Raw genomic sequence first — 246,802 nt, 5'->3', positions numbered from 1 at the left:
GCCGCCGAAAGCGGGGGACCGGAACATCCTAGAGTACCAGCACAAGCCAACTGCAGGGGGCAGTAGAAGCCCCAGGTAAGTAAAACTGCATTTTTTAGACTGCCTTAATATGGAACTGAAGATTGAGCTAAAATAAAGTGTTTCCCAATTTAGTCCGTGGGCACTTTGACAAAATCATAAGGTGGAGGAACACAACAACATCAAGTACCACCTCGGCCCCCTCTGCACCAGGGTCCCATAGCAGCTGCTATTGCTATGCCCTTGGCCCAAAAGGCTTCAACATCACTAAGCAAGAGACATCACACCATGAAGCCCAAGGATCTCTCCAAACCAGTCCGGGACAAAGTTGTTGAGATCTACAAGTTAGGGTTGGGTTATAAAAAAAAAATATCCAAAGCTTTGAATATCCCCCAGAGCACCATCAAAACCAGCATCTTCAAATGGAAAGATCTGTAAAGTTGTATGGTGCAAACTCTCAAACAACTTATTTTAATTCCAGGTTGTGAGGCAACAAAACATGAAAAATGAATATGTTTCCAAGGCACATTGCGCCTACCCTTCAGTAGATTTGCCTTGGGTCAGGTGTCCGTCGAAAGCAAGATATGTGGAGAATAGTGTTGACATGTTTAGGTTTTTCGAATTCAGTGCCTTGTTCTGAATTCTTCCAAGCAGGACATGCATGCGGACAGCTACAGGGAGTTTTAACTCACCCTTGTCGCTACCTCTTGCCACTGCGCTCCATGTTGCATTCCAGTTCTCATATACTTCCTCCTTCAGAGCTGGATGGAGGAAGTAGATCAGTGATGTAGAGTGCAGTGGCCAAAGGTGGCAACAAGGATGAGGTAACGCCCCCTGCTGCTGTCCGCAAGCATGTCCTGAACAAAAAGAATTCAGAACAAAGTTCTGAATTTAAAGAACCTAAGCATGTCAACACCAGCAGAGAAGTTCTTTCTGATAATACTGGCCCTATACTCCTCTCAGAGTCAGTGGTGTAGGGATCAACTTGGGGCCCATTGCCAGGGGGGGCCAGTGTGTGGTCGGCAATATGACAGGGTCTGCTGGGGGCCTCATCGAGACCTACGGCAGGCTTCCCAAGGTGCAGAGCCCAGAGTATAAGAAAAGTGACTCATCACACTAGGCTCCACCAGTGATCAATCACCTTCAGGCATCCCTGTTTCCATGACTACTATGTCATCTCTTATCACATGACCCAACATGTGGCCCAACTAAATTTTGCTATGGGGCCCCATGATTTCTGGCTACGCACCTGGTCAGAACCATGCTGGTTATTTTATACAGCAAATTGTAAGATCTTATCATCTGACCGCCGTTTAATATGCAAATGATCTGTCTGTCATGGTAGTGTTTTGGCTTCAGAAGCTTGCAATCAGCGTGCGGCCACTAGGTAGGCCACTAAGCTCAAGGATACTGCTAAGAGGATATCAACTAAGGAAGTATACTCTGCACATATATGGCCAATCTTGTGGACAATCGTTAATTTTGATTGCACAATTCTGTATCGTTCTGCACTGCTTGGACGAACTTCCAGGAGGCTGGAGAGATAAGAGGGCAGGAGAAACCCCAAGAAAAAGAGCAGCATCCGGGAATTCGTGAGGAGGTAATCTGGCCCACCATGGGCATCATCCAGTAATTTTTTACGCCATTCAAAGGTACTTTAATCACTTGCCGACCGTCCACTACCTATGGGCGTCGGCAAAGTGGCACCCCCAGGACCGCATAATGCGCCGGCTCCTGGGGGACTGAATTGCCGGGGATCGCGCGCGCATCTGCCGGCATTAGGCTCCGCCCACCTGCAATGTCAACCCACCGTCCAATTAGCCACGCCGGCGGGTTGTTAACCCCGATCTGCCGCATAGTAAGCGGATAATATGCTTTGTAATGTATACAAAGCGTATTATACAGGCTGCCTCCTGCCCTGGTGGTCCCAGTGATCAAGGGACCACCAGGGCAGGAGGCAGCCCCCCTAGTAAGCACACATAAACAGTTATCCTGCCCTCTGATCGCCCACAGCACCCCTCAGACCCCCCCACCTGATCACCTCAGTTTGCACCCAATCACCCCCCTAATCACCCATCAATCACTCTCTGTCACTAGCTGTCAATGCTATACTTTAGATTAGGTCATAAACTGCCCCTCTGGGGGCTCCTGATCACCCCCACCCCCCACCCTCAGATCCTCCCCAGAACCCCTCCCCCCGTGTACTGTATACATCTATCCTCCCCTGTAATCGGAAGCAGGAGATTTGAGCGCATGAGACAAGTGGACAAAAAGGGCGCCCCATTCACTCCCATTATAAATATCGTTTAATGGGCGCCGAACAGGGAAAAAAAGGCGCCGGACATTATTAACGTTTTACAAACGGCGCCCGGAGATTTTTAAGGTTTTATAACTGTGCTTGTGATGATTTAGCTTTACAAAATGAGCCCGTTTATAAAGATACTAAATCACTATTTCTAAAACATTTCTAAAACCTTATTATCCACCCAAAAAAATTATTTACATTTTTTTATTTACATTTTTTATTTATTAATATTTGTAAAACATTATTATCCATAGGGGGTCTTAGGTTTAGGCACCAACAGGGGGGTCTTAGGTTTAGGCACCAACAGGGGGGGGGTCTTAGGTTTAGGCACCACCAGGGGGGTCTTAGGTTTAGGCACCACCAGGTGGGTCTTAGGTTAAGGCACCAACAGGGGGGTCTTAGGTTTAGGCACCAACAGGTGGGTCTTAGGTTTAGGCACCACCAGGGGGGTCTTAGGTTTAGGCACCAACAAGGGGGTCTTAGGTTTAGGCACCAACAGGGGGGTCTTAGGTTTAGGCACCACCAGGGGGGTCTTAGGTTTAGGCACCACCAGGGGGTCTAGGGGTTAGGGATAGGTACAGGGAGGGTTTTTAACAAACGTAAATATAAGTTTCAGTTTAGAAACAGGGAAGATTAACGTTTTAATAATTGCTGATCTTATACACATTATTTAATGATTTATAAATTCTTAAAACACTATTTGTAAACGAAATTCTACACAATATTTTTATAAACGATAATACTGCTTATCGTTTACACCACGCGCCCTTTTTTCCCGACGCCCTTTTTTGATGTACGCCCTGTAATCACCCACTGATCACCTGTCAATCACCCATCAATCACCCCCTATCACCACCTGTCACTGCTACCCATCAGCTCAGACCCTAATCTGACCCTTGCTGTCGCGAACGGTTCGCCTGCGAACGGTTCCAGGCGAACTTTGGGGGTTCGCGTTCGCCTGCACCAGGCGAACTTTTGCGGAAGTTCGATTCGCCCCATAATGCACTATGAGGGTCAACTTTGACCCTCTGCATCACAGTCAGCAGGCACATTGTAGCCATTCAGGCTACACTAAGCCCTGGAGCCCCACCCCCCCTTATATAAGGCAGGCTGCGGCGGCCATTAGCCTCACTCGTGTGCCTGCTAGAGACAGACTAGGGACAGCTGCTGCAGACTTGTTCTTCTAGGGACAGATTAGTTAGGTTCTTGGCTGCTTAGCTTGCTCCTGGCTGATTATTATTGCTTTTATAGCACCCCTCAACAGCTCTTTTCAGAGCTCATCCTGTACTTTTTTTTTTTCTGTGTGTCAAACTGACACTTTTGTTGCATGCACAGCCTTGCTAATTGATAGTGTGTGTGCCACTGCCAGCAGCCCAGCACATTCAGTGACTACCTATGTGGGTGACAGGGAGCTGCACATTGTACTACCCAGTACTGCATATACCCAGTACCTGTTGTGTTTACTTAACCCACCTCATCACTGCATATACCTAGCTTTGTGTTGAGTGAACCCAGCTCACTGCATCTAACTACCTGTTGTGTTGAGTGAACCCACCTCACTGCATCTAAGTACCTTTACTGTTCAGTGAACCCAGCTCACTGCATCTAACTACCTGTTGTGTTGAGTGAACCCACCTCACTGCATCTAAGTACCTTTACTGTTCAGTGAACCCAGCTCACTGCATCTTACTACCTGTTGTGTTCAGTGAACCCAGCTCACTGCATCTTAGTATCTTTACTGTTCAGCGAACCCAGCTCACTGCATCTAACTACCTGTTGTGTTGAGTGAACCCACCTCACTGCATCTAAGTACCTTAGACGCAGTGAGCTGGGTTCACTGAACAGTAAACTACCTGTTGTGTTGAGTGAACCCACCTCACTGCATCTAAGTACCTTTACTGTTCAGTGAACCCAGCTCACTGCATCTAACTACCTGTTGTGTTGAGTGAACCCAGCTCACTGCATCTAAGTACCTTTACTGTTCAGTGAACCCAGCTCACTGCATCCAACTACCTGTTGTGTTGAGTGAACCCACCTCACTGCATCTAAGTACCTTTACTGTTCAGTGAACCCAGCTCACTGCATCTAACTACCTGTTGTGTTGAGTGAACCCACCTCACTGCATCTAAGTACCTTTACTGTTCAGTGAACCCAGCTCACTGCATCTTACTACCTGTTGTGTTCAGTGAACCCAGCTCACTGCATCTAAGTACCTTTACTGTTCAGTGAACCCAGCTCACTGCATCCAACTACCTGTTGTGTTGAGTGAAGCCACCTCACTGCATCTAAGTACCTTTACTGTTCAGTGAACACACCTCACTGCATCTAACTACCTGTTGTGTTGAGTGAACCCAGCTCACTGCATATACCTGGCATCCCACCGAGATGGACAAAATGGACAAACCAGTTAGAGGAAGAGGTAGAGGCAGACCCAGAGGTAGGCCACCAGGCACCGGCAGGTCTGTGCGAGGTGGTGTTGCTGTGATTTCGTGCGGACCTGGCCCAAAATACAGTGCTCAGAAGAAGGCACGTGCCATCACTTCCCAAGATCAGGACGTGCTTGACTATTTAACACAGAACACCTCATCTCCCGCAGCCACCAGCGCTACAACAAGCACCACATCCGCTGCATTTGACACTTCGCAGGGGTTATTTGGTGGTGGTGGTGAAATCACTGATTCCCAGCCACTACTGCAACAACAAGAAGAAGGCGCAGGTACACCACCTCATACGTCTGAGTTAGGTGGCGATAGTATGGACGTAATGTGTGAGGAGGGGGATGATGAACCACCTGAAGTTGGTGCAGTTGAGGAGGTGTCTGAGGAAAGCGAAGCTGGGCAGGAGGATTATGATGACGATTATACGGATGCCACGTATGTTCCCGGTAGAGTAGATGACCAGGGGGACAGTTCAGAGGGGGAGTCAGAGAGGACTAGGAGGAGACAACTCCATGATAGAAGCAGAGGGAGCTCATCCTCAGAAACAGCTCGGGGCAGTGTCCGGCGCCATGTATCACCAGCTATGGACAGCCAGCCAACATGCCCTTCAACGTCAGCTGCTGATGCCACCGTAGCGCCATCACCCCAGGGGGGTTCAGCGGTTTGGAAATTTTTTCACGCGTGTCTCAGATCGGAGCAAAGCCATCTGTTGTCTCTGCCAGCAAAAATTGAGCCGTGGAAAGGCCAACTCTCACGTAGGGACAAGTGCCTTACGAAGGCACCTGGAGAGAAGGCACAAACAGCTATGGCAAAAACACCTGAGGAAAAGCAGCACACAAAAGACAAGCCCCCCTTCTTCTCCTCTTCCTACTTCAGGTGCATCGTCTTCATCCGCTTTCTCCCTTGCACCTTCACAGGCACCCTCTTCCACACCGCCTCTTCCCTTCAGCTGTTCCTTCTCCTCTGCCCACAGCAGTACCCAGCTGTCCGTGAAGGAAGTATTTGAACGTAAGAAGCAAATGTCTGCCAGTCACCCTCTTGCCCGGCGTCTGACAGCTGGCGTGGCGGAACTATTAGCTCGCCAGCTATTACCATACAAGCTGATGGAGTCGGAGGCTTTCCGTAAGTTTGTGGCCATTGGTACACTGCAGTGGAAGATACCAGGCCGCAATTATTTTTCACAAAAGGCCATACCCAAACTGTACCGTGCAGTTGAGAGGCAAGTGGTGTCATCTATTGCGAAGAGCGTTGGGTCAAGGGTCCACCTGACCACGGATGCCTGGTCTGCCAAGCACGGGCAGGGTCATTACATTACATACACAGCCCATTGGGTCAACCTGGTGACCGATGGCAGCAAGCAGGGAGTACATGGCTGCTCAGCAGACCGACTTGTCACACCTCCACGGCTTGCAGACAGGCCTCCAGCCACCTCCTCTCCACCTGCTACCACCTCTTCGTTGTCGTCATCCTCCTCCTCCTCCTTGGCTGGTGCCGCGATCTCCTCTCCAGCTACACAGCCTTAGCACCCCAGGGCCTATGCTGCATGCCAGGTATGACGGTGTCACGCAGTGTTAGACATGTCTTGCCTGAAAGCGGAGAGTCACACTGGAGCAGCTCTCCTGGCTGCTCTTAACAAATAGGTGGCGCAATGGCTGACCCCGCACAAGCTTGAGATCGGCAACGTGGTGTGTGACAACGGCAGCAATCTCATTGCTGCGTTGAATTTGGGAAAGCTGACACACATACCCTGCATGGCACATGTGCTTAATCTGGTCGTGCAAAGATTTGTGTCCAACTTAGTACCCAGACTTATAGGATGTCCTAAAGCAGGCCAGGAAGTTGTGTGGGCATTTCAGGCGCTCTTACAAGGCCATGGCACGCTTTGCGGACATTCAGCGTAGAAACAACTTGCCGGTGAGACGCCTGATTTGCGATAGCCCGACTCGCTGAAATTCCACCCTGCTGATGTTCTCTCGCCTGCTAGACCAGGAGAAAGCCGTCACCCAGTACCTGTATCATTACAGTACAAGGACACAATCTGGGAGGATGGGGATGTTGTGGCCCAACAACTGGACACTGATGCGAAATGCATGCAGGGTCATGGAGCTCTTTGAGGAGGTGACCAAACTGGTGAGTCGCGCTGAGGGCACCATCAGCGACTTGATCCCCTACGCCTACTTCCTGGAGCGTGCCGTGCGTAGAGTGGTGGATACAGCTGTGGAGGAGCGTGAACGAGAACAGTTACAGCAGCAGGAGTCGTGGGAGCGATTTACATCTGAACCCGATGTTTCCACAACAGCTGCGGCAGCACAGAGGGGGGAGGAGGAGGAGGAGGAGGAAGAAGAGGAGTCGTGTGGGGAAGGAGAGGAGTCAGACTCTGATGATGGTGATGAGGAAGGTGTTTCTGTGGAGGAGGAGGAGGTGGCGGAAGAAGAACAACCGCAGCAGCCATCATAGGGGCTGCTCCACGTTCCCGTGGTATTGTTCGTGGCTGGGGGGAGGAAGAGGAGTTGCGTCCCGTCACTGAGGAAGAGCAAGAGGAGATGGAGAGTACGTCTGCATCCAGCTTTGTGCAGATGTCCTCTTTTATGTTGTCCAGCCTGTTGAGGGACCCCCGTATCAAAAAACTCAAGGCGAATAACCTGTACTAGGTGGCCACGCTACTAGACCCTCGGTACAGGCACAAAGTGGCGGACCTGTTACCAACTCAACAGAAGGCGGAAAGGATGCAGCACTTGCAGAACAAGCTGTCGATGATGCTTTACAATGCGTTTAAGGGTGATGTGGCTGCACAACGCAATCAAGGTACCACTGGCAGTAACCCTCCTCCTCCCAAGTCCACGCAGGCAAGGACAGGACGCTCCAGCGATCTCAGGGTGATGTCGGACATGCGGACATTCTTTAGTCCAACTCCTCGCCATAGTCCTTCCGGATCCACCCTCCACCAACGCCTGGACCGGTAGGTAGCCGACTACCTGGCCTTGAGTGTGGATGTAGACACTGCGAAAAGCGACGATGAACCCTTGGACTACTGGTTGTGCAGGCTTGACCTGTGGCCAGAGCTGTCCCAATTTTCCATACAACTTCTCTCTTGCCCTGCCGCAAGCGTCCTGTCAGAAAGGACCTTCAGTGCAGCTGGAGGCATAGTTACTGAGAAGAGAAGTCGCCTAAGTCACGACAGTGTTCAGTACCTGACCTTTATCAAAATGAATGAGGAATGGATCACGGAGGGCTACTGCACGACTGAAGACTAAGTCAGTCCCCACACACAGCATCTCTGCCTGCAGGCCGCTTGCCTTCTCCGCCACCACCAACAGGGTCCAGGACTCTAGGCGGATTCCTGAATTTTTAAGGGGGGTCAAACACCGTATTAGTATGGTGTTCCTAATAATCTTTTAGGTGAGTGTATACTGGGGTGCCTGGACCAGAGGGGACCATTAAAGGATACCCGAAGTGACATGTGACATTATGAGATAGACATGGGTATGTACAGTGCCTAGCACACAAATAACTATGCTGTGTTCCTTTTTTTCTTTCTCTGCCTGAAAGAGTTAAATATCAGGTATGACCCACTCCTGACTCAGACAGCGGCTGACTCAGTCCTGACTCAGACAGGAAGTGACTACAGTGTGACCCTCACTGATAAGAAATTCCAACTATAAAACACTTTCCTAGAAGAAAATGGCTTCTGAGATCAGGAAAGAGATTAAAAAAAGGTCAATAGTTAATAGATTTTAGCTCTGGCATACTTCAATGAATGTGTCATTGAGCAAAAACAAAGAAGCAGTTAAAACTTAAAAAGTAGATTTAAACATAAAATAAAACTGTGGAATATCTTAAAAATTCATTTTTAGGTGAAGGAAGATAGATACAATAGTTTATTTAATTCGTTTATTTTCGCTTCGGGTGTCCTTTAAGGCTAGGTGCACACATAGCGCTTTGCATGCCTTTGTACATGTTTGCGGTTCGCTAATAGAAATGCATTTTTGTATATTATGCAACACTGCAAGCGTCTGCAGAATGCTTACTGCAAACCGCAGGTGGTACGCTGGTCCTTCTGCGTCCAATAGACTAACATTGCTGCATAATATGCAGTGTTTCCCACTCCGCAAGCGTTTCCTTCTATGCAAGCTTTCCGCCTTGTGTGCACCCTAAAGGACAACTGAAGTGGGAAGAATATAGAGAGTGCCATATGTATTTCCTTTTAAACAATACCAGTTGCCTGGCAGCCCTGCTGGTCTATTTGGCTGCAGCAGTGTCTGAATCATACACCAGGACTTGGGGGCTTGAAGAAGCCCCAGGTAGGTAAGTAAAAGTCAACTTTTTTCTGCCTTTTCGGCTGACCTTTAACAAACTGTTCCCCTCCCCCTGAGTACACCTCTCTGCAGCTGTTCCGGGCAGGTCTTGTTACTCCGCATCAGTTGTTGTATATAAAGGCCCATATGGAATTCCCTTTTTCACCTGAGTTTTCTCCTAGGTGAAAGTTTTACACCTTGTCAATAAAATGCCCTTTGAGTCACCAGCAAACAACTTGTTCAATTGCAAAGTGCTAAAAGTTATTTTACATATAAGATTCAAAATTATCTCCCAGGAGAAAACTTAGCAGAAAAAGTTAATTGCATATGGGCCAAAGAGTGCTTGAGAGGGTGCAATGTAAAGCACACACTAGGGTCCATAGCTCATGTATTTGAAATCATGCTGGCCATTTGTGTTCAGGCTGTTTAGTCTAGTGGTTAAGCATGGTGTGTCTGAAGCTTGCTTTCTTTTAGCTTGATGAGAGATCGAATCCCTCGGCAGTCGGTGAAATCATATTCTCCACCTAGTCACATTAGTGTAACCACGGCAACAACAGGAGATGGCCGATGAGAAGATAGTAATTCCACTTTCCATCCTATGCAGTTTGGAATTAGGCTACCAGGCATGGGCAAACTTGGCCCTCCAGCTGTTAAGGAACTACAAGTCCCACAATGCATTGCAGGGATCTGACAGCCACAGTCATGACTTATGAAGGCAAATGCATTGTGGGGCTTGTAGTTCCGTAACAGCTGGAGGGCCGAGTTTGCCCATGCCTGGGCTAGACAAATCTTCCTTCGGAGTTTGATGGCCAACTTGCATACAGTTTGCATGAATGACTGTCTGTCAAAGGACTATCTAAGTGGTTTATTAAGCTTTTGCATTTGGGAGTGGTCAGATTTAAAGGAAGTTCACAAAGGCCCTTAGAAAGAGCTTCTACACTTGGCCTAGTGGTTAAGCTCTGTGGATGCCTATGGTGATGGATCCAAATGTTCTGGTGTTCAATTCCTGGGCTTTACTGATAAAGCTGTACACCTCTCATAGCCCTTGTATGTAGATGTGATGTATCTTGACCCTGGCTGTTCAAGAAAGAAAACAGCTGTCTCAAGGACACAGTTTCATTTATAGAAGAAGTTAATCTAATGCCAGCAAGGGACCTTGCAGTTCATCCACATAACTTTTTTTAAAGACTGTGTAATCTACAATTTGGGAAGCTGGGCCTGTTAGTGAGGAAGTGACTTGTCCAAAGTCACAAGGAGCCGACATAGAAACACGAGTCTTCCAGAAATTCTCTTATTGGTTATGCTGAGCTTCAGAGTAATTAACCTGCAAGCTATGGATCCTTCACAGTTAGCCAGAAAACTTTTGGCCTCTTCTGCCACAAATTGTTCCACTTTGTTCTTAAAAATAAGCAAGCTAGAAAGCAAACTATGTCTTGGTTGTTTGGCCTAATGGTGTAGGTATCAGGCTAGTGTATGTGGAGCTCTCAGTATTTAGCTGTGCTGTGAGCTCATATCCCATTGTAGACATTCTTTTCAGTAATGCTCCTTCTCTGTAGACATCAGAGAGGCGAAAGCATGTGCAAAGCTGCTCAATAAGCATGGTTTTGAAATGTTTTATTTTGCATTGGATAGATGCAAACTCCCAGGTAAGCCAACCTGAGCTCCTGCAAGCTGTAGCCAGGCATGGCTTAGTGGAGAAGGTCCTTGGCTTCTGTATGAGAGGCTTGCGTTTGTCCCTGAGTTCCCCTCTGGCTTTTGCCAGTATTTTCAGTAACAAGCAATCATTGGCTCTCATAGTAACTACTCTTTTCAGTAATGCACCTTCTCTGTATACATCACTGAGGTGGCAGCATGCGCAAAGCTGCTCAATAAGCATGGTCTTGAAATGTTTTATTTTGCATTGGATAGTTGCAAACTTTATGTAAGCCAACCTGAGCCTCTGGAAGCTGTAGCCAGGCATGGCCTAGTGGTGAAGCTCCTTGGCTGATGAAGCGCATGGTGGATCGTGAGTTCTCCTCTGGCTTTGGCCATTATTTTCAGCAGCAAGTCTTCATTGGATCTGATAGTAACTACTGAGCATGTCTATGACATTTTCTTTACCATTGGTAATTTGCAAACCTTTATGTAAACCAAAGTGAGACCTAATTAAGCGTGGTCATGGATGGCTTAGTGGTCAAGCGCCTTGACTGGCCTGTGTGAGGCTTCCAGGCTTTCGTTGGATCGAGACTCACCACTGGTGTTTCCCCACCAGAGCCCCCAGCAAGAGGTGTGAAGGGTGGCGGGCGTGGGAACGTCGCTAAAGAAGAATGTTTTAGTAACCAGCAGCTGTCTTCAGGAGACAGCTTCAATTTTAAATAGAACCATCAAATGCCAGCAAGAGCACTTTGCAACGTTGACAAGTGGTTGGTTAAAGACCCTACAAACTAAGCTTTGGAAGCTGGGACAGTTAGTGATGAAGTGACTTGTCCAAGGTCACAAGGAGCCGACGCCAGGATTTGAACCCAGGTCTTTCAGGAATTCTCGTAATGGTTACGCTGACCTTCGGAGTAATTAACCTGCAAGCTATGGCTCCTTCACCAAATCCCACCTAGAACTTTGTGCCCCATAACTGTTCACTCTGGCTGCCGCAACATTCAGTCCAGTTAATGAAACAAACATGCATAGGGTAGAATGCTTATTTAGCCTAATGGTTAAGAAGTCAGTCCTCCAGAAATTGAGTTTATTAAATGTACTTAGAATTCAACTCCTATTTAAGTCAATCTTTTCAGTAACTTTTCTTACATTTATTATGCTTCACAAATAATACCAGACTATTAACCTTCACCGTAAGGTCTTCTCTGCTTTCTTTTCAGAAGGGTAGTTTGTGTAAATCAGTGGTGTCAAACTCAATCATGTAAGACGCAAAAAGTCTAAAACAGTGTTCCCCAACGATGTCCTCAAGACCCACCAACGGTACGTTTTGTGGAAATCCTCAGAGGTAGTTAATCTGCTCTGCTGAGATACTAATTACCTCACCTGTGCATGTTTGTGGTTTTCTGCAAAACGTACTGTTGGTGGGCCTTGGGGACAGGGTTGGGGAACTCTGGTCTAAAACATAGTCTAAAGCCTTGTACACACTATCAATTATAATTGGCCAATGATTGGCCAATTCTACCACCTCCATGTAGTATGAGGGGCAAAAGATATTGAATACTATGAGCAGATTGTGTAGGTAAACCCTCATACTACATGCGGGTGGTAAGATTGGCCAATCATTGGCCAATTATAATTGATAGTGTGTACAAGGCTTAAGTCGCAGGCTAAATAGTTTATTAAGATGTACTGAACAGTCTCAAACTAAGTGGCGTAACTATAGCCAACATGGGGGGACCTGCTCCTCCCACTTCTGCAGAGTAGTGAAGTGGATGGTGCGCCCAAATTTGCCGGCGACTATTTGTTCTGCTTCACTTTCAAAGCCGTTCCTTTGAATAGCACAGGTGCAGGCAGCGGGAAAGCAGTCTATTGCGGGGCTCACAGACTTATCACAATCACTAGGTATGATCAATGAGATGCTAATAAGGTGTCATTGCATTCAAATGTTATGTAAGTTCTATTCAGTTTGAAATTTCACCATCAGAGTAACTTCCTGACAATTTTTATTGGTCCAAACTCAAGCTGCATAGCATTTAACAAAAACGTCTGTAATGTGAACGAGGCCTCACTCAAGTATCATGTAAATTTTAAGCACGGGCGATTTTCAAAATCACCCTGAAAGCGCTTGTGCAATGATTCTCTGTGGCCCAGTGCACACCGAGCGGTTTTTGGAGCGATCCGCCGGCCGCATCCGCCTATAAAAACGCTTGTCTAATGTATTGCAATGGGATGGTGCACACCGGCGGTTTGCGGTTTTTGCCAAGCCGCAAATGCGCCTCCTGCTGCGCGTTTGCGGTTTTCGGAAGCGTTTTGTCCTCAATGTAAAGTATAGGAAAAAACGCAAACCGCTCTGAAAAACGCTACTTCAGAGCGGTTTGCCAGGCATTTTTGTTACAGTAGCTGTTCAGTAACAGCTTTTACTGTAACAATATGTGTAATCTGCTACACAAAAACGCTCCAAAAACCACTAGGTATGTTTAGAAAACCTCTCTAAACATACCTAGAATCGCTCTGAAATCAGCTCCCAAAACCGCTAGCGTGTTGCGGATCTGCTAGCGGTTTTGGTGTGCACTGGGACTATGAGAGAGTTCATATCAGAGCGGTTCGTTTGCGATCCGCTTTGAAAAGTGGTGCTTGGGCCATTTTTGAGGCGATTTGCCTCAATGGAAGGTATAGGAAAAACGCAAAACGCTCACAAAATCGCTTTGGCAAGAGATTGTGTGGGCGTTTTTTTTTTTTTAAATACATTGTATTTATTGTTTCCGGAATTTTTTCCAGATCAAAAGACGGAAGAGCTCTGCAAAAGCGCTTACAAAAGCGCCCACAAAAATGAGCGAACGTGCAGAAAATCACCGGAAAACTCTCTAAAAAAACGTAGGGAAAAAAAACACAGCAGACACGCGAGCCGAATGCAATGTGAACAAGGCCTTAGTGAATAAATGATTGGCGTTTCATTGATCATAGATTAATGATCACCCCCATGAGCCCTGTCATTCATTCAATGGAGGAGCGGCCAATCTCCTCTTCACCACTTAGCGCCTTACAAAAACTTCTCCGCAACCATCTAAGCCAACCAAACCTCAGAGACCCCCCACGCAGTGGCCTAACTACAATTAATAAGGCCCCTAGTGAAACTTTGTTGGAGGCCACACCACCAATGTTCACCCCCTTCCCTTGCCTCCTCCTGGTGCACTTCACAGCCTGGGGGCCCATCTGACAAAGGTCATAAAAACAAGTGTGGCCATTGTGATCTTCACACCCTTAAAGTCTATGGGAACCTCCTGTAAAAAGAAAAAAAAAAGCCAGATACTTACCTTAAGAAGAGGGAAGGCTCTGGGTCCTAATGAGACTTCCCTCTCCTCTTCTGGAGCCCTCGCTGCAGTGCTGGATCCCGTGTTTGAATCCCCTGCCCGGGGGACTTCGGCAGTTTTCGGGAGCAGAGTCCTCCCGAGGATGGGCTGCTCCATACTGCGTACTCACGAGTTCGCGAGAGGGCAGTCGGGCGTGCGCAGTGCGGAGCAACCAGTCTTTGGGAGCACTCAGGCTCCCGAAGACTTTCTGAAGCCTTCTTTCGGCAGTGAAGTGAGCAGTATTTGACCAAATGCAGCGAGGACAGTGCTGCATCGAGGGCACCGGGAGAGGAGAGGAAGGCTCTATAGGACCCAGAGCCTTCCCTCTCCTTAAGTATCAGGCTTTTTTTTTTTACAGATGGTTCTCATTTACTTTATCATCTCTCTGTGGGTAAGTAAGACTCAGCACATTCTGGTACAGGTCACGTTTATTGGGCTTCCCAGGTGAAATGGGGACATGGAGCAATAAAACATATAAAAATACATCTTTGTCATGTGACTGGAAAGCCCTGGATGTAACAGAAACCTGCACTGGGAGTTATATGGAGCCTGCTATTGCTGGCTAAAAGCTAGCAGCTGCCTGACTGTCATGCGGATTCCCCTGCTTTACTACATTCAGCAGGAGACATGAGATGTGCAGGGAAGACTGGGAAAGGTAGAACAAAACTGTGTTCACTTCAGTTAGCCACACAGGGCAGTTTTTGTTATGTAAAGTCATTTGCACAAGATTACATTATTCTAAAAAACACAGCTCCGCCTACTTGTCCTCACTGCTTAGATGCTTTATTAACCCTTTAGCAGACGATTTATTTAGAGGCTTGCAAGTGCTCCAGGCCAATTTATTTCATCACATTTTTTAATTTCTTCTTGGTAAGATTTCCTAGCTTCTAATTAGTACTGCTGCTATGTGTATTTATGGCCTCTTGTCACTAGGAGGCAGTGTGAGGCAATAACAGAGGACTTCTGCTTTCAGCTTCTGTATTTTTTGTTAGCTGGGAGAGATCAAAGCATTCCAAGATAATTACAGCACAAGAGTTCTGCGGACTGAGATCAAAAGCAGTGCACTTATCTCAAACAGTATAACTCTATTGAAGCTGTTAATGGGTTAAATCTGCTCCTCTGAGTTACTGATCCAGAATAAAATCTGGAGTTCTGACTTAACCTGAAGGATGCTTGTTCAGTAGAGGGATTCAGTGAGCACTGGAGCCAACGGATCAGCATGACAGACAAACTAGTATAGGTAGGATAGTTTGATAAGTAACTCTACGAAATCGGCATCCATACATATGCTCTCAGTACAAGTTTCCACAGAGAAGTAGGTGCTATAAGTTAGGGGTGTGGGGGATACACCCAGGTCTTGAGAAAGTTGCTGCTGTTGTTGAGACATCATGGCATCTGTGTTGTCAGTTGTGATCGTTTATCGCTCATCTGTTCCATAATGATCAACTGGGAAGGAAAGAAATACAACAGTGATGTGATTATGTGCCATTAAAGCAAACCTGAACTCAGAACTTCCTCGCTGCTCTAAAAGATAAGCATCAGCATAATAACCTTTAAAGAGAACCAGAGACGAAGCACCCTTGTGTATTTTACCATATATATCAGTAAGAACATTAGAGAAAACACCTACCCTGCTCTCTGTTTCATCCTCACTGCTAAAAGTGTCTGTTATCAGCTGTGATAAGAATCCCGGACTGAGCATTCAGTCTGGCTTTGCCGGGAATAATTATAGCTGAGTCATTATAGCAGAGCCACAAGGGGGCAGGCTTGGGCTTGAAAAGACACCAGAGAAGACAGACTCAGCTATAATCTTTCCGTAGCAAAGCTAGACTGAGTGCTCAGTCGGGGATTCTTATCAGAGGTGATAACAGTCAGATTAAACAGAGAACAATGAAACAAAGAGCAGATTAGGTGTTTACTGTCATGTTCCCACTGATTTATAAGGTAAAATACAAGAGGGTGCTTCATCTCTGGTTCTCTTTAAAGACACTCTGTAGTCTCCCAAATTACTTCTTTTTATATCAGATTTCTCTTGGGCAGTAATAGCAAAGGTGAATCGCGGATCCTAACAGCCGTAGGAGGCCGTAACATGACAAGTAAAGTTCATTTCAAACCTGGTGTCCTGTGCATGTGCTGCGATGGATGGGATCGGCACAACAGCTGCTTCGCGCGTCCTGCGCTTGCTCACGTGCTTGCCAGGACAAGCACGTGAGCAAGCGCAGGACGCGTGAAACGGCTGTTTGCCGTCCAACTACCCCCATCCATTTCATCCATCACAGCACATGCACAGGACACCAGTGTAATGATCTGCTCAGCTGTCTGCACGGGCAGACAGCTGTTTGTCCATTCTTTAGGTCTGAGGGCTGCAGATCTCTGGAAAAGAGACCTGTCTTCGCTTTGCAAGTTTCAGAGTTGCTCTGCTGGTGAGGAATTTGCATATACTTGGCATGCAAATTGCTTAGCTGCTTCCTTTGATGGCTTGCAGTATAAATACCATTTCCTCCCAGAATCCCTTGCTGGTCACGATGGTTTGTTCCTGCTAACTCTCCTGGAAGTATCAGCCTTGCTATTCTTTGCTAAGATTATCTTAGAGTAATTCCTTGGGACTGCACTAGGCATCCCTTAAAGTGCAGTCAGGTTGTATTATCTGTTTTGCCTTGTACTGTCTCTCTGTTGCAATTGTCTTGTCACCAGCGGCGGTCGACAGGAAATCGTTCTGTCTGTCTGGGAGTGTGGGCCAGAGCTGCGGTTGATACTGGCTGCTCCATCTGTCTGTCTGTCTGGATCGCATCCGCTCTAGCGTTAGCAGCGGTGGTTCCTTCTGAGCTCTGTCTGGGAGTGAAGGCCAGAGCTGCGGATGCTGCTGGCTACTCCTTCTCTTTGTCTTGTCTGTTACGAACGCTTGCTGTAGGCTCGCTGAGGTAACCGTTAGCAAGCGTTCGCGTTCTCTTTTCATGTTTGTGTTACTTGGGTAGTTAGGGTGGCACACTTATCACTGGGCGCCTATCGCGCGGTGATCGTGTCTTAAACGCGTTCGCTGTTGCGAATGAGTGCGGTGTTTGCATTTAGTTAGCGTTTGTTATTTTCCTTGATGTTCTGATCAATGTTATTTGCTGTGTCTTTCTTGCTACACTTGTGCTCTGTCTGATTCGGTCTTGTGTCACTATTGGCAATCGCCACACTTGCGATTGCGTTCCCACTTCGTTTCCGCTGTTGTGTGTTCACCGTCGCTGGGTGGCGACTAGATTGGTGGACACACATACATTCTGTCTCTGTGCTCTCTCTCTTTAAGGGCTATCTTGCCCTGCATTACTTCAACTCGTACAATTCCCATCTGGCATCTGTGGCAGTGCAGAGGCGGTGTTCCTCTGCACTCCACAGCTCCATCTGCCGGTGGGAATCTCCCTCTACAGGTGCATTGCACCCAAGCTGGGTTCTATCAAATTACACGCTTGTGGAGGATTTCCGCTGTGTCAGCGCGCATCTTGGGCGCTGACCACGGAAATAATCCCGCAATCGTTACAACCAGGTTTGAAATGAACTTTACTTTTCATGTTATGCTGGAATTGTCCATAGCAATATGATGGCAACTTTTTGGGAATAATAGAAGGTTTTGTGGAGAGACGGTGCCCGGATCTTTCTCTACAGTGTATGGTGTTACAGATTTGTTTCTTCTTTAACTACCTGTCGACCGCCCCATGCCAATGGGCGTGGTCGCGGCAGCAGCCCCAGGACCGCGTAACGCCAATTGGCTTCAAGTCCTGGGGCTCTGTTTTGCAGAAGATCGCACGCGGGCGGGGCATCTCCTGCTTAGTGGGCGGAGCTATGCCCCACCTTCAGTCTCAGAGCGGCTATTGCCGCACGGGAGACTGTTAGGTGGCGAAACATATAGTACAGTGCTGCGATCAGCAGCAGCGCTGTACTGGGGACAGCTGTGTGACACGGCTGCCCCCCTGGGGGACAAGACAGCGATCGGCTCTCATAGGCAGAAGCCTATGACAGCCGATCGCCATGACGATATTTGTTAAAAAAATAAAATAAACACAAGGGGGGCGATCAGACCCCACCAACAGAGAGCTCTGTTAGTGGGGGGAAACACTCGTGTGCTGTGTTGTGTGGCCCTGCAGCTTGGCCTTAAAGCTGCAGTGGCCATTTCAGCAAAAAAAGGCCTGGTCTTTAGGGGGATTTAACACTGCAGTCCTCAAGAGGTTAATACTGGTTGCACGTTTCTCTCTGACATCCAGAAGCCTACCATGTGCATGTAGATGGCTTTATACATCGCTGCTTTACCATCTGGACTGTAACTCCATCCCACCAGCTGGGTGCCGAGCAATTTTTCTTTTTTCTTGTGTGACCTGAAATAACAATAAGCCTCGCGACCTAGGGGGCCCACTTCTCCTCCCTCCCACCTTGCAAAGTAGCACAGGAAGCCGTGTAGGTGCGTCAGGTCTCTCCCTCCTCCCAGCTGCCATGCCCCGGCTCCCGATCACATGACATATATCAGGAGTCGGGTATACAGCACAGAGCAAGAGGCTGCAAGTAGGAACTGGAGACCTGATTCAGCCAGAGCAGCCACTGTGCACACAGGGGGGAGCAGGGGATGCTAAATTTTGTTTACGGGGAGAACTTGGGGGGGGGGGGGGGTGCTGTTGCTACGCCCCTGATCACATGATTGAGAAATTTTTCATGCAACTCTGGAACCTTGGAATTGCATATACTAAGGATAAATTGGATTACGGTATATAATAAGCAAAAACAAGAATGTAATATATTAATAAAATAGTAATTTACACTTTACTTTACACAGGTAATACAAGTATTAATAGAGAAATAATACAGCAAACTGTACCTTTTTAACTGCAGGGGGCGCTGTACTTGGTCACAGCATAAGCACCTGGAAGAGAAGAGGGTGTACATGTCACTAGTCTGCTGGTGGTCCCCCTAGTTGTAACTGCACCCCACAAGTTTTGGAGCCTGTGGCCCTGCAGGCGACCTCAGGTAAGTTTGCAATCCATACGTTTTGAAGTCGCACAGTCCCATATCAACCTGCAAAATGCAGTCACCAATGAAAGGTTGGACAAACTGGACAGAGGGCAATACAAAAGCTTGGCAGATAAGCTTTTTGTCCATAGAGTTGTACAATGGAAAAGGGAACATGATCTACGTATGGAGGAAAAAAGATTTTGACATCTTTTTTGTAAGGGATCCTTCACAGTGAGAGTGGTTCAAATCTGGACTATCTTACCTCAGAAAGTAGTTATGGCAAACTCTATATCTACATTTAAAGAGACTCTGTAACAACATTTTCAGCCTTATTTCTTCTATCTGATAAGTTCCTATACCTGTTCTAATGTGGTCTGTCTTACTGCAGCCTTTCCTTGTTGCACAGTAGCTGTATTATCTCTGTTATCTAATCTAATCTTCTTTCCTTTGTCAGCTGAGGCAGGAATGTGCTGCTCTGCTTGTGATAGGTAGAAGTTATACACACCCTCTCCAAGCCCCCTGCAGGCTCTGTATGAGTCACAGACTGAGTTTCTTTCAGCCTATCACATGCTGGTTAGCAGTCATGTCTTGTTTGTAAACACTGCTTAAACTGGCAATTACACGCCAGGATTGCAGCAGGGAGTGGCAGAAACAGCAAAGAGGGGCCCAGGAGAACATAATGAATAGAATGGTATGATTTTTATTGTAAGAATTTTAGAGTACAGATTCTCTTTATAGAGGGCTTGGATGCTTTCCATGCATTGAATGGCATCCACAGCTATAATTATTAGGTAAGTCCCAGAAGAGTTGATTGGGAAGAATTTTCTCCCTTTCAAGGCTAATTGGCCAAGGCCTTGTAAGGTTTTTTTGCCTTCCTCTGGATCAACTGTGATATGAGTGGGGATATGAGCGGGTTCAGGATGGTATTTTTTTTTCTGGCTGAACTTGATGGACAGATGTCTTTTTTTCAACCAAACTATGTAACTATGAAGCCAGCACAGTCTGCATAAATTGTTAAACCTCTGTGGGTCACAGTTATTACTGGTGAAATGTCCTTGTATTCAGTATAATTGCTGAATGTATTCAGTATAATTGCTGTCTTACAGGTGATCGTTTTGAGGTAACACAGGCTCGCTTGTGTAACTAACAGCAAAAATGACCGTCTGTAAGACTCGATGATGCTCTGGTGGGTTTTCTCTCAGGCATTGTATCCTCATTGCATCAGAAGATTGGTCATGAGTCATGACGCTCATTCAGGGCCTAGCTCACGTTTCTGTAGAATGATATGTGGAACCAACAATCTTATTTATTTTTTTAGGTCTCATTTCATAACTGTAGGATAAGAATCAGACTAGGTCACCTCAAGGGTGTAGTAATAGTCATACTGGCTGCTAAGGTGCCCTGGAGCAGGCAGGGCCATGAATTCACTACATTTCCAAGATTTCATTGCCTTGACCAATTATATCTTTGGGCAGAGTCTCCATCAGGGAAGTACACGCAGTACTGCTCTATGGGGTCCACACAGAGTCTGTGGCCCAAGCAGTTGTAGCACCACATGGGCCCGAGCTGTGATAACATGAACCCTCCATTTTTTAAACCTCCACCCCGCTCACCCAGAACTTCTCGTACTGCCTCTCTTCCTCCTTTCTACAGCAGGTCAGCAGAGTGTGTGTGATATCTTACCTGTTTCCAGTGTGGGGGTCCTCTCTTCTCTCCAGCAGCTCTCCGATCCCTTAGCTCTTTCTGCATTACCCTTTTTTTTTTACTAATTTGTGCGGTGCCTGGCTGGAACTCTGGGTGCCTGAATCAGGCATGCTGCACTGGTGCCGAAATGATTGGTGCAGCACTGGCGCCAAAATCAACTGCCCGTGCATTGCAAGCCAACGTAATAGTGTAGATGTTTTCTTAAGGCCTGTCCACACTTGTGTGGTGGCAACGCAGGGGTCACGCGATGCACGGCATCTCCATTCCTGGCTGTCATTGTGCTGACCTCATTCATTCACAATGAATGGGATCATTCTGCTGCAGTGGATCTCCGGGATACAGTGCTGCTCACGATTGGAGACATCAAGCAGCACCATCTATGAACTGTCTGATGTCCTTGCAGAATGTGCTATGAGTTGCATTTATTTTGTGGGTATAAATGCTGGCAAATAATGCTGGAGAAGAACTGGCTAGTGGCTACATTTGTGGAGACAGAGCAGGGTTGGGGGGGGGGGGGGGGGGGGGGGAGTCCAGCAGGTTTGCCCAGTATGATGGTGACTCTGTCCACGGGTGAAGGAAGTTGTCACTGAGGAGGTGGACCTAGTCCGGTAGCATCATCACTATTTTGCTATGAGACTCCGTCATGTCCGGTTATACTTCTAGTTATTACCTGTCTCGTAATAGTCGTAGACTGATGCTGTAGCCGGCCTCAGGTTACTCATAGGAATGTCTTGTTCAACTGAGAATATAAACGTCTGGACGTCTTTGGTCAGCTGAGGAGGAGAACAGAAGGTGAATATAGAACAGTCAGATGGAAAGAGCCCATTTATTTATGGCGATCTCTTCATTTCCACAGCACACATACCTCCCAACTTTTTGATTTAAGAAAGAAGAAATTTAAGCCACGCCCCTGCCATTCCTCTAATCACGCCCCACCACACCTAATAATGCTCTGGGCACACTCCTAATCACGCCTCCAGCGCACCTCTTGTCATGCATACCATAAAGATTTCATAGGAAAAATATGTTGTTTTTTAATTCAAACCACACTGGTTCTTTCTATCCTGGTTCATTTTCCTTCATATTAACATGTGAAATTTCAAATATATTTAAAGGATGGGATTAAAGTTTAGAGTCAAATAAACACATTTTTCCAGTAGAAAAATACATACATTTACATAGCTCTTTACATGAGTCCTGAAAGAGGGACAAATGAGGAAGTAAGAGGGACAGAGCGATCGGTTTCCCAAAGCAAAGCAGGCAAATTGGGCATCCGCTAGTGCCAGAATTTGGGGCGCCGCCATAGGTGCCTATTGAATTGTTGGCATTGAGGGGTAGTTTGGGCAGCACCCAGGGGTGGATTGGTGGCAGGCGGTTAAGGTTAGGTTAGGGTTAGACAGGTAGGAAATTTGTGCAGAGAGGGGGGGGTTTAGGGCTAAGCGTCAGGTAGGAAGCTTGAGAGGGAGGGATTGGGGTTAGGCGCCGGGTGTCATAAAGGAAGTTTGTGGGGGGGGGGGGATTAGGGTTAGGCATCAGGTAGGAATAATTTGAAGGAACACTATCAAACTGTTCTAAAATGGCAAGTTACAAATAATGTCTAAGTAGCTGTGTAAGCATTCTCCTACTTTTTATGTTAAATATCAGAGGCAAAAGCTATGATTCATTGTGTGTAGATTTTAGCTACGTTTGGAATGTTTCATGAGTTATATGAAAAGCCTCTGGTATCAGGTTTCACACACTATTATAAATGGTTATGTTGCACATAAGATACATTTCCTCTGCTCTCTGCAGACAGCTCTCAGAGACAGGCAGAACTTTCTCTCACACACAGGATTAACAGATTTATTGCAAGGGAATCCACCCTCCCATCATGGTTCACTCAGCGTCAGTTTTGGCGACACTGAAGTGTGAAAGGAATTAGACAACAGTAAACAAAGAGATAAACATTCAAATGTATACACCTGTACTTTGAGCACTTTCCAAACTATTCCTATCTCAACTGTAAAAATATGTTAATCGATGGTGTTCCTTTAATACCAATATTTTACACTTTAATAGTAAAATATCAGTATTAAATACCAATATTTTACTAGCAGGATTACTGGGTGCCAAAATTTCTATGCGCCTTTTTTTAATGTACAGTACACTTCCCAAAGAGGGTCTGTCCCTCGGAAAAATAGACAGTTGGGTGAGGGTATAATACTTCATTGTAATTTGATTCCTTATTATTTCACTCCCTGTGAAAGCCTCAAGCATTACTATTATTACTATTATTACAGAAAGTACCTTCTCAAAGTAGACAATGACTTTGTTGGATTCACTTGATGACATCTTTATCATACTGTTGCTGGTCAGCTGGAAAAGAGGAGATAACGTGTGAATAATATGCGTTCGTCACTCTTCTGTTTTCTGTGTGGCCTAAAACAGGAAGTGATGATCTGTGTGGCTTAAAACAGGAAGTGATGATCTGTGTGGCCTAACGCAGGAAGTGATTATCTGTGTGGCCTAAAACAGGAAGTGATGATCTGTGTGGCCTAAAGCAGGAAGTGATGATCTGTGCGGCCTAAAGCAGGAAGCGATGATCTGTGCGGCCTAAAGCAGGAAGTGATTATCTGTGCAGCCTAAAAGAGGATGTTATGATCACAGCGAATCAGAGCCCTACAAATCTTGTTCAAACCAGTCACACACTTCTCTATGAAAGCTTCAAGCGGTGCCCAAAAAAAGCATATATCTTGTCCTGTGATGTAAATCTGGGCCTGATGTACACTGTTTTCCTGCACTCTTTTTTATTATGATATATGCTTTTTTTGGGCACCGCTTGAAGCTTTCATACAGAAGTGTGTGACTGGTTTGAACAAGATTTGTTCAAATGGCACAGATGTCCTGGCACCCTCCATGAACCTACAAACCCCACGAACTGCACTCCAAGTATGCTGGCTGTCCCAGCTGTTACTTCTGCCTTACTTCTCTTGCCCAGCATAGGTAGCTACAGGTGTCCCTTAGTATTAGGTAGGCTGACCAGGCGTCCTCTTTTGCCCGGACAGGTCCACTTTTTATGACCTGTCCGGGCCGTCCTCCCGGATTTTTTACATGTCCGGGTGATTGAACACAGAGGGAGCCGAGCTGCTTTGTTCAGTGTGTGAGTCAGGCACAGACTGGCCAGGGGAGAAGGGGGGCAATCTCCCCCCAGGCAGCCTTTCATTCAGTGATTTAGGGCAGGTCTGGTGTATTCAGGTTTGTTGTGGTAAGGTAATGTGAAACACAAGGATAGCTGATAAAAGTGCAATTAGAGGGCAGGCAAGCTTGTAAATATACACAGCATGATGCAGAGCTTGCCTGGAGGGTCCCTGGGCAAATATCTGTCTAGTCTCTCCCCATTGTTATAATGACTGCCTTGTGTGGATAAGGGGTTAAAAAAGTTGAAAAGTTTTTGACAGTCCCTAGACTCCAGGAGGGCTGCTTTCTGACTTGTGTGAGAGACTGGCAGAGCCTCCTGTATTCCTGCACTTCATCATAAACGTCTTTGTTAGCTTGAATTAACCCCAAAGTGTTCAGTTAAATCACTGAGATTCCAGCTTTCAGTATGTGCAAATGAATGGCAAAACGTTCAGTACAGCATGTTTAACTTGTCTTTTCTCAGCAGTTACAGTTTTTAGGTTGAACAGAAGACCTACAGCCATCCAGTTCAGCCAGAATACTAAATCATTGTGCTTAACTAGCATGGTTTTTAAAGTCTTCTCTGGAGTTCTCACCATGATTGTCATCATTTGTCACCTGCCTGTGTGATTTTATTGCATTTTGTGGGGAAATCTTCTGCGAATCTGATTGCATTTTGTGGTCGGTCGGGCGGCTGGCCCTTCACCACCATGTGGTCTGGAAAAAAAAACGGCCCTCCATGCCCGCGAAGTTGGACAGCACACTGCTAAGGTCTTGTATATTTGGCCCCACCCATGACCACGCCCACATGCTGTTGTGATCGTCCTCTTTTTTGGAAATCAAAATATGGTCACCCTAGTATTAGGTAGCCAGAAATACCCTCAGTACTAAGTAGCTAGAGATGCCTCTGACTGAAGGAAGATCTTGTCAGTGGAATGCCAAGAGCCGGGTGAGTAACCTCTCATTTATGCTCTGCTCGGGACTCTGCATAGGGAAGTAGGCAGTAGGGAAGGGGAGTGAGCCGCCTTTCCATCATCAGGCGCTTGTAGGCATGTGCCTACACTGCCTTTTGGTCAATTCAGCCCTGACTTCCTGGCATGAAAACAGCCTCGGGTTGAAGATATTTTATTTACTATTAAGAGCCATATTTAGTTCTAAGTGATTAGAACAAAAATTAGCACATACCGTAGGTGAGGTGATAAATAGCGGTGGGAGCTGGGCACTAAAAGTCTGGCAGCCGTTTCGCCCTTCACATACTTCTACAGAGGCTGCAATCCTCCACGGAAGCATGTTTAGTGCAAAACGGCCGTCGAGCCGTATGGACACAGACACCAATGTTTGTAGGAAGCTTGTTTGCATGCATGTATGAATAAAACAGCATTCTGCGGTGCCGACCGTCTTCTGTACTTTATATTCCATAGTTTAATGTGCACTTACCTGCCTGACAGAGGACTTTACAGGAGAGAAACCAGACGGCAGTTTTACGTCCACTATGGCCATGTTGGAATTCTCCCGACTGCCAGTGTAGCTGTGAGAAACAGAAGGAGAATCATGAATTAATTTCAGCTTGGTGGATTTCTTACTTACTGATACTGGATGCTGAACCTCTCATGCTGCTGATGGAAGATGGAGTAACAAAGCTACTACACAGAAGTGAGAAGCAAAAAAGTACAGTACTCCTAACAAGGATATGTCTAATCGAACGGTGTGGGAAGGAAGAGAAGCTGAGCCTATGAAAGCCACCAGCTGGTGATCAGACCAGGAATAAAGATACGTGGGATTTATCGTGCATGATTTGTGGGAGGGGCAGGTAGAGTAGTTTAAAGTGGAACTGAACTCTTGCACAGGACAGAAGGAAAACCTAGAGAAATGCACCCTGTGTGTGTTTAGAGAGTTAAGCCTGTCTGATTCCCCCTCCTTTGTGTATGATCACAGTGTAATTTGATCTCTTCAGCTATGTCAGCTCAGGAATCTCCTCTGACACAGCAGAGCTGTTCATTTGTAAACACAGGATGTTAACCCTATGTCTGCTTCCATGAGAGTAGGACGTAGACACTCAGCAGATTTATGGAAGGATTTGTATTAGCTGCAACAAATTAATGTTTTTCTGTAAAGGTCATTAAGTTGTGGTGTATTTTATAGAGCAGCGAGGAAGTTCAAATTCAGGTCTGCTTTAATACGGCTTAAAGTAAACCAGAGCTGTGGGAAAAAGAAGATTTGATACTCACCTCAGCTTGCTCCAGCAGCATAAACACTAGTGAGTCCCACACCGTCCTCCCGTGGTCTGCCGTTCAGCCGTGATCAGCCCTGGTAATAGGCTCAATCGCGTCAGTCTGGGTCTACTTAACAATAGGTTTAACTCGCCCAATCATACTTTCCAGCGCGTCTCCACGGTGACGGCGGTGTCATGTGACCTGCCATCAGCACGCACCAGTGTGTCACATAACGCCACCGTAGCCATGGAGATTGCAGCTGAAGAGTGTGATTGGGTGAGTTGAGGAAAAAAAAAATACACAAAAAAAAAAAAAAAACAGTTTGCGCGTTTCATTTGCAACTCTGCAGGGAGAGAGGAAGGAGAGAAGTGCCAGAGGTATGGGGGAGTTATGCGGGCCACTAGAGGAATGCGGCCAGCAGCAAGAAAAGTTAGCCCACCCCTGGCTTTTGAGTATCTGTATTACACCTCTACTACAGGAGTTCCTAGCCAAGAGTGTTTCTCTGAAAATACACTGCTCTATTGATCCGAAGAAGAGGATAAGGCCTGCAAAATGGTTGTCATTTAAGTCCAATAAATATCTTTTTAAAATTCCATTCCTCACCTGGGGTAAGACCCCTTATTGTTTCACATAGCTTATAATAGTGTAATGGTTAAGTGCTCTGTCTCTGCTTTAGGAGAACTGGGTTCAAACCTTGGCTATTCCTATTCAGTAAGCAAGCAGCACCTATTCAGTAAGGAGATCTTGGGCAAGACTCCCTAACACACTGCTCCTGCCTACTAAGGGCGCTATAGTGGCTGCCTCACAAGCGCTTTCAGTCCGACAGGAGAAAATTGGTATACAAATATATTAAGAGCTCTATACACCCTGGGTCGCCTTCTCCCACCTATAATATTTGTTGAGTATGACAGTGCTATGTAGCCTCACCTCACATTGACAGCAATGCTGAAGCCTTTGATGGATTTGGCGGTGCATTCCTCGGGTATTGTGGTCACCGTGAGCGCGAATGGAGCGTCACCTTCAGGAGGGGGGACGTTGTATTTCAGAACATTCTGCATAAAAAATAGGTTTATTATAATCCTGACGATACATCACTTTGTGTCTGCATGTGTTTGCATGTGTTTGCGCGTTTGCATGTGTTTTGCATGTGTTTGTGCATTTGCATGTGTCTGCATATGTTTGCATGTTTTGCATGTGTTTGCGCGTTTGCATGTGTCTGCTTGTGTTTGCATGTGTTTTGCATGTGTCTGCTTGTGTTTGCATGTGTTTTGCATGTGTTTGCGCGTTTGCATGTGTTTGCATGCGCAGCATGGTAGTGGTTAGCATGCTCGCCTTGAGGTGCTAGGTCCCTGGTTCGAATACCAACTAGGGCACTATCTGCATGGAGTTTGGATGTTTCCCCCAGGTACTCCGGTTTCCTCCCACATCCCAAAATCAGATAAATTAATTGGCTTCCCCCGAAGTTGGCCCTAGACTACAATTTATAAAATTAGACTATGGTAGGGATTAGATTGTGAGCCCCTCTGAGTGACAGTTAAGTGACAAGACAATATACAATATACAGCGCTGTGGAAGACGTCAGCGCAATATAAATACTAAATACCGGTAATAATAATAGCAATCATACCTTTATTATCCATCTCTTTAATATTCCTAATGATGATAACAAATACATATATATGTTTCCAGCATTAAGCAGAAAAAGTCTACTAATATGCAAATCTCTACTGACCCAGGAAGGGAAAGAAATTTAGCCTATCAGAGTCAGTAGTTGCTGACAGGAGTAGTTAAAGAGGACGCAAGACACGCCCAGTTTAAAATGCTGCCTGGTAGGACATCGGGCGGGTAAACTTCAGGCACAGATAGTGAGTGCTTCGTGCTCGCTATTTGCAGTCGCAATTTGCATAGCGGATGGCCTTTTAAATGGGATGCTGGGAGTTCAGGTTAGACGGGGATGTTAAGGTTAAGGTTAGGCGCGGGGAGGTTTAGGCTTAGGCACGGGAGGGGGATGTTACGGTTAGGTGCAGGGGGTTAAGGTTAGGGTTAGGCGTGGGGAGGGGGAGGTTTAGGCTTAGGCACGGGAGGGGGGGTGTTACGGTTAGGTGCAGGGGGTTAAGGTCCGGCACCCACTAGGTGGGGTTAAAGTGTCCCTGGAGTGAAAAAGTGCCCCTGGGGGTTCACTTCTTACCTCAGGAGGGGGATCGTTCCGCCCTGCAGCCATGTTCCAGCGGTGGGACCCCCGATAGTCCACAGACAGGGTTTGTCGGTGCTGTGTGCAGATGCAGCAGCAGCTTTCTCCTCAAGCTTCGGCAGAAATAGCCAAGCCCAAACGGGTCCGCTGTAATGCGCCCTGATCGGGCGTGGCTCTTCCCACCAGAGCCCAAGGGGAAAGCTGCTACCGCGTCTACGCAGGCAGCATACTGATCGGGAAGGTACCTGCGCTGGAATGGGACGGCACAGGAGGATGGGGGAAGCCTCATTAAGATTCAGAGTCTTCCCCCTCCCAAGGTAACTATCTGATTTTTTTGGAAAATGTAAGTTAGGGATTCCCTTTCAGGTTGGGCTCTACCAGGGAAGAGTAGGGAGAGGTTAGGTCATAGTAAAATATCGCTAAATATTACTGATATTTTACTAAATGAATGATGTAGTAAATTGATATTCTGCTATCGCTATTTCTGCGCCCTTTTAAAGGGGGGGCCTTTATCAGATGCAGGGGCGTAACAATAGCAAGGGATGCAACCGCTGGGGGGCCCTTAGGGGGAGATGCCTAAGGGGGGGTGTCACGGACGATTGCGGGGACGCAGGCGCGTCCTGGAACCGCCCGTGAAGAAAAGAACGATCGCACTCGATTGCGCCTCAGATCAATAAAACCAAGATCTGATGTGCAGTATCCCTCTGCTTAGGAACAGCTGGGAAATCTGTCTTAGCTGAAATGACAGCCTGGGGGGAAGGTGTTAATTAGCTTGGACATATTCCCTGTGGAAGGCACAATTTCCCTTTTGGTTCTGCGAACCAGGTGACACTTAGCTGATCTCATGGAGATGTTAATTAACCAAAGGAGGCCTAGGTCCAGCCAAGCAGGCTACGAATCCACGGGAGGTCTTGACACTCTGTTCTCTGCTAAAGATCAAAGGAAAGTCAGCTGTTAGCAGCTAAAACACCTCCTGAATTAACCTGAGGCTCATGGCATAATCCATAACTTCCCAGATCTGTAATATTTCTGGGGTTCCTGAGATGGCAGCTTCATCAAACGTGGGGGAAGTGTAGCATGAGCCCCGGTGCTGGTTCTGAGGAAGTTTCAGAACCTTCGGAGGTAAGGACTGCCAGCTAGGCAGTTTCAAGTGCCCTGATGATACCACAGGGGTCCCACCCCTCATGTCTGGTATCAGGGCGCTGGGTAAATCGAGACAGACCTGAAAATGTTAATAAATCTGCCCTGACCTGTACGGTTCTGTGAGATGGAGCCCATATATGGGTAGATATGATTTCTGTTCCTCAGGATAAGGGGAGGGCTCATCTCATCCTCCAAGGGGGTGTGTGGCTCCCCGCCCTCACTCCCTCCTACTGACTCAGGGGCATAAGAATGGCAGAGGACCCAAACTCAGTGTCCTCCACACTGAACCATCTTGCACTCATCAGATGCCAGCTTGAGGATATGCTGGCATCCACCTGGTCTGAACTCTGGACTTTGAAACCAAGAACTTTATGATTCTTCCCACAATAAGGACATCTTTCCAGGAACTAAGTATTTTTCTCCCTTCTTTTATTTTTCATACTGGCTATTACTGTCTTAATAATTGTGATTTTTAATAAATTGTCTGTATATATTAATTATTTATATTGCGTGAATAAACGACTTTCCCCAAGTCATTCACTGTTTCGCTACCCTGCTTATCAGCACACACAGAAATGATCCCGGGTCTCTGAAGATACGCTACTGTTTGTTTGTTGTTGGCTAGACAGAATATCGTGTGTTTAACCGTTTTATTCGCAGGATTAGTCAGTCAGTTAGTGGGCCCCACGGTCCCATAGTAACCGCGGTGGTGGCAGTTTACTCTGAACCAGTAGGTGACGTTGTAATTACCCGTGTCTCACAGGCTCCCTTCTGAGTTGTCTGCGGCTAATTCTTAACGGTTCCTGCGCATTGACTGCGACCAGAGTTCGCACGATCTGTGCGCTGGCACCGTTTAGAAGGCTAAGTGCGGTCAGCCACTGAGGGCTCCTGTGACAGTGGTAGGCAGCGGTTGGGACCTGTGTTGTGCTGAAAGTATCTGCGATAGCGCTAGCGCTATCGAGAAACGAACTAATTCGTTGGTGTAGCTGGAAGGCAATATATTTTTTATATATACAGAGAGACTGTGTAGCCAGTACCCCTCCCCAAAAGTTTTATTTTATTTGGCATGGAAATGTCCGGGAACTACAAGCTCATGGCCGTATCCGACCTGGAAAATCTTTGTCAGCTGCGGGGCATTGACACCCTCCGCAGGAACAAACAGGACATGGTAAATGACTTGTTTCAATGGGATACCCAGCAACCGCGGGAGCTGGATGTGTCTGCTGAGGTAGATGCTGCCCCATCTGACTCAAGGCAAGGGGAACCAGAGGCTGAAGATCCTAGGCGTACAGAGGTTGAGCATCCTGCGGGCCCTGTTGCAACAGTTACGCCAGAGACTGTCAGTATGGACCCCAATCCCAGAGTTTCTGAAAGTACTCGCCTGGAACCGGCCAGTACTGGACTGTCCGTTTGTACTGATCCGCTAATGCAGCAGGCATTACAAAAGCTGATGGACACTGACCTGGACAAGTACCTGCAGTACATGCGTGAGGAGCGCCAATCTGCAGAAGCGCGGACAGAGCGCCAAATGCGGGAGGAACGGGAGCGGCAAGCTGCTGCTGCTGCTGCTGCTGAACGCCACGCGGAGAGGGATGCCGCAGAGGCGCGGGAGAGACGACAGCATGAGCTCAACATGGCAAAGGTTCAACAGGCCAGCCGGAGTTCACCGCCCAGCCTCCCTGCCGAAGGAGCTGCAGCACCCGTAAGTGCAAAATTTAAGTTTGCTAATATTGAAAAAGACACAGACATTGACTTGTTTTTGCGGTCTTTTGAAAAAGCATGCCGTCAGTATCGTCTGTCCCAAGACCAGTGGGCCAGACATCTGACACCATTGCTGCGCTACAAAGCGCTTGATGCCTTCGCAGAATTGCCTGCGGAGAAGGATAATGATTATGCTGCTATAAAAGACGCTATCATTACTAAGTACCAGCTGACGCCAGAAGCCTATCGGAAAAAGTTTAGGGCCTGGCAGAAAAAGTCTTCTGATTCGTACCGAGATGTGGCCAGCAGCTTGCTCACCACACTCCGCCAGTGGACGCTAGGCCTCACCAAAGGGTCTTATGGCGTCCTGGAGGACTTGATAGCCCTCGAACAATTTCTGAACATTTGCCCTGCTGATGTACGACAGTTTGTGTTAGAACGCAGGCCGGCTTCAGCCACTGTCGCTGCAGACCTTGCTGAGACTTTTGCAACTACCCGGGTGGCTGATACCCGCAGAACTGTCCCATCCAGCTGGAGAGGAGGTCAGCCCAATGCCTCGGCAGACCCTCCTGCCCCTGTGAGCCGTCCGCCACAGAGGCCACCCAGCGCAGCTGCTGCACCCAGGCCTGCAGCGCCTGGAGAGGTCACCTGTCACTACTGCCGCCAGCCCGGACACATGAAATTCGACTGTCCGGAGCGGAGACAGACACCACCAGCACCTGGATCATCTGCATCACCTGCACCTCACCCACAGCAGAGGCAACCCGCCAGCGAACCACAGCCTGGATCATCAGATTTTGTCCTGTTTGCACGCGGACAGGAAATCCGCGACCGAACCGACCAGCAGCAACTTGTTAGCGTGAACGGCAAAGTTGTCACCGGATTTCGAGACACCGGAGCTGACATCACGTTAGTTCACTCACATCTTGTGCCAAAGGAGAGCATCAGCTCCAGCCGATCCCTTGCCCTTACTGGAGTAGAGGGCACCCTTTTCCACATAGCCCACGCAAGAGTGAAGCTGGATTGGGGAGTGGGAGGGGTCCACGAAAGGGTTGTTGGGGTTATGAAGGATCTCCCAGTCCCTGTGTTGCTGGGGACTGATTTGGGCAAGCTTGTGTCCTACTATGAACCTGCCACGACCGCCTTGTCGCTCACGGAAGGAGATGGACTCTCCACCCACCACCAGGTACTTTATACCCTTGGGGGAGCACCAGGGGGAGGTGGGTTGAATGTGCCCAGTTCAAGGGTACCAGGTTCAATAGTGCCTGCTTCAAAGGCACCTGAGTTTGATGTACAGGCTGTCTGTTGTGATGATGCTGTAACTGTACCTGAGTTTCTTGTACAACCTGTCTGTAATGAAAAAATGTCTATACCTGTCAATGTCATTACTGCATGCAATGATGATTTGAGTAATGCCCGTCTGTGCCATTCTGACAGTGTACCTGTGCTAGCAGTACCGTGCAGCTGCACTGCTCAGAACCCGAGCTCAGAACAGGTGGAGGGGGTTCCGGCCTCCTCCCCCTCCTCTGACCGCAGGGATGAGACCTTTCAGCCGCTGGCCTCGTGTGACATGAGCCAGTTGGCTGAAACTGACAGCGCCATATTCTCAGCCGCACTACAAAGTGACCCAAGCCTGGAGGTGCTCAGGCAGCAAGCCGCTGAGCCCCTCGCAGACGGGGCCGCTTTCAAGGTGTACTGGGAAGGTGGGAGACTGTACAGTGAGTCTGTACAGCCCCCTACAGGTAGATCCCACGCGGATACCAAGTGGCTTGTGGTCCCGAGTGCGTTCAGGGGACATGTGCTGAAATCCGCACATGGTAATCCTCTGACAGGGCACTCGGGTGTCCGCAAGACACTCGCCGGTATTCGGAAACAGTTTTATTGGCCCCGGATGAACAGGGATGTAGCCAACTACTGCAGGGCATGTGCCGTCTGTCAGGAGCTGGGAAGGTCCAGGGATTCCCGCGGGGTTCCCTTAGGTCCACAGCCACTCAGCAGGGGAACCCTGCGTGGGCTGGCTGTTGACCTAACCAACCCACTGCCCGTTGTCAGCAGTCTCGGCAGACACCACGTCCGACTGCAGTGGCGCAAACGCCCTGTCCAGAACGGTCCATGTTGGGTCAACCCTGCGGGTAGCAGACCGCGACCGGTCCAGGGGAACCGAGCCACAGGCTCCAATAGGTTTTCCCGCCGTACCGGCAACTCGAGGCCCGTCAGCCAGGTTAGCGGCGCCGCCACACATCTTGCGGATGAATGGCTAAGCCACGGACAAGGGGGAGGGCTGTCACGGACGATTGCGGGGACGCAGGCGCGTCCTGGAACCGCCCGTGAAGAAAAGAACGATCGCACTCGATTGCGCCTCAGATCAATAAAACCAAGATCTGATGTGCAGTATCCCTCTGCTTAGGAACAGCTGGGAAATCTGTCTTAGCTGAAATGACAGCCTGGGGGGAAGGTGTTAATTAGCTTGGACATATTCCCTGTGGAAGGCACAATTTCCCTTTTGGTTCTGCGAACCAGGTGACACTTAGCTGATCTCATGGAGATGTTAATTAACCAAAGGAGGCCTAGGTCCAGCCAAGCAGGCTACGAATCCACGGGAGGTCTTGACACTCTGTTCTCTGCTAAAGATCAAAGGAAAGTCAGCTGTTAGCAGCTAAAACAACTCCTGAATTAACCTGAGGCTTATGGCATAATCCATAACTTCCCAGATCTGTAATATTTCTGGGGTTCCTGAGATGGCAGCTTCATCAAACGTGGGGGAAGTGTAGCATGAGCCCCGGTGCTGGTTCTGAGGAAGTTTCAGAACCTTCGGAGGTAAGGACTGCCAGCTAGGCAGTTTCAAGTGCCCTGATGATACCACAGGGGTCCCACCCCTCATGTCTGGTATCAGGGCGCTGGGTAAATCGAGACAGACCTGAAAATGTTAATAAATCTGCCCTGACCTGTACGGTTCTGTGAGATGGAGCCCATATATGGGTAGATATGATTTCTGTTCCTCAGGATAAGGGGAGGGCTCATCTCATCCTCCAAGGGGGTGTGTGGCTCCCCGCCCTCACTCCCTCCTACTGACTCAGGGGCATAAGAATGGCAGAGGACCCAAACTCAGTGTCCTCCACACTGAACCATCTTGCACTCATCAGATGCCAGCTTGAGGATATGCTGGCATCCACCTGGTCTGAACTCTGGACTTTGAAACCAAGAACTTTATGATTCTTCCCACAATAAGGACATCTTTCCAGGAACTAAGTATTTTTCTCCCTTCTTTTATTTTTCATACTGGCTATTACTGTCTTAATAATTGTGATTTTTAATAAATTGTCTGTATATATTAATTATTTATATTGCGTGAATAAACGACTTTCCCCAAGTCATTCACTGTTTCGCTACCCTGCTTATCAGCACACACAGAAATGATCCCGGGTCTCTGAAGATACGCTACTGTTTGTTTGTTGTTGGCTAGACAGAATATCGTGTGTTTAACCGTTTTATTCGCAGGATTAGTCAGTCAGTTAGTGGGCGGTGGCAGTTTACTCTGAACCAGTAGGTGACGTTGTAATTACCCGTGTCTCACAGGCTCCCTTCTGAGTTGTCTGCGGCTAATTCTTAACGGTTCCTGCGCATTGACTGCGACCAGAGTTCGCACGATCTGTGCGCTGGCACCGTTTAGAAGGCTAAGTGCGGTCAGCCACAAGGGCTCTTGTGACAGGGGGGCCTGGCTTTGGGGCCTTCCAATGCCATTTAGAGGCAGGTGAGGGGGCAGCACAGGAAGGGGGAGCAGAAAGCACAAACAGCAGTGGGAAGGGGGGCCCGACTTCCCCCCTCCTTAACTTCGGCTACCATCAGCACTCCCCCTCCAGCAATGACAGCTGGGGGGCCCCATCTGAAGTTTCGCAGGGGGCCCAATGATTTCTAGTTACGCCCCTGATCAAATGTATGTGTAGCTGACCAATGAGCTAGCACATGGTTGGTTAACCAGCAGCTACAAGCTATGATTGGATATATCTATCTCCTTCCCTGGGTCAGTGGAGATTTGCATAGTAGGAGAATTATTTCCTGGATGAAGGGGACAGAGTATTGGGGTTCCCTTCATGAGATTAGATGGTAATGCCATTTTTATTTTATTTACTGCGGTCAGTAAATGTTCCTGAGAGGTATGGAAGATTCCAGTGTGTGAAGCCTCCTCAGTAGTAGCAGAAGCTTATACTGAAGTGGAGAATTTACTTTGGTGGGTCCAGAGTTTGTTCTCACCAAGAATTCATTCCTCTTTGTCCATCAGTGGTGCCATCAGGAGGTTAGCACTACGATGGGTACCCCTGTGATGCCCAGGTATGGCCTCAGAGGGCCAATGGAGCGGCAAGAGGGTGAGTGGGGAGAACAATGCTCTCAACCTGCGATTGGCCGAATCGATCTGCCTGGCTAATTGCTGGCCAAAGCATTGGCTGTTCACACGTTGGATTCTTCTAACATGTATGAAGCTTTATTCACATCTTCCCTACTGATATGCAATATTTGCAATTACACGTAAATAATACAGTATCTTTAGGCCCCCTGCTATGTCCAAAATGCTACACTACCCTGGTGTTCCCCTTTAAATCATGCATTGTACTGGCCAAGGGAGACTCTGTTGCTGTCTATTACAATCTGATGGGGGCGCGAAGCCAAATGGGATGTCCTCTTAGCTGTGTTTACCTCCTTGCCAATTCGGCACCAGGAGGGGGTGTGGTTAGGAAGTGGCCAGCACCAGCTTGCACACTGTAACTCCACCCCCGGTGCATGTGCGGCAGCATAATTACGCTACTTCCCGGTGCAGCATGGTGCCAGGGGGGATCAGAGTGTTGGACAAAGGAGAACACTGAAGCCAGACATGGGGCATCACGTAGAACGTTCTCATAGGTTTGCTTTAGTTCTCAGGGTTTGGACACAGGTTCTCTTTGCAGCCCTATTCTGTACGTCCAGCAGTTCTCTGGGATATTCCTATATGTGTGTGTATATACAGCCACTGACCTGTATGAAGACGCAGCCTGGTCCGCTGATGGACACGCTATAATCTCCGGGCACGCTGGGCAGTGTAGCGCGCTGCAGAAGTAGACGGTTGGTGTCATCCACGTGGAGGTTGGCGACTGGAGCCCCATCTGCAGTGACAGCGACTTCCCGAGGTCCATCGTGTTTGTGGGCGTGGTGACCATAGGTGGCCAGGGCTTGGAGAGCAACCACCGTGTCCTGAAGAGAGACACAATATCACAGAGAGACAAAGGGAGGGCGTGGTTATTGCTTATCACTGTCCAGTCCTATCTCCAGAGAGCTAATCCAGACTAATACCAAGTCACACTCAATCACCGCCTGCTAATGTGGTAGTGTACAGCTTGAAAAATGACCAGCTGTTCAGGGGCAGCTCCAGGAAACTTTTAGTTGACCACTATCACGAAAAATTACAACATTTAAAATATATGAAAAACGTTAATAAAAAGTAAATTTCTCACAAAGTAAAATATGCTATAAATTACTTTCTCCTATGATGCTGTCCCTTAAAGTAGGTAGTTCTGTCAGATTTCTACTAACTAAAGTAAGTGACAGCAACGTAGGAGAAAAAGTAATTTTTAGCTCATTTTACTCTGAAATGTATTTCTTATTTGTATGTGTTTACATGTATGTTACATTTTACAATTTTTCACGATAGTGGTCCATTAAGATGGCACCCAACTCTCCCTCAGCTCTCCCCTCATAGCCTGGGTACCTGGATCCTTTTCCCACTCCCGCTTCACAGGATGCTCAGACAACCTCTCACCCATTAGGATGGTGCCAAGGTCTTTTTCCTTTCCTCCTAGAGTTGGTGCCCAGGCCGTTACTTCCCCTGTAACATGAGGCTTGTAACACCTCCTCCCACCACAACAACCTGATATGGTGCAGTCTAGAACCATCTGCATCACATAACAAGTTCATCAGACTAAAGGCTCATACACACATCAGACTATAGTCTTTGGAAAATGAAAGATCACAGACCAATTTTACCCCCTTCCATGTAGTAGGGGAGCCATACCTACACAGTCTATTCTATGGAGCTGAACTCCCCATCAGATAGAAATCTTTGCAAGATGCTGCACACAAAGATGCTGTACACATTCAAAAGATCAGTATCTGCAAAAGATCTGTTCCTGCAAAAGATCCGTTCCTGCAAAATGCATTCATAGTCTATGAGATCTGCAGATCATCATACACACCTTGTTTAACTGACATTCATCTGCAGATCAGACAATCATCTGCAGATCTGAAAATCCATCCTGGTGGATCTGATCTGCAGATGAATGTCTGTTAAACAAGGTGTGTATGATGATCTGCAGATATCATAGACTATCATTGCAATTTGCAGGAACGGATCTTTGGCAGGAACGGATCTTTTGCAGATACTGATCTTTTGTGTCTGTACAGCATCTGTGTGTGCAGCATCTTGCAAAGATTTCTGTCTGATGGGGAGTTCAGCTCCATAGAATAGACTGTGTAGGTATGGCTCTCATACTACATGGAAGGGGGTAAAATTGGTCTGTGATCTTTCATTTTCAAAAGACTATGGTCTGATGTGTGTATGTGGCCTAAAACTAATGGCAGGAAAAACAGAAATATATTAATTACAGCAACCAAAACAAATAACAAGAAGTAGTTTAACTCTAGTTGAACTCTCAAAGGGGGAATGGGAAGAGTGAGAGGGCCTCATGGAAGCTTGCTGATTGGTGTGACCCGGGGTTGGCTCTGGACTTTTTGCTGCCTGAAGCAATACATTGTGAGGACCCCCCCTTATGTGTGTGTGTGCACAGCCGGACTGGAGAGGAGAGAAACATTGGGCTGTGCATTGCAGGCACTGGCACTACGCTTATCTAACTACTCTCAGCAGATTAGCGATGGGATCACCAGCCACATGTGAAGTCCTGCTTCCTCTCTGACTACAGCGACACCTCATGTGACCCAGCAGCATGTAACAGGTCACATGAGGCACTGCTGTAGCCATGGATACAGAATGCTGTACAGGCAGATGGAGATCCCATCGCTGGAACGCTGACAGCAGGTGAGTGAAGCCATGCCACGCATATAGGGAGGGGGAGACGGGGAGAGCGAGGAGTGGGACATTTAGGGAGGGGAGCCGCCTCTTGCTGCCCTCTAATTGTTGCTGCCCTGAAGAACATGATTCACGTTGCTTCATGGAAAAGCCACCCCTGGTGTGACATGTGATGAGGAAAGAAGGAGCAGCACGAACATTGGAGAAAGGGATGACTGAAGATAACAGGTCACGGGTGGTACTTACTTGGGTGGAAGTGAAGCCGCCATTGGGGTTCTGCTGCTTTATGATCCATGAGACCACCTTAGTGGCATGCGTCAGGTCCTCATTAGTGAGCTCAGGCTTGTGTAACATGGCCAGAAGAACGTAGGAAGTCATCTCAATTTCAAGTGATGGAGCCCTGCTGGACGGAGTCCATACTTTGCCAGAGCCTTCCGAGACTTCTGGGCGATGCCAGTGGATTGTGCCATCTGGAAGAAAGTGACCATAATTATCATGAACAAGGGCTGACAGCGAAGATCTGCTTGTTTTCTGTAGTATGTATTTGTGGCATCTAATGTCCAACGCTGCATAATATGTTGGCGCTTTAGAAATACAATAAATAAATACATCTAATAATTCACTTTATGTGTAGCTCTGGCCTATAGATCATCAAGAGAGAGGTTGTACTGTATAGGCAAATTGTATGTATTCGGTTGTGTTTTACCTTTGTCACTGCAGCACTGATCGGGGCCATAACTACAATTTATGGCACTACCCCAGCAAAACGTTGTTGCCCACCTGCTTTCACACTTCTTTTGCCATTTACCCTTGTTGACTCCCACAGCCTGGGGCCCATAAGCTTGTATTTTGGGGTACTAGTGCAGAGTGGTAAGCGCCAGGCACTCAGGGCAGAATCAGGAAATTTGGGCGCCTGGGGCTTATGGACTTTTTTTTGCGTCCCATAAGCGCTAATGCAAAATATCGGCTACTGGGCACCAAAGAAGAAATTTGGCGTTTGGCGCCCGATAAACAGAGGGGGCGGGCCCGTCCAAACAAAATTTTTCGTTTTAAGAATTAGTGCTTTGAAAAATATAATTTTGAACTTCGTTTTGACAATTATAATTTTGGAAATTATCATTTAAAATTTTTTGTAATCATTTTTTATATTCATCCTGAGAATTATCATTACATAAATTATCGTTTTGAAATGTATTATCGTTAGAAATGTATCACTTTTTGTATTTACGTTATTTGAGGTGGAGAAAGGGGGGTTTATAGGGTTAGGCATCGGAGGGGGGAGGGATCTGTGTAAGAGCAGGGTTAGGTTAAGTAAAATATTGGTAATATTTACCAATGTATTACCATCTTCATTACAACTGTAAATACGGTATATTTTTGTTTTAAATACCGTTATTTTAACATATTTATTATTCTATCTCAGATAAAGATGAAGAAACAATAAAAAAAATTGTTATAGACAACATTTTAACATTTCGGCTATACCCCATGCCCTTTTTACCTGGTGCCGTTATTTGATGTATGCCTGCAGAGTGGTAGGTGACAGGTACTGGGCTTGATTCACAAAAGGATGCTAACTTAGTTAGCACACCTAAAAGCCCCTTAGCACGCCTAAAGCCCTTTAGGGCATGCAAAGTTTTGCATGCTAAGTTAGCGCGTGCAAAGTTTAGCAGTGCGCGCGAAACGTCGCACCAGGTGCGATCAAACGGTCGCACCAGGTGCGCCTAAAATGTTGCACGGTGCGCCGTTTCGATCACACTCAGTGCGATGTTTTGCGCACGCTGCGCAGCGCTAAACTTTGCGCGGGACCAATAAAAGCTTTGGGCATGCTAACTGTTTAGCAGCGTAGATAGCACGCCCAAAGCTTTTAGGTGTGCTAACTGAGTTAGCACCCTTTTGTGAATCAAGCCCACTCAGGGCAACAACAGTAACTGCAGTATTGGTGGGATATGGAACTGAAGATTCCTTTTGCCAAACTGCAGCTGACATGCTCAAGACTAAGGGTAGCCATACACTGGTCGATTTGCCATTAGATCGACCAACTGACAGATCCCTATCTGATCGAATCTGATCAGAGAGGGATCGTATGGCTGCCTTTACTGCAAACAGATTGTGAATCGATTTAAGCCTGAAACCGATCACAATCTGTGGAGCTGCTCCTGCCGCCTGCCCCCCCCCCCCCCCCCCCCCCCCGTATACATTACCTGAAGCTGGCTCTGGGTCCTCTTCTCCGCGCTGCACCGCATCCCAGCATCCCGCACCGCATCCCAGCATACACTGTATCACTCCGTGACCAGGAAGTTAAATTAGAGCGCCCTCTGTTTGAACTTCCTGGTCACTGGAGTGACACAGGAAGTTAATGTATGCTGGGATGGAGCAAGAACAGAGCGGTGCAGCGCGGAGAAGATGCCCGGGAGCCAGCGTCAGGTAATGTATACCTGTATCGGATCGGCCGCCGCTAGCGACGTGCTCCCTACCCGCAGGCGATCGACGGTAATTTCCCGCACGGCGCGATCGACGGACTGATCTAATTTCGGGAGGAAATCGGATCGGTGGGTGCGTTTAGGGCGAACGATTGGCAGCAGATTCGATCCCAGTGATCGAATCTGCTGTCGAACGGCGGCAAATCGGGCCCGTGTATGGCCAGCTTAAAGTAGTTCAAGTGTCAACAAAAATGCAAGAAGGTTGCATACCTTCCAACTTCTTTGCAGGGTCTGTGGTGTCTAGTGCTCCCTCCCCCCCTACAGTTCTCTGGTGCCTAGTGAGCCCCCCATCCCCAATGGCTTCCCTGGTAGTCTAATGCTCAACATATAGCTTGCCTGGTGGTCTAGTGTTGAGCTCCCCCCTTAAATCATTTTCCTAGTGGTCTGAGGTCTCCCAAACACTATGCCTTCCCTGGTGAAAAAATGTGCCCTCCAACGACTTCCCTAGTAGTCTAGTAGCGAAGCAGCAAGCGGCTAAACAAGGCACTGCTATAGCAGCAATGCTATGGTGCGTGGGGCTCGTATGGGTAATTTGGGGTTCCGGTGATCACTGGATTACATCTTCCTCCGAGTTTCGACGACTCAGAGGGGGAATAGTATTTAACATCATTTGGATTCACCCTGGGCCCATCTCACCTGCACCGTACTAGTACGTACGCTCTAGTAGCCCCCATCCCATCCCCAATACCTTCCCTGTTAGTCTAGTGCCCCCTTCTTTCAATGGCTGTCTGGCACTGAAAGTGTTGTTTATTGTCCAATTCAACACCTGTGCGTTACGAAATCCAACTTTCAACAATGTGCACAGTAGCAATACTGTGCCAGTGTGAAAAGCTGGAGGGGGTTGTCGGTGGCTGCCGGGGCGCACGCACCGCCCATGACACGACTGATGCATGTGCGTCAGGTGGCATCCTCCAAGGGGCGCCATCTCGCCTGCCCCCTCTCCCCCACCTACCGTCCACCGCTTCAAGATCGTCTCCTGGCCTCCGCTGCCTCAGGGAGTCTGGATCCCTTCCTCTCTAGCGCTGCACTGTGAGGAGCTGCTTCAGTATTTCCGTGAAGAGAGACCTCCGATCAGCAGGGACCGGCTGTGAAGACACAGTGATGTCCCCTGCTAGCACGTGTATACAGGAAGTACCTTACTTCCTACTTCTTGTATACGCGTGCTAGCAGGGACATCACTGTGTCTTCACAGCCGGTCCCTGCTGATCGGAGGTCTGAAGCAGCTCCTCACAGTGCAGCCGGGAGAGAGGAAGGGATGCCCAACTCCCTGAAAAGGTAAAGGGAGCGGGGGAAAGGGGGCAACTATACTACCTACCTATACTGGGGCAACTATACTATACTAGGGTCAGCTATACTGAGGGCAACTATACAAGCTACCTATACTGGGGGCAACTATGTTAGCTACCTATACTGGAGGCAACTATACTACCTACCTATACTGGGGCAACTATACTATACTAGGGGCAGCTATACTGGGGCAACTGTGTTAGCTACCTATACTGGGGACAACTATACTACCTATACTGGGGCAACTATACTAGCTACGTATACTGGGGGCACCTATACTAGCTACCTATACTGGCTGCGTATACTGGGGGCAGCTATACCCGGTTACCTACCTATAAAATCAGGAGGAGAGGGGGAAGGGGTGGACTGGTTGCATCCTCACAAGAAAAAAAGTCTAGAACTAGCCCTGGACGCATGGCCGTTTTGCTTAGGCCTCTGAGGAAGCTTTAAGCAAAACTGTTATCAGGCCATACACCCACCACCACACACAAACACACACACATGCACGCACGCTCTTCACACTGATACAGTATTGCTACTTTGAAAATGACTGGATTACATTGGAGTTTTTGATGCACAGCTCTGTATTCCAGCGTCTCCGTGACAACCCGCTTGCATTTATTGGACACTGGTATTTTGTCTTATAACTGCTTATGCGTGAGATTCAACCAATTCTTAAAGTGGACCAGAACTCTGTATGTATTTAGAGAGTTTAGCCTGTCTAATTCCCCCTCATCTGTCACTGTAATATGATCTCTCAGCTGTGTCAGCTCAGGAATCTTCTCTGCCATGTCTGCTTCAATGAAAGCAGGAAGTATACACAATGCAGATTTATTGCAGGATTTGTATCAGCTGTAACAAAGAAAAAAATTTTAAAGGTTGTTATGCTGTTGCTTATCCTTTAGAGCAGATAGGAAGTTCTGAGTTCAGGTCCGCTTTAACACGGGTTAGGCTGAGAGCATTCTCCAGAACACTGGTACAACCACTAGTGGGCGCTGTTTGATCTTTTCACATTATGATGCCCAGGTCTGGGACAATACAGAAGAAGTACTGAGGACTGAAGTTCATGATTGATTTGAGGACAGGTGGATACCTCAGCAAGTCCTATTTTCTCACCTTGTTTAATGGCCTTCTCATCCATTGAGTGCAGTAGCTGGGACCGAATGTCCATTTTTCCAGCGAGAGTGAAAGCGTAAGCCATTAAAGCCTTGGTGTAGATATTGAGGTCCCCCTGTAGCGCACTCTCCAGGCAGAAGAAGGCATTGCGGACCACAATGTCCTGTGAAGACAGTGAGATCACTTATAAAGCTGCTGTAGGCGTGGCCAAGCTGGTGGGTTGTTACCTATATGGCTACTTGTCCTGTACATAGCTCCTCATGTATAGTGCAATGGCTACATAGCTCCCAACCAGTGCTGGGCCGAAATTACGCATGAGCGTAATTACGCATCGTAACTACGCGTAAGCGCTACATGTAACTTACGGTCTTACGCGTAATTATTTACGCGTAAGCCATAAAGCGGTATCGTAATTACGCTGTCTACCGTAATTGCTAGGTATGGCGTAATTTTATGATGACTTACGCGTAATTTTACGCGTAATTACTAACGTACAACTCCCCTTTTCTAATAGTATCTTCTCCCGCCCTTCAGTATATAAGCGTACGTTTTGACGCATACGAATGATGTGTACGCAATAGCTGTCACATTGACGGCTATTGCGTACACATCGTCTGTATGCGTCAAACAGTACGCATTAATGGGTATTACAGCACTAACGCGTAACATCGTAGTGTAAGCGCCTACATTACGGTATCCTTACGCATAACTGTGTATGTTAACGCGTAATTACAGTGATGAACCGTAGATAATTTCCTACACCGTAACCGTAATTGCGTAATGCGTAATATTGTAAAATTACGCGTAATGATTCGTAAGCGTAGATTTCTCCATTACGACCAGCACTGCTCCTAACTGTTCCTCTTTGGGAGCCCTGTCCCTCTGTCCCTCTACTAAAAAAATGTGTTTAATTGACAATAAACTTTATTCCTATCCTTTAAATTGATATAGTACTAATTTTAAAATGTTAATATGAAGGAAAATGAACCAGGACAGAAAGGACCAGTGTGGGTTGAATTATAAAACAACATATTTTCCTTATGAAATCTTTATGGTATGCGTAACTAGGGGGTGGTGGGGGTGTGATCAGGGGTGTGGCAGGGGCGTGGCTTAAGTGTCCCTCTTTCTCAGCTTAAAAAGTTGGGAGGTATGTGGCTATATCTCCCCTAAAGCTATGTACACATGCTAGAGGAAGCTAGGCTTGAGTGGAACGTGTGTACAGGTATCTCCTGAGCGCATTGTTCTCCTTCTTACTCCGCCCACCAGAAGCGGCTTCATGGTGTACCAGCATGGAATCTGCACAGATGACAACCAGGAACCCCATCCTGCCTCACTGAGCTCAGCTAAGCAGGGGGTTTCCTGTGCTCACATTCACCTACAGAGAGCAGACAGCTTGCCAGGTGAGAAGATGTTGCTTCCCCAACACAGAGCCTGAGTACATAGCTCCACCCATCTCCTCCCTTGAGAGACTAACTCTTTGTGACCAGTAATGCTGCTACAATCTTTTAACCCTTTCAAAACAGCCCCCAGTAGGTTTATAAATGCCCTGTGCACCTCCCATGCCATGCAACTGCAACCTTTCAGACATTCTCACTATGGTCTGCTATAATCCAACCTTATCCATGGAGTAAAGTGTGTGTGTGTGGGGGGGGGGGGGGGGAGTTTGATTTCGATAGTTTCCTTTACCGTCTGCTGTTGATAGAATAAGCTATGATGTCATACCGTAACGGGACGATGCATTTCCAGCAGTGTGATGGTGATATAGGCGGCCAAGGTAACTTCATCATTCACTCCTCCCTGGAAGAAAACAAATGCATTATCTACAGATGTGCTATGTAACAACATGAATTAATACCACATGCACTTGACTTCCCTGACAGTATTGGGTGTTCACGCCAAAAACTCCAAATGCTAATTTAAAATGTACGCCCCGCAAGCCTCCACCCCTCCCCCTGCACTTTATAAAGTAAAAATGTATAAAAGACTTTTAGTATAACTAAAGGGGGCCCATACACTTAACGATTTTCCCGCCCATATACAGCAGATTCGATCACTGTGATCGAATCTGCTGTGAAATCGTTGCACAAACGCTGACAGAACGATCGATTTCCGTCCGAAATCAATTGTTCCCGTCGATCCGTCCGTGCGGAAGATTTCGCTCAATCGCCGGCGGGTCGGGAGTCCGTCGATAGCGGCGTTCGAATGCCCGATGACTGACACTAGCTGCAATACATTACCTGATCCGGCCGACGTGTGTCCCCGCTCTCTCTGCTGTCCCTTTTTCGTGCTCGGCTCCACCAGCTTCACTGAACTTCCTGTCCCGGCAGGAAGTTCAAACAGTAGAGCGTCCTCTACTGTTTAAACTTCCCCGGCAGGAAGTTCAGTGAAGCTGGAGGAGCCGAGCACGGAGAAGGGACAGCGGAGACCGGGGGACACGCGTCGGCCGGATCAGGTAATGTATGTGGGGGAAGGGGGCGGCGGCAGCTTCACAGATTGTGAACGGTTTCAGGCTGAAATCGATTCACAATCTGTTTGCAGTAAAGGCAGCCACAGGATCCCTCTCTGATCAGATTCGATCAGAGAGGGATCTATCTGTTGGTCGGATCTGATGGCAAATCGACCAGTGTATTGCTACCTTTACAGAATCATTGCTATTGCTTGGCATGACTTTCAAGGACCACTATTGCAAAAAATTGTAAAGTTAATATACATCTGTATGATGAATATGTACAAAATATGTACAAAATGTACATTTGTCCCAAAGGGAAATCAGCTATAAAATTACTTTTCTCGTATGTTGCTGTCGCTTACAGTTATCACTGAAAGTCTGCCAGATTTTGATTCAGTCCATCTCCTCATGGGTTATTCTCAGTTGTTGTTTTTCTTTATTTCAAAAACACTTACTGAATGGCAGTTGCTCAGTCCAACTGCCAAAATAATGTTCAGGTGATTTGGGAAAAGGTCAACCTTTTCACTAGATCCTTTCCAGGGGGTGTTTTTTTTAATTAATAAAGGAAATACTGAGAATCCCCCATGAGGAGATGGACTAGTCCAAAATCTGTCAGATCTCCGTCAGACTTTTATTGCTTCCTGCCCATGACGCCAGGTGACGTCGCTTCTTCAGGCGGCGTCACGCGTCAGGGCGGAATCCCACCTACCCCCTCCCTCCCTGGCACTCACTCCCCTCCCTTCCAGGCCGCTGCTTGATTGTCTACCTTATTTAAGCCAGCGGCGGCTGAGTCCTGCAGCAGGACAGGCTCGCCGGGGCCCCCCTCGGCTCGTCTGCCTTCTAGAAGACCTCAGATCGCATGACCCGCAAAGCCTCTGAAGATAGGACTGCGGCAGCTCTTATTGCGCGTATATTTTCGGTATACGCGCAGTGGGAGCTACCGTTGTCCTCTCTTCACAGCGGCTTTGTGGGTCACGTGATCTGAGCCAAGGGGGGGCGGCGAGCCTGTCCTGCTGCAGGACTCGGCCGCCGCTGGCTTAAATAAGATAAACAATCTAGCAGTCGCTGGGGAGGGGGGGGGGGGGGCAGGCTGGCTACCTACTTGGGGGGCAACTATACTACCTATCTATACTAGGGCAACTAAGCTACCTATAACAGGGGTAACTCTACTACCTATACTGGGGGGCAACTCTACTACCTATACTGGGGGCAACTATACTAGTTACCTGCCTATACTGGGGTTACTATACTACCTATACTGGGGCAACTATACTAGCTACCTACCTATACTGGGTGGCAACTATACTAGCTATCTATACTAGGGCAACTATACTACCTATACTGGGGCAACTATACTAACTACCTATACTGGGGAAACTATGCTACCTATATTGGGGACAACTATACTACCTCTACTGGGGCAAACTATTCTAGCTACCTATACTGTGGCAATTTACTATACTACCTATACTGGGGGCAGCTATACTACCTATACTGGGACAACTATACTAGCTACCTGCCTATACTGGGGTAACTATACTACCTATACTGGGGCAAGTATAACTAGCTACCCACCTATGCTGGGGTAAATATACTACCTATACTGGGGGCAACTACACTGGCTACCTATACTGGGGGCAACTATACTACCTATACTGGGGGCAACTATAGCTGGCTACCATATAAAGGGGGCACCTATAACTGGCTACATACTTATATTGAGGGTGAACATCTTCGGTGCTGTGCGATCATTCCAAATCGGGGGGGAGGGGGGGGATTCAGGGGGGAGGCGTATCCTCATAAGTTTGCTTCAGGCAGCAAAACTTCTAGAACTGGCCCTGGAAGTAACATATTGCTCGAAGATGATCCGAACGCAGTCCTTCTCTCGCGGATAAGCCAACCCCCTAACTTTAGAGGCAACATTTTTCAGTATAAGTATATTCTTTTTATCAGGAATAACATACGATTCTACCTTTTCCGGTCCAGTCACCATTCTTACCTTCAAAGCATTATTAAAGAGATAGCCAATGTTCTGGAAGCAGCCATTTTCTTTCTGTCGCTGTGAGAGCCAAGCTAACGAGTCTGATATGTGCTTTGGATCAATGAATATGTGTGACTGAGCCCTGGCGAAGGACCTCAACACGAAAGCTGTCAGCCTATAGAGAGAAACGGCTGTGAGTCAAATTCAAACTGATCACAGAGGATGCAAAATGGCAGCTCCTCTATTAGACATTTCATTCATTAAGGGTCGGTTCACACTTGCTTTAAAAACGTATCCATGGCTCAGTTTTTTGGCCTGGACCAAAACCGGAGCCACGGATACCAATGTTAAAAATAGTGGCCTTCTTCAGACATTTCAAATACAGCTCCGTGGGCGATCCGGGTGATCCAGTTTGGAAAACTGAACGGAGAGTCCGGATTTACAGGTTTTTCACAGACCCTGGATACACGGAGGGGTAGTGAAAAGCAATGCAAAAACAGTTCTCCCTCTACACAGGCAGCTTTGGACACAGAAACAGATATGTTTCCAGTGTCCCAGCCCTGTCTGTGGGTGGGGAGGGGCCCGCCATGTTGGAGGGGTAGCAGCCAGGAAGGGGGGGCAGCAGGCACAGCAGCGGGGAGGGGGGGTCGGACACCCCCTCACCTGGGTCCCCCCTTCAGCTAGTTTCTTTTCAAATCAATCCAGCAGGGAACTCACTCACTTCCTTGCGTTCCACCGCTCACCGCGTCACTTCCTGCAATGCCGCCCTCTGTACTTCAGTGGGAGGAATTGCAGGAAGTGATGCGGCAAGCAGTGGAACAAGGAAGTGACTGAATTCCCCGCTTGCCGCTGGATTGATTTTAAAAGAAACTAGCTGAAGGGGGAGCGCGCAAGGGGGCACCCAGTTGAGGGAGGGGGGATCCGACCCAGGGCCGGGCCGAGGCATAGGCTGAAGAGGCTCCAGCCTCAGGGCGCAGTGTAGGAGGGGGCGCACAATTCATTCAGCTGTCATTCCTAATTGTGTATGAAGCAGTAAGAAATAAGAAAAGGGGATACATAGCAGTGACTGCAAGCCAGATAACTAGAGATTAAGGTGTTGGGGGACCTGTGGCCCTCTTAGTCTAATAGCAATCAGTGTGTGACGGCCGGGGTGGGAGGGATGGAGGGGCGCACTTTGGTGTCTCAGCCTTGGGTGCTGGAGGACCTTGTCCCTGCTCCGATTTCCGACCGGTTTTAGAAAACCGGAGTCCGGACTGCGGATTGCGTTCTGCAACCGCATTTAGTGTGGCCCAACCCTTACTTCACCCTGATACTTGTCTTTCCTAAGCACAGAATAGATGTGCTGCACAGTAATCATGGGACCAATGTTCAGTAATCAGAAGAGGTCATCATTCCCTGATCTGCTTAGTCCTCCTGTATCTTTATTTGCCAAGTGAGAGTCATCTCATGTGTGAATGTCTGTGATTACAGGTAAGCACAACTCTTTGCCTAACATGATATGCTGTAGCTACTGCAGAAGGATGCAGGTTTTCTCCATAGTGCTGATCATCTGCTGACATTGTCAGCAGATTTTTGACACTCAGAACATCTTTGTTTTGTTTAAATGGTAGATTAATGATGATTATAATAATAATAACACTGTGTGTAAGAGAGTGAGTTTAAATGAACTTTCAAAAAAAAGTAGATTTTTTTCCCCCACATCTAATTCATAATAAAAATTCAAGGCAGTAAAACAATCTTTTCTCCCTTGAACCCTCCACTGTAGATGTCTACCCCTAACCCCTCCTGTAGGTGCCTAACCCCTCCCACTGAAGATGCTGGCACTGTATATCTCAATAATAGTAAAACCTAACCTTCCCCCTCCCCCAGTAAGTGCCTAAAAAGAACTCCTCCCAACTAATGACTAACCCTAACCCACTCTGTAAGTGCCTAACCTTAACTATGCCCCCCCCCCCCCAACCACACACACACCTACACCTAATGCATAACCCTAACTCCGCCTGGTAAGTGCCTAAATTACCAGGAAGCCCCAGGGCCCAAACGACTGATAGTTGCAGCCAAACATCTACGTTCCGCTACAACCATTAGTTACTACGCTGGCTACGTCGGGCACCCAATTACCTGTAATTGATACAGGCGTCTATTAGACGCCTGCCAATTGTGCCGCCCAATCGACCTGCCCGGTTTTATATATCACTTTAGTTTATCTCTTTGTAATACAGCGTATTGGTAGAGTATTGGAGAACGCAGCTATCCGTCAGCTTACCAGGTATTCGCCTGTGCAAATCGGGATCCAAACACGCTGTAAGAACCATCTGACTGTTTGTACATCAGCTGCCTCTGATATCCTGTAAGACAGCATAAAAATAGTCAAATGGAAAATAGAAAACATCAAACATCATTGCTTCTAGAATATTTGTTTTATGCATGGATTGTGCATATGTAGTGCTAAAAGATTTAAAGAGAAACCGTAACCAAGAATTCAACTTCATCCCAATCAGTAGCTGATACCCCCTTTTACATGAGAAATCTTTACCTTTTCTCAAACGGATCATCAGGGGGCTCTGTATGGCTGATATTGTGGTTAAACCCCTCCCACAGTGCGATGTCATGACCATTGTCCTGACACCTGGGTGCATTGTGGGAAGTAACAGCTGTTTCCAACTGCTAAAAAAAAGCAAGCAGCAGCTCCTTCCACTGATATCACCTGCCAGCAGTAAAAATGCACAGAGAAGCACTTTTTTTATTATGTTATTTTCAGCGGAGTTCCTCTTTAAATGTTAAAGTTTGGGAACCTCTGGCATGCTTTGTAAACTGATATGGTAAACTGATATGGTATATTTTTAACACCGCAGGGCAATGAAAGTCTATGGAAACTTTCATACTGCGACGTTACGTTGACGTTTTCACCACATCCCCGTCACAGGTCCAAGTTACTGCGTTGCTTCTGCGTTGAGTTGTGGCGATCTGTGTTGGCCCAGAAGTCATGTTAGTGTATAGCGACGCTTGGATTCTTAAAAAAATTACCAATGCGATATAGTGGCGCGCATGCGCGGAAGCGTATTTTTACAATACACTTCCGCGCACTCCCGCATACCATGAAAGCAGGAAGTGACTGCAAGCGCACGTCACTTCCTGCTTGGCCAAATGCCAGATGTGGAATACCGGTGCAATAAAATTGACTTGGACCACAGTACTTCTCCTCCAATGTAAGGGAAGAGCTAATAGCAAAAAAATATAGCAGGGGTCTAGAAACTGAATTAAAAAAAAGATAAAATTAAGAGTGTAACTATTTAGCTTTTTGGGTATAGGGGAGACATATGATCAGGGCCGGGCTGAGGCAGAGGTGAGAGAAGCACCAGCCTCATAGGCTGCCTGTCACTTGACAGGAAACTTGACAGGCAGCTTACTGGGCCAATCAAAGTGCGGAGATAATGTCCTTTAACCCACCTGGCGGTATGACTCCCGCGGCTGCGCGGACACGGGAGGGTTTTTTCACTTTTTTTTAATTTTTTAGCATGTAGCTAGCCTAGCGCCAGCTACATGCTTCCCCCCTCCCTGCGGCGTCCCCTCGTAGTGTCTGATCGCCCCTGGCACCGCTTGCCCATAAGGAAATCCCGTTCTGAACAGGATTTCCTTGAGGGCTTCCCCGTCGCCATGGCAATGATCGGAGTGACGTCATCGACGTCGCCGACGTCGTGACGTCACAGGGAATCCCGATCCTCCCCATAGCGCAGCCTGGCGCCGATTAGCCAGGCTGCGCAAGGGGTATGCGGGTGGGGGCCTGTATCGCGGCGGGTAGCGGCGCATCGGCGGCGGGCGGCGGCGATCAGACCAAACACACAGCTAGCAAAGTGCTAGCTGCGTGTTTGAAAAAAAAATTATTTAAATCGGCCCAGCAGGGCCTGAGCGGCACCCTCCGGCGGCTTACCCCGTGTCACACACGGGGTTACCGACAAGGAGGTTAAAGTGATTGGACCCGCATGGGCTCAGTGCAGGACGAGTGGAGCTCTTGTCATTGCCAATTAGCAGGCATAAGTTTTTAGCGCTTGCTATGCTACTCTGATAAGGCACTCTAACTCTGATAAGCATGTTAACTCTGATAAAGTAAGTTAACTCTAATAAGGCACGCTATTTGTTATAGTGAATTAACCCCATATGATGCAGCACTGGCATGTGATCTACAGACTGACATCTCTCACCGGTGCTCAGGTGGGTCAGCGCTTTTGATTTGAGGTCTGGAGTCAGCTGACCGGTACTATTCAGATACTCCAAGGCGTAGATATTTGGTGTAAGAAGGGCGATGTTCTGCTCTCCACATCCAGATGGCATCTGCAGCAGGTTACCCAGATTCTGCATGGCGGTGCCCATGATGTCACCTGAAAGGGAACAACACATAATTATCCCATGCCAACTCAACACAACACGTCCTCCCGATGGCGGACTCGGATGGTGGTCATTAATGATACAATTCTCCGGACGACCGATAGTCCAATTCAATCATAATATCGATCAAAAACAATTGTTCGGACCACTTAAGAAGTAAATCTGCTATACAATTAGATCAGATGAATGGAATCGGTTCATTTTCAGATTGAATCCATCAATCTGATCGCATTGGACAGCAGCTTTTGTTTCGTTAGTAGGTCTGAACAATTGTTTCTGAACAATACTGTGACCGAATAGGACGATTGATCATGCAGAGAATTAGAGGGTGTGGTACCAATGGGTTCCAAGGACCTTCCAAAGGAGACAAAAAATAAAACGGGGACACCAGGAGCCCCTGATTGTGAAGCATGTTGAGGGTATGGGACACTCAACAACAGTATGTGCAGAATACTCACAAGTTTAGGTTGCAAGACCGGCAACCACAGTGAAACAGCTGGTGAGGAAAGCCCAGGGATGATCCTAGACTTTTCGCTGTCTGAGGCAAACTTGTGAGGATGCGCCCCCCTCCGATTTGGAATGATTGCACAGAATCCAAGAGGCATGACATGCTGCAGATCAACACAATAACACACTGGATGGCTGGCTGGTTGGCTGCAAGCCTGTGACAAACAAACTGCTCACTCTTGGCCAATCGGTCGTCGTTCATTCCTCCTCAGTCAGGACAGCAGTGTCACCTCCTCCTTTCTGCTGTGCAAGTCAAATGAAACACTGCTGTTCTCCTGCCTCCCCCCTCCTCACTCACTGTCAGACTCTCCCACACAGCACAACAAGCTGCTTTTCCCCAATGATGACCTCTGTGTAAACACACAGTACAAACCTGATGCAAATGTTTCACCTTGGTTCATGAGAGAACAGGTTCTTTGGTTTTCAACAATGTGGATCACACTCCAGGAAAAGGAAAAAGGGCGTAAAGGTTCCAAGGAACCAAAATACACGGCCAGCACCCCAAGCTGAGGGGGCTGGTATCGAGTATCACTGGGAGGGAAGAGGCACCCCAAGATGTAATGTGGGGAAGTGGGCTTAAAAAATTGGCTTACCCCTAATAAGAAGGGCATAGCCTACGTAAAATGATACGTGTTCATAGAAACCAGACACTTGAATGATAACGCGTTTCAGGGATTTCAGTCCGCTTCCTCAGATCAAATAAGAAGAAGTGTCTTAATGCTATTGTTTTGCAAGCCTCTCTCCATACAGAGAATTGTATCGTTAATGGACACTTGAAGGAGTTCTTATAGAGTTGCACTCTGTCATTCTATAGACAGTGATAGAGTCGGTCATATACATATAGCACAACTCGGAAATGTATCTAATAAAATATTGGCAGATTGGTCTGAAATATATCAAAGCTGCACAAGCCATTTTGTAATTTAATGTCATTAGAAATAACCCTCACACATCCCAGCCTGCAGGCAGCTTTGGTTTTCCAGATATAACAGTCACTTCAAATCCGCTTACTTGTTACCATGACTATGGAACACTGTTTTGTGAATGGCACACCCTAAACCAGGCATGGGCAAACTTGGCCCTCCAGCTGTTAAGGAACTACAAGTCCCACAATGCATTTGCTTTTATGAGTCATGACTGTGACTGTAAGACTCCTGCAATGCATTGTGGGACTTGTAGTTCCTTAACAGCTGGAGGGCCAAGTTTGCCCATCCCTGCCCTAAACTTTATTTTCTCTTCAGTTACAAACAAGTTCAGGTGCTCTATCAAGACAACAGATTTTTTTTTTTATTGCAGAAAATAAGATTTAAACGTTTCTTATTTAGTTCTTTATAGTTTAGGCCCTCCGCAGAGGGAACATATAAGTTATTTTGAGTTATTTGTAAACTTTGGTTTTCAAAATAGATTATTTTTATAACTGATATATGAAATAATGCAAAACAGTAACAGACAAAAAAAAGTTTGGTTGCTGTTTTGAAGTTCTTATTTAGCTTGCAAAAAAAAGCTGAACTATTAACGTGACACTGAAGCAAAACAAAAAAAAAAAAAAAAAAACTTATGATATAATGAAATGTATGTGTAGTACAGATAATTGATAGAACATTAGTAGCAAAGAAAAGAGTTTCATATTTTTATTTTCCATTATAACGTTTTTTTATAACATTACATCATTCTGTCACATTTACAATTACAAACCACACTCTGTATTTTAAACTATGAAACAGAGCAGAGCTAATGACCCTTTGAACTCCCCTGCAGTAAATCCTTATCTGAAGCGGTTTTTCACTGTTTCTTTGATGTGTAAGTGCCTCAGAAAATAGGACTGTCTCAGAGAACCTCTTCTGCATAAATAACAACTACGGTAAGTTCTTTAACTCTTCCTGTACTAGAAACAACATGAGACTCTTTCCTTTGCTACTAACGTTCTATTTCTTAGCTGAACTAAACATACAATTCATTATATCATACATTTATTTTCACTTCAGATTCCCTTTAAATTATCCAAGTGTAGTGGTGTTTGTAATGGGTCAATTACACGTATGCAAAAATGTGTGCAGTAACGCATTGCACAGAATACTACGTTTGTAAATCGTAATTACGCGCTAAAAATATTTGCATCAATTCACCAGTGTACTGCGGCTATTAAATATTCAATGCGAAAAATGCGTTTGCATGTGAAAAAGAATTGCATTCATCAGCCAGTATACTGCACTTGCATGGCTATTATTTAGAAATGCAATGCGAAAAATCCATTTGTTTGCATAAAAACAGTCATGTCTGAAATTATGCGTAAATGCTTCTAACATGCGTAATTATGGTTAGCGATTATGTTTACATGTGAATTTTTTACGTGTAATCTGCAAATCTTGCTGCGTAATTCGATGCGTACTTATGCAAAGGTGTAATTTCTGCCCACCGGGGGGCGTAATAATAGACCCCGCAAGGGATGCAGCCGCAGAGGGGCCCAGAAGCTACAGGGGGCCCTGTCCTGAGAGGCTGACAACTCAGGGCAAGGAGAGAAAAAAACTTTCTGCTCTCTGCACAATTGTTCTAATGACTGCATCTGCTCAGCCACTGATAAGAAATCATACAAAGTGTTGTAGACAAAGACTTGTATACAGTCCCTATTAAGTGTGCAGGGGAAAGGAGCCCCATGTGAAGTTTTGCAGGGGGGCCCAGTGATTTCTATTTACGCCCCTGTGCCCACCGCTATCCAAGTGTGGTCTCCCAAAGCCAACCTGACTGCAGTGCAGAAACATAAGTGCTATTTTGGATAATCCACCAATTACAGAGAGTATAAGGCTGACTGTGTGAACAATTCACCAATCATGAAGAGGATGACTGTTTGGATAACTCACCAATCACAGAGAAGTAGGCGCGGCCAGACCCTTCCACCACCTGTTCCGGGAGTGTCAAGGTAATCTTCTCTGTTGTGTCAGAACCTGAATATAAGATGCAGTTATTAAAATAAATCTCACTTACGTGGGCAGCATGCAAAATCACTGTCTGTCTGTATGGGATCTTTCACCTTTCTGGGAACCTTTTTACTTATTTTTTTTCTGTAGATTTTTTTTCTTTAATTTGTACTGTAAATTTTCTTATATATTTTCATTTTCACCTTGTGGTGAAACTGACATTCAGAACAATATACCTTTGTTGCAGATCATGGCTGAATATGTCTCCTCTTTCTCCACACCCTCGGCCTGTAATAAAAGACAAATAAACGGTTATTGTCCATTCTGGCTTGCCGTAGTCTGTACTGAGGTCATAAAGCCTCCAACACTTTCCAGAGCTCATTTAGGCAGATGCTACTGTTAGATTTTATGGGGGATGTTTTAAAACAGGTTGTTATATTTGTTCCCACTTTATGTTTTTCCTTACAGCTAGCTGCAGGTAGTGATGAGCGTAATGACCTAATTAAAAATTTGCGAAATTTTGCGTAATTTGTAAATTCGTAATTTAGCAAAATTACGCGAAATTTGGCATTTACCCGGAATTTCGTAATTCCAATTGTTTTCGTAATGGAAACGAATCTGAATTTCGTGTTTAAAGCAGAAATTCTTCAGTTCTACAAATTGTGTTCCAGTCCAGAGCCTCCTGATACATTTAAAGTGACAGCATGTGCAAGGACTTTTGCATTATCAGATATTGCAAAGCCCAAAACCAAGTGTCTCAGCATGCATGACCACTAAGTGCACCTTGACAAAAAGCACCTGCCTTAGAAATAGCTCTAGGTAGAGCCTCCTGATACATTTAAAGCGACAGCATGTGCAGGGACCTTTGCATCATCAGATATTGCAAGGCCCATAATGCAAAGGTCTCTGCATGTGCTGTCACTTTAAATGTCAACTCAGATACCTATCTGAAATAATTACTGCAATGGCCCATACTGCATGTAACACATAGGCCATATGCAATGAACCACTTCGGTCTATCTGGACGGATATATCCATCTAGATAGCCTGACCTGCTGCTGCTGCGTCGGGCGCGCAATCGCGCATGCTCCCGCCGTCTTCCGCTACCCCCAAGATCAATGAATGGGAACATTGTTCCCATTCATTGATCTAAGTCCCCGGCAGAGAAAATGACGGCTTCTTATCAGAGGCCGCTGTCTTTCTGCTAAAAATTAAAATGTTTCCCGTCCTCTATATGCTTCCTGGAAGCGAGCAGGGCAAAGAAAAAAATCTCACTGTGGCCATCTTGTGGCCAAATAGTAAAACTACATCTACATACATTTTTTTAATAAAATAAACACACATTATTACATTTAAAATTAACTGTTTACCTCCCACACCAAAAATTATCCAAATAAAAAATGTTATGAAAAAAAAATCACAATTAAAAAAAAACAAACACACAAAAAAAACATTAGTTACCTAAGGGTCTGAAATTTTTTTAATATGCATGTGAAGAGGGTATATTGCGAACATTTTTTACATTATAAGCTTGTAAATAGTGATGGATCAAAACTGAAAAAATGCACCTTTATTTCCAAATAAAATATTGGCGCCATACATTGTGATAGGGACATAATTTAAATTGTGTAATAATCCTGCTAAAATCGATTTAGAATAAAATAATTCTTAGCAAAATGTACCACCCAAAGAAAGCCTAAATGGTGGCGGAAATAACAAGATATAGATCATTTTAGTGTGATAAGTAGTGATAAAGTTATTGGTGAATGAATGCGAGGTGAAAGTTGCTCAGATGCATAAGGTGAAACAACACTGTAGGCTGAAGTGGTTAATAAAATGCCCTTTCAGCCACCAAAAAGCAAGAGAATACGTGAAATAATTTTGACAGTACTTTTTCATTTACTTTTTAGTACTTTTTTTGGTTGAAAAGTGCTGGAAAGTTATTTTAAATAGAAAATGAAAAATTATCTCCTAGGAGAAAACTCAGGTGAAAAAGTATATTGCATATGGCCCATGATATTTATTGAGGAAATGAACAATTTAAAACAAGGCATGGCCCCTGAAACTCCCTCCCCACACATATAACTATAAACTAGGATCACCACAATGACCTATGCCACACTGTCCAAGTAAATGTCACATCACGGTCATCTGCTCAGTGCCAATAATAAGGTATTGTTTGGTATATTCTGCCTCTGAAGAAGCTGGTTTAAACAGCGAAACAGCTGTCGGGCACTAGAATACCCGCACTGCTTTGTACTTGCTCTCCCAACCGCAATAAAGGGATTTTATTGAAGTGGTGCCCCGCTTTGCCTCTTCCTTGCAACCAATAATAAAGTAACCATTGATGGACAGTGTATGTGGCACATAGAGTCGAAAATTCCTATCAATAGGCAATATGCGTGGTCCAATTGAAAGCAAAGTCACAACAAAAAGGTGCTTGTGTCACATTGTCCAAAAAGGGGGTCAAAAGTTGGGGGGTCGGCTTGTATGCAAGTCTTGGGTGGTGGTGGTCCGCGGCGCCGTTACCAGGGGAACCGCTCTCTCCTGCCTCGTTACAGCAGCAGCGCCGAGCGCGCTGCTGTGATACATGGAGAGCAGAGCGAGAGGGCACCCGGAGTAGAGGAAGCAGCTGCCGGCTGAACAGGTAATAGCAGCGGCGGCCGCGGAGGGAGCTGGGTGCGGGCGGGCGGGGGGATCACTATACTGGGCACTATACTGGCTATACTGGGCACTTTACTGGCTAAACTAGGCACTATACTTGCTATACTGGGCACTATACTAGCTATACTGGGCACTGTACTGGCTATACTGGGCACTTTACTGGCTAAACTGGGCACTATACTTGCTATACTGGGCACTATACTTGCTATACTGGGCACTATACTAGCTATACTGGGCACTTTACTGGCTATACTGGGCACTATACTGGCTATACTGGGCACTTTACTGGCTATACTGGGCACTTTACTAGCTATACTGGGCACTATACTAGCTATACTGGGCACTATACTAGCTATACTGTGCACTATACTAGCTCTACTGGGCACTACCTACCAATACTGGGGCACTATACTAGCTATAGCTATACTGGGGCACTACACTAGTTATACTGGGCACTATACTGGCTATACTGGGCACTTTACTAGCTATACTGGGCACTATACTAGCTATACTGTGCACTTTACTAGCTCTACTGGGGCACTACCTACCAATACTGGGGCACTATACTAGCTATACTGGGCACTATACTAGCTATACTGGGGCACTACACTAGCTATACTGGGCACTATACTAGCTAAACTGGGCACTTTACTAGCTATACTGGGGCACTACCTACCCATACTGGGCACTATACTAGCTATACTGAGGCACTACCTACCCATACTGGGCACTATACTAGCTATACTGGGACACACTAGGGGGATCACGCGGCCTGCACCAATCCAGCATTTCCTACCCCGGCTTATATGGGGGTCAATCATTTTTCCCTGTTTTTTTAGGTAAAAGTTGGGGGGTCGGCTTATATGCGGGTCAGCTTATATGCGAGTATATACGGTATGTGAACCGAATGGATATTAGGCAAGTTGGCAGGCCAATTGAGCACAGTAATACCATGGTCAGTAAACCATTTACCAGTGGTTTTGGCACTGTGAGCAGGTGCCAGATCGTGCTGAAAAATGAAATCTTCATCTCCATAAAGCTTTTCAGCAGATGGAAGCATGAAGTGCTCCAAAATCTGATAGCTAGCTGCATTGACCCTGCCCTTGATAAAACACAGTGGACCAACACCAGCAGCTGACATGGCACCCCTATACCATCACTGACTGTGGGTACTTGACATTGGACTTCAGGCATTTTGGTATTTACCTCTCCCCAGTCTTCCTCCAGACTCTGGCACCTTGATTTCCAAATGACATGCAAAAGTTGCTTTCACCCGAAAAAAGTACTTTGGACCACTGAGCAACAGTCCAGTGCTGCTTCTCTGTAGCCCAGGTCAGGCGCTTCTGCCGCTGTTTCTGGTTCAAAAGTGGCTTGACCTGGGGAATGCAGCACCTGTAGCCCATTTCCTGCACACGCCTGTACACGGTGGCTCTGGATGTTTCTACTCCAGACTCAGTCCACTGCTTCCGCAGGTCCCCCAAGGTCTGGAATCGGTCCTTCTCCACAATCTTCCTCAGGGTGCGGTCACCTCTTCTGGTTGTGCAGCGTTTTCTGCCACAATTTTTCCTTCCCATAGACTTCCCACTGAGATGCCTTGATACAGCACTCTGGGAACAGCCTATTCGTTCAGAAATTTCATTGTGTCTTACTCTCTTGCTTGAGGGTGTCAATTATGGCCTTCTGGACAGCAGTCAGGTCAGCAGTCTTACCCATGATTGCGGTTTTGAGTAATGAACCAGGCTGGGAGTTTTTAAAAGCCTCAGGAATCTTTTGCAGGTGTTTAGAGTTAATTAGTTGATTCAGATGATTAGGTTAATAGCTCGTTTAGAGAACCTTTTCATGATATGCTAATTTTTTGAGATAGGAGTTTTGGGTTTTCATGAGCTGTATGCCAAAATCATCAATATTAAAACAATAAAAGGCTTGAACTACTTCAAGTTGTGTGCAATGAATCTAAAATATATGAAAGTCTAATGTTTATCAGTACATTACAGAAAATAATGAACTTTATCACAATATGCTAATTTTTTTAGAAGGACCTGTAGTAAACTATTTGGCCTACTCCCTTGGTGTTCACTATAAAGGTATTCTATTTTACTGTATTAATAATTCAACTTTGAATGAGGGTGAGATAAAAAATCATTTTTAGATTAAAGCTTAAAAAAGTTTTGAATGTAACCAAATATTTGCTTTCATAAAACTACATAAACAAAAGTTGATTGCCTTTTTCATAGGTTCATCTCTTTGGTAGTATGTGTGTTACACTTTTACAGAAGTTCTGTACAGTAACACTTGCGATCACATGACATAAAAAGCTCACCTCCACCAGAATGTGCTTGGTAATTGTGTCCTTTCTTCCTTGCGCTGGATCGACAATCTCATTGCCGCACAGTCCTCCTCCTGGAATGGTCTGAGCACTCACTGTCATGTCCACCTCACCTAAGACAGACAGAAACACTGGTGTAAGTGGATTTGGGTATGGGTGTTACAGAGCTCTGTTCATCAGGGCTTAGAGGCGCACTGATGTCATTGCGGAGACTGCTCCTGCCTGATAAGGAAGCATTGCTAACTAACCAGCACTCTGTATGAATATCATGATTATGTTGTTTGGGGAAATAGTGTGCTTAAAGGAACTGTAACGATTGGTGTAACACAGAGAGGGTCTGATTATTGGTGATCTGCAGTATCACCAAGAATACAGATATATACCCGATTATTGATGATCTGCAGCATCACCGATAATCAGATATATTACTAACCTCTGGATACCTGAGAGATATGAGTGTTTGGTGCAACAGTAATACTTTGTGAACAATACCAGGAGGACAGGTACAAGGCAGTAAGGAATACTGCTGGAGTAGTATCCTTCCACAGCCTGAGACTCCCGTGGGGAGGAGTCAGACGGGAAGAGGGAAGGACCAGAGCGTGAGTGACACCAATAGAAGGATGCCACTGATTGATCTGTGAACTATCTCTTAGCTGGGTAGATAGCTCTCAAGGTCGGACAAGCCAGGTCGGCAACATACTGACATACAAGGTACAAAGACAGGAGGCTGATTTGGTAAACCTATGGCAAGCAGGGTTTGGCAACAGAGTATCAGATATAGCGAAGTAGCAAATCAGTGAACAGAAGAGTGGTCAGAAAAGCAGAAGGTCATAACAGATAATAAACAATGCCTAGTCTTGGGTGTGAGCTCCGTGATCATCAACACCCTGGAACTAGTCTGAAGTATAACAGAATGGTAACACAAATCCCTAATCTCTGGGTGTGAGGTCCTTGATCATCAACACCCTGGAACTAGTCTGAAGTATAACAGAATGATAACACAGATTCCTAATCTTTGGGTGTGAGGTCCTTGATCATCAACACCCTGGAACTAGTCTGAAGTATAACAGAATGTTAACACAGATTCTGACAATAAGGTCTGAGTGCTTCCACGTAGTGATCGCAACGGCAGACAACCAGAGAATGACCAGCACCCAGTATATATAGCAAAGCGCTCTCCAGCGCCTCCCCTAAGTGCTGGACCAATGGGAAGTGGTTGAATCGTCAGCTGACCAGCTTGGTCATCTGACTCCCTTCTGGCTGTCATAAAAGTTCTGCCTCTCAGCCTTCTGAACCTGTGTGGACTATCAGTCCCAGCCACACCAGACGTGTTGTAAAGCACCCGCCACGCTGGACGCGGAATCCGCCGCATCGCTATCAAGGCATGCCATATTACTGGATGTAGGCCTATGCGTGCAAACCGCCGCGTTGGACGCGGAATCAGCCGCCTTGTTCTGAGTACACGTGGCGGCTTTTCCGCGTTTTCTCACAGGAACACTATCAAATAATATGTTTTTTAACCTGGGATTGAGAGAGTTCCTGAAGTGCTGGTAAATAATGATGTATACATTTCACTTGCTTATTTCTTTTGTTTACAAATTCCTTTCACTCTTAACTGACGGCAAGTCTGCTCAAATCTGATGGCTGAGTGAACCATGAGGGGAGGGGGGATTTCCTCACAGTACATCTGCAGAGAGCAGAGGAAATGTAACTTGTTATAAACATTTGTAATTGTCTGTGAAACCTTCAGCGAAAAATACTCTGTAGTCTGATATGCAAATAAAAACAAAACAAAACACTGGCTGTGCATTGAAGCAGACACCCCTCTTGCGAATAATTTTCTTTTGAAGAGGGCTAAATCCTACACACAATGAATTAGAGCTATTGCCTCTGATATTTAACATGAAACGTTGAATATGTTTACACAGCTTAGACATTATTTGTACATTGTCATTTTAGAACACTTGGGTATTGATAGTGTTCCTTTAATTTATGTGGAGGAGGCACTGCCTAATTGTTTCCCTATCTCTATACATACATTTCTATCCGTCTACATTTTGGGGGGAGCAAGGCTGTGCATAATTATGTTATTTAAAGAGAACCCAAGGTGGCTTCCTAAGAATGAAATCCGCACACAGAGGCTGGGTCTGCCTATACTGCCCAGCCTCTGTTGCTATCTCAATACCCCTAAGTTCCCCCTGCGCTCTGCTATGCCCTATAAATCACAGCCACGCTGTCGACACGCAGCGGGCTGTGTTTACCTATGTACTGTCACTCTCGGCGCTCCCCCCCTCCTCCTGCATAGCTCCGGTCCCCGCCCGCGTCCCTTCCCTCCAATCAGCGGGGAGAGAAGGGACGCGGGCGGGGACCGGAGCTATGCAGGAGGCGGGGTAGCACGCAGAGTGTCACTACATAGGTAAACACAGCCCGCTGCGACACACTGTGTGTCGACACCGCCGCTGTGATTTATGGGGCATAGCAGAGCGCAGGGGGAACTTAGGGGGGATTGAGAGAGCAACAGAGGCTCGGCAGTATAGGCAGACCCAGCCTTTGTGTGCAGACATCATTCTTAGGAAGCCACCTCGGGTTCTCTTTAACCATTTACAGACATCCTATCGTATTAAAACGTCATGCTTACCGCTATTAACGGCAACATGACATTTTAATACGTCACGCATTCCCGCCCCTGCTACCACCGTGTGCGCGCCGCTACCGCTGCTGTTTCCAACGGGATCCCGTGCTGGGTGATTGGGGAAGAAGACCGAATGGTCCTCTACCCAATTGCAGTGCCTGGAGTGAATGGACGTAACCGCGAACAGCGGCTACGTCCATTCACAAAAACAGGAAATTTAACAATTAAATAAAGTGTAAAAATAAAAAAAAAGTGAACACTTCCTATAACGAGTGTTCACTAGCGCCATCTGGTGGCCAAAAAGTATATTACACCTACAAATACATACATTTTCAAGTATATACACATCATTAATAAAATTACACTTCCAACCCTCCCCCCCCCCCCCCCCCAAAAAAAAACACTTGTAAAAAAAAAAAAATCAGCTTAAAAAAAATAAATAAATAGTTGCCTTAGGGACTCAGCTTTTTATTCTATATTTTATGGGGGAAAATTCATTTTAATTTATTACATAGGAGCTTGTAATTATGGCCAGAACAAAAAAAACAGAACAGAAAAATAACACTTATATTTCAAAATAATATACTGTCGCCATACATTGTGATAGGGACATAAATTTAAACGGTTTAATAATCGGGACCACTAGGCAAATAAAACGTGTTTGTTTTATCCATGGGAGAATGTTTAATTTTAAAACTATAATGGCTGAAAACTGAGAAATAATGATTTTTTTTCTTTTTTTTCTGTTTTTCTCATTAAAATGCATTTAGAATAAAAAAATTCTTAGCAAAATGTACTATCCACAGAAAGCCTAATTGGTGGCGAAAAAACGAGGTATAGATCATTTTCTTGTGATAAGTAGTAATAAAGTTATTAGGGAATAAAAGGGAGGAGCACTGACAACTGAAAATTGCTCTGGTCCGTTAGGATAAAAACCCTTGGGGGTGAACTGGTTAAGGAGGACATTCTGACCAGCTATATTGTTTGAGGGTTCACTGAACCTAACTAGGTTGTTTGCTGACATACTTTGCTGAATTAGGTTGCTTGGAGGGAAGAGGGGTATTTACTCCCTATTTATTTTGTTTGAAGAAACCTATGCCTTATGATGTTGTTTGGGGGGGGGGGAGGGGAGGTTTGGAAGCTCATAAGGGCAGGGCTCACTCCCTTTTGTGTCTTGTAAAATGCTTAATGTTTTGAAACAATTATTTCTTTATCTTTTATTGTGTACCACTTCTATATTATACACCAATGTCTGTATCGTCATGTGTACCAGGTCTTTATATTATGTACCATTGTTTCTTCCATTGTACAGCGCCAAGGAAGATGAGGGCGCTATATAAATCATTAATGATAATGATTATAATTATGAAATTAGAGATATATTTCCTAATTATAATGCCTGCAGGAAAGGAGCTACATAATTATGTTGTTTGGGGGGAGCAGCCTGCTTAATTGTTGCCTAGGGGATATGCTTGCTTAAGAAGAATGGACCCATTGATTTCTAGAGACGGGCCGAACTGTTCTGCCGGCGAATAGTTCATGATGAACAACATGGCGTGTTCGAACCCGCCCCCTAGACAATATAATGGAGCCAAACTTTGACCCCTGACCCCAGAGTCAGCAGACACATAGCAGCCAATCAGCTATCCCTCCCACATGGACAGCCCCCCACCTATCAGAACACCAGCACAGCAGCCATTTTGCAGTCTGTGTTTGGCTTCTGTGCTAGGCAGATCAGGGAGAGTGTGCTGCTGACAGGGAGAGCGTTAGGTAGGCCTGTGTTCTGTGTGCAAATTCTTGCTGCCACCACATTGTCCTGAACAGCTAAGCCCTTCTAGTACATTGTTTTTCTTGCTATTGTATTGCTGCTCTGTGTCCAGTGCACAAATTAGCTGCTGGAGACAGGACTGCTGGTCCTAGTAGTGCACCGACCATAGCCCAATAATCCTTCACCACCACTACTGGCATCTAGTACCCACTACTGCCCCCTGTATAAGGCCTCAGAGCAGGATCAGTGTTTTTTTGGTCTCTTAACTGTCAATGAACTACCTCAGCCTGACCATAGAGGCTGGAAAACTGCAATCTTGTGAATGACGGCGCCCTCTCATTGATGCCAGCGATCATTCACACAGGGGCTTAGATCAATGAATGGGAACCGCTTTCCCACTCATTGATCTCCTGTCTAGCGATCAGTGGAGGTAATGAGTGCAGGGGGCGCAGGGGTGAGCTGGAGGCGCAGCAGCAAGGGATGTAGCAGCTACGCCCCTGCAAGGAGATATGGGGAATGCCGGGACGTAGTTACTCGTCCCCAGGGAGGGGAAATGTTTAAAGTACTAAATGTGAACCTGTTCAATCACATCCTTACCGAGAGACTGTAGGATCACCTCCCAATCAACGGTGATTCTTCCATTCGCATCTATACAATATCCCTCATCGTCTCCATTTATGTTCTCGGCAGTGAACTTTGCAGAATCCTCCAAGGTAATTTTCACCTGTTAAATAAAAATAAAATGCAACTTAAAATACCCAAGCACACACAATCGTAAATATGAAAACAGATCTAACGGCATGTGGGAGCGAAAGTCTATGGCTGACTCATTAACTTTTGCTTATTTGGAGAACATTGTTGGAGAACTTTATCAAAGTCACAGGGGCTTCAAAAGAGCTTGTATTGTATTTGGTGGTGCATGCAAGCCCCACCTGCTCTGGGGCTGGCCCACCACTGCTTTATTGCACGTTGAACTCAGCCCAAACTGTCACACAAGGGGTTAAGTCCTGATCCGTATGGATGACTGTACTCGTGTGTGTGTGTAGACAATCTTCAGGAAATTGCCTGATATGTTGCTAGGATCCTAAGAGAAAAATGGGTGTGGTCATGCACCAGAATGTGGGTGTGATAATGGGTGGAGCCAAATTTACATGAACTTAACAGTGGTCTTAGTAGGCCTGCCCAGCAAAATGTTGGCTGAAGTCCCCCTCTCTATTAATACAAAAACAATGGATGCTGGCTGCTATGTGGTTCCATGCTGAGTGCTGTGGTGCCTCTATGGGGCATGCTGTTTTCTGTGATGCCTCTATGGGGCATGCTGGGTGCTGTGGCACCTCTATGGGGCATGCTGGGGGCTGTGGTGTCTCTATGGGGCATGCTGTTTGCTGTGATCCCTCTATGGGGCATGCTGAGTGCTGTGGTGCCTGTATGGGGCATGCTGGGTGTTGTGGTGACATGCTGGAAGCTGTGTAGCCTCCATAGGGAGCATATACACTGTGTCCTCCCTGTTCCTCCCCTGACCCCCCCTCCCTTTTCAGTGTAGTGGCAGAGTAAGAGGAAAGGCTAGTCTCCTCCATTCGCTCTCCAAGTCTAGAGACATCCTCTGTAGCTCGTGATTCTCTCCTTAGAATCAGACACTAGGAGCTCTAGCATCTGATTTCTTCTCAGATACTAAGGGGAAAAGCCCAGAAGAGAAGACGTCGGCAGAATCTGGAGACCAAGTAGCTGGAGGTGGGGCACCTCAGTTTTGATCTGGGGCACGAGCAACTGATCTTCGAAGCTAGCGACGCCCCTGCTGATAATTCAGATCAGTCAAGACTCTGAGTCATTTACAGTCACTCACCCTGATGGCTTGCTTCAGGTAGTTGAACACGCTAGTTTTTAGGATGAACTTCTCCCCTCGGACAGCCGAGTACGGCATTGTGAGGTCCAGGAAGAAAGGCTGGAATGTTACCAGGGGTATCGTGTCTGCCAGTCCAAAGCCAACTTCCTCTGACATACAGAATGCCCCCACCTTCCATGTGGTTATGGAATCGGGTGCAGTAAGCTTCAGCGTAGTCTGCCCAATATCCCTGCAAGAGAAAAGCATCATGGGACAGCTCAGTAATCATGGTGGCCACAAGACTTGTGACCAATTCAGATAAAGATGATTTACATATATTTCACTCTTCCCCAAAGGAAATTAAGTGAACCCGTATCTGTTGATGGTGTGAGACTGAGACCTGAGTCATAAATTGTCCCTGCCCTTTCCTGTCTTACTAAGCTGCTCCTGGTCAACTTTTACCATCTACGGCCAAGTGATACTGGTGAAAGGAATACTGGGCACTTGTTTAGTCACTGTAAGCCAATGGGAGCAATTTAGTGAGAGAAGAAGTGTCAGGCATAATTTATGACTCAGGCGTGAGTCTCACACCAAACATAGAAACATAGAAAGACGCAGGTTTAGGACAAAAATAAAGAACATACGGTAACATCATCATGTGGGTGTGTACAACCATCTGAGTGTGAAGTAAACACAATTAATGGTCTCAGCTGCCTATTGCTAGTTACAGTTAAGAATATAACGTGGTTTAATGTGATCAATGGAAAACAATTGTTTAAACTAGCCTTCCTTGTTTCTATGCATATAAAGATACAGACACTCTACAGTGATCCTAGTAGAAATTGTGATATTGGAGGTGCCAAAGTTGCTGCCAGAGACTCATTTAATGCAGTTGTAGAAAACAAGTAACAATTGATTCTGCTTTGTGTAGCTAATTACTAATGCAGGAATAGGAAAACCCTAGGGTGGAATTCACTGGAAACAGAGTATCAATTCTAGTTTACAGACTGTGTATTTGTAGTAAGGGGTTATGACGGGGACTTGTGCCAGGAAATGGCTAAATCTGAGGTCCAATTTAATCAGACGGAGCTTGGACAGTATAAGTTGTTGAATCAGGATGATGATATGGAGAACTAGAGAGAACTTGAAAGTGCCGGGTTATTTGACGTTTTGAAACTCACTCTTCATTGGCAAGAAAGGTGGTGCTGAAACATTGGAAGCACACTGAAAGTGATCCATTGTTGTCAAAGATTTTTCAGTCTCATCCATCTTTGGTTTATGAAAACTGTAAAATCCATTCATAACTATTTGTCACGAGCTGATGTTAAAAAAAGGCCTGTGTCACTGGCACATGGAGGTCTGCTGCTGGCGCCTTGGCTCGCCAACATCAGGGACCAGCGATGGACGCACCCATTGAGGCAAATGGGGAAATTGCCCCAGGGCTCAGACCACCCCACACCGCTGGACCCCCAAGGTGGTCTCCCGCTAACTGCTCCCGTGGCCGCGCATGTTCCCGGAGCTGAGCCTGAGCTGCCTTGTAACAACTCACCTGTCCCAGTGGCTGCTCCTTTCCGATCTCCGTCATCAGCCCTGCTGCGTCTTCTGTATACTCGGCACATGTTATTTACATGCAACATGCGCCAGATGAAGAAGACACAGGCAACTGGACTAAAGATGGACATCAGAAAAGAGCAGCCGCCGGGACAGGTGAGTTGTTACAAGTCAGCTAAGCTACGGGAGCAGTCTGCAGGAGGCCACGTGGGGGGTCCGGTGGAGCGGGTTCCCCGAGAGCTGACTGTGCTTGCTTGGGGGGCAGGGGGAGAGGTATGGGGCCCCCAACTTACTTTTGCCCTGGGGTAGTATCATGGCTTACACCGCCCATGTCTGGGACCACCAGCACTGCAGGAAGTGGCAGACTTGGTTGTTAAAGAGACTCAGAGATACAAAACTATGAAGAATCGATACTTACCCGGGGCTTCCTCCAGCCCTGTAAATACGTGTGTATACCTCGCTGTCCTCCAGTGTTCCGCAGGAGGATGGCGAGGGACTCCGTGTTTACAGGGCTGGAGGAAGCCCCGGGTAAGTATCGATTCTTCTTAGTTTTTCATCTCTGAGTCTCTTTAAAGAGACACTGAAACGAAAAAAAATTATGATATTATGATTTGTATGTGTAGTACAGCTAAGAAATAAAACATTAAGATCAGATACATCAGTCTAATTGTTTTCAGTACAGGAAGAGTTAAGAAACTCCAGTTGTTATCTCTATGCAAAAAAGCTATTATCTCTACCACTTTCAAAGTAGTGGAGAGGGCTGTTATCTGACTTTTATTATCTCAAGTGTTATTGAACTAATTACTTTTCTTCTGCCAGAGGAGAGGTCATTAGTTCACAGACTGCTCTGAAATAATCATTTTGAATGCTGAGTGTTGTGTAATCTACACATATTATAGAATTGTTCAATGTTAGAAAAAACACTATATACCTGAAAATAAAAATATGAGAATATTTTCTTTGCTGCTAAACTTCTAGTAATCATTCATAGTACACAACCAATTCATTATATCATATATTTTTTTCCGCTTCAGTGTCTCTTTAAGCGCAGGTCCGCTTACTTCTAGTAAATGAAACGCTTAAATTGTAACAGATCACTAATAAAGCTTTACCACCCCACTGGAGCGCTCCTCCAATTTCCATATTTCCTCCCAATCACCTCACAGGAGGAGCAGCACGGACTGTGTCTCAACCCACACTACCCACAATTCAGTGCATGGCATTTCCTGTTTAAAGTGAACCAAGCACATCTCAATAGCACATTTAATATGCATGCCAGCAATGTGGCTCATTAATAAAAAAAAACCTTCAATTTTCCCTCTTCTTTTTGCATTTAAAAGTTTAGCAGAGGGTTTTATTAGCCTACTTCGGAGGCCTGCTTGACCGCAGAAGTTTCAGGTAAATAAGAACTGATGCAATTATTTTATTGCACACATTGGCAGAGAGCAAACAAAAGCTTTCATCAGCAGGGGGGTGGGTAGATTGGACATGGTGCTTCAAAGAATTTAGAGAAGTCACAGATCTTCACACCTTTCTCTGGATAAATGAATGAGCAGATAGAAGGGGAGCGGGGGAACATAGCAGCTCCAATAGCTATTGGAAACCAGGAAAAAAAAAGTGGTGCTTGGTTCCCTTTAATATTGAGTTTAGCGCCCCCTGTCTGGAATATCAGTGTTCTCCTGCTGAAACCAAATACTTACTCTATTTCTACTAAATCCCATAGGAAAGTTTCAGGGAAGAATTTCCTCACGGTCTCTATAAGGATCGCTTCAATCGTGTAAGATGTCGAATCTAAAACCTCTGAGCTCATCAGGTACGCCACTTCCGGTTGATAATCTGCAGGGCGAGACCGTATTTCAGTGTGGTACATAATATGTATTCTATGCACAACACATTCCATGTAATTGTTATTAGCATGCTTCATCCCAGTCCTAAATAGAATTGGGAAGGGTTAGAACATGTTGTTTTAACCACTTCACCGCTAAGGGTTTTTTCCCCTTCTGGACCAGAGCAATTTTTAAATTTCAGTGCTCCTCCCTTTCATTTGACAATAATTTTATCACTACGTATCACAACAAAACGATCTATATCTTGTTTTTTTTTTTTCACCACCAATTAGGCTTCATTTAAATGGTATATTTTGCTAACAAATATTTTATTCTAAATGCATTTTAACTGGCATAATGAGAAAAAAATCAGAAGAAAAAATCATTGTTTCTCGATTTTTCGGCCATTATACTTTTAAAATAAAAACGTGCTACTGTGGATAAAACCCACACATTTTATTGGCCCATTTGTCCTGGTTATTACAACATTTAAAGTATGTCCCTAGTACAATGTATGGCAACAATATTTTATTTGGGAATAAAGGTGTAAGTTTTCCATTTTGTTCTACGCAGGGCATAGCAATAATATAACAAAACGCTAGCTTCCTCAGTAAGTTTTAATGTATGATCTGCAGGTCCGTCCGTCTCTGGCATCCATTAGACAAACTTTCTGAGTGCTGGCAGAGATGGAGGTAGCTGCAGATCATAAATTAAAACCACAGAGGAAGCCTCAGGAGACTTCAGCATCTCTCAGACTGCAGCCATAAGAAAAAACTAAACTGCCCCAGAATGCACAGCGGCTCATTCTCGGCATAGGTTTATAATGGGTTAGAGCAGTGTTTCTCAACATTTTATTGGTATGTACCCCTTTTAAAACCCTGTACTCACCAAGTACCCCCTAGCATAGTAAACATTATCACAAGTACCCCTTGACAAATATATATTTAATTGTAGCACATGATAATTGGCTCTAAACAATTTCCAAGCATTTATTGTTGCTTTTAATTAGCTAGAATGCTAATTCGGTGTTTAACCAATTGAGCCTTCAGTTGTTTTTCACCTTATGCATCCGAGCAATTTTCACCTCCCATTCATTCGCCAATCACTTTATCACTAATTATCACAATGAATTGATCTATATCTTATTTTTTACACCACCAATTAGGCTTTCTTTGGGTGGTACATTTTTCTAACAATTTTTTTTTCTAAATGCATTTTAACAGGAATATTAAGACAATTTTTTTTTAAATCATTATTTCTCAGTTTTTGGCCATTATAGCTTTAAAATAGTACATGCTACCATAATTAAAACCCACACCCTTTATTTGCCCATTTGTCCTGGTTATTACACCATTTAAATTATGTCCCTATCACAATGTATGGTGCCAATATGTTATTTGGAAATCAAGGTGCATTTTGTCAGTTTGCGTCCATCACTATTTTCAAGCTTATAATTAAAAAAATATTAGTAATATACCCTCTTGACATGCATATTTCAAAGTTAAGACCCTAAGGTAACTATTTGTTTTGTTTTGAAATTGTCATTTTTTTTATTTTTTTAGTTACAAATTTCATTTGGGTATTTTTTGGGTGTGGGAGGTAAACAGTTAATTTTAAATGTAATTTATTGTGTTTTGTGTGAAAAAAAAAAATATTGTATGTACATGTAGTTTTACTATTTGGCCACAAGATGACCACAGTCATTTTTTATTTTTAATTCCATCCTGTAAGCGCGCACTCTCGCTTACAGGAAGTATAAGGAGGACGTGATTTTATCCAGTCTGACTTCAGTCAGTGCACCTGATCTGCATGCTTGTTCAGGGGCTGTGGCTGAAAGTATTAGAGACACAGGATCAGCAGGACAGCCAGGCAACTGGTATTAATTTAAAAGGAAAAATTCATATCCTTCTCAGTTTAGGTTCCCTTTAAAGCTTGATTTGTAAAATCAGAGTGACTATTCTGGAGCCTACTCAGACAAAGAGTTCACATTACATGAGCAGTAATAAGCATATAATGGATTGAATAGTAATACCCATTCTCGCATATGGCATTGGATGTATCTGCTGGCACGGTTTCGGAATCCGGATAATAGTGTTTGTGGCAACTTTCAAGCCGAAATCCTGCAAGCAAACAAAATACGTCACTACATTGGAAGCAAGCAAGGCTAAGAGCAGAGAGGAAGTATTATGGAGACGTCCCAGTAACTGGATGGTTGGGGAATTAAAGTGCTGCTGCACCAAAAGTGAACCCGGGGTGAGCGTGATATGGAGGCTGCCATATTTATTTATTTTTAAACAATACCAGTTGCCTGGCAGCCCTGCTGATCTATTTGGCTGCAGTAGTGTCTGAATCACACCAGAAACAAGCATGCAGCTAATCTTGTCAGATCTGACAATAACGTCAGAAACGCCTGATCTGCTGCATGCTTGTTCAGGCTGAAAATATTAAGGGCAGAGGATCAGCAGGGCTGCCAGGCAACTGGTATTGCTTAAAAATAAATAAATATGACAGCCTCACCTCGGGTTCACTTTAACCCTTTAATGGCAAGAACGCGTCGGCTCCCCAGGACCGTGTAATGCCAATTGGCGTAAAATCCTGGGGGCAAGTTTTGCAGGAGATAAGCTCGCCGATGCACGCACATCCCCGCTCCGTCATCAGTCTCCCGGAGGCGATCGCCGCTAGAAGATTGTTAGACAGTGAAATCACCGTCTATTTACATTGTACAGCACTGCGATCAATGGCAGTGCTTTACTGGGGACAGCCGTGATACTCGGCTGTCTCCCTGGGAGACTCAGAGAGGGATCGCGGCGCTCATAGGCCGATGTCTATGAGAGCCAATCGCTGTGATTGGCTGTCAGCGGGAGGGATACATTTTAAAAAAAATGTCCTTTTTATTGTAAAATAAATAAGAAAAAAAATTAATAATTAAAAAAAAAAAAAACACTGCCTGCAGCAGCAATCAGAGCCCACCAACAGAAAGTTCAGTTGGTGGGCAGAAAAGGGGGGGGGGGAGTCATTTGCATGCTACGATGTAGTGCTGGCATAGATTATCAGTTGATTGGGTGTCTGATGTTACTCAATGAAGGCGTATTTGTATGTTTCAGAAGATGAAGTAACTGACCTTTAGGATGGTGTAAGTATCCACTTCTGATGGAGGGAGAGTTGGTTGGTAGTAAACGCCGTTCAAAAAGATTGGCTCCAGTTTCAAGCAGGCATCTTCAGCAGGTTCCTCTAGGTCATGTCCATTGTGGTGGTAGCCAGACAGGTCTGTTACTTCCAGCAGGTTATACACCTGAGCGGAAAAAAAGGAGGACATCTTATGCATCCGCTCCTTCTCCTTCAACCAAAATGTTAATTTGCACCCCCCTCAATATCCTTGGTAGACTACTGTAGTACCCTGTCTGTGGTCTACAGTACCAATGTACCAGCTGACACATCTCCATTCTATGCTGAGCTCAGCTGCTCGATTCATCCATGATGCATCTCTCTCCTCACTCATCAGATGCTGCTCCTCCCCATCAGTTCCTCCACTGATGACCACTGGTGACCCATCAAAAAAGACAGATATAACTTCTAAGTGTGCCTATACATGACTTGATTTTTGGCATCAATATCCAGTAGATCACAATGATTTAATCTGACAGAGAATGACACTCAAAACATGGCCACCCATGGCCAGATTCAAGCAGAGAGGGATCTATCTGTTGGTCAGGTGGCCATTGTCTAACGTAGGGCCAGCTCAACTCTTACCTACAAAGTTCTCTCTAATCTGATGCCTCCATACGTAAATCTCCAGATACCATCTGGTCGAGAGAAAGGGCTCATGGAGTAGCACACCTTACCAAAGGTTCTTTGGGTGCATAACCTGCTGGGTGCAAATCAACATCCAAATGTCAAAGCAAAAAGTCCAGAGGTTGGTTAGCACAACATTTTTCAAGTTTAATTATCCTAACATTTGTATAGTGTTTTTCTCCTGTTGGACTCAAAGTGGCACTAAGGGCGTACTCAATGGGCCACCCTGCAGTGTTAGGAAGTTTTGTCCAAGGACTCCTTACTGAATAGGTACTGACCCTAGCCAGGATTCGAACTTTGGTCTCCCATGTCAAAAACAAAGCCCTTAATCAGTACATTATCCAGCCACCTTTAAAGGATACCCGAACTGACGTGTGACATGATGAGATAGATATGTGTATGTACAGTGCCTAGCACACTAATAACTATGCTGTGTTCCTTTTTTTTCTGCCTGAAAGAGTTAAATATCAGGTATGCAAGTGACTGACTCAGTCCTGACTGAGACAGGAAGTGACTACAGTGTGACCCTCACTGAAAAGAAATTCTAACTATAAAACACTTTCCTAGCAGAAAATGGCCTCTGAGAGCAAGAGAGAGGTAAAAAAGGGGAATTTCTTATCAGTGAGGGTCACACTGTAGTCACTTCCTGTCTGAGTCAGGACTGGGTCAGCCACTTGCATACCTGATGTTTAACTCTTTCAGGCAGCAAAAGAAAAAAAGAAACACAGCATAGTTATTTGTGTGCTAGGCTAGGCTATGCTTTACATACACAGGTCTATCTTATCATGTCACATGCCAGTTCGGGTGTCCTTTAAGTTATTTATTCTTCAGTGCATGTGTCAAACACCAAGCTGACAATTGTTTCAGGGCCACGCAGGATCCCCTTCATCAAAGAAGTGTGTCAAACACTGCAAACCTGGTGTTTGACGCATTCACTGAAGAATAAATAACTTGGACTTGAAAACAGTGAGCTAACCAAACCTCTGGACATTTCGCAGATACCAATCTATGCACAAAACCTGGGCCCTTAATGTTTAAGCTCTAGTCCAGGCTTGCTCAACCAGGGTTCCTTGCCATTTTTTCCCATCATGAGGTAAGTATAATAGAGCACATTATAATAGGGGGGTATTGTAAAAAGAAGAACTAAATTGGGGGTCAGAATAATAATGAGCACATTAATAAAAAGCACTAGAATAAGGAGACAGTATAACGAGGGAACAGCCACACCTATTTTTAAAGACTATGCCTCTTGCAAAATAAATGCAGGGGATCCTCAACTAAAGATCCCAAAATTATTTGCAGGGTTCCTCCGGGGTAAAAAGGTTGAGAAAGGCTGACCTAGGCTCACTACACACCAGCAGTTCTGGAGATTCACAGATTTCTAAAAACCTACCAATACTTTGTCTCAGACTCTCAGGGGGACATTTATCAAGAGTGTCTGAGAGAAAATATTGGTAGATTTTTAGAAATCTGTGCAGAACTGTCTCAGACATCCTAAGAAATCACTAAATAGTGCAGATTTTTTCTTAAACTGTTTGGAATGGGAGGAGTTAGGAAGGTCTCTCAAGCAGTGCAGTGTGTGAGGGAAATTGCTGTTGCTGAGGTAACCAACACATCTGCTGTCAGCAGGCTCTGAGGAGGAATTCAGCAGGGGGGAGGAGCCCTTCCCAAATCATGCCTAGCCTGCACTATCTGTAGAACTGCTATTGAGCACTTCTTAATCTGCAGCAGTTTAGGCATGGATTTGCACTTTTCTTAACTGTAGTGCAACTCTAGAAATCCACGCTATACTGCCGGTATTATGTGGGATTTGGGAAGTTTCTTACTATCATGGAGAACAGTTCCTCTGCTGGTTAGAACAGTTTTAGAAGAAAAAAATGTCGGCAATGCTTTGATAAATCTGGCCCTCAGACTCTCTTGATAAATGTCCCCCTGTGACTCTTTCAGTAATCCTATCCCAGCCAGCACTTAACACAAAAACACTATGGCTTCCTGCAGTTAAAAAGGAACTCGAGGTGAGAGACATGTGGAGGCTGCCATGTTTATTTCTTTTTAAACAATACCAGTTGCCTGGCAGTCCTGCTGATCCTTCTGGTCATTAGTGTCTGAATCACACACATGAAACAAGCATGCAGCTAATCTTGTAAGATTTTTGTCAGAAACATCTGATCTGCTTGCTGGTTCACAGTCTACGACTAAAAGTATTAGAGGCAGAGGACCAGCAGGACAGCCAGGTAACGTGCTTTGTTTAAAGGACACCCGAGGTGAAAATAAACAGAAGGGTAAAACAATTGTATCTATCCTCCTTCTCCTAAAAATGACTTTTTTTTAGATGTCCCACAGTTTTATTTTATATTTAAATCTAGTTTTTACGTGTTTACTGTTTCATTGTCTCTGCTCAATGACACATTCATTGAAGTATGCTGGAGCTCAAATCTATAAATTATTGATCCTTTTTATCTCTTTTCCTGCTCCAGGAATCCATTTACTGACAGGAAAGTGTTTTATGGCTGTAATTACTTATCAATGAGGGTTATGCTATCAGTCTGACCCAGTCCGACCAGGTCCTGACCTGGACAGAAACTGTCACTTTTGTACCTGATTTTTAACTCTTTTAGGCAGAGAAAGTGAAGAAGGAACACAGCCTAATTATCTGTGTGCTTGGCACTGTACATACCCATGTCTATCTAATCATGTTACATGTCACCTCAGTTGTCCTTTAAAAGGAAATAAATATGGCAGCTTCCATATCCCTCTCACCTCGGGTTCCCTTTAATTTCCTCTCAGTCTACAGTCACCCCCTTTTCTGCCATTTCAATCACCCAGAATGTAACTTCTTGTATACACGTCTCAGAAGTGGTCTAGCCATGTTTGCCATACCGAATTTGCCGACAGTTCAGCTTCCGGTTTCAGCAGCAGTACGCTGGAGTCCACGCCCCGTAACGCGCACAGAGAGTTCGGCAGTGAAGAGATGACCAGGTTGGTGGATGACCCTGGCAAGACCTCCTTATTGGAAAGAGACAGCTGCACCTGCACCAAAGACAAATGACACAGAGCTTGCACATGGGTCGTAAATCTGAAATCAACAGTTAAGTACAAATTGGTCTAGGAAAAAAAAAGTTTTCAATCAAGTTAGTAGACTGAATTCAGAAAAGTTTAGAGTGACATTGTGGTACTTGGACAGAAGCAAACAACTTGTTAGGCGATATGGCCACTCAGTATGTTGAAGTGAAATCCTGATGAAGCAAGAGCGAGACCGGTCGGGTGGAGAAAAGGTGGTGAATATCTGTTATGAAGCACTGGTTACTGTTAGTATATATGGCTACTTACAGTGTCTGCACTCCTCAAATGTCAACAAAGGCGTAGAGATGTAGCGAACGGTTCGCCGGCGAACGGTTCCAGGCGAACTTTGGTGGTTCGCGTTGGCCTGCACCAGGCGAACTTTTGCGGAAGTTCGATTCGCCCCGTAATGCTCTATGGAGCAGAACTTTGACCCTCTACAACTACATCACAGTCAGCAGACACATTATTGCCAATCACACTGCACTCACAACTGGAGCCCCACCCCCTCTTATAAAAGGCAAAGTTCTTGAGCCTTTTTACTCACTCGTCTGACTACACTAATTAGTTAAGGGACAGCTGCTACACACTCTGCTAGGGACAGTTTAATTAGGCTCTTGTATATTACTCACTACCTCTACCCTCCTACCTATTCCCTCCTACCTATTCCCTCCTACCGGAGGGAGGAGGGTCTCATCTGCCAGAGAATTATAGTATTTCAAAAGCCAGTTTACATACCATGGCTGAGAATTGAACCCAGGTCTCACTGTGTGGTGGGCAAGTTCCTTAACCGCTGTACCACAACAGTACTAACTGAAGCTGGCCTAGCATTTACCATTTATGCTCAATCCAATAGAAACATTAGGTTGCTTAAAGGGAACCTTAACTGAGAGTGATATGGATGTTTCCTGTTAAACAATACCAGTTGCCTGGCAGTCCAGCTGATCTCTGTGACTGCAATAGTGGCTGAATCACACCCTGAAACAAGCATGCAGCTAATCCAGTCTGACTTCAGTCAGAGCACCTGATCTGCATGCTTGTTCAGGGGCTGTGGCTAAAAGTATTAGAGACACAGGATCAGCAGGCGATTCAGGCAACTGGTATTATTTTAAAAGGAAAAATCCATATCCTTCTCAGTTTAGGTTCCCTTTAAGGATTTGTAGCATAAAAGCCAACTCACATTGGCTGGGAATTGAACCTGGGTCTCCCTGTGTGGTGGGCAAGTACCTTAACTGCTGTACCACAACAGTACTAACTGAAGCTGGCCTAGCATTTACCATTTATGCTCAATCCAAGAGAAAAATTAGACAAGACAAATAACATTTATATTACGCTTTTCTCCTGGCGGACTCAAAGCGCCAGAGCTGCAGCCACTAGGGCACGCTCTATAGGCAGTAGCAGTGTTAGGAAGACTTGCCTAAGGTCTCCTACTGAATAGGTGCTGGCTTACTGAACAGACAGAGACGAGATTCAAACCCTGGTCTCCTGTGTCAGAGGCAGAGCCCTTAACCATTACACCATCCAGGCACTGCTTAAAGGGACACTTAAGTCAAACAAAAAAAAAAGAGTTTTACTCACCTGGGGGTTTAAATAGCCCCCTGCAGCTGTCCGGTGCCCTCGCGGTCCCCCTCCGATCCTCCTGACCCCGCCGGCAGCCACTTCCTGTTTCGGTGACAGGAGCTGACAGGCTGGGGACGCGAGTGATTCTTTGCGTTCCTGACCACAATAGCGCCTTCTATGCTGCTATAGCATATATCATATACCATACAGCAGCATAGAGGGTGCTAATGTGTCTGGGAATGCGAAGAATCACTCGCGTCCCCAGCCTGTCAGCTCCTGTCACCGAAACAGGAAGTGGCTGCCGGCGGGGCCAGAAGGATCGGAAGGAGACGGCGAGGGCACCGGACAGCTACAGGGGGCTATTGGAAGCTCTAGGTGAGTAAAACTCATTTTTTTTTGTTTGACTTAAGTGTCCCTTTAAGGATCTAAGCCAGAACCTATTCAGTAGGAGACCTTAGGCAAGTGACTCGGCCCCGAGTCACTGAGCTGTGAGGTCTGCTGTGAGGTCACAGGTACATCAGTGGCCGACAAAAGTAAAAAATAAATCAGGGATATTGTTCAGTGACCACTAGTGATGAGCAGAAATTACGCCTATGCATAATTATACATCGTAATTACGCATCGTAATGTGACATTTCAGGGAAAATCGTAATTCAGTTCATCTGTAATTGTAATCATTCATAATTTTGTGTCATTTTTCATGTAATTTTCATTTAATTTTATGCCCACTTTAGCAGTCAACAGCAAAGCCCCCATACACGCTATTGCCACCAAAATTGCTACATATGTTAAGGAAAATAGTGGGTATAAGTAAAAAAAATAAAAATAAAATAAAAATTCAAAAAGACCTTGTAGTTTTTGAGAAATCGATTTTAAAGATGCAAAGAAAAATTATTTTTAAACTTTTTTTTTGAGTTTAAAAACATTTTTTTGTATTTATAAAATCTATTTTCTCAAAAATTACAAGTTTTTTTGAAAAATGATTTAATATTATTTTATACCCACTATTCTTCTTAACAAATGTAGCAATTGGTGACAATACCTCCGCAATGTAACGATAAACTAAAGTGGGGGCACCGAGAGCCCAATATAATGTAGTAAGCAAAACAATAGGTTGGAATTGAAAAGTATATAGTGTATATACTCACAAACCTGGGTTACCTCCTAGGTAACCACTGTACAGGCAGGTGAGGAGATGAGACCTGTCCTCACTCAGGATTAAAAAAGTCGCTCTCTGTAGATCAGGAATAAAGAGATGGGGATCGACCCCTCCACCAGGGGTGGATATTGGTAATATAAGAGTGAACAGAGGCGCCAGCAGGATAAAAGGTACCAAAAAGTTTCAAATTCCTCAGGAGGTGGTGGTGGACTCGCCTCCATGAAGTAGACAAGATACTGTCAGCTTTTTAACAACAACAGGTTTATTTATATACTCCAGACAACCATGCAGAGCGTTTCGCAGGTATATTCCCGCTTCCTCAGGCAATAACAAATAGGAGTACACGCAGTGCAGTCTCAAGGTCACGATAAGCGCCTCTGCCTTGGTGACAACAGCATGTAATGGGCGCTTTGCTATTTACTGGCAAACTCAGCATGAACTTACGTGAGAATTACGCAAAAATTGCACACTACTTTAAGAATGATTTTCCAAAATCAATTGCATTAACAATTTGTAATTATCTATAGGTGTAATTCCAAACATTTACGTGAAATTTCACGTAATCATAGTTCGCTGATTACATTCATCACTGGTGAATAACATGGCTGTAGTCGTTCACTTCAGCAGCTCGTAGCAGGTGAAGAAGTCTATCAGGTCCTTGTGTGTTAAGTACTTGCAAATCGACTCCAAGCACTTTTTGTAAGTATGGGCAGCAGAATCCCACAATTAAGTTGAATGTGTTTGCGCATTTACAGATGACATCTATCATAAGTTTGCTCCTAGGTGTGTCGTTCCACAGATTGCATTATATTACAGCTTCCAGCTAGTCTGTGGAGCGTCAGTGTTAATCACCATAGGAGCTATGCAGACATGAAAGCCACAGGACTTTTAAAGAAGCATTGTCAGCCATTATATCAAATTCCATTTACCCACTGCTCTGTGTTTATTATGCAGTCTACATTCTGACCCTGCATTGCTAGCATTCCCATATAATCAAAACTGTTTCTGCTGTAATAAATCTTATTTCAGTCAGCCAGGCTCTATATGGTACATTGCCGAGGAGAGGGAAGCTTGTTATCTCCCCTCCCACATTCCTGCTTCTCACTGATTGGCTGAGGGCAGTTCAGTATGACACGAGGCTGAGAAGGGAAATACACCTCACCCCTCTGCAGAAGCTGCTGAGATACAAACTATGCTATGCTCACATGTGTATACAAAGCAAGCTTATATGACAGTGCAGTTTCTAGAGCAGGCATGGGCAAACTTGGCCCTCCAGCTGTTAAGGAACTACAAATCCCACAATGCATTTGCCTTTATGAGTCATGACTGTGGCTGTCAGACTCCTTCAATGCATTGTGGGACTTGTAGTTCCTCAACAGCTGGAGGGCCAAGTTTGCCCATGCCTGTTCTAGAGTAAGGGAGGAAATGACATCAGGATTGGCTTGAGTCAGAGGCAGTACAAATGGAAAATGCCTGAAACAGTTTTCTATTTATTTACTCTATAGAATTCACTGAAATTAAAATAAGTATTTATCTACTTATAAATGTGTGTTTTCTGGGGATAGTATGGCTGCCCTGTTGCTTTGAAACCAGAGATTTATTTAGCAGAACAATATAAATAGAAGGTTCTAGTACACTGCGAATCTACAACCAAGAGTTGGTGAACAATAGCGATATTATGGTTGCTAATATTCATTTTATTCATGTCAAACATTGGTTAAGCCAAAGACAAAAAACAAAAACAAAAATGAGACAAAGCACATAAAGTTTACTGCACCTGGTTTTCAAAGCACTTCTCCAGTGTGAAGTCCTCCCGATCAGCGATGACCTCACCCTTGTCCAGAATGGTGTAGACCAGAACTTTGGCCAGTGGAGCAGTCTTAACGGTGACAGGAAGTGTTACTGTGAACTGCCCATGTGACTCTACAAGGAAGAGTGAAAATGAGTGACCCAGCAGCCAACTTAATGATTCTACACTCAAAACTAACATACTATGGGTAACCGTATGCTTATAAACTTTCCTAAGCTATCGGACATCTATTTATTAGATTCCTAGGTATTACTATTACCGGCAACAGGAAAAAAGAGCGGTGGCTGAGGGTGGACGAAAATCGGCGCCCTTAAATTATCGTTAATACTGCGCCCAAAGCAGAAAAAAGGGCGCCCGATAAATATTGTTAACAACATCAGAACATTAAAGTTTTTGAAATATGTTACCGTTTTAGAAGCTTGCAACGTTCTTGTTTTTGTCATATTATGTTGTTTGTATGAACAGATTTTACGTTATAAAATATATTATTGTTTTCATGTGTAAAAGGGTGTTTCTGCCGGGGGAGTGGTTAGGGTTAGGCACCACCAGGGGGAGTGGTTAGGCTTAGGCACTACCTGGGGGGCGGTTAGGGTTAGCCAACACCGGGTGGGACTGGTTACGGTTAGGCATCACCAGGGGGTGGTTAGGGTTAGGCACCACCTGGGGAGTGGTTAGGGTTAGGCAACACCTGAGGGGCGGTTAGGGTTAGGCAACCCCAGGGGGCCTGGTTAGGGTTAGGCACCAGCGGGAGGGGAGGGGTTAGGGTTTGGCACCACCAGGGGAGTGGTTAGGGTTAGGCACCACCAGGGGAGTGGTTAGGGTTAGGCACCACCAGGGGAGTGGTTAGGCTTAGGCACCACCAGGGGGAGTGGTTAGGCTTAGGCACTACCTGGGGGGCGGTTAGGGTTAGCCAACACCGGGGGGCACTGGTTACGGTTAGGCATCACCAGGGGGTGGTTAGGGTTAGGCACCACCTGGGGAGTGGTTAGGGTTAGGCAACACCTGAGGGGCGGTTAGGGTTAGGCAACCCCAGGGGGCCTGGTTAGGGTTAGGCACCAGCGGGAGGGGGGGTTAGGGTTAGGCACCACCAGGGGAGTGGTTAGGGTTAGGCACCACCAGGGGAGTGGTTAGGGTTAGGCACCACCAGGGGAGTGGTTAGGCTTAGGCACCACCAGGGGGAGTGGTTAGGCTTAGGCACTACCTGGGGGGCGGTTAGGGTTAGCCAACACCGGGGGGCACTGGTTACGGTTAGGCATCACCAGGGGGGTGGTTAGGGTTAGGCACCACCTGGGGAGTGGTTAGGGTTATGCACCACCTGAGGGGCGGTTAGGGTTAGGCAACCCCAGGGGGCCTGGTTAGGGTTAGGCACCAGCGGGAGGGGGGGGGGGGTTAGGGTTAGGCACCACCTGGAAGTGGTTAATTTTAGGCACCACCAGGGGAGGGTTCTGTGTGAGGGGAGGGTTGGGTTAAGCTGTATTGTTGAATTACGTAACGATTTTTAACGTTAAAGCGAAATGAAACCCAGCATTTCTTCTTTGCTCCAATAGATTTGCAGCATATTATATACATCCTGCATTTTTTTTATTAGAACAGCATTGAAAGGGTTACACACAGGACTTAAGCAGCCCATACACTGGTCGATATTGCGGCCGATTCGACCGATTGATTCGATATGCCAATCGATTCGGGTGAAATTTGAAGCATCCCTGCTAGCAAAGCAGGAGGCATCTGAACTTGAGATAATGTTATCTTCTGTTTAATTGTATCAAGTGAGGAATGTAAATAAACACTTCTCTGACACTGCAGGCTCTCCTGAACAAAGTCAAACAATCAGAAAGCATTTCTGCTTACGTTAGAAAATGAATAAAGCAGTTATAAATAAAATGCAAAGTCAGCTTTCAGAGCAAAAAAAGTGCACTTTGGGAACGTATAATTTCTAAATGAATACTAATACTTATGCACAAAAGCAAATATGATAACTGAATGGCATATAAAAAGTAGGAAAACATTTTTTATTGAATACTATGTCAGGGTTTTATACCGCTTAAATATATTTTCGTTATCAACTCCTGTCTGTTTTAAAACGGTATTTCTTGTTAACCAATTTCGTTAACGATGTTTATTGTTATTGAGATTTCGTTATCCACCGGCACCAATTCGTTATCCAGCCCGGCCCTTTTTTCCTGGTGCCCTTTTTTCATGCACCCCTATTACCAATGATATGAGATGGGAGAGAACAACCTCAAAAGTCAGAAAAAAAGGTTCAGCAAAGGCTGTTCTTTCTGCGACAACTTAAAGGGCAACTGAAGTGAGAGGGATATGGAGGCTGCCATATTTATTTCCATCTAAGCAATACCAGTTGCCAGGCCCTCCTGCTGATCCGCTGCCTCTAATACTATTAGCCATAGCCCCTGAACAAGCATGCCGCAGATCAGGTGTTTCAGACTTTAAAGTCAGATCTGACAAGACTAGCTGCATGCTGGTTTCTGGTGTTATTCAGATACTACTGCAGAGAAATAGACCAGCAGGGCTGCCAGGCAACTGGTATTGATTAAAAGGAAATAAATATGGCAGCCCCGTATACCTCTTACTTCAGTTCCCCTTTAAATCATTCAGAATGCTGCAGGAGGTACTGACCAGCAGCTTCTACTCCACCACCATTGAATCAATCCTCTGCTCCTCTGTCATCATCTGGTACACAGGTGCCTCTGTAACTGACAGGTACAGACTGCGGCGTGTCATCAGCACAGTGGAGAGAGTAATACCCCATCACTGGCGAGAGATCACCACGGCCAGTCAGAAGGGAAGCTTTGGCACGTGACCAATCAGGCGGGAGGGCTGGCACCAGACCAGCCAATCACAGCCGCCCGCTGCTCTTTTTGCTAAATAGTGCCGATGGTCTCGCAGGCAGGTCTAAGGCACCGTCATTGGGCCAATCAATGAACTTGTTCAGCAGCGGTGACATATTGTCAATGTTGAAAAGTGATGATAATGGTCAATAGTTCAAGATGATGTGGGAGGGAGGTGCAAAACAATAATGTAAAAAAAAAGAAAACTGTCATCATTCAGCACAGACAATAAAAACGTCTAGCTTTTAACCTCCTGAGCGTTACGCCACTCAGGAGGTTTTGCCAGTTTGTGCCCCCCAGTATAATAAATGAGATCCCATGCCAGAAAATCCTTTAGCTAGCACTAGGCTAGCACTAGGCCCGGCACCCCCCGATCCCCACCACTCCCCCGTTAATACATTACCCAGCCTGGATTCAGCGATTGCGCAGCCTCCCAGCACAGCTCCGGTCTTCACTATGGAGAGGATCGCACATGACGTCGCCAAAGTCATGCGCAATCCCGATCCTCCCCATAGAGAGACTGGAGCTGTGCAGAGTGGCTGCGCAATCGCTGGATCCAGGCTGGGTAATGTATAAACGGGGGAGCGGCAGGGATCTGGGGGTGCCGGGCATTTGTACTAGCTAGCCTAGTGCTAGCTAAAGGTTTCTCGGGCATGGGATCTCATTTACTATGCATTAGGGACTGGTTAGGGTTAGGCATCACCAGGGGGGTGGTTAGGGTTAGGCACCACCAGGAGGGTGGTTAGGGTTAGGCACCACCAGGAGGGGGGTTAGGGTTAGGCACCACCAGGAGGGGGATTAGGGTTAGGCACCACCAGGAGGGGGGTTAGGGTTAGGCACCACCAGGAGGGGGATTAGGGTTAGGCATCACCAGGTGGGTGGTTAGGCACCACCTGGGGAGTGGTTAGGGTAAGCCACCACCTGAGGGGCGGTTAGGGTTAGGCAGCCCCAGGGGGCCTGGTTAGGGTTAGGCACCACCTGAAGGGCAGTTAGGGTTAGGCAACCCCAAGGGGCCTGGTTAGGGTTAGGCACCACTGGGAGGGGGGTTATTTTTAGGCACCACGCTTCCTGGGGCCAGTGTCGGGCATTATAGGTACACTCGGTTTATTTTCATTCAGTCTGGCTTCAAGCAGAAATAAAAGCCATAGGCTGGACTCAATACTGTTACTATTACATCATTCACTGATAATGAACATACCTCCTGTAGCATTGAGTTCCACTTTGTGCTTCCCTGAAGAGACAATTTCTCCTTTCGACATTATCTGCACAACAACAAAACATTCCAGTGAGAACAATGTATAGAAATAACTGTTACTTTTCTTCTTTAAGAGAAACTTTAACCATATTGAACTTCATCCCAATCAGTAGCTGATGCCCCCTTTCCCATGAGAAATATTTTCCTTTGCTTGAATAAATCATCAGGGGGGGTCTGTATGGCTGATATTGTGAAGAAGCCCCTCCCACAATGTGATGACATGACCACATGCATTGTGGGAAACAATGGCTTTTTACAACTGGCAAGCAAGCAGTATCTCCCTCTGTGCACAGAACTCTCAGTAAGGCCTCTGCAGCGCTGGAGATTTTTTCCTTCACTTCATCACTTTCATCATTCTATTCCCTTTATTGTAAACTCGCAAGGGCAGGGCTCTTTCACCCTTTTGTGTCTTGGAACTTGCTTTCCATTTTGATCATCATGTTATATTTGGCACGGTAATTACTATGTTGGTCAATTCTCTATTATGTACCAGGGTCTATACCATATATACTCAAATATAAGTAGACCTCGTGTATAAATCGACTCCAATATTTGACTGTCTTAAGCTGGCATTTTGTATTGACTCAAGTATAAGTCTACCCAGCAAAGTTACATAGCTCCCAACTGTCCCTCTTTGGGAACCCTGTCCCTCTGTCCCTCTTTCCTCCTCATTTGTCCCTCTTTCAGGACTTTGTCCCTCTTTATATATATATATATATATATATATATATATATATATATATATATATATATATTTCTGTACCAAAAAATGTGTTTGATTGACTTTAAACTTTATTCCCATCCTTTAAATTGAAATATTACTAATTTTAAAATGTTAATATGAAGGAAAATGAACCAGGATAGAAAGGACCAGTGTGGTGTGTATTATAAAGCAACATAATTTTCTTATGAAATCTTTATGGTATGCATGACTAGGGGCGTGGTGGGGGCGTGATCAGGGGCGTGGCTAAAGTGTTCCTCTTTCTCATCTCAAAAAGTTGGGAGGAATGAAGTTAATGGCTATACTATGGGACCAGGAAGAATTAACAGCTGCACTTGGGGAACAGGAGGGGTAAATTACTGCACTGCATACAGTCCTGCAGCCATTAACCCTTCCTGTCCCTTAAGTGCTGCCAATAACTCCTCCAGGCCCTCAAGTGCAGCAATTATTTTCTCCCCTTCCTGCAGCCTAGTATTTTGCCCCACCCCTTTCCTTGTTAATTGTTGTGGTCAGGACTTTTAGACTTGTGCTTTCTTGGCATTTCCTTTATCAAGAAAGTGTCATTTACCACTGGATGAATTGCTGCAAATGGGAAAGTCACTAATAGTACACACATTACTCAGTGTGCTCAGTGTTGCCGGTGACTCGTGTATAAGTCTACCCCTAAACTTTTACTTAGCAAGTCAGACCTAAATTTCTAGACTTATACTCGAGTATATACAGTATTTTAGGTATACCAGTGTCTGTATTATTATGTACCCCATGTTTTGTTTTGTACTCTGTACAGCGCCACAGATTATGTTGCTGCTTTATAAATCAATAATAATAATAATATTTACACATAACCAATGCTTCTTGCCTGGCTCCTGTGTGATCCTTTGAGATCTCTTTTATGCTTGCCTTGCAAGTGTGCGTTGTGTTACCCTGTTTTAGTGCACTTATGGCAGGAATGCCTGAGCGGCAGCTGAGCCACCGCAATCAACAGTGCGTTACCGCCAGACTTCCAAGGCGACGCAGCGTCGTTGGAAGTAAGGAAAGTCATTGAGCAACACAGAAATTATAAATATGTAGGCCCCGTTGCTGCAGCTTGCCTGCATGGAACAACGGGAATCCCAGTGACATACTTCCTGTTCAGCAGGAAGTACTCAACCACAGGGTCATATGAATGACGTTTTCTGCGGTGCAATGCGATGGGGGGCGGAGCATCGCACCGCAAACGCAATGGCCAGGTCTAAAACCGGCCTGAACCAAATACTTTCCAAATTAATCTAAAAACGGTTTACAGCTCAGGTGTGACAAGTCTGACTCTCCAGTCCCCTCCCCTCTCACAGTCATGTCTATCTATGGAAACAAGTCATGCAGGCACATGAAAGAGGGGGGGGGGGGGTGCTCCCTCTTTAAACTCCCATAAAAAGGCTCCTTTGGCTGTAAAAACGAAGCTCCGCTTCCGGACGCAAAAAAGCTCCACCCCTTCCTGCATGAAGCCCCGCCCAAACCTGCAGGAAGCTCCTCCTCATCTGGGACACTTTGGAGTAAAGACGTGCCATACAGAAATCTTAGTGTAACCATCCCCACAGCTGTGTGGGGGCAGGTAAGATAGTGTCTCTCCGACAGCAGTAACCTCTCCCTCACCCAGCATTCACAGTGACCTCTCCCTCAACCTTGCACCCACAGGGAGCTCGCCCTCTATCTAGGGCCCATACTGACACCTCCCTCCCAGCATTAGAACTGCAGTGATACGGCCTTCCCCAGAACCCACACTGACCCCTACCTCCCCCAGCACCTACATTGACTTTTCCCTCCCACAGAAGCACCCTTCCTGTCCCCAGCAGCACCCATAGTGGCCTCCTTCAGCACCCATAGTGACCTCTTCCGGCACCTAAACTGACCTCTCCCTCCCCCAGCACCTCCAATGACTTACCCCTCCTGCAGCACTCACACTGACCTCTGCTTCTCCCAACATCCACTCCTTCCCCCCATAGATGGCACTCAGTACTTATGCTCACATAAACTCAAGTACCTGCACCAGGCCTGACAGTGCACCCAGTACTCACACCTGCACACAGCCTCCACATGGCACCCACTATCTGCACCAAGCACCCACTTATTCAGTACCCGAACCCAAAGTATCTGCATTCAAAACCTTTGTGACTCCCAAATCCCACATGTTGCCAGCACCCAGTATAGGCATGGCGCCAAATATTCACACCCATGTCACACCCAGTACCTGCACCCAGCACCCACATGACATTCACTACATGCACCCAAATCTCACATGGCACTAAGTACGTGCAACTAACACCCACCTGACACTCGATACCCAACCATAGCCAGAACCCACATGACACTCTGTACTCACACCCAGAACCCACATGGCTCCCAGCATCTGCACTCAGCACCCACATGACAACCAATACCCCCTAGCCAGAAACGAGGGGGGGGGGGGGGGGGGCGTTGTGAGGCCCCTTTTTTAAATTTGAGCACCCCCACTTAAGGACCCTCTGCACAGCCCTGGTGTCATGTAATGCCATCTGACACATGCATATAAATGGGCATGGCGAAGATCAGTCGGTCTCTTTTAGTTCCCTATACGTTCCTAGTGGTTCTGGGTCACCCCGAGCTGCTTGAGTTTTTTTGATTGAGAATGACAAGGATTACCGACCAGGCAACAAAAGCAGTCGCTTGGGGCCCCATTCAGAGTCAAAGGGGCCCCATCATCACACAAACCAGCCCTCACCATCCTGTGAGCGGTGGCTGGATGGTATAATGGTTAAAGGGACTCTGAGCAGTGCAGTAACTATGGAAAGATGCATATCATTTTAAAGCTCTCTTTCTCCTCTTTCCAATGATTTATAAACTGTCGCCCTATGCCTTTTAGTTTTCGCTATTTTCGCGATTGAAATCGCGGCCACGGCAATTTCGTAGGTTGGGAGTTTATCTATCATTGGAAAGAGGAGAAAGAGAGCTTCAAAATGATATGCATCTTTCCATAGTTACATTGTATTACACAGGACGACTTTTCTCCAAAGTCGGCAGCTTGATTCAGCACAATGCAATGAAATATAAGGAACCCAGGGGGATATAATTACAAACATCATGCTGGTAGGTGTGAGGATGTAATTAATTAGTTGTGGGTATGCTTAAAGGCATACCCACAGGCATTGCTCGGAGTCTCTTTAAGGGCTCTGCCTCTGACACAGGAGACCAGGGTTCGAATCTCGGCTCTGCCTGTTCAGTAAGCCAGCACCAATTCAGTAGGAGACCTTAGGCAAGTCTCTCTAACACTGCTACTGACTATAGGGCACGTCCTAGTGGCTGCAGCTCTGGCACTTTGAGTCCGCCAGGAGAAAAGCGCAATATAAATGTTATTTGTCTTGTCTTGTCAAATGATGCCGTGCGCTGCTAATTGTCTTCAGAGCCAGGCTCTCCTCCTAGGTCCCCCTCCTGCTACTGTGCGCTCTGCCGCTGCCCACTCCTCCCTCCCTTCCCACAGAGAACCACAGCTGCATCAAGAATGATAGTAACAGATGGCAAACGCTCACTCACCTATCCATGATCCAAGCGAAAGAGATCCCCTCATCTGAAACCCATCTGTCTCTTCTACAGTGCAGCCGCTCGCTCTGAACTTCCTGTTCTCAGATCAGACAGGAAGTAGTAATAGTAGTAGTAACAGAGCGGCAGCACTCTAGAGGAGACAGATGGGCTCCGGATGACAGGACCTCTATTGCTTAGATCGCAATAGGTGAATGTGAGTCATCTGGTGCTGTCATTCTCCCCCGCTGCGGCTGCCTTCTCTGCTGGACTATCGTATTCACTGGGATGGAGGCTGCATGGTGGCTGCCTAGTTTGGGAGGAAATCGGTTGTTCGGTGGTGGGGGTGGTTATGTAATTCTGTCTGGGGAACGGCTTCCGGTTTGGCGGTGTCCAGAGCTTTCTGATATTGCCAGGCTGGAGATGCAGGGGGAAAGTGCTGCTGCTGTGATATCTGGCGTCCTCTTCACAGGGGTGCCCCAGCAACTTAGTGCAAATGTCCCAGCCATTCATCTCTCACTCTGCATTTTGCTGCTACTATTCCCTGCATTGAGCACCCACAGAGGAAAGCGGGCTGTTGCCCATAGCAACCAGTAGCTCGGCTGCCCCGGTGTGTGCGGCATGTTGCTGTGCAGCTGCATCTTCTGATCCTATTACGACATGATGGGGGGGCCCAAATCAGTTACTTTGCTTAGGGTCCCATTTAGCATTAATCTGGCTCTGGCATAGACTGTTGTAGGCACTCACCAAATGATGGAACTCCGCGTGAGTTCTCTCTCCCGCCCCCTTTGGTGTCAGCACATAATGCACTACGAGTCTCTCCTCCTCCGGGCACTTCAGAGTGCGGTATATGGGCTGGATCTTCAGGAAGCTTTCACTGCTGGAGTAGAAGTGGTTGACGCTCCGCGAGGCCTCTTCATAGGTGGGCAATATGGACTTCTGACTGTAGCAGCTTTCTCCTGTCTTGTATGTCACCTGTACCAAGTGTTAAAAAAATACAATGAGAAAAAGAAAAGACAAGGAACACAAACACGATTGGATACGTCAGAGCAATGGATTACTGTCAGATTCGATCGAAAGCGATGACCAGCTTAAAGAGAACCTGAACTGAAAAGTAAAGGTAAAAAAAAAACATACACAGGTCATACTTACCTCCCGTGTAGTCTACTCATCAATCTCTTTCTCCTCTCCTGCGTCCTGCTTGTCCACTGTGATCAATGGAATTCTCCGTCCTCCATTTTGAAAATGGCCATTACCCCATAACAGCTTCCTGGTCAGCACACTGTTAAACTAACATCGCCCACTTGAGCCATAGGGAAACATGGACATTACCTTGCACATTCAGTTGTAACTGACAGCAGCTGATATATAACTGACAGCAACTGGTATATTTCAGTTCAGACAAAATATTGTCAGGACTGGAAGGGATAACTGTACGAAGAAAATGGTGAGCTTCTGAGAGGAACTGGCAGTGAGGTTAGTATGTAATATTCATTTGCAGCTACATCAGGTGTTTATTTTAAATAATTTTACTCAGTTCAGGTTCCCTTTAAGAACGTTGAAATGAAAAGATGTCTGGTGGAAGCTACTTTTTTATTTTTACATTATCATGTGAACACACCAGTCTTGGAAGCGTTTAAGAAGAAGGCCAAAAATGGCAAGCGAGTGGGCTCCCCAAGCACTGATTACCAGCGTCCTATGCCTTTCAGCAATGGGAAAGTTTCTGACTACTGGAGACAACAAATCCATGACTTCATTCAACATAAAAGGGAAATAAAGTTTAATTACATTCCGTATCATTGAGATTATTAGTTTAAACACTACTAGCCAGTGGGCTTACCCATTCACTTAATGGGCCCATGCACTAGTCGATATCTGCCACCGATCGACGGCCGATTCGACAGCAAGAAGCATGATCGGTCGGCCGATCGATCTCCGAGCGATTTCGATCGATTTGCTCAATCAGTCCAGATGGAAAATCTAGGTTCATCAGCGGCTGGCAGCAGATCAATGGCCCATAGAGTTACATTGGATTGAATGGTGCAATAATGCATTTTGATCGATTTTCAATGGATTTCATGCTGAAATCTATTGGAAATCTGTTCCTAGTGTGTGGCACACATCAGATAGATTCCTGTCAGATTCGACCTGACAGGCATCTGCCAGAAATCTATCTGATGGTCGAATCTGCTTTAGGTAGAAGACTTCCGTGCTCTTTGGCTGCAGAGTAGGTGTTTATCTGACTGCTTAATTAACAGAGCAGTCAGATGGCATTACAAATCCTCACCCTTTCATTCCTACTGGAAAATAGAGATATCTGTAGAGCTTCCATGTCAGTTACCAGTGGACATCCTACTTTGTGTATGCATGCAGGGGAGAGTTAAAGGGGAACTGAAGTAAGAGGTATACGGAGGCTGCCATATTTATTTCCTTTTAATCAATACCAGTTGCCTGGCAGCTGGTCTATTTGGCAGCAGTAGTATCTGAATACCACCAGAAACAAGCATGCAACTAGTCTTGTCAGATCTGACTTTAAAGTCTGAAACACCTGATCTGCTGCATGCTTGTTCAGGGGCTATGGCTAATAGTATTAGAGGCAGATGATCAGCAGGGCTGCCAGGCAACTGGTATTGCTAAAAAGGAAATAAATATGGCAGCCTCCATATACCTCTCTCTTCAGTTCCCCTTTAAGGAAAACCAGAGATCTCAGCTCACAGGCTAGGTGCACACATAGCATAGTGTGAAAATCTGCAAGGTGCATTTGCGTTAGGGTAATGCATGTTTACTGCATTTTTGGTGCGATTGTGTTTTGAGGGTTTTTTTTTTTTTTACGCAGATGTGTTTTTCATTGCGTGCGTTTGCGGTTCGCTATGCGTTTTTAAATGTAATCATACGGAAATTATTAGGAAGACAACAGGAAGCGGAAACACGTCAAAGATCTTTACTTTTTAATTAAAAACGCTGCAGAAAACGCATGGAAAACGCAATACATATGCGTTTCCATAGACTTTCATTATGTGTGTTTTGGCAGTCAGCCTGTATATTGTGCAACACTGCAAGCGTCTGCAGAACGCTTACTGTAAATTGCAGGTGAAATGCTGGTCCTCCTGATCCCATAGACTAACATTGCTGCAAAAACCGCAGCGTTTCCCGCTCCGCGAGCGTTTCTGCCATGTGTGCACCCGGCCACAAAGCTTTTTTACTTACCCGGGGCTTCCTCCAGACCCATGAGTAGCAATGCGTTCCTTGCCGTCCTCCCAAGTGCCTCCGTTTGTCCGCAATCAGCCACGGTAATCTGGCTCAGTTGGCTTAAGCCTGAGTCTTCTGCGTATGGACAGACCTCCATGCGCAGAAGACCCCGGCTGACGTCACTGAACCAGATACCGGGGCTGATTGCCGCTAAACGGCAGACCGCGGTAGGATGACAAGGGAAGAATCCGTATTTATGGGGCTGGAGGAAGCCCCTGGTAAGTAAAAAAGCTTTGCAAACGGAGATCTCTGGTACACTTTAAGGTAGACATCAGGCGACTTGGCGGACGGTCGACCATCCGATTTGATTATTATAATCGGAATCAGATGAAAATCAGTACCGTCAAGTGCATGCTTTACCGACAATGCAACCAATTTCGGGCCTAAATTGGTTGATTACTCGATCGGACATACTGCAAGATGTAGGGCCGACTTGCTCTATCCGGTACACAGCGGTAACGGCAGGCGATATCGGGACGAGCAATGAACCCCCTGGGGCTGTTCCCACAATGTGTGTGTATGTAATGTATATGTGCTGTAATGTGCATTTATACATTGCCTCTTCTGTGTTGCGGTGGCTGTCCATCTTCCCCATTTCTTCAATTACCCACATACACGCTGCTGGTCCATAGCACGCCAGCACGTGACATCACACACGCGCCACACCGGCAAAGTGAATCGGATCAGGTGCTATGTCTGGGTGCGGGAGTTGGTATAGCCTGGGCAGGAGTACTGCATCCTTATCAAATTTAGCTAATTCAACACCAAAATAGGAAGATGTGTGAACACAGTATTAATTTAAGCAAAGGAGTTCATTCTGTAATCCGCTGGCGAAAATTATTAAGAGAATAATTTTTTTACAGCAATTGTGTTGTGAGTATTTTTTTTCTTTTTCAAAAAAAGGGTCTCACCCGAAGATTAATCGATGAATGGAAAGACTTGGTGTCAACAGAGAAGTCTGCTGTTCCATCAGGCCCAGTGGTATAGGTGAAATTTGTTCCACTGAAACCCACAAACAGCGTCACCGTCTTATTGGAAAGAGGCTTGCCGGCTGCATCCTCCAGGAAGATCTGTGAGAAGGAAAGACATTAATGTATGACAAATGTGTCTTACTGTCTAAGCAGTTCATTATGGCATCAACGTAACTCACTTGTCCAAACAAGGGGATGCCCCTCTTAAAGTGGGAGTCCAGCTGTCGGAAGGAAGCCTTGGCGATGGTGGACCTGATGTCAGAGGAGGCCTCTCCACTTAGCTCCACACCTAATGGAGACGGAAATGTACCATGTTAGGAGTGTAAATATAAATATATATATATATATGCGCACAGAAATTTCGGCGCCCAGTAATGCTAATTACTTATATAACCCCAATATTTGACTATTAATGTTTAAAATACCAATATTAAATACCAGTATTTCACTATAGCTAAACATAACCCCCTACTCTCACACAGAACCATCCCCCGGCGCCTAACCCTAAATCCCACCCCCCCACACACACAAATTACCTGCCTGACATCTAACCCTAAGCCCTCCCCAACCCCCTGTACACACTACCTGCCAGATGCTTAACCCTACCCCCCCCCCCCCCCCACTACCTCCCTGACGCCTAACCCCAACCCCAACCCCCCCCCCCGCACACACTTCCTGCCTGATGCCTAACCCTAACCCCCCCCCCCCCCGGCTCATACTACCTGGTGCTTACATATTTTAGTGCTGTCACAAGTGCCTATAGAAATAGTGGCATTGAGCAGGTGCCCAGGTTACGGCTCAATGCCAATATTTCTATAGGCGCCTATGGCGGCTCCCAAACTTCCGGCGCCAGCGGGCACCCAAATTGCCTGCTTTGATGTTAGGATGTTTGCCCTACTCTTTAATAGGATCTCTCCCGGTCTCTCTCACCTGTTCCATCCTCTGTTATTTTGGCAGTTGCAGTGAGTTTCATGTCGTATCCATTGCGCTTTAATTGGAATGATTTGGTCTTCACCACTTCAGAGAAACAACCATTGTTATCAGCCTGGGAAGGGAGACGTGGGCATTAGTGACACGTGACAGCGTGGTGGCACAGGAAGACTGACGGAGGCAGAAAGGGAGACAGAGGGAGGCACAAGGGGACAAAAAGAGGCACAGGGGAATGGAGAGACACACAGGGGCACTGAAGGAGGAACAAAGGAGGACAGTAGGAGGCACAAAGGTGAACAGAAGGAGGCACAGGGGGACAGAAGGATGCTGGGGGGGGGGGGGGCAGAGGTGGCACAGAGGGACACAGTGGACACTGCCTGCAACTTACACTATCTGGACCGCGTGATGCTGCTGCTTTTCAGGACACTGAACTTCCTGCTGCTGCACACACGCGGCAGAAGCAGGTAATTGAGCACCTGGGGAAGGTGGGGCTTCATTTGGGGATGGGACTTCATTCAGGGGCGGGGCTAAATCCTGGGGCATGGCACCCCCCAGGACCGATGGCACTCCAGGCATAGGCCCAGAATGTCCTTTTCCCTAAAACCATTGTGGGAAATAACGTCTGTTTCCAACTGACGAGCAAGCAGTATCTCCCTCAATCCCAAGGAATCCTAATAAGCATCCCTAATCCTCAGTGCAGTGTGGGGATGGGAAGATGGGCGGCAGCAGTCACATGACCAAACATCTGAGCCGGCAACAAGGGTACTTACGGCTTCTTTTTGTACAAGGACAATGGAATTCATGAGTCATATAAATGTGGAGTAATCGTTTGGCAGAATAGCGAGTCATTCAGTAATAGTGCAGGATGGTGCGGCACTAACCTGCCGTGAGAACTCTTCACACACGCTGTCTTCTTCATTAGCACAGGAGGTATAGGCGTAGGAGAACTTTCTGCACACACTGACATCAATCTTCCCTGACACCGGTTTCCCATACGTGTACCTCAAAAGAACATGTGATACACAGTGTTAGAATCAGAGAATGGGCAGCAATGCTTTCTGATTGTAGTATGAGAAGTTCTGGAGCCTAGTTCTGTTGTAAAGGGAACCTAGCATCACTTTTGTTTCCTGGCTTTTAATAGCTATGTTTCTGTGTCCCCCCTCCCCTTGTAGCTGCCCATTATGTATCCAGGGACAGGTGTGAAGATCGCATCTGTGACTTCTGTAAACTCTTTGAAGCACAGTGTCCTATCTCCTCAACCACCATTCTGATGAAAGCTTTTCGTTTGCTCTCTGCTAATGTATGCAATAAAATATTTGCATCAGTCCTTATGTGTCTGAAAAATCTGTGGTCGAGCAAAACCAGCAAGCAAAAGGAAATAGGCTATGAAAACCCTCTGCTAAACTTTTAAATGTAAAAAGAAAAGGTAAAATGTAAGGTTGTTTTTATTAATGAGCCACATTGTTGGCATGCATATTAAATGTGCTATTGAGAAGCCCTGGGTTCTGAAAATGGTGCTTGGTTCACTTTAATCTGCCTGGCGCTAACCCCGAGCTACGCTCGGACTAGCCTCTGGGAGCTCAATGCAGAGCAATGGAGCGCAGCTGCATTTTTACTCACCTCCCAAGGGATCCAGACACAGGCAGCAATTCTACTTCCTCTCCACGGAGGCTCTGAATCACTCTGGTGAGATCCCCGTCATTGATCTCACTACAGAGTTACAGCGCCACTTGGAGGTTGGAGGGGAAAACTGCATTGGTGGATTCCAGGGAGGTGAGTAAGTGTTGGAGATGCTGCTGGCGTTCTGGCGGCATGATTTTTTCCTGGTTTTAGAGGCTGAAACAACCCTGAAATCCAGAAATAATCATACCGCGAGGGAGGCTAAATGATAACTATTACCAATAATTTTATTAACGAAAACGGGCGCCCATTTTTCCTCATGCCCCTTTTTCATGCACACCAACTGCTCCCACCTTTCATATATGGAGGAGCTATGAAAATCATTAGTATATTCATACCAAATGGATGGTTATCTTGGTGTGGAACACTAACTTTCTAGTTACGGTGATCGCCACTACTTGATCCTGGATGCTGGTGTCAGGAAGGCAGGTTTAAGGTTTAGGTGTCAGGAAGGGGGGTTTAAGGTTTAGGTGTCAGGAAGGGGGCTTTAGGGTTAGGCATCAGAGAGAGAGGTTAAGGGTGGGGCATCAGGAAGGGAGGTTTTAGGGTTAGGCATCAGGAAGGGGAGTTTTAGGGTTAGGCATCAGGAAGGGTAGTTTTAGAGTAAGGTATCAGGAAGGGTGGTTTTAGAGTTAGCAGTCAGGAAGGGGGGTTTCAGTGTTAGGAGTCAGGAAGGGAGGTTTTAAGGTTAAGCTTTAGGAAGGTGGGTTTTAGGGTTAAGTTTAGGTGTCAGGAAGGGTGGTTTAGGGTTAGGCATCAGGAAGGGGGGGTATAGGGTTAGGCGTCAGGAAGGGAGGTTTTAGGTGTCTGGAAGGGAGGTTTAAGGTTTAGGTGTCTGGAAGGGAGGTTTTAGGTTTAGGTGTCTGGAAGGGAGGTTTTAGGGTTAGGCGTCAAGAAGAGGGGCAGTTTGGCTTAGGCGTCAGGAAGGGAGGGTTCTGTGTGAGAGCAGTGTTAGGTTACGTTGTAGTAAAATATCGTTAATATATACTGATATTTTATTAGGATAATTTACACTATAGAAAGCACTTTAAAAACAAAGCATCAGTATACTGTATATATTAATAATTTTATTAACTAAATCGGGCACCCATTTTCCCTTGCGCCCCTTTTTCATGCACACCCAACTGCCCGCACCTGCAGTGGTGGCCAATTTTCATATACGGAGAAGAAGCTATGAAAATCATTACTATATTCATACCAAACGCATGGTTATCTTGGTGAAGAACACTTACTTTCCACATACGGTGACCGGCACTGCTTCATCCAGGATGGTGGTCACTGAGGGCATCTTCACCTGAACGTCATACTTGGGTAATACTGAGAGGAAGACAGACAAAATGTAATGATTCTTACCATCATCATTCAGCCGTGGACCAGAGAGAGCTAACAAAGGCAATGGGGGAAGAGAACCTTGCTTGACCCCTCGCCAGAGAGAGCTAACAAAGGCAATGGGTGAAGAGAACCTTGCTTGAACCCTCGCCAGAGAGAGCTAACAAAGGCAATGGGGGAAGAGAACCTTGCTTGACCCCTCCCAATAACTTGATACGACCACGTATTGCACCAAGCTCCTCCCTGTAAAGGTCTCCTTTTTTATGTATAATTTGTGCAGAAGTTTTACCTGCACAGCTTTACTGATCTACTTTCATCACCTGCTAGTACTATAAGTCATTATGACATGAGCTAAGGGTGAAATCAGGAAACAAAATTACTCATCTCTTAATGATAGAGGTTCCTCACTTTCACACGTCGTAAATTTGATACTGAACATGTGGCCATACACTTATCGATTTTTTCCATTAATATCTGGCCGATTCAATCATTTGATCAAATCTGCTACAAATCAATGCCACAAGCGATTCCTGATCTACCAATTTTTGCCCGAAATAGGTCGAGCATGCTGGACAGAAAATTTTGGTCGATCAGTGGAGGGTCGGGAGCACGTCACTAGCTGAATTTGATTCTGTGACTACTAGCAACGAAACTACTATTACGTGTCGTCGGCATGGTTATGGTCTCTTCTCGCGTACGTATTGTGCCATGAGCTGGGCGCAGGTTAAGCCGAATTCCCCGCGGTGTTAAAGTGGATCCGAGATGAAAAACTAACTATAACAAGTAACTTGTCTATACATCTTATCTAAAGTTTAGATAGTTTACACAGCACATCTAGCTGCAAACAGCTTCAATAGTATATGATTATTTATTCCTGTGATACAATGACAACAGCCATGTTGTTTGTAAACATTACACACAGCACTCAGCCTCTGAAAAAAAAACCTAATCCCCCCTCCTCCTCCCTCCTCCCCTCTGCCTCTGAAATCTCTGGCTAGTAATACCTCCCCCTCCTCCTGCCCAGACTGAGCTCCCATGAGCCCTTGCTACTGCCAAGGCTCTCTGAAAACCTGTGGGCGAGGCTTGTTCAGTTTATAGGGAATTAGAGTATTAAAACAAAAAAGCATTTGGCTTGAGGAATGCCCTATAAACAATAGGAAAGGAACACAATTATGCAACGAGTAAAAGTTCATCTCGGATCCACTTTAAATACCATTCCCCTGTAGGGGAGGGAATGGTTATCTGGCTAAGTTACTTATACTAGAGGTGGGGAAGGGTCATCTGGCTACCTATACTGGAGGGAGGGGGAAGGCATATCATATTTACAAGTGAGCTTAGTACAAGGACTGAAGCTAGCCAAAGCTGCACGAACTGTCAGTCAGCACCTGGTGCAAGGTGAGACTGACTTTTATAGTCCACCCCCTGTGTTTTGGCGCCAAATATCATAATTCTCCCATGAGTAGACGTTTGTACATGTGAATGCTTATGCTTATATGCATTCCTGCGTGCGCCCGTGAGAAGCCGCCCACAGGACATGACGCCATACGGCGTCACCCACTGAAAAAGATTCAAAAGAGTGCAAACTGGCCGGCGTGCACTCCCAAAGAACAGGAAGCCAGACGCCATGATGGTAAGTATAACAGTATTGTGTGGCGGAATTTGATAAGATAGATCCCTCTCTGATCAGATAGTGATCTGAGAGGGATCTACCTGAAGGCCACATCGACCAGTGTATGGCCACCTGAAGATGTCAAAAATATATATAGCCATGACTTTTTGGCAAAAGGTAAATGCCCAAAATACAGGGGTAGCATTTTCAAATTTCATCCTATCTTGTAAAAGTTGAACCCAATGTCATCCCGTGCACCTTCCAAGTCTTCTGATTGGTCCTTTAATGTGATGGGTGGCTGACCAATAGGGAAGCTCAGGAGTAGTGATGATTGTAATCTGCTAATTACGATTACGCAATATTCTGCGTAAATGTTCACAATTATGGCTATACATAATTAGGATTTGGACCTTCCACTGATTTCATGTAATACGAGACAATTTCTCGTAATTTTCACGTCATTTTGTGCCGACTTTAGTGGTTAATAGCAAAGCCCCCGTACATACCATTGCCACCAAGATCACTACATATGTTAAAGGGACACTTAAGGGTAGAAAAAAATGAGTTTTACTCACCTGGGGCTTCCGCCAGCCCCCTGCAGCTGTCTGGTGCCCACGCAGTCTCGCTCGGATCCTCCTGTCCCCGCCGGCAGCTACTTCCGTTTTCGGTGACAGGCGCCGACAGACCTGGGAACGCGAGTGATTCTTCACGTCCCTGGCCAAAATAGCGCCCTCTATACTGCTATTGCTGCCAGGAATGCGAAGAATCACTTGCGCTCCCAGTCCTGTCGGCGTCTGTCGCCGAAAACGAAAGTAGCTGCCGGCAGGGCATGGAGGATCCGAGCGAGACTGCGTGGGCACCGGACAGCTGCAGGGGGCTGGTGGAAGCCCCAGGTGAGTAAAACTCATTTTTTTCTACCCTTAAGTGACCCTTTAAGGGGAAGGGTGAGGAAAAATAATTTTTCAAAAAGACCTTGTAGTTTTTGAGAAAATCAATTTTAAAAATGCAAAGGAAATGTGTTTTTTAAACTCAGAAAATCACCTTTTTTTGCATTTTCTAAATGATACCAAAAATTTGCATTACGATCTTACATTACAATTATGATGCAAGAGAATTACGATGCAAAATTACGATCATGTGAAATTTTTACTCATCCCTAACTACTCAGGAGGAGGACGGACCTTGAAGGACCACTATTGCGAAAAAGTGTACAATTTCAAATAAATGTAATAATTACATTTTTAATAAAATTAAAATACATACAAATAAGAAGTAAGTTTCTTCCGGAGTAAAATGAGCCATAAATTACTTCTCTCCTATGTTTCTGTCACTTACAGTAGGTTGTAGAAATCCAACAGAACCCACCGGTTTTGGGATATTCCATCTCTTCATGGGGGATTCTCAGCATGCCCTTTATTCTTTATAAAGACACTCCTTGAAAAGGAGGTATACAATGATGCTGGCCAGCCTCCCTGCTACACTTTTTGGGACAGCTGGACAGAGCAACTGCCATTCGCAAAGTGCTTTTGAAAATAAAGAAAACCCTGAGAACCCCCCATGAGGAGATGAGCTGGTCTAAAACCTGTCGCTTCTGTCAGATTTCTACTACCTACTGTAAGTGACAGCAACATAGGAGAAAAGTAATTTATGGCTCATTTTACTCTGGAAAAAACGTACTTATTTGTATATGTTTACATGTACTTAAAATTTTACGATTTTCGCAATAGTGGTCATTTAATTGAAATAGTTAACCAATAAGCAAAAATAAACAACATTCACGTAGAATTACCATACTCCTCCACAGTGAAGGTTTGCTCAATCTGTGAGCCTTTCTCCCTCTGCGCAACCACTGTGTATGTCCCCATCCTGGGCTCAGCGGCGAGGAGGAAGGACTCCTGGGCGATTCCTCTGCGTGTCTCTACATTCACCCACTGGCTGATGCGGTTCCTCTGGGGGTCCTGGGAGGAGACGCCACACATTATATCAGATGTATAGAAAAGACAAGCACACAACGCAAACAGAGACGCAAAGAGGAACACTACAGAGCATAGACGAGACATGCTATGAGAAATCCAATTTGTTAAAAAGAATGTTCTAGTATCTGACGGATGGCGTTGGTGTTCTTACTTGGGAAAGTCTACAGAAAAAATACCAAATTCCCGAAAGGGAAAGATTTTGATTTTTACAGCTTTGGCACTGGCTTTGCTCTTTTTCCGGACCCAGATGGAATACCCAATTACACAATAGACAAATATATGTGTTACAACCAGGACTAAAGCATATTATGTCCAAAGTGAATCAGTTCTCCAATGCCAGTGTCAGACAATGAAAGGTACAGTAGAATCGAGTGCAGCTCTCTCAGCGGTGGGATTTGACTGTAAAAAAGAAATGCACATACAAGATCGCATAAATTTGCAAGCATATCTCACATGCTCAATGTTCCACTCCTCGGACGCCAACCGTGGCCAGCGGGGGACATCAACAAGGGTCCGTGGTAGGGCTGGAGTCCAGGCAAGCTGCGTGTGACGGGTGATAATGACTCACAGTCATTATCACCCGTCACATGGAGCTTGACTCCTCCGTCTGAGGAGTGGAACATTGAGCATGTGAGATATGCTTGCAAATTTATGCGATCTTGTACGTGCATTTCTTTTGCAATTTGCAAACTGAATTAAAGGTATTGCACCATAGAGGCGCTCTCTTCTCTCTCCTTGTTTTTGGAATACCCAATTACCCTCTCTAGGTTTGAATATATTTGCTCAGATAATCCAGGGGACTTAAAGGAAACCTAAACCGAAAAAAAAAATTGAATTTCACTGACCTGGCGCTTCTACCAGCCCCATGCAGCCATCCTGTGCCCTCGTAGTCACTCACTGATGCTCCGGTCCCCTGCCGCCAGTTAGTTTTGTTTTTGCCACCACGCAGACATTTGCACGCATTCCCGTTGGTGAAGAAAGCCATCACGGACATTAACACATACATTTTTATGCATTGGAGGTGCAATGCATAAAAATGTACGCAATGCACCTCCAACACGTAAAAATGTATGTGTTAATGTCCGCGATAGCTTTTTGCACCAGCAGGTATGCGTGTAAATGTACACGTGGCGGCCTGCCGACTCCGAGTCAGCAAAAACGAAACTAGCTGGCGGTGGGGGACCGGAAAAGCCGTGAGTGACTACGAAGGCACAGGATGGCTGCATGGGGCTGGTAGAAGCCCCAGGTTTTTTTTTTCGGTTTAGGTTTCCTTTAAAGGGACACTGTAGGGGGTCGGGGGAAAATGAGTTGAACTTACCCGGGCGCTTCTAATGGTCCCCCGCAGACGTCCTGTGTCCGCGCAGCCGCTCACCGATTGCCGTGTCCTCGATCCCGCTGATGTCACCAGGAGCATACTGCGCAGGCCTAGTATGGCCTTCGGTTCACTTCTGGAATTTCAGACTTTTAAGTCTGAAAACCACTGCGCCTGCTTTGCCGTGTCCTCAATCGCGCTGATGTCACCAGGAGTGTATTGCGCAGTCCCAGTATGGTCTGTGTCTGCGCAGTACGCTCCTGGTGACATCAGCGGGAGCGAGGACACGGCAACGCAGGCACAGTGGTTTTCAGACTTTAAAGTCTGAAATTCCAGAAGTGAACCGGATGCGGGGCCGGAGCATCAGTGAGTGGCTGCACAGGCACAGGATGTCTGCGGGGGACCGTTAGAAGCCCCGGGTAAGTTCAACTCATTTTCCCCTGACCCTCCTACAGTATCCCTTTAAGGATGCCCATTCATCTAGCAATGATGGGCAGATCGATCAAGAGACAGCGCTCTCTCTCTGATTGAATCAAATTAGAGAGAGATCTGTCGGCTGACCATATACCGCAGGCTGATTCCGGACTGATTTCAACATGAAATCTCTTGGGAATCGTCTAAATCCACCACACTTGCCTCTGCTCCCTTGTGTATAAATGAGACCCCCCCCTCCCCTATGAGCACATATATACATTTACTGCCCTATTACACCCACCGAACGCTGCCCATCCATCTTCTGCTTCCCACTCCTCCATTTGGGGCCCCATAGTACTAACCTTCCCTTCCTCCGATACAGGGGACCATCCTCCCAATCAGGTGTTTTTGTGGCTACACTTGTTATGGGTGTGAAGATAATGATGGCCACACCTTGCTTTATGACCTCTGTGAGATGGGCCCCAGGCTGTGAAGGGCACCAAGGGGAGGCAAGGATTGGGCTACCAAGGGGGGGGGGGGGCAAGGATTGGGCCACCAAGGGGAGGCAAGAAATGGACCACCAAGTGGAGGCAAGGAATGGGCCACCAGGGGGAGGCAAGAAATGGACCACCAAGGGGAGGCAAGGAATGGGCCACCAACGGGAGGCAAGAAATGGGGCACCAAGGGAAGGCAAGGAATGGGCAACCAAGGGGAGGCAAGAAATGGGGCACCAAGGGAAGGCAAGGAATGGGCCACCAAGGGGAGGCAAGAAATGGGCCACCAAGGGGAGGCATAGAATGGGCCACCAAGAGGAGGCAAGGAATGGGTCACCAAGGGGAGGCAAGGAATGGGTCACCAAGGGGAGGCAAGCAATGGGTCACCAAGGGGGGGGGGGGCAAGGAATGGGTCACCAAGGGGATGCAAGCAATGGGTCGCCAAGGGGAGGCAAGGAATGGGTCGCCAAGGGGAGGCAAGGCATGGACCACCAAGGGGAGGCAAGGAATGGGCCACCAAGGGGAGGCAAGGAATGGGCCACCAAGAGGAGGCAAGGAATGGGCCCTTAAGGGGAGGCAAGGAATGGGCCACCAAGGGGAGGCAAGGAATGGACCACCAAGGGGAGGCAAGGAATGGGTCACCAAGGGGAGGCAAGAAATGGGCCACCAAGGGGAGGCATAGAATGGGCCACCAAGAGGAGGCAAGGAATGGGTCACCAAGGGGATGCAAGGAATGGGTCACCAAGGGGGGGCAAGGAATGGGTCACCAAGAGGATGCAAGGAATGGGTCGCCAAGGGGAGGCAAGGAATGGGTCACCAAGGGGAGGCAAGGAATGGGCCACCAAGGGGAGGCAAGGAATGGGCCACCAAGGGGAGGCAAGGAATGGGCCACCAAGGGGAGGCAAGGAATGGGCCACCAAGGGGAGGCAAGGAATGGGCCACCAAGGGGAGGCAAGGAATGGGCCACCAAGGGGAGGCAAGGAATGGGCCACCAAGGGGAGGCAAGGAATGGGCCACCAAGGGGAGGCAAGAAATGGGCCACGATGGGGAGGCAAGGAGTGGGTCACCAAGGGAAGCCAAGAAATGGGCCACCAAGGGGAGGCATAGAATGGGCCACCAAGAGGAGGCAAGGAATGGGTCACCAAGGGGCGGCAAGGAATGGGTCACCAAGGGGATGCAAGGAATGGGTCACCAAGGGGGGGCAAGGAATGGGTCACCAAGGGGATGCAAGGAATGGGTCGCCAAGGGGAGGCAAGGAATGGGTCACCAAGGGGAGGCAAGGAATGGGCCACCAAGGGGAGGCAAGGAATGGGCCACCAAGGGGAGGCAAGGAATGGGCCACCAAGGGGAGGCAAGGAATGGGCCACCAAGGGGAGGCAAGGAATGGGCCACCAAGGGGAGGCAAGGAATAGGCCACCAAGGGGAGGCAAGGAATGGGCCACCAAGGGGAGGCAAGGAAAGGGTCCCCAAGGGGAGGCAAGGAATGGGTCACCAAGGGGAGGCAAGGAAAGGGTCCCCAAGGGGAGGCAAGGAATGGGCCACAAGGGGGAGGCAAGGAATGGGCCACGATGGGGAGGCAAGGAATGGGCCACAAGGGGGAGGCAAGGAATGGGCCACGATGGGAAGGCAAGGAATGGGGAGCCCTATGATTTATTGTTACGCCCAGGGCTGGATTTACCATAAGGCACTGTAGGCACATGCCTACCGGCACCTGATGATGGAAAGGCGGTTTGCTCCCTTCCCAGAGCCCCTCCCTCCTTCCCTATGCAGAGTCCTGATGAGAGTGTAGATGGGAGGTTACTCATCCAGCTCTCGGCATTCAACTGATGAGATCTCCCTTCAATCATAGGCACCTCTAGCTACCTAATACTTGGGAGTACCTCTAGTTACTTAATATTGAGGGTACTTCTGGCAACCTGATACTAAGGGGCACCTGCAGCTACCTATGACGGGCAAGGAAAGTAAGGGAGAAGTGACAGCTGGGACAGCCAGAACACTTGCGGTGCGGTTTGGGGGGGGGGGGGGGGAGGTTTGTGGTTTCATGAAGGGCGAAGTCTAGGGTGCCGGGACATCTGCCCCTATAGAGAGGTAAATCCGGGCCTGGTTACGCCACTGAGATATTGTAATCCTCCATGCTCTATCAAACAGGAGAGGAAAGCTCTGGCTGATGTTTTCATCACAAGCGGATTATTGTACAGGTTAGGTCATGTTTGGGATTAATCTGCTTATTTTCTGCTTAGTAGGAAGAATACAAGGATTAGAGGCATTTATGTTGACATAGCATATCGCTGTAGCCAAAGATAAAGGCAATATCAACAATAAGGTAGGCACAAAATAAAGAGGATTAAGCCCCATATACTCCAGACACAGACATAGATATACCCTCTAATATGTCAGTAATGAGAGAACCCTAATGATGCCTTTGTGTGATTGGTGCTAATTAAAGCGGGATTTCACCATAAAAATCACATTTCAACAGCAACTGGTCTGAGTGTATTAAGTGATAAAGATGCTAATCCTACATTCAAAATTTTCAAAACTTTTTCTGTTGTTATGGTTTGGAGTTATCACATACTTTAGAAGCACTGGCCCTTTAATAGTCAGTGCCAAACAGTTGCATGCTGGGGGTTCTTTTTATCTATAATATATTCCTCCTCTACCATTTATTTCCCTGTCTAGCTGCTTATCTGAAACACGATCCCCTACTCACTTGTGTTTACAAGCAAGGCTGAGGTGACTCAGCGAATGGAGGAGAAAAGAAAAAAGTAAAGGGCAGAAATGACATCAGGATTTAGCCTTAACTGTGGGCAAAAGACATGGCCCCCACCACTAACAGAATTCTCGTCATTTACTATCTAACATTCACTGAAATCAAAACGTGGACAGTACAATCCATATGTTATGTAAGTAGATCAAGTATTTATCTACTTATATGTGTGTTTTTTTTCCCCTGGCATAGTATGGCTGATCCTACTGCTTTAAAGCGGACCTGAACTCAAAACTTTCTTTCTGCTTTAAAAGATGAGCAACAGCATAATAACCATTATAGGAAAACATTTCTTTGTAGGAGCTGATACAAATCCTGCAATAAATCTGCAGTGTTTCTACTTCCTGCTATCATGGAAGCAGACATAGGGTTAATATCCTGTGTTTACAAATGAGCTGCTCTGTCGAGGCAGCCAGCTGACACAGCTGAGAGATCAAATAACAGTTGTGATTATTCACAGATGAGGTGGGGATTAGGAAGGCTAAACTCTCTAAATACACACAGGGTGCATTTCTCTGTTTTCCTTCTGTCCTATACAAGAGTACAGGTCCACTTAAAAAACTTGGTTGCATTGCATAAATGGGCCCATATACATAGCAATGTATGGGCAGATTGACCAAGGGACATACACCGCAGGCCGATTCCAGATAGATATTTCAGAATGATTTCAGCCTTCGCTGCCTGGATGGCGGTCCCCCAAATGTAATTGTCCTCCCCGGTCCCCTGTGGTGTAAAATGTCACCTGTCCCACTACCCTGACTCCTGGTCTACTCCACTGTCACCTCAAACGCCACCTCATTGGGCGTTACCACATGGTAACTACACACACGCGCCTGGTGCCACATTGGGTGACCACAGATTAGGCTGGGAGTCGTGGCAGTTGTTCAGTGGTCATAGCAAAATCGAACCACCCTTACCGCAGCGCACATGATAAAGCACCAAGTTCTTTCCAGCTTGTCCAATCCACGCATTTGACTGATTTTTGGCCCGAAATCAGTTGAATAATAGACACGGATGGTCGTTGGGGCCGCAAACATCGGTAGATGTAGGGGAACTTTAAAGCATAGCTCCCATCTTTTTGAGATGAGAAAGAGGAACACTTTAAGATACTCCCCTGTCACACCTCTAACCACACCCCTTCCACACCCCTAGCCACACCCCTTCCCACTAAAAATGTATAAGCAATAGATGTCATTTTTGGAGTTCAAAAACCACACTGGTCTTTTCTGCCATTATTCGTTTTTCTTCATAATAACATTTGATATTAAGAAATATATCAATTGGAAAGGATAGGAATAAAGTTTGGAGTCAATTAAACATATTTTTCAGTAGATCTGTACATCACATTTTTACAGAGATCTGTACATCAGCCCTGAAAGAGAGACACATTAAGAAGAAAGAGGGACAGAGAAATTTGGTTCCCAAGGAGGGACTATGCCTCCGAATAAAAAGGACACTTGGGAGCTATGCCTTTAAAGCAGCCAAATTAAAGATGTTAAATTCAGATTCCATGAATGGAACAGCTATTGCTGCTTGGCTTGCATCATTCTGCTATCAGACTGCAAGGGGGCAGGGCACAGACTAAACTCTCTAAAAAAAAATTGCAGTTGAAAGCAATGGAAGTTTGTCCCATAGGAAATGGTCAGAGTTCATTAAAATCACAAAGTCACAAAGCTTATAGACAGAATAAATACAAGAGTCTACACAGGTCTAGGAAAACATCGGTGTCTGGAAAGGGGATGTAATCAGCAAAAAGTGAAAGAGGAAATATTTTGTAACAAAAATATAAATTTCTTACCTGAACGTAAATGACGGGAAACTGGAAAAAATAATGAAGAGCAGACATAAGTTCAATGAAAAATCAGAGTAGTGACATAAATGTGAAAGCTTTGCATATTCTGAATGTCTGCCTCTCACCCGCTTCTAATAGATGCTAGCAGCAACTCTGCAGTACCACCCTTCTACCACCTCCACCCACAGTATGGAGGGCATGTCAAAACTATAGTGGCAGCCACTAAAAGCAATAGCCATGGAGCTGAATCCTTTAATCAGCAATTTTGAATGGGATGATTTGGAGAACCTACAAGAATCCAGTTGTTGATGGGCATATTGGCAGATTTTGTGTTTTACAGGACAAAGCTACTATTAAAGAAGGCAATATCATAGCCGGCCTTTGACCTGAGCGACCGGAGCGGTCGCTCAGGGCGCCAGCTTTCAAGGGGGCACCTATAGCTGGCTACCTATACTGAGGGCACCTACACCTGACTTCCTATACTGGGGGCACCTATAGCTGGCTACCTATACTGAGGGCACCTACTCCTGACTTCCTATACTGGGGGCACTATAGCTGGCTACCTATACTGAGGGCACCTACTCCTGACTTCCTATACTGGGGGCACTATAGCTGGCTACCTATACTGAGGGCACCTACACCTGACTTCCTATACTGGGGGCACCTATAGCTGGCTACCTATACTGAGGGCACCTACACCTGACTTCCTATACTGGGGGCACCTATAGCTGGCTACCTATACTGAGGGCACCTACTCCTGACTTCCTATACTGGGGGCACTATAGCTGGCTACCTATACTGAGGGCACCTACACCTGACTTCCTATACTGGGGGCACTATAGCTGGCTACCTATATTGAGGGTACCTACACATGATCTCCTATACTGGAGGCACCTATACCTGGCTACCTACCTATACTGAGTCTGAGGGAGTTTTTCTTTGGGGGGGGGGGCACTGCGGCTATAATGCCTGGTGCAAATTGTCGGTGCTGTGCCATCATTCCAAATTGGGGGGTGAGGGGGCTAACTGTCCCACAGATTGTTTCTATTAATATTCCTGAAAGGTTCTAGCTTTCATTTTTAAGTTTATTCAGGTGTATTTTTCTATTATACATATGTGACGTGTTACAGAGATCTGAGCATTTGGCGTGATGTGTCAAAACATCAAAAAGGTTGAGAACCACTGTCCTAGGAGATAACTCAGGAGAAAAGGGGAATTGCATATGGGCCTGTGTGTGTGTGCACGCAGCAGGAAGAGGACAATATATGGCCCTGGACAATATAGATCTATAACTATTATAAAACGACTTAATAACCACTGTAGCAGATGACCGACATGCTTGTCAAAATTTAGAGAATACCAAAGAACACCAGACAACCCTGTACAAATGCTACATGGCTGAGGAGGCTGAGAAGCGGTAACCGCGCCTCTTCCTGGTCAGCCATGGGAACTAGGCCAAGAAATGTTGTGACTAGAGTATAAATCTTTCTTATCTAGCTGTAAAAGATTTTAATGTTAGGTTTACTCACATAAAGTCATAGCAACACTGAAGTGAGAAACAAAAAAAGACAGATACAGACCATAAGAACTTCCCTGTCCTCTCTCCCTGTCCTCACATGTGCTGCCCCACATGAAATTTTTCTACCTACAGGCAGGGCTGGCGCTTTAATAAAGGCAAAAGGGGCAATTGTCCCCGGGCCCCAGAATCCAGAGAGGCCCCCAACCATCTCTGCCACGTCGGCACAGTTTACTTAATTTCTTTCCGCCTTACTTCTTGTCTTGTGGTGGGATGCACCACGGCCAGCCGCAGCGGCACTCTTCCCGATGTGACGCAGGCATGTGACAGCATGTCAGTACATCCATGCCTACGCGGAGGAGGGAAGCGGCACCTTGTTGTCGCGAGCTGAGTGGACTGTATGCTCAGATGGGGATCATGACTGCATGCATCTTGGTAAGACAAACAGCACAGCTATCTATCTATATTTTGCAGTGGGGGGAAGGGAGTCAGGGGGCCCTCCAAGCTACTTTTGCCCTGGGGCCTCATGGAGCTAGAACTGGTCCTGCCTTCAGACCTTCTCTGGCAGCATTTGGAAGTATTCATGTCCATGAACTGTACCGTACTGCGCAAGTGCAAGTCCACGCTTGTGAATGCATAGTACCAATGCACCCGTCTTAGAAAGCACTTGGGGACACAAGTGCTTCTGAAGCCTTCTGAGAAGCTCCAAGGTGCCAATTTTGAACAGAGGTCAGTGGGGAAATGAGCAGAGGTGCCAAAAGAATAAAATTAGCTACAACTTTTTTAAAACATGAGGGAGGCAGTGGTGGACTTACCTCCTCCAAGCAGACACAAAAACAGGTTGATATTGTATCAACAAGCACATTTATTCATATATACACTCCAAAGGGTCAAAGCAACTCGTTTCACAGGTGTGGCCCTGCTTCATCAAGTAATAGGGGATGGAGCATACAGTAAAAAGTGTCTATGACACAGCCTAGCGCCTCCTCAGAGGCACTATATTGGGCTCTCTGTGATCTCTCTCGTTTTCTCGTTGCAGGGGGCAGTGGGGGAACGAGAGGAGACAGAGAGAACCAGGCTTTATGTGATCCCCAACCTTCCTCTTCTATGGCTATTGCAATGCCCCTAACTCTATTACACATATAGTTTATGTTCAGGATTTGGTTGTTATCTGTGTAAAAGGAAAGCCTTGAACGCAGAAACGCAAAGGTTTTGTACAGCCGAGTGCAGACTGTAGTGTCGGAAATGATTGTCAGCAGTGCTTCCATTGGCAGAGCTATGTTTTGCAGGACTACTAAGCTCCACTGGTCAGGTCTGACGCATTCCATGTAGGCGGGTGGAGCTGAGTACAGTGTGATGATGTCACAGCATCACCCCTCCCCTATACCTGCTGGAGGCTGTCTCGTCAGAGGCTCACTTTTACAAAATATCTGAGGTAGTTTACGTTTTTTTTAAACAAAAGAAAATTACATGAAACTTGTGTGATTTGATAAAAAGAATATTTTTTTTAACTATCACTGATTACAAAGTGTAGTTTGAAAAATGCCTTACGTACCTTTTCATTGGTGGCACGAAATTGTTCATCTAGGGATGCAACACGGAACTGGACTACAGAAATTAAGAATACAGACACAGTCAATATATGCAACAGGCAGGCCTGTATCTATCTGCTTTTCTCTTAAAGTGTAACTGTCAGGCAGAAAATCAACAATCAATTATTTATTTCTATCTCGTAAACAAGTAATAAGGATGCTAACCAGCTAATCTAAAAGTTAAAAATCACTATTACTTTTCTTGTTGATAAATGATCATTCCCCAGTTTACCTGACTCTTATTTAGTACAAAGGAAGTTGCAGAGCATGCTGGGTTGTCCTTTTTTGCTTCTTTACTTTCCTCTCAGAATTAACTAATGCAGCCTGATTGGCTGAAGCCTCTTCCCCTCCATGTTTTCCCCTCCCACACCTCTGTTCCTCTCTGATTGGCCAATATTTCTCATGCTGAGACAATGCACTTTCTATTGCAGAGCTAGGTGGGAGTACCTGAAGACTGGGAGGAGGGCGGGTAATGGATACGCAGAGTAGAGTAAGGGAGGAAATGACATCAGGATTGGCTTCAAGATAGACACAGTTAAAATGGAGAATCCTAAGAAGGATTTTCTCTTTTTTTTTACGATAGAAAAATCACAGGAATCATAACGTGAGCCGTGCAATACATATGTTATGTAAGTAGAGCAAGTGTTTATCTACTTATATATGTGTTTTTTTCTGAGATAGTATGGGTGACAGCTCCTCTTTAAGAAGGCAAATTACACTGAGCATTGCTACTCAGTAGGAGAGCTTTTTGATCTCCTTTTAGTTCCCTATACTTTCCTAGTGGTTTTGAGTCACCCCGAGCTGTTTGGGTATTCTGCAATGCTAGGTACACACGATACAATTTTCTGGCAGATTTACCCGCCAGATCGAATTTTTCCAACATGTCCTATCTGAATTTCAATCAATTTTCCGATCAATTTCCATAGAAGTGAATGGAAAATTGATAGAAATTCAGATCAGACATGTTGGAAAAAATCAATCTGGCAGGTGAATCTGCCAGAAAATTGTATCGTGTGTTACTAGCATTACACTTTATGGAAGTCCTAAGAAAAATAGTTTTACTTGTTTTCTCTTTTGCAGAAGGGTTCAGCCTCAGTGTTTACTATATGGAGAGCTGCCTAAGCAGAGCTCTGCTGCAGTCTATTCACAGTTGCTGATAAAGAACTAATAAGACACCTTAATCTGCCTAAACAAACATAGAACACAGAGAAGTGAATTTCTTCAGAAACTATAAGTGGAATAAAGAGTTTTCATTGTGTGCTGTACGTGAGTACGGGTCTGCTTTAACCACTTAATGGCAAGCAGACTTATAAAAACATCCAGCTGGAGCCTCTTAACGACTCCAGGACGTTTTTATAAGTCAAGCAGTGCTGCTGCAGCTGTGCGCGTGCATGTGCATGCGTGCACGTGCCCACACGTGCATTCGCGCACGTGCACGTCTAGGGACATAATTGTACTAGGGACATAATTAAAATCTTGTGATAACCAGGACTAATAGGCAAATAAAATGTGTGGGTGTTATGTACAGTAGCAGTGTTTATATCAAAACTACAGGAAATCAAATTGGAGAAATAGTGTATTTTTTCCTGGTTTTTCCCTTTAAAATGCATAAAAAATAAAGTAATTACTGAAAAAAAATATCAATCCCCAAAAGCCCAATTGGTGGTGAAAAAAAAAGATATAGATCATTTCATTGTGATTAGTAGTGATTAAAGGATAACCGAAGTGACATGTGACATGATGAGATAGACATGCGTATGTACAGTGCCTAGCACACAAATAACTATGCTGCGTTCCTTTTTTTCTTTCTCTGCCTGAAAGAGTTAAATATCAGGTATGTAAGTGGCTGACTCAGTCCTGACTCAGACAGGAAGTGACTACAGTGTGACCATCACTGATAAGAAATTCCCCTTTTTATCTCTTTCTTGCTCTCAGAAGCCATTTTCTGCTAGGACAGTGTTTTATAGTTGGAATTTCTTATCAGTGAGAGTCACACTGTAGTCACTTCCTGTCTGAGTCAGGACTGAGTCAGCCACTTACATACCTGATATTTAACTCTTTCAGGCAGAGAAAGAAAAAAAGGAACACAGCTTAGTTATTTGTGTGCTAGGCACTGTACATACACATGTCTATCTCATCATGTCACGTCACCTCGGGTATCCTTTAAGCTATTGGCAAATGAAAGGGATGAGCACTGAAAGGTCTGTTAGGGTAAAAACCGCTTTGGGGTGAAGTGGTTAATATATTCTGTAAGTGATGAAGAAAATGTCAGCACTATATAAATAAATAATAAGAATATGTGGGAATATGGCCCACAGCTCACCTGTCTGGCCAGGCTTGTAGATGGGTTTGTCAGTCTGGATGAACACCAGGTTGTAGAGCGGTCTGATGAGGACGCTTCTCTTTGTCCTGAAGTGCAGAGTGTCGCCCACAGCATTAAGCGTGATATAAGCTAGTCTCGCAGAATCTACATCCGGAGTCTAAAGGAACACAGAGCACAGGGCCAGATTTATCAACAGTGTCTGAGCCAAAATATTGGTAGGTTTTTAGAAATCCATGTATAACTGTCTCAGGCATCCTAAGAAATCACTAAATAGTGCAGATTCCTTCTAAAACTGTTGTGTAATAGGCAGAGTTAGGAAGATCGCTCAGACAGTGCAGTGTGTGAGGGGAATTGCTGTTGCTGAGGTAACCAATACGCCTGCTGTATTGATAGCAGCATTCTCTGAGAAGGAATTCAGCAGGGGGGGAGGAGCCCTTCACAAATCATGACTAGCCTGCACTCTGCAATCATGTCTAGCCTGCAGTTGTACATCTGTAGAACTGCTATGAAGCACTTCTTAATCTGCGGCAGTTTAGGGATGGATTTGCACTTTTCTTAGCTGTAGTGCAGCTCTAGCACTTCATGCTAAATTGCCACTATTTCCTAGGATTTAAGAAGGTTGATATTCTCATGCAGAACTGTTCTCCCTGCTGGTTAGAACAGATTAAGAAGAAAAAACTGTCGGTAATGCATTGATAAATCTCCTCCACAGAGTCTTATCACAGAGGGAATGAAAGGCTAAGAAACCAGTGTCCATGCTCGGGGCCAGTTCACCCTGCAAGTGCTACGTTCAATCTATTAGCAATTCGTTAAATGACTTGACAACTAGGGATGAGCTTCCAAATTCTGCGGAATTACGATTTCTCAGTTTCTGATCAAAAATCAGCTTTCTGAAATGGAAATTGGTATTTGGAAATCGGAGTGTGGAAATCAGAATTCCGCAAAATACCGCATTACCGAGACTCTGGTATTTTTTTACACCAATCACAACACTCTGAAGAATTGGGCCAATCAGAGAATCAGTATTGTACAGCGGAAATCGGAACACTGCAGAATCTTTAGGCCAATCACAAGACAACAAAGTATTAGGTCAATCCGAGGATTCAGGAGTCTACCATGGTTGTACAAAAAATAGCATACATCTGCAGAATATAGCGGATTCCGTAAAAAAACAACTTTTAAAAAAAAAATAACGTAATTACCAATAATAGCAAAAAAATAAATAAATTCCCATTCAGCAGAAATCAGAAAGACACTAATTAATTGTGGCGTAATTAATAAATAGCATAATTATATTTGAATTGGAAATAGGCATTTCTGACCATCCCTACTGACAATTTAAAGGATTTCCGAGGCGAACACAACAATCTATTGTACTCACCTGGGGCTCCTTCCAGCCCCGAGCAGCTGTCCCAGTTCTCCTCGGTGTCCTCGCTGGCCGCCTGTAATGATGGCGACCCGCCAGTGGGGTCGGCCCTTCTGCAACTGCGTGGTCACTCATGCCCACGCATCCATGTCATATGGTGATTACTGTGCCTGCCCAGTAGTTGTGTGCAGGCGCAGTACGCGCCAGATAACGTGGATGCTCAGAAGCACCAATCTAGCCGGCGGGTCGTGATCATTTTGGGGGCGGCCAACGGGGACACCGAGGAGGAATGGGGCTGCGGCGAGGGACTGAGACGGCTGCTCGGGGCTGGAAGAAGTCCCAGGTGAGTAAAAAGATTTTCATCCTCTCTAGCCTCGAAAGTCTTTTAAAGTACACCTGTAAGGAAAAAAGTGTCCCTTGGGTGGTACTTACCTCGGAAGGGGAAAGCCTCTGGATCCTAAAGAGGCTTCCCCTGTCCCTTTCCGTCCATTCTTTCCAATGCAGTCCCACCAGAGGCTTTCTGATGGGCCCCTGCGGAAATAGCTGGGCCCTTTCAGGTCTGCTCTACTGTGCAGGTGCAAACGGCTCGCGCCTGCGCAGTAGAGCCAGGGCTGGATTTGTACTTTCCAGCACCCAAGGCCTGCTAGCGATCACTGGTTTCAATGGGCTAATTTCAGTTGTGCTGCTCTGCCCTCCATTCAACAAAGAAACAGTGGATGCTCTTTTGGGCTTTTAATTTGGGCTCCTGCCCATGGCCAGGCCGAGGCAGTGGCGAGAGAGGCTCCAGCCTCAGGGCGCAGTGTAGGATGGGGCACAGGGCTGGGCCGAGGCAGTGGCGAGAGAGGCTCCAGCCTCAGGGCGCAGTGTAGGAGGGGGCGCACAACTCACTCAGCTATCATTCCCCCATTGTGTTTGAAGCAGAGAAATAAGAAAAGCTGATACACGGCAGTGACTGCAAGCCAAATAACTAGAGAGTAAGGTGTTGGGGCCCTGGGGAGCCTCTTAGTCTAATAGCAATCAGTGTGTGATGGCTGGGGTGGCAGGGATGGAGGGGCGCACTTTGGTGTCTCAGCCTTGGTTGCTGGAGGACCTTGTCCCGGCTCTGCTCCTGCACAGCAGCCTATAGTGTTCTGGGCATGCATACTTGAGAAATGACGCTCATGCATGACCGGCCAGTGCGGCCACTACTTATGAAGACTGTATAACACTGGTTGGCATGTGCCCAGTTCAGCCTCCCTTGTGAAGAAGGCCTTACATTTGCAATCAAGCTGAAATAACTGACATCCATTGATGTTTATTTGCTTATCAGCCGCTATAAACCTGAGCATGGCTAGTTGTAGTCTTGCAACAACTAGATTTTGTAAGCCGCGCTTATGAAACTTGTTCAAAGTCTAAATAACAACAGTTTGTTCACACCTGAGGTCTTACTGTAAAAATATTAGGTGGTGCGTTCCAGTATCACAACCTCCTCCGGTCACAATTCAAAGAATATCCCATATACTGGCGCTCTCTGTCCAAAAGTCACAATGTGTCCAACAGCACAAAGCCAATCTCTGAGACGTTTCTACACCTTTAAATATAAGAAACACAAAAAGGACATATCATAGTGCAGGAGTTTCTATTATTGCTTGACACCTCCGTGCTCCCATACACCGCACACTTGTTGCACCACTAGTGCCAGCAACCACTATCACCCAGGGATAGGGTATTAAACACCCCCCTTTGGGTCCCCGCTCACCAGATAGTCTCTTTTAGATCTGTGTGTCTCTCAACAACGTATCTTCTATCATATAGACCTCATAAAGAAAAAAACCCTATCATGTGTAAAACCATTTAATAAGAAGCTTCTCACTTAAAACAGATATATGCGTACATTAAAATCCTCTTGAAATTAAGCCCATAACATAGTCACCGTTGCCTCCAGGAATTGTTCCGGTCTCGGCTGCATGTGCTCTTACTTCCTTACTCAGCGCGTCTCTCTAGGCTCCGCCCTACCGGTTTCGTCATCCGTAATGACTCATCAGGGGCTAGGGAGCGTGCGCTGAGATCTAGTGTTATATGGCTGAAATCTGTCCAGCTTACCCCGCCCCCCTCCCTCCTATTGGCTAAGACCACTTCTATTCAATATAGCCAAGTCCGGATCTTTTCCCTGAGTTCACATGTCATAATCTTACATTTCTATACCCCCGTCAAGCATAAGATATTTTCTTAGAAAGGAACTGTGCCTATTTTTACGTTTCTTTGCAAAAACATTCATTAGTTCTCGCCGCGCGGCGTCCGCTCGTCCGGTCGCTACTGCGCATGCGTTGGTATCCAACATTCTACCGTACTGTCTCTATTAGTGGTTTCTTTACCATCCCACCTGTATTAGCGTCACCCTTTGTATGCAGAGCGTTGTATCCTTGTGACCAGCTGCTGTTGTGTGTCTATTTCACACTTACTCCGCAGATTTACACATCTTTTACATATATACTTTAACCTACCCCCGTCTCACCGTCGTGGGTCTACAATTTTAGACCCTATACCTGTATGTTTTTGCATCATGATATCATATTCATATTACTACCTTTGGATCAGGGCCGGGCCGAGGCATAGGCTGTAGAGGCTCCAGCCTCAGGGCGCAGTGTAGGAGGGGGCGCACAATTCATTCAGCTGTCATTCCTAATTGTGTATGAAGCAGAAAAAACTTAAGAAAAGGGGATACATAGCAGTGACTGCAAGCCAGATAACTAGATATTAAGGTGTTGGGGAGGTTGTGGGCCCTGTGGCGCCTCTTAGTCTAACAGCAATCAGTGAGTGACAGCTGGGGTGGGAGGGGTGGAGGGGCGCACTTTGGTGTCTCAGCCTTGGGTGCTGGAGGACCTTGTCCCTGCTCTGCTTTGGATATAAACATTATTCCAGTTGTGCATGTATTTTAATATTCATTGAATTTGTATTCCATCACCAACATTAAATAATAACCACTTATTAGTATATCATACCTCACTTAAATTCTTAACAATAATATAACCATAACCCTCTATAACAAAATGCTATATTTTCAAATCTTTCCATAGTGCTAATTAATTACTAGTGCAACGTCTTTACAACTATGTACACTCATCCAATACAATATAATTTGTGCACATCTACCCTCTTGTGGACATTCTTCATATCTTATATACCACCATTACTTATTTTACATAAAAGGTAAAGTATTTATATTTACAAAATTTGCATAAAGTGAAATGTTTTGTACCAATCTTCCCACTCAGTGTACTTCGTGTATACAATTACCGTATGAAACACCTTTTATCAGTGTTTATTCCCCCTGTGTAATGTGTTAATCATTAGTCAAAAAGCAATTTATATCTATATCGATATTTAACCCCTGTGGTTCCAAAGTTGCATATATATCCATTTTGTTTCTTTTTTACAAATCTCCCTTAGTTTATGGCAACCTCTCCAGTTTGGTTATAGTTTTTCTATCCCATATATTTGCATATCTTTTGGGTCACAATTATGTCTTTTTTTGAAATGTCGAGGGACACTATGATTGTCATGTCCTTTGCCTATTTTGTACACATGTTCCCCCATTCTTTCCTTCAGTGGGCGTGTCGTTCTGCCTATGTACTGACTCCCACATGTACACACAAGCAGGTATACAACATGATTGCTGTTACATGTAATAAATTGATCAATTTTGTATTCCTTCTTCGTTATTTCAGATCTAAAATGTGTTACTTTTTGGGTGAGACCCATTCTGCAGGCCTTGCAGGTTCTACAAGGAAAAAAACCTTTTTCCTGCCACCCTTGCAGTTTGGTTCTCTTGGGTGGATCCACACAGCTTGGTACCAATTTGTCTCTCAGATTGGGTGCTCGACGGTATATGAACTTAGGCTTAGGAGGAAGACATTTATTAAGATTAACATCATTAATCAGAATTGGCCAATGCCTTCTGAAGATTTTTTCCACCTCCTTATGTTGTTTAGAGAATTCCGTTATAAATATAAACATATAACATATATAAATATATATATAACATAAATATAAACATATAACAGGTATTCAAACCTCCAGCATGAGGATATCCCTTTTTTTAGGGAGGGGCCAGCCCCGGCGCAGAGGCAGGGGCCCATATACAAACTATCAGGAATTAACACCAAATTACCCAAGAAAGAGAGGCATAGAAGAGGATGTAGGGGAGGTAGATCCAAACAAAAAAAGAAGAGAATAAATGCTGAAGGCATATATAACCTGAGTGGGGTAGCCCTGAATACAAAAGAAATAAATATGCTAAATCAGGGGTTAAAATATGCACCACCAAAAAATATAAACAAATTTGGCACATATGTAGATGTGAACAAATTCATACGTAAAATTAATTTGAAAAGGTACTTTTTAGATAAGGAGGGACCAAATGGAAGGGCAAATACAATCAACCCCTATATACACACGGGGATGAAAAACAATTCAACGTTCAATCCCCAAACAAATTGTAATGCTATTAATGTATTCAAATCAATGGTCCACAAAGACATAGAAAAAATCAATATAGGGAAGCAAAAAGGAATGCAAGACCAGGTGAATAGCCTATTGCAATCTAAAAACCTGGTGGTACGCCCTGCAGACAAGGGGGGAGGGGTTGTGGTCCTAACAAAAGAACAGTACTTTAGGGAATTAGACAAAATAGTATATGACCAAAACACATACCAAAAACTGACGGGGAACCCCACTATCCAATATAAGAAAGAACTTATACAAATATTGAGGAAAGGCCTGGATGAAAGTATTCTCACAGACGCAGAATATGCGCACCTGGTTCCAACGGCCCCGAGGGTTCCAGTAATATACCAGACACCGAAGATCCATAAGAATCTGGAGGAACCCCCGGGGCGACCAATAGTTAGCGGCATAGGATCCATTAATCACAGAGCAGGACAATATCTGGATGCATTTTTGCAGCCAATTGTTGCAAAGTTGCCAAGAATTTTGTATGACACAAAACATACAATACAAATTTTGGAAAGGACAGAAAAAACGGAGACCACCATCCTGGTGACAGCAGACGTAGGTTCACTGTACACAAATATACCTCACGATGATGGGGTGGAGGCAGTACGGTATTACCTAACCCGGGAAGAAAACATACCAGAAAAACAAATAAAGTTTCTGTTGGATCTATTAAAGTTCACGTTGACGCACAACTATTTTTGGTATAAGGGGGAGTACTTTAACCAGAGGTATGGATGTGCGATGGGGGCATCTTATGCCCCATCTCTGGCAAACCTCTATATGGCCAGATGGGAGGAGAGAGCCATTGCAATTGGAGGGAACAATATAGGACTATGGAAACGTTATATTGACGACCTGTTAATCCTTTGGCAGGGGGATGCAGGATCGTTGGATATGTTCATAACAGAGATTAACGATATCGCACCAAACATACAGCTTACAACTGAATATGATGAACAAAAAATACACTTTTTAGATCTAGAAATAAATAAAAAGACACCTAAGTTAACCACACAATGTTTTTTTTAAAAAACAGACAGGAATGGTTTCATACCTACAACAAGCTGTCATCACAAAATGTGGATCAAGGGTGTCCCTAAGGGACAATTTACTAGAATTAGAAGAAATTGCTCAGATCTATGGGATTATGAGAGACAAGCTGAGACAATAAAGAAAAGATTTATGGAAAAGGGCTATAAGGAAACAGAATTGAATGCAACTATAAGGGAAATAGGACTAAAAAACAGGGAAGCCCTGTTGACAAATAACTACAAACAAGAAGAAATCCCACAAATGGCATTTATAACGGAATTCTCTAAACAACATAAGGAGGTGGAAAAAATCTTCAGAAGGCATTGGCCAATTCTGATTAATGATGTTAATCTTAATAAATGTCTTCCTCCTAAGCCTAAGTTCATATACCGTCGAGCACCCAATCTGAGAGACAAATTGGTACCAAGCTGTGTGGATCCACCCAAGAGAACCAAACTGCAAGGGTGGCAGGAAAAAGGTTTTTTTCCTTGTAGAACCTGCAAGGCCTGCAGAATGGGTCTCACCCAAAAAGTAACACATTTTAGATCTGAAATAACGAAGAAGGAATACAAAATTGATCAAATTATTACATGTAACAGCAATCATGTTGTATACCTGCTTGTGTGTACATGTGGGAGTCAGTACATAGGCAGAACGACACGCCCACTGAAGGAAAGAATGGGGGAACATGTGTACAAAATAGGCAAAGGACATGACAATCATAGTGTCCCTCGACATTTCAAAAAAAGACATAATTGTGACCCAAAAGATATGCAAATATATGGGATAGAAAAACTATAACCAAACTGGAGAGGTTGCCATAAACTAAGGGAGATTTGTAAAAAAAGAAACAAAATGGATATATATGCAACTTTGGAACCACAGGGGTTAAATATCGATATAGATATAAATTGCTTTTTGACTAATGATTAACACATTACACAGGGGGAATAAACACTGATAAAAGGTGTTTCATACGGTAATTGTATACACGAAGTACACTGAGTGGGAAGATTGGTACAAAACATTTCACTTTATGCAAATTTTGTAAATATAAATACTTTACCTTTTATGTAAAATAAGTAATGGTGGTATATAAGATATGAAGAATGTCCACAAGAGGGTAGATGTGCACAAATTATATTGTATTGGATGAGTGTACATAGTTGTAAAGACGTTGCACTAGTAATTAATTAGCACTATGGAAAGATTTGAAAATATAGCATTTTGTTATAGAGGGTTATGGTTATATTATTATTAAGGATTTAAGTGAGGTATGATATACTAATAAGTGGTTATTATTTAATGTTGGTGATGGAATACAAATTCAATGAATATTAAAATACATGCACAACTGGAATAATGTTTTTATCCAAAGGTAGTAATATGAATATGATATCATGATGCAAAAACATACAGGTATAGGGTCTAAAATTGTAGACCCACGACGGTGAGACGGGGGTAGGTTAAAGTATATATGTAAAAGACGTGTAAATCTGCGGAGTAAGTGTGAAATAGACACACAACAGCAGCTGGTCACAAGGATACAACGCTCTGCATACAAAGGGTGACGCTAATACAGGTGGGATGGTAAAGAAACCACTAATAGAGACAGTACGGTAGAATGTTGGATACCAACGCATGCGCAGTAGCGACCGGACGAGCGGACGCCGCGCGGCGAGAACTAATGAATGTTTTTGCAAAGAAACGTAAAAATAGGCACAGTTCCTTTCTAAGGAGATATCTTATGCTTGACGGGGGTATAGAAATGTAAGATTATGACATGTGAACTCAGGGAAAAGATCCGGACTTGGCTATATTGAATAGAAGTGGTCCTAGCCAATAGGAGGGAGGGGGGCGGGGTAAGCTGGACAGATTTCAACCATATAACACTAGATCTTAGCGCACGCTCCCTAGCCCCAGATGAGTCATTACGGATGATGAAACCGGTAGGGCGGAGCCTAGAGAGACGCGCTGAGTAAGGAAGTAAGAGCACATGCAGCCGAGACCGGAACAATTCCTGGAGGCAACGGTGACTATGTTATGGGCTTAATTTCAAGAGGATTTTAATGTACGCATATATCTGTTTTAAGCGAGAAGCTTCTTATTAAATGGTTTTACACATGATAGGGTTTTTTTCTTTATGAGGTCTATATGATAGAAGATACGTCGTTGAGAGACACACAGATCTAAAAGAGACTATCTGGTGAGCGGGGACCCAAAGGGGGGTGTTTAATACCCTATCCCTGGGTGATAGTGGTTGCTGGCACTAGTGGTGCAACAAGTGTGCGGTGTATGGGAGCACGGAGGTGTCAAGCAATAATAGAAACTCCTGCACTATGATATGTCCTTTTTGTGTTTCTTATATTTAAAGGTGTAGAAACGTCTCAGAGATTGGCTTTGTGCTGTTGGACACATTGTGACTTCTGGACAGTCACAGAGAGTGCCAGTATATGGGATATTCTTTTAGTTGTAGTCTTGTACAGCCCGCCGTGTCTTACCAGGAAGGGGAAGCAGCTGTCCTCCTCAGACTCTGTCACATGATTCTCAAGCAGTGTCACATTCTCCTCCGCCTCCAGGGCCACCGTCACCCTGAGGGACTCATTGAGGTGGGATAACTGCAGGCAGAACTTCTGCTCATGTCCAGCCTTCAGCACCGGTGGGACCAGCAGCATGTACTGTCTGCAGGGAATAATACAGGGGACATTATTGTGTGCAAGAAATGAACCATATCAGCAAAGTAAAATAACTCCAAACAGACTGGCTGGCCTGTTTTCTTCACAGCTAAACAAGAAAGTTGCAAGTGCTGAGACCTCTGTCGCATTGCATCATACTCCATGAGCGTTACATTATTTTTCTAATAGTAAAAGTACTCAGGCCGAATTTACACTTGAGGTGTGCGTTGGCGGTGCAATGCCCCGCCCCCGTTACATTGGACAGCAAACAGGTCATATGCATAGCACCGCCCCCCACATACCGATCCCCCACCCAGCTAACACCCCTCATCCAGTGATGTACTCCCTGTCCCTGCTGGACAGGAAGTACATCACTGGGATTCCTGGGGATCCCCGTTGTATTCCACGCCGCCGCTAACTCTTTTAAAAGCTATGCGTTTCCCATTGACTTACATACTTACACGTGGAAGACGTGCTGTTGACTTTGCGGATGGTGGCTCAGTGGCAGATCAGGCACTACGTGTGCCAGCCCCAATTGCCTTGCATTGCCGTTGCGTTACCCTGGTTTACTGCAAAGAAAGTGTAAAAGGGGCCTTACAGAAAAAAAAAACCTGTAACCAGAAAAACCTCCCCCGGGGTGTACTCACCTCGGTAAGAAGAAGCCTCCGGATCCTATTGAGGCTTCCTCTGTCCTCCTCGGCACTGGCGTAACAATAGGGCCTGCAGCCCCTGCTCCCGCGGGGGGGGGGCCTGGGACCCCCTGAGGGGTCCACTCGGGGCCGTTTTGTGGGGGTTGGAGGGGAAACCATGGCCACATTCGGCGGGGAGGGGGGACGTCCCCCCCCCTCACCTCGAGGCTCTGCCCTCTGCCCTCCCCTTCACTTTAAATTAGAGTCCGGGTAGCGGCAGGCAGCAGACAGATACATACCTTCCGTGCGCTCCTCTCGCTAGTCTCTGACGCGACTTCCTGTATAACAGGAAGTCGCGTCAGAAACTCATGAGAGGAACGGACGCTGGAGCACACAGAAGGTATGTATCTGTCTGCTGCCTGCCGCTTCCAGGACTCTTAATTAAGTTGGAGGGGAGCGCAGAGGGGAGAGACCGAGGTGAGGGGGGGGGGAAATGTCCCCCTCCCCGCCGAATGTGGCCATGGCTTTCCCCTCATGCTGCCTTCCCTCCAACCCCCGCAAGACGGGCCCGAGCGGGCCCCAGGGAGAGGGGGGGGGGCCTGCTCAGAAATTATGCAGGGGGGGCGGTGGGGCCTAGTTACGCCCCTGCTCCTCCCACGGCAGTGGCGATAAAGCTCCCTGAACAGCGGGGATGTCAATATTTACCTTCCCGGCTTCAGCACAGGGGCAGTATCGGCTCTCCGCTAGGAGATAAGCAGAAATAGCCGATTGCTGTCGGCCCGCTCTACTGCGCCTGCGCAGTAGAGCGGACCTGCCAGAGATCGACTATATTTTCCGTGTGGAGAGCTGCAACAGCGCCTCCGCTGGAGCCAGGAAAGGCTTGTCGGGGGAGGATTCGGGGCCACTTCGGGAGAGCCAGCGGAGGGGGAAGCCTCATTGGGACCCTGAGGCTTGACACTCCGGAGGGGAGTACCCCCCAGGGGAACTTTTTTTTGTTACAGGTTCTTTTTAACCACTTCACCACTGAGGGGTTTTACCCCTTGAACACCAGAGCAATTTTAACCTTTCAGCGCTCCTTCCATTCATTTGTCTATAACTTTATTATTACTTATCGCAATGAAATGAACTATATCTTGTTTTTTCCGCCACCAATTAGGCTTTCTTTAGGTGGGACATTATGCCAAAAATGGTTTTATTCTAAATGTGTTTTAATGGGAAAATAGGAAAAAATGTGGGAAAAAATTATTATTTTTTAGTTTTCGGCCATTATAGTTTTTAAATAATGCATGCTACTGTAATTAAAACCCATGAAATGTATTTGCCCATTTGTCCCGGTTATAAAACCGTTTAAATTATGTCCCTATCACAATGTTTGGCGCCAATATTTTATTTGGAAATAAAGGTGCATTTTTTTCAGTTTTGCATCCATCCCTAATTACAAGCCCGTAGTTTATAAAGTAACAGTTATACCCTCTTGACATAAATATTTAAAAAGTTCAGTCCCTAAGGTAACTATTTATGTTTTTTTTATTGTATTTTTTTTTTAATTACAAAAAAAAATTGGGGAGTGTGGGAGGTAATGAGTTAATCTTTGTGTAAAACTAATGTGTTTGTATATGTAAAATGCTTTAGGGTGTAGTTTTACTATTTGGCCACAAGATGGCCACAGTTTGTTTGTTTACATGCTACCTGTAAGCGTCCGGAAGGACGCTTACAGGAAGCAGTACGAGGCTGGATAAATCACAATGATCGCGCTGTTTCTAATAGAAGCAGCGGATCATTGCGGGGGCTTAGATCAACGAATGGGAATGGATTTTCCCGTTCATTGATCTCCGGGCGAGCGGGCGGCGGCGTGCACTAGCGGTGGGAGCGCGCGCACGAGCGGCGGGAGTGCGGACAGCAGCGGTAGCGCGGAAGGTACGGATTTCTCCGTCCCTGGTTTTTTAGAGGGAAAAAAGGGACGGAGAAATTCGTACCGCGGGGGGTAAAGTGGTTAAAGTGTACCTGAGATGGGGCCAAAGCAAAAATGTATACATACCTGGGGCTTCCTCCAGCCTTCTCTGGCATGATCGCTCCCACCCTGCCATCCTCCGCTGTCTGCAGCCTCTGCAAATGGCCCCGGTAAGTCAGCCAGTCAGCATAGGCACAGTCTGGCTTTGCGCACTCCCTCGTCCCTTCCCTGTGGCGCAGAGCGCTCCCGCCAGGAAAAAAAATGAATTGCATATGGCCCCTGGGACGATTTGGAACCATTGCCAGGATGGACATTGTACCACGCTGAAACCCACAAAGTTTAAAATTAAAAATAAAAAAAATACTAAGAAGACCAGCAACAACACAATGGGCCTGATTCATTGCCATAGTAGCGGCTGTTAGTGAAGTATCGCGGTAGTGAGACTTCACAGGACCTCCGGCATTGAAAGTTGCGTGTGTTGCTAAGGAAGCAATGCACGTAACTAAGGGAAGGTAAGCTCCCACACAGCAGTGAACGCTGCTAAGTAAAGCGTGGATTAGCGAGCACTACTGCACGTTAAAGGACACCCGAAGTAAAACTAATGAACTAAACAATTGTATCTATCTTCCTTCTCCTCTCCTCTAAAAATGGCTTTTTAAGATATTGCACAGTTTTATTATGTTTAAATCTACTTTTTAAGTTTTAACTGTTTTATTGTTTTTGCTCCATGACACATTTATTAAAGTATGCCAGAGCTAAAATCGATGAATTATTGACCCCTTTTATTTTTTTCCTGCTCTAAGAAGCCATTTTCTGCTAGGAAAGTGTTTTATAGTTGGAATTTCTTATCAGTGAGGGTCACACTGTAGTCACATCCTGTCTGAGTCAGCCACTTATTTACCTGATATTTACGGTAACTCTTTCAGACAGAGAAAGAAAAAAAGGAACACAGCCTAGTAATTTGTGGGCTAGGCACTGTACATACCCATGTCTATCTCCTCATGTCACATGTCACTTCGGGTATCCTTTAAGCTGCGCCCAATGACAGCAGAGGAATTATGATCATGTGACCAAATCAATAACTGATCGATATCGGCTTCTGACTGCATTATTTCCACTTAAATGTTTTTGCAGTAGATTAGATCCCTGCCTGCCTTTGTTTGTTTGTTTTTTCATCTCTCTCTTTCTATTTTTTTACTTGCCTGGACGCAGACTTTGAACCGCAAACTGGACTAAACTAGAAATGGTATATTGTGAATTCAGCAAAAATCAACTCCACAGGTCAGATCTATGTAAACTAAGTATGAAATCCCAGTCAATGGCCCAGAACTCTACGAATGTACCAGACCTCAAATTCATTTAAATTGAACCCGAGGTGAGAGAGGGATATGAAGGCTGCCATATTTGTTTCTTTTTAAACAATTCGAGTTGCCTGGCAGGCCTGCTGGTCTATTTGACTGCAGTAGTGTCTGAATAACACCAGAAACAAGCATGCAGCTAATCTTGTCAGATATGAGAATAATGTCAGAAACTCCTGATCTGCTGCATGCTTGTTCAGGGGCTATGGCTAAAAGTATTAGAGGCAGAGGATCAGTAGGATAGCCAGGCAATTGGTATTGTTTAAAAGGAAATAAATATGGCCGCCTCCACATCCCTATGGCAGGCGTAGTTCACACTTGAACGTGAGGAAAACACCTACAAATTTTCACACACTTTTTTGGGGGGACACCACATGTGTTTAAAAGCGGAAAAGGATCATTCAGCTAAGAAGAAAATAGCAGGATGCGATGAGACAGGTTTTAGGATGAATTCCCAACATGTGATCTCAGTTTATGAACATCTGCTGCTGCTGAACCTGCATATTCGTTCATGGATTTCACGTCTAAGGCATTTTGTCCACTCTCTGCTGGTCTAAAGGCAGCAGGTGCATGTGAAATGGCCCTCCCTTCTGCATGGCCTTTCATCATGGCTGACACCGGTATGCTGCTGCACAACCACCTGCCAAACTACGGCATCTAAGGCTGCTTTCACAGTGGGACGTTACAGGTGCACGTTAGTGCAGCCTGTAACACTCCCCCAACGCACAGCAATGTAACACAAGTGGGCTGTTCACACTGCCCAGGTTGCGTTAGATGTAACGCTGCACGTTGTAGTGAAAGTGCAGCATGCTGTGCGTAGACTGTTTACACATGCTCAGTGGGGGGCGGAGAGGAGGCGGGGAGATGCCGCTACAGTAGCCGCGCACATGGCTACTTAATATGCACTGCACTGGTGGCCGCTGATTGGCCGGCGGGACCACGTGATGCGGAGTGTCTCGCTCCGCATCACGTGGTCCCGCCGGCCAATCAGCGCCACTCTGAGAGACCTTATGCGGATAGAGCCGCCTAATGCGGCTCACTCTAACGTCCTCTCCCGCACCACCATGCGTTGCGTTAGGGGCACGTTATGCGACCATAACGTCCCCTAAAACGCAACGTCTTAGTGTGTAAGTAGCCTAAATCTAGAATCCTTTAACAGTTTCCTTTTTCTGTCTTCCATCAGGATGAAATTTTTTCAATGAATGCGATTAGCTAATAGTAAACTCAGGCCCGGATTGACCTCACAGGAGCCTATAGCCACACATGTCCTGGCATCTTAGACTTTGCCCTCCCTGAACTAACAACCCCCCACTAAACTGCACTGCAAGTGTGCCGATTGTCCCAGCTGTCACTTCTACCTTACTTCTTTTGCCCATCATAGGTAGTTACAGGTACCCATTAGTATTAAGCAGCCAGAAACCCTCAATACTAAGTAGCTAGAGGTGCCCCCAAATATTAGGTAGCTAGAGGAACCTCTGGCTGAAGTGAGCTCTCCTCAGTGGAATGCAGAGAGCAGGGATAGTAACCTCTCGTTTAGACTCTCATCAGGACTCTGCATAGGGAAGGAGGAAGGGAGGAGCTCCGGGAGGGGAGAGAGCCGCCTTTCCATCATCAGGCGCCTGTAGGCACGTGCCTACAGTGCCTTATGGTAAATCCGGCCCTGAGTAAACCTGACTCGAGCCTGGCCAACAGAAAGAGGTCAATCATGACACCCCGTGGAAGGGCAGTACTTTTTTCTGGAGGAAGCTGCTATACGTTTTATGGAACTGCAGGAGCGTTGTGATACCTGTTTGTTACCTGCACTACATTAAAGTGCAGCGCAATGCAGAAATTCAACTTTATATGACTCTGCACAACGGTGCAGCGACAGGGTCACAGGCGTAAGACCGCCCCTGGCTAGGAAAGCCGCACAGCGCTCCAGTTGTGCACGCTTACTGCGTCGCCCAATGACTTGCACGACTTCATAATCCGTGCTGTAGGCACTGAAGCAATGCCCGGCAGACTTTCCTTTGGGATTGTGGCAATTTTGATACTTACGGTGCTCCCATAAACTTGCATGGTCCTTGTCACAGGAGGAAGTGTACCTCGGTGCAACACAGTCTGCAAGTGTGTAAGGGTCCTTAAAGGGAAGGTTCACGCACCCAAAAAAAAACAAATCCACTTACCTGGGGCTTCCTCCAGCCCGTGGCAGCCAGGACGTGCTCTCGCCGCCGCTCCGGAGGCTCCCGGTCGTCTCCGGTGGCGCGCCGGACCTGGCCAGGCCGGCTGCCAGGTCGGGCTCTTCTGCGCTCCAAAATGCGCCTCACGGGGATGTGCTGACGTCATCGGACGTCCTCCGGGCTGTACTGCGCAGTACAGCCCGGAGGACGTCCGATGACGTCAACGCGCACCAGTGAGACGCAGGTTGGAGCGCAGAAGAGCCCGACCTGGCAGCCGGCCTGGCCAGGTCCGGCGTGCCACCGGAGAAGACCGGGAGCCTCCGGCGCGGCGGCGAGGGCACGTCCTGCCTGCCACGGGGCTGGAGGAAGCCCCAGGTAAGTGGATTCGTGTTTTTATTTTTTTAGGCTGTACCGCGGATATTCCCTTTAAGTGAAAGGTATATGGAGGATGCCATGTTTATTTCCTTTAAAACAATACCAGTTGTCTGGCAGTCCTCCTGATCTCTTTGACTGCAGTAGTATCTGGATCAAACACCTGAAACAAGCCTGCGACTAATCCAGTCTGATTTCAGTCAGCAACACTTCATGATCTGCATGCTTGTTCAGGGTCTATGGCTTCTTCTTCGCCTTCCTGGCGTCAAGCGCGCTCTGCGCAGGCGCGGTACGGCTGCACTTGCACATGACGCGCTTGACGGCGGGGAGACGAAGAGGAATAAGCGCGGCAGCGGGCTGACTATCAGTCAGGCGAAAACGAGACTAACCCGCGGCAGGGACCGGAGGACGCTCGAGGACCGGCGAGGGCACAGGACGGCTGCAGGGGGCTTGAGGAAGCCCCAGGTAAGTGAAACTTTTTTTCTTTTGCAGGGTAAAGGTTCCCTTTAAGGGGCCAGAGACTGCTGGTACAAAAGTAGTTAACAAACTAAAGCAAAATAAATAACAATAATAAAAGTATTTGGTGTTATTTATTTTTCTTTGGCATTGTCGTTATAGTTGTATTATTATTTCTGCAAATTTATTTTCAATTGTAAATATTAAAAAAAAATATTATTTATCATTATTACATATTGTCTATTATTTAGCATATGCAAAAGTTTATTAGCGGATTACCTATGATTGTTATGAAAATGATCCCAATCATAATAAAATAATAATAGCATTACAGTGTTATTCCATACCCAGCTGTTGTTCATGAATACGTCTATGAATGCGGTAGAATATTATGATGATCATCCTTTCTTTGTTATTCTATGTTATCTCTATTATACTGTATATTAATCGAACATTGCATGTATTAAATGATTTAAAGCAGTAAGAAATTATTGTATTAAAAACTAGTAATACATGTTTAATAAAAAATAATATAAACAACAATAATAATAATAATATACATGTTTAATAACAATAATCTATGAAATAATAATACAAATAATAACAATAACATACATATTATTCAGGGGCGTAGCAATAGGGGTTGCAGAGGTTGCGACCGCATCGGGGCCCTTGGGCGAGAGGGGCCCCGAAGGGCCCTCCCTCAACTACAGTATTAGCTCTCTATTGGTTCTGTGCTCATAATAATCACTTCTATAGATACATTGAATAGTAATAATCATTAACAAGCTGCTCCCCATCCCCTTCTTGCACCTCTGTAGTTGCCATTGGCAGGTTTTGGTGCGCTGTATAAATTGTTATGTATAGAGTGCTTGGGGGGGCCCCATTGTAAAACGTGCATCGGGACCCACAGCTCCTTAACTACGCCACTGATATTATTATTATAATTATTAATACTATATAGCAATAATAATAACAACAATGATAATATTAATAACAATAATATATAAAATTGTAGTAATAATAATAATAATAACAATAACAATAATATTTATATAGCGCTTTTCTCCCTGGGGACTCAAAGCGCTGAAATCTTGAAAGTTACAAAAGTAATATTAATAATAAAATAAATACATGTTTAATAACAATACAACTGCTGGTCATGGGTCTTATCCCCACTACCCCCCAATCACTGTTTCTATGGTGATCCACTGACAGTGTTGTCATGACTGTTCAGTGCTGATGCCTAGCCTCTGGTACAAGTAACATGCACAGGTACTGCTGGGATATACTCACGGTTCAGGGGTGGTGGGTTCTCCTCCATAGATAGCAGAGAGGAACAGGCACAGTCCCAGCGCAGAGCTCCACATTGCTGCCTCCCAGATATCTCGGTTAGGGAGAAGAACTCTGCAGAGAGAAGTCTTTATAAGCTGTGTCTATGTATAGCCCCTCTGGCAATCCCTCAAAAAGTGACCCACTCTTTACATACACTGACCCTTGCACAAGGCCTGCTCTGTGGCTGATGCAGAGTGTTTGCCTTGCCCTGTGACTGTTTACAGAGCTGTATTCTGGAATCCTATCCCATTACCATGTTTGTGTGGCCTCATGCCCAGACATACAAGATCTCCAAATTGTGCTGAGCATTACAATGCTCTTGTCAGCTCCCCAGACATCACAGTGGGGCCTGAGCCTTGTGCGACACAGGCTTGTGGGAAGTCTACAGGGGGAAGGTTTTGAGTTACAAAACAGCACAGAGCTCCTCGGGCTGCATTGTCTCAGCTGGGAGGAAGAACAGAGGAGTTTTTCAGTGTGTTATTTGTACCTGTTTACCCCCTCCCAATCCCCCCCCCCCCCCTCCCAGGCTAAAGACTGCAGTGGGTTACATACCTTCCTGTGCAGCCACCTCCAGGCCATGTAATCTTTTAGGGGGTCTGATCATAAGGCCTAGGCTTAATCCCTCAGTTTATTTCCCGACAAACTTCTCAGAAGCTGTGAGATTTCATACCTGTTGCACATTGTTGCTTTTCTCAGTTTTCACATTTTTTACATTCTCTGTGCTCTTTATCCGCGATCATCCGGTTCCCCGCGGCTCTTGGTTCAGCTAGCAAACACGGTGAAAACATTGCCAGACTAGCAGAGAGTTCCTGTTACCTGCCACGCTCTACCAGATGGCCTATCTGCTCTAAAATATTAGCCACAGCAGGATAACCTTTATGGGAAAATAAAATCTTCATTACAATTTATGCAAATCTTAAAAAAACCTGAAGTTTTTGGCAGAGCCTTTGGCTGAGCTCTCCTGCACTCTATTCACAGTTGCTGCCTAAACAAAAATAGAACAAAGAGAACAGAATTTCTCTGCAACTACATGTGGAATGAAGAGTTTTCAGTGTGTGCTGTGCAAGAGTTCAGGTCCACTTTTAGCCTTGTATCCCCATATGAGGACAATCTCTCACAGGAATCATAACAACAAAAGTTGTTTAGGTGATACCTTTAATGACTAACTGTACAATATTTTGTTGCAAGCTTTCGAAAATGTAAGTTTCGTCTTCAGGTATGTTACAGAACTGGTTCTGATCCAGTTCTGTAACATGCCTGAAGAAGAAGCAGTAGAGTGTTGTACCGTGTTAGCCATCAGTAAAAGCAAGGAGTTTTAAATCAAGATGATACGATTTATTGGCTAACTTAGAGATGAATAAACAGTAAGCTTTCAGCTTATAAATAAACCTTCGTCGGACTTGGTTCCTCTATCTTGGCAGAAGAAGAAACTTGAATTTTTGAAAGCTTGCAAAGAAATCTTGTACTGTTAATCATTCGAGGCATCACCTAAACAACTTTTGTTGTTAAGTCTTTGGATTCTCTCCATGACTAATACCGGACCACACACAGCCCATAGGTGTCAGAAATTGATCCCTCGGGTGGCTGTTCAGGGCTAACATCTGAAAAGAGGGGTCACTAGCCTAGAGGCTACCGATGCGTCTGTTGCTATAGCGGAGGAAGGGATAATGCGTGGTGCATGACAGTCCTTAGGGAATCAAACATTGCTTAAAGGGACTCTGAGAAGACCTATTAAAAGCAAAGTTTCCTAGGGCCTCCTCCGACCCCCCATAGACTGCGAGGTCCCTCAGAGTCCTCTGGGTTCCCTCCATGGTCCCGCTGGTGGCCCCAATAGTGTGGGGACTCCAGGCGAAGTGGTGCGCAACTGCGCAAGCACGGCCCTTCCGCGTACCCAGCTCGATCATGCGCCCATCGCTGTAAGCGTCCTGCGCATGTGAGGTTTTTGAAAGACTGAACCGCGTATGCACAGGACTCTTACGGCAACGGCCCCGTAACCGGGTCGGGTGTGTGGAAGGGCCGTACATTTGCGCACGACTTCGTCTGAAGTCGCCGCACTAACGGGGCCGCCAGCAGGACCATGATCGGGACCCAGAAGACTCCGAGGGACATCACAGGAAAGTTCAGATTTGCTTTTAATAGGTCTGTTCAGAGTCCCTTTAAGATTCAGCATGCTGAAACCTTAGGCAACATCAAGGGGAAACCATACAGCCAGAAACTATCCGGTAGGAGTTCTTGGGCAATATTCCCTAAGACAGTTACTGCGCTCTAGTGGCTGCCTCGCAAGCGCTTTGAGTCCGACAGGAGAAAAGCGCTATCCAACTATTGGAATTGTTATACACAGCTAGATTCTCTGCCTCCTGTTGAGTTTAATTTAGTTTTAGACTGGGCAGATTATCAATATCTGACAGATAACAATCATGTGCCAGATGGCGCTCACACCATAGAGATGGAGTAGCTAGTTGGAGAGGATGAAGACTGCCAAGTGTGGCCCAAATCAGGGAAAGTTGAGTAGTTCAGCCCCCTGCTCCAAACTCTGTACATGGTCTCTACCGATTTTTCCGAGTGTGGTTTGGGGTTACCGTTTTTGGTACTTTTAATTAACCCCGAGAAACACTCGGGATTATCCGCGGGGAGCCAAATGTTTTGGTGACTCAGAGTCTGGGTCTTTCTGTCATCTCCACAGTACTGAAGGATCTTCACAATAAGGGTGACGAAACATTGGGCTTGATTCACAAAAGAGTGCTAACTGTGTTAGCACGGCCGTTTTCGCGTGAATTTTTGCATTGCGCGTGATCGCGAATTTTTGTGCGAAACGATAACGTTTTCGCGCGCAAACGCGAATTTTCACGCAAAAACAATATCGATTTCGCGAGAAAATTCGCGTTTGCGCGCGAAAACGTTATTGTTTCGCGCAAAAATTCGCGATCGCGCGCAATGCGAAAATTCACGCAAAAACGGCCGTGCTAACAGTTAGCACTTTTTTCTGAATCAAGCCCATTGTCTATAAAGCAAACAGGGTGTCTAGTTTAAGCTCTTTATTTTTTCTAGAGGCTTCCCCTGCCCCCTCTCATCTTCATTCCATTCCTTGGACCCCTTGAAGCCCGTCAACAAGCTGGCACCAGCACGGAGACAACTGGCCAGTTTTTCTCACCCAGCTCGAGTGGCAGCTCCGTTGTTCTGCGAAGGCCGTCCTGCACCTGTGCTTGTACAGGATTGTGGCCATGAGTTTTTGGGGTTCCGGCATTGGAATGGCAAGGTGTAGGGACACGGGGCAACCTCTGGGGGACTCAACCTAAGTGTTTATTTTTTATTTTATTTTTTTAATTTTGTAACTCACAGGTTAGCTTTAAAGAGGAACTTCACTGAATGTCACTTAATTAAAGTGGACCTGAACTCTTGCACAACACAGAAGGAAAACAGAAAAAAATGCACCCTGTATGTATTTAGAGAGTTTAGCCTGTGTAACTCCCCCTCATTTGTGTCTAATCACAAATTGTAATCTGATTTCTCCCCTGTGTCACATGACTGCCATGGCAGAGATGGCAGATAAGCTCATTTGAAAGCACAAGCTGTAAACAATATGTCTGCCTCCATGAATCAGGAAGTAGAAACAGTGTAGATTTATTTTAGGATTTTGTATCAGCTGTAACAAAGATTTTTTTTTTTTTTTTGATTAACCTCCTGAGCGGTATGGACGAGCTCAGCTCGTCCATCACCGCCGGAGGCTGCCGCTCAGGCCCTGCTGGGCCGATTTGCACCAAATAAAGTGCAGCACACGCAGCCGGCACTTTGCCAGCCACGTGTGCTGCCTGATCGCCGCCGCTCTGCGGCGATTCGCCGCGAGCAGCGGCGAAAGAGGGCCCCCCTAGCCGCCTGAGCCCTGCGCAGCCGGAACAAAAAGTTCCGGCCAGCGCTAAGGGCTGGATCGGAGGCGGCTGACGTCAGGACGTCGGCTGACGTCCATGACGTCACTCCGCTTGTCGCTATGGCGACGATCTAAGCAAAACAAGGAAGGCCGCTCATTGCGGCCTTCCTTGTTTATTCTGGGCGCCGGAGGCGATCGGAAGAACGCCTCCGGAGCGCCCTCTAGTGGGCTTTCATGCAGCCAACTTTCAGTTGGCTGCATGAAATAGTTTTTTTTTAATTAAAAAAAAACCCTCCCGCAGCCTCCCTGGCGATCTCAATAGAACGCCGGGGAGGTTAAAGGTTATTATGCTGTTGTGTATCTTTTAGAGCAGAGAGGAGTTCTGAGTTCAGGTCCACTTTAATAAAACTGCTTGATTTTTTTTTAACAATATTCATTTATAAATTGGTCAGTGTTAGCCCATTGTAATCAATCAATCTTTCCTTACCTTGATTTACATTCTTAAGTTTATCATAGATGGCGACATCTGGCATCTAACTGACCCCAGATTGTCTACTGCTCTGTCACTGATCACTAACTGCTCTGACCTCACCTCATCTGCTGGTCTGTCATTGATCACATCTTCTTTTGACCCCACCTCGTCTACTCCTCTGTCATTGATCACTTCCTGTTTTGACATTACCTTGTCTACTGCTCTGTCATTGATCACTTCCTGTTTTGACATTTCCTTGTCAACTGCTCTGTCATTGATCACTTTCTGTTTTGACATCACCTTGTCTACTGCTCTGTCATTGATCACTTCCTGTTTTGACATTACCTTGTCTACTGCTCTGTCATTGATCACTTCCTGTTTTGACATCACCTTGTCTACTGCTCTGTCATTGATCACTTCCTGTTTTGACATCACCTTGTCTACTGCTCTGTCATTGATCACTTCCTGTTTTGACATTACCTTGTCTACTGCTCTGTCATTGATCACTTCCTGTTTTGACATTACCTTGTCTACTGCTCTGTCATTGATCACTTCCTGTTTCGACCCCACCTCGTCTACTGCTCTGTCATTGACCACTTTGTGTGTTGACCCCACCTCATCTACTGCTCTGTCATTGACCACTTCGTGTGTTGACCCCACCTCATCTACTGCTCTGTCATTGACCACTTCCTGTTCTGAGCCCCACCAACATCCAATTCCATCCCCCTCACCCATCCTACCAGAAGCCACTCCATTCTCCATAGCAACCGACACCAGGGGCGTAGCAATAGGGGTTGCAGAGGTAGCGACCGCATCGGGGCCCTTGGGCCAGAAGTGCCCCGAAGGACCCTCCCTCAACTGCAGAATTAGCTCTCTATTGATCCTGTGCTCATAATTATCACTTCTATAGATACTTTGAATAGTGGTAATCATTAACAGCCTGTTCCCCATCCCCTTCTTGCACCTCTGACACTGTAGTTGCCTTTGGCAGGTTTTGGTGCGTCGTATCAATTGTTATGTATAGAGTGCTTGGGGGGGGGGGGGAGACCCAACTGTAAAACGTGCATCAGGGCCCACAGCTCCTTAGCTCCTTAGCTACGCCACTGACCGACACTACAGGCTAGCAGCAACGCATCTGCATAGCATTCAGCCCTGAACTGTGGACTGAGGGATCGAGTCTTGATCCTTGCAGATGACAATAGTTTTAAATATTTACTAAACTTAAGTCTGCCTACAATCAGCTATCTTTTAGGTGAGCGAATAAATAACTGGACTGCTGGCTGTTAGGTTGGGTCTGTAACTGGCACCTGGGCTGCTGCTTCTTCTCTATACTAATAAAAAGGATATATATAGCAAAAAACTGAAGAAACTTGAAGAGTTTATATGCAAAAATACAAAAGATTTTTATTGAAGACAACACTCGTGCAAAAATATTCATAAAAAGTATCCGTCAGGGAACATTTTCCATAGCAAAGAATGGCAAAAATGCATCAGTTGTTAACATCAAGATTAGTGCAGTTGTGCAAATTGAGGCGACAACGTCGACTTGTTTCGGGATAAACCCTTCATCAGGCCTCCACAAATAGAGACAAATCTAAAAACAATAAATATAAAGACATTAAAACCATATGGCAATGAAATACAACTGAAAAGTGAAACATACTGGTTGGTGAACAGAATTAGAAAGTGAATATGGGTGAAAACAGTAATAAAGAGCACCGACATAGTGAAAGATCAATAGAGCCATACTGTTATAGTGATAGGACCCAAAGAGTAAAATACCAGGAACCCTGAAAAGTGATAGCAAAAGCCACCAATTAAATAATAACTTTCAAAGATATCAAACAGGTACCTGTATAGTTAACACATGTTCTTAATAAACATCTGGACAACATCAAGTCAGGTATAACCACCTATAGAATTATAAATATACTCTATCACTAAACTGATACACAAAGACCAGCAACCGGATCACATAAGGCGACCAAACAATGACCATGGAGATTACTACAAACGTTAATACCTTAACAATGGAACAGGAAACATCCAAAATTACTATGCCATAAAAAGAAATAACTATGCCATAAAAAGGGGCAACATTGTGATGGTTATAGACCTAAATACAAATCATGGGCTAAAAAACAATTCCACAAGTCTATCTATATTAACAATACAGCAGTTACTACTTACTCATCCAATTTTCAAACATAGGAACCGCACAAGGCAGGAGCTGGAGAGGAATGGCAACTGAGATGAACTGCACACGGGTTTAAAAACCCATAACTCCACCCACAGAGGCTAGACCCAAAATTTCAAGAGCCAATCACCATCAAACATGACCAAATAAGGAGAAAACAGATCAAAGAGGGTCACAATACCAGAAATCCGGCCACAAAGCATGCTGGGCGGAAATGACGTAATGCGTAACAATGCGTATAAAAATACGCATAACCAATACAAAAATACGCATGTAACATACTACAGGCATAAGAATAGGACGCATACTAATACAAAAATACGCGTGGGACACATACAAAAATATGCATGGAACACATACTGCAGATATACGTATGGGACGCATACTGATACAAAAATACGCATGGGACACATACAAAAATACGCATGGAACTCATACCCATACGCATAGGCTACCAACTAATGCGCATGATTGCTTACAAAAATACGTATGCATATCAAAAATAGAAAACTATGTATAGAACCCAATTCTATCCGACTTCCCCCTAAACGGTCAACTATCATGGAAACAATCAATATTAAACCCTCCAAAAGATAAGAGGCATAGTATAATGAATAGAATATAGAGAGAGAGTGTATGATACTTGCCACCCAAGACAATAAATGAAATTAGACACCAAAAGGTGGGCCTTCACCCGCAGGTAAGCCATGGACCTAAGATGGAGAAAAAATAATAAATGACAGTGGACAAAACCATCACAGAATAATTTTCAAGGACTATAGTCCAAATTCATACCATATGGAACTAATGTATTTAAAAATTTGATCCAGAAAGCCTCCCTTCTTAATAGATACGCTTGGCGATCTCCTCCCCTGCGTGAAGCATAAACTACTTCAAGAACTAGAAACTTCAGTTGGCTAACAGAATGTTTTGCTTCCCAAAAATGTTGGGCAACAGGTGAAGTCAGTGTAGACGGGTCACCATTGCGTTTAAAGGCTAAATTAATATTAGAGCGATGTTCCCCTATACGGTCTTTAACTGACCGTGTGGTTTCGCCTACATAAAATTTGCCACATGGGCATTTAATGCCATACACAACATATTTTGAATCACAAGTGGCAAAATTGCGTAATTTAATGGGAACTCCACTCATAGGGTGATTAAATTCTTTTCCCCTTAAAATATATTTACAATTTACACATTGCAAACAAGGGTAAGTGCCACAACGCAATGGCGCCAGTCTAGACTGTCGACTCGTGCTAGACGGACCAATATCAGCCTTTACTAAATGATCCCTAATTGATCTAGCACGCTTATAAGCCATCATTGGAGGAGATTTAAACGCAGGGATTTCCGGAGACAAAGCTGACAAAACATACCAGTATTTCTTAATTAATGATGAAATTTGATTAGATAACGTGTTATAAGAAGTGACACACACCATTCTGTCAGGGGTCCTATCCCTAGGTTTTGGAGATAATAACGCACCTCTATTCATGGAGGATACATCATGTTTCAAACGATTAACCAATTGAACAGGATAGTCACGGTCAATGAATTTTTCCGCCATAGATTGCAATCTACAATAACTAGTATTGGGGTTGCTAACAATTCTTTTAACTCTCATAAACTGAGATTTAGGAAGGGACTCTCTCAGTTGCTTGGGGTGGAAACTTCTAAAGTTCAATAAAGTATTGCGGTCTGTTGGTTTACTATATAGATCAAAACTCAAAAGCTGACCAACAATAGAAACATTAACATCCAAGAACGGGACCGAGACAGGACTAGTGTGTGCCGTAAATTTCAAAAATGGGGAGGCTTCCTGAATTTCAGAGAAAAATACATTAAATGAATCAACCGAACCTGTCCAGATCATGAAAATATCATCTATGTAACGGAGCCAACATAAAACATGCTGGCTGAACATCGAATTTACATATACCCAAGATTTTTCAAATTGTTCTACAAAAACATTAGCATAAACGGGTGCTACATTGCTGCCCATAGCAGACCCTCTGAGTTGTAAATAAAAAGAATCCTGAAATAAAAAATAATTCCTTCTGAGGACCATATCCAACAAGGTAAGGACAAAATCAATCTGTACTGGATTGACTAATTCATCAGCAATCATAACTTCCTTAATGGCATTAAGACCCTCATGGTGTGGTATACATGTGTACAAAGATTCAATGTCCAGAGTAATTAATAGGCAGTTTTCATGCGGTAATATAATACCTTGAATAGAATTTATAAAATCAGAAGTTTCCCTTAAATAAGAAAGTTGATTAATCATATATTTCCGAAGGACACGATCAAGAAAAATTGCCACCCTACTGAACACTGAATCAGTACCTGCCACGATAGGTCTCCCTGGAGGGCTAATTGGATTTTTGTGAATTTTAGGTAAACAATAAATCACTGGGGTAACAGGTTTTTCATTATACAAATAATCATATAGCTTTTGGTCTATAACCCGGGTGGACAGGGCCTCATCCAGAACTAACTTAAGGTCACTCAAATAAGATCTTGTAGGATCAGCATGCAATTTACAATATACTTCTGAATCATCCAACTGTCGTACAATTTCAGCAATGTAATCAGTTTTGTTCATAACTACTATAGCTCCACCCTTATCCGCGCTTTTAACTACAATAGAGGAATTTGATTTTAAAGAGGTCAAAGCCTGTTTTTCCTCCCTTGTAAGATTATTATAAACATAAGGACATAAGCCTCGTCTAAACTTGGACTCCAACGTGCTCAAATCATTCTTAACCAATTTAATAAATGATTCAATATGAATATTATCATGGGGAGGTTTATTTGTAGTATTGATCTTAAGATTCAAACTTTCACTAGTAAATAACGCCTTAGGTCTTAAATTTGTAAAGACTGGCCTTTGTTTGGACCAAAAACCTTTCCACCGTAATGAGTTAAAGAATTGAGCCATTTCAGAGTCCAATCGAAAAAAATCTGGGGTGGCTGTAGGACTAAAGGAAAGACCTTTTGACAAAACTGACATTTCAAAATCCGACAATACATAATCAGAGATATTTATTATTGGGGAAAGCTGACTCTTCATAATGGGCGACTGCGCATAAAATAAGGGTTCTTGTAATTCTGGGGTAGTTTGACCTTGGACCTGGCTCCCATATCTCTCAACTGACCCTCCGACACCCCTAAAAAAGAAGAGGAGGAGGCAGAAGAGCCAGAAGACAGAGTGGGAGAAACTGGGTGTTGTCTTTTGGACTTTGGGGTACGTCTGCGTGCTCTCTGTCTGGATTGGTTTTGGCCATCTATTGGAAACTTGCCCTTTTGCTGCCATTTATACACAAAGCCACTAATGTATATTTATTGTTTTTAGATTTGTCTCTATTTGTGGAGGCCTGATGAAGGGTTTATCCCGAAACAAGTCGACGTTGTCGCCTCAATTTGCACAACTGCACTAATCTTGATGTTAACAACTGATGCATTTTTGCCATTCTTTGCTATGGAAAATGTTCCCTGACGGATACTTTTTATGAATATTTTTGCACGAGTGTTGTCTTCAATAAAAATCTTTTGTATTTTTGCATATAAACTCTTCAAGTTTCTTCAGTTTTTTGCTATATATATCCTTTTTATTAGTATAAAGTCTATGTAGGTGTTGTGGCACACCTGAGAGGATATTATCATCACTTCTTTTGTTTCCCTATATACGGAATATGGTTATCAGCCAACTGGGAATTTTTTGCAATTTTTTGTATTGACTGTTATTGTTACAGGACTTATTGAGGTTGAATCCTCAGTCTTCCACTACAGATGTCTACTGTGGAATTGAATACTCTTACAGAAGAAACCAATACCAATACTCCTACTTTTTCGTATCTTCCGGATGATGTACAACGCATTTTAAGTAAAGTTAAAGGACATTGTCAATTTCTTGCAGATGTTAACCCTAATGAATGTGATTTCCAGGAACTTGAAAAAATTGAGAGTTATGTTATTGATTTAGAATTACATGGTGAGACTTTAGCTGAATATTACAAAGCCTCTCGTATTCCACGAGGAGGTCGGTCACAAATTCGTCCTTTCTTGTTTACTGATGATTCAGAGTTCCTCACTAGATTTGAGGGAATTCTGAATAAAGCATCTTTGGATATTATCCTCTTGTACATTGAATGGATTTATAAGAAGTTGCCAGTTTATGAGGCTGAGGCCCTAGATATTCGTGGTAAATTGGCTTCTTCGTTGTCCAAAGAGGAATACTCCAAAAATATAACTGAACTTAACGATCGTCTAGCTAAACATCGCAAGGAAGGTGAATTATTTAAGAAACAGAAGTTTCTTCGCGATTCTAAAGATTACATTAGTGGCTTTGTGTATAAATGGCAGCAAAAGGGCAAGTTTCCAATAGATGGCCAAAACCAATCCAGACAGAGAGCACGCAGACGTACCCCAAAGTCCAAAAGACAACACCCAGTTTCTCCCACTCTGTCTTCTGGCTCTTCTGCCTCCTCCTCTTCTTTTTTAGGGGTGTCGGAGGGTCAGTTGAGAGATATGGGAGCCAGGTCCAAGGTCAAACTACCCCAGAATTACAAGAACCCTTATTTCATGCGCAGTCGCCCATTATGAAGAGTCAGCTTTCCCCAATAATAAATATCTCTGATTATGTATTGTCGGATTTTGAAATGTCAGTTTTGTCAAAAGGTCTTTCCTTTAGTCCTACAGCCACCCCAGATTTTTTTCGATTGGACTCTGAAATGGCTCAATTCTTTAACTCATTACGGTGGAAAGGTTTTTGGTCCAAACAAAGGCCAGTCTTTACAAATTTAAGACCTAAGGCGTTATTTACTAGTGAAAGTTTGAATCTTAAGATCAATACTACAAATAAACCTCCCCATGATAATATTCATATTGAATCATTTATTAAATTGGTTAAGAATGATTTGAGCACGTTGGAGTCCAAGTTTAGACGAGGCTTATGTCCTTATGTTTATAATAATCTTACAAGGGAGGAAAAACAGGCTTTGACCTCTTTAAAATCAAATTCCTCTATTGTAGTTAAAAGCGCGGATAAGGGTGGAGCTATAGTAGTTATGAACAAAACTGATTACATTGCTGAAATTGTACGACAGTTGGATGATTCAGAAGTATATTGTAAATTGCATGCTGATCCTACAAGATCTTATTTGAGTGACCTTAAGTTAGTTCTGGATGAGACCCTGTCCACCCGGGTTATAGACCAAAAGCTATATGATTATTTGTATAATGAAAAACCTGTTACCCCAGTGATTTATTGTTTACCTAAAATTCACAAAAATCCAATTAGCCCTCCAGGGAGACCTATCGTGGCAGGTACTGATTCAGTGTTCAGTAGGGTGGCAATTTTTCTTGATCGTGTCCTTCGGAAATATATGATTAATCAACTTTCTTATTTGAGGGACACTTCTGATTTTATAAATTCTATTCAAGGTATTATATTACCGCATGAAAACTGCCTATTAATTACTCTGGACATTGAATCTTTGTACACATGTATACCACACCATGAGGGTCTTAATGCCATTAAGGAAGTTATGATTGCTGATGAATTAGTCAATCCAGTACAGATTTATTTTGTCCTTACCTTGTTGGATATGGTCCTCAGAAGGAATTATTTTTTATTTCAGGATTCTTTTTATTTACAACTCAGAGGGTCTGCTATGGGCAGCAATGTAGCACCCGTTTATGCTAATGTTTTTGTAGAACAATTTGAAAAATCTTGGGTATATGTAAATTCGATGTTCAGCCAGCATGTTTTATGTTGGCTCCGTTACATAGATGATATTTTCATGATCTGGACAGGTTCGGTTGATTCATTTAATGTATTTTTCTCTGAAATTCAGGAAGCCTCCCCATTTTTGAAATTTACGGCACACACTAGTCCTGTCTCGGTCCCGTTCTTGGATGTTAATGTTTCTATTGTTGGTCAGCTTTTGAGTTTTGATCTATATAGTAAACCAACAGACCGCAATACTTTATTGAACTTTAGAAGTTTCCACCCCAAGCAACTGAGAGAGTCCCTTCCTAAATCTCAGTTTATGAGAGTTAAAAGAATTGTTAGCAACCCCAATACTAGTTATTGTAGATTGCAATCTATGGCGGAAAAATTCATTGACCGTGACTATCCTGTTCAATTGGTTAATCGTTTGAAACATGATGTATCCTCCATGAATAGAGGTGCGTTATTATCTCCAAAACCTAGGGATAGGACCCCTGACAGAATGGTGTGTGTCACTTCTTATAACACGTTATCTAATCAAATTTCATCATTAATTAAGAAATACTGGTATGTTTTGTCAGCTTTGTCTCCGGAAATCCCTGCGTTTAAATCTCCTCCAATGATGGCTTATAAGCGTGCTAGATCAATTAGGGATCATTTAGTAAAGGCTGATATTGGTCCGTCTAGCACGAGTCGACAGTCTAGACTGGCGCCATTGCGTTGTGGCACTTACCCTTGTTTGCAATGTGTAAATTGTAAATATATTTTAAGGGGAAAAGAATTTAATCACCCTATGAGTGGAGTTCCCATTAAATTACGCAATTTTGCCACTTGTGATTCAAAATATGTTGTGTATGGCATTAAATGCCCATGTGGCAAATTTTATGTAGGCGAAACCACACGGTCAGTTAAAGACCGTATAGGGGAACATCGCTCTAATATTAATTTAGCCTTTAAACGCAATGGTGACCCGTCTACACTGACTTCACCTGTTGCCCAACATTTTTGGGAAGCAAAACATTCTGTTAGCCAACTGAAGTTTCTAGTTCTTGAAGTAGTTTATGCTTCACGCAGGGGAGGAGATCGCCAAGCGTATCTATTAAGAAGGGAGGCTTTCTGGATCAAATTTTTAAATACATTAGTTCCATATGGTATGAATTTGGACTATAGTCCTTGAAAATTATTCTGTGATGGTTTTGTCCACTGTCATTTATTATTTTTTCTCCATCTTAGGTCCATGGCTTACCTGCGGGTGAAGGCCCACCTTTTGGTGTCTAATTTCATTTATTGTCTTGGGTGGCAAGTATCATACACTCTCTCTCTATATTCTATTCATTATACTATGCCTCTTATCTTTTGGAGGGTTTAATATTGATTGTTTCCATGATAGTTGACCGTTTAGGGGGAAGTCGGATAGAATTGGGTTCTATACATAGTTTTCTATTTTTGATATGCATACGTATTTTTGTAAGCAATCATGCGCATTAGTTGGTAGCCTATGCGTATGGGTATGTGTCCCATGCGTATTTTTGTATGTGTCCCATGCGTATTTTTGTATCAGTATGCGTCCCATACGTATATCTGCAGTATGTGTTCCATGCGTATTTTTGTATGTGTCCCATGCGTATTTTTGTATTAGTATGCGTCCTATTCTTATGCCTGTAGTATGTTACATGCGTATTTTTGTATTGGTTATGCGTATTTTTATACGCATTGTTACGCATTACGTCATTTCCGCCCAGCATGCTTTGTGGCCGGATTTCTGGTATTGTGACCCTCTTTGATCTGTTTTCTCCTTATTTGGTCATGTTTGATGGTGATTGGCTCTTGAAATTTTGGGTCTAGCCTCTGTGGGTGGAGTTATGGGTTTTTAAACCCGTGTGCAGTTCATCTCAGTTGCCATTCCTCTCCAGCTCCTGCCTTGTGCGGTTCCTATGTTTGAAAATTGGATGAGTAAGTAGTAACTGCTGTATTGTTAATATAGATAGACTTGTGGAATTGTTTTTTAGCCCATGATTTGTATTTAGGTCTATAACCATCACAATGTTGCCCCTTTTTATGGCATAGTTATTTCTTTTTATGGCATAGTAATTTTGGATGTTTCCTGTTCCATTGTTAAGGTATTAACGTTTGCAGTAATCTCCATGGTCATTGTTTGGTCGCCTTATGTGATCCGGTTGCTGGTCTTTGTGTATCAGTTTAGTGATAGAGTATATTTATAATTCTATAGGTGGTTATACCTGACTTGATGTTGTCCAGATGTTTATTAAGAACATGTGTTAACTATACAGGTACCTGTTTGATATCTTTGAAATTTATTATTTAATTGGTGGCTTTTGCTATCACTTTTCAGGGTTCCTGGTATTTTACTCTTTGGGTCCTATTACTATAACAGTATGGCTCTATTGATCTTTCACTATGTCGGTGCTCTTTATTACTGTTTTCACCCATATTCACTTTCTAATTCTGTTCACCAACCAGTATGTTTCACTTTTCAGTTGTATTTCATTGCCATATGGTTTTAATGTCTTTATATTTATTGTTTTTAGATTTGTCTCTATTTGTGGAGGCCTGATGAAGGGTTTATCCCGAAACAAGTCGACGTTGTCGCCTCAATTTGCACAACTGCACTAATCTTGATGTTAACAACTGATGCATTTTTGCCATTCTTTGCTATGGAAAATGTTCCCTGACGGATACTTTTTATGAATATTTTTGCACGAGTGTTGTCTTCAATAAAAATCTTTTGTATTTTTGCATATAAACTCTTCAAGTTTCTTCAGTTTTTTGCTATATATATCCTTTTTATTAGTATAAAGTCTATGTAGGTGTTGTGGCACACCTGAGAAGATATTATCATCACTTCTTTTGTTTCCCTATATACGGAATACTGCTGCTTCTTCTCAACTTAAACCTTCAACTTTGAACTGTTTTCACCATTTAGGTGTTGATTTATATTTGTTGGCCAAGTCTTTCAACTCCAAATTTTAGTCTCCTGTTTTATTTGTCTGCCTCACTTTGCCGCACCTGTGTCTAGTTTCCCAGCAGTCTTCTTATACTTGGACTTTAGGATGACAGCAGACTGCTGGGAATGTGTCTGCCTGTCGTGTTTTTCTGATCTTCTTCCTGTTACCTTGGCTGTGTACGTTGCTCTGGGCTCCCTATAGGCTGTGTACGTTCCTCTGGTCTCGCCATTGAATCTTATCTTGGGTCCATCTCGCCCCCTTGCCGTATTCAGTCCTCCAATATCTCCTGACTGTGGTTATCCGGAGTCTGGTTTGCTTGCCTACTCTATTTGCATACCCTCGTTGTTGTATTGTCCATTTCCTTACTTCCTGCTCTTGTCTCTGCTGTGTGTTTTTACATGGCTGTTAAAGCCATTTTCAAACATTGTAACTTTCTTTGCTTGTTCTGTTACTGCGCTGATACTCCATTCATTGCAACCTGATCCAGGCCTTCTTCTGTTCCCTTGTTCTTCGCCTTCAGGTTTGCAGTTTGTATTATGTCTAATTTTATTCCATTTCTCTGCATACGTCTTTTCATTAGGTTCTGGTGAGTTTTTCTAGGATCAGTTTTTCCTGTAGTTCTGGGAAACACTTGTATTGTGTTTTTTCCACCTCCTCATCTCGCCTCTCTCTGCATGATTGTTTGCTTCTTCTGTGTATATCTGGCACTATCAGGGGTGTACCAAGATCCAGACAGGCCCCCCAGCAAAACTGAGCTGAACCCCCCGGAAAAACCCTGCTCCCCAAAATAGCGCTTCCTTTATGCATTAAACCCATCCTGCCCCCCCCCCCCCAAAAAAAAAACCCCACAAAGTTTGGGGGGCATTTCTAAGCTTTTTGCTGCATGAAGCAAACTTGTGAGGATGCTTCCCCCCCTCCCCTCCCAATTTGGAATGATCGCAAGGCACCCTAAAATTTTCACCGTCAGTATAGGTAAGTAGGTAGCCAGGTGTAGTTGTCCCCAGTATAGGTAGCCAGTATAGTTGCCCCAGTATAGGTAGCTAGTATATTTGCCCCCAGTATAGGTAGCTAATATTGTCACCCCTGTATAGGTAGCCAGTATAGTAGCTGGTATAGTTCCCTCTAGAATAGGTAGCATAATTGCCCCAGTATAGGTAGCTAGCATAGTTGCCTCCAGTATGCCCCAGTATAGGTAGCTAGTATAGTTGCCCCAGTATGGGTAGTATAGTTTCCTCAGTAAAGGTAGCTAATATAGTTGCCCCCAGTTTAGGTAGTATAGTTGCACCAGTATAGGTAGCTAGTATAGTTGCCCCTAGTAGCAGTTGGCTGATGGTGTAATGGTTAAGGGCTCTACCTCTGACACAGGAGACCAGGGTTCGAATCTCGGCTCTGCCTGTTCAGTAAGCCAGCACCTATTCAGTAGGAGACCTCTGGCAAGTCTCCCTAACACTGCTACTGCCTATAGAGCGCGCCCTAGTGGCTGCTGCTCTGCTCTGGCGCTTTGAGTCCGCAAGGAGAAAAGCGCAATATAAATGTTATTTGTCTTGTCTTGTCTTGTGTCTAGTATAGGTAGTATAGTTGCACCAGTATAGGTAGCTAGTATAGTTGCCTCTAGTATAGGTAGTATAGTTGCACCAGTATAGGTAGCTAGTATAATTGCCCCTAGTATAGGTAGTATAGTTGCCCCAGGATAGGTAGTATAGTTGCTACAGTATAGGTAGCTAATATAGTTGCCCCCAGGATAGGTAGTATAGCTGCCCCAGTATAGGTAGCTAGTATAATTTCCCCTAGTATAGGTAGCTAGTATAGTTTGCCCCAGTATAGGTAGTATAGTTGCAGCCAGTATAGGTAGCAAGTATAGTTGCAGCCAGTATAGGTAGCTAGTATAGTTGCACCAGTATAGGTAGCTAGTATAGTTGCCCCTAGTATAGTTGCCCCAGAATAGGTAGTGTAGTTGCTACAGTATAGGTAGCTAATATAGCCCTCCTGGCGGTTTGTCAAAATCCGCCAGGGGGCAGCAAATATGGTTTTTTGTTTTTTTTTTCTTCATGTAGCGAGACGAGGTCTCGCTACATGATAGCCGCTGCTCAGCGGCATCCCCCCAGTTCAAAGAACGGGATCTCCTGGAGGGCTTCCCCCATCACCATGGCGACGGGGCGGGATGACGTCACCGACGTCATCGACGTCAAAGGGGACTCCGATCCACCCCACAGCGCTGCCTGGCACTGATTGGCCAGGCAGCGCACGGGGTCTGGGGGGGGGGGGCGGCTGCGGCGACGCGTATAGCGGCGGATCGGCGGGTAGCGGCGGTGATCGGGCACTGCACGCAGCTAGCAAAGTGCTAGCTGCGTGCAGCAAAAAGAAAATTATGCAAATCGGCCCAGCGGGGCCTGAGCGGTGCCTCCCGGCGGCATAGCCCGTGCTCAGCACAGGCTTACCGCCAGGGAGGTTAATTGCCCCCAGTATACGTAGCTAGTATAGCTTGCCCCAGTATAGGTAGTATAGTTGCCCCCAGTGCCTGCTCCTGCTTTTTTGTTCTCTAAATCTAGATGTGTTTTATAGTCTGGAGTGTATTATAGTCCAAACAATACAGTATTTTTTTTTTGTGTGTACCAGGCACAATGATTGTAATTGGGATAATTGTGTCGCAAACACTGCACACTAATAGAAACATCTCTATGTGGTTTCAATCAGTTTGGCGTATACCTAGAATTTTGCAATCTGATTTATTTATTTATTTATTGTACTTAAAAAGCGCCAACATATTCCACAGTGCTGCAGTCTGAACAAAACAGCCCTTAAAGCAAACCTGATGCGAAAATACATTTATGAGATAATGGACAGTATGTGTAGTACAGCTAAGAAATAAAACATTAATAGCAAAGAGAATAGTCTTGTATTGTTTTCCAGTACAGGAAGACATAACAAAATTCAGTTGTTATCTATGCAAAAAGAGCTTCTCTGAGCTATTCCACCAACTTGGGCGGAATACAGTCCTGTTTTCTGGAGCACTTAAACAGCCAAGAAGCAGGGAGAGGCAGCTTGAGATAAGGTTTTACTGCAGGAAAGCTCAAAAGGATCATTATTTCTGCTTTGTTTTATAGCCTAAAAGACAGAGGCCCATATGCAATTCCCTTTTTCTCCGGAGTTTTCTCCCAGGTGATATTTTTGAACTTGTTAATAAAATGCCTTTTAAGCCACCAGAAAGCAAGAAAACACTCAAAATAATTTTGATATGACTTTTTCGCCTACTTTTTATTACTTTTTTAGTTGAAAAGTTCTGGAAAGTTATTTTAAATCGAAGATGAAACATTATCTCCTAGGAGAAAACTCAGGTGAAAAAGTGAATTGCATGTGGCCCAGAGTGTGGTTTAAAACCGCAACTGTGACAGAATGATACAATGTTTAAAAAAAAAAAAAGCTACTGTATTTTTCGGACCATAAGACACACCTAAGTTTAGAGGGCAAAAACCAGAAGAAAAATATATACTAAACCTGGTGCATCCATGGTGAAGGGGCATCTCGTTCTCGTGGATTATGCCTCCTTTGTACCTCTTGTGCCTCCCTGTGTCCTCCTCTGTCCCCCATGTGTCCTCCTCTATGCCCCTTTGTGTCCCCCTTGTGTCCTCTGTTTGTCACCCTTGTGTCCTCCTCTATGCCCCTTTGTGTCCCCTGTGTCCTCTGTTTGTCCCCCTTGTGTCCCCCTCTATGCCCCTTTGTGTCCTCTGTCTCTGTGTCCTCCTCTGCATGGGCACAGTACAGTGGCGGGTTGGAGGTTCGTAGTGGCAGGCGTGCAGTAGAAGAAGACAGCGCTGGACACTCTAGTTGAATTCTTAAGGTTTTATTCCCACAGGTATCCGGTAGGTAGACAATACAGGCATCACCAGGGAGTCTGGCAGCCGTTTCTCGGTCTATTTGCCTGCTTCCTCTCTGATCACACCCTTTCCCGTGCCTGCCCCTGGGGACCCTCACAGCCTGGGGGCCCATCTCACAAGGGTCATAAAACCAGTGTGGGCATCATGATCTTCACAACCATATCAAGTGTAGACACAAAAACGCCTGATGTGAAGGATGGTACCCTTTAGCCGAGGAAGTGAAGTGGTGTGAGGGCCCCAGGCTCTGCCACCACCCGGGACCCCCAAACCTGCACGTGACACCAAGAGGGGAAGAGCAGATGAGCCCCATTGCCCCCACCACCAGAGGCTTTCACCTTCCGCCTTCGCCAGGCTGTTCCAGCACTAAGACCCCCAAAGCGTGGCCACATTGTGCCTGCGCAGTAGCATGGTCCTGCTTGGTCTTCAGAAGAAGCAGCTGTTCCCAATCGGGTCCCTGCTATTCCGCGTGCGCTATTCCCTCATCTGTGATCAGTCAAAGATGAGGGAGAATTAGACGGGCTAAACTCTCTAAATCAGTGGTCCTCAAACTAAGGCCCGGGGGCCGAATGCGGCCCCCTGAGGCTTTTTCACTGGCCCCCAAACACCAAATGTATAACTTATAGATGTTGCCCACGGCACCTTTAAATATCAGTGGCCCGCATATAGAATAGCAGTGCTGCCACCACCATGATCCACAAACCGTAGAAGCCATTGAGCAGTCATTCGCTGGCTTCATGTTCATCAGGTGACATTGCTCTCCAACTGGACGGCAGGTTGTCACCTGGGTATGCTTCACTGTCTGGTGCACAAAGATGTTCTTTGGGCGCCGCATGACTGAATGGCTGCTGCTGGGAGGTCTCCTCCGGGCATGATTGGGGGAAATCAATACCTAGATTCAATGTAATGTTTTTCAACATCATTTAAGTATGTTCCGGCCCCCCAGCTGTCTGAAGTGTGTTGACCCCGCCCTTGACCGAAAAAGTCTAGGGACCCCTGCTCTAAATACATACAGGCTGCATTTCTCTCTGTTTTCCTTCTGACCTGTGCAAAAGACACTGAAGCGAACTAATTTTGCCCATTTTACCATATAATTCGCTTCAGTGCTCTCATGACAAGTAAACCGCCGCATCCCCGCCGCAAAACGAGGCTGCAGCCCTCGTTTTGCGGCGGGGACGCGGCGGTTTACTTGTCATGAGAGCACTGAAGCGAATTATAAGGTAAAATGGGGAAAATTAGTTCGCTTCAGTGTCTCTTTAAAGAGAAACTGTAACCAAGAATTGAACTTCATCCCAATCAGTAGCCGATACCCCCTTTCCCATGAGAAATCTTTTCCTTTTCACACACGGATCATCAGGGGGCTCTGTATGGCAGATATTGTGGTGAAACCCCTCCCACAGTGTGATGTCAGGACCATGGTTCTGACATCACACTGTGGGAGCCTTGTTGCAGTGTGGGAAATAACAGCTGTTTACAGCGGTTTCCAACTGCCAAAAAAGCAAGTAGCATCTCCTTCCACTGACATCACCTGCCACCAGTAAAAATGTCACCGTGTGATAAATGTCAGAATGTAAATCAGGGAGAGGAAAGCTTTTACAATGGGCAGGGCCGGATTTGTACTTTTTACCGCCCAAGGCCAACTACAGTATACCATCTGTATGGTTGTTGTCTCTGTGTACCCCAATGAGAAATCTACTTACTTTCTATCATTGGATGTCACAGACAATAGCTATTTCAGTAATATGCGTATAGATTATAAGTTATGTTTTCCTTAACAACTTTTATGTTATGTTTGCCATCTCATTAATGATGGACCCATTATGTCTCCATGTGAGTTAGGGTGATGTGTACCTGCAGGATAGAGCTTACAGGACTCGCAGGGATGACACAAGTACAGGACAAAGAGTTCAAAGGGTAAAACTGTCCTTGTATATAGGGATGGCTGCATAAGACAGCTTTACTGCCCCTCACTGAGCGCCCCTAAATTTCTGGTGCCCTAGGCCATGGCCTATGTGGCCTTGCCAGAAATCCGGCCCTGACAATGGGTAAACACTGACCAAATCATTTATACATAATTATTGTAAAAATGTAGCACTTTTTATTACATTATTTTCACTGGAGTTCCTCTTTAACTGCACAGAAAAGGTTAGCGAGCAAGCTGAAAAAAGTTTTTCCGTTAACCCTCACAATACATACAGTTGGAACTGAATATATTGTTTTAACTTTTTTTTTAAAAAATTGCAATCTCCCTTTAAAATTAACTTTAATGAGTCATTTGTATTTTTTATGAAGGAAATTAAGAAATGAAAGAAGTCACTGACCTCGAGCAAGTACACCGAGTTCCTCCGGACACCCCGCCTTCCTCCAACTTGGACTTTTATACTTGAGCAACAGCAAATAAGCCTCTTTAGTCCCAAGTTCTCAATAACACAAACAACAAGGCATCGCTTCCATATTACCAAACTTCCTGACACACCGAATGAGCAAAGCACCCGGAACCTGCTGCAAAAACAAAAAACATCCCACACATAACAAAGACTGCATTACTTCACATTCTTATTGCAAAATTCCCCAGAACTTCTGAAAACCTTCCTATGTCGGGATCAAACTGTGACACTCCTGAGAAAAATAAGCACTTTAATATTCCAAAGCAGCCCCTGTCCTGAGGTTGCAGCTATTTGAGCTTTTAGGGTTACACTACTGGCAAAACGCAACGTACAGGCACACCGCATATATATCAGTAATAACATTAGAGAAAACACTTGCCATGCTCTCCGTTTCATCCTCACTGCTAAAAGTGTATGTTATCAGCTGTGATAAGAATCCCGGACTTAGCATTCAGTCTGGCTTTGCAGGGAATAATTATAGCTGAGTCATTATAGCAGAGCCACAAGGGGGTAGACTTGGGCTTGAAAAGACACCAGAGAAGACAGACTCAGCTATAATCTTTCCGTAGCAAAGTTAGACTGAGTGCTGAGTGGTCTTCTTATCAGAGGTGATAACAGTCAGATTAAACAGAGAACAATGAAACAAAGAGCAGATTAAGTGTTTACTGTCATGTTATCACTTATTTATAAGGTAAAATACAAGAGGCTGCTTCATCTCTGGTTCTCTTTAAGGCCTGAGGCCACTAATGCAGTTGTGTCCTGCGTTAGTGGGTTCGTGCCCTTAGTGATTACGTCAGGTGAGCATATTTTCGGCGGCAGTCTTCGTGCAGTGGTATTTAGTATTTAGTAGCTAGAGGTGCCCCCAAATGAAGGGAGATCTTCAGTGGAATGCTGAGAGCAGGGTGAGTAATCTCTCATTTACGCTCTGCTTCAGACTCTGCATCGGGAAGGAGCGAGGAAGGCACTAGGGGAGGGGAATGAGCCGACCTTTCCATCATCAGGCGCCTGTAGGCATGTGCCTACAGTGCCTTATGGCCCATACTCACGGGCTACAATTGTCGCCGCAACATGCGGCGCGCGCGTGTTGCGGCGACAGGTCGCCCGTGAGTATGCGGCGTTGCACGGGCGCGCACCCCAAAGTGTCGCCTGTCGCTGATGTCGCCGGGCGATTGGCGCGGTCAATCGCCTGCCGACAGTCGCCGCCGCAACCCCGCCGCAACTGTCGCTAGTCCGCGTGAGCACGCGGACTAGCGACAGCAACATAATTTCAAATAGACGGCGCTTCCGGCGGGGGGAGGGACAACAGCGACAGCTTCTGCCGCATCGGTTGCCAGGTCCCTCCACCGTGTGTATGCGGAGGGACCTGGCGACGAGCTGTCGCCGGCATGTCGCGCACACGCTCCCGTGTGCTAGCGACATGCCAAAAAGTTGCCCGTGAGTATGGGCCATTATGGTAAATCTGGCCTTGATCACATGACAACAAACAGCCAGAGATTTGCAAATGTGTCACATGATCGGAAATCGTATGTCTTCTCCTCGTCCTCCAGAGGAATTTATGCAGCAAATAACGTCCAACTCCGCTGGTGACAGTCTGAGTTTTTGCAGCAAGGCTCTGCTGCTTCTCAGTCAGAACTATTCTGAACAGGACATTCCATTCCTGCATGATGTAAAGCTGATTCCAGAGAAAACAGAAATATGCATAGAGTAGCTTGCAGCTGTAACCGGACTCATAACTGGGAAATACGCTGACAGTGGAGAGCACCGTAGGGAGACAGTTTATGAGACTTGTTCCCAATTCCTAATTAAAGAAGAGAGGAGGTGACGGAGGTGAAGCACTGTATGTGTGTTGTCACTGGAAGCAGAAACGCATTACATTTAATGAAAAACAGAAGCTAGAGTACATCATATAATAACCCTCAGTGTAAACAAACTTAACATGGTATATTAAAGGGAACCTAAACTGAGAAGGATATGGCTGAGATGCCAATTGTCTCATTACTTTTGCTCCCTTAACAAGTGGGAGGCACATATGCAAACTGCTGTAATTCTTTTGTGTTTGTGTATAGAGCCAAAAATGGTAGAATTGTGTCGATGTCCCAATATTTATGGCCCTGACTGTATTTCTTAGCTGTACTACACATCCAATTCATTATATCATAACTTTATTTTCGCTTCCAGTTTGCTGTAAGCGCTCTGTTGTATGCTGGTCTGTCCTTTGCACCCCACTCATCGCGTAATTCTATTTACTTCCCTTCGGCCTAATAAATGAAAGATGAATGTGCTGTATTTGGAGTGCTTCTGTTTGATTTTGCACAGCTGCCAAGTGGAAGTTGTGGGTAGGAGATTGGAGGAGCAGGCACTGATATGAGCTCTCATTGTTTGGTACTACACTTGCTGGTTTATAGGCTGAGATTCGGTGAGTCTTGGCGCTTTCGGGAAGGTGTGGCAAGGTTGGCTGGCTCTCAATTCAGGGACTCCTAAGTGCTGGATTTCTGCTCTCAAGTTTGTATATTTACCACCAGCCACAGATATTTGGCTGCTGGAGATCCAGTTGTAGCTACTTGGCTGTTTACTTGCTTCTTTCTGTTTTTTAAGTCTGCTGTGATAGTGAACTAAGTATCTGGGGAGCAGTTTATTTTGGAAAGTTTATTTCAGCTTTAATTGCTTTTAGCTACAGCCTAAAAAAACCCAGCAATTACTTTTCCACTAGCTATGACACATTCACGCTCCCAAAAGCATGATAAATGTACACATTTTACTTTAAGTGGTCTGAAACTCAGCATTTCCTGTTTGCTCTAAAACATTATTTACAGCATAAAATCTACTACAAAAAAAAAAAGAAAAAAAAAAAGTTGTAGCAGGACAACATTCAAACAGTTAAACACAGCACATTGTTCTTCAGTGGAATGCTCCTTGCTTCAGTGGAAAGCTTCTGGCCGCATCCTGAGGGCCCATTCTCACTAATGCGATTAGCAGGTGATTCCCGCTAATCGCTGAAGCGCTAGCGTTTTTCAAGGTACTAGTGCAATTATAACCCTATAGCAGTGATCTCACTGGCGTGATTTCCACTGATCACGGGCGTTTCCCGATTAATGGAAATCGCAAAACGTGTTACCTGCAGCATTTTCTCGCGATTCTGGATCGATTGCGATACAGTGCTTATAAAAGCGCTGATCGCGATCGCTCTGAATCGCAAGAGTGTACAGTGATTTTACCATGCTAATGGCAGTAAAATCCCCCACCGCAAAACGGTAGTGCCAAGGGCTACTGTTTTGCAACTCACAAGTGTGAATGGGCCCTTAGAAATGATAACATTAGCTTTTGTTTATATTCCTTTGTCAGATACATTTAGTAAATATTAGCAAACTGCTGAAACAGAACTGAGAAGCAGAAAGAGAAGTTATCACTAGATAGATTTTAATATACAAATACAGCAGCTATGCAATAAGATGCAATAGCAGCTTTCAGAGCCGATAAACTGTACTTTGGGAATTTGTAATTTGTAAACAGACAATATTACTTGCGCACAAAAGCAAATCTGATAACTGTATGGATAATAACAAGTGGGAAAACACATTTTTATTGAATGTTATGTCAGAGTTTTATCCCACTTTAATTTCAAGTTAACGACAATGAGGGATATTTTTACTGGCTTCAAATAATTGCAATCATTTCAGCTGAGGAAAATCTAGAATACTGACATCGCTATCGACAAACAGTAACTCCCCCAAAGAAAGGGAATGGAACTAACAAACTAAAGTAATGCCATCTTAAAATTGTAAAAATTGGCCTAGTATTTAAAGAGAGTCTGAAGCGAGAATAAATCTTGCTTCAGACCTCATAGATAGCAGGGGCATGTGTGCCCCTGCTAAAACGCTGCTATCCCGCGGCTTAACGGGGGTCCCTTCACCCCCAAATCCCCTCCGTACAGCCGGGGAGCGCTTCCACATTGGGGCAGGGCTAACCGCCGCAGCCCTGCCCCACGCGCGTCTGTCAGACGCGTAGCTCCGCCTCTCCCCCGCCCCTCTGTCTTCCTTCACTGAGAGGAGCGGGAGAGAGGTGGCGATGCGCGTCTGATAGACTTGCTGAGAGGCAGGGCTGCAGCCGTTAGCCCTGCCTCCAGGAAGAGCAAAATTTTACGACCAAGTCTTGCGGGGGTGGGTTTGGGGGTGAAGGGACCCCCGTTTAGCCGCGGGATAGCGGCATTTTAGCAGGGGCACACATGCCCCTGCTAACTATGAGCTCTGAAGCGAGATTTATTCTCTCTTCAGAGTCTCTTTAAGAGGGTTTATTGTGTCGGCACTGAGGTGGTTAAATATGCCAAAACGTATACTGTACAAACCAAGAGCAATATTGAACAACCGAATACAATAACCCATTTATTTTTTCTACCACACGCAACCTCTTTTTCAGGCTTTTTATGCAATTTGTGCCACATCTATAATGAGTTCACTATGTTGTGGTTAGTGTAATCACAAACTCCAGAAATAGGCCGATCACCGAATATGACCCTTTCAAAGCAGGCCTGAGGCAAAGCTTTTCTGCAGTGTTTACACAGCTTAGTACACTTCCATCACAATCTGCTAATTTTGCAGGGTTGCTCGTAAACTACGCCAGCGCGAATCTACGCATCGTATTTCGTAGGCGAAGTTTAAGAACTACACATACGCATTTCCGCGTAGTCGTAGTCCCGCTATGCGTAGCTTCGCCCGCTACGCGTAGTTGACGTATGTATTGCGAAGTCAACTACGCGTGCGGTAACTGCATTTATATGGGTCATTGCGCATGCGCAGAAATTTTATTGCCCTTTATACGCATACAATTCCGCATTGGATGGTGGAATGTATGCTTATATTAGTTTGTGTATGCGCATAGTTAGCAGATTATTGCGAAAATTTTTCCGCATAAGGGCATAAGCGGTCGCATCAACTACGCTACGCAATACGTGAAGCTTGCGTATTTTAATGCGTAGTCTACGGTAAACTAACGTAGCGAAGTGGATGATTTCGGAGCCTTAGATTGCGAAGCATATTTGCGTAAAAATACGCGTAGTTCCAGCGTAGCGAAGTTGGCTGACTACGACCATCCCTGTAATTTTGCCAAGGTCCCGTTAAAGGTGCGTACACACGCACTACAGAAGCCAACGACGGGTCCATCAGACCCTCCCACTGGGCGGACTTTCAGCCGACAGTAGTGCGTGTGTATGCACTGTCGGCGGACTGAGCGGATCGTTATCAGTCCGCCGACAGTGCGTGCACACGCACTACTGTCGGCTGATAGTCCGCCCAGCGGGAGGGTCTGACGGACCCATCGTTGGCTTCCGTAGTGCGTGTGTACGCATCTTTACACGTAATCAGTTGGAACGCATTTTTTCTTTTCCATACCAGTGCATTGTGAAAAAGATTTCAGTTAAAACGCGTTAAGTGTGAAAGGTGCCATAGGAAAACATGGAAATTACTTTGAAAATCATCAGTTGTCCATTCAGTTATAACTGAGAGCAACTGAGTAAAGGGGCACTATGGCGAAAAATTTTAAAATTTTAAATATGTGCTAACAGACAAATGAGAAATACTTTTTTTCCAGAATAAAATGAGCCATAAATTACTTTTCTCCTATGTTGCTGTCTGTCACTTACAGTAGGTAGTAGAAATCTGACAGAAGTGACAGGTTTTAGACTAGACCATCTCTTCATAGGGGATTCTCAGCAAGGCTTTTATCTTTTTTTTAAAGATATTCTCTAAAAAGGATCTAAACAATGATACTGGCCAGCTTCCCTGCTCCCTACACAGTTTTCTGGTAGTTGGACAGAGCAACTGCCATTCACTAAGTGCTTTTGAAAATAAATATATCCCTGGGGGGTTGGGGGCTGTATGGCAGATATTATGGTGAAACCCCTCCCACAGTGTGATGTCAGCACCATGGTCCTGAGTTTGCTGTCTGTGAACCTCGTTGAATTGTGAGAAACAACAGCTTTTTCCAGCTGCCAAACAAGCAGCATCTCCCTCTGTGCATAGAACTCACAGTAACAAACATTCCGTATAGATCACCTGACAGAACTAAAGATGTCACCACCAGTGAAACATTTCAGAATGTAAATCAGGGAGAGAAAAGATTTTACAATGGCCAAATGCATGTCACAACTTTGATGGTTTATGCTCGGTCATACAACTTAGCACCCAAATTACTTTTACTCTCTTTTCTTCTCACAAATAGAGCTTTCTTTTGGTGGTATCTGATTGCTGCTGCTGCTGCAGCTATTAGTTTTTATTTTATTTAAAAAAGAGCAAAATTGTCTTACATTTTTACTCCTCCCTCCCCCCCCCCCCCCCCAATCCCTAAATTGGCCCCACACTACGATCTATACACTACACTATACATACACAGACATATGCCCATGAAAGGGATTACGGTAGATTGTTAGCCCCTCCGAGGAACAGTTTAGTGACAAGCCTATACTCAGTGCAGCGCTGTGTTAGATGTCAACGCTATATAAATTATTTTTCATTTATAACTAAAACAATCAGTGAGTGTGAGCACCTGTCTAATTTCGCTCCTCATGAGATGACGCCATAAGGCGTCACTGAGGAACGACAGACCCCCTCTGTGGCCGCCAATCAGCATTAGGCGGTCGTTGAGTGGTTAAGTGAAAAGTTCGAGCATTAACCCTTCCAGCAACTTGGAAACTAGTCATATGGTTTTAGCTATTAGTCTTATGCCATATTTTAATGCTTTAGACCATAGATAACATTTGAGTTTCCTCGCACTGTAAGCTCCAAAGGCTTAAAGTGGGATCTGAACTCTTGCACAGGACAAAAGGAAAACAGAGAAATGAACCCTGTATGTATTTAGAGAGTTTGGAATGTCCAATTCCCCCTCATCTGTGATAAATCACAGGTGTAATTTGATCTCTCAGCTGTGTCAGCTGGCTGCCTCAGCGGAGCAGCTAACTTGTAAACACAAGATATTAATCCTCTGTCTGCTTCTATGAAAGCAGGACGTAGACACACTGCAGATTTATTGCAGGATTTGTAACAAAGAAATGTTTTTCTTTAACCACCTGAGCGGTCTGGACGAGCTGAGCTCGTCCAACACCGCCGGAGGTCGCCGCTCAGGCCCTGCTGGGCCGATTTTAATCAAATAAAAAGCAGCACACGCAGCCGGCACTTTGCCAGCCGCGTGTGCTGCCTGATCGCCGCCGCTCTGCGGCGATTCGCCGCGAGCAGCGGCGAAAGAGGGCCCCCCTAGCCGCCTGAGCCCTGCGCAGCCGGAACAAAAAGTTCCGGCCAGCGCTAAGGGCTGGATCGGAGGCGGCTGACGTCAGGACGTCGGCTGACGTCGATGACGTCACTCCGCTCGTCGCTATGGCGATGATATAAGCAAAACAAGGAAGGCCGCTCATTGCGGCCTTCCTTGTTTATTCTGGGCGCCGGAGGCGATCGGAAGATCGCCTCCGGAGCGCCCTCTAGTGGGCTTTCATGCAGCCAACTTTCAGTTGGCTGCATGAAATAGTTTTTTTTTTATTTGAAAAAAACCCTCCCGCAGCCACCCTGGCGATTTAATCAGAACGCCAGGGTGGTTAAAGGTTATTATGCTGCTGCTTACCTATTAGAGAAGAGAGAAGAGCCTAGTTGCTGTCCCTCACTCCACCCCTGCCACTTGATTGGATAACGTGACTGTAGGACGGAGGATGTGACACTCAGCTGCAGATCATTCCCTGCAAAATATCCAAAAGAGCAGTACTCATTAGTCACTGCTCCCTGTCACTTCTCATCACCGCACTGCCAGCCGTCTCTGCCACTGTATGAACACAGAGGCCAAATGCCAGTATTATTTTCAACTTATTTTTGCAAAGATAAGTACAATTTTCGCTTCAAACATTTTAATTTCTTTTTTTTCGCCTAATATTTGACGTTTTGTGCGGTTAATAGCAAAGACCATATAGCTTTGGAGAAAAAAATCTATTTTATAGTTAAGATAGAAAAAAAGTATAAAAGTATAGCCCGTGGAAGTGGCAACGCATTAGCCAGGGATTGCTATACAGCCGCAATAAGGCTGTATAAGGATCCCAGGCAAATTTACCTATTTTTTAACTCATTTTTTTTTTGTTCAGAGTGTGGGAAATTAAAAAAAAAAAAAATAACAAGAGGTTCCCCCTACCAAAGCCTCTATAACCCCTTGTTTCCTTGTCTAATGTTGCAGATCTTGATTGAAGATCTCCCTGCACCCACCGCCACACACCGCCGCTCCCTGCGCAGCCTCTAGCTATACTTAGCGTAGCTAGAGCTCCGTCCATCCCTCCATCCCCTACCCATAGCACCCTGATAACATCGCAGAGTGGCTCTCTGGGATTGCCTAACGTCCAGGCAACGCGTTTCACGGGAACTCGCACACTTCCTCAGGCCAAATAAAGTGCCACTAAATGCCGGTAGCTGCCTTCAGAGGCGCCTTGAATCCGGCTACCGGCACTTAGTGGCACTTTATTTGGCCTGAGGAAGAGGGCGAGTTCCCGTGAAACGCGTTGCCTGTGCTTTTTTTACTAATAAATATCCATTCCTATATGGGTGTGTCATCACTGAGGTAAGCTACCTCATTTATTTATATTTTAGTTTTTAATATATTTTATTCACCTTGGGCGCCTCTTTACCCCTTTTTACTGTGTCTCGCCCCCTCCGTGGGGTGCTCCTACACCTGACCACTGGTGGTCTCTGACACTACCTAGTTTGCCAGTGTATAAGAGTTTTTTCAAGAGAGCGACCTTCGCCAGGTCTCCTGGTACCCCGAGTGGAGTCAGGTTTGTGCATCTCCACCTGCCTGCAATGGTCGGCTGCCCTTCTGCAACCCGCCTTTGTGAGTATTATTTCAACACCATTTAATTTATTCATCAATCTCTGTGACGTACTGCACCATCTGGGCTCCCGTTGTCTCTGTGTTTCTTTCCATAGGGTGCATATACTCACCCTCAACCTTAAGTGTTCCCTGCAGGGGTACACAGGAAGCCGCCACGAACAGCCTGCCAGCTGCGATCTGAGCTGGCAGGCTGAATTTGCAGAAAATAAAGATAAAAAACACGTGTACAGCACCCCGGTCTAACGCAGCGATGTACAGACTAACAGCTTGTCACCTAACTGTCCCTCTGATGGGCTCACAATCTAATCCCTATCATAGGCATATGCCTATGAATGTGTAATGTAGTGTATATATCTTAGTGTAGGGCCAATTTAGGGGGGGGGGGGGGGGAGGGGGATATAAAATGACAATGGCAGTAGCAATCAGAGATCACCAAAAGAAAGCTCAATTGGGGGAAGAAAAGGAGGTAAGATTCATTTGGGTGCTAAGTTGCATGACTGTGCAATAAACTGTTAAAGCTGTGCAGTGCTGAATTGTAAAAAATGGTCTGGTCACTAGGGGGGTGAAAGCCTGTTGTCCTCAAGAGGTTTAATTTGTCTCCAAGGCTCCCAATTGGTCTATTAATAGAACAATTGGTCTGTTAATAGACCAATGGGGAGCTTTGGAGACAAATTCAAAGATGCTTGAGCTCTAGCTTGCAACATTAGAGGATAATGGCATGGGACATTACCAAGGATATTGGCATGGGAACATTTTTTTTAACCTCTTGAGGACCAGAGGTTTACACCCCCCTAGTGACCAGGCTATTTGTTTTTATAATTTGGCACTGCGGGCTGGTCTAGCTCAGGGTGCGAAGCCCTATGCGGGACATTGCTATTAACTGTGAAAATTGGTAAACACTAGGCGAAAATGTGAAGATTTTAGCTCATTTATATGGAAAATCTTGAAAGCGAAAATGCAAAAATGTAAGCTTATTTTCATGAAAAAAAAATATTGAAAACAAAAATGGCATTTTCGATGTGAAATGCCTTTGGCGAAAATTTGCAAGCATCATTACTGGCCAGTGTTAGGCTGGTTTCACAGTGGGATGTTACAGGCGCACGTTAGAGTAGCCTGTAACGCACCCCACCGCACAGCAAGGAAAAATCAATGGGCTGTTCACAGTGCCCACGTTGCGTTACTTAAAACAACGTACTCCATGCAGTACCTTATAAGCGGCAGAGCCGCGTTAGACTGTTTGCACATGCTCAGTCATGTTGGGGAGGAGGGGAGAGCGGCCGGGCACATGGCTAATTAATATTCACTGCACTCAGTGACGTGCAGTGTTTACTTCCTGGAGCGGCCGCTCTGTGCGGCGATTGGCCGGGCGGGACCACGTGATGCCGCATACGTCCAAGAGTGCGCATCACGGCATCATGGACGCCAGAGTGAGCTGCACAACGCGGCTCATTCCGACGTCCACATCAGAGAGCACCAGGCGTTGCGTTAGGGGCACGTTATGTGCCCTATAACGTCCCCTAAACGCAACGCCCTGCTGTGTAACTAGCCTTATGGATGGCGGTGTCAATGAACATGGACAGCATCTCTTGCCTCACACATGAGGCCTGACAGTCTTCCAGTGACAAACAGCGTGGGAGGATGACTGGAAATGACCTGCAGAGCTTTGCAATTTGTGAATCAAAGGTGAGTGTGTGAGCAAATAGTGTTTCATAACAGCAGTGCTCTGTGTATCGCCAGAGACCTTCGCTCCCTGCAGGCCCACCATTGGGAAACAGGCCTGGAATACATCACAGCTTGCACAGAATAACTCTTCTTGTAGCAGACAAGGCATTCTTCAAAGACATTAACCACTTGAGGACCATAGGCTTACACCCCTCTAGTGACCAGGCTATTTTTTTTCACAATTTAGGCCACTGCAGCTGTAATGCTTCGCTGTAATGCTTCGCTTCGTACAACTCAGCACACAAGTGATTCCCCACCACCCCCTTTTCTGCCCACCAACAGAGCTTTCTGTTGGTGGGCTGTGATCGCTGCTGAGATGTTTGTTTATTTTTTATATATATATTTATTGCGACGATTTTTCCGCAATTTTTACCGCAATTTTAATGAAAGTGAATGGAAGCAATTTTAAAAAACGCCCTTACACTGTCTATTTTCCTTATGCCGGAAGTTATGGCACTTAAAGTAAACCTAAGAGGGGGGATTTAAAAAAAATCATACATACCCAGGACTTCCTCCAGCCCCCTCCAAACTCGCTCCCTCGCTATCCTCCTCCACCACCTGGATCCTCTGCAATTCGCTGCAAAAAAAAGTTCTCCGGTCTGGGGCATTATGCGCCTGCGAGTCCTGGCCACATGTGCTCCCCCATCAGGCTCCCATAGCTGGAAGCATACAGCACAGCATGTAGCGGGGAATGCGCGTTGCAGCCAGATTGCTCCTGTGCCGACTGTCTCCGACTGGAGGACTTTCTGGGGCAAATTGCAGATGATCCTGGCGGCGGAGGATGGCAAGGGAGCAATCGTTCTGGAGGGGGTTGGAGGAAGCCCCAGGTATGTATAATTTTCTTATTTTTTCAGTCTCAGGTACACTTAGAAAATAATTCCATGGACCCATCCCAAAGAACCATCTTTGTGCACCCTATCAGGCTGGCACATTGTGGCTTGGCAATATTTTCCCACTCTTCCTTGTAGAATCACTTCAAATCTCTCAGATGGTGAGGGCCAGGGCTGGCCTTAGGTTTCACAATGTCCTGAGCGAAACTTGGACTCACGGCGGTTCCTTTGCTCCTTCTGAGATGAATATTGTGGCACCCCGAGCAGTTTGCTCAGGTCAAAGGCTGGTCCTAGTGAGGGCATCTCTTGTGCACATCATCTCTCTTCAAGTCACTCCACTGGTTTTCTATTGGATTTTGGTCAGAGCTCTGGCTGGGCAATTCCAAAACTTTAATTTTCTTTTGGGGAAGCGGCAGCCACTCTTTTGTTCATTTGGATGTATGCTTGGGGTCATTGCTGTGTTGAAAGGTGTCATTCTTCCTTCTCATCGGTTTTCTAGCAAACTCCTGAACGTTTCACCACCATGCTTCACCATAGGTACGGTGTTCTTTTGAATATGCTGTTTTTGAGTGAAATGTGCCTTTTGGAATTGTGGCCAAAAAGTTCAAACTTGGTCTCATCAGACCATAACTCACATGCTTTTCGGAGATATGATTTTTTGCAAGTTCAGGGCCTGATTTTTTTTCCTTTGTAAGAAAGGGCTTCTGTCTTGCAACCCTTCACCAACTGTTGACCTCCCGGAGGGTCGCCAGCCGATTGGGAACTTCTGGCGAAATGTGACCTGGCAAGTGTGCTAAGACCCATTGCCTTGCATTGTCATTGCACTAACCTGCAGTAAAACAGGGTATTGCAAAGCACACTTGCAAGGTAAGTACAGTATAAAAGGGGCCTCAGAGATACTGCAGGCTTTTTAGCAGCCCCACTAACCAGTTTTCGTCTTATCAGTTTTGGGGGGACATCCAGTTTGTGTCAATATCACGGTTGCCTCATATTGTCTCCATTTTTTTTTAATTTCTTCTATGCTAGGGATGATCGGAAAGCGCAAATTCCGTTCCGCCGTAATTCCGCCAGCGCTAAATTCCATCGCCACTACATTTCCGCTGAATTTTGTGGATTTCCGCGGAATTCCGCATTCCGGCGGAAAAATGTAGGTAATCGCAAATGAGACCTTGTTTTTGCTAAATGGTAGCCCATGGGACCTAGTGGCTGTGCCACCGGTCATTTATTTATTTATTTTTTTAATTTTTTTTGCAGCAGGAGGTGTCGCTTAAGCCATGGGACCTAGCGATGGTCCTATGGCGGTCTTTTTGGCGCCACAGGTGGTGTCGCTTAAGCCATGGGACCTAGCGGTGGTGCCATGGCGGTCATTTTGGCGCCGCAGGAGGTGTCACGTAAGCTTTGGGACCTAGCGGTGGTCCCATGGCGGTCGTTTTGGCACCACAGGAGGTGTCGCGTAAGCTTTGAGACCTGGCGGTGGCCCCATGGCGGTTGTTTTGGCGCTGCAGGAGGTGTCGCATAAGCTTTAAGACCTATACAAAATGGTTGGGATAGGTGAGATAGCTAAGGAGCTCGTTGCTAACATAGGATTGATTGGTTTTTGTTAAGACTGTAATTGGTGCTGAAATAATTCTGATATTCATGCAGAAATCCGTTTGGGTGGTTTTTGTAAGCCTCTGATTGGTGCAGAAATTCCTATTTTCATGAAGAAATCCTGTTGTTCTCACTTTAAGCTTCTTCTAGGGCAGGCTTTCTCAACCAAGGTTCCCTGGAACCCCAGGGTTCCTTGAGTACTCTGCAGGGGTTCCTTGGCATTTTACCCCATCGTGGAGGAAGTATAATAGAGCACACTATAATAGGTGGTACTGTAACAAGAAGCACTTAACTGGGGGGTCAGGAGACAATATAATGAGTGGCAGTGTAATAGGAGATAGTGAAATTACCGGTAGCAGCCTAACCTATTTAAAGATCATGCCTTCTGAAAAATAAATGTAGGGATTCCTCGAGACCAAAAAAATTGTTTGCAGGGGTTCCTAGAGATCCAAAAGTTATTTACAGGGTTCCTCCAAGGTAAAAAGGTTGAGAAAGGCTGTTCTAGGGGCCTCCTTGTAATTGGCGTACAAAAATCTGCATTCCGCCGGAATTACGCATCGTTCCGCGGAATTTACGCTATAGTGCTATGGCAATTCCGTTTCGATGCGACGGAACACAACCACCAAATTCCGTCCGGACTTGCGGAAAAATGAATTCCGCGGAATGCGGTGAGCATCCCTATTCTATGCATATTTTCCCTTGCACTTTTTTACCATCATGTATTCATTTTTAATAGATACGTATTCTGTATACCAGCTGCAGGTCATTGTGGGGCCACTACCTTCTTCTGACTCCATGACTTTTTGAATTTACCACTCAGTAAACCAATAAGAATGCCCCCTGGTGCTACGGAGGAGAATTCTTGAAAGCATGGCCCTGTCTTGCTTTTCTACTGAGGGATGTCTTCTTCTTTTTCTGGGCTATGACAAGTTCAACTTTTAACATACTTTTGAGTCCAGCTCAAAACCTTTGGAGCCAAAGCCTTCCATCATGCTACCCCCATCCTTTGGAACATCTTACCATACACATCCATAACAGTTCCAACCCTGGTGGCGTTTAATCCTAGATTGAAAAGCCACCTGTTTAGTCTGGCATTTATAAACACATTGGGCTTGATTCACAAAGCGGTGCTAACAGTTAGCACGCTGGTGAAAAGCCCCTTATCACGCCTAAACTGAGTTTAGAAAAATAAACTCGCGCGCAAAGTTTTGCATGTAAAACTTTACGCGTGTAAAGTTATACGCATGCAGCGCCATTAAACCCTATGCAACTTTGCTCGATTGCACGCGCAAAACTTTGCACGCGGGACTTTGCGTGCGATCAGCAACACAAAGCGTGCTAACTCAGCTAGTGCAAAGGTTAGCATGCCTAAAAGTTTTTAAGCGTGCTAACTGGGTTAGTACCGCTTTGTGAATCAAGCCCATAATGTAGCTTTCTCTTCTGTAGCACAAGTCGCCCTGTAGCTAAATAATGAGCTGAGACATACTGTATCTATGTGCTGTGAGTCCTATGGGAGAAAAATGCCTTACAAATGTTGTTGCTGTTGTTTGAGAATATCGTGATAATTACGGGTGTGAAATTGCTCTGTGATTTGGGCGCATGACGTGGAGCGTGTCTAGGGACTGCGCGGTTCTCTGCATACCTCCCAAGCAATCGCTGTCACAGACAAAGCCAGGATTTCAGGACCGGTGAGTGGTTTATAGGACGGGGGTCAGTTAAATATTAAAGAGAAACCACAACCAAGAATTGAACTTTGTTCCAATCAGTAGCCGATACCCCCTTTCCCATGAGAAATCTATTCCTTTTCACACACGGATCATCGGGGGCTCTGTATGGCTAATAATGTAGTGAAACCCCTCCCACAGTGTGATGTCAGGACGAAGGTTCTGACATCACACTGTGGGAGCCTTGTTGGATTGTGGGAAATAACAGCTTTTTATAGCTGTTCCCAACTGCCAAAAAAGCAAGCAGCATCTCTTTCCACTGACATCACCTGCCAGCAGTAAAAATGTCACCACGTGATAAGGGTCAGAATGTAAATCAGGGAGAGGAAAGATTTTACAATGGGAAAACACTGACGGAGGGCTAGTGCACACCAAGAGTGGTTCTGAGCGTTTTTAAAGAGAACCAGAGATGAAGCACCCTCTTGTATTTTACCTTATAAATCAGTGGGAACATGACAGTAAACACCTAATCTGCTCTTTGTTTCATTGTTCTCTGTTTAATCTGACTGTTATCACCTCTGATAAGAATCCCAGACTGAGCACTCAGTCTGGCTTTGCTATGGAAAGATTATAGCTGAGTCTGTCTTCTCTGGTGTCTTTTCAAGCCCAAGCCTGCCCCCTTGTGGCTCTGCTATAATGACTCAGCTATAATTATTCCCTGCAAAGCCAGACTAAATGCTCAGTCCGGGATTCTTATCACAGCTGATAACAGACACTTTTAGCAGTGAGGATGAAACAGAGAGCATGGTAAGTGTTTTCTCTAATGTTCTTACTGATATATATGGTAAAATACACAAGGGTGCTTCGTCTCTGGTTCCCTTTAAAAACGCTTGTGGTTTGAAAACCGCTTGGCAAATGTATTTCAATGGGAAGGTGCACACCAGAGCGATTCGTTTTTTCCCAAACACAAACGCGGGTCCTGCAGCGTTTCTGCTGATTTCTGAGGCGATTCTGCTTCAATGTAAAGTATAGGAAAGTGGAAAATCGCTCTGAAAAGCGCTAGATCAGAGCGGTTTTCCAAGCCTTTTTGTTACAGAAGCTGTTCCGTTCCAGCTCTACTGTAACAAAAAATAAAAAATGCTCCCGGTACACCAAAACACTGCACAAAACTCTAGGCATGTGTAAAAAATCGTTCTGCACATGCCTAGAATCGCTCTGAAAAAACGCTTCAAAACACGCTAGCGTTTGTGGATACACTAGTAGTTTTTGGTGTGCACTGGCCCTAAATCATCCTATACCAGTGATGGCTAACCTTGGCACTCCAGCTGTGGTGGAACTACAAGTCCCATGAGGCATTTCAATACTCTGACAGCTCTAAGCATAACTCGGGGATGCAGAGGCATGATGGGATTTGTAGTTTTGTCACAGCTGGAGTGCCAAGGTTAGCCATCACTGTACTATACAATAAAATCCCTGTGTCGCTGCGCCCAGCTGTCCCTGTTTTTTGCTACTGCGCATGTGCACAGTAACAGACAGCTGGACGGGACCAGGGAGCAAGGCAAGCAAACGAGGTGGGCGAGGCGCGGGCGTGTGTGCGGCGGTTGCGTGCACGCGTGGCGGGCGCGCGCATGCGCACTGGTCGGTGGTGGCAGAAAAAATACCTAGAGCCCGTTTTTAAACGTGCTTGGGTCTACTAGTTTATACATAATTATTGTAAAAATGAAGCACTTTTTCATTACATTATTATCATTGGAGTTCCTCTTTAAGTGCCCACAAGCAGGGATACTGGGACGTCGTCAGCATGGATGGGGAGCATTTAAAGAGGAACTGCAGTGAAAATAACGTAATGAAAAAAAGGTGCTTAATTTTTACAATAATTATTTACTCTCTCTGATTTACATTCTGAAATGTATCACATGGCGACATCCTTACTGCTGGCAGGTGATGACTATGGAAGGAGATTCTGCTTTTTTGGCAGTTGGAAACAGCTATTATTTCCCACAATGCAACAAGGCTCCCACAGTGTGATGTCAGTACCTAGGCGCTGACATCACACTGTGGAAGGGTTTCATTACAATAGCAGCCATACAGAGCCCTCTGATGATCCGTTTGTGAAAAGGAATAGATTTCTCATGGGAAAGGGGGCATCAGCTACTGATTGGGATGAAGTTCAACCCTGGGTTACGGTTCTTCTTTAAATGAAAACCTTTTTTTTCTTACATTTAAAAAGATCCAGGAAATTTCAGCTCAACAAAAAAGGGGACTGTGCAATTAATATGCTTACAGGAAAAACAGATAAGAATAATCCGTGTGTAATCCTGCCTGACAAGAGGATCTGTTGACACTGAAATCTGCATGTCCAACAGGATTATAACATCACTGTCGGGTTACAAAACCTTTTCCACCTGCAAATCCTTAGAGAGGAGCCAAGCTGTCCCGCAAGGCTGAAACCCTGAGAGCAGCGGAGCGGAACAGGAACAGGAAACACAACTTCTGGTTCCTGTTATAATGAATCCTGAAAGACACACCCAAGCAGCTTGGGGTGACCCAGAACCACGAGGAAAGTATAGGGGACTAAAAGAACCAAAAAGCCCTCCTACTAAGTGTAGGTTGCTTTCTTAAAACAGAAGGTATTTGCGATAATTCAGCTTTAAAGGACAATCCGAGGTGACATGTGACATGATGAGATAGACATGTGTATGTACAGTGCCTAGCTCACAAATAACTAGGCTGTGTTCCTTTTTTTCTTTCTCTGCCTGAAAGAGGTAAACATCAGGTATGCAAGTGGCAGTTTCTGTCAGGGTCGGGACCGGGTCGAGAACCCTCACTGATAAGTAATTACAGCCATAAAACACTTTCCTATCAGTAAATGGCTTCTTGGAGCAGGAAAGAGATAAAAAGGTTCAATAATTCATAGTTTTGAGCTCCGGCATATTTCAATGAAGATGTCATTAAGACAATGAAACAGTAAAAACTTTTAACCCTCCTGGCGGTTTATTAAAATCCGCCAGGGGGCAGCACAGCCATTTTTGAAATTTTTTTTTTTTTTAATATCATGTAGCGAGACAAGGGGCCTGAATCACAAAGCGGTGATAACCAAGGCGTGATAACCTTTGCACCGCTGAGTTAGCACCGTTTTGTGCTGATTATCGCGCGCAAAGTCCCACGCGCAATTCCGCACGCAGCGCCCATAGGGTTTAATGGGCGCTGCGCGATTGCACGCGGGAATTTCGCGTGAGTTTCTTCTTATCATGCCTAAACTGAGTTTAGGCGTGATAAAGGGCTTTTCACTGGCGTACAAACAGTTTGCACCGCTTTGTGAATCAGGCCCAAGGTCTCACTACATGATAGTCGCTGCTCAGCGGCATCCCCCCAGCCACTCCGATCGCCTCCAGCGATCGGCGATCAGGAGATTCCCTATAGAGAACGGGATCTCCTGGAGGGCTTCCCCCATGGCGACGGGCGGGACGTCAAAGGGGACTCCGACTCCGACTGCGGCGCGACGGATAGCGGCGGATCGGTGGGGAGCGGCGGCTATCGGATTGCACACGCAGCTAGCAAAATAGCAAATTGGCCCAGCGGGGCCTGAGCGGTGCCTTCCGGCGGCATAGCCCGAGCTCAGCTCGGGCTTACCGCCAGGAAGGTTAAACTAGATTTAAATATAAAATAAATCTGTGGGATATCTAAAAAAGTAATTTAGATACAATTGTTTTTCTCATAAGTTTATTTTCACCTCCGATATGCTTTAAGGCTAGGTGCACACTTAGCAGAAACGCTAGCGTTGCGGAAAACTCTGCGTTTTTGCCGCTGATGGAAGTCTATTGGCAGCATGAAAAAAGCAATATAAAATGTGCATACCGCATATACTCGCATATAAGCCGACCTGTGTATAAGCCGAGGTACCCCCTTTTCCCACAGAAACCAGGAAAAGTGATTGACTCGCATATAAGCTACCTACCCAGTATAGCCCCCTCCACAGTAACCTGATGGGCTCCCAGTGCAAGTCAGCCCCTCTCCCATAGACAGATGTACCCCAAGGATGATACAGCTGTGTCTCAAGACGTCGCTAGACGGCATCATAGATATGAGAGACAGCACACAAGAATTCCCGATCATTGTACCGCTGACACGTTGCTTGCACACTCCACTCCACACAAGCCAGGGGACACAGACAGTCTTCAGCAGTGCACTCTGCACACCATGCTGCAGGGAGTGGGGGGGTGTGGGGCATGGACACAGCATGGAGCCAGCTGGCAAGAGCAGGATCAGTAGTGCAAGATCCTTAAGGCCCATACTCACGGGGGACGGCCGTCGCCGCAACCGCGTGGCACGCGCGTGTTGCGGCGACAGTTCCCCCGTGTGTATGATGCGCGCGCCCCGAACCGTCGCCCGTCGGAGCTTTTGCCAGGCGATTGACATGTTCAATCGCCGGCTACAGTCGTCGCCGCAACCTCGCCGGAACTGTCGCTAGCCCCGCATGTGTATGCGGGCTAGCGACAGCTACCCACACACACCACACGGAGCTTCCGGCGGGGGGGAGGAAACTCGGCGACAGCTTCCGCCGCATCGCTAATCCCTCTGCTGCAGTGTGGATGCAGAGGGATTTGGCGACGAGCTGTCGCCGAACTGTCGCGCACACGCTCCCGTGTGCGGCGACAGCTACAATTGTACCCCCGTGGGTACTTAGCTTTACACTCCTCTACCAGTAACATAACCTGCTCCCCCATCCCTTCTGCTCCACTGACCCGCATATAAGCCGAGGGGGTAACTATTCAGCTCATTTTTTGTGCTGAAAAATTAGGCTTATATGTGAGTATATACAGTATGCGTTTCGCATGCGTTTCAAAACTTGCGTTTCTAAAAACGTTGGTTTTGTTGCATAATTTTCAACAACGCATCAAAAGCACACATAATGAAAGTCAATAGGAACGCAATGCATTGCGTTTTGTATGCATTTCTCATGCACTTTTATATGTTATTTTAAATTATTATTATTATTGTTTTCTGATGTATTTCTGCTTCCTGTTGTCTTCCTAGTGATTTGCATAAAAAGCAACTGAAAAATGCATGGAAACGCATAAAAAACGCATATGCGTTTTGTATATGCGAAGCGCAAATGTGTAAAAATGCACGCAAAACACTAGAAAAAAACCCACATATGCAGGAAAAAAACGCGAAAGCACAAAAAACTCACTAAAAATGCACACACACACACAAAACGCACATGACAGAAAACCCGACCTTTCACGCTCTGGTATGTGTGCACCCAGCCTAAGTGAGCAGCTGTAGTTTCCCATAATGCATTGCTACTGAATATTCAAATCCTCTCTTTATGCCCCTGATGCCAAGCTTACATCTACAGTAGAACCACTGGTGTATAGCAAGCTTATAGCTTAACCCCATTTACACTTAATCAGTTGGTACGCATTTTTTTTTCCTTCTCCATAGAAAAGCATTGTGAAAAAGATTTCAGTTAAAACACGTTAAGTGTGAACTGTGCCATAGGAAAACATGGGCATTACTTTGAAAATCAGTTGTCCTTTCAGTTATAATGGACAGCAACTGATTAAAGAGAACCCGAGGTGTCCTATTAGCACACAGAGGCTGGTTCTGCATATAATGCCCAATCTCTGTTACTATACTGTCTCCCCCCCAGGCCCCCACTGTGCTCTGCTGCCCCCCCCCCCCCCCAAAGAAACCGCCGTGATAGCAACACGAAGCATGTCGCTAGCAGGCTGTTTACATGCAGATTGTCACTCTCTGTCGCTCCGCCACCTCCTCTTCCGCCTCTATATAGCCGCTTCCTGCCTGCGTCCCTTCCCTCCCCGCCTCCGTAAGCTGATTGGAGGGAAGGGACTCAGGCGGAGAGCAGTGCTATAGAGGAGGCGGGGGAGCGGCGGAGAGTGACAATCTGCATGTAAACAGCCTCTTAGCGACACGCTGCATGTCGCTAGCACGGCGGCTTCTTTTGGGGGGGGGGGGGGGAAGCAGAGCACAGGGGACCTGGGAGGGAGCAGTATAGTAACAGAGGCTGGAGATTATATGCAGAACCAGCCTCTGTGTGCTAATAGGATTCTTAAAACCCACCTTAGGTTCTCTTTAAAGAGAGACTCCGACCAATAAGTGAACTTTATCCTAATCAGTAGCAGATACCCCCTTTTACATGAGAAATCTATTCCTTTTCACAAACAGACCATCAGGGGGCGCTGTATGATTGTTATTGTGGTCAGGGCCGGTTTAAGCAGCAATGGGGCCCCAGGGCAAAATAAACCTGGGGGGCCCCCCCAACATATACCCCGGAACAAAAATCGGCATTAGGGGACCTTTTTTGTAGCTGGTATAGTCAGGGTGTGAAATCCCAATCGGTCAGAGCTCCACATTCTGGCTATCCCAGCCTGCATGGGGGACAAGGGGTTACAAAGTTTCAGGAGGGGGGACCCCACATAATTTAAAAAAAAATAAAAAATTCCCACACTCTAAACATAAAAAAAAATTGGGAAAAAAATACCAGGGATCTTCATACAGCCATATGGCGGCTGTATAGCGATCCCTGGCCAAAGCTCTGCGGCTGCGTATAGACCCCCTGGAAACCCCATCAGGAAATTTATTGCGCTTTCGTTTGATGCATGTAAAATTATACTACCGTTAGGTTTGCTACTAAAAGTGACATTTACCACATTTAAAAGTATACTTTTTTCCTTCTAAACTTTAAAATCGATTTTCTCAAAAACTATAAGGTCTTTTTGAAAAATAGTTTTTTCCTCTTATTCCTAATGATCTCCTTAACATATCCTGCAAATTTAGGATTTCTAGCATTTAAGGTGGATTTGCTATTAACCATTAAAGTCGGCAGGTTTTTAAATGTGTTTTTTTTCCCTTTGAAACTTTAAAATCGTTTTTCTCAAAAACTATAAGGCCGATTTGCAAAAAATGTTTTTCCTCTTGTAGCCACTGGGGGCCCCTACAAGCTCTGGGGCCCTGGGGCAGCTGCCTCCTTTGACTTAATGGTAGCGCCGGCCCTGATTGTGGTGAAACCCCTCCCACAAGAAACTCTGAGGACCGTGGTACTCCTGGCATCTTCCTGTCTGTGAAACTTGTTGCATTGTGGGAAATAGCTATTACAGCTGTTTCCAACTGCCAAAAAAGCATGCAGCAGCTACATCACCTGCCAGCAGTAAAAATGTCACCATTTAATAAATGTTAGAATGTAAATCAGGGATTTAAAAGTTTTCACAATGGGCAAACACTGACTAAATCATTTATACATAATTATTGTAAAAATTAAGCACTTTTTTATTACATTATTTTCACTGGAGTTCCTCTTTAAGCAGGAGGTGCTCGCGCAGCGTGCGTGCGTGCGATCTCCTGCACGGCGAGCCCCAAGGACTTTACGCCGATCGCCATTAGGCGAATCTGGGGCTACCCCCGCGGCCACGCCCATCGGCGTGATGTGGTCGGCAAGCAGTTAATTAACCACCTAAGGACCAGGGGATTTTTGGCTGATCTGTGCTGCGTGGGCTCTCCAGCCCGCAGCACAGATCAGGTTTTAGGCAGGGTGATCAGACTCCCCCCCCCCCCCTTTTCTCCCCCACTAGGGTGATGTCCTGCTGGGGGGGTCTGATCGCCGCTGTTCTGTGTGGCTGAGCGGGGGGAGGGGGGGCTCCTCAAAGCTCCCCTCTGCAGCGCTATTCCTCCCTCCCTCTCCTTCCCTCCCTCCCCTTCGCTCCATGGGCGGCACAGGACGGTGAGCCGTCCTGTACCACCTCTAATAGGCTTCAGATGGCGGCGATCCCCGGCCAATCAGAGGCCGAGGATCGCCGATCTTCTTTACGACGCTGCTGCAACAGCAGCGCCGTAGGATGTAAACACAGGGGATTTCGGAGGCTCGCAGGCTGTTCACGGAGACACCCTCCGTGAACTGACATGGAACAGCCGCTGCGACCTACTGATGCCTATCGGCGTTAGGCGGTCGTTAAGTGGTTAAAAAGATCAGTAGAAATATTCAAAAGATTCCTCCGCACATCTTCCGTAAGGTAAAACTAAATCCTTTTATTAAATCATCGTAAAAATAGCAAAAAGTAGGGCAGCATGTAAGCTGACGCGTTTCTGACCCCACCGGGTCCTTAGTTGTAGCTACCATATATACTAGCAAGCAAGCCGACCCGCATATAAGCCGACCCCTCAACTTTTACCTGAAAAAAAACAGGAAAAAATGATTGACCCTCATATAAGTCGGGGGTAGGAAATGCTGGCTGCATGATCCCCCCAGTGTGTCCCAGTATAGCTGGCATAGTGCCCAGTATAGCTAGTATAGTGCCCAGTATGGGTAGGTAGTGCCCAGTATAGCCAGTATAGTGCCCAGTGTAGCTAGTATAGTGCCCAGTATGGGTAGGTAGTGCCTCAGTATAGCTAGTAAAGTGCCCAGTATAGCTAGTAAAGTGCCCAGTATAGCTAGTATAGTGCTCAGTATAGCTAGTATAGTGCTCAGTATAGCCAGTATAGTGCCCAGTATAGCTAGTATTGTGCCCAGTATAGCTAGTATAGTGCCCCAGTATAGCTAGTATAGTGCCCAGTATAGCTAGTATAGTGCTCAGTATAGCTAGCATAGTGCCCCAGTATGGCTAGTATAGTGCCCCAGTATAGCTAGTATAGTGCCCCAGTATAGCCAGTATAGCGCCCCAGTATAGCTAGTATAGTGCTCAGTATAGCCAGTATAGTGCCCAGTATAGCTAGTATAGTGCCCAGTATAGCTAGTATAGTGCCCAGTATAGCTAGTATAGTGCCCAGTATAGCTAGTATCGTGCCCAGTATAGCTAGTATAGTGCCCCAGTATAGCTAGTATAGTGCCCAGTATAGCTAGTATAGTGCTCAGTATAGCTAGTATAGTGCCCCAGTATAGGTAGGTAGTGCTCAGTATAGCTAGTAAAGTGCCCCAGTATAGGTAGTAAAGTGACCAGTATAGCTAGTAAAGTACCCAGTGTAGCGATGTGGCGCGGGGGTACCAACATGACTCTCAAGCAAGCCGACCCCCCTACTTTTGGCCCACTTTTTGGGGGTCAAAAATTCAGCTTGCTTGCGAGTAAATACGGTAGTTAAAAAGATCAGGTTGTTACAATGGCATCAGTTTTTCCATTCCGTTTTCGGATCACCGCCCGGTCCACTGCTTGGTAGAAGCGTCGGTGTACATATCCAAAATCCCCATCAGAAGCATCAGGCTCCCACTGGTTTGAAAAAGACCAATGGGAATCCTCCCAGAGCACAAGATTTTCATTGGCCCACCACTCAGTGAACCAATGAGAATCCTTCCTGAGGAGGAATAATTCTCATTAGTCTATTACAAACCAGCTGTAGCCAGATGCTTGTGATTGGGCTACATGTATACCGGCATTCCTTCCATACAGAAGACCTGAGTGGCAGTGGCAGCAGTAATGGAGGACCCGAATGTGATGGCGACAGGTGAGTAAATTTGTAAAAAAAAGCAGTGACCAGTCTATAAGAATGGACACCGCCACTAAGGGCCCGTTTTCATTAAGAAGTGATGCGAGTGCGGCTACCTAGCCACATTGCATCACTTCCACTGCTGGCCGTGTCACTTCCGCATCGGGAGATGCAGGAGTGTATGGAGGGGGCAGCATGCAGCAGATTCTCAGATCGCTCCACACCGCTCTACACGCAGTGGAACCTGTTCCATTGCCATGCATTGGGTTCAGGACACCCGCGGTGCGATGCGGCTGTGTAGGCACATCGCACCACTTCTAATGGAAACGGGCCCTAATTCCAGCAGGGACAGTAGTGGCTTTGCCTTTGCGGAAATAGCCAAGCTCGATCGGGTCCGCTCTACTGCGCATGGCGAGGCTTCTGACAAGCAGATTTTTAGGGGACTTAGCTGGATCCCCTCTGCTATGGAGGAAGGGAAAAGCCTGTTTAGGATTCAGAGGCTCCGCCCTGCCGAGGTAAGAACCCCTTGGGGGCACTTTTTTTCCACTTCAGGTACACTTTAACCTTCCTGGCGGTAACCCCGAACGTAGTTCGGGCTAAGCCGCGCAGGAGGTTTTCTCAGGCCCTGCTGGGCCGATTCGAGTAATTTTTTTTTTTGCTGGACGCAGCTAGCACTTTGCCAGCTGCGACAGCATACCGATCACCGCCGCCCCACGCTCGATCGCCGCTATCCGTCGTGCCATGCCGGCCCCCCCAGACCCTGTGCGCTGCCTGGCCAATCAGTGCCAGGCAGCGCTGAGGGGTGGGCCGGGACTCCCAATGACGTCACGACGTCGCTGACGTCATCCCGCCCCGTCGCCATGGCGACCGGGGAAGCCCTCCAGGAAATCCCGTTCTTTGAACGGGATTTCCTGATCGGAGATCGCCGAAGGGCTCGCTACATGATTTAAAAAAAACAAAACAAAAAAAAAACTGCTGCGCTGCCTCCTGGCGAAATTTTTTATACCGCCAATAGGGTTAAAGAGGAACTTTAACACGGATTGAACTTCATCCCAATCAGTAGTTGATGCCCCCTTTCCCATGAGAAATCTTAGCTTTTCTTGACTAAATCATCAGGGGTGGGGGGGGGGGGGGGGGGGGTTGTCTCTGTATGGCTGATATTGTGCTGAAACCCCTCCCACAGTGGCTGGAGGGTGTAATGGTTAAGGGCTCTGCCTCTGACACAGGAGACCTGGGTTCGAATCTCGGCTCTGCCTGTTCAGTAAGCGAGCAACTATTCAGTGTAGGAGACCTTAGGCGAGATCTCATTTTGTTTAAATTGCCTGATATTTCTTTTAACCATTTCAGGACCGGCCACCTAACCCCCTTTAAGGACCAAGCATTTTGCGGTGGGGAGGTGCACGTGTTTGGGGGGGTCAGGCGGCCGGATCCCCTCTGTGGCTGGCTGGGCAGTGTCCTAACCATGGTGGCAGGTGTCCCCCCTTTCGCCAGCAGCCATCACCCACCTTCCAGGCTCCAGCGATGAGCCACAGTAGCCCCCACTTCTCCGGCCGGCATCTCTGCTCCTAATGCCGCTCAGTTCCGGGTTGCAGCTTGATGACGTCATCAAGCCAGGACCCGGAACTGAGCGGCATTAGGAGCGGAGATGCCGGCCAGAGCAGAGGGGAATGCCGATCGGCGCTGGAACGGCAGGGAGGTGAGTGTATCCTCTTCTTTCCCCCCTGCCGCTGCCAAAGTGATCACGACGATCGAAGTGATCACGTGATCAGCAGCCATACGCAATGGCTGCTGATCACTGAGGGGAGATGTCAGCTGTCATATGACAGCTTAATCTCCCCCTCCAGGTGAGGACCGGCGTAGAGATTAAGGTGTTCGGGGCCCTGGGGCACCTCTTAGTCTAAACAGCAATCAGTGTGTAATGGCTGGGGTGGGAGGGATAAAGGGGTGCACATTGGTGTCTCAGCCTTGGGTGCTGGAGGACCTTGTTCCGGCTCTGGTAGGACCATGGGCTTAAACCCCCCTAGTGACCGGGCCATTTTTTTACAAAATAGGCCACTACAGCTTTAAGGCCTCGCTGCAGGGCCGTACAACTCAGCACACAAGTATTTTGTGGTGCCCAAATGTATGCATGTGTATGTAGGTCAGCGGTCACTGAGCTTACCAAGCCAATTTGAGTTCCAATAATTCGTTCTAAAGGTTTTGGAATGAATAAAATGACAACAGTACCCAAATTTATGCACCTGCCTAATTTTGTTAAACAATTATTGCACACTTTCTGTAAATCCAATAAACTTCATTTCACTTCTCAAATATCACTGTGTGTGTCTCCCATATGATATATTTAACTGACATTTTTTATCGTACCAACCAACGATTTATACAGGAAAATCATGAAGATTAACAACGTTGCCCAAACTTTCGCATCCCACTGTATATATATAATGAAATTTTAACTGTTTCCACTTTTGCCGAGGGCACTGAAAGGGTTAAGCCTCAAGGTGGGTACACACATCCAGGGCTGTGGAGTCGGAGTTGGAGTCGGAGTCGAAGAGTCGGGGCAATTTTGGGCACCCGGAGTCGGTGTTGGAGTCAGAGTCGTGGTTTCGTAAACTGAGGAGTCGGATGATTTTTGTACAAAATCCACAGTCCTGATAAGTATTAGACTAAGGAGTCGGAGTCGAGGAGTCGGAGCCGTTTTGGGTACCCGGAGTCGGAGTCGTGGTTTCATAAACCAAGGTGTCAAAGTCGGAGTTGGAAGATTTTTGTACCGACTACACAGCCCTGCACACATCAGATAAAAGTATTTGGAAAATGAAAGATCACAGACCAAATGTACCCCCTTCCATGTAGTATGAGAGCATACTCTACACCAGGGGTCCCCAAACTTTCTCGGTTAAAGCTGATCCGAGATGAAAAACTAACTATAACAAGTAACTTGTCTATATATCTTATCTAAAGTTTAGATAGTTTACACAGCAAATCTAGCTGCAGACAGCTTCAATAGAATATGATTATTTCTTCCTGTGATACAATGACAGCAGCCATGTTGTTTGTAAACATTACACACAGGCAAAAGCTTATCTGCATCTTCAGCACTCAGCCTAATCCCCCCTCCTCCTCCCTCCTCCCCTCTGCCTCTGAAATCTCTGGCTAGTAATACCTCCCCCTCCTCCTGCCCAGACTGAGCTCCCATGAGCCCTTGCTACAGTGCCAAGGCTCTCTGAAAGGCTGTGGGCGAGGCTTGTTTAGTTTATAGGGAATTAGAGTATTAAAACAAAAAAGTATTTGGATTGATGAATGCCCCATAAACAATAGGAAAGGAACACAATTATGCAATGAGTAAAAGTTAATCTCGGATCCACTTTAAGGGCGGGTCAACATACTTCAGACAGCTGGGGGGCCGGAACATTCATAAAATGATGTTGAAAAACATTACATTGAATATTGATATTAATTAATATTAATAGGTATTGATTTCCCCCAATCATGCCCGGAGGAGACTTCCCAGCAGCAGCCATTCAGTCATGCGGCGCCCGAAGAACGACTTTGTGCACCAGACAGTGAAGCATACCCAGGTGACAACCTGCTGTCCAGCAGTGTCACCTAATGTGGAATTGGATTGGAAGCCAGTGAATGACTGCTTGCTGGCTTTTACACTATGTGGATGGGCGATTCCAGCACTGGGGGCCACCGATATTTAAAGGTGCAGTGTGCCACATCTATACGTTATACATTTTTACATTATGTGTTTGGGGGCCAGTAAAAATGCCTCAGGGGGCCGGATTTGGCCCGCGGGCCGTAGTTGGAGGACCACTGCTCTACACAGTCTATTCTATTGAGCTGAACTCCCCATCAGATAAACATCTTTGCAAGATGCTGCACACACAGATGCTGTACACATGCAACAGATCAGTATCTGCAAAAGATCCGTTCCTGCAAAAGATCCGTCCCTGCAAAAGATCCGTCACTGCAAAACGCATTTATAGTCAATGATATCTGCAGATCTCATACACACCTTGCTTAACGTACATTCATCTGCAGATCAGATCCACCAGGATGGATCTTCAGATCTAAAGATAATTGTCTGATGTGCAGATAAATGTCTGTTAAAGAAAGTGTGTATGAGATCTGCAGATAGATAGACTATGAATGCATTTTGTAGGAACGGATCTTTTGCAGATACTGATCTGTTGAATGTGTGCAGCATCTTTGTGTACTGCATCTTGCAAAGTTTTTTATCTGATGGGGGGTTCAGCTCAATCAGAGCCGGCCTTTGGGGGGGGGGGGGGCAACTGGGGCAATCGCCCCAGGCCCCGCGCTTGAAGAGCCCCCGCGCCACTTGACCGCCCGCTGATGCTGACTCCCTCCCCCGGCCGCGTGCCTGTGCGGCCAGCTGGAGGAGAGCAGCGCAGAGAAGATGGAGAGCTGTGAGCAGTGGTGGAGAAGGGGGGCCATCTCCCCCCCTTCCCTCACCTTAGGGCTCTCCCTCCCTCGCTCGCTCTCCCCTTTAAACTAATGTGCGATTGTGCAGGTGGCTGGCAGTGGGCGGAACTTACCTTCCGTCTCGCGCCAGCGCCGGAAGTTCTAGTGCCGCTGCTTTGGCCAGACCAGAGTAGCGACAAATCCATCCCGCGCCGGCCCTGCATCGAGACGGAAGGTAAGTCCCGCCCGCTGCCTGCCAGCCATCGCACATTACTTCGGAGGGGAGAGCGAGCGAAGGAGGGAGAGTCCTAAGGTGAGGGAAGGGGGGGGGGAGATGGCCCCCCTTCTCCACCGCTGCTCACAGCTCTCCCTCTTCTCTGCGCTGCTCCCCTCCTGCTGGGGGCACACCTGGCTACCTTTTCTGGGACATATACCCCCTGACTACATATACTGGGGACATATACACCTGCCTACACATACTGGGACATATACCCCTAGCTACATATACTGGGCACATATACCCCTGGCTACATTCACTGGGCACATATACCCCTGGCTACATATACTGGGCACATATACCTCTGGATACATATACTGGGCACATATACCCCTGGCTAAATATACTGGGCACATATACCCCTGGCTACATATACTGGGCGCACATACCCCTGGCTACATATACTGGGCACATATACCCCTGGATACATATACTGGGGACATATACCCCTGGCTACATATACTGGGCACATATACCCCTGGCTACATATACTGGGCACATATACCCCTGACTACATATACTGAGCACATATACCCCTGACTACATATACTAGGGACATATACCCCTGACTACATATACTGAGCACATATACCCCTGGCTACATATACTGGGCACATATACCCCTGGCTACATATACTGGGCACATATACCCCTGGCTACATATACTGGGCACATATACCCCTGTCTACATATACTGGGCACATATACCCCTGACTACATATGTGACGAACATTACGGAAAGTCGTGCGTGTAAACGCCAACGATTTTCGCATGGTCGTGCACAGTTACTGTCAGCCCTGGGTAGAATAACAAATACCTTTCTTTTGCTCTTCTTCTGAGAGCATTGCAGGAGTACAGTAGCCTCCCCCACATCCTGTGTCAGGAAAGGATGTCACACGTGGCTAGCTTCCCTGGGGAGAAGCCATTTGGCTACACAGCTCATCTTTCCCCAAAAGAAAAACCTCCTCAAACTGGTTAAGATTCAAAATTTGCCTCCAAGCTCATAGCTTCACACAATGGGAACATTTACTTTATTAATAAATCAAAATAGGTTTGGCACAGCAAGACCAAAATTACATTTCCTGATACCTAGGAAACAGGTCTATAATTCACATGAATTATCATTCTCTAGCTATCAGGAATCAATTGAGAAACCACTTTATGCGGCATGCGTAGAGCAAATTCGTTAGACTAGGCATGTATAGCCTCATTTAATACAGAGTCGCATGCTGCTTATGAATATGGGCTCGGATTTGCGATACACTAATCTTGGGCCGAGTCACACAAATTATTAATAAATTGGTACATTTCTTGCTCTAAGTCTGAGGGTGGCAACCTGGCTTCCAGGAGGGAACCCTGCCTTAAACACACCTACTTTCCAGGTAGTGACCGCCCCAAAACTGAGGTCAGTAAAAAGTGTTTGCGAGGAACTCCGCCTCAGTTCTTCAATTTCCATCGAGCAGGGAAGTCTAGACATGTGCTCACGGAGAACCGGGCACATGTTGTGTACAAAGGACTTTTAACCTGAATGCCTACCTTTAAACTGGACTATTTTCTTCATTCTTCAAATGGACTGCTCAGCTAACTAAGTAAGAATTTTCTGATTTTATTCCTTTTTATTTTTAAGCTCTGTGTTTTATATGTTAATAGGTGTATATAACTGTATGTAATGCATTTGTGCTATTAAACGTTTAAAAATCGTTTAGCGGTTATGACCTGTTGCTGAACATACACAATTGTACCTATTCTCCTGAACTCGCTACCCTGTGTTTAATAGAAGTATACATTTATAACCCGCATGCGTGAATCCGGCTCAGATAGTCAGATCTGACCCAGATTCCTGCATACTGCTAAGGGTTAATAGAGCGTTCTCCAAGTCCTAGTATAATTACAGTAGCGGGCTGTGTAACTCGCTTGGTGGCAGATCTTTGAATTGTATTTGTGTGTGGTGAGTCGGTTGGTATCAGAACGCTCCCTTCGCGAGTCAGTTCATCAAATTGCGAACGCGGGTTACCCTTCGTGATGAACAAATGACCGTGTGAGAGGATTTCTGACGCTGATCGACTGACCCACCCGCAGACCGGCCTAGCGGTCTGTGACATTTGGTGGCAGCGGTGGGATTTGTGTATGTTCAGAACATCAACGGCAACGTTATTTGATTAACCTGCCAGAACAGATCAAAAATCTGTGGTCGATAACCGGTGCATTACCATTTATATAGGCTAAACGTGTAGCACAGAGTTCCCCCCCAATCTCTTTTCCTATCCTATCTTTTATTTGGCAAAAATGGCTGCAGCAAGATACAAGAAAATGTCAGTGGCAGACCTAGTAAACTTGTGTGAGGAAAAAGGCATTGTGACTTATAGAAAAAAGAAATCGCAATTGATCGAGGACTTGTTGCGACTGAATACCCAGCCGGAGCAGATGCTGGGAGAGCACACTCCTGGTTCAGACGGTGCTGTAACTGGGGCAGAGGAAAGTGAGCAGTTGGAGCAAAGCAACCCACTTCCAGACCCAGAGGAAAACGGTGCCGCGTCTGAACCGGTCGCTGTAACTGCTGAGGAGCATGGTAGCCGGCAGGAGCCCGCCCATGCCAACCTGTTCTGTGTTTCTGATGCTGGAATGCAACCTGGATTACAAAGGCTGTTGGAGACAAATCCTGAGCTGTACATGCAGATTGTCAGAGAAAATGCTGACCGCTCAGAACGCCAGGCGGAACGGGAAGCGGACCGAGCAGAGCGCCGGTGGCTTGGCGAGAAAGAGGCGGCAGAGAGAGAATCCGCCCGCCGACACGACCTTGAAATGGCCAAACTGCGAGGGCAAGGCCAAAATCCCTCGCAAAGTGCTCCGGGAACCCCGGCCCACAACCGGCCCGTTTGGGACTCCAAAGTTTAAATTCCCAGAAATGGAGAAGGGAACCGACCCGGACACTTATTTACACTCCTTTGAAAAGACTTGTCGTCAGCATCATCTGCCCCAGGAGCAGTGGGCGAGATATCTGACACCCAACTTGCGGGACAAAGCGCTTGAAGCGTTTGTGGACTTACCCGCTGAGAAAGACAATAACTATGAGGCGATAAAAGCTGCAATTATCGCCAAATACCAGCTGACCCCAGAGGTCTATCGCAAAAAGTTTCGCTCCCTGCAGAAAGGCCACACCGACTCTTACACCGACCTGGAGAGTCGCCTGCTGACCGTGTTCAGGCAGTGGTCGCGGGGCCTCAAAAAAGACTCTCACCAAGGTCTGGAGGACCTCATCGTGCAGGAGCAGTTGCTGAACTGCTGCACTCCAGATGTCCGGCAGTTTGTCTTGGAGCGGAAGCCTGAATCCGCCAAAGCTGCCGCAGAACTTGCAGACACTTTTGTGGCCACCCGTGTGCCGGACAGCCGCAAACCTCCAGCCCAGAGCTGGAAAGGGGGGAGACCTATGCAACCCAGCTCTCCTCCCCCTGCTAACCGTGGGAATCGGGTCCCACAGCCACAGAGGCCGGATGCTGCACCTGCTACTCATCCGCCTGATGCGACATATGTTCCGAAGTGTTACCACTGTGGACAGCGAGGACACCTCAAGTCTGCCTGCCCCGAGGTGAGGACACCGTCTCCAGAGCCTTGCGCAGAAGTGGCTAGCGCATCCTCTACTGCACACGCCTACCTCGTCATGGGAGCAGCAAATCCTCGACTTTCCGGAAATCACCAAGTCGTGGAAGTTAACGACCAGATCGCTGTGGGTTTCCGTGACACAGGCGCAGAGCTTACCTTGGTTCGCTCTCATCTTGTAGCCAGGGAGAATTTCCTGCCTAATGAGCGTGTCACACTTTTGGGAGTCGGTGGCGCACACGCACGCATCGCCAAAGCTCGTGTTGTTCTTGATTGGGGAAGGGGCCGCCAGACAAAAGTTGTGGGGGTGACAGATGACATCCCAGTGCCTGTGCTGTTGGGCACCGATCTTGGCACCCTACAATCCTTTTATGAACCTGTGATCAACACCCCGGATTGCCAGTCTGGACCCACTCAGGTACTGTACAAGCTTGGGGTGGGACAGAGGGAGGCAGCAAGGGTAATGGTACCTAGCCGTCCTAGGGAAGGAGGCAAGGAAGCGGTACCTGTTTCTAATGGACAGCTGTCTAATCACGGTTTGTCTGATTCTAAACCTGTCACTGTTGTTCCAGATACCTGTGTACATGATGTGAAAAATGAACGTAACTGTGATGTTAATGTTGTACCAGATGTTGCTAATAGCTTTCATGCTGAATCTCACAGTGCTAAAAATGATGTATGTTTAAATGTGACAGTCTCTAATCTAAGAGGTAACAGTCTTGTTTTGCCTGGGTCATATCCGTGCAGGGCAGTGGAAGCAGGCCAGGTGTCAGAGCAGGCAGCTGGGGGCCTAGACCTCCCCTCCTGCTATGACAGCCAGAGTGCTCCACCATTGCCTGCTGTTAACAAACAGCTGGTGGAGACAGGCCATGCCTTCCCTGTCTCACCCTTGCATGTCTTCCCCTTGCAGAAGCAACCCAGTGCAAAACTGCCCAGAGGTCCACCCTCTATCCTTCCTGGAGAAGGGGCAAGCCTCGCCACCCAGGTGAAGGCTGATTCGTTTTTTAAAATGTGCTCTAATGTCCACCTAAGTTGTGCTGACCAAAATGTTGTGCCAAGGTGTAGTCAGTTAGAGCAGGGGTATGCCACGCTGCTTCCAGATTCGCAGGCTAACACCCGAGAGTCAGGAAGTGACCCGGATGTCAGCCAGAGACTCTCTTCCTTACAGGAAGCGCTATGCAAACCCAGCCAGGCCTTTAGAGGTAAGCCTGTTGGTGTGCATCGCACCGTCCGCAAAGCGGACACTGGGACACACCGGACCATGAGGCCTTATGCTTCTGGTGAGTTGTCTAACGGGCAGTCAGATAACCCGTTCAGTAGCTAAGCGGCGCGTAGAGCGGGTCTGGCAGACCCACTCTGTGCGTCCGACTGGTAGGGGAGAGATGTGACGAACATTACGGAAAGTCGTGCGCGTAAACGCCAACGATTTTCGCATGGTCATGCACAGTTACTGTCAGCCCTGGGTAGAATAACAAATACCTTTCTTTTGCTCTTCTTCTGAGAGCATTGCAGGAGTACAGTAGCCTCCCCCACATCCTGTGTCAGGAAAGGATGTCACACGTGGCTAGCTTCCCTGGGGAGAAGCCATTTGGCTACACAGCTCATCTTTCCCCAAAAGAAAAACCTCCTCAAACTGGTTGAGATTCAAAATTTGCCTCCAAGCTCATAGCTTCACACAATGGGAACATTTACTTTATTAATAAATCAAAATAGGTTTGGCACAGCAAGACCAAAATTACATTTCCTGATACCTAGGAAACAGGTCTATAATTCACATGAATTATCATTCTCTAGCTATCAGGAATCAATTGAGAAACCACTTTATCCGGCATGCGTAGAGCAAATTCGTTAGACTAAGCATGTATAGCCTCATTTAATACAGAGTCGCATGCTGCTTATGAATATGGGCTCGGATTTGCGATACACTAATCTTGGGCCGAGTCACACAAATTATTAATAAATTGGTACATTTCTTGCTCTAAGTCTGAGGGTGGCAACCTGGCTTCCAGGAGGGAACCCTGCCTTAAACACACCTACTTTCCAGGTAGTGACCGCCCCAAAACTGAGGTCAGTAAAAAGTGTTTGCGAGGAACTCCGCCTCAGTTCTTCAATTTCCATCGAGCAGGGAAGTCTAGACATGTGCTCACGGAGAACCGGGCACATGTTGTGTACAAAGGACTTTTAACCTGAATGCCTACCTTTAAACTGGACTATTTTCTTCATTCTTCAAATGGACTGCTCAGCTAACTAAGTAAGAATTTTCTGATTTTATTCCTTTTTATTTTTAAGCTCTGTGTTTTATATGTTAATAGGTATATATAACTGTATGTAATGCATTTGTGCTATTAAACGTTTAAAAATCGTTTAGCGGTTATGACCTGTTGCTGAACATACACAATCGTACCTATTCTCCTGAACTCGCTACCCTGTGTTTAATAGAAGTATACATTTATAACCCGTATGCGTGAATCCGGCTCAGATAGTCAGATCTGACCCAGATTCCTGCATACTGCTAAGGGTTAATAGAGCGTTCTCCAAGTCCTAGTATAATTACAGTAGCGGGCTGTGTAACTCGCTTGGTGGCAGATCTTTGAATTGTATTTGTGTGTGGTGAGTCGGTTGGTATCAGAACGCTCCCTTCGCGAGTCAGTTCATCAAATTGCGAACGCGGGTTACCCTTCGTGATGAACAAATGACCGTGTGAGAGGATTTCTGACGCTGATCGACTGACCCACCCGCAGACCGGCCTAGCGGTCTGTGACAACATATACTGGGGACATATACCCCTGGCTACATATACTGGGCACATATACATCTGGCTACATATACTGGGCACATATACCCCTGACTACATATACTGGGGACATATACCCCTGGCTACATATACTGGGGACATATACCTCTGGCTACATATACTGGGCACATATACACCTGGCTACATATACTGTGCAGATACACCCCTGGCTACATATACTGGGCACATATACCCCTGACTACATATACTGGGGACATATACCCCTGGCTACATATACTGGGGACATATACCTCTGACTACATATACTGGGCACATATACCTCTGGCTACATATACTGGGCACATATACCCCTGACTACATATACAGTACTGGGCACATATACCCCTGGCTACCTGTTCTCGGGACATCTCTAACCCTGGCCACCTATTCTGGGGACATCTATATCGCTGGCCACTTATTCTGGGGACACCTATAGACCTGGGGCTACCTATTCTTGGGGAACCACTGCTGTCAGATTTAGTGTATTTTGGGGAACTGCTGCCTGGTGAGAGGTGTCTACCAAATTAAGGGGGCATTCTGCTTATTTATGTGAAATGCTGTCTATTTATGTGCCTCATGACTGCTGAATTTGTCTTGTTGGGGGCCTCATGATTTGTTGGGGGCCTCATGATTGCTGAATTTGTCTTGTTGGGGGCCTCATGATTTGTTGGGGGCCTCATGATTGCTGAATTTGTCTTGTTGGGGGCCTCATGATTGCTGAGTTTGTCTTGTTGGGGGCCTCATGATTGCTGAATTTGTCTTGTTGGGGGCCTCATGATTGCTGAGTGGGTCATGTTGGGGGCCTCATGATTGCTGAATTTGCTGAATTTTGCAAGACAAAAATTACTACAACAATGTGAATTTTGTGAAACGTAAACCTTAGAATTTCCAAATTAATTGAAGCATGAGCTCCCCCACCCACGCACTTAAAACCACCATGCAAATGTTTGTTTTTATATTGGTTGGCTTAGTGGCCTTTACCTGACATAATTGTTCTCAAACAATAATAATAAGGAATACTGCATTAAAGGCGGACAAGCCCATGAACGTGGCGATATGGTATATGGCCTACACTTTTGGCTCTAGGCCCCGCATGTGACACTCGCCCCAGGCCCCGCATACTCTAAGGCCGCCTCTGAGCTCAATAGAACAGACTGTGTAGAGTACCTGTATGCTCTCATACTACATGGAACGTGGTAAAACTGGTCTGTGATCTTTCATTTTCCAAAGACTTTTATCTGATGTGTATACCCACCTTCAGTGTCTACTCTATGCTGCCTTAGCAGAGCTCTCCTGCAGTCTATTCACAGTTGCTGATAAGAACTTCACAGACACTTTGAGATGGCTAAACAAACAAAGGAACACAGAGAAGTGAATTTCTTCAGCAACTATATTTGGCATAAAGACTTTTCATTGTGTGCTGTAAGAGAGTATGGGTCCACTTTAAACTCCCTTGATCCTAAACTTTTAGTGAGGAAAAAAAAACTTGGTTGAGAAAAAAAACCTTTAAATCTGTTATGGTGGCCAAGAACGGTCCAATTTCTACTGACAAATCTTTTGAGCGATCAAAAATTCTGATCGGATTGGTTGTAAATAATCTCCGTTGATGTTCACATCGATTATGAACGATTATAAAAACAGTCGTCTGATTGGATTTTCGTTAAACCAAAATTTGGATTTTCTTGTTGGTTGTGATAGATGGGAAGCAAAGGTTGGTTCATTGATGGTGTAGTGCATTGATGGTATAGTGAACGATTTCACTTCCAATCAGAATTATCTGATCGCTCGAACAATTTTTCACTAGAAATTAGATCGTTAGTGGTCACCTTTAAATATCGCAATCATGAATTGTAATTCAAACCCGAAGCACGAAGACAATCTGGCATGCAAATCACACGATTTTTACAGAAATGTCTCCCTCTAGCGTTCAAACACTGTCTATGCATTTCACTTTTAAAGGGGAACTGAAGTAAGAGGTATTCAGAGACTGCCATATTTATTTCCTTTTAATCAATACCAGTTGCCTGGCAGCCCTGCTGGTCTATTTCTCTGCAGTAGTATCTGAATATTACACCAGAAAAAAGCATGCAGCTGGTCTTGTCAGATCTGACTTTAAAGTCTGAAACACTTGATCTGCTGCATGCTTGTTCAGGGGCTATGGCTAATAGTATTAGAGGCAGAGGATCAGCAGGGCTGCCAGGCAACTGGTATTGCTTAAAAGGAAATAAACATGGCAGCCTCCATATACCTCTCTCTTCAGTTCCCCTTTAACAAGATGATTGTAGCCATCAGAGGTGCTCTCACGAGTAATCACGAGGAGGAGGACGTGCTGACGTGGTGAGACTCGCAACGCGACCAATAGGACGCGTGCAAGCTCTTTGAAACGCAGGGCAGACAGCGGAATTGTGGGTAAATAACCCCTTAACATCCAGCCGCTCAGCTGCGGCAATTAAGGCTCATTTGAATCCCAAGTAAGCACTGGTGATTACTCGTGAGAGCACCTCTGATAGCCACGATAGAGAATGCACAGCATCGAAAATAGGTTGGTTACTTGGTTACAAAACTTATAATGAAAAAAGTTGTTATAAGATTATCTTTCAGGAATCACTCTCTTTATTAGATTGCAAGGATCAGCTCGGGACCGCAAATCATAAACATCTGAATAGAAGGAGGCACCACACTTATTTAGCAAATCACATTGGCGCCCAGTGTTCACAGGGTCAGGAGCAGGGCCGGCGCTACCATAGAGGCAAAGGAAGCAGCTGCCCCAGGGCCCCAGAGCTTGTAGGGGCCCCCAGTGGCTACAAGAGGGAAAACAATTTCAAATCGACCTTATAGTTCCTGAGAAAATCGATTTTAAAGTTTCAAAGGAAAAAAAATACACATTTAAAAACCAGCCGACTTTAATGGTTAATAGCAAATACACCTTAAATTCTAGAAACCCTAAATTTGCAGGATATGTTAAGGAGATCATTGAGAATAAGAGAAAAAAAAACAATTTTTCAAAAAGACCTTATAGTTTTTGAGAAAATCGATTTTAAAGTTTCGAAGGAAAAAAGTACCTAACAGTAGTGTAATTTTACATGTATCAAAAGAAAGAGCAATACATTTCCTGACAGGATTTCCAGGGGGTCCATACGCAGCCGCAGCGATTTGGCCAGGGATCGCTATACAGCCGCAATATGGCTGTATGAAGATCCCTGGCATTTTTTTCCTATTGTCCCAATTTTTATTTTTATGTTTAGAGCGTGGGAATTTTTTTTTTTTTTAATTATGTGGGGTCCCCCCTCCTGAAACTTTTTAACCCCTTGTCCCCCATGCAGGCTGGGGTAGCCAGAATGTGGAGCTCCGACCGATTGGGGCCTCAAACCCTGACTATACCAGCTGCAAAAAAGGTCCCTTAATGCCAATTTTTGCTCCGGGGTATCTGTTGGGGGGGGGGGGCAGGTTTATTTTGCCCTGGGGCCCCATTGTTGCTTAAACCGGCCCTGGTCAGGAACCAATGAAATCGGCTCCTGACCGGGTCACGGAGCTCTGATGTCATACTGACAGCAGAGCAAATGGGTTTCGCCAGCGGGAGAGTGGCGCAAACAGCAAGAAAGACGGGTCCGTGCGGCGTAACGTCGATGATGAGGTCAGTTTTCGAGCACTGTAAAGACAGTGCAGGAGATTTGGGCGCAGCTGGCACTGCCAAAGGCTGTAATAGGAATTATGACTATATCGGCGCTCAGTGAGTAATTTGGGTGCTGTCAGGAGACGGAGGCCAAATTACTATAAAACATTGTAATTCAGCCGCCAGCGAAAGCTGGAAGCCACGTAGCGTCTTTCCCCCACTATCCATGGCAGCCTGGAGGGGGGATAGTAATTATACCATTGGGACTTGTGCAAGAGCAATTGAGCTGTTTATCGGCTTTACCCTGCGCCCAAATCTTCAGGCGGCTGAATCATATGTATGCCTTTTTTTTACCCAGAAGTCACTGTTCCTTAAAGAGACTCTGAAGCCAATCTAAAATCTGTCTTTTACCTTCTATGTTAAGAAGTATCAGTAGACCTAAAACGCTGCATTCCCGCAGCAAAACGAAGGGTTTAGACCGCCCAAATCCTAGGGTCAAGTTTAAGGCAGCGCTTCCTTGTAGAGGCAGAGCTTACCTCTGCCACTACTGTAGTCAATCTGCGCCGATCGCCGCCTCTCCCCGCCCCTCTCAGTCTTCTGTCACTAACAGGGGCGGGGAGAGGTGGAGATCCGCGGGCAGATTGACGTCAGTAGAGGCAGAGCTACAGCGCTAAGCTCTGCCTCCCCGGGCAGCAAAATCCATGACTTTGAAAGTCGTGGATGTTTGCCCTGGGATTTGGGGGATCTAAAGCCCTCATTCTGCTGCAGGAATGTGGCGTTTTAGGTCTACTAATACTTCTTAACATAGATAGAAGGTAAAAAGCAGATTTTAGCTTGGCTTCAGAGTCTCTTTAACCACTTGAGGACCGCGTTGTTAAACCCCCCTAAAGACCAGGCCATTTTTCTTGAAATTGGCCACTGCAGCTTTAAGGCCAAGCTGCAGGGCTGTACAACTCAGCACACAAGTGACAGCCTAATTCGATCGCCACTGGGAGACTGAAGGCGGAGCTCCGCCTTCCAAGCAGGGATGCGCGTGCGATCTGGGGCATAGAGAGCCAATCGGCGTGGCGCTCAGTAATCACAGGGGCAGGAGCCAATGGCTCCTCATCAATTGCCAGAACTCTGTTGTCATTACACAGCTGAGCTTAGTGGCACTGGTGGTGTGTGCAATCAAATGCGGCGGGAACATAAGGGGTAAAACCACCGCCACGTCAGGGTTAAACATCCATAAACATGGTGCAGATCTAACTGAATGGGTTAATGTAAGAATATAGTACATAAACAAGCATAAATAAGCATTTGAGCATGTAATAACTCCAATGTAAAGGCAAATTTCAAAAACATGCAGATGCAGCACTGCCCTGCCTCTATTACCTATATCAGAGATTTCCATAGTGTAGGGGTCTGCAGCCTCCATCCCTCTTCAGCACCTGGCTCTCATTAAGGCATTTGGACCACAGCTCTGTTACCTGCTGGTGAAACATTCAAAAAATTTCAAAAAGAAACAATTAAGACTGAAAGTTAAAAAAAAAAAAAAAAAAAAAGTTTTCATAGAGATAAAAATTTGCTCAAAAATACAAGGTCAGTTTAAAGTGTACCCGAGTCGATGTGTGACATGATGAGATAAACATGTGTATGGGGGAGGACACTGAAGGGAAATGGCAAGCTTTTAAACTTATTCTCAATCAATATTGTAGTATGTATATCCCATATGGAAACAAAATGTCTAGGAATAAAAAAAGGCCTCTATGGATGAATAGAAAGGTTAGGGATAAAATGAAGAGGAAAAGGAATGCCTATAAGGTCCTAAAACAGGAGGGGACCGAGGCTGCACTAAGCAATTATAAGGAGTGCAATAAAAATTGTAAAAAAGAAATTAGGCTGGCAAAGATCGAAGCTGAAAATCAAATCGCTAGGGATATCAAATCTAACCCAAAAAAGTTTTACAAGTACATCAACTCTAAAAAAAGAATGGTTGACTGTATAGGAATCCTAAAGGATGAGGGTGGGAACTCAATGGTGGATGACAAAGGTAAGGCAGAGTTATTAAATGCTTTCTTTGCTTCTGTCTTCACAAAGGAAACAGCACTGTTGCAAGTTACAGAGGCAGAAGAGTCTCAATCTTCTAACTGTAATATTAAATACTTAACGCAGGAAGAAGTAAAGGCAAGACTAAATAAATTAAAAATAGACAAGGCACCTGGCCCGGATGGCATGCATCCTCGGGTCCTAAGAGAATTAAGTTCAGTTATAGCTAAGCCCCTTTATCTTATCTTTTGTGACTCTCTTGCAACTGGCAGAGTCCCAGTGGATTGGCGTACAGCCCACGTTTTCCCATTATTTAACCTCCTTGGCGGTAACCCCGTGTGTGACACGGGGTAAGCCGCCGGAGGGTGCCGCTCAGGCCCTGCTGGGCCGATTTTCATAATTTTTGCTTTGCTGGACGCAGCTAGCACTTTGCTAGCTGCGCCAGCACTCTGATCGCCGCCGGCCCCTGCCCGATCGCCGCTATCTGCTGCGGCGCGGGCCCCCCCCCCCCTCCAGACCCCAGCGCTGCCTGGCCAATCAGTGCCAGGCAGCGCCGAGGGGTGGCCCGGGACTCCCAATGACGTCCCGACGTCAGTGACGTCGGTGACGTCATCCCGCCCCGTCGCCATGGCGACGGGGGAAGCCCTCCAGGTAATCCCGTTCTATGAACGGGATTTCCTGATCGGAGATCGCCGAAGGCGATCGAAGCGGGCGGGGGGATGCCGCTCAGCAGCGGCTATCATGTAGCGAGCCCTCGGCTCGCTACATGATAAAAAAAAAAAAAATTTAAAAAAAAACTGCTGCGCTCCCTCCTGGCGGTATTTTTCATACCGCCAAGGAGGTTAAGAAGGGCAAAAAATCTGATCCAGGAAATTATAGACCTGTAAGCTTAACATCAGTTGTATGCAAACTATTTGAGGGGTTACTAAGAGATACTATACATGACTTCATAGTAGAAAATAATCTTATTTCTCAGCATCAACATGGGTTTACTAAAGACAGGTCCTGTTTGACTAACATGCTCAGCTTTTATGAGGTAGTGAATGCTAATATGGATATTGGGAATGCTGTAGATGTGATATACTTGGACTTTGCAAAGGCCTTCGACACTGTTCCCCACAGAAGTCTGGTGCAAAAGTTGAGGATGCAAGGACTGGGGAAGAGTTTGTGTACATGGATAGGGAACTGGCTAATGGACAGAAAACAAAGAGTTGTGGTCAATGGATCGTACTCAAAATGGGAGACTGTTAGCAGTGGGGTCCCACAGGGGTCTGTACTGGGTCCAGTGCTCTTCAATTTATTTATTAATGACCTAGTAGATGCAGTAGTGAGCAATGTTGCTATTTTTGCAGATGATACAAAATTGTGCAGAATCATCAACTCTCAGGAAGATAGTGTCATATTGCAACAGGATCTGGATAGGATGGCTATATGGGCACATACATGGCAGATGAAGTTCAATGTTGACAAATGTAAAGTCATGCATTTTGGTCGTACCAATGGTCTAGCACCATACAAAATAAATAGGATACAGTTGGGGACATCAAACTTGGAGAAGGACTTAGGAGTACTCATCGACAACAAGTTAAATAATCGTACTCAATGCCAAGCTGCTGCAGCTAAAGCGAACAAAATTTTGGGATGCATTAAAAGGGAAATAAAAACTCGAGATGCTAGCATAATATTGCCCCTGTTTAACTCTCTAGTAAGGCCACATGGAATTCAGTTCTGGGCACCACATTATAAAAAAGATATTGCAGTTTTAGAGCAGGTGCAGAGACGAGCTACAAAATTGATACGTGGGATGGAAGGTCTCGCTTACCAAGAAAGGTTAGATAAACTGGGATTATTTAGTCTAGAGAAAAGACGCCTTAGAGGAGATCTAATTAACATGTATAAATACATCAGAGGGCAATATAATAGCTTGGCGGATGAGCTTTTTGTCCCTAGGCCTTCTCAAAGGACTAGAGGACATGATGTGCGCATGGAGGAAAACCGTTTTAGCCATTTATTTAGGAAAGGGTTCTTTACAGTAAGAGTGATTAAGATGTGGAATGCATTGCCACAGGAAGTCGATATGGCAAACTCTATACCTGCATTTAAAGGGGGCTTAGATGCTTTCCTTGCGTTGAAAGACATCCATGGCTACAAATACTAGGTTATGCCTAATGATGTTGATCCAGGGATTTTATCTGATTGCCATCTGGAGTCAGGAAGGAATTTTTCCCTTTTGGGGCTAGTTGGACCATGCCTTGTGGGGTTTTTTTCGCCTTCCTCTGGATCAACAGGGGTATGTGGGGGACGGGCTGGAATTGTGCTTTATACTGGTTGAACTCGATGGACGTATGTCTTTTTTCAACCAAAATAACTATGTAACTATGTATGTACAGTGCAAAACAAGTGTTGCTTGCGTATTGTCACCAATGTTCGCGAAGAAGCTTTTAATCACTCAGCATAAGCAGTACTAAGAAAGAGGGCATAATCACCTCTGTGTTCCAATTGAAAGACTGGCAGGTGCCTCACTTAGGGCCCATTTCCACTACACGTGGTGCGGATGGTGCGATCGCCACACCGCACACAAACGGCAGTCAATATTAATCAATGGAACTATTTCCGAATTTCCGAACGAGATGAGATGCGGCAAAATTTATGGATAAAATGCTGCAGTTTTCCGCATGTCGCATCCGGGTCCCATTGGGGTTGAGCTGCACCGCTTCGTGGCCAGAAGTGCATGCGGTGCAATGATCGCAACTCATGTCGGCAATGCGGCCAGTGTAAACGGGCCCTAAAGCTGGGTACACGTATAGTAAACAGTGTTCTCCCCAGGCTCTTTTAGCCGGGTGCTCCACCCGGCTAGTTTTGGTGACCACCCGGCTGTAATCGGCTCACCTCCTACTATGATGTAAGCAGAGTTGCTCACAGAAGCACCAGCCCTACATTCTCTTATCTCGCCCCACCTGGCTACTTTTTCATGCCACCCGGCTACTTGTTTATACCACCCGACTGGAAAAAATTTCTGGGGGAGTAAATGTTGCCTGGCAGGGATGGGGATTTGATCCCTCAGGCGACAGTTCAAGCCAGGTTCTGTATAGAGGCGTTGCTAGCGTTCTGTTGCTATATAAAGGGTCCCAACCCTGGAACCGTGGCCTCTGTGTGTACTCTGTATACTGCATTATACTAACTTTTTGTCCAAATCAGGGACATCTTTTAAAGGGACTCAGAGCTCAGCAAACTAAAAAGATTTATACATACCTGCGGCTTCCTCTAGCCCCATAAGCTCCGATTGCTCCCACGCCTCCGTCCTCAGTCTTCTGCAGCTCCGGTATCGGGTCCCCGCACTTCCGTCAGTTGCAGCCAGTCTATGCAGAAGTGCGCTCTTTGCGTTTCTCTCCAGCAGCTGCTAGAGAGATACGTAGATGGCGCACTTCTCTTACGCAAGACTGGCTCCGACTGCCGGAAGTGCGGGTACCCAGTCGGTAGAGGCGCCGCAGAAGACTGAGCGATCGGAGCTTATGGGGCTGGTGGAAGCTGCAGAAATGTATAAAACTTTTTAGTTCACTGAGCTCTTGTACGCTTTAAGTAACAGTAAGCCTGGGGCAACTGCCACCCCCTGTAATCTGTCAGCTCCCTCGATGCCCTTCCAGTCCCCTCCGTTGTACCACTGTGGAGTCCGCTGGGTTGCAGGACACTGCGCATGTGCGTCCCCAGCCGTGCGCGCCACCCGATCACGCTTCCTTGGCTGGGAGTGTTCTGTGCAGGAGCATTTTCGTGCGGACTGTAACTGCGCTTTCACAGAACGCTCCAAGCACAGGGGTCGTGATTGAGTGGTGCACACGGCTGAGGCTGCACATTCGCAGTGGCCTGCAACCCAGCGCACACCAAAGCGGCACAACATACGGGACTGGAATAACTTCAAGGAAGAAAATGGTGATTGCCGCTGGCACCGTGAATGCCCAGTAGTCCTCGAGTCAGCCGAGTCAGAATTTACGAGGCTGAAAGTGCCAAAATGAAGGGGAGAACATCGAGGAAGCAGGCGGACAACAGGTAGATAGCGGAAGCCCCAGGAAGGCAAATTACTTTTCTCCATTCATCTCAGGGACACTTTTGTTCAGTCTAACCAAGCAGCACCTGACAAAGCACAGGAAAGCAGTTTTACAAGCCCAGCACTAAAAAAATGAATCATTATGCAAAAATGGTGAGTGTTCAATGCAGAGAGCCTTGTTCATTGCAAAGGATACCCGAAGTGACATGTGACATGATGAGATAGACATGTGTATATGTACAGTGCCTAGCACACAAATAACTATGCTGTGTTCCTCTTTTTCTTTCTCTGCCTGAAAGAGTTAATTATCAGGTATGTAAGTGGCTGACTCATTACTGACTCAGACAGGAAGTGACTACAGTGAGACCCTCACTGATAAGAAATTCCCCTTTTTATCTCTTTCTTGCTCTCAGAAGCCATTTTCTGCTAGGAAAGTGTTTTATAGTTGGAATTTCTTATCAGTGAGGGTCACACTGTAGTCACTTCCTGTCTGAGTCAGGACTGAGTCAGCCACTTACATACCTGAAGTTTAACTTTCAGTCAGAGAAAGAAAAAAAAGAACACAGCATAGTTATTTGTGTGCTAGGCACTGTACATACACATGTCTATCACATTATGTCACGTGTCACTTCGGGAATCCTTAAATGCTTACATATTACACAACCTTTGCATTTAAAAACAGGAGCCTAACCACTTGCCGACCAGTGGAGTTTACACTGATCGGTGCTGCGTGGGCTCTACAGCCCGCAGCACCGATCAGGAGTCCAGCAGGGCGATCAGACTACCCCCCTTTTTTCCCCACTAGGGGGATGTCCTGCTGGGGGGGGTCTGATCGCCGCCGGCCATCTGCGTTTTGCGGGGGGGGGGGCTTCTCAAAGCCCCCCTCCGCAGCCATTTCTGCCCTCCCGCTCCTTACCTCCCTCCCTCCCTCTCTCCGTAATGCGCAGGACGGAGTTCCGTCCTGCGCATTGAAGGATAGGCTTCAGCCTATCATATGCCGGCGATCCCCGGCCAATCAGAGGCCGGGGATTGCCGATCTGCCTGACGGCGCTGCTGCGCAGCAGCGCCGTATGATGTAAACAGCGGGGATTTCTTCCCCGCCTGTTTACATTTTGCCGGAGAGCTGCGATCGGCGGCTCTCCGGCTGTTCACGGAGACACCCTCCCATGGTAACCCGCAGACGACCAGTTTACGCCAATCGGCGTTAGCTGGTCGTCAAGAGGTTAAAGTAGCTGTGTCCAGCCAATGCAGACACCCCCCTCCAATTAGGGTTAGGCAGAGTAGACAAATCTGATCAGAATGTCATTGTGGATTGAGGACTGGAACCCACTACAAATCGCTACCGCTAATCGCAATCGCTAGCGTTTTGTAAGCGATTTCATGAGCGTTTTCTGGCGATTTTGGCAGCGATTTTAAAACGTGCAAGCATTTTGCCCATGATTGTGTAGCGATTTGCGTTTTTAATTCAGATTGGTCGTTTGAATTAATTTTTATTTTTTTTACAGTGTGCAGTAATTTAAAAATGCTAGCAAAATAGTTCTGTATAGCGATTCAAGAGCGATTATGCCAGAGTTTATATGCTTTACATTGCAGAAACGCTAACGCTCAAAAATGCTGCATGTTCTGCATTTGCGATTTTGCTAATTGCAATCGCTCCAGTGGAATTTGGCCCATTAGCTAAGCGTTTAGGGAAATCGCTAGAGGTTTGAATTGCTCCCTAAGCGCTCAAAAAATCGCTCTAGTGGGTTCCAGCCCCTATACAGCTATGAGGCTGGTGGCTATCAGCCTGGCCATATGGTGAGCAGTGATGTCCTGCTGGTGGGACCAGAGGTGATTAAGGGCCAGCAGGCAGTCCCCTCTTGTCCTGCACTCTCCTTCCCCCATCTAATAATTACACTGTACTGTGCAGACATAACACACACAGCTGCTGCTGCCACTGGCCCCGCCCCTGCTAACACTAAACAGGCATAAGACTTGCCACGCCCCCCTCCGTACAGGCATACCACACGTACAGCTGTGCCCGCTGGCCCCGCCCCCCGCTTACACTGTACTGTATGGGCATATCACACACACAGCTGTGCGGCTGGCCCCTCCCCCTGCTTTCCCCTAACAACAGCTCTCACTGAGAGACGACGGGCCAGGTCACGTGCTCAGGAAGTCGGCCCGTCTGAAGGGGAAATGACGTCAGGGGCTGAGAGAAAGAGCCAGACAGAGGAGACGCAGGGCTCGCAGTGAGCGGCGGGGGGAGGTCAGAGGTCAGCGCGGGACCGGAGAGGGGAAAGGTCAGGAGGTGAGAGCTGCAGCGAGGGGCTGGCCGGGCCAGAACGGGAGGGGGAGGCGGGGCTGTGCGGTATGTGTGTGAGAGCAGGGAGCCCCTCCCCCTGTGTGTAGTCTGTGTATGCATACTGTATGTGTGCTGAGAGGAGAGGGAGCCCCTCCCCCTGTGTGTACTCTGTGTATGCATACTGTATGTGTGCTGAGAGGAGAGGGAGCCCCTCCCCTGTGTGTACTCTGTGTATGCATACTGTATATGTGCTGAGAGGAGAGGGAGCCCCTCCCCCTGTGTGCACTCTGTATACTGTATACATGTGTGTGTGCTGAGAGGAGAGGGAGCCCCTCCCCCTGTGTGTACTCTGTGTATGCATACTGTATGTGTGCTGAGAGGAGAGGGAGCCCCTCCCCCTGTGTGTACTCTGTGTATGCATACTGTATGTGTGCTGAGAGGAGAGGGAGCCCCTCCCCTGTGTGTACTCTGTGTATGCATACTGTATATGTGCTGAGAGGAGAGGGAGCCCCTCCCCCTGTGTGCACTCTGTATACTGTATACATGTGTGTGTGCTGAGAGGAGAGGGAGCCCCTCCCCCTGTGTGCACTCTGTATACTGTATACATGTGTGTGTGCTGTACATGTGTGTGTGCTGAGAGGAGAGGGAGCCCCTCCCCCTGTGTGCACTCTGTGTATGCATACTGTATATGTGCTGAGAGGAGAGGGAGCCCCTCCCCCGTGTGTACTCTGCATACTGTATGTGTGCTGAGAGGAGAGGGAGCACCTCCCCCTGTGTGTACTCTGTATACTGTATGTGTGCTGAGAGGAGAGGGAGCCCCTCCCCCTGTGTGCACTCTGTATACTGTATACATGTGTGTGTGCTGAGAGGAGAGGGAGCCCCTCCCCCTGTGTGCACTCTGTGTATGCATACTGTATATGTGCTGAGAGGAGAGGGAGCCCCTCCCCTGTGTGTACTCTGCATACTGTATGTGTGCTGAGAGGAGAGGGAGCACCTCCCCCTGTGTGTACTCTGCATACTGTATGTGTGCTGAGAGGAGAGGGAGCCCCTCCCCCTGTGTGTACTCTGTGTATGCATACTGTATGTGTGCTGAGAGTAGAGGGAGCACCTCCCCCTGTGTGCACTCTGTATACTGTATACATGTGTGTGTGCTGAGAGGAGAGGGAACCCCTCCCCCTGTGTGCACACTGTATACTGTATACATGTGTGTGTGCTGAGAGGAGAGGGAGCCCCTCCCCTGTGTGCACTCTGCATACTGTATACATGTGTGTGTGCTGAGAGGAGAGGGAGCCCCTCCCCTGTGTGCACTCTGCATACTGTATACATGTGTGTGTGCTGAGAGTAGAGGGAGCCCCTCCCCCTGTGTGCACTCTGCATACTGTATATGTGCTGAGAGTAGAGGGAGCCCCTCCCCCTGTGTGCACTCTTTATACTGTATACATGTGTGTGTGCTGAGAGGAGAGGGAGCCCCTCCCCCTGTGTGCACTCTGCATACTGTATACATGTGTGTGTGCTGAGGAGAGGGAGCCCCTCCCCTGTGTGCACTCTGCATACTGTATATGTGCTGAGAGGAGAGGGAGCCCCTCCCCCTGTGTGCACTCTGCATACTGTATATGTGCTGAGAGGAGAGGGAGCCCCTCCCCTGTGTGTACTCTGCATACTGTATGTGTGCTGAGAGGAGAGGGAGCCCCTTCCCCTGTGTGCACTCTGTATACATGTGTGTGTGTGTGCTGAGAGGAGAGGGAGCCCCTCCCCTGTGTACACTCTGCATACTGTATACATGTGTGTGTGCGCTGAGAGGAGAGGGAGCCCCTCCCCTGTGTGCACTCTGCATACTGTATACATGTGTGTGTGCTGAGAGGAGAGGGAGCCCCTCCCCTGTGTGCACTCTGCATACTGTATACATGTGTGTGTGCTGAGGAGAGGGAGCCCCTCCCCTGTGCGCACTCTGCATACTGTATACATGTGTGTGTGCTGAGAGTAGAGGGAGCCCCTCCCCCTGTGTGCACTCTGCATACTGTATATGTGCTGAGAGGAGAGGGAGCCCCTCCCCCTGTGTGTACTCTGTGTATGCATACTGTATATGTGCTGAGAGGAGAGGGAGCCCCTCCCCTGTGTGTACTCTGCATACTGTATGTGTGTGTGCTGAGAGGAGAGGGAGCCCCTCCCCTGTGTGTACTCTGCATACTGTATATGTGCTGAGGGGAGAGGGCGCCCCTCCCCCTGTGTGCACTCTGTGTATGCATACTGTATATGTGCTGAGAGGAGAGGGAGCCCCTCCCCTGTGTGTACTCTGCATACTGTATATGTGCTGAGAGGAGAGGCAGCCCCTCCCCTGTGTGTACTCTGCATACTGTATGTGTGCTGAGTGGAGAGGGAGCCCCTCCCCTGTGTGTACTCTGCATACTGTATATGGGCTGAGAGGAGAGGGAGCCCCTCCCCTGTGTGTACTCTGCATACTGTATGTGTGTGTGCTGAGAGGAGAGAGAGCCCCTCCCCCTGTGTGTACTCTGCATACTGTATGTGTGTGCGCTGAGGGGAGAGGGAGCCCCTCCCCCTGTGTGTACTCAGTGTATGCATACTGTATATGTGCTGAGAGGAGAGGGAGCCCCTCCCCTGTGTGTACTCTGCATACTGTATATGTGCTGAGAGGAGAGGGAGCCCCTCCCCTGTGTGTACTCTGCATACTGTATGTGTGTGTGCTGAGAGGAGCCCCTCCCCCATGTGTACTCTACGTACTGTATATATGTGTGTGTGCTAAGGAGAGGGGGCCCCTCCCCTGTGTGTACTCTACATACTGTATGTGTGTGTGTGCTGAGAGAGGGAGCCCCTCCCCCTGTGTTTACTCTGCATACTGTATATATGTGTGTGTGCTGAGTGGAGGGAGCCCCTCCCCTGTGTGTACTCTGCATACTGTATGTGTGTGTGCTGAGAGGACAGGGAGCCCCTCCCCTGTGTGTACTCTGCATACTGTATGTGTGTGCTGAGAGGACAGGGAGCCCCTCCCCCTGTGTGTACTCTACATACTGTATACATGTGTATGTTGAGGAGAGGGAGCCCCTCCCCTGTGTGTACTCTGCATACTGTATATGTGTGTGTGCTGAGAAGACAGGGAGCCCCTCCCCTGTGTGTACTCTGCATACTGTATATGTGTGTGTGCTGAGAAGACAGGGAGCCCCTCCCCTGTGTGTACTCTACATACTGTATGTGTGTGCTGAGAGGAGAGGGAGCCCCTCCCCCTGTGTGTACTCTGCATACTGTATATGTGTGTGTGCTGAGAAGACAGGGAGCCCCTCCCCCTGTGTGCACTCTGTATACTGTATATGTGTGTATGTGCTGAGAGGACAGGGAGCCGTTCCCCTGTGTGCACTCTGCATACTGTGTGTGTGTGTGCTGAGAGGAGAGGGAGACCCTCACCTGTGTGTACTCTGCATACTGTATATGTGTGTGTGCTGAGAGGAGAGGGCGCCCCTCCCCCTGTGTGCACTCTGCATACTGTATGCATTATTATTATTTTTTATTTATATAGCGACAACATATTCCGCAACGCTTTACAAAGCACAATAAGACGAAAATGGGAACATAGATACAACTAACAAATGTACAGCAGAGTTCCAAGCAGCACAAATATTGTTACAAAGTAGTAAACATTAGGAGGATGACCCTGCCCTTGCGAGCTTACACTCTAATGGGTAGTGGGGGATACACTAGGTTAGGGGGTGGTGGATGGATGAGGCAGTGACTCTTTGCCTCTGATTACAGTGTGACAGATAAGGGCTATAGAATGTTATAGAATGTTATATGCTCAGCATTAGAAAAAGGGAGGCTGCAGCGCATCATCCGATCAGCGGAAAGGATAATTGGCTGTAGCTTACCTTCCCTGCAGGATCTTTACACTAGCAGGTGCAGAAAGAGAGCAGCCAAAATTGCCTCTGACCCCTCTCACCCAGCTCACTCCATCTTCCAGCGCATGCCTTCAGGAGTAAGATTCCGGTCAATCGCTACCAAAACCTCTAGACACAGGAACAGTTTTTTTCCTCAAGCGGTAGCCATACTTAATGCTGAACCACGTTAGAGCTGCTAGGACTGAAAGTAATCAGCACAGAACTAAACATGAACAATTCTCACATTGCTTACTGCCACTATACTTATAATGTCCTTAACTTGTAATATTCACACTGTCTGTCCTTGTATTGTTTTTGTTTGTGTTTGTTAAGCAACTGCCAAGACAAATTCCTTGTAGGTGCAAACTTACTTGGCGAAAATAAATTGATTCTGATTCTGATTCTGATAAGCTTGTCTGAAAAGGTGTGTTTTAAAGCGGTATCGTCACCATAAAAATCAAATTTCAACAGCAACTGGTCTGAGTGTATTAAGTGATAAAGATGCTAAGCCTGCATTCAAAACTTTCAAATGCTGTTGTGATTTGGAGTGATCACATACTTAAGGAGCACTGGCCCTTTAGTAGTCGTGCCAAAGAATTGCATGCTGGGGGTTCTTTTTATCTATAATCTATCCCTTCTCTTCCCTTTATTTCCCTGCCAGCTGTTTATCTGAAACCTAATCCTCTACTCACTTGTGTTTACAAGCAAGGCTGAGGCGACTCAGCGATTGGAGGAGACAAGAAAAAAAGTAAAGGGCAGAAATGACATCACGAGTTAGCCTTAACTGTGGGCAAAAGACATGGCCCCCACCAGGAACAGAATTCTCGTAATTTACTATATAACATTAACTGAAATCAAAACGTGGACAGTATAATACATGTGTTATGTAAGTAGATCAAGTATTTATCTACTTATGTTTTTTCCCTGGCATCGTATGGCTAATCCTACTGCTTTAAGAGTGCGTTTGAAGATGCCCAGGTTTGGAGCATGACGTACAGGCTGTGGAAGAGAGTGCCAGATAAGGGATGATGCTCGTTTAGGGCCTTTTTCCACTAGCCTGCGATTTGCTTCTGATCGCAAATCGCAAGGTACATTAAACTAATGGAAACTGCAGCAGCAATTTCCATTAGTGCGATCCGATTGCGATGCGATTTTGGTCAAAGCGCAATCGTCGTCCTGCTGCGTTTTGTATGCGATTGAGCTGGACTATAATGAGTATAGTAGCTCAATCGCAATCGCATGGTGGAAATTTAAACGCGATTGGAATCGCGATCGCGATCACATTTCATAGTGGAAAAGGGCCCTTAAAGTCCTGGATGCGAGCATGAGAGGAGGTGATCAGCTTAGAGGCCAGGAGAATTTCTTGGGAGGAGCGAAGGTTGCGGGAGGGACAATATCTTGAGATTAGTGAGGAGATGTATGGAGGAGACAACTCATGGAGGGCTTTGTATGTTGGAGTCAGGAGTTTGAACTGGATCCTCTGGGTAATGGGTAACCAGTGGAGAGAGTGGCACAGTGGGGCTGCATCAGAAGAGCGTGTGGCAAGGTGAATGAGGCGGGCCGCTGAATTTAGAAGTGATTGGAGAGGTGCTAGCCTGTTTTTTGCTAGACCACAGAGCAGGGTGTTGCAGTAGTCTAGGCGGGAGATGATTAAGGCATGAACAAGCATTTTGGTGGCCTCTTGTGTGAGGAAGGGACGGATACGGAATATATTTTTGAGCTGGAAATAGCAGGTGGTGGTTAATGAGGCAATGTGAGGTTTAAAGGAGAGCTCTGAGTCAAGTATAACCCCCAAGCAGCGGGCCTTAGTGGTTGAGGTTATTGGGGTGTTATCTACAGTTATGGTTGCAATTGGTGGGGGTGTAGATAGCGATGGTGGAAAAAATCACAATTTCCGTTTTAGTCATGTTGAGTTTGAGGAAGCGGGAGGACATGAATGCAGAAACGGCATGTGTGTGTGCTGAGGAGAGGGAGCCCCTCCCCCTGTGTGTACTCTGCATACTGTATATGTGTGTGTGCTGAGAGGAGAGGGAGCCCCTCCCCCTGTGTGTACTCCGTGTATGCACACTGTATGTGTGTTTGTGTGCTGAGGAGGAAGCCCCTCCCCTGTGTTTAGTCTGCATACTGTATATGTGTGTGTGCTGAGAGGAGGATGAGCCCCTCCTCCTGTGTGTACTCCCATATACTGTATATGTGTGTGTGCTGAGAGGAGAGGGAGCCCCTCCCCCTGTGTGTACTCCGTGTATGCACACTGTATGTGTGTTTGTGTGCTGAGGAGGAAGCCCCTCCCCTGTGTTTAGTCTGCATACTGTATATGTGTGTATGCTGAGAGGACAGGGAACCCTCTCCCTGTGTGTACTCTACATACTGTATACATGTGTGTGTGCTGAGGGGAAAGGGAGCCCCTCCCCCTGTGTGTACTTCGTGCATGCACACTGTATGTGTGTTTGTGTGCTGAGGAAGCCCCTCCCCCTGTGTGTACTCTGCATACTGTATATGTGTGTGTGCTGAGATGAGGGGCCTCCTCCCCTGTGTGTACTCTACATACTGTATACATGTGTGTGTGCTGAGGAGAGGGCCCCTCCCTCTGTGTGTACTCTACATACTGTATATGTGTGTGTGCTGAGAGGAGAGGAAGCCCCTCCCCCTGTGTGTACTCTGCATACTGTATACGTGTGTGTGTGCGTGCTGAGGAGAGGGCCCCCCCCCCTCCTCCTGTGTGTACTCTACATACTGTATATGTGTGTGTGCTGAGGAGAGGAAGCCCCTCCCCCTGTGTGCACTCTGCATACTGTATAGGTGTGTGTGCTGAGGAGAGGGAGTCCTTCCAGCTGTGTGTACTCTGTATACTGTATATATGTGTGTGCTGAGGAGAGGGAGCCCCTCCCCCTGTGTGTACTCTGTATACTGTATCAGTCAGTACAAATACTTATGTCTAAGAGAATATTGGGAGCAACAACACCATGAAGTCCAAAGAACACACCAGATAGGTCAGGTATAAAGTTATTGAGAAATTTAAAGCAGGCTTAGGCTACAAAAAGATTACCAAAGCCTTGAACATCCCACGGAGCACTGTTAAAGCGATCATTCAAAAATGGAAGGAGTATGGCACAACTGTAAACCTACCAAGACAAGGCCATCCACCTAAATTTACAGGCCGAATAAGGAGAGCGCTGATCAGAAATGCAATCAAGAGGTCCATGGTGACTCTGGACGAGCTGCAGAGATCTACAGCTCAGGTGGGGGAATCTGTCCATAGGACAACTATTAGTTGTGCACTGCACAAAGTTGGCCTTTATGGAAGAGTGTCAAGCAGAAAGCCATTGTTAACAGAAAAGCATAAGAAGTCCCGTTTGCCACAAGCCATGTGGGGGGACACAGCAAACGTGGAAGAAGGTGCTCTGGTTGGATGAGACCAAAATGGAACGTTTAGGCCAAAATGCAAAACGCTATGTGTGGCGGTAAACTAACACTGCACATCACTCTGAACACACTATCCCCACTGTTAAATATGGTGGTGGCAGCATCATGCTCGGGGGGTGCTTCTCTTCAGCAGGGACAGGGAAGCTGGTCAGAGTTGATGGGAAGATGTATGGAGCCAAATACAGGGCAGTCTTGGAAGAAAACCTCTTGGAGTCTGCAAAAGACTTGAGACTGGGGCGGAGGTTCACCTTCCAGCAGGACAATGACCCTAAACATAAAGCCGGGGCAACAATGGAATGGTTTAAAACAAAACCTATTCATGTGTTAGAATGACCCAGTCAAAGTCCAGATCTAAATCCAATCGAGAATCTGTGGCAAGATCTGAAAACTGCTGTTCACAAACGCTGTCCATCTAATCGGACTGAGCTGGAGCTGTTTTGCAAAGAAGAATGGGCAATGATTTCAGTCTCTAGATGTGCAAAGCTGGTAGAGACATACCCTAAAAGACTGGCAGCTGTAATTGCAGCAAAAGGTGGTTCTACAAAGTATTGACTCGGGGCTGAATAATTATGCACACCCCACTTTGCAGTTATTTATTTGTAAAAATGTTTGGAATAATGTATGATTTTCGATCCACTTCTCACGTGTACACCACTTTGTGTTGGTCTTTCACGTGGAATTCCAATAAAATTGATTAATGTTTGTGGCAGTAATGTGACAAAATGTGGAAAACTTCAAGGGGGCCAAATACTTTTGCAAGCCACTGTATGTGTGTGTGTGTGCTGAGAGGAGAGGGAACCCCTCCCCCTGTGTGCATGCTGTATACTGTATATGTGTGTGCTGAGAGGAGAGGGAACCCCTCCCCCTGTGTGCACACTGTATACTGTATATGTGTGTGTGCTGAGAGGAGAGGGAGCCCCTCCCTGTGTGTACTCTGTGTTTGCATACTGTATATGTGTGTGTGGGCTGAGAGGAGAGGGAGCCCCTCCCCCTGTGTACTCTGCATACTGTATATGTGTGTGTGCTGAGAGGACATGGAGCCCCTCCCCCTGTGTGTACTCTGTATACGTTTGTGTTGGGAGGACAGGAAGCCTGAAAGTGCCCTTAGTTGGTGGTGTGTCCAAGTGGTAACTTTTTTACAGCTAATAATTCTGAGAGCACAGCGAACAATGCTATTTATGCATAGTTAATCTGGAAGTGGCTGGATAGTGTAATGGTCAAGGGCCCATTTACACTTAATCAGTTGGTGTGCGTTAGTTCAGTTAAAACACGTTAAAGGACCACTACCGTGAAAGTTTTCATTTTTTTACACCCCCACAGTAGTTACACCCAACCATACAGAAGATTTACTGTGACATTTATTTCAATATCTAATAAGTGACATTAGCCTGTACTGCGGTCCACACGCTACCAGGAGCATCATTACTAATAAGGGAAGCGATACCCGGGTGTTTGTACAATCCTGAGAGAGGACTGTGACGATACTTTAATCAGTGATTGCAAGGTGGAAGTGGTAACACTGCATCATTTTGTTTACATTCACGTTATTCCTCATTTTCCCCAGGCTGCTTATTTGTACAGTACAGTATATCCAGCTCCGGTGCCATTTTTCATGTCTTACAGGCATCAGCTCACTTGCAACCAGCCTGAAGAGAGCAGCCGACCATGGGTTTCACACTGACATATGGCGCATGCACCGCCCACTGACATATGGCGCATGCACCGCCCACTGACATATGGCGCATGCACCGCCCACTGACATATGGCGCATGCACCGCCCACTGACATATGGCGCATGCACCGCCCACTGACATATGGCGCATGCACCGCCCACTGACATATGGCGCATGCACCGCCCACTGACATATGGCGCATGCACCGCCCACTGACATATGGCGCATGCACCGCCCACTGACATATGGCGCATGCACCGCCCACTGACATATGACGCATGCACCGCCCACTGACATATGACGCATGCACCGCCCACTGACATATGATGCATGCACCGCCCACTGACATATGATGCATGCACCGCCCACTGACATATGACTCATGCACCGCCCACTGACATATGACTCATGCACCGCCCACTGACATATGACTCATGCACCGCCCACTGACATGACGCATGCACCTCGCACTGTTTACTATATCCAGAGTCAGCTTCGCGTAGGGCCCAAAAACATGCTTACCATAGCAGAAGTTTTATTATATCAGAGTTTACTATACCAGGCATTGTTCCCATAGACTTATAGTGGAGATTGGCCGGGACCTGGAAAGGTAGTGCTCTATACCTGAGTTTATTATAACAAGATTATACTGTATTTAGAAATGAGCTATGCTTGGAGATGAGTTCAATATATCAAATTAATACGTTGCAAAGTGAGAAGTTGAAAAATAGAAGATAGATCAAGAAATTATTGATATCCACCGTGAGCCTGCAGGTCATCATCTATTTCCCACCAGCCATGGCTCTGACATCACACTGTGGGAGGGGTCTCACCGCAATATCAGCCATACAGACCCCCCTGATTCTCTATTTGAGAAAAGGAATAAATTTCTCATGGGAAAGGGAGTATCGGCTACTGATTGGGATGAAGTTCAGTCCTTGGTTCCTCTTAAAGCACACGATGACAAATCAGGTGTTTAGGTTCCACAGACTGTTATGCCAGTCACACCTCTCAATTGAAATTTTCTTTTATGAAAAAAATGTGTCCTGTTTAGTATTTACCATTACTGTGTTTTCTGCTTTCCAGTTCTGGGCAGCAATATGGAGACGGAAAGTGAACAGAATTCCACTTCCACCAATGGGAACACTGCCTCTAGCGCCAGCTCCCGCCCCCAGATCTCCCAGATGTCTCTCTATGAACGCCAGGCGGTGCAGGTATGTGTTTACACTGCATAGTTTCCTTGCAGTTACCTGTGTTTGTACATTACTGAGGGTATCGCTGAACTGACTAATGCCACACAGCCACTCAGCATTGTGCAGAAGCAATGTGGTATAAAAACACTTTCAGCACACCTGAACTGAGGGGGGGGGGGGGGGGGGGGTATGGAGGCTGCTATATTTATTTCCTTTTAAACAATACCAATTGCCTGGCAGTCCTGCTGATCTCTTTGGCTGGAGTATTGTCTGAGTCACCCACCTGAAACAAGCATGTGGCTAATGCTAGGTACACACGATCGGGCATGGGCTCACGAGTAATTACGAGTGTCTAAGCACTCAAATTCGTGATTTAAATGAGCCTTTATTACCGGTGGGGAAATAAGGGGTTATTTACCCATAAGCAGGGCTGTGGAGTCGGAGCAATTTTGGGTGCCTGGAGTCGGAGTTTTGGAAAAATGCACCGACTCCTAATGAATTTACACTATAACTAAAATAGAAAATTTAATAAAATGTTCTATTTCTCAGATAATAGTCATCATAAATAATTTATATATACAGTAATAGCAAGCCCCAGGTATGTATAAAACTTTAATTCCATCTGTCTCAGGTTTACTTTGTTACACAGTAGTACTATACATATGTACTTCCCACAGAGCTGAAGGGAATCCACTGAGAATGCTGTGCACATGGAACACAGAGGTGTTGTCTATCACCTATAAACCTGGTTCAGATTGTGCATGAAGAATGTGTAATAGAGGAAGAATCTCCTCATTCCCCTGCACATCACTCTTACATGTACCCACAGTTACATTGCCTAGGGCCTGATCCATGTTCAGATTGTGCATGAAGAATGTGTAATAGAGGAAGAATCTCCTCATTCCCCTGCAGAGTACCTGCACATCATTCTTACATGTACCCACAGTTACATTGCCTAGGGCCTGATAGATGCTCTTTGTTCCGGTCTGTACCTTTTTCAAGTACTCTTACCAAGGACTAGTTTTAGTCTATGACTAAAGGGAATAAATATAGTAGTCTACATATCCTTCTTACTTCAGTTGTCTTTTAAAATTCCTAAGCGTTGGCAGTTAAGAGACGAATTTCATGTTACATACTTTCAATCAACAAGATTGTAATATGCAAATTAGAGGAGTCGGTGGAATCCTAAACTGAGTAGTCGGAGTCAGTGGATTTTTGTACCGACTCCACAGCCCTGCCCATAAGTCCTTGGTATGTTGTGAGCTTCTATTAGCTTGCACACGTCCTATTAGACACGTTGCAAGCCTCACCACCGTGCACTTCCTCCTATCGGCTTGAAGGAGGAAGTTCGCATAGTAGGACGCATGCAAGCTATTTGGAGCGCACGACATACCAAGGACTTATGGGTAAATAACCCCTTATTTCTGACATTGTCAGATCTGATAAGATTAGCTGCATGCTTGTTTCTGGTGTTTTCCAAACACTACCGGAACTGAATAGACCAGCAGGGCTGCCAGGCAACCGGTATTGCTTAAAAGGAAATAAATGTGGCAGCCGCCATAGTCTTCTCACGACAGTTGTCCTTTAATGTAAGCAGGGACTTAGTGTCAAGCACATTCTATAGGTCTAGTTTTTAAAGAAAACCTGTAACTCTAAAAACCTCCCCTGGGCGGCACTCGCCTCGGGTGGGGGAAGCCTCCGGATTCTATTGAGGCTTCCCCCGTCCTCCTCAGTCCCATGGCGGCGGCGAAAATCCTCCCGGAGCGGCAGCGATGTAAATATTTACTTTCCCGGCTCCAGAGCAGGCGCAGTATCGGCTCTCCACTCGGAGATAGGCGGAAATAGCCGATCGCTATCGGGCCGCTCTACTGCCCAGGCACAAGTCTCCCGCTCCTGCCTAGTAGAGCGGACCCGACGGAGATCTCCATGCTGAGAGCCGCAACAGCGCTACCTGCTGGAAACAGGGAAGGTAAATAAATCGGAGCTTGTCAGGCTTGTTGAGGGAGAATTCCGGGACTCTTTGGGGGAGCCAGCGCTGGACTGCCTGCAGCTACAGGGGAGGGGAAGCCTCATTGGGACCCTGAGGCATCCTTTTTTTTTTTTTTGTTACAGGTTCTCTTTTTAAGTGATTTTCCACAATTGATTTTCAGAAGTGTTTTTGAGTTGTCAGTTCTTAACAGGCGAATTTGTCATCCACTTCTGACCAGAGCCAATACTTTCATTACAAATTAACTAGATGACATTGCAGCAGCCTGTACTGTCCAGTGTGTGTATTCATGTAACGCTCAGTTCAAGGACTGCATGTCACGTGCTTTATATCTGTCTCCGCAGGCTCTTCAGGCTTTACACAGGCAGCCCAATGCCGCTCAGTATTTCCACCAGCTGATGTTGCAGCAGCAGCTCAGCAATGCCCAGTTACACAGCTTGGCAGCTGTCCAGCAGGTAAGAACTTTACTGTGTTTCTTATTAATGCCTATGGCCTCAATTCTGGTGGCTATGCGAGGTAATATTTTTTTTTTTTTGTAGGTAAAATACCGCATGCAGTATTTTCCTCTTGCAGTAAATAAATAATAGTAGTCTTTAATTGTCCTCCATAAGTTAGGATAGTCTTTGGAAGACGGGATGGTGGGAAGGTGTATTTGATTCTTTAGCAACCTATGAAAAGTATATTTATAAGGTATCACCTATAACAAAAAAATTCCAGTAAATATTTGGAGTTTTATTTCTATAATTCTTTGCTATTACACAGCCTGAATAGGAACTCCACTAAAAACTTAAAAATGCTTACAGATTGACTTTACCTCCAGGTACAGGCAGGTCTTCAACTGATTGGTAAATGATGTGCTAACATGCCCCCTAATTTCCATGAGAATAGCTATTTCTGGTAAAATGAATGCAAATTACCTCAGAAATTATCTCGTAATTTACCGCATGAGGTAAAACACAACTAAATACCTACCAGAATTGCTAAATGTCACTACCTCATGAGGTAAATTAACGTACATGAGGTCATTTGGTTGAAAATCCTACCAGAATTGAGGCCTATGTGTTTATTCCTAGGCGATTTGTTAAATTGTCAGTACTTGTAGAGGAGACAAAGGGACACCGGGAGCCCAATCTTGTGTATTATTGTTGGTTCCAAATTAGATGTATATAAAAGATCATTATACTGACCAGGCTGGGTTGTGTTAGAGGCCAGAGCTCACATCAGCATGTGGGGAAGTACTGCCCCCACTCGGCCTTGTGGGAGTATGGTATTGGTCGCCGCACCTTGGAAAATCCACTCCAGATAGGCGGGGTGCCCTGGTAGGGAAGGGTGAAGCAATATAGATTGTGTAGGAGGCAGCAGTGGTAATCCAGAAAAGTAGATAAATGCCAATGTATAAAATATAGTAATTCAATAGTAATAAAACTCTGGTAATAGAGAATCGGTCTTTCCTTAAAGAGAACCCGAGGTGTGTTTAAAGAATGTTATCTGCATACAGAGGCTGGATCTGCCTATACAGCCCAACCTCTGTTGCTATCCCAACCCCCACTAAGGTCCCCCTGCACTCTGCAATCCCTCATAAATCACAGCCGTGCTGTGAGGCTGTGTTTACATCTGTAGTGTCAGTCTCAGCTGCTCCCCCGCCTCCTGCATAGCTCCGGTCCCTGCCCCTGTCCCTTCCCTCCAATCAGCAGGGAGGGAAGGGATGCAGGCGGGGACCGGAGTTCTGCAGGAGGCGGGGAGACCAGCAGACTGACACTATAGAGATAAACACAGCCAGCTCTGACAAGCTTTTTGTCAGCAGCGTGGCTGTGATTTATGAGGGATTGAGGAGTGCAGGGGGACCTAATGGGGGTTTGGGATAGCAACAGAGGCTGGGCTGTATAGGCAGATCCAGCCTCTGTATGCAGATAATATTCTTCAAACCCACCTCGGGTTCTCTTTAAAGCGGGATTGTCACCATAAAAATCAAATTTCAACAGCAACTGGTCTGAGTGTATTAAGTGATAAAGATGCCAATCCTGTATTTAAAACTTGCAACTTTTCTGCTGTTATGGTTTGGAGTTATCGCATACTTTAGGAGCACTGGCCCTTTAGTAGTCCGTGCCAAACAGTTGAATGCTGGGGGTCCTTTTTTATCTATAATCCTCCTCTTCCATTTATTTCTCTGCCTAGCCTAGCTGTTCCTGCAGTTCCTAGTATACACCTCAGTGGGAGTGTCTGAAGACTCTGGGAGAAGGACAGCTAATGAATACACAATGAGCAAGAGAAGGGAGGGGGGGGGGGGGGGGGAACAAGAGTCAGGGAGGATATGATGTCAGCATTAGCTTGGCAAGATGGCCACTGCCTAGAATAGGATTTTCTGCTTTTCCTTTATAAAATTCACAGGAATCATTACGCGGATAGTACAATACATCTGCTATGTAGGTAGACCTAGTATTTATCTACTTGTATATGTGTTTATTTCTAGGTTAGCATGGGTGTCACTTGTTCTTTAAAAAAAAAAAGTAGTCCTTCAGTTGAATTAAAAAAAAAAAACTTTAATGGGCACTTTGTATAGACAATGCGTTTCACAACATGAGCCGCTTCCTCAGGTCGAGTTATGTGCCTTTCTGAGAAGAGCTAGGGTCTTACTATATTTTGTACATTGACATTTATCTATTTTTCTGGATTACCACAGGCGCCTCCTACACAACCTATATTAATTGCTTAAAGAGAGCCCAAAGTGGGCTCATTAAAAAAAAAAAAAAACTAGGCTACCTGATCCAGGTGGCTGCGTGGAACAGGTAGCCGCCAAAGCTGCCGCTCCTGTGGACCACACTGGCCCACTTTCACTTTCGTGATCTCTGGGTCACCACTCTGGAATGAGAGACTGCAGACGGAGAAGCGGCAGCCCACCAGGGGCTGCAGGAACGCCCCTGGTGGGCAATTTGAACATGGAATCCCTCTCCCATATGTTTACCCCCAGAGATGGCGACAAATATTGTCGGTAATCTCGGGGGGCTATGGCGCGGCTGTGGGCGGGAAGGGGGGCAGAGAGCGGCGGTGTGAGGACACGGAGGAATGTCATGAGGCAGAGAACATGCTTCTGTGTCCCATCTGCCCCTCAAGGATCCGCCTCGGTTTCTCTTTAAAGTGGGATGAAACTCCATAAATCTAAATAAATCGCCCAATAAGAAATGATTTAGCTTACTTATCCTGTTGCTTTTAGTGTTCACTGTCAGACTGAAGATAAATGTGATCTGAAAAAAGAAAAGTATATTCCTGCTGGTCACCATCTTTACTGTTTTTACCCAGCTCGGTACTGCTTATTTTACAGATTACTGTCCTTCCCACAGCAAATATCACCTCGATATCAGGCTTACATCATTGTGTCAGGCCAGATCCACACTATAAGCACTTTTCTGAACACTTTGTGATTGATTAGCGCTTTATGGGCTGGAACCCACAAGAGCGTTTTTTTGAGCATTTTGGCAGCGCTGCGATACGCTAGCGTTTTGCCAAAACGCTCAGCTGATGTTAATGGATGGGGCAACTTCCACAGGAGCGTTTGCGTTTCCCAGAAACGCAAACGCAGGACCTGCAGCATTTTGGGAGCGTTAGCGCTTCAATGTAAAGTATTGAAACGCTAGCAGAAACGCTCAGCAAAACCTAAACTGAGCGGTTTTGCTAGCGTTTTGCGGTTCAGCACACTGTAACAAAATTAAAAATAATTCACAGGACCAATCAGGATAAAAACGCAAAACACTACACAACCGCTGAGCAAAAAAATACACTGTTGCAAAACGCGACCGAAAATGCGCATGAATCCGCTTGCAAACTGCTTAGACAAAACGCTAGCGGTTGCGTTTTGCGTTTGCGGATTTCAGTGGGTTCCAGGCCTAAGAGTGCTTTTTAAAATTTCTCCCATTCACCTTCGTGGTAAAAATCGCAGCGATTGCGCAAACGCGTATGCGAAGAATCGATGCGATTTTTACTGCGATTTTAATGAAAGTGAACGGGAGAAATATTTAAAAAGCGCTAATCAATCACAAAGTGCTAAGAAAAGTGCTTCTAGTGTGTCTGGGCCCTTAGGGCTCGTATGCAAGCCCAACTGATGTCACCTGTCAGAGATCAGGAGCTGATCCCCTTGGGCGACACTGCTGGGCCAGGATGCACACACTCATGTCAGCTGCGTAGCTGACGACACGCTGTGCTGCTTTTTTGGGGGTGGGCGGAGGGACAACGAGCGTCTCGTGTGTGGCGTCAGGCGGGGAAGCGGCATGAACAGTTGCATTGGCAGAGGGGGGTGCGTAATCGCTGGTGTTCAGTAGACCCATCCGGGGGATTTTTTGCAGGTTGGGCATCGGGGGTTGTTGTTTTCCATACACATGCTTCAGGCAGTGTTTACCAGCCACCTCCGCTGGCTTAAAGGACAACTGAAGAGAGAGGTATATGGAGGCTGCCATGTTTGTTTCCTTTTAAGCAATACCTGTTGCCTGGCAGCCCTGCTGACCCTCTGCCTCTAATACCTTTAGCCATAGACCCTGAACAAGCATGCTGCAGATCAGGGGTTTCTGACATTGTCAGATCTGACAGATTAGCTGCATGCTTGTTTCTGGTGTGATTCAGACACTATTGTAGCCAAGTAGACCGGCAGGACTGCCAGGCAACTGGCATTGTTTAAAAGGAAATAAAAACATGGCAGCCTGCATAGTCTTCTCACTTCAGTTGTCCTTTAACCTCCCTGGCGGTAAGCCCGAGCTGAGCTCGGGCTATGCCGCGCAGGAGGAGATCTCAGCCCCTGGTGGGGCGATTTTCACCCTGTAAAGTGCTGTACGCGCAGCTAGCACTTTGCTAGCCGCGTGTACAGCTTGGTCGCCGCCGCTCTGCGGCGATCGCCCGCACGCAGCGGCGCAAGAGGCCCCCCGCCAGAGTCCTGCGCTACCCGGACCAATGAGTTCCGGGTAGCGCTATGGGCTGGATCGGAGACATCTGACGTCAGGACGTCGGCTGACGTCCATGACGTCATTCCGATCGTCGCCATGGCGACAGGAGAAGCCAAACAGGGGGGCGCGTTATATACGCGTTCCCCTGTTTGCTATTGTTGCCGGCGACGATCGAACTAGAGGGACACATGCGCCCTCTAGTGGTGTTTCATGTAGCTACCACTCTGGTAGCTTTACATGAAACATACAAATTTTTTTTTAAAAAAATTGGATTTCTGCAATTTTTGCAGAAAAAATAAACCGCCAAGGAGGTTAAATCAGACATGTGTACAAGGCTTAAAACTCTTCAAAGGGAGGGGGGATTCAATTACCTTCTGGTCATATTGTTCTTATCTGAAATAGAAAGTTTCTGATATTTGCATTTTGATATGAGCTTGTTACTGTAGCTAAAAACAAAACTAAAAAAAACCTGCTGGCACTGCACAGTTTAAGAAAACCTGTAACTCTAAAAACCTCCCCTGGGCGGTACTCACCTGGGGTGCGGGAAGCCTCCGGATCCTATTGAGGCTTCCCCCATCCTCCTTAGTCCCACGGCGGCGATAAAGCTCCCTGAACAGCGGGGATGTAAATATTTACCTTCCCGGCTCCAGCGCAGGCGCAGTATCGGCTCTCCGCTCGGAGATAGGTGGAAATAGCCAATCGCTGTCGGCCCGCTGCATTGCGCAGGCGCAAATCTCCTGCACCTGCATAGTAGAGCAGACCCGACAGAAATCAGCTATTTTCACCTATCTCCGTGCTGAGAGCTGCAACAGCGCCCCCGCTGGAGCCAGGGAAGGTTAATAAATCAGCGCTTGTCAGGCTTGTTGAGGGAGGATTGGGGGACGCTTCGGGGGAGCCAGCGCTGGACTACCTGCAGCTACAGGGGAGGGGGAAGCCTCATTGGGACCCTGAGGCAGCCCGGAGCATTCTGTGTCTGCACAGCAGTACTGCACAGGTGCGTATATATGAATTGGCCACCGGGAGAATTGTGCGCAGGATACAGCCGGTATATGGCTGATCCGCACAAGTTCCCGGCGGCATAAATACTATTCCCCCTCCAGGCCGCCATGGATGGTGGGGAATGATATAATTCGGCTTCCAGCTATTGCTGGAGGCCGAATTCTAGTGTTTTAAGAGCAACTTCAGCTCCGCCGAAGTTACAGTGCGCTGTCTATGGCGCCGGCTGCGCCCAAATATGCTGCGCTGTTATTACAGCGCTTGTGCACAGGTGCAGAACGCACCTGTTGGCGGGACCACGATTGGACAATTAGCCGCGTCGCGCGTGCTTAGTACACTCTGACTCATGGAATTAATGAGGCAGCTAGCGGAAGATCCAGGCGAGAGGACGGCGAGGGACTGAGCAGCCTGAGGTGTGCTGTATAATTTTTTTTTTTCCCTTATCTCATGTTTCCTTTAATGAATGCATAGGCGCATGCGTCTTGTATGCATTATATACCGTATGGCGTCAGAGGGCGTTTTCAGACGTGTAAATAATTTTAGAAACTGTCGATTCACTTTTTCAGTAACCTTTTTGGATTGACCTTGCAGGCTACCATAGCTGCCACCCGCCAAGCGACGTCCCCTAACACCGGCTCCAACCAACAGACCAGCACCACCCAAGGATCAGTAAGTAGCAGACATGAGGCTGTTCTTTTTGCTTAGTAAGAGATAATTTCAAGTTGTATCAGGAATAATGTCTGCATGCGTCCTCCCCCCTTTTACACACTCTTGACCAGTGTGTCACAATAACTTTCCAGTGTCATGGCATGTGTGTGATCTTATAAGTCTGGGTGTGGATTCCTGGACTGTGCCCTTTCTAGATACCATATATCACCGTAGTAAACCCCTCCCGCACATACGCCCACTTCTTCCAGGCCCCCTTCCCGCCACCCCCAAACACACACACAAAAAATAGGCCGCACGCGCCCTGTGCCGCCACTGACTCCCATGCAGAGCGTGCATTGGAATGTGCCAGTGCTGAAGTTTACCGCGGTTGCCAATCATATTTCTGCATAATCATGTACATCCCAACCCCCCCCCCCCCCCCCCCCCAAGAAAAAAAATATATTTTTACAATTAAAGCGGAAGGAAACCCAGCATTTCTTCTCTGCTCTAAAAAAAATTATTTCAGCATTTTTTTTTTTTTACTAGACCAGCATTCAAAGGGTTACACTCAGGGCTGGAAAGTTCAGTGCAGAAAAATGTGGACTCATCCGAAGCAGGGGCGTAACCCTGCAGGGGGGCCCAGAAGCAGTAGGGGGCCCCATGGGGGGAGAAGTTTATTTCCCCTGTCCTTAGAGACAGCTGACAACTAAGGGCATGGAAAGAAAAAACTTTCTGCTCTCTGAACAATTGTTCTACTGACTGCATCTACTTAGCCACTGATAAGGAATCATACAAAGTTTGGCAGACAAAGATTTGTAGACAGTCCCTATTCAGTGTTCGGCAGTTTCAAAGGGGGGCCCCGCCCAAAGTTTGGCAGGGGGCCCCAGTGAACTCTAGTTACGCCACTGATCCGAAGTGTAGATCATGTTATCTTGTGTTTACTTAATTGCATCAAGTGAGGAATGTGACACATTCTCTGACTGTGCAGAAGCTGCTGGACACAGTCAGAGACTCCAAGCATTTCTGAATTCAATACATAATATATAAAAAACAGTTATTATTAAAAATGCAAAGTCAGCTCACAAAGCAAAAAACTGTACTTTTGGGAATGTATAATTTCTAAATGATTAATAATACCTTTGCACAAATGCAAATATGATAACCGTATGGCATATAAAAAGTAGGAAAACATGTTTTTATTGGATATTATGTCAGAGTTTTATACCGCTTTAAGTAACTTTATTGAGTTGGGTGCAGTGCCTTTTCGTTCTCCCTGATCTGTGCTGCTGTCATGAATAAATCCTGTTTATTTCTCTCCAGCAGGCAAGCTTGTCGACCAGCTCATCAGCCCAGCTGCTGAGCCGCACTCAGAATGTCACCGCCCCCAGCGCAACCACACTTACTCAGTCTGTTCTGCTCAGCAATGCCAGCTCCTCGCCTCTCAACCAATCCCAGACACAGATGTACCTGCGGGTAAGTGACCGCCAAGACAATTGTAACTCCCTACTGCCCCATTTCATTTTGTAGAACTGCAGGCAAACTTCAAGGGTTCGTTTATTAATTTGAACCTGAAGTGACATGATGAGATACACATATACATGACTAAGAAATGATGTGAGGTCCCATTCTTTTTTCCGGCACATGAAGAGTTCAAATACTTGAGTTGTTATCTATGCAAAAGAGCTTCTCTGAGCTTATCGATTAATTACGGTAGACATAGCCAGTTCCGTTTGTTTGAAGAGCTTAAAGCACACCTGAAGGGAAAATAAACGTATGAGATAATGAGTTCTATGTGTAGTACAGCTAAGAAATAGAACATTAGTAACAGAGAGAAGTCTCATATTATTTTCCGGCATAGGAAGAGTAGGAAGAAACTTCAGTTGTTATCTATGCAAAAGAGCTTCTGAGCAATTCACCCAATTTGGGTCCAATACAGTCCTGTTCTCTGAAGCGCTTATGTCAACCTGTCTCTCACTGTTTCTTGGTTGTTTAACCTCCCTGGCAGTGCATTTCTGTCAGGAATTAGGAGTCAAAAGCGGTACATTTTTTTTTCATGAATTTTAGGCCTCCGATTTTTAAGTCTTAACTCACCAAAATACATCAGAATAAAAGTGTGGTAGACATTCTGCATATAAATAAAAGTCAGGAACACAAAATTGTTGAAGTAAATAAATTTATCAATAATATGAAATAAAACTGTATAAATAATGCAGCAGATTATGCAGTATGTACATATATACTCCTAATACACCTCCCGTGTGTGGTATATTTTAAAGCAAGGAATTGCACACAGGGCGACATCACAGTCTGGACAGTAGAATCGTGATTCTTTCCTGATTCTTGTCCCCTTCTCGTCGCTTTTGCTGCAGCACACATGACATGTCCTAGTTGGGGCATTTTTGGGGGGAGTTGGTGGAATGTATTCCATAAAATGGCGGCCAGTGAGGCGCTCCGGATTTACCACATAAGAGGCACGGCGTCCAACTCTGGCATCCAATGCAGTCTGGTACCTTAGACAGATGCATTCGCACAGTTTCCAGATGAAATCAGCGTGCGTCACTGGCCTGTCACTTCCCTGCTTGTGCAGAATGTATGCATTCCAAATGCTTTGTTCCAGTAGGTGCCGGAAAATCTTCTTATAATACTTTTTCTGCTGTTTCCTGACAGCAGGATAAAAGGTCACCGCCTGGTCAGCTTTGTCCACACCACCCATGGTGTGGTTATAGTCCACCACGACCTGCGGTTTTACAATATCTTTTCCTCCTCTCGTTCTGGTGGGGACAGTGGAGGTGTCATGAACAGTAGAGAGGAGACAGACGTCTTTTTTGTCCCGCCACCGGAGGGCTAACATCTTCCCTTTCTGCCAAGCAGCTATGTCCCCAGTCTTCAGCTTCTGCTTGGCAAAGGCCGACGGAATCTCCCTCCTGTTAGCCCTAACAGTGCCATAGGTGTCAGTCTTATGCTTTATAAGAATCTCAGACAGTTCAGGGTAGGTGTAAAAATTATCTGTGGTGAGACAGTAGCCTTTGTCCAACAAAGGCTCCAGAAGGGACAATACAGACGATGTCGCCACTCCAAACTCGCTAAACCTGGGACAAAATTTTGTGCCTTTTCCCGTATACAAAATAGTATTCCAGATGTATCCGGTACTTGACTCGCATAGCGTGTATGATTTGATCCCAAAGCGGGCCCGCTTGGAAGCAATATATTGGAGCCAGCTCAGCCTCCCCTTATAGGCCATCAGGCTCTCGTCCACGCTGATGTCCCTCTGTGGCACATACGTGGTCCTGAAATTTTCCACCACCATCTGGTAGACCTCCCAAATTTTTTTTAGTTTTGGAGCAGGGTGGGTCGACTCCTCAAAAGTTTCATTGTTAGAAAAGTGGAGAAATTTCATTATAAGGGAAAAACGGTACTCGGACATAACTGTACCGAAGAAGGGGGTTGCAATGATCTTATTCGTGCTCCAGTACCATTTCTGCAGGGGCTTCCCCACCACTCCCTGCAGAATGATCAGGCCCAAAAACAGCCAAATATCCGCTGCTGTTACCGGCTCCCAGGTCCTGCTTCTGGAAAAGGGTCCTTGAGGAGTAGCCAATTGTTGGGTCGCATAGCGATTAGTCTCCTCCACTATCCTCTCAATAACCGCCTCCGAGAAGAAAAGCTGCAGGTATGCCAGGGGGTTGCACTCACACTGCTTCTTCAGGCCAGGCTCCCCAGTAAAAGGGAAACGTGGGGGCGGTGGCGGAGACTGAGAAAGGTCGATGGGGCACCAAACCCGGACATCACTAACGTCGCTGGTGATGGCGTCGCTGTCGCTATCTGGGTCGGATGACAGATCCCCAGGTGCGTCGCTGTCACTGAAGTCCGCCAGTGACTGCAGATCGCTGTCCTCCAACTCCGCCAGCGCTTCCACGGTGAGACGTCTTCTGGAGGATGATGCCATAGTAAATCCAGGCAGAGGTCGGTGCAGGCAGCAGGCAAAGAGTAGTCCAAGTCCAGGCAAAAATCATCAACAGGTAATCAATCAAATCCAGGCAGAAGGCAGAAAGCGTAGTCAAAGTCCAGGCAAAATCAGCAACGGGTAATCAATCAAATCCAATCAGAAGGCAGAAAGAATAGTCAAAGTCCAGGCAAAAATCGGTAACAGGTAGGCAGAAATCAAGATAAGCACTTACAGATCAGAGATCACAGCCAGCTCCTCTCCAGCTCAACAGCCACAACTCCTCTCAGCAATCCAGGAAGCAAAAGGCAACATTGCATTGGATACAAAATCCCATTGTATCCAATACAATGCTGTTTTGGCCCAATCAGAGGAGTTTATTTTAATTTTTTTTTTATACTCCCTCCCCTCCCCTCCCTCCCCTGTGACCCTACGCTGCCCCTGTCACTCTGCCGCTGATCGGCTATTATGGGCTATTGGCCGCCGGGTCCCCAAAGATCAGAGCGGTAAGGGGGACTCCGGCGGCCGGGTGGAAGAAGCCTGGGTCCCGCTGACAAGCGCTGATCCCGCACGGGACCCAGGTATTGGCTGCAGGCATTTTTTTTTTTTACGATGCAGGCTCCCTCCCTTCTCGCCGCCCACGACGTCACGACGCACCGCCGATCCTCCCAGCTAATTGGCCGCCGGGTCCCGGAAAAGCTGAAGGTAATGCGGACTCCGGCGGCCGGGGGGAAGAAGCCTGGGTCCCGATGACAAGCGCTGATCGCGCGCGGGACCCAGGAATTCACTGCAGCCATTGATTTTGCTCACACGAGCAGAGCTCGGGCTTACCGCTCCTGACATGTGTCAGCCAGCCCGAGCTCTGCTCGTGAATACCGCCAGGGAGGTTAAAGAGAACCCGAGGTGGCATATTATAATCCTAAGAGGACCCAGAGGCATGTCTTGTGCACAATCACATGCCTCTGGATCATTGTATCGCCGCTGCCAGCCACCCCCCCCCCCCCTCCCACGCCGCGCTGCACTCAAAAGATCGCCAGCCTAGCGACAATCTGCTTGTCACTAGACTGCTTTATTTATGTGTGGCTGTCAATCAATAGTAGCATCTCCCCCTGATAGGCCGCTCTCCCCCTCAGTTTGCTTCCTCCAATAGGAAGCCAAGCCGCATCCCATGAGTACATTCACACTTGGGCGCTTTCAGACCATATTTTGTGCTTTGCTGATCGCCAGCACATGTAATCCTATGGGATTACTCACACGCCACCGATCGCAAACATGTTGCATGCAGCATTTTTCTGGCGATTGCGTTCACTGGATTGAGAATCACGAAATACAATTGTGGCACAATTGCTGAACATATATGTAGAGCAAAATTGAGATTGCGTTTTTCTGAGTGTAAACTGGGCCTTATTGCAGGAAAGTTCAAAGCGTCATTTGCTCTGCTCTGTTTTACAGCTTAAAAAGCAGAGTGTGGATTCTAAACTGCAACTGTGACTGTCTGGTGCAATGTTATAAATAAAGCTTAAAGAATCTGTATTGTTAAAAGCGCACAAAAGTAAACATACCAGTGCATTCGGGGACATCTCCTATTCCTCTCTGTCACAATTTCGCCACTCCCCGCCGCATTAAAAGTAGTAAAAGTTGTTTATAAACAAACAAAATGGCCACCAAAACAGGAAGTAGGTTGACGTACAGTATGTCCACACGTAGAAAATACATCCATACACAAACAGGCTGTATACAGCCTTCTTTTTGAATCTCAAGAGATCATTTGTGTATTTACTTTCTTCCCCCTGATGAGTGACAGGCTGATTGTTTGTTTCTTCCTGCAGACAGCTCTGCCCGGTGTCTGTAATTCCTCAGTAATGTATGTGACAGCCCAGCCAGCTCCTTTCACAGCCTAACAGAGGAGGATTTATCCAGCTTGTAAAGCTCTCTTCTCTCACTGATAAGAGCGCAGAAAGGCAGCCTAATGTAAATAACACACACGGGAGAGTGCATAGAGGGGGCCTGGAGGGGGGCGTGCATAACAGATCAACAACACTGAGGAGTTGGCATCCTTCCAGACACAGGGCGACAGATCCGACAGGAGATAGATAAGTTGATTTATTACAAAGACGGTGATAGTAGAAAGTGCTGCAGTAAGCCAGAGCACATTAGTATAGGTTTAGGAACTTGTAGGATAGTAGAAAAAAAGGATGACATTTTTGTTACAGAGTCTCTTTAAAGGACAACTATCAAAGTTAACAAAAATTCTAAATGCCACATATATATTTCCAGTAATTACTAGAAAATAGCAATACAGAGGCTTTTTCATCTTTGTCTTATTTTCTCCACATAAAAAATGAATTTACAGAAAACAGATTTCACTATGGGCATTACTATGGAGGACTGAGTCCAGCATACAGAAACAGTCCTCACTGGCTGTAATACTGTGACAGGAATCTCTTCAGAATGATAGCAGAAATACAGCATCAATATACAGGAGTTGGGCAAAATAATGGAAGCACTTAACATTTTGGCATCATAATCTTTGAACATGTTTTAAGCAATCAAAACTTGACATGTTAAATGTTTTTTGTTTATTATTTTTGATATGTTTAATTAAAATGATTGTTTTTTACAAATATTTAAACCAAAGTTGGTTATAATTTATAAAAATGGCAGATCTCTCAGACTTTCAAAGAGGCCTGATGGTATGGTGCTCGTATGGCAGGCGACAGAAACTGCCTTAATGCTTGGCATTTCAAGAGCTACTGTCTCAAGAGTAATGACTTTGAAAGAGAAGGAAAAAAACTTCCTCCGCAAAACACAGTTGTGGCCGAAAGTCGAAGTTGTCTGAGAGAGACCGTCGGACTCTAAATCGAATTGTTAGAAAAGCTCGCAAGAGACTGCCTTCTCCCAACCGTAAAACATGGCGGGGGTTCTGTGATGATCTGGGGTGCTATTTCTTGGAAATCCGCCGGGCCAATGATTTCCCTTCATGGAAGAATTAACAGCCAAGGCTATTCAGGAATTTGGGGCGACCAAGTTCATCCTATGGTTCAAGAACTCTTTCCGGAGGGGAATGCCATCTTTCAAGATGATAATGCCCCAATCCATACAGCTAGAGTTGTTAAAGAATGGCACGAGGAACATTCTAATGAAGGTGACCATCTCATCTGGCCACCACAATACCCAGACCTCAACATTATTGAGCATTTATGGTCGTTATTAGAGATTCAAGTAAGAAGTTGATTTCCGCCGCCATCGTCTCTAAAAGAACTGCAGGGTGTTTTTAACTGAAGAATGGGCTAAAATTCCTTTGGAAACAATTCACAATTTGTATGAGGGTGTAATTACTGCAAAAGGTGGGCCTACACCATATTAAAATATATTTTGTTGATTTTCAAGGTTTTTCCATTATTTTGTCCAACCCCTGTAGTGTGTAAATAACTCATCTGATGCTCCTGTGTCTCTTGCTGCCTCACACAGTCTAAAGTAAACAGAGTTTACAGCCAGAAATAGCTCATTCTGAATGGGAGGGGGTAGCATGCAAGTACAGGAATAAAGTACAGGCCCTTCTCTTCAGATCCTTTCTCTGTAGCTGAAAAATCTCTTCGCTGTTTTTGTATGATCTGTGAGAAAACAGTGTGTGTGGGCAGGGCAGAAACAAACAGTAAATCATTCCTCGGTGAATAGTGACAGGGAAGTGGCACCTATCTACATGGTACAGCTCTGGCCCCCACGTGGACTTTGTTACAAAAAGCTGATTCACAAGGCATTCCTTTCACACAGGCTGTGAAAAGCTTTGTATTGTTGCTGGCTAAAAGGTCTATATGTATGTGGTGTTTACAGAATTACAGTTTCTTTGATAGTTCCTCTTTAATAGCTGAAAATAAGACCCTTTTCTTTGCTACTAATGTTATGTTTTCTATCTGTACTACACATACAGATCATTTTCTCATAAGTTTATTTTTGTTTCTGGTACACTTTTTTTTTTTTTTAGGGTATCTTGACTTTTTGTGGTGTTTGGGGAGGGGGGGGGGGGGGGGTCACAAAAACAAAGTGACAGATTTTCCAGGTGATCTATTGGTGTTGCTGTTATTTCACATGTACCAGTTAAAGGGAACCTAAACTGAGGATATGGCATTTTCCTTTTACAATAATACCAGTTGCCTGACTCTTCTGCTGATCCTGTGTCTCTAATACTTTCAGCCACAGCCCCTGAACAAGCATGCAGATCAGGTGCTCTGACTGAAGTCAGACTGGATTAGCTGCATGCTTGTTTCAGGTGTGTGATTTAGCCACTACTGCAGCCAAAGACATCAGGACTGCCAGGCAACTGGTATTGTTTAAAAGGAAACATCCATATCCCTCTCAGTTTAGGTTCCCTTTAAGGGATTTACTATCCTAATCCTGAATCATTTCCTCCAAGCAGCAGCCTCAGCTGGGTAACCTTCTACAAGTGAATCGTTCTCTCGGGCGTGGCGTCCCACTGAACTCTCAGCTTATTCTAATGCCCAACGGCTCGGTGGCTGCTGTCCAGCAAGAGGTGACATCACAACAGAACCAGGGCATGCACCAAGACACTGACCAGGTATGTGATCGTATTTTTCAGAGGGGTGAGGTGTATTTCCATTCTCAGCCTGGTGTCACACTGAACTGCCCTCAGCCAATCAGTGAGGAGCAGGAATGTGGGAGGGGAGATAACAAACTCAAACCTCCATCATGTGACTTTGTCCTTTCATGTGAATGTAAACACTCCTAGCCTCAAAGATGTGTGATCTGTTTCTGTGTTGCAGGTCCAGAACCTGGCTGTCCGAGGTCAGCAGACGGCTCAGCCCACTTCCACAGCTGCAGGGCCCACCATTGCTCATCAAGCTCCCACACTCTCCAAGCCAGCTATTCATCCAGTCCCCTCTTCCTCCGCACCCCCACAACTGCCATCCTCCCCCGTACCGCAGACTGTGAAGAGCCCTTTAGGTCCAGCCGGGGGCACTGTGAGCCAGGGGAGTCAAACGGAGGCAGAGGGCAGAAAAACAGAGGGAGACGGAGTACAGCAGAGCGTTGGCATCAACCTGACGAGGGCTGCAACTCCAGCGCCTAATCAGACCCTGATCAGCTCTGGTGAGTTCAATGACAGGTTCTCTTCAACTGTCTATAGTAAAGCATCTCTTCAATCACAAATGTTTATAGAGCCGTGTAGCACATCGTTACAGTGCTTGTTTTTTGGTTAGCTGATGTAAAATAACCTCCCACCACCACGTTTCTCTGGCGAGAGTGCACTTCTCTCACATCACTATATGATCCATATTTTTTGTCATAATATTATTCAGCGCCCTAGTTTTCCTAGATTTTTTTTTTTTTTTTTTTAATCAAATTTAAAATCTAGCCTATTAGCAGCCCATTTAGTAGACTAAAGAATACTATAGTTTTACGCTGCTCTTTAGTCTGAAAGTAAAGAATTTTGTAAGGAAAAAAATTGCTGACAGTAAAGCTGGCTATGCACTTAAAGAGAACCTGTAACAAAAAAAAAAGTTCCCCTGGGGGTACTCACCTCGGGAGGGGGAAGCCTCAGGGTCCCAATGAGGCTTCCCCCTCCCCTGTAGCTGCAGGCAATCCAGCGCTGGCTTCACCGAAGTCTCCCAGAATCCTCCCTCGACAAGCCTGACAAGCGCCGATTTATTTACCTTTCCTGGCTCCAGCGGGGGCGCTGTTGCGGCTCTCCGCACAGAAATAGGCGAAAATAGCCGATCTCTGTCGGGTCCGCTCTACTGCGCAGAGCGGCCCGACAGCGATCAGCTATTTCCGCCTATCTCCGTGCAGAGAGCCGATACTGCGCCTGCGCTGAAGCCGGGAAGGTAAATATTTACATCCCCCGCTGTTCGGGGAGCTTTATCGCCGCCGCCGTGGGACACAGGAGGACGAGGAAAGCCTCAATAGGATCCGGAGGCTTCCCCCACCCGAGGTGAGTACCGCCCAGGGGAGGTGTTTTTCGTTACAGGTTTTCTTTAAAGAATGCCACTGGATGTGGCAAAACGATCGACCCATCTCTTCCCTTGGAAGGATCAATTCCTACCAGGGCTGTGGGGTCGGTACAAAAATCATCCAACTGCTCTGTTTATGAAACCTCCGACTCCAGGTACCCAAATTTGCTCCAACTCCTCGACTCCAACTCCTCGACTCCAACTCCGCCTCCACAGGCCTGATTCCTACCACACACAGCTAATGGAAACTGCAGCATTTCCTTGTTCTCTGCAGAGCAATGCTGTAGACTGTTGATTGACTACTGCTCCTGCCCCGTCCCGGATGTACTGAGATATTTCTTGAGGCTGGTCATTTTTACCACCACCTGGAATTTCAGCAGCAGCAGAGTGAGCCGTCATTTGGATCACCCTGCGCCAAAGTGACCATGTACGTGATTTTTCTACCTATCCAATGGAGGTCAAAATTTGATCTATCAGACATTTTTGGGCAGGTAGATTTCTGGCAGAACCGAACAGAGTAATTGAATCCACTGGGAATCGAATGGGAAAATTCATCTTAAGAAGTGTTCTCACTAGATTTCTTTTCCAGCCGGTGGCGTCAAAAAGTATCCGGGTGGGATGTGAGGGGGGGAATTCCGGGCCGACGCAACTCTGCTTACAGCATAGGAGGAGGGTGAGGAGGTGAGCCGATGACAGCCGGGTGCTCACCAAAATTAGCCGGGTGGAGCACCCGGCTAAAAGAGCCTGGTTGAACACTGTTTAGTTTTGGAGATGCATAGCAGACGGCTTTTTAAAATGGGAATTTCACTTTTGAAGCGACTCTGAAGCGAATTTGTTTTGCTATATTTTGCTATAATCGCTTCAGAAGTCTCACCAGCGCTAAACCGCCGCATCCCGCCAAAAAACGAGGGCTGCAGACCCCCCAAATTCCCGGGCAAACGGCCAACTTGGTCATGAATTGTGCTGCCCTGAGAGGCTGATCTATTCGCTGTAGCTCCGCCTCTCCTGCTGTCGATCGCCGCACGGATCGCCGCCCCTCTCTGTGAAGGAAGAGTGAGAGGGGCAGGGAGAGGCGGCGATTGATGGCAGGAAAGGCAGAGCTACAGCAGATAGCTCTGCCCCTTCCAGGAAGTGACGTCCTTAGACCCCCCCCCCCCCCGGGGGATTTGGTGGGTCTGCAGCCCTCGTTTTTTTGCCGGGAATGCGGCGGTTTGCATCTGATGAGAGTTCTGAAGCGAATGCTAAAGTAAATTTAGCAATTATTTTTTGCTTCAGACTCTCTTTAAGGTAGTGTGTATCTGGTGTAGTAATGAGTGCATCTACCAGTATCTGAAGCGTCTGTTAAATACCATTTGTGGGAGGGGCTAATTTTCCTTTACTCTTTTATGCACAGTTGAATATATATTTATGAATATTTTTGTGTGGATATAATAGGGCTGATAACTGACATTTTCCTGTTCTGTCTCTTTTCTTCTCCCCCATGTACACGCCATCCTGTACGGCCACTTCCTATGTGCTCTTCCTCTGCAGCGACGTACACACACATCCAGCCTCACTCGGTCCTGCAGCAGAAGCAGGTGGTGTTCCAGCAGCAGATCGCCATCCACCAGCACCGCCAGTCCCAACTGGTACACGCCTCCGCTCACCTCCAACTGGCACAGCAACAGCCACAGGCTGCCTCCCAGCAAGGCCTGCAGGCCCCTCCTGCCCAGCAGACCCTCGTAGTCCAGCCTATGCTGCAGACCCCTGATGCAGCTCTGCCGACCAAAGCCCCCGTTCCAATCCAGCCCAAACAGCCAGGCAAGGGGGTTCCCCCTTTAAATCTACAAGGGCACCTAGCAGCCAAGCCGGCTCAAGGCGCCAGACCACTCCCCACCCCCCCTCCGAACCAGCCTCACATTCCGGTACAACTGGTGGGAGCCAGACAGCAGGGTCCCGCTCAGGCACTGGCCCTGGGAGCTCCTCAAGTCCCCTCCCAGGGGTCTTCCTTAACACAGATGACACTGCCTCAATCTCCAGCACCCGTCCCAACCGCTGTGTCTGGCGCTGTACAGGACGCCCAAGCTGCCTTCTATGGAGTCCTGCAGGTGAGTCCTCTGAGAAGACCACCTCCTAATGATTACTTTACGTGTTTGTGCTTTTAAAGGACCACTTTGGTGAAAATATAAATAATTCAGAAAAAAAGTTCTTATAAAATCATTATATAGCAGTAATTAACCTGTTAACAGCCACAAACGAGTTATCTCACTTTAAGATAATGCACTTTTGTCTTCTGCCTCCAGAACTTGTTGTGCCGTAAATTCTTGGCTTGCTTTGATCTCTCTCTCCAAGCAGAAAATACAGAAACTGAAAGCAGAAGTCCTCGGTTATTGTCTCACACTGCCCCCTAGTGACAAGTGGCCATAAATACACATTACAGCAGTACTAATTTAGAAGCCAAGAAATGTAACAAATAAGAAATAAAAAAAAGTGCTAAACTAAATTGGCTTGGAGCACTTGCAAGCCTCTAAATAAATTGGTTGCTAAAGTTTTCAAAAATTGAGCATAGGGAGGCGTATCCTCCACGCATCACATCCTGCCTGGGAGCCCTCTGTCCGGCTTGCTGGTGGTGTATCTAATACTCCCCAGTATGTGTAGGATACTCCTCAGTATAGGGCAGCCATGTGCTGCGCTCACTGTCTGAGTAAAGGGCCGCTGGAGGGTTCCTTTTAGCTTCAGAACTGTTGATAGATGCAGGTGATTATTTCATCAGTTTTTCTCATCCCTCTCTTTTTTTTTTTTTTTTGTAAAATCCCAGTTATGGGAGGGGTTAACCTTTAACTGATGGCGGCTGTTTTCTGATCTTAGGGCAAGATTGCTACAGCTGGGAAGAGGAAGGCGGAGTCAGAGGAGGACAGGGAGGAGTCGGCAACACTTCCAGTGAAAGCTTCTCCTCCAACAGACGCTCCACCTACCGTTGAAGAGAGCAGCACACCAGCCGGTGGGTGAATGGACCAAGTCTGCTTTATCCCACTTTTGTTTATGTCCCATCTTTCTCTGGTGTGTCTGGTACATGCTGCCCGCTCTTCGGCGCCTCTGTCAATCCCACCTATTGAAGTCATTTCATGAAAAGGTTTTCCATCTGTGGAGTGTGGGTGGGGCTGTGGAGTGTGGGTGGGGCTCCACATCAAGTTCCGCTTCACTCCAATACTTCCGAGTTTGAAGGAGGAAGCATTGGAGAGACTAAGGTGACGTGGAACGCATCAGCTATAGGCGGTGACTTGGGTAAGTTAACCCCATTTTGATTCCAAACGCCTGAGCTCTGCGGAGCTCATGCCTACATCAAACCTCCCAACTTTTTGAGATGGGAAAGAGAGACACTTAAAGAACAAGCGACACCCATGCTAACCTAGAAATAAAAAACACATATACAAGTAGATAAATACTAGGTCCACCTACATAGCAGATGTATTGTGCTATCCACGTAATGATTCCTGTGAATTTTATAAAGGAAAAGCAGAAAATCCTATTCTAAGCAGTGGCCATCTTGCCAAGCTAATGCTGACATCATATCTCTTGTTTTCCCCCCTCTCTTCTCTTGCTCATTGTGTATTCATTAGCTGCCCATCTCCCAGAGTCTTCAGACACTCCCACTCAGGTGTATACTAACAACTGCACTGTCTTATCCTCCAATCGCTGAGTCACCTCAGCCTGGCTTTTAAACACAAGTGAGCAGAGGTGTTTCAGATAAGAAAGCTAGGCAGGGGAAAAAATGGAAGAGGAGGAATATAGTATAGATAAAAAGAACTCCCAGCATTCAACTGTTTGGCACTAGGGCCAGTGCTCCTAAAGTATGTGATAGCTACAAACCATAACAGCAGAAGCATTTTTTCATGTTTTGAATGCAGGATTAGCATCTTTATCACTTAATACACTCAGACCAGTTGCTGTTGAAATTTGATTTTTATGGTGACAATACTGCTTTAAGCCATGCACCTGCCACACCCCTAACCACACCCCTGGCACGCCCCCTAGTCAAGCATACCATAAAGATTCCCTAAGAAAAATATGTTTTATAATTCAAACCACACTGGTCCTTTCTATCCTGGTTCGTTTTCTTCGTTTTCCGTCATATTAACATTTTAAAATATAAATTTAAAGGATGGGAATAAAGCTTAGAATTAATTAAACGCATTTTTTAATAGAGAAATATGTATATTTACATAGAAAGTGGGACAAGGTCCTGAAAGAGGGACAAATGAGGATCAGAGAGAGACAGAGGGACAGGGCTCCCAAAGAGGGACTGTCCCTCCAAAAGAGGTATATTTGGGAGCTGTGCCTACACATAACTGTAAGTTAGCCTCTTCCTCAATGCAGATGGTCACATGGACGAGGGGTGGACATGGCTACAGTCAGACTCTGGCACAAGGAGGTCCTGATTGCAGAGTAAATGCCACAGCTCTCTATAGGCTCAGCTTTCCAAAGACCTACAGATGTGGATAGTGTACTTGTAAAGGGCTTTGACGCAGGAGACCAGGGTTCCAAACTCGGCTCTTCCTGTTCAGTAAGTTGCTCCTATTCTGTAAGGAGACCTTGGGCAAACTCCCTACCTAACACTGCTACAGCCTATAGAGCGCGCCCTAGTTGCTGCAGCTCAAGCGCGTTGACCCCGCCAGGAGAAAAGCGCGATATAAATGTTGTCTTGTCTAGAGGGAAAGCTGTATACAGGTAACATCAGAATGTAAACTAGGATTCCATGTTTTAAAGTGTGTTTAGTGTTTTTATTGCTACCTTTGTGAGAAAAGGCTTTTGCTTGCATGAATTGTGCAAATTAGTAAGGTGCAGTCTGGTTGGGTCATGCCTTTTTAACAGTATTTTCAATCCACACTATGCAATGAAACAACACAGCGTATTAGTCTTCGAATACTGCTGTTTTCTGAGTGTTTCTGTCAGGTGTGGCAATTGACTGCGAGCTCCGGGTGACTTGGTGATGTTATCGGTCACCACCTCATTTCATTGTACCTGTGGTCTGTACTCTACAGATAAATCAGAAGCTGCCTCTCAGATGCCTCCTACTCTGGCCGTGTCAGCTCCGCCTTGTGTGCCCGCCCTCTCCGTCACATCCCGTCAGCACAGTGACTCCAAGCCGCCACAGGCCATTGTGAAGCCGCAGATCCTGACTCACATCATAGAGGGCTTTGTTATCCAGGAGGCAGCAGACCCCTTCCCTGTAAGTAGCCTTGCCATTCTCGTGACATCGGTTAATACCATTGCTGAGAGGAAAAAATATTACTTTATTGGAACTCTTAAGGAATAGACCATCCAGCTAGAGATGGCCATTGAAATGCTATATATTTTTTTTCCTGTCTTGCCTGCAATTTTTATGCAGATTGTATGCAGTTTGGAATGGGGCCAATCAAATACACTTGCTTAACCTCCTTGGCGGTAATCCTGAGTCAGGCTCGGGGTGGAAAAAAGAAGCCAAGAGGGGATATCCTCAGCCTGACTTGGGGTAGCCACTGAGAGGCATATGCAGAGTCTTTGTAATTCGCCTCCTCGGAATCCAGATGCTGGCACCCATTTTTCTTATGGTCCTCGAACCCTCTGGTGAGATTGGTGTCTGTCCATGACAGACAGCGATCTGACTATAGAGGCAGAGTGCACCTGGTGGATGAAGGGAGAAGTGCATGCTGGATCCAGGGGAGGTGAGTCATATGCTGGGCTGCCGCAGATCTTTCTAGCAGCATGATTTTCTTTTCCTGCCTTTTAGGGTCTTAAAGCTTGTGAAAAAATGTCTCCACTTTTAGACACTAAAATCCAGAAGTAATAATACAACTGGGAATGTTAATGGATATCCAAGCTGGGGGGAGGGTTACAGAAGATTTACTTATTTTCCAGCCCCTAGCGGTTTATCCGATCCCTCGCTGATGCCCTCCATGGTGGTTGGGGAAAGATCACTGACCTCAGCTGCCATCATGGCTACTGCTTGTTCCCCTATGTGTGCCTCTCCCAAGGGCTTCACATTTTAAGTCTTTGTGGACTTCGCAAATGCACAACACTCTTGGCTAAGGGAGCGTGATCAAGAGAGGCGCATGGATTTGCATGAGCAGTAGCCGCCATCACAGCCACAATTGGGGATCTTTTGGAGTGGACAGTGGCACCCGGGAGGGACTGGATAGACTGCCATGGGCTGGACTAAGCCCCAGGTTACTAAATCTAATACCCCCCCCCCCCCCCTTTGAAGATTTGGATTTACCCAGTTTTAAACTAAACAATTTTTTTTTATTTGTTTGCAAGTTTGAATTATTTGCAAGTCATTGGCCATCTGTAAATACAACCAATCGGCTTCATTCTTTCACTTCCCAGCATGCTCTATCAACAAGCAAAGAAACCGGAGACCTGTCCCCAGCAGGCAGCGAGACTAACCTCTATGTCCTCCATTTCCAGGTCGGCAGTCCTCAGATACCGAAGGACCCTGAAAAAGTGCCGGCGAGTGTGACAGTTTTACCTCCAGCAGAGAGCCCACCCCCTCACCCTACAGTAGAGCAGACTGTCAGCGGTATGTGACTTTCCTGCCCATTTTTGTGCCATCGTATCCTCCGTGATTCCTCTGTGCTCTGTTGTATTGTAACCTATCACAAGGAAACGCTATGTTGTCACTTCACAAGGGTTTTTTGCTTGTAGAACACTGCAGTGCTTGTCTGGTATCTAAAGTAAATTCCTATAGCATGTCCACTCATTAGCCACAATTACACGTCCACTATAACTTAAAGCGGATCCGAGGTGAAAAACTAACTGACATGTAACTTGTCCATGAATCTTATGTAAAATTTAGATAGTTTGCACAGCAAATCTAGCTGCAAACAGCTTCAACAGTATATGATTATTTATTCCTGTGATACAATGAGAGCAGCCATATTCTGCTTGTCACATTACACAAGCAAACTGATAGCATCTCCAACCCTCAGCTCAATCCCCTCTCCTCCTCCCTTCTGCCTCTGAAATCTATGGCTAGTAACACCACCTCTTCCTGCCCAGACTGAGCTCCCATAAGCCCTTGCTACTAAGGCTCAGAGTGCCAAGGCTCTCTGGAAAAGCTGTGGGCGAGGCTTACTTAGTTTTATAGGGAATTAGGGTATTAAAACAAAAAAAAAAAATATTTGGCTTGAGGAATGCCCTACAAACTATATGAAAGGAACACAACTATGCAATGAGTAAAAGTTTATGTCGGATCTACTTTAAAGAGGCCCTGTAGTGGCACACAGTAGAATGCAGTAAATTATTCAGGATACCCACTTTTCTGGGAATTTTCCTTGTTTCGGCATCAGAAACACTTCCTATATATTGGCATGGGCGTAACAATCACCCCTGCAATTGCAGCGGGGCTCAGAGGCTTTGGGGCCCATCCTCCTCCCCTACCCAACTACAAGTGCAGCCAATTAGTAAAGAAACCTCCCCATTCGCTCACAATAACCATCTGCAGGGGCGCGCGTCATTTGTCATCCTGCTTTCTGATGCTGCTACACAGCAAAACACACTCTGCTTCCATTCGCTGGCTGCCGATCACGTGACCTGCATGGGGTTCGGGGACCAAGGGGGCCCCATGCAAGTCTAGTTACGCCTGTTTGTAGCCCTGTACTCCCATTGTTACTTAGCCTAGGCTGATTAGCTATGTGGGATTCTACCTCCCCCGCAGCATCCTGGGAGACCAGGCCTTATTTTCACTGGCTTTGGAATTCTCAGAAACAAACATTCCGCAGAGCTGCACCTGACAGAACTAAAGATGTTGCCAACAGTGATACATTTCAGAATGTAAATCGGGGAGAGGCAATATTTTACAATGGGCAAACACTGACTAAGTCATTTATACATCAATATTGAGAAATGAGCAATTTTATTCCATTATTTCCTCTTTAAAGAGAACCTGTAATGAAAAAAAGTTCTCCTGGGAGGTACTCACCTCGGGAGGGGGAAGCCTCAGGGTCCCAATGAGGCTTCCCCCTCCCCTGTAGCTGCAGGCAGTCCAGCGCTGGCTCCCCCAAAGTGTCCCGCAAGCCTGACTCGACGAGCTACATTTATTTACCTTCCCTGCCTCCAGCAGGTGGCGCTGTTGCGGCTCTCACCATGGAGATAGGCAGAAATAGCCGATCTGTCGGGTCCGCTCTACTGCGCAGGAGACTTGCTCCTGTGCAGTAGAGCGGACGGACAGCGATTGGCTATTTCTGCTTATCTCCGAGCGGATAGCCGATCCTGCGCTGGAGCCGGGAAGGTAAGTATTTACATCCCCGCTGTTCTGGGAGCTTTATTGCCGCCGTGAGGACGGGGGAAGCCTCTATAGGATCCCTAGGCTTCCACCACCCCAGGTGAGCACCACCCAGGGGAGGTTTTTCTTTAACCTCCTCAGCGGTATGGACGAATATATCCGTCCATCACCGCCGGAGGTCGCCGCTCAGGCCCTGCTGGGCCGATTTTTGCAAAATAAAAAGCAGCACACGCCGCCGGCACTTTGCCAGCCGCGTGTGCTGCCTGATCGCCGCCGCGAGCAGCGGCGAAAGAGGGTCCCCCCAGCCGCCCGAGCCCTGCGCAGCCGGAACAAAAGTTCCGGCCAGCGCTAAGGGCTGGATTGGAGGCGGCTGACGTCAGGACGTCGGCTGACGTCCATGACGTCACTCCGCTCGTCGCTATGGCGACGATGTAAGCAAAACAAGGAAGGCTGCTCATTGCGGCCTTCCTTGTTTATTCTGGTCGCCGGAGGCGATCAGAATGACGCTTCCGGAGCGCCCTCTAGTGGGCTTTCATGCAGCCAACTTTCAGTTGGCTGCATGAAACAGTTTTTTTTTTTAATTTAAAAAAAACCCTCCCGCAGCCGCCCTGGCAATCTTAATAGAACGCCAGGGAGGTTAATGCACCTGCCAGTTTTGATGATAAACTTTAGGCTCAGTGTATCCTCTAATTAGCTCTGTTCCCACAATGCAAGGTGTTGTGACGCAGGATTTGTGTGTTGCAGATTCCGGAGGCTCCAAGCTGCTGAAGTGCGAGTACTGCGGGAAGTTTGCTCCAGCCGATCAGTTCCGGGGCTCAAAGCGGTTCTGTTCAATGACCTGTGCCAAGAGGTAACCGAGTGTGACCGTGTTTATAGAGAGGACTTGTCAATTTTGCCTTGCACGTTACCTTACTAATGTTGAACCCTGGGAAGAGCTGACAGACTAGAGTTAAGGTGGCCATACATCAACCGAATTTGCGACCCAATCGCCCATCCGATTCAATCATTTTATCAAATCGCATGGAAATTGTTGCAGCAACAAGCAGGCCCGAATGATGATTTGACCGATTTTGTCATCGATCAGACATGGGAAAATCTCGGTCGCAAGTGCTCGATTGCATGCGAGGCAAGAACGGCATTCAAAATAATCCCAACAAGCGTGTGTACAAGCGACTGTATAACCTCTGCCGAGAATCCAGCATGTGTACGACAGCCATCGACTCCTCTCCACCGCACGGCCAGCGATCCCACCTGGCAGATTGCTTTGGACATGCTGCGGCAGAGAGCATTTTTCTCCCTGGTGTGGCGTGATGTCACAAACATGTCCCTCTATCAGACTTTTCTGCCCCCGTCCCCCCTGCATAGCAACAATACACCTTGCTAGCCTGTAGGCTAACGACACGTCTGAAGCCCTCATCCTTGCAACGTGGCCTGAGGGATTGCTTACCAATCCCCGCTGGGTAACATTAATTTTGTGTGTGTAGGCTCCTTGACAGGTATGTATAGAGAGCGTTTAAAGCAGTAGAATTAGCCATACTATGCCAGGAAGAAAACACTCTCACTCACTCACTCACTCACTCACTCACTCACTCACTCACTCACTCACTCACTCAGATAGGCAGCCAGGCAGGGAAATAAATGGAAAAGGAGGAATATATTATAGATAAAAAGAACCCCCAGCATGCAACTGTTTGGCACTGACTACTAAAGGGCCAGTGCTCCTAAGGTATGTAATAACTCCAAATCTTAACAGAAAGAGTTTTTAAAGTTTTGAATACAGGATTAGCATTTTTATCACTTAATACACTCAGACCAGTTGGTGTTGAAATGTGATTTTTTTTTTTGTGGTGACGATACCGCTTTAAAGTGACATGAAATCCAGACACTTATCTGAGTTTCAAATTTTAGGTCAACCCGTGGATGATGGCCACTTCTAGTGAGGCCCAAAATCTGCCCCGTCCATCTGACAGGGTCGGGAGAAGTTCTTGACATAAACCCACTTAGAAGGAAGAGAGCCTATGATAAAAGTTCAGTCAGCGGGCACTTGTATGTAGTTTCCATTGATATGATTACATTTCCTGGCTGGGAGAATGAACTACATCTCCTGGCATGCATTGCAGGTCCCCAGCATGCATTGTGGCAGCCGGAGACATAGGACACAATCACTGGAACATGCGGCACAGGAGATGGAGGCTTCCATAGAGACAGGAAAGCTGAATTGAGAGGGATCTGGAGGCTGCCATATTTATTTCCTGTAAGCCATACCAGTTGCCTTGCTGTCCTGCTAATGCTCTGCCTCTAATACTTTCAGTCATAGACCCTGAACAAGCATGCAGCAGATCAGGTGTTGTTGACAAAAATTTGACTGGATTAGCTGCGTGCTTGTTTCAGGTGTGAGATTCATACACTACTGCAGCCAAAAGGTTCAGCAGGACTGCAGGACAACTGGTATTGTTTAAAAGCCTCCATATCCCTCTCAGTTCAGGTGCCAGCAGTTATGAAGTGTGGAGCCATTTCTAGAGCTTTCATTTAGAGGACAATAAATGTCGTGTTTAATACCTTTGGACTTCACCGCTTTCGCTTTCCTCCCCAGATACAATGTCAGCTGCAGCCACCAGTTCCGTCTAAAAAGGAAGAAACTGAAAGAGCTCCAGGACGTGGGAGGTGTGAGGGTCCGCAGACGAGGGCCGCGGAGGAACAGCTCCGAGATCGCCCGTGCCAAGATCCAGGGGAAGCGGATGCGGGTAACAGAGGTGCGCCAGCTTCCTTTACACACGGCACATGCTGATCCTACAGGCGCATATTACTTCCTGTATTCCTGTTATCACTGATCTTCATCTCACACACGTAGCTCCTTGCGTAAAAAGTAACTCCCTTTGAACTTTTTACCAATGTTGTCGTTTTTGGCTTGGGCCACACCAGATGCACAACGGCATGTTTACTGCACATCTGCTGAGGGTGCACTGCATTCCGCACACGTCACTCACATTACCTGTCGTCATTCAGCCGGTATGCTTACGTTGCCACCCGTCCGGTTTCGCCACTGCTGTGGGCACTGGAGGGGAAAACCACCGGTATGCAGATCGGTGCCCTGGCAGCAGCATACGAGGCTGCCCATTGGATTGCAACACCCTAATGGGAAACTTCCCTCCACTGGGGAGGGTTCTCATTGGCTGAGTCTCCCTGAAGAGAGAGGATTGTGATTGGTCTGTTGCAATCTGCCTGCTCAGATCTGTATTCCGGCGCTTCTCCCCTGTAGTGGACTGAGGAAAAGCGGCAATACCAGTCAGTATAGGGATTTCACGAATGGCTGCAGATTGAAATGGAAAGGAAAAATATATATTTAAAGCTAATGGAAACCAGAAAAAAGCCAGATACTTATCTAAGGAGAGGCGCTGTCCCCGGGAGCAGAATTCAACCAATTCAGTCAAATACTGCTTCGCTTCCGCTGCCAAAGGAGGCTTTGGAAAGTCTTCAGGAGCTCGAGTCCACCCGAAGACTGGTCACTCCATACTGCGCACATGTGAGCGCCCTCTCTGGCGCACTCGCACATGCTCAGTATGGAGCCACTTGTCTTCAGGAGGACTTGAGCTCTCGAAGACTTCTGAAGTCCCTGCGGCGGGGAATTCGAACACTGGAGTCAGCGATGCACCGAGGTCACCAGGAGAGGAGAGGGAAGACTCTATAGGATCCAGAGCCTTCCTTCTCCTTAGGTAAGTACCTGAGCCCACTCTTTACCCACCTTATTGCCGGTGCTAAGCACAAAGAGCTCCTTCCCACCGCCAGAAGCCCAAAAAGAAGAGCGGGTAATGCAATGAGGGGCATTATGCTGCTCTACCAAGTCAAAACACACACACACACTTAATTGGGGCGACCAAATAGCCACACCCACTCAGGTAAACGGCCAAAAGGGGTCTTGCAAGTACAACCTTACTTGAATACCATAAACAGCGGGAGTCAAAAATATTACATAGATCTTCTTAATGTTACCTGGGGTCTCATGGTCAAGTAACTCACCTGCTGGTGCATAAGGGCTTATTTCCACTGGGAGTCGCGACTTTCTGTTTTGGCCACAGCTCCCATTCTGCTGCCCGAATCGCTAAGCCGTGCCATAAATGTTTATAGGGATTCGGCTGTGGAAATCTGCAGCGTGCCATCCAGATTCACAATAAAGTGCTAGAAAGGCAGGCAGCGTTTCCTTGTGCAGCTCTCTAGCGGGGAGACGCTGCAGATTCGGCCTGGATTCTGGCTCAGTGGAAATAGGCCCTCATTTATTACCGGTGAAGACGCGCGCAGACCTTCTTTTCTGAGTCTTCTGAAACTCTTACCACCCGCATTTGGGTGGCCACCACCAGCTCGGGAGCCTCCTGTTAGGATGTAGAAAAGGTGGTCACTGTGGGGATACCACGACCACCTGTATGACAAGGAGAGACCAGGAGCCACATGGTGCAGTATTGTGGAGTATTAGATGTTAGATTGTAGTGCAAGAGTATTTATACTCACAAAGGTGGGCTGCAGTACCGTCCCCACTTGGTATTCCAGGTCCTACTGGAACTGGATGGTCGCCCTCCTGGTTGGTCCTTCTTGGTCGTAGAAAACACCACACCCGGAAGGGGAACACCTCCAAAGGAGATGTAATGTATAGTACTGGGGGGGGGGGGAGGCGCCCAAAAATAGGTAATATAATGGAACAAAAATATGGTGGAGGGAGGGTGTCTTTGCCACTCAAGATGGAAGAATGGGTTTCACAACCACAGGGTTAATGTAAAAAGAATGTAAAAAGATTAAATTATTTATTCAGCATGATTAATAGGACAACGCGTTCAGTGAAATGAATAAATAATTTAATCTTTTTACATTAACCCTGTGGTTTGGGTTCTTCCATCTAGAGTGGTAAAGACACCCTCCCTCCACCATATTTTTGTTTCATTACATTACCTACTTTTGAGCGCCTCCACCCCCAGTTCTGTTACTATACGGCTGTGGAGCTGGAGGTGGGCTGTGGCAACGCAGGTTCGGCTGGCTGAGCTAAAACTTTTTACCACATTCTGCATTAAAAAAACAAAAACACTCTGCCAGTCCTCACACTACAGGGCCACTTCACATTTACATAGCAAATTATGTGAGAGGCTTAGCAATGCAATGCCTTTGTGCATGTTTTGTAAGACGCTTATTAATGATGTCATTGGTAGTTACCGTTCTGCCACCGCCTGACTCTGCTTTCCTTGCAGGAGGATTCCAGCCACGGCTCTGACATTTCCAGCTACGACGAGGCGTTCTCTCCCACCTCCCCAGCACCCCCCTCCTGCAGAACACCCCACACAGAGAGAGACGGGAGCACCCCAACCAGCGGACCCTCAAACTCCGAGCTTCTGGGGATCAACCCCGTGTTCCTGTCCAGTAATCCCAGTCGTTGGAGCGTGGAGGAGGTGTACGAGTTCATCTCTTCTCTACAAGGTACGGATGAATGTTCTGCTATGTATGGGGGGAGGAGCTTGGATACTGCTGAAATATTTGTTCTCCAATCAGGATGAAGCAAGCATCAGGGCTTCTCCTATCACCAGGGTTTAGGTTGAGAACTGGTATTTTTTCTTGGGGGTTTTGTATTGAAGCCCCAACACCACAGCCAATTCTGCGTCTCTGGAGTTTGAGGTGTTTAACCATTTCAGCCCACGGGTTCTTTTCACCTTATGGACCTCTTTCATTCGGCAATAACTTTAACGCTGCTTATCACAACATAATGATCTATACCTTGTTTTTTGCCGCCACCAATTAGGCTTTCTTTGAGTGGTACATTATGCTAAGTATTATTTTATTATAAATGTATTTTAATGGGAATAGTAAGAAAAAAAAATGGAACAAAAATTCATTGTTAATTTTCGGCCATTATAGTTTTAAAATAATACATGCTACTGTACTTAAAACCCACACATTTTTATATGCCCATTTGTTCCCGGTTATTAAAAGATTTAAAATATTGCCCTAGTACAATGTATGGTGATGTTATTTGGAAATAGAGGTGCATTTTTTTTTCAGTTTTACATCCATCACTAATTTTAAGCAAATATTTTAATAATAATATGCCCTCTTGACATATATATTAAAATATTTTTTAGGCCGTAATTTTAGGTGTAATCTGATGCTGGTGATCACGTGGATCTAGAAGGGAGATGGAAATGGAAGCTCCCATTTATTAATCTAACGATCTGCGGCGGGAGCAGCTGAAACGATTGACCTGTTTATACAAGTTTAAAAGCCTTTTTTTTTTTTTGATTTGTTTAAAATCTATTTTCTCAAAAACTACAAGTCCAATTTGAATTTTTTTGACTTGTTCCCATGGTAACACAGAATCCATGCCGTTCGTATCGGCGGGTCGTTTGTAAGTCGGGGACTACCTGTACCATTAATGGGCACCTTTAGCCTTTCCTAAGCTCAGTTCTGAGTGGTTGGAAGCAGGAAACATTTAGTAAGCCTCAGGGCTGGATTTACCATAAGGCACTGTAGGCATGTGCCTATAGGCGCCAGATGATGGAAAGGCGGCTCAATCCCCTCCCCAAGTGGCTCCCTCCCTCCTTCCCTATGCTGAGTCCCAAGCAGAGCGTAGATGAGAGATTACTCACCCAGCTCTCGGCATTCCACTGACAAGATCTCCCTTCAGTCAGCCTCTAGCTAACTAATAATTGAGGGTACCTCTGGCTACCTAATGCTAAGGGGCACCTGTTACTAAATATGACAGGCAAGGGAAGTAAGGGAGAAGTGACAGCTGGGCCACCAGCACACCTGTGGTGCAGTTCGGCGGGGGTTTGTAGGTTCATGGAGGGCGAAAGTCATAGGTGCCAGGACATCTGTGCCTATAGGCTCCTGTAAGGTAAATCCCGGCCTGATAAGCCTGTTCATTTTAGCCTTTCCTGCGCTCAGTTCTGATTGGTTGTAACATTTAGAGCTTGTTTAGCCAATGCTAAACGCTTTTCTGCTGCCGCACAGAAAATTGTTTGACGTAGTTTCCAGTCGTTTCGTCGTCATGACACGTTTTGAGCCCCTAAGGGACCAAGGAACCTCACAAATGCAGCCGTCTTGATGACTGAATCTACCTTGACATTTACACGAACATCGCTAACTGCAGACACTGTCACTTTAAAAACCTGTTCCATTCATTTGAATGGAACGGCGGTAGATCCATTTCAAACTATGCTTTTGTTGGTCGCTGAGAAAGCCACGTTTACCATCCATGTGAACCAGCCCCCTAATAAGCCAGTTTTCCTTTCTGATGGGTTGGAAATGTGTAACATTTACTAGCCAAGTCCAGTATAATCTTGTTATAGTAAACTCCAAGGGACCGTTAACAGTGGTTTACTATATCAGAAGTTTACTATATCAGAAATTGTACTAGAGATGGCCCAGCATGCTCTGGTGGATTCTCACCTGCACAGGAGCAGCTCTGTCCTCCCATTGGAGGTACAGTACAAGCACTTGCACATTTAAAGGATACCCGAACTGACATGTGACATGATGAGATAGACATGTGTATGTACAGTGCCTATCACACAAATAACTAGGCGGTGTTCCTTTTTTTTCTTTCTCTGTCTGAAAGAGTTAAATATCAGGTATGCAAGTGGCTGACTCAGTCCTGACTCAGACAGGAAGTGACTACAGTGTGACCCTCACTGATAGGAAATTCCAACTATAAAACACTTTCCTAGCAGAAAATGGCTTCTGAGAGCAAGAAAGAGATAAAAAGGGGAATTTCTTATCAGTGAGGGTCACACTGTAGTCACTTCCTGTCTGAGTCCGGACTGAGTCAGCCACTTACATACCTGATATTTAACTCTTTCAGGCAGAGAGAGGAAAAAAAAGGAACACAGTATAGTTATGTGTGTGCTAGGCACTGTACATACACATGTCTATCTTATCATGTCACATGTCACTTCGGGTATCTTTTAAGGTGGCCATACACTGATAGATTTGCAGCAGATTCGGCAATTAGATAGATTTGTCAGGTCGAATCTGACAGGAATCTATCTGATGTGTGCCACATATTAGGAACAGATTTCCAATAAATTTCAGAATGAAAATCGATCTAAAGGCATTACTGCACCATTAGATTCAATGCAACTCCATGAGCCATCGATCTGCTGCCTTGCGGCAGATTGACCTACATTTTCCATCCTTTCAGATCAAATCGATCAAAATTGGCCGCAAATCGATCGTTTGGCCGTTCTATCGTGCAACGATTTGCGATCGATTGATGAAAACGACCAGTGTATGGGCCCCTTTACAAGGTTAAGTATACCTTAGGGCTGCAGAACCAGGCTGGATAAATTGATGGTATGGTATCCAGGGCTCCTTAACCATTTCAGCCCACGGGGATTTTTCACCTTATACATCAGAGCAATTTTCACCTCCCATTCATTTGCCAATAACTTTATCACTACTTATCACAATTAATTGATCTATATCTTGTTTTTTTCCAACACTAATTGGGATTTCTTTGGGTGATACATTTTACTAAGATTTATTTTTTTTTAATGCATTTTAATATTAAGCAAAAATTGAAAAAAGGCAGTCAGTTTTTCTGCGGGGGACAAGGACCGATGAACGAGAAACCTGTCCCCATTCATTGTTCGCCGGGCTACTGGGAGGCGGCACGGGGGCGCGCATCATCAGTGCAGCAGCCGCCTGGATGTGAGGATCACGTCCAGGCGGCATAAATGGTTAAACATTGCAGCCGTCACTGAATAGAGGCAGCTACTCTCTTCCTGTGAGTAGCTCCGATGCCCCCGCGGGCGGGAACTTGCAACACCATTTTGAAGAGAGCAGCTGACCATGGGTTTCACACTGACAAATGAACCACTCACTTTTTACTATATCCAGAGTCAGCGTCGTAGAGGCCAAAAAACATGTTTAATAACAAAAGTATTATTGCATCCGGGTTTACTTTACCAGGGGTTGCTCTGTTAGACTTATAAAAGGAGATTGGCCGGAACCTGGAGAGGTAGTTTACTGTTCCCGAGTTTATTATAACAAGATTGTACTGTATTGCGAATTGTCCTCTTCATTAGGAAGTGCATTTTTTAATGTTTATTTCTCTATTTTTGCCCTTAGGATGCCAAGACCTCGCTGAAGACTTCCGCTCCCAGGAGATCGATGGGCAGGCTCTGCTGCTGCTGAAGGAGGAGCATCTCATGAGCGCCCTGAATATCAAACTGGGACCCGCTCTGAAAATCTGCGCCAAAATCAACCTGCTAAAGGAGACTTAACTGGTCACATGTTCCCAACAAAGCACAAGAGGGCAGGGCTGCGGAGGACTCTTCGGATCATTGCCCCACCCCCTCACCCTCCCGCTATCTCGCCGGGAAGTAGAGCAGAACTGATAAGCGAGGGGAGGGATCAGCCTTCTCCACCGCCGGCCTCCTTCTATTACCACCCCCGACACTCATGCTCCGACTTCTTCTTCTTTTACCATTTAATCATTATTACTCTAAATATATATCTATATCTTCGGTATGTCTGTATCTGGTTATTCAGGTACACCGCCTGACCTCTTGAAGCTGCGGGCGCAAGAAGAGCGCTCCAGACCTGAGCCCTGTGCAGGCTCCGCCTCTCTATATATGTGTATTGTAGGAGGAGTAGCAGAGGCATTCTGCATTTAATATGTGTATTGTAGGCAATGCTTCCTAAGGAGGACTGGATGCCAGGGGGCAGCAGAGAGCAGTCTTCATTCAATATGTGTATTGTAGGCAATGCTTCTAAGAAGGAGTACCGGGACTGGGTGCCAGGGGGCAGCAGAGGAACTCTGCATTCAATATGTGTATTGTAGGCAATGCTTCTAAGAAGGAGTACTGGGACTGTGTGCCAGGGGGC

The 246,802-nt window shown here is 46.0% G+C and overlaps 2 protein-coding genes across 5 annotated transcripts; one reads left to right on the top strand and one right to left on the bottom strand.

The window, feature by feature from the left end:
- Positions 1-14,448: 14,448 nt before the first annotated feature.
- Positions 14,449-146,895, bottom strand: LOC137533939 (alpha-2-macroglobulin-like). 2 transcript variants are annotated; one of them, XM_068255256.1, is made up of 37 exons: positions 146,819-146,895; positions 131,373-131,483; positions 122,978-123,158; positions 113,585-113,741; positions 111,225-111,277; positions 108,160-108,180; positions 101,188-101,356; positions 97,693-97,777; positions 95,662-95,782; positions 94,781-94,895; positions 94,030-94,139; positions 93,791-93,949; positions 90,378-90,605; positions 85,322-85,385; positions 81,242-81,387; positions 76,566-76,715; positions 73,015-73,185; positions 71,926-72,013; positions 69,768-69,903; positions 66,538-66,766; positions 65,292-65,418; positions 60,289-60,407; positions 55,541-55,592; positions 55,248-55,331; positions 51,699-51,875; positions 49,763-49,844; positions 47,515-47,671; positions 44,789-44,863; positions 43,067-43,229; positions 38,427-38,650; positions 36,137-36,352; positions 27,022-27,146; positions 25,319-25,409; positions 23,012-23,080; positions 21,396-21,498; positions 18,888-18,932; positions 14,449-15,484 (listed from the first exon to the last, which is right to left on the bottom strand). In XM_068255256.1, exons 1-36 carry the CDS (start codon positions 146,878-146,880, stop codon positions 18,892-18,894), a joined length of 4,461 nt encoding a protein of 1,486 aa, XP_068111357.1. In that variant the 5' UTR covers positions 146,881-146,895; the 3' UTR covers positions 14,449-15,484; positions 18,888-18,891. The 2 variants fall into 2 exon arrangements, with proteins under 2 accessions (XP_068111357.1, XP_068111358.1); XM_068255257.1 differs by lacking the exon at positions 146,819-146,895 and adding an exon at positions 132,082-132,107.
- A 52,972-nt stretch (positions 146,896-199,867) lies between these two features.
- On the top strand, positions 199,868-246,441 carry PHC1 (polyhomeotic homolog 1). 3 transcript variants are annotated; one of them, XM_068255259.1, is made up of 15 exons: positions 199,868-200,064; positions 210,125-210,252; positions 212,563-212,673; positions 218,734-218,811; positions 220,114-220,263; positions 227,151-227,309; positions 227,515-227,839; positions 230,230-230,786; positions 231,547-231,679; positions 233,721-233,908; positions 235,126-235,237; positions 237,686-237,791; positions 239,535-239,694; positions 242,173-242,398; positions 246,044-246,441. In XM_068255259.1, the coding sequence occupies exons 2-15, from the start codon at positions 210,139-210,141 to the stop codon at positions 246,196-246,198; spliced, it is 2,574 nt and encodes an 857-aa protein (XP_068111360.1). In that variant the 5' UTR covers positions 199,868-200,064; positions 210,125-210,138; the 3' UTR covers positions 246,199-246,441. The 3 variants fall into 3 exon arrangements, with proteins under 3 accessions (XP_068111360.1, XP_068111361.1, XP_068111359.1); XM_068255260.1 differs by having other exon boundaries at positions 199,869-200,064; positions 220,111-220,263; positions 230,230-230,327; XM_068255258.1 differs by having other exon boundaries at positions 199,869-200,064; positions 220,111-220,263.
- The last annotated feature ends 361 nt before the right edge of the window (positions 246,442-246,802 follow it).

The sequence above is a fragment of the Hyperolius riggenbachi genome, chromosome 10 (genome assembly GCF_040937935.1).
Source record: "Hyperolius riggenbachi isolate aHypRig1 chromosome 10, aHypRig1.pri, whole genome shotgun sequence".
NCBI classification, from domain to species: domain Eukaryota; kingdom Metazoa; phylum Chordata; class Amphibia; order Anura; family Hyperoliidae; genus Hyperolius; species Hyperolius riggenbachi.
The sequence above is the reverse complement of the archived record's forward strand: the minus strand, read 5'-3'. Positions and strand labels throughout refer to the sequence as shown.

Excerpts from the sequence above, each read along its gene's own strand:
- LOC137533939 (XM_068255256.1), bottom strand. The coding sequence starts at position 146,880 with ATGGCGAGACCAGAGGAACGTACACAGCCTATAGGGAGCCCAGAGCAA. Across the intron at positions 47,672-49,762 it reads TTTGCACAGGCGAATACCTG|GCTGACAGCTTTCGTGTTGA; the intron begins GTAAGCTGACGG and ends TTCTCTCTATAG. Across the intron at positions 44,864-47,514 it reads TCTTTAATAATGCTTTGAAG|GGAGGAGTGAATGATGAAGT; the intron begins GTAAGAATGGTG and ends GTTTTCTTCCAG.
- PHC1 (XM_068255258.1), top strand. The coding sequence starts at position 210,139 with ATGGAGACGGAAAGTGAACAGAATTCCACTTCCACCAATGGGAACACT. Across the intron at positions 210,253-212,562 it reads ATGAACGCCAGGCGGTGCAG|GCTCTTCAGGCTTTACACAG; the intron begins GTATGTGTTTAC and ends CTGTCTCCGCAG. Across the intron at positions 235,238-237,685 it reads AGTAGAGCAGACTGTCAGCG|ATTCCGGAGGCTCCAAGCTG; the intron begins GTATGTGACTTT and ends TGTGTGTTGCAG.